Consider the following 288358-nt stretch of genomic DNA (forward strand, 5'->3'; position numbering starts at 1 on the left):
GAATTCAGTGATGATTATACAGGTATGGAAATTTGGGTTATGTCCTTAAGAGTCAGTCTTTCTAGTTCCTTCTTTCTTCATAGGCTTCACTTGTTTGAAAACTTCAAATGCCAAAGTGAAAAATGAAAGGGATCAAATCATTGTTTTAAAGTGTCTCTTTTCTTGATTAGTACTAGAGTGTCAGGAGGATGATCACTTACCTCTTACTGAGTGGGGTGGGTGCTCTATCTGGCCTTTTACAAATATTGTAAGTCCTCATATCAACTATATAATCATTGTGGATATTTTATATAATAGAAACCTAAAATTCAGATTTTAAGCGATTTGTTCAAGGTCCCCAACAAAGCAGGGATTAAAATTCAGATTTTTCTGATTCCAGAGTGATGCCTGTATTTCCCATTACGAACCAACCTCCCTTCTATTAATTCTCATGGCCACACCTAATATGCTCATTAAGTCTCTAAAGTTCACAGAATTGTTCTAATGCATCTCTCACTGGTTAATCCTTTTGTCTCAGGTTTTGAGAAAAGTGGCCATTCCTCCTTGGCTGAGACATTTATGGAAAGCATGTGAAATTATTTGTCTTTCTAGTTCAACAACTCTTTTTCCCATCATTCTTTAGGACCAGAGAGACACTCTCATCTAGCTCAGTAAATAAACACTAGAAAGAATAAACATGCATCAAGCAGATGGATTAAAAGACCAACTGCTGAGAGCAATTGCCAAGTAGGAATGACACATGGAAATTTCCTTGCCAGCGTACCCCATGTTGCTTAGAGGAAGGACTCGTGGAAATGGACATTTGAAGTGACATTGCATGTATGTTTGAGAAAGGTGACCCTGCTCAAGGACCAGGGTGGATCGGGTTTAAGGAGGAACCTACTGGATTAGGGCGGATCAGGTGGATCCCGCTCCTTGGGTTTAGGGCGTTCCCGGTTTAGAACAATCTGGGTTTAGGGCGGTTCCAGGTTTAAGTTTATTCCTGCTGGGAATAGGGCGTATCCTGCTGCCGGAGTTCCCGTTGAGTTCTCGTGGAATTCAGAAAGTTTTTGCCATTCAAAGCCTGGTGGAGTACGTGAATTTTGCGGGCAGAATTGGATTTCCCCAGAACGTGTTTGTAGAGGGCCGGTGTGAGTTCGGGAATAAAGAATTGCTGTTTGAATCTACAAAGCTGTGAGTGGCTCGTGATCTTGTGCCCAGCCAGACTGCGGCAACCAGTCCTGTGGCCAAGGAGAGGATTTCCTCCCTATTCTTTGTTGGTCTAATAGGCAAGGTGTGTGCCAACAGATTTTATAAGCACTCGAGAACAGCAATGACAAGCAGCCACTGAGTTCACAGAAGCCCAGGTGGTTTCAACATTTCCTCAAGGAGTTAGCCAGGAGGGGCCCTGACAGGTCCACTTCAGATGGAGGAAGAGAGTGAGAAGGACCATCGGGCTTTGCTCAACCAAGGAGAGGAGAATGAACTGGTGAGTCTACTCTTTATTTATTAGTTTTCTCAAAGCACCCAAAGTTGTGGGTCAGGGCTACTGTATTCAGGTAAATTAGAAAATAAACTATAGGACCAATTGTGGTGGTTCTAGTACCTGGAAAGGGGAGAGTCCGGTAATGCATCATGAGAGCTGCAGGGCACTATTTTGTTGTAAGAGAACCTGCAGGAGCTGAGATAGTTGTGTCTTTTGGATGGTAGAGTTTTGCCGTCTTCATATGCGGTGGACTGTGGGAAGCTTCCTCTGCCATTCTGCAGAGTCATTGTGGTGCCTTCTCACATGGTGCACACCCAGGTGTTCCCCCCCTTGTCATCTGGGTCATCCTGTAATTGGACACACTTTGGTGAGAACGGAAATGCTTTCTTTTCTCATTCTCTTGCTTTTGGTGTGTCTGCAAGACCTGGGCTCAGAGAGTGTTTGGGGCCAAAGTCCCACTTTTTACTAAGGCCAAGACAGGTTTTAAGCACCTGGTCCTGCAGAAAAAGTAATACATAGCCTGGGACGTTAGCACAGACTTAAAAAAAAAAAAAATCTCACATCTTTAGTTCTTTTTTTCTACAAAACATACAAAAATCTTGAAAAATAATCATTAAAAACTTGAAAATTCTGACAGTTTCTACTTGGTATTGAGGAGTTTGCATTTATGGTTTCGTTTAATCCTCAGAATTCAGTAAAGAAGGAACTAATCCTATTTCATAGAAAAGAAATCTGAGACTAGGGAGGTTAGGTAACTTGCCCAAGGTCATTAGCCTGCATGGAGCAGGCTTGGAATCCAGCCCACTCCTTGGCTTTTACAGCCCTGGCTGTCCACACTACAATAGTGTCTCTAGCTGGGCAATGAGAAAAGGAGGGGCGTGGGGGAGAGAGAAGGAGAAGGACTGCAAGGAGAATGCCCTGGGGGACCCATTTATACACTAGAAAGGTGTCAGCTTCCTCTGTGGCTTCCCTGGTACCCTTTGAGAGCTGTGGGAAATCTGTACCTGCTCTTCCTATTCTTGCTTGTTAATCTAAGGAAAAATAAGTAATCATATCTACAGTTGTGTTGTCCAATAAGGCGGCCATTGGCCACCTAAGCCTCTTGAGTTCTAAAAAAGTAACTGGCTCAAACTGAAATGTGCTATAGGTGTAAAATTCATACTAGATTTGGAAGAACTGACTAAAAAAATATAAAATGTCCTACTAATAATTTTCATATTGGTTACACATTGAAATTGTAATACTTTAGGTAGGTTGGATTGAATAAATCTATTATGAAAATTAGTTCCCTTTGATTCTTTTTACTTCTTTAATGTGGTTGCTAAGAATTTTTAAAATTATGGCCCATAATTGTGCATACTTGTGCCACACTGAGCTCTGTGATGGTTACAGCACTTAAAAATCTTAAGGCGGAAGGGTTGGAAAGAATTAAAATCTGTTGGCCTGTGTCTGCTGCAGGACACCTGTCGGACCTGAAGTTTTCTGAACATGCAGATGAGTGATCATGAAAATCTTATGTAGTTCTTGGTTCTTCTCTAAGGAGGTGTTGTGTATGCAAAACTGATAGTCCAGTACTTTAATTCTGCCAAATCACAGGGAGGACATGGGTATTGAAGGATTAAGTCATGGAACAGGTGCTATGGTTTTCTTCTTTTCTGTGGGTGATCAAACCCTTCTAGACTTCTAGACTTCCCAGCAAGAAGCCCTCTTTACAGTCCAGCCTTGTTTACCTCACACTGCCAGGGCATTCTGGAGAGGGGGAGCTGGCTGCAGATTTCCCTTTCATCAATCTTACTCTTGGGCAGAGAGCACAGAGGCAAATTTTATTCCAGTCCTTCCTGTAATCCTGAGGAACAGGTGGGCCTGGGGGGATAAGTACACAAACTAAAGAGGAAGCTTTGACTTAGCTCTAGGCAATTGCTGTCTTGCAATTGAATAGTCTGGCACTGTCAGACCTAGGCTTTCAAAGGGAAGCTGAAAATTTGGACTTCTGTGAGAAATAGCCTGATTACAAATTTTGGAAATAAATTTAAAAGCAAAAAACAATCAGTAGGTCAAAAAGCAAACCTGAGCACGACTTAGTCCCTATCTTACCTTGGGGGCTGCTACTAGGTGACTCTTACAGTCTTTTCCCCATTTGCTTTTCCTTTCTTGAAAGTTCCCCATGGCCCAAATCTGACTTCTACTTGCATTCGTCATTTCAATTTGTGATTGTGTTGAAAGGATCAGAGGTGGAAACCAGACACCGATGGAGTAAATCATGAATGCCTTCAATCACACACCCAGCAGAACCTAAGTGGATGGAGAAGGCTTGTGAACTACTCAAGAGCAGTCTTGGGTCACTTTGATGAGCTCAGCTCAGATATAAAGCAGTGCATTCCCTCTCCTGTTCTAGGCCCTAAATCCTCCAGCTGGGGTGGGGATGATGCTCTGCCCCTGACAAGCCCAGTTTCATTTCACCTGCACAACAGCTGGGGCAATAGACGCTCTCACCTTCCAGGTCTCCACTGGCCTTCCCAACCTGCTTCCGCCCACCTCTCCCCTCTCCCAAATACAGTCCAGCTGTCATAGGCTCCTCCTCTTCCTTCACTTTTTCTTATCCTAAAAATTTTTCCTATCCAGGGGCTTCCCTCAGCCCCTCCAGTCACAGACAGCTTTTCTTATCTTCTCTTGAGGTCCTCTCATGACCCCCAACTTCACTTGACAGCCAAGAGGATCATTCACAGCATAGACCCCAATGAGCCCAGAGCCTTCAGGCTACTTGGCACAAGCCTAATGGAATGGGATTTGATCTCGGGATGATCTGGATTTGAATTTGGGTTCTGGTAGGCCAATTATCTAATCTCATGGGGATGGTAAAATTTACTATCTGAGATTGGGCTGAGGATTAAATAAAGGGATAGTTTTTTTTTTTTTAAAGAGAGAGAGAGAGAATTTTTTAATATTTATTTTTTAGTTCTCGGCGGACACAACATCTTTGTTTTGTATGTGGTGCTGAGGATCGAACCCGGGCCGCACGCATGCCAGGCGAGTGTGCTACCGCTTGAGCCACATCCCCAGCCCAAAGGGATAGTTTTTCTAAAAATATCTTCTGTAAAACAATATTAGTAATCTGTTACATAAAAATCTCCTTTTTCTCCTCCTCATTTAGGCTTGAGAAATACCAGGTGAAAAGGGTGGGCAGGTTAATACATTATAGGTTCTTAGTGAAACTTTAAAGGGGCATTCTCCGGTGCTGTATTTCCCACACTTACGATCTGGGGAAATGATCCCACTGCCCCCACCACACGTGAGTGTGTGTGCACGCAGATTCTCTCCGGATAACTGCTCCTTGGACCCTCCTAGGAGAGGTTGGAATGTTCTCAGTGATTGATAGGTATCAATAGGTATTGTTTTGTCATTGTTACCCTTCTGGGAGAAAAAAAAAAAAAGCATCCCATCTGCTCTCAGCCAGGGTATCTGGAACACACTATGTGCATATCAGCCTCTACTTCAGGGTCCTTGGGACATGTGCTCACTGTCCCTACTTTCTGAGGATGATCTTTCTAGGCCCGCACCACAGCCATGAGCATTGCTTTACTCATATCTTTTGCAAAGCCCAGCATTCAGTCTGTAACCTCTTCTGTACCTACTGCCTGGATTTCCAAGCTCCAAAAGGGAGTACCTCTCAAAGGAAAGAGGTACTTAGTGTGGAGGGATACAGGAGCAATAGGAAGGCATCTTGGTTTGTGGTAATTTTCTCCTGCCAACTTGTAGAGGAGCCTCAAATCCTAAGAGAACAGATCTGGGTTTTAGTCAAGGATCTGCTGCTAACCATGCAGCTGTGAAAATCTTTTTGAACCTTGCTGGTTGCCTAAAAATAATTCCACTTATACTTTTCTGATTCATAATTTCTGTGAAAGTCATGTACAAATATGGAAAGTGTTATGGAAAATAAGGGGTTCATTCACACTGCATTTATGATGTGCAAGTTGAAAAGTTCAGGCATATATGAGGTGAAACTGGTGTTGAGCACATTTGCCCCTATCTGATTAAAAAGTGGGGAATGATAATTGCCTGAGTTGCACTGTTACAAGAGCAATCTGTGAAGAGTTGGCAAAAGAAATCAGGAAATTGGACATTTAGATTATTTCACGTATGTTATCTGTTCTTTCTCCTCCATTAAATCTCCCCCAACAACAACAACAACAACAACAACAACAAAAACCCAAAACAAACCAAAAGGATTAATAATGAAAAGTGAAAATTGAAATTGAAAAGCCTGCCCTATTGGCTCTCTCCTGTCTCCCGTCAATATTTACATTAACAACATGGTTGAAGGTAAACCTATCAATCTTGAACTGACACTAGCTGTGAGGGAGAGATAAGAATATAGGTGACAGAATCAAGATTTAAACATTTCTCTAGGCTGGATTGTGGGAGAGTAATTGGTAGGATGCAGTAAAACAGACCTTACTGTTGAGTTCCTGTTTTAAATTATTATTAAAGTACAAGGTGAGAGACTTAGTAACTTGGGCTTGTAGCGGTGCATGAAAAAGTCATTGAAGTGCTTGATTTGGTTCTGGCTGAATATTAGTTGCCAGGGTGATGCAGCTATTAAAAATATTGGTTCTGGAAAGACTTAATGGAAGTCTGTTTGGCAGAATAGAAGAAATAAAACTAGTTCTGCTATAATCTGTACTTTTGAGGAAAAAAAATCTACTGTTTTATTTCATTCTAAAACATACACTCTCAAAGAAATTTCAAGAATTTCAAGAATGATGTATTTGGTGGGATGTGGTGAAGGTGTTCCTGCACCTGCTCCTCTGACAGGGTCACAGTGTGGGGGATGCTGTGGAAGGGCCACATCATCTAGAAACCGGAACCATTAGGAATGTTAAGTGTTTTTTTTTTTATGACACTTATGATATGGATAACAGGGCATTCATCAATCAATAATAAAAGTATGTATTGCCTGAGATTGAAAATTCCCAGAATGAGACTAAGGATACAATTGAGACATGCTATGAGGTGCGTTCCAATATCTTTCAGGATACAAACAATGGTGTTATTCCTCAAGCCTAAACAGCAAGAACTATTTATGCCATAGTCAACAATTTACATTAGCCCCGCTACCCCCAACCCCATCCTAAAGCCACAACCTGTACAATAGCCTAGCTACAGAAAAACAATTGCTGTGCCAACAGTACAAGGACCACCATATGTAGCTTATGGTATTCCCGCAAGGATAAGAGGCTAATAAAAATACATTCCCCAACCAATAGACCCTCCTTTGCCTTACACAGAAACTTAAGATGAAAATGGAAAACACATAGTTAATATAAATGACAAATGGGTTGAGGTGCAGAACCTTCCCTTTAGTTAAAGATTACAAAGACATAAGAATTGATGTGCTTTGACCAAGGATCAAGGAAGTTCTTTAAGAAAGCAGTTTAATAGGTCATATGAAAAAAAAAGGAAATTACCTTAGAAATTAAAAATAGAATCATGTAAAATTAACATAATATATTTTAGAGGCACTTCAGAGTAGTAGGCTTTTAAATAATAGACTTTCACTACTTTAAGTGTGTTTTACTGGGATTTTAGTTTAGAAGTAAGAAAGCTTACCAATAATCATAAGTATGCTTTAAAGTTAAAGGTTAATGAAATAATTACAGGTATGCTTTAAAGTTAGAAGTGAATAATAGGTCAGGAGTCATGTAGTCTAGTTGCGTCACCTAGCACCTAGTGATTGATAAAAGCTTAATCACGATTGACTAAGGTTACAGAAAAATATTTTGAACAATGTACTCAATATCTTAGGTAATCAATGTATGTCAGAAAAGATTGTAACTCTTGAAAATTATGGAAATCAAAAAAGTTTCGGGCTTTGAAGTTATCCATTAACTACCTGAAAAAAACACCTATAAAAAAGGTATAAAAATAAAGATTCTTCCAGGGACAGCAGAAATGTCTTCTGGAGGCTGCTCATAATTTGCAACCTGTTGTCCCGACTCTTTCTTTTGCTGATGCCACTCCTCCTTCAGGACCCGTGGAACCCTACTCCCCCCTCCCCCGGGGGGCTGGACCTCTGCAGGGATGTCTGTAAGGTGTCACAAATCAGAACAATCTAAGAGAAGTTGAAAGCAGTTCTGTAAAGAACAAAGGTGGTCCTTGTCTTCCAACAGTTGAGTGACTGACATGGAGCACAACATAGAGGTTGGAAGGTTTGAAAGATTTTCGCAACCACTGAAGTGGAAGAATCTAAGCACAAACCTCTGCCAATGACCTTTGCCCTTGTGTAGCCTCCTCCAGTTGAATGGGGCAGAACCCAGACTATGATAAGCTGTCTCCTATGATTATGCTATGTCATGCAGCAAAAGGGATTTTTCATGTACTTAGGAGAGTTCATCCAAAGGGAGACTGGGTAGACCTGGCCAAAGCAAGTGAACCCTTTAAAGAGACAGGGCCTTTCCTGAAATTAGAAATATTTAAAGCATGGGAGTGATTTGATGCAAGGGAAGCTCTCCGTTGCTGTTTTGAAGATGGAGGGTGCAGTGGGGCAGGTTAGTGTTCTCTAATAACTGAGAGTAACTTCCAGATGCCAACTAGCAAAAGAATGGGGGGCTTGGTCCTGGAGCTACAAAGTACTAATCCTGCCAACCAGAGTGAGTCTGAATAAGATTCCTGAGCATCAGAAGAAACACAGCCCAGGGGGATCTTGATTTCTGCTTTGTGAGAAGCTTACTAAAGACTCAGCTAGCTAGACTCTCAACCCACAGAAACTGTAAGGTATTAAATTTGTGTTGTTTTAAGCTGCTAAGTTTACTCTGTAGTGATGGAAAACAAATACACCCTCACAGCGAATCAACAAGAGAATGTACAACCCAGGGAGGTATTAAGAAGCCTCTCTAAAGCAGACGATAGGTGCTCATCTGCCAAGAGTGATGTATAGCTCCTTTTTCACAGCAAGGAATTTGAACCAAATAATCTCTAAGACCACTTCCTGGTCAATGATGTTCTTAATCCACAAATGCCTTTTAAGAGCACATGCCACATTGTCCTATGACTCAATATGAGGCAAATTCTGGTTCCAGAAATTGCCCCTGCTCATGGGTTCAGTCATCCCATTACCTTCTGATCTGCCCTGATAGCACTCCAGCTGTTAGCCTCACCAAACAAGGGTTCTTAATTGCACTTTAACTTGCAGGAAGACCACATGTTACCACTTTTATTATAGCAGTACTAACCGACATTATGTAATGCCCATAACAGAGAGTGATAGTAAGTTTATCTCTTAAGTATTGGAGGGTAGAGGGTCTTTCTTGCACCGGAAAGAAAGTGCAAAGAGGAAAATATAATAGGTTTAATTATTCAAGAATTCTCTTGAACATTTTCAAGATTCAGTTTTTTAATCTGTAAATAATAATCTATGAATATTCTTACTAATATTTATTCTAATAAGCAATAAAGCCACCTCCTAAGATTATTGTGAGGATTGAATGACATCTAAGTACTCAAGAAAGACTTATTGCCAAGTGTAAACATAAGTAAAAGTGATTCAAGACACCTTTTCTCTATTCAAGGGATACTCCTGGCATAAGTGCAGTGTTTAATGTGTGACACTCTGACAAACAATGTTTGGTATTTAGTCATAATTAGCACAAGTTACTATACCAAACCAGTAATAAATGGTTGAGGAAAAATGACCATACTAACACGATGCATCTATTGGGATAATAGTATCCCCACATTACAGAGAAGAAGTGTGTTAGCAGAAGTAGAGATAAGATACTATTCTAACATCCACCATTTAAAGGAATACTACTTAACAGGTTCAGATAAAGGAAGCAAAGAATAGATTGTTAATAGTAAGTAGGAACTTGGTGCTATGATTTTTGCTGAAAAAAGAAAGAAGGAAAACACAACACAATCTAGCTTCATAGAAGGCCACAAAGGTAGGATATCCTTAGCTATGATTCAAGTCCTAATTTTGAGACCTGATAGAAAGAGGCAACTTTCTTTAAGGCTATTGGAACATCCTTGCCCAAGGCAAAGTCCAACATTTCATAGCAAAGAAAACCACGACAAAACACAACTGGCATAACTATTTACAGAAGCAATTATGGCCGTGAGTTATTTTTATTATGTGTGGTAGAGTAAACAAATTTTTAGCTTTGTGCCATGAGATTCTTGTATCAAGTGACAGTGTCATGCACTGCAAACTAAAAATCCCCATTATGAAGGATTTGCATCACACAACACACACAGAACTATACTTGTAGTGGTGGGTACTTAACAAGTATTTTTAAAATGTTTTTATTAGTGCATTGTAGTTATACATGTTAGTTGGATTCATTTTCACATAATCATACATGCATGGAATCTAATTTACTCCTCAGAGTCCCCATTGCCCCCTATTTCTTTCCCCCTTCCAACCCCTATTTCTCTTCTTGTACCCTACTGGTCTTCCTTCTATTTATTTGTTGTTTCTTTTTGAATTGGTGCTTTATAAATGTACATAAAGGTGTAATTCACTGTGGTCTATTTATACATGTCCATAGTGTAATTTTTTGACAAATAATTTAAATGGCTAAATGCATGAACAGACAGCGTAGGAATAAAAGGATTTGTAAAAACTGAAAAAGACTATGTTCACAAGATCAATCTTGCATAAACTCTCGTGCTCTAGATAAAATGAAAATTCAGCAACTGGGAATGATCCCAGAGGATGGTCCCATAAGACTAAGAAGATTCCACCAAAAGAGTTTTGGAAATAAGCCATGTTTTGATGAAGCTGTACCCCGTAATCCTCCTTTCCTAAGGAAGTTGACAGATCTTAGTTCCATCTCTGATGGCAGGTATAGGAGCTGCTATAAGAGTATAAAGAAAAAGATTTAAAGTGCTTATTATGGGCCAGTACTTCACGTACTTCTCATTTAATTCCTGTGAGATAGTCACACAGATATCCATTTTGCAATGAGGAAACCAAGGCTCAGTTAGATAACATACAGAGGATCGCTTGGCATAAGCATCAAAAGTAGGATGCTGTACTACCTTACTCTCTTACATTGATTTCCTTCCTTCTGCATGAATAAAGAATGATTGTACTGGTGTGTGTGTGTGTGTGTGTGTGTGTGTGTGTGTGTGTGTGTGTTTGCATATATAGTTACCACATTTAGCTAACTTTTAAATTAATACCCTCAAATCCTTTTCTCCAGTTTCACATATTACAAAGGTAAGCAGTTTTTCATGAGTTGGGGGCTTGACTTCAATTTTGACAACTGGTAATCTTTGGGAAAAGCAAAACTTCATTTAAGTTATTGATTCAATCATTGTTAGAAGCAGGATTCATTGCCTTGTGGTCAGATCATTTCATAATGAGTCCAATAGGATTAGCCACTTCTAATTTACTAAAAATTAGCTAAATTGTGTATTACCCAAGATAATATTCATTCTTAACACATATTGAGTGCTCAAAATGTTTCGGGAACTGTGATAAATGCATTATCATATTAGTTTCTCACATCCACCCTAGAGAACAGATATTGTTATTCTCATTTATGGAGGAGAAATTTGGGCATCAGAAGTCAAGTGAATTTCCCCACACCACATATCTGGTTCAGTGGTGGAGGTATGATTTGAACTTGGTTTTTCGTGCCATGTCTCCAGCTGCTACACTCAACTACTTCCATTGCATTTCATAACCAGCCTCATTTTTTTCACATGAGAAATCTAAAGTTCAGCAAATTTAAATCACAGTTGGTAAGCAGTGGAGCAGGGAAGAAAAATGAGAGCATCTAGAAAGCAATGATGAGAAATAGAGAAACAAGGCGATGGTCAGACCTGGATAGGGACCTTGGCTCTAAACTGAGACTTTGGGAACAACTTCCTTAATAGCACATGCATACTTCACGGCCATGTCTAACGCAGGCTTCTTCCTCTGTATCCTGGGCTTAGAGGAGATGTTAGCGCTGTGTTACCACTCCTGGCATCTGGAATGCAGAATTCTAATCAGAAAGCAAAAGATGAAGGAACACCTCTGCTTGGAGAGAAAGAAAATCATGTCTGTGTGGCGCCCTCTGTGTTCTTCAGGTCCACTAACAGGTGGCAGATCTGGGATCCTGGCCTCGAGGAACACAGCCTATTTCCATTACCAACCTTGATGCCGTATATTGCAACTGAAAACTGAAATAATCACTTCTCTTCTTCTCTGACTGAAGCTGTTATCAAATCACCTGTTCACACTGGCTGATCGTCTTTTCTGCTCCACACCTTACACCTCTTCTTTAATCTTCACTACTACTCTCAGGTGTGTGCCACTAATATTCCCCTGAGTGCAGAGATGGAAAAAGAATCTTAGAGAACTTAAATCCTGAGGTCACATGAGTAACAGGTGACAAAACTCACTTGACTACAGGGAATTGTGTATAATGGGTTTGACTCTGGTCTTTTCATCTATTCCCTATATCCTCTGGATTCTAATTTATTTTCTCATGATGACACAAAATATTGCTCTTCTTTCCCTTGTCTATGTTCTTCATTTCTTAGTGGATTTTACTGGTGGTGTACAAATATTTGAGAGAAATCTGAGTGACTCTAACTGTATCAGAAGTATAATCACTTAAAAAATGAAATTATATCTGAAATTAATTAATCAAAATGGAATATGTTGTTATAAATTCTAATTACAAAAACATAGGCAAGCCAACTGAGTGTATTCGACAAAAGAATTGACAGATAAAGCAATGATTCTTTAGCCAAAATCTTCAGTTCCCATACCCAGCCTCATACCTCAGGGAAAACTGAGATATGATTTAGAAAGGAGTTTTACCAAGGTTTATGAGGCCCATGTATCAAGGAAGCAAAATCATTGCTTCTATTCATCTTTCCTCAAGGAACCACACATTCCAGGAAGTAACTTTGACACTTACAAGGTCCTTTTATCCTTTTCTTTTTCTTCTGTTCTTCATTTCTTTCTTCCTCCACCTTTTCTAGCTTCTGCCCTCTCTCTTTCTTATTAACAGATGGGAGAAAATTTGCTGACATTTTAATAACAAGGGGTCCTAACCCATAAGAAGTGTCTTTCACACAAACCTCTTTACTTATCTTGGCAGGTTCTTCATTAGGGATAAGATTTTTACCTCTACTTTGACAGAAGCCGGATCTTACTTACCTATCATCCACACCAGGTGGCAGCTAGCTTCCCAGGTCACCAAACCTCCCATGTCCCATAGGAATCTCTTCTTTTGATTCTTCTTCTCTTATTAATTTCTCTAATGTTACCGCCATTCTTTCTTTCCTAGCCAGTTTCTACCAAAATCATTACAGGTGTCTTCCATTTGCTTGGAGCAGAGTGTCTTATAAACAATTTCACTCTTTCTTTATTTTGACAAAATAAATACAGTGGTGTCAATAAAGGGCAACAATCTTAAACATACAGTTCAATGACTTCTAATCATTTTTGAACTACATGTAAGTAGACTTGTGAATTGCTCTATAGTAACAAAGTTTACTCAGTATAATATCTGTGAAATGTGCAGCAGAGGTGCATTTTTAAAAACCTGCTTTGTAGCATACCATTGTATGAAAACAAAATTTATTTCCTTTTGTTGATGGATTGTTGGACTGTTTTCAGTTTGGGTCTTTTTGTTTTAAGTGGACACAATACCTTTATTTTATTTTTATATGGTTCCTCATGCATGCTAGGTGAGCACTCTACCACTGAGCCACAATCCCAGCCCTTGGGGCTTCTTCTTCTTTTTTTTTTCAGATTATTGGTCTATTTTTTTTATTAGAACTGAAAATACTAATTAAAATAACTCCCAGAGATAGGGTGTATTAGGTCATAGAGTAAATAGCCATCCTTGGGCTCTCAGTTTTTAGCTTCTGATCCATGCACGTGAAGTGCTTTCTATAAAGGATATTCAATTTTCTGTATGTTGTCATACTAAATAATGTTGTACTTTAGTGGTACCAGTGTGGAAAGAAGATAGATAACCTTTCAGAATCTATTTCAGAAACTACTTACAACCTCTGTAATGGTCAATTTGAATTGTCAGTTTGATTGGATTAAGAGATGAAGAAGATTAAAAGGCTTTTGGATGAGTCAATGTGGGTGGATCTAGGAATGATTGGCATGTGGGATAGTGAACTGAAGTGGAGGCGCTCCCTAAGTGTGGGCAGCACCATCCAATAGCTGGAGGCCTGGATGGAACAAATGTTGGAAGAACAAGAAAAGCAGCAGCGATGCAAGCTCTATTCTACTTGACTGGGTTCTTGATTGCTGCTGCGACCACCTGAGGATATCAGACTCTCCCTCCTTCACTCTTCTAAGGTAGACACCACCAGTGATTCTCCAGGGAGTTTCCAGAAGCCTTCAATCTTGAATTGGGGTAGCATTGTTGATCCCTCTTGTTCTTAGGCTTCAGCATCTTGGACGGCACAGCTACTGATTCTTCCAGCTCTCAAGCCTACAGACGGCCATTATGGACTATCCAGCTTCTGGTTGCGTAAGCCAACCTAGTAAATCTCCTTTTTATAACCACGCCTCCTGTTGGTTCTGTTCCTCTAGAGAACCCTAAGACAACCTCTAATCAAAGAAGACAAATGAAAATTAATAGGGAGGCCAGCTGGTACGAGTGCAATTAGCACAGATTTGGTAGCTATACAGATTAGCCAAAATCTGTGCTCAGGAGTTTTCTAGTCATATAAATTTTGTGAGTTCCAATTTCTTCGTCTTTTAAATGAAGATACTTAAACTACTTTGCAATGTTTTAGAAGGATAAAATAAAACCCAAGCCATATAAAGGGTTAAACAATTACACATTCAAGATAGTGGAATAATGAATCTGACTTTTATGAATACAGCTGATCTGAATATTCTTGCACAAATCTTTTGGGAGACATATATACATTCATTTTTCTTGTATAAAAATCTAAAAGTAGAGTAGATAAAGTTACAGTCATATTTTTAGCAACACAATTATTCCGAATGTTTATAACCTGTCACATTTCCATCTACGCATGAGAATTCTAGTTGTTCCTCAACTTTACTATCCCTTGATATATTTGGTCTTTTAAATTTTAGATATTCTTCTATTATCATGTGTCATTGTATCAATTGCATAACATCAGAATAAGTTCTCTAATATGGTTGGGTAGGTTTTTCCAACTTTATTCCTTTCAGGATTGTCTTGGATATTCTAGGCCATGATACATCATTGTAGCTCTATTTTTCATTTTCTTAAGACATGATACTGAACAGTTTCTTGGTTTTTATAGTCTATCTGGAAATCCTTTTTTGAAAGGTGTCTAGTTTTGAAAGGTGCCCATTTGCATTGTGTTTTCATTCATGTTTAATTGGTTTGTAGTAAGTTTTAATATATTCCAAATATAAGTTGTTATTAATATATAGATAAGTATAGAAGTGTGTGTGTGTGTGTGTGTGTGTGTGTGTGTGTATCATCCCCAGATATCTTTAAAGGAACAGAAGTTTTTAACTTCAATGAAGTCAATTTTATCTTTTTTTTTTGTTTTTAAGAAGTATCTATTTGAAATTTGAGAAAGAATTTCTCCCATATTTTCTTTCAGATAATTTATTATTTCCAACTTATATTGAAGAAAAAGAGCTATTTATGATTTTATAAAAATGCTACTATGTTATGTGAAATTTTAAAAAGTCAGATGGTGTTACATAAGACATTTTTGTTTGGTTTTCTTAGGAGAGAGGTGTTACCTAGATGTTCTCATTTTTTTTTCCTTTACTTCTCTATGTCCAAATTTGAAGGCAATGATACTATTGGTTCCATCACTTAACTAAAAAAACCACTCATGCTACTTTTCTTCCAGGTTTGGCCACATGAAAAACAGTCATTTATGCTATATGACTCCACAAAACAGGTTGAATAAAGTTGTAATACAGTAGCCTCTCATCTTGCAGGGGTGGGAGTGTGAACAGAGCTCCATAACTAGACTCCCCCTGTGTTGTTTGCTTTGACCATTCTTTTTTTTTTTTTAAAGACATATTTTTTTTTAAAGAGAGAGTGAGAGAGAGAGAGAGAGAGAGAGAGAGAGAGAATTTTTAATATTTATTTCTTAGTTCTCGGCAGACGCAACATCTTTGTTGGTATGTGGTGCTGAGGATCGAACCCGGACCGCACGCATGCCAGACGAGTGCGCTACCGCCTGAGCCACATTCCCAGACCCTTTGACCATTCTTTTAACTAAATGTAAGCATGCATTCAGAGGATTAGCTGCTGCTCCCTCCATAGAAGAATGAAAAAAATTAAAAATAGCAAATATCCCAAGACTTGTGAAAAAGCAACAACCACTTTCTTCTTCAGGAGAGAAATCCCTCCTTTCATCCAAAAATGTGGATTTACACATGTAAAAATGTGTATTTGTACAGAAACTTTGATGGTTTATTCAGATACAAAATCAATGTCTTTATGCTTCTTCATCACATCAAAGGGTTAACTTCAAAAACCAGACCTTTGTTTCTATTCAATAAATCTATGTCACAAGATGAACCAGGATTTAGAGGTATTTGTAACTTTTTAACATCTCTTTCTTTTCAAATTACAACACATATTTGGAAACTACTGCTGCAGTCTCAAATGTGCTTATCATAATAGTAGCCCACAGGTTTTAAAAACCCTGAAGTCTTCCATGCTTGCCATTTATTTAGTCTTCTTGTTTGGAAAAAAAAAAAAGGCAAAGGATTCACAAATACTATGTACTAAGCACCTGTTTCAAATTAAACATCAACCTTCAGTTTGCAAAATAATTTCTTCACAGTTAAACCACCACAGCAGAAGACCCATGTCAGTTGTTTTTTTTTTTTTTTCTTTCTTCCTGGAGAAGTGAGCAGAACAACCGCATCCTAAGGGCTTTTCTCTGTTGAATCTGAAAGGTGGAACATGGAGGTAATGTGTACAAAGACATCCACAGTTTAAGGGAATGTGATTTGGTAAAAGAAGCAAGACGACCCACTCTAGAAGACACCGTAGAGATGCCTGCCACTTCCTGAGCTCAGAATTATGTTTTGAGATAGATGTAAGCACCTAAATGTCAGGGAAATGTTCTTCCTGTGTGCCAAGGATCTTCCCACAGTCCAGCGGACACACTTGGCCTCCCAGGCTGGCCCACTAGGGCCACAGAAGTCGGATGGCCAAGGCAAGTCTCATTTTCCACCTTTGTCTATACCACATTCTGCTATTTCCATCTTAACATTTACGTATATGTGCCATCACAAATGACTCTGTGTGTGTGTGTGTGTGTGTGTGTGGTATAACATGTAAGGGGGAAACTCATTTTTTTCCTGCACTATTTATTTTGCTCCAGCACTGTTTACTGAGCAAAACATCCTTTCCCATAAGTTCAGTGGTTCTTTTGTTCTGATGTGATCATGTTTGAGTCTTTCTGGGCTCTGTGTTGTTTTGATTCTCTTTATGCCTGTATCATATGTGCCTCAGTTTCCTAATTCCTTTGACTATGTAGTAAACCTTCATGTCTGGTGGCATTAAGTCCTCCATGTTTATTCTTTTTGAATTATTACCTTGACTGTTCTGGGTCCTTTGTATTTCTGTAACAATTTTAGAACTGGGTCATCAATTACCACTCAAAATGTCTGATGAGATTTTAAATGGGATAGTTAGTGTCTAATTCCCATACTTAATAAATCTTCCCATTTATTTGGGTCTCTTACTGTCTCTCAGCAATAACACACAGTTATTAGTTTAAAGGGCTTGCACAACTTTGTTGAATTTATTAAAAGGGAATTGAATTTTTTTTCTTAATGGTATTATAAATAGTACCTAATTAATTTTCAAATTATTTGTTATTATTTTATACAAATGTAGTTGAGATTTTTATATTTTTAAATTCTAATGGTCAGTAATCTTAATAAATTACTGATATTAGAATTTGTTTGTACATTCTTTAGGCTTGCTAAATGTCTATTCCACCTTACCCGGCATAGAGTTTTGCTTCTTGTTTTCCAGTTGTTAGAACCTTTATCTCTTTTTCTTGTCTCATGGGTTAAGATTTCCAGTACTATATTGATGAATATTAGTGGTAACCTATGACAATCTTGTTTTGCCTGTGACCTCGGGGGGGCAAATTGATCAGCATTTCAACAGTAAACATGATGGTAGCTAAGGGATGTTTCCATTTAATCTTAGTTTGCTGATATTTTTTAAGATCATATAATGGTGTTGATTTTTTTATTTTTGTGTATCTAATGAGTGGATTTCTGATTTTCCTCCTAAATTGTAACAAGACAAAAATTACTGATTTTCAAATTATTGCAGTTTTGAGACAAATACCATTTGTAATGATATATTATCCTTTATATCACTGATTTAGTTAGATAATGTAGGAATATTTTATCTAAAATCAGAGCCTGTAGTTTTTGTTTTTTGCAAAATGTTGATCAGATTTTGGTATCTGATCAGCTTATTAAAAAAAAAAAGTTAGGAGAGTTCCCAAACCCTCTACTTGCGAAGGAGTTTTTTCAGAATGGTATTTCTTCTACCTTAAATATTTGAAAGGAATCACACGCCTTCTGGGATTAAAGATTACATTATGGGAAGGCTTGTAATTACACATTAATTTTCTTCAATAACCTTAAAAATATCCAGGCTTATTTATGAGTTTATCTATTTTAAATCTCTTTAGAATATCAATTGGCATGTTGATTTTTCTCTCTTGATGTCTACTTTCTATTTTATTCATTTATGCACTCATCTTTATAAATTCTTTCCTTATGCTTTTTTAGTTTAAGTTTCTATGCTTTCAATAATATCTTGAATTGGAAACTTAACTTGTTGATTTTAAACTTTATTTTCTAACATATGCATCTAAACTCATAAATGCCCCTCTAAGCATTGCCTTAACTTAACTATATCCCACACATTTGGAATTCTTAATTTTAATTTTCATTCAGTTCAAAATATTTCCAAACATCTCCTGTAATTCCTTATTTGGAGATTTTTCTAGTTTAATTATCCAATCATACTTATGTCTGAGAATATTATGAATTTAGGTAAATATTTTATGTGTGCTTGAAATGGATTAAATTCTGCAGTTGTTGGCTGTAATGTTCTATATTTGTCTATCAGGCCAATTCAGCTAGTATAGTTACTCAAACTTTCTATATTCTCACTGGATATTTTGTCCACTTAATAGTCAGTAAGAGATGTGTTAAAATTTCCAATGCTGGAAATAGATTTAAATGCTATCAATTTTGTCATATAAATTTTGAAACTATGTTTCAAAAAATTAGAAATATTATGTCTTTCTATTAAAGACATAATTCACCATTTAACTTATAAAATGTCCCCTTCCCTCTCATATTTCTTTCAATATCCTTGAAGAAGAAAGTTTAATCTGTTACTAATATAACTATATCACATTTTCTTTATAAATATTTGCGTGACATATTTTTCCTTTCTTTACCTTTTAAGTTTTCTGCATTTTTATATTTAATGTGTTTATTTCATTATATAATCTAACAATCTTTGCTTTTAATCAAAGTATTAAGATCATTTATATTTAATGTAAATACTGATATAGTTGGATTAAATTTCATGACATTGCCATTTTTTTCCATTCTTTCCATCTGTCCTTTTCTTCATTTCACATTGGATCATAGAATGACCTTGGTTTCCATCTGACATCGTGTGTTTTGTTTCTAATGGCTCTATGATGTCCACTATTTGATGTGTCACAACTTACTGGACCATTAGCCATTAGCTTTCATTTCATTCTTCAAATGGGCTTGGTATTACAGATAATATTGCACTGAATATCTTACATTTATCACTTTTTCCTTTATGTACTATTTCATTAGATTATATTCCCAAGGGAGGAATTATTGTTTCAAGAAGTAGAAATGTCTTTAATTCTTGATACAACTTATAACCTTTCTTTTCCTAAAGAATTATTCAGGCTACTTGCATTTTATAGCTATACAGATTTTGTTGTAGTTTTGCTAGCATTTTTTTTAAATTAAAGAATTATATAGAAGAGGACCAAAGGGATACCAGAGTTATGATTACCAATGCCATTGCGTGTTAAACAAATGAAAAAGAGAAAGTTGTTTATCAATGAACTCATTTCAGCTACAAGCTTTACTAAAATTCCAAATCATTCTGCTTCTGTTCTGTACACAGTTGGGCTTTGGCAATAATCCCCTGTAAATAACTCAAAGAATATACATTTATTACATAATTTGTGAGCTGGCATATATATTTAATTTGGGTCTAATGAAACTATAATTCCCAAATAAAACCAAGGTTTATAAAAGCAGAGGGAATACAGGAAGAGAAGGAGGAGATCCAATCTAAAATATGCTTAAAAACAGGATGAATAATTGTTTCTAAATTAAATTTATATCTTTTCATGAGTAATCTCAAGATAGAGAGACCGTACCACTAGCACTGCTAGGCTTCATAAATGCTTTTCCTCAGACGAGTGATATTGCTAATTATCAGTGAAAAGAAACTCACATAATTGTCATTATTTTACAGAGCATTTAACCAGACATTAGTTCATCTAAACACAAATACCTTGTAAGGCATGTATTTCTGATTGTTTTGTAGCAGATTAAATTGGGATTCCTTTGAGGCGAAATGAGCTACCTGAAGTTACATGGCTGAGGTGGAGCAGAGAGCGACTCTTACTTAGATTATCTGTTTCTTAAGCCTGTGGCCTTTTCACCATGCTTAGGGATTGTATTCAACAACTGTTACTATAATCTCCATGTCTGACAGATTTGTTAGAAGGTAATGAAATGACCATACTGAAAATGAAAACTTTTCCAAACAGTAAGCCTAGAGATTTGTTATACAGTAGCACGATCTAAGCTGGTGTAAAATTCAACAGTTTCCATCATCAAAAATACTATAGAAACTCAATAAAAATCTATTTTCTTGACATTATAACTCTGTGATCTGAACTTGGGAGTTCAAAATTATAGGAGAAACAAAAACCAAAAAGTGACAGTACAATCTGAAATAGCAGTCGAGTGAAGTCGTCATTCAAAATTAGCATCCTTGGAGTCTTCAAAATACACTAGTTATTGAAATTTGTAAACCAATTCAATGAAACTTCTTTGTAGAAGTTATAAACTAGAAGTTGGCTTTACACAACCAAATCTGTTTTCCTCTAAAACAGTATCTCAAGTTTATTCAATTTGTGATAAATACTAACTAAACTGCTACTAAAGATACATGTATTTCAGCAAGTTACTTTCAGGGTAAATAAATATAAGTCATCTTTGGAATGTCTTTCATGTCCATGGATAATCTCTTGATTTATAACAGACTGATTCAGAGAACAGAATATCTATTCACAGTTTCAGTCATTCTCAATCATATAATTCTGAACTAAATCTGAATGTGGGTAAACCTAGATATAAGTGTGGGTCATATCTATCAGAATTTTCTCATCTTCCTTCAAAAAACTCATGTTAACACTTTTTAAAGTACCAGTTTTAGTTAGCTTTTTCTGTCCCTGTGACAAAAGGCCTGAGAAGAAGAAGTTAAAGGAATTTTTTTTTTTTTTGGCTCATGGTTTCAGAGATTCAGTCCGTAGTGGGCCAACTCCACTCTTCCTGAGTAAGGCAGAACATCCTGGAAGAAGGATGTGGCAGAGGAAAGAAGATCAGGACTTTGCAACTAGGAAGCAGAGAGAAGTCTATTCACAAGGCACAAGTTATATTTACCCTAAGGCACACCCCCAGTGACCTATCTTCAGCCAAACCCCACATGCCTACAGCTAACACTCTTATCAGTCCATGTCAATGGTTTAATCCACTGATTAGTTTATACTTCTCATAATTGAATTATTTTGCCACTGAATGTACTTGCACTTTCTCACACATGGGATTTGGGGGAATACCTCACATTTAAACTATGACATTCTGTCTCTGGTCTCCAAAAGTTAATGACCATCTCACAGTGCAAAATACATTGAGTCCATTTCCAAGAGTCTCTGTAGTCTTAAAAGTTCCATCATTGCCCCAAATTTCAAGTCCAAAATCTCATCTAAAACTCAAGATAAACTCTTAGCTGTGAGAATAAAGAGCAAAACCAAATTACCGCTGGACACAGTTGTACAAGCCTAAAATCCAGCAACTTGGGAGGCTGATACAGGAGGATTGCAAGATAAAGGCCAGCCTTAGCAACTTAGCAAGGCATTAGACAATTTAGTGAGACCCTGTCTCAAAATGAAAAATAAAAAGAGCTAGAAATATAACTCCTGGGTTAAATCCTCAGTGCCAAAAAAAGCAAGTTACATATATCCTACATACAATGGCACAGAGTAAACATTTCCCTTCCTCAAAGGAGAAATAGGGGCAGAGGAAGAAAGGATGAGACTAAAGCAAGACTAAAATCCAGTTGGACAAACAAGTCCTACCTACATGTCCAGCACCTGGGGTGCATGACATTTTGAAGATCTCTCCAAAGGGCTTACGTAGTTTCACTCCTACAGCCTTGCTGATTGCATACCATACAACTTCTGTCTTAGATTGTTTTTGCTCAATTTCTGCAACTTTCCTCAGCTTATATCCCAAGATACAGGCATATCTTAATGTTGGGGGTCTCCATTGCAGTTTCATCTTCTTGCATATCTATCTTCATGCACCACCCTCTCAGGGAAAGGCTACAGGTATTCCAACTATTCCTTATCTGGCCTTCCAGGTCTTCCTTTGAAAGCTCAGTGCAATCTCCATGACCTCCTAATTCCAGCATCCTGCATTCCTGCAGAACCAGCACCACATGGTTGATGCCAAGGTTTACTATTATCTAGAGCAATAACCAAGCCTCTATATACCATGGCTGCAGTAGCCTCTGAGTGCCTGACTGAGCACAGTGGAAAAACTTCTTAGGCCTCCCTCTCAAGCAGAGTGACCCCATGGTCTCTTCTCAAAGGCTTTAAGCCTGAGATGAGTGTGGTCTTGCCAACTCTGGAGAAGCCCACAAGCCATCTTTCCTATTATCTCCATCCAAAGTACTTAGCCTCTCTTTGTGGCTATAATGTCTTTAATAGTCACAACTTCCTTAGTCTGTTTACTTGCACGTTTCTGGCCAAACCACAAGTTTTTCACATTTTTCCACTTTGTTTTCTGCTCCTGATTATCACAGTAAACCTGGCAAAAAGTCACCAGCAAAACCCATGCCAACTCCTAAATGTTGTGCAACCTTTTGCTGGATTAATTAGTCTACTACCTTTAAATTGAGCCTCATAGAAAGTCTTAGGAAATGGGCAAAATGTAAACAACTTCTTTGCCAGTGTATTACCTGAATGACCTCTAGTCCAATTTGTAATAAAGTCCTCTGAAATTTCATGTGCCCAGTCTTTATTTTCAACAGCATTTTGGTCTTCTCATCCCCCACCAGAACATTAAACTCCACTTACAACATTCTAAAGCTTTTCCGTCCTGCATTTCTAAAATTTCCAAAATTCTTCCCAAAAAGTTTACAAAGCTCCAAAAGCCTCTGAACCACATGGTCAGTTTAGTCACCTCAATGGTCCCACTCATTGTACTAATTATTTGTTTTAGTTAGTTGTGTTTTTTTTCCCACTGTGATAAAATACCTGTGAAGAACAACTTAAAGAAGAAAGTTTATTTTGGCTCCATTTCAAAGGCTCAGTTCATAGTTGGCTGACTTCATTGCTCTAAGCCTGAGGTGAGGCAGAAGATCTTGGCAGAATGGTGTGACAGATCAGTATATGGCAACTAAGAAGCTGAGAGAGTTCCACTCAAAAGGGGCAAAATATATTTACCCTAAAGACACAACCCCAGTGATCTACCTCCCCCAGCCACACCCGGCTTGCCTATGGTTACCACCACTGAATCCACATTGATGGACTAATGCCCTGATCAGATCATGCCTCTCATAATCTGATCGCATTATCACTCAACATTCTTGCATTATCTCATCCATGAACTTTTGGGGAACATTTCATATCTACACTATAGCAATACCTTATGCTTAAAAAAAACATACGTGGTTCAAAATATGAGGTATTTTATAAAAATCTAAGGTGACTTTCTGAATACTTAGAAGCAAATGAGTCTACGACTCCCATGTTCCTCCTAAGATTTTCATTTTTTATGCCAGCAAAGTAAAAAGATTCCTGTTTTCATTATGTCCGCTGACAGCCAAATTTCTCCCTCAACAACATCCTTGGCTCTAATGTCTTTGTCTTTAGAAACCAAAAAAGATTGTATTTTTGTAAAAATTGAAAAATAGAGTGATCTTTTATTTACGCTCTAGGAGGTGTTTGGTTACCACACCCAGCATCTTCGGAGAGCCCTGTGCCTTATCGCATACGTGCTGACTGGTGGAGTCCTTCAGCTGCTGTTCTACTGGAGGCCAGAGTGGAGGGTGTGGGCCAACTGCACCCCATGCTCCTTGCAAGAAGCAGACACTGTTTTGCTGAGGACAACAGTACGTGACCTTTGGTTATCTAGTTGAAATGCCATGATCATCACAGAAAGACAAATACTGTATGTTCTCACCATAGGTGGGAGCTAAAAAGTAGATCTGATAGAAGTACAGAACAAAATAGTGGTTATCAGAGCCTGAGAAGGGATTGGAGGGGGGGAGGGATGGAGAGGAGGGTTAATGCGTACCAGGGAGCAGTTGAGAGGAGGAATAACCTCTAATGTTCTGTTACACTGTAGACATCATGGTTGAAAATAATTGACCATGAAGATAGCTAACAGAAAGAATTTTTAATACTCCCAACATGAAGAAATAATAAATGTCTGAGGTGATGGGTGGGCCAATTACCTGAACTGATCATTGTAGACTGTATGCATGAATTGAAAAGTCTCACCATACCCCCAAGATAAGCACAACTACTATGTGTCAATTAAAAATTTATTCAAAACAAGAAAAGTCATGATCATGTCTTCAATGTGGCATCTGTGAACCAATAAATGATGAACCAGAGTTCTCAGGGCAGATCTTCCTCTACTTAAAGAATTCCCCTAATTGAAAAAAAAGGCAATGGCAAAATAGCTCTCCAGTGTGTACACTGTCTCTTTTTGAGCCCAAGAATAAAGGACACTTCTTTCACTTCAGCCTGGGGAAATGTCTAGCATGTTAGGCTAATGGGCAGAGAGCCTAGTGACTATAGTATCAGCAGCTCTGAGGGTTACAACACTTAGAGACCATAACCTGGGAACAATCATTCACTTTTTCAAAAATAAGTATTTTGGAAGATATTAGACCTTTTAAACATCTAAATGTCATTTAAAAATAGCTAAAACACATTTTTTTAGACATAAATCTTCCTGCAAAGTATTTTTTTCTCTTTTTTCCCACTGGTTCTCAAATGTTTGTGCAAATCCAAATTCTCTGGAGGGATCATTACAACACAGATGGCTGACCCCTCCAACAGTTTCTGGCTCAGGAGGACTGGGGTGGGGCTGAGAATCTGCCTTTCTAGTAAGTTCTAAGATAATACTGAGGATCTTGTTTGAGAAAAAGTTTTGCCCCAAACTTTGGGAAACACTGGTCTAGCATATGGTAGGTGTTTGGTTAATTGAGCACTTTACTAAATTACAATTGAGAATTTTATGGATTGTATTAACTATTCTAGGATGAATTTCAAAGATATATTAGAAAGAAGGTGCTCTGCCTCCACTTATCTACCCTGAAGTTTCCTATAAGCAAGAACCCAAAAGACCCTTTGGTGGCTGACCACCACTCTGTCATAAACCAAGCAGTAATGAAGCCGGATTTAAAAGTAAGTGATTTTAAGAATGCAAGGTGATGGCATGTTTGCAAAGAAAGAATAAAATAAATGTTTATCCATGAGAGTTCTTGGAATGACAGCTATCTATTGGGCTGGGAATAACAGTTATCTATCAAAGAAAGGGAGACACACACGGGGATCTGTATTGAACACAACCCTTTCATGTGACTTATGAATCATTCTTGTTCCAACACATTTGTGATTGCAGCTGCGATGCATCCAAGTTCAGAAAATCAGGTATGTTTGGGATTACTTGGAGAAGCGCTTCCAGAAAGTTGGGTAAGTACAACTTTTTCCACCACTGCATCAGGATGTGGGGGAAGAACACTGACATGTTGAGTGTCGTGAGCTGATTGTGGTTCCGCTTTACCATGTCCTAGGTTGCTGGAAGACAGCAACTCCTGCTATGATATCCATCATACGTTTGGATTGGGTCTGACCAGCGAAGAGCAAGAAGTCAGGTAGGGTGTACAATACTTCCTGAGAGTAAACTCCGCTGGCAGAAAAGTGAAGTACCAAATGAGTCACCATTAGTGTACTGTTGGCACAATGCTTTATCAACCTGATATAGTCCTGATTCATTTGCTGGAAGGATAGGGAGAGTCTATAATATTCTCAGATGCAAAATTATTGTTTGAAAAAGACTAAGTGCAATGCAATAAAAAAAAATTTGATTGTTCTCTAAGGTTTATAGAACAGTATCTTTGTGTTCCCTTTTTTAATTCTCGTCTTTAAAAAATCTTGAGTTATTCCATAAACATCAGCTTCCTAACCCTCCAAAGCTTCTGAGGATCAAGAAGGCACTATTAAAAATGCATTCTACTATGAACAAACAGCTCTGCAATGGCATGTTTGCTGAGAAAGAATAAAATAAGTATTTATTGATGAAAGTTCTGAATATTACACTAGAACTGCCAACCATGTATCAGGCTGTCAGGAGAGGGTTTTGTCTGGTTAGTTGTGCTATTCATTGCGGCATCTCCAGCACCTAGAACAGTTCTTTATTCATGGTAGGAGCTTAATAGCTATTTGTAGAATAAATGAATGCATTCATTGATTTGTTAACTACATGCTTCTAATTATGCCAGGCACTTTGCAAGTAACCAGCAATCTGAAAGGAAAGAGACATTTACTGACTAGAGATAGAGAGACAAAAAGAATGGCACAATCATGGGACTGGTACTGTGGCATAGATTAGGAACTGCTCACACAGCCCCTTGATTCACAGTGATATGGAGTCCCTGCTTTCTTAACTATACTTGAAACTGCCAATCCTGGTGAGTCTGAAGGAATCCATTGCAAGACTTCCCCACACAGTTCCTAGTCTCCTTCATTTCTCAGGCATTTGATGGACATTACCTGCCTAACTTTGCAGTCAGCCAGAAACCCCAATTCTCAAGCTAAGCAGAAGTCTGCTACCTAAAATGTTGGTTTGGGGCTCTACCCCCATAATTCTGATGATTCTGTAGGAGAAAGTAGTACTAATAATAGAAGGAACTATGCATTTTGGCAAGCAACTTCCATAATCCTCACATAAACTGAGGGAAGAATTACTGATTTGTTGTTTTTAAGTTTTCCCCCTGAAAAAGCACTATGAAAAATAGTGCATCTAGACCAGGACAGCACTGCAAAATGCCTTAGAAATGGTATCGTTATATAAGATTTCAGATGTAATGCTTAATACATTGAAACACAAAAAGTTTTCAAAGTTATTAAAAACCTATTGGTTTAGTAGCATAAGCACAGATGTTTAAAGGATTGATCTAGAGCATTTAAGAAATCTCATTGATATATGTAGATATTCTCTGCCTAGGAAGCCATTTCTACCAGAAAGATTTCCCATCAGTGTAGCTACCTCCCATTTGTCCTTATTTATAAAGTGCCACGCTTTAATAAGCATCATACATAATTAAATTTAAATCTGGTCCACACAATAAAGAACTTGACAATCTAATAAGCAAGACAGAATATGGTTTCCCAAATATGAAAAATAGAGGAGATAATCTTATCAACATAGGCATATTTTATTTTATGGGCATGTCTGAATGGAGGGTGAAAAAAAGAGTAAGTAGAATGTGGAGCATTTTTCCCATTTCTTAAGGTAAGACTAAAGTTTTCTTTTTTAAATTTAAATATGATTGATGGATTGGTTAAGAGATAGCTTCCAATTTTCTAAATGAATTTGAGCCTGCTTGCATTTAAAACTAAGATCACTGGACTGGGAATATAGCTCAGTGGTAGAGTTGTTGTCTAGCATGTGCAAGGTCCTAGGGTTTGATCTCCAGTACCCACCTACTGTCACCCCCTACACAAACACAAACAAGAATGTAATGTGAGAAATGAAAAAAGAGGGAGGGACATGCAAGAATCTCAGATGATGATGATAAAAAGCTATAGAGTCTAAATATAAAGTTCTTTATAGGCTTCCAAGCAGCCAGGCAAAGAGGAAAATGGATATATATGCTTTTATTTAGCATATCAGGACATCAGAAGAGTTAATTTTTCCTTGGAGAGAAATTGCCAGAAGGTATCAGGAAGAGAGCAAGTAAGTTGTCATAGGGGGCTCCTGTTCCAATCTGTACCCATCATGGACTAAACTCAAACTTCCCTCTAAGTATCTGACTGAGACAGATTCATAGAGACCTTAGGTGATTCTTTTACATCACAAGAATGGGGTTCTATGAAACCAATAAACCTACTGGATTCCTATCTAGGCAGGTGGACTGTTAGGATAATTTTAAAGTTGAGGATTTTTTTACTTTCTTTTTCACCCAGTCTACCTTGATACATCCCTGAAAATAGTAATAGATAGGCAGACTCCCTTCTGGAGTTAACTCCAAACTATTCACCTTGTTGGTGACCTGTTGTCTGAAAGAAAGTAATAATAATAATAACAACAACAACAACAACAACAACAATAAAGCTTCGAAGGGCAGAGTTTGCCAGTTTCTATGGTAGAAATAGTCCAGACAAGGCTGAGTTAAGGCACCAATGTGACATCACAGGACAAGAAGCGGGAAGGGACATGGTCAACTCAGGGATTATGCAGGGCCAGAGTTAATTCCCAGCATTTGCTATACTATTGAGGGGGGTAAGTGGGGGCGGGGAGGCATGCCCCTCAGTACCAGAGGAAAAGAATCCAAAGCACAGGCAGCAAAAGAAGGGTAGGTTTGCTATCAAGGTATAGCTCTAAGCTGGCAGAGGCTGTTTCATGAGAAGACAGAACTTTAGAAAAGAAAGAAGACAGAAAAAGAAAGAGGGAGGAAGGGACAGAGGTTGCATCTACCATGAAACTACTCCCTTACTCCTCAAGTATTGAGGGGACAAAATTCAGAAAAGAAATCATGCTTATGTACCATGACCTTTATGCCCTTTGAAAGTTACACTTCTGGAAAGCATCCTGATCACAGATCTTCAACCATCAGACCAGCTCTTTAGGAAGGAGCAAGGAAAAGCTGGCTGGAAGAGGGGACAGGCAGAAGCCAATAGCTGAAATCTCAAGTCTTAACATTCAATCAGAAGTTAATAAGTCACTTTAAAATATTATTATGTATTTTTCTTCAAAATATAATGCAAAAGGCACTGAATAAAAATTAAATAAACTGAGATCAATATTCCCATTTTAATAAATGTAAATTCTCAGACCCATGGTTCTATGGGTTTGGGTCCACTGGAAGTGTGAAATCACTTATCTCCAAAGCTTGTTTCAGAGCAAAATCCTGTGGAGGAGGGATCAGTAAGTTGAAGTTCTGAATTCTATGTCCTGGAAAGATCCTGTCCTGGGCTTTTTGTACCCCAACCTCAATTCCCCACCCCCTTCTGGTTCTTTTCCCCTTCCAGATTTTTATGCCTGGGAATGCTCAGCATACTTCCTCAAGAAAAGTTGACTGGAAGTGTCTCATTTAGCTCACACAGAGGCATGGGATCCTGGAAGAGCCCAGCTCTTCCTGAGGTCATCTGGAAATGCCTAATTAAGGAAATGAAAGAAATGGATAGTTCACAGATGAGCATTAATGTGAAAAACTAAAGTAACTTCTGTGTCACTTGTAAAATGGAGCTTTTTTATCAATATTTCATGAAAGTGTTTAAGCATTTCAAAGCATTGCTAAAAATGAGCTCCTCCAACACATACAAAGAAAGCATTTTTAAAAAATATACCAATTTTCCTATTAACTTTTAAAATAGGAGTGCTCTGTGACCAACCCATCTGTATACAACCATACCCAAATCTCAAACGTTTGAATGCCATACTCTGCATCTGTGAAGGTCTGTGGTCTCCTTTCCTTTAAGAAATGGTTTTAAGCCGGTGAAGGATTGGCTAGCAGAACCACCAGAGAGCTTTTTCAGACTCCAGATGCTTACTCCCTAAATTCTCAAGTTCCTGGCAGTGGATCATGCTGGAATCTCTTGGCCTGGCATGGACTGTTTGGAAAGCTGCAGGTATCCCTCCCTCCCTGCCAGCAACCATTGGAGGCTTATCAGAGGGGAATCTTTGAGCAAAATAGCAGAGTGATCATGTGAAGAAGCTCACCAGTCACTCTAACTGGCTCCTGCCTCCCCAGTACTCCACTCTAGTCCACACCACACCACTTGGTGCCTATAGTGCACCAGTAAACCACACAATATATTTCCAACAATTCTTTGGTGAATAAATGGGTAAATGAATGAATAAAGGAAAATTAGGCACCATGAAACACCCCCATAGAAAGTACTCCCAGTCATTCACATTGGGTGTTTCAGAATTAAAACAATCCAGCAGATTTACTAATATGTCGGAGTTGAATGAAACCTCAGTGGTCTTTCAAGTGCTGCCCCTAGTTAGCTTAGAAATTCCTTTCACAAGTTCCTGCTGTGAAATTCAACTTCTTTACTCTACAGCTACTCTTCCTTTGATGGATTGTTAGAAATGCCAGGCAAGACTATTTAGTTGTTTTTGGCTTATGTTGTTCAGAGAAGACACTTGGAACAATTTCAGGGCCTCATTTCCCTGCCAGCTCATCAGATTTTTAGTCAGCAAATATAATATTGGACCTTTACTCACGTGACCCAATTCAGGCCTCCTATTCCTCTTGGTTTTTTAATCATTGGTCAGCATTTCCTGAAAACTTGGCTTACACTGAGATTGAGATGGGCACATGTTCCCTAAACAAACTCTATTTTTTTTGGCAAGAGACAACAGAAAGGACAGCAACAAGGGGCATAACAGGCTATGATTTAAACATGCCCCAGATGAGCTCTAAATATCACTATCTACAGGCAAGTATTGATCCACTGGTTCCCTGACCTCTTTGAGTCTAAGCTCTTCATTTAATGGTAATATCAGAAACCATCTCACCAAACAGGAAGAGTCAAAACATACTGGACCTTTGGTTACCTTTCTACGTTGACTTTCCACAGTCTGGTTCTATCTTAGTTGTGCATCTGAGTTTTGAGTCTTTTCAGGGGAGACAGTATTCTAGATATGGGCCATAGTGTTTCTTATTAATTAACTACAGTATTCAGGAACATCTGTGTCAGATACTGTGTCCTTAGATACCAGGAAAATAGAGTTGAAAAAGTTCCATTCCTGCCTTTAAAGAGAGTCTAGACAATCCAAGGAGAAAAAGGCATAAAAATATATGTTACAATTCAATGAAGTCTGCACTGTGACTGAAAAAGAGAATATTGTTGAAAGAGAGAAAAATACAGTTAATTTTGCCAAAGGAATTCAGACTTCAAAGATGGCTGCCATTTACTGAGAGCTTGTCCTGCCCTGGCACCTTTGCTAAAAGCTTTTCATATCTATTGCGCTATGATGCTGATAACAATTTTATTAGGCATATTTTACCAAACTTATTATATAGATAAGGGAACCAAGGCTCATGCCTCACTCAACCCTCCAACCATTCATTCAATGCATAATGCTCCAGTGTGTTATGTGTATTAGCTCCTGTTTTAGGCCTTTGTGAGATGTAGGTGTCCTAGAAGCTTATATGATAATAGAGGATACAGTCTATCATTTGCATACTCATTATCATGTTAAAAATAAGGTGTAATTCCAGGTAATCATATGCATTATAAAGAAAAAATAAGGTAGGTTAAGAATATAAAGAGAATATTTGAGTAGTTCTTTTATTCCCCCAGTACTGGGGATTGAACCCAGTGCCTTGTGCTTGCTAAGTTAGGCAAGTGCTCTACCATTACACTACACCTATTTTAAATAGAATGATTTGGGAAGGTCCACATAAGAAGGTATTATTTGAAGAGTAATCTGAACACAACAAGAGAGCAAGCTATGCAAAGACACAGGGAAACGGATTCCAGGTAGAGGAACAGCAAGTATAAAGGCTTAGCTAGAGGCAAAGCCAGGTCTATTCTAGCTCACATTTCTCAACCACTAGGCTCAATGTCAGATTTGGCTCTTTCAATCTGAGGAGGCATTTACAGAGTGAAGAATTGGAGACAGATGGGGACTGTTTGGGGGCTCAAATTTGGAGTCCTGAGAAGTTCTGACAATAGACCAATAATTTATTATTGCTATGGATTTGGTACCAAAGTTGATTGAGTTGTGGTCTTTCCCAGTGTGAAGTTTTGGGAGTCATGAAGCTATATAGTAGCATGGGTATTTGGCCTGCTTGTCTCTTAACTCCCCCAAGCCCCAGTATTTCTCTAGTATGGAACCATAAGACCTTGGTATGAGTCCTCTCTGTCCCTTGCAAGCAATAATTATACACTTGCAAAAGCTTGGCTTCAACTCAGAAGAAATTGGGCTCAGGTCTCAGTTATATCTCAATGATATCAAGGATATTTCATGTAGATTCTCTCCTTTGGTACTTGCTGAGGCAGAGTTGTAAAGTCTAGAGATCAAGGTAGGAAGCCCAGCTCTGTCTCTCTCTAGCTTTGATATCCTGAGACTTAATCTATCCAAACTTCAGTTTTCTTTACAGTAGGTTATATATAATATGAAATCTGATGGGGATAATGTGATGATTAAAGTAGTTAATGGCTTTAAAAGGATAAGTAAAGTTTCTGGCACTGTTATCTCTGCTTGAAAGTTATATTGTCATGATTAATATTAGATGTGTGCACCTTTGGCTAAACACCCACACCAAACAATTTTTCTCATTGGCTAATGGAGCTACTCACTCTTGTCTGTGGACTATCATCAGGATCAAATGAGTCTTTTGTAAGAACTTTGTAAAATACTATACATACATGAAAGCTTCTTTTTATAATGAACACATGTATTATACCTTGTTTGCAAAGTATATGTTTCCTAGGTGAAGACCTTCTATCATCTTCCAGAGCATTCATTTATTCACTGCCATATTCATTCAGTTCACATACTAAGGGCCTGTCCTGGGTGCTGGAGAGACCAATGTGAGATGGATGTGACCATTCACATCAAGAACAGCCTAAAACGCCTGCCAGATCTAGAGGCATCTTCATATCTGTGTCCTTTTGCTGCCTTTAAAATATAATCAAATTATTAAAAAAAAAAAAAAAAAAAAAAAAAAAACACCTCAAAATGACTTTCTAACTTCATCTGGACACATTGAGTTTAGTGATGACATTTGTAAACCAGAAAAGCAACTTTGTTCATCACACATTGACATTAACTTCAAAAGCATATTAGTAATTTAGTATTATGTTTCAAAAATACTTGCATATTATTGTTCACTGAAGGCAGAAAATCGCCAAAGAGCAGAGATGTGGTTTGTACTTAGACTGTACTCACTTGTTACTGAGCTCTTAGGTGTAACACTAATGGATGATCCATCTCCTACAGAAGATTAGTGTGTGGGCCCAATGCCATTGAGGTTGAAATCCAACCCATATGGAAGCTGCTTGTTAAACAGGTAACTATTTTCTTTTCTTTTTGAGAAAAAAAAAGATAATTTCTGCCCCTTATTGTGTACTTAGTACTAGGATAAATCTTGAATTGCATATGAATACTTCTATGTTAATGAAATCTGTATTTCATGCAACTTTTTTTCTGTTTCTATCCTTTTGACTTGAGTCTATACTTTTTCTATTGAGAGTTTTTCAAAACATTTGATAAATTTTATTATCATTTTTTTTCTCTCCAGGCTGTCTAAATGATGCTTTGCAATAACCCACGTATTTTAAGTTCAAATCCACTTTAAAATTCCTTCCCACTGTGAGAGACAGATTACCATTTCATAATCTCTTGTTTCTTTTGTTACATTTTTGATGGTAGAGGAAGTGTCTTAGTTCAGTCTACTATAATAAAATGTAGACTGGAGGCTTAAAGAGCAAATGTTTATTTTTCAGTTTTGGAGGCTGGAAAGTTCTGTGTACTCAGTTTTTACAGACATCTTCTCATTGTGTCCTCACTTGGTTAAAAAGAAGAGAGTTCTGGTCTTTTCCCTTTCTTGTGAAGACACTAATCCCATCATGGGAGCCCCACCCTCATGGCCTCCTGTAAACCTACCTACCTGCTAGTCCCCTCAAGCCCCACGTTATACCATCACACTGAGTGTTAGGGCTTCAGCATAGGACTTTTTTGGTGGGGGCTGGGCACAAACATGCAGTCCATTCCATGAGGCAATGTGATTACTTCTATAATTTCTGAGGAATTAAAATGAACTATTTCAGTCTTTTTCTAATTGCTTAACAATTTTCTTAAGAGTGACTTCTTTCAGAGATAGTTTTTTCATTAAACATAATTTTCCTTGTGTGTTTTGAATTTATTATTTTTTTAAAAAAGTTCCCATTAAATGGGACATTGGGTTCCTTCCATTCTCTCATTTCTCCCTATGATTGCTGTCCCTATTTGATGGTTCTGTTTGGGGCTCCAGTTGGCCCCCATTAGATCTCACTTCAAAACCAGGTCCACATTGGAGATGCGAGTGTCTGTTCTCAGGAATCTGTCAGATGTCGGCCCTGTAGGGCTTGGTCAAGTTCATGGCTGTATCATGGATACTTGTTCTCTCCTGTTGCAGACCTCAGCTGTGAGCCATGTCTGCTTGTGACTTTTCTCAGCCTCCAAGCTGGGACAGGAAATCCTCAGGTGTCAATCTGATCTATTTTGAAAGGAGCACTAGTAATTTTTTTTTTTAGCACCTATTTACTATGACTTTATAGAAAAAAATGCAAATCGAACTACTTCTTCACATTTAGTTTCAAAAGAATATTAGATGAAGGAGACAAATTATCGTTGTGCTGTTTCATTCTCTGAGAAGTATTTAACCAGTTTTGTACTGGATTTCAATAAACTCAAAACCATGTTATCATTAGTGCATAATCTACAATTAGAAAATTTTATGCCAAGCAAACACAAGAGCTGTAATTTGTAAGTAAAGTAGTTGAGATGGATATAATAAGAAACATTAAGAAACAAAAGCTTTTTCAATATTACACAATATATACCCCAGGGCTTAAGAAACCCTTAAGATCAGCCTATTAACATATTAACCTGATACCAGTTCATTTTTAGGATGAAAAATAAAATTTTATTTAATATATTAGGAAATTATAGAAAGTGGAGGCAAAACAAAAGAGTACCACTGGTTCCAGACCGTATTTCATCTAATTTATGAAAATCATACAGGGAACTTCCCCAAGAAAGGAATCCTGGCCTTGTCCCAGTGGGCTCTTTAATTTTCATTTGTCTGGACATCCTGTGGTCTTTCTCTAACTACTCAGGTGTTTCCTCCCTAATATAATTACAAAAATAGAGCCAGTAGAACCAAAATGGAAATTTGAAGGAATAAAGAAAGTTTAAAGGTATCACCAAGAGACCAGAAAGGTATGTGCTTGTTTGATCAGTGATGGGGCTGGTGATGTCTGGTGTCCAAGATTTTCCCTGCAGCCTTAGGTGTGTCCTTTCTTTTCAGGATCGCTCCTTTTGAAGGGAAGGGCCATACTAATTTCACTGACTCTCAGAGTATCTTGCCATGGCCTGTGACGTGACAGATATTTTAAATGACCTGGATAAAAGTAGAATCTCTCATTTTCATTGCATAACTTGACAGAATTTGCAGTATGTGATTACATGAAAATAAACTTAAAAAAAACAAAAACTGTTTGAGGGCTGGGGATATAGCTTAGTTGGTAGGGTGCTTGCCTCCCATGCACAAGGCCTTTGTTTCAATCCCTAGCTCCCCCCTCCACCAAGAAAAAAAAAAAAACCTGTTTAAAGGTCCTTTTAAAAGGAGACTGAGGGGCTGGGGATGTGGCTCAAGCGGTAGCGCGCTTGCCTGGCATGCGTGCGGCCCGGGTTCGATCCTCAGCACCACATACCAACAAAGATGTTGTGTCCCCCAAGAACTAAAAAATAAATATTAAAAAATTTTCTCTCTCTCTCTCTCTCTCTCTCTCTTCTCTCTCTCTCTCCCTCTCTCAAAAAAAAAAAAAAAAGGAGACTGAATCATATAACTTTTTTATTATGGGCAAACCTGTTGAAGAAGGTAAATTGTTAGATTTTATTACTGGAAATAAAGTCTTGAAAGTTCAAAATAATTAAGAATTACCAATTTGTGCACATGGCTTTCAGTACTTAAAGTGATTTTGCTTTCACCATATCACATTCTATGTGCTTGACATTGTCTCTACCCAAATTAATGAAGTTCTAAGTAAGTTCTTAAACATTAGAGGCTATTGTATGTTGTCAAAAATGGAAGAGCCAGGCGCGGTGGTGCACTCCTGTAATCCCAGCGGATCAGGAGGCTAAGGCAGGAGGATGGCAAATTCAAAGCAACTCAGTGAGACCCTGTCTCTAAATAAAATACAAAATAGGGATAGGGATGTGGCTCAGTGGTTGAGTGCCCCTGAGTTCAATCCCTGGTACAAAAAAAAAAAAAAAAAAAAAAAGAAGGAAGAACTATTCTATAAAGAAATGGTATCATCTTGATTGCTACCAAGGTCCATTCAAGTGACTCTAGTGCTATTTTTGTACCTGCAGGTTTTAAATCCATTCTATGTGTTCCAAGCCTTCACCCTAACTTTGTGGCTGTCTCAAGGTTACATAGAGTACTCTGCGGCTATCATCATTTTGACCATTATCTCCATTGTCTTAAGTGTATATGATTTGAGACAGGTAAGAGCTGAAATTATATTGGATTCCACATAACCTCTGGCTAAAGAGGCAGAGCCTTAGAATTTTCACCAATAATAAGGAGTTGCTTTGTCAAACATAAGATATAGCAAAGCAATAAACAAGAGCTTACCAATTGTGGGATCTCAGGAAGAGGGCTTTAGGAATGCCAGGTAGATTTAAATAATAAATGTCTTTGCGAACTCTCTGATTATCAGCTAAAGGTTTTGTTGAATGTTGGGTTTAGAAGGACTCTGAGGCTTCCTCTGAGCCTGGTGGGAAAGAATTCTGTGGCGGAGTAATGATGTCAGCCATGGTTTCAGGAGAAAGGGAGGAGGAGCAGCTCAACTGTGCATATTAGTCAAGAAGACACTATGTCTCCTAGGATGATTCGATGATGTATTTTCCCCAACTTATATACTGTGCTTTCTTCACATTTCTCATCTAAGTGTTTATAACGAATTTTAGTCTTAAGATTCCTTTAAAATGTTTGTTTCTTCATGTGGAATTCAAGATTAATTTTTGTAAGAAAACCCAAAACAAATACAGAAATTCCTGTGTGGGAATTAGGGAAGTTGCTAAAAAACTCAGTTTTGATCTTCCCATCAACAAAGCAGTGTTTCAGCAAGAGACTTACTTGAAATTCCTGAGCTGCTGACCTATTAAATCGAAATATCCAGGATAATATCAAGAATCTGCATTTCTAGCCATTTTCTATCAGGTGATGGTCAGACAATCTGAAGGCTAAAGCACTGTTGTTATCAGGGGAATCTAATGAAGTTGAATTTGCACACCAAGATCCCAAATACATGTTTTTATTCATTTATTAATGTTGTCATCAGCTGAACATATTTATTCACTCTTTTCATGCTATTAGGTGCATATATAATACAATTTTATGTGGAGATTTGTATATTTATTAAGTTTTTAATTGAAATAGAATCTTACTATGCACATTAATTTGCATCTTTAATTTTCACTTTATTGTATGTATAATGGCAATTTACCAAGCAAATAAATAATTGTAACTCATGTTTAAAAGTATTGCTATGATATCTTAAGGAATATCATAATCTGCTTGCTATTTTTATGTATGTAAAATAATATCATTTCTCCAATTTTTGCCAACACAAATAATGTTGAATTAAACATAACTACAATACAGTCCTGTGCTTACATATTATGAGTGTTTGGAATTTTTTTAACATAGGAGCCAAAAGCCAAATTATTGGATCAAAGGATACATATAATTTGAATTTTAATAGATTCTGCTATATATTTCTCATGAAATGAAATAATTTCTTCTCTCCCGCAACACAAAAGAGTATCATTTTCCAGATCCTCATTTTCCGGATCCTCATCAGCATTGGGTGTTATATGTTGATATTTGAAAAGTTCTATTTAATGTTTTTAAATATACTTTGCCCTGATTACCAGTGAAAGTAGACACACTTCCATTTGAGTTTTGCACTTTTTATTTTATATTAATAGACTCTTTATGTCCATCATATGTGTGAATAAGTTTTATTTTTAGTCTATCTTTTCACTCTTGACCTTGACTCTTACCCTTACCATATGTTAGAAATTATGTAGTCACGTGTATTTCTTGTTTCCTTTATGGGTTCTGGTTTTCTTGTTTTGCACATAAAGATCTTCCTTTTGTAAGTTAGGTCATTTCTGTTCTTTTCATTTGCAATTTGCTTAATATTTATTTTTAAATCCTAATGGAATTTAAACATTCAGGTCCTGCATCTTAGCAAAAATCTCTAAATTCCTTTGCCCAAAATAGTGACTGACATGGGAACTTCAGACTTGATGGCAAAGGATTTCTTCAAAAAGAAGAAAAGGAATTAGAAGACAAGAGCTAATCCTATTAGTAACTGGTATTTTTTTTTTTAAGCTTACCTGACCCAACCTGTAAGGCATCTTTTAAAACCATATAAAACAAGCCAGTTTCCTGAAACTGTATCCTTGCAGTTTAAATCACAAAGCCTCCATGATCACATCTATTTAGTATTTTAGAGTTTACAACAATACCCACATGTGTTTGTGCGGAGCAGGATAACATAATAAAGTGAGACACACGCAGGTGTCATACACTCCTACTACCTGATAGTAAAAGACATGGCAATCAGGAAGTGAGAGACTTGCTCACACACACTCCCTTATGCACAGGTTCCCTGACTCTGAATCAAGTACTGCCCACTGTCCTGTTGAGCACATTCTCAAAGTGACCCGAGGACTTGGTTGTAATGGTGGGAAGGAGGTTGGCAGGAATGCAGAAAGGAACATCTACTGCTATCTCCAAATCATTCTATCGACCTACATTGAAGTTCATCATGTAACAAAATTTAAAGACTTCGCTAAACCAACACAGGCTTTTAAAAATTGAAAGAAGAAAGGTGTTTGCAGAAGTACAAGAAGGTATCTTCCCGCACTTCTTCTAGACTCAGCTAATGGTACACAGTTTACCTAATCAAAGCCCAGGATCACTCTTGCAGCAGTTCCTTCCTGCCAAATTCCTTGCAGTTCTGAGTGCAAACCTTGGGACCCATCTGCATTTACATTGTGCTGTACCCACATGCCCTGTCACTGGGCTGTGCCATGGTAACTGCTAGATATATCTCTGAGTAGCTGGCCCCATAGTGCTTTGCCTTCAGTCATGACTGAGCTGGACTCAAGAGGCACCTGAGTCCTGGTTTCTCATCTCTGGAGAAAATCCAGCCACAGCTAATACAAGTGCATGCAGCAACAGATGCTGAATAATAATAGTATGCAAATTAGTCTTGGAAACTGATCCTAGTCCCGCTGAGGAGGAACTGGAGAAACCAGAGGGGGCCTAATGAAAATCAGGCACCGAGCTTTGCAATCATGGCAGGCATGACAGCATTTGCCTTCTCCTGGCTGGTTGGTTGTCATAGAAACCTGGGCTTGTAGAGCCTCTGAGTACATTAACTCAAAGAAGATGCCTGCATTATCTTACTTCAGTGTCATTGGGAGAAGTAGAATGATTCAGTTCTGTTAAATACATATTTGCTGAGAGCCTACTATGTGATAGACTCTGGGGGATGCAGAGATGAATACATAGCCCCTTTCTTCTGCAAACTGCCTGCCTTACTGGGGAGACCTGACAAGACAACAGGTAGTTGTGGTTAATACTCCAACACAGGTGGAGACACAGGGAACAGAACAATGCGTTCTTCCTGGGGATGGAAACTTATGGAGTGGAGGTGACATTTAAGTAGGAATTTATCTGAAGGATTAGAAAGAGTTCACTAGTAGAAAACTAGACTGAACATTCTAGGGAATAGCCTGAGCAAAGGCAGGCAAGCATGGCAGGTTACACAGAATGCTAAGTCTGATAAACAAATCCAGCTTTACAGCATAATGAGGTTTGAAAATTACAGTCAAGCATTATTAACTCATACTTCACCACTTGCAAATGTGTCAATTACCATCCTCTTCAGCTAGGCTGAAGTCATCATGGCATTGACTGAAAGAGTTTTCTGGGCAAAAAAATTAAGAAATTTGGAAATGAGGATATTTACCTTCTAATAGAAGAAAAAGCCCTTTCTTTTGAAGCACCGGAAGAATATACTCACCAGGAGATAATGCTTTAGAGTCAGATAAACCTGGGTTTGACCTTCAAGTTTAACAAGTAAACAATTATGGGGAAGTGACTTCAACATTTTTCAACCTCAGTTTTTTGCTTTTTGTTTTTGTTATTTATATGTATGTTGGAGACAACATTTTCATCATAAAATTATTTCAAAGATTAAAAAATATATATATTCCAAGTATTTACAGCAGTGCTTGATACATAGCAGCTGCTAAATGTTTCAACTATTTTAAAAATAATAACTTGAATTATTTATATACCTCATGTATTTCTTCTATGAGGTCTTGAGTGTTTCAGATAAATCTCTAACATATAAAACAAATCTGCCTCATACCATGTTTGATCTTGAAAGTAACTTGAAATTGGTCAAATTCAATGTTATTTGTTTACAAAGGAAACAACTAACTTATAAGGTGAAATTTCTTATGCACCATACATGGCTGGTTAGTGGGTGAGCCAGACCTACAGCTCAGGAATCTTGAGCAACTCCAATGTTCTTGCCACAGAATCAGAGCTGACTTTCTCACTCCTACCTGTCATTCAAAGGCATTCCTCAACAGTTAAGCCCCAGGAAGTTACCTTAGGACAATGGAATATGTATCCAACAGTATTATCACTTCTTCTACTCAATTGGTCCAAATTAGTGAAGTTTAGCTTTTATGCAAAACTGAAATAAATAATCAAATTTTCCATATAAATATTAACACTAAATGCATTATGTTCTCTGCAGGGGAAAGTTGTGTAATTTTGTGTAATGTTTGTCTTAGCCTGGTGACATTTCTGTAACATTTTTAAAAAGCACCAATGGAACAAATAAAGATAATTTAATAGCTAAAAAGAAAAATGTTTCATGTTTGAACTAGGTTAAGCTGCATTTGAGTACTGTCCACAGTATTCAAACCCTCTTCTACTTAGTGGCATCCAAGTCACTAACATTCATACCAATGCGGCAGTGCCTTCTGCAGCTGCTCAGCCCTGCTCAGCCATCTCTCCGGCTGATAGTGCCCCAATGGTCACTCTGGGGAAGTTGTGTGGATGAAATCCCCTCTCACTTCTGTCTTCCCATGCTCGCCATTATGCTAGGAGATGTTTAGAGATGTTGCTTCCATTACCCCAGGCTCCTTCCATTTCCTCCACATTTTACAGAGACCTATCTCAGTGAGTTCTACCTCAGGCAAGCCTTTCCAGCTAGTGGACTCTCACAACTTTCTTATTCTTCACTAACACATTTGAACCCTCAGCATAGTACTGAATACTATGCAAAGGGCTTTGTGAATATTGGTTTAAAACTGACAACAGCCCTAGAAAAACAGAGATGGCTATTCTTTCTCCTTTCAGATGAGCAAAAGGGAGTTGAACAGGTAAATAACTTTTAAGTGATAGCACCAGGATTCAAAATTGAGCCATATGACACCATGCTACAGACTCATCTGATATGAAAACCCCCCGTTTATAGCAGTGGGGGTGACTGTTCACTTTTGATCAAGCACAACTTAAATACTCATGGGCTTTTATAAGTGGAAATCTGCTTAGTGAACAACTTGAGCTTTGTTGTTTTACAGACAGGGGAGCCGAGGCTTAGAGTGGGAGGTAACCCATCCAGTCTCAGTCTTTCTCTTTTTACTTGTGCATTCTCAACATGTTGAAAAAGTCTTGCTTCCTTGGCATAGTCTTTTGAGGCAGTGGCTCTAAATCATTTTTCCAGGGAGGGAAATAGCATTATTTCTATTTCTATTTCATTCGAACTCCCAAGCGTGGTCACTTCTGCAAGGAGTGGGGCAGGTGGGGCAAGGGTTGGGGCAGGGCAGCTGAAGCATGGAGATTTTTGGCTGTGACAGCAGGTTGGCATTTGCGCTGTGGAGATCAGGTGGCTTTCAGGACGTGGACTGATACTGAAACTTTGACTTTACATTGATAGCAATCAGTGAAGCTGCACAACCTCGTGGAGGATCACAACAAAGTCCAAGTTACAATCCTTGTGAAAGACAAAGGTAGGTGATACTGTTCTGTTTCTTGGGCATGCTACTGTTTCAGGGTGGAATCTGACTCATTCATCCTTGATTACTTACTCGTCAAAGAGAAAAAGTCTTTACTGATTGAACTCAGGACTGGCACTAGGGTGAGAACAGAGCATCTAAGACATGAAATCCAAGGAAGCAAGGATGTACAAACACTAATCCTGCCTCTGCAGGGCTGGAGAGGGAGTGCCCTGTTAAACTGCAACCTGGGCTCCTCACTTGCCTTAGTCCTGATTGAACCATTCCTACTCAATTTCTGGGTTACTTCGAATTCCCTCTGTCCTCTATATTTCATTCATGTGGATATTACTGGAGAACCCTTTTAAGGTTCTTTTATATTCTTCAACTAGCCATCCCAAATACATCCCATCAAGTATTTCAAACTATCATCTGGAACCTAGACCTGCATAGGTTTTTTCGATGCTGGCTGGACACTGGCATTTACTCTGAGTTGGTCTGGGTCGGGTAGCCAAGGCTCTCTGCAAGGAGTGAAGAGCTACACCCAAAGCAGCAGAAGCTCTCTAGATAATTTTCCTAAGGCCCTAATCCAAGGAGAGAAGGCTTGCCACGGGAGGGGGAGGGGGGGCGGAGAAAGCAAACAACAGCCGAAGGATCTTTCTTCATTGACAAGTGCTCTTGAATATTCCCTGTGGGCCAAGCACTGACTAAGTACTAGGATCCAAATGGGATCTTGTTGTTGAACTAATCCTTTGCTACATTCCAGGAACCAATTCCCTAATTCTGGTTTTCTTAGAAGTTTCAGTTGAGTGGAAGGTAGGATAGCTCTTGGCAAACAGGTCAGTAAGGATTCTTGGTTACTTTAATTCATAAGTAAAACTAAGAAAACTTTGTTCTTATATAGGTTTGCAGGAGCTGGAATCTCGCCTCTTGGTTCCCGGAGATATTCTTATTCTTCCAGGAAAATTATCATTGCCTTGTGATGCTGTTTTGATCGATGGGAGCTGTGTGGTGAACGAGGGCATGCTCACAGGTAGGCACCTTGCCTCAAGCTAGTCGTCCCTGTCCAACAGCTAGGCCAACACTTAGCAAATCAGATCACCATACATCTTCCCTGCCCCAGGCTCCATCTCCACATTGACAGATAAGGGAGATAAATTTGGCCTTTTCATTCAAATAGAGGCACAAAACACTCCAACAGGCTGTGTTGAACAATGAGAAGAACTAAGTCACTGTAAATACAAAATATTTAATACCATATGTATTAAATGAAGAAACACTTAATATCGTATGTCATTAATTGCCTGATGGGTGGGGTGAACAGGGTGAATAAAGAGAGGCTTCAGTAGGTGAACAGGTTGAAAGACAATCTGTTCATAAATATGAGACTGGCTCATGCCCATATTCAAGCAAAACACAACCCACAAAACCCAGCAATGCCCACAATTGGAAGGGCATAAAGATATTTTTTCTAGTCTTGCATTGTACGGATGGAAAACTACTTCCAGGTTTCAACGGAAAGTTTTAGTTGAACCTTAAGGTAGAAACAGTACAACAGCTCTGTTCTCCTTTGGACTCATAATTTCAGTTGATCTCACTGTACAGAAAGCTCTAGTTTTCGTTTACAGTTCATTAGGTTTACTCATTTGTATAATTAGTAAGGCACTATTTATAAAATATTCTTCAGTTCGAAAAATTGTTGTCATAAGAGATGCTATAAAACAACACAAACATAGAAACTACTTTTCTTTTGTGCTTGCAGATTGTTAAGCTTTTCTATGTCCAAATGGTGTAAAGACAGGGAGGAAAAACCTTAATACAACCTAAATGTAATGGAAGTTCATTATCCCTAAATTGTTCCACATAAGCAGATTTCACATTAAAAATGAGTCTGCTTAATTTAAAATTGAGACAAGAAAATGTAGTAAACATAAATATGTTTGGTATAATTACAAAATACCCCTTTAATGTGTTGAAATCTAACTGCCTTATAATGACAGTGATGAGGATTTGCATACTGATCATATCTTTTATCCAGAATGTTGCCATAGTACCCAACACGAAAACCTCAAGCTCAACAAAAACTGTCCTTCTCCCTCCAATGCAGCCGCTGTCTCCCAGCTGCTTGTGAGGCAGAATGGCCGCTCTCACTGGCAACAGAAAGGCTGTGCCCTTGGTCTGTTCTTTCTCCTCTCCCTGACTGGACTGTACAGTGCTGCCCTTGATTCTCAGGAAAACTCAGAGAGTTCCAGAGAATTAGAAGTGGTGAACAATGCTGCCTTTCAAGAAATGGGTAAAATCGACCTAAAATGACCTAAAATGATAAGTGGCTTTTTCTAATGTTCATTCTGGGAAAAATTAAGGGGCCAGTATTACTATCTATCTATGTAACCTAAGTACCGTAAAAGGCAACTAAGGTGACAGACACATGAAATGGAGACATATATACATCTTTCTCATTAATTTCTTCACAAACTTTTAAGCCTCAGCATGCTCTAAATACTTTTTATACAGCCTACACCCCACCTCCCACCATGTACATATTTGTGCAAAGGATCCTGTTTGAACAGTCAGAAGATTAGGGTTAGATTACTGAAACTACAATTGTGTTCCTAGGGTATTTGTCCACAAATGCGATTCAGATTCTGGTGGGGGAAAAAAAAAACATGAAAATCTTTATTGATGTAATAATAAATATGGCAAATACTCTTAGCATCGCTATTGCAACATATTTTATAAATAACTTTTACATCTCACTTCTTTGTGGCACAAAACAGATTAGATTGGGAGTTATTATCATACCACTTTACAAGTAGAATAATTGGAATTGGAGGTGGCCTTTGTTCCTGAACACAAGGACGGTGGGAGGGAGGAAGATGATCCACAGTGGGTACAGCTGCCCTCTCCTTGTCAGGTCCCATCTCCTTTGACTCTTGTTTTCCCACCTACTGCACCTCCCCCAGGGGGGGGGCTCTTCCTCCTCGCCATCTGGCCTCTCCTGTTGCCACAAACTCAGCTATGCAGGATATTCAACTGTATCTTACACCTACATTTAATTGTACTGTTGGCTTCAAATGTTGCCATTCTTGAAAGCGTCAGGTGTGAATTACCTGGCATGAGCCAGTCGTCCCCATAGGTTAGCGGTCCTCCTGACCCTTATCTGTCTACCCAGAGTTGTATAGTGTGCGGGTGGGTGTGGTCTAGAGCAGGTCTTCTTCCTAGTCTACCCTGAACCTGGGAGTCTGATGGAGGCTTGCCTACCTGGAAAGGGAGGCAGACCCAGATGCCAGTTAGTTTCCACAAAGTTAGTGCAGGTCCCTTTTCTTAGGGACATGTGACATGTAAGTCTCTTTTTAATTTGATTTACTTCCACCTATACGTGCTAGATTCTATATGTTTTATCTATTCCAATTTACATAGAAATGCAGTTGAGGGAAGGCATGGTGAACAAAAAAGATTTGTTTTCACTCTCAGGCAGTCCCTAAAATTCATGATCAAATTTATGACTGACTTTTAAAACTCAAAAACCAGTGATTACCTCCCTGGTCCTTTTTTTCTGCCTCCTTTTCTGAGGGAATGGATCCCCTTTAGTATCCAGCTCCCTTGGAAGGAGAGGAATCAAGAATCAAAAGTGAATATCATGGGAAGGAGAATCTATTAACACTTTGAATTCTTCTCATCATAGCTCATTTGTTTTGCTCTCATTTGTATTGGGTTCTGTACTAACTTTTTACATCAGTTACTTCCTCCAAATCAGATCACCATACATCTACCCTGCCCCAGGCTCCATGCTATGACATTGACAGATAAGGGAGATAAATCTGGCCTTTTCATTCAAATAGAAGCACAAAACACTCCAGCAGGCTGTGTTGATCAATGAGAAGAACTAAGTGACTGTGACCCAGATTAGGTAAATAATCTGCCTGTAGTCACAGAGCTTACAAGTGGTGCAGGTGAGATTTGGATTCATTTGGTTATACATTCATTCACTTACTTCACAAATGTTTATTAATGAGCAGTGAACAGGCAGATAAGATTTCTTTCCTTAAGGAGGTAACATCTTGGTGGAAAAAATAGAAAGCATGAAAGTACACACATGATATAAATTCCCAACAAGTATGTTTTATGAAGAAAATAAAACACCTAAATCCAGGCATTTTGTCCCCAGAGCCTATGCTTATAAGCAGTGCTTCCTCCTTCTCTTAGAAATACCTGTGTGGGAGAGGGTGGCATTCACTCTGCCACATCTCTTGCCCTCTCCCTCCATTCATTAAATTACTCTTGTTTACAAATTTAAAACTTGCACAGGAAGTGTGCCGGGACCCAGGAGTTCCCTCAGTGTTTGCATATTGCCGTCCTGCCAGATTAGCTTCTCACCAGTCCATAGGTTAGATGGTTCCCTCTCTTCCTTTCTTTCCCCCTCTCCCTTGCTCTTGCTTATTCATCCTGTGTTTAATGCAAGTTAAGAGATGCCTGCTCTGTGCCAGGCTCTGTGTTGTGTGCTGAAGTTACCAAGATGAATGGGAAATGGTTCCTGTTCTCAAATTGCTAAAAGTCAAATGGTTGCAGATATGTTAATAAACAAGGACATAGTTGTTTCCAATATGTCATCAAATGCAGGCACCTGGCTTCTTGGGGACAGGGGAGAGTATCTCCTTTTGACTGCATGAGGGGTCTCCAGATGCTGGGAGCCAATTCTACAGTTAACAGGGAGCAATGCTGGCGCTTCCTTCTGAAATCTTGTTTTAGACTCTTTAGTCTCCCAATCTTTTGTAGGTGAATCCTTCTTTTGTGTGTGTGTGTGTGGGAGGAGTGTTCCCAAGAAAGACTAAATCATTAGATTTCTTATTAATGTAGGAATAATATGAAAGAGACTTGGAGATCATTTCTGTGTAATATCATCAGATTTGAGCTTCTATCTGGAACACATCATTGCCAGATGGCTTTCATCTTTGATTGATCAATACCTGCCTGCCTCCAATTTCATTGGCTGTATGTGTGTGGGAAACTGTTCACTAGTACTGTATTAACCAAAGTATCTATTGTGGATGAATATTCTTGAAGCCAAGGCAGAAAAGCCTTGGCAAGTATTTGCCTGTTATAAAGGCTGATTTCAAAAAACAATGTGGTACAAGGATTTGGAGACATGTCAAAAGGTTCTGTCTCTTTTACAAAGTCATGTAGAATGCAATTGGCAAATGCACACAACAGATGTATATCATAATTGTTTTTTTTTTTTAAAAAATGGTATGGGGAGATGCTATCCAAGATTACTAATAAAGAAATTTATAGTTTTTTATACCTTATTATGTAAATATGTACCAGGGTAGGAAACTAGTTTTTTGGGGAAAAAACTAGTTTTTTGAAAAAACTAATTAAAAAACAATAATAGAAAAACAATAAAGGCCTGAGTAATTGCCTTTATTTAATTCATCCATGCATTTAACAAAAATATATATTTGAACCTATTATATACTACCAGGGAAAATGAGGAGCATATAAAGTTATATATGTCAAAGTCTTACCCTTGGTTATTACCTAGAAAGAGAGATAAGACCCAAATTTGTATAACTATAATCAATATAATACTATTTCCAAATTGGAAATATGACATATTATCTTGCTCATTGAACATTTAGCAAAAGACTGATGGAATTTTAAATTCACTTTAGTGCTCTTTAAATCTGGGAGCCAGGAAGTGTTATTAACATTTTTATTTTGTCTCTGAAATTTATCATTTTTGAACTCTGAGCTAAATTTATTTTTTACCTTAAGTATCTTGTCTTGCAGCCATCAAGGAAAGGGAGATAATTGGTACCAGCAAAGAATGGGAGTCAATAAAGGGAAATGAAAGGGCCTTGTTCAGCTGGAGCATGGATGAGGAGAACCGGCCAACAGTGCCTGAATAATGCTGGGCTTTGACAAGCTAGGAAGAGGGTTTGGGCTTTATTTAGTAGTGGCAGAGGAAAAAACTAAGGGTTTTTGGGGAAAAATGGAATAATAATAAAAAGGAGGGTTTGATAGAATTTACTGGAAATGGTGTAGGAGGACCTCTATTTTCTGGCCTGGCTCCCCGAGCTTTAGGAGGGCAGAATGTCTGTCTTGTATATCGCTATGTTCCTAGCATTCAACACAGTTCCTGGCACAGCGTACACACTTACAAAATATTTGTTGACTGATTAGGTAAAAGAATGGATGAATGAATAAATGAAGGAATGAAAGGCAAATATATCTGTGTGTTTTACGACTCCTCTATCCCTTGTAGTGGTTCTGGGCTTGCTGAACATTTGGAGAATGATAAGTACAACTCAGTCAACATAGGTTTCTTTAAAAATCATGAGGACAAACCACACAGACCAGGTAGAGGAAGACAGGCAGATCTTAAGTAACTATTTGAAATCCAATCAAGTCTGCCATTGCTTGTACCACCAGCATCCCTAAGAACTGTTATCTGACTCATGGGAGGGGTGTTAGGACACCGATAAGTTGTGGTTGGCTCATTTCCTGAAACTGGCAAGTAACAGTTTTAAATACTGTTGTGGTTTTACGTAGAATCAACAAAATACTATCTTCCTTAGGAGAAAGTATACCTGTCACAAAGACACCACTGCCTGGAACGGAGAACACCATGCCTTGGAAATGCCACAGCTTGGAGGACTATCGGAAACACGTGCTCTTCTGTGGGACAGAAGTTATCCAGGTCAAGCCCTCTGGGCAGGGACCCATAAGAGCAGTCGTTTTGCAGACAGGTTAGTGGATTCCACTCTTGTCACTGTAGTCTATACCTGGAGGTGAGCAGAATAAGAACAGGGAAGGTTTGTTTAGGATTTGGGAGTTTACCACATTCTAGTAATAACAGTCACGCTCTTTTCTATCAAGATCCCCTTTTCTAAATCGCCACTGTCTTATTTTTCGTTAAACCCCTTGTGTGTGACGAAAGATACACACAGTTAATGCATATTTCCTTCAAGGCCAAACTATATTCTTGCACTGACTTATGTCCATAGGCTTCTTCTCTTTTCCATCCATATTATGAGCACTTGCCCAAAAAAAAAAAAAAAATGTGTCAACCGTAATGACTGTCAAGTCTTTTTTCCTTTAAAGGGGTTGCTTGTGAGGCTGTACATCAGACTCCCTGCTGGCTACCTCCACCTGCACACTCTACAGACTCTTCAAAATCAAGCATCAAAATGTGAACTTATCCTCCTGCACTGCCTCTCTGTTAACAGCCTCTCCATCAAGCTAATCTCTTAATGGCATCTTTAGCTCCTTACTTTCCTTCATTCCAAAAGGGCACCAGTGATTCCACTATGGCCTCAGAGGGCTGTCCCTCTTTCCTGAGTCCTGTACCTGCCTCTTCATTCCCATAGTCACTGTTTAGTGCAGGCTTTCATCGCACCACGTTATACTTTATTATAAGAAAAATAGTCTGGACTCTTCACTTTCAACTTTTGCCCCAATCTTTCTCTGATCTTGAACTCAAATCACACTTCAAACAAAATATTCTACAATAGCCCAGGCATATCACACCTAAAGTTTTGCATGCCTAGCCACATGAGCTTCAAACTTTCACATGCCATTCACAACCAATGCCTTTCACGACCTGGTCCCAACTCTTGGTCCTTAACCCTGACCTGTGTTTCTGTCACCTCACATATTCATGCACACAAAGCATGCCTTGCACTTTGAAGCCAATATGCTTTAGTTTGATGTTTTATTCAATTGTTTTGGATGAATTAGGTTTTTTTTTTTTTAAGTTAAAACATGACTTTGAGTTTTCTACTAAAACTAGCTAGTGGGTTTTAGAGCATCCTCAGCCTGCTGTCTAAACAAAAACAAATGGTTAAAGACCATGGAAACCACCATAAAGTACTGTAAAATTCTTCAAAGCAAGTTAGAGAAGTCTACTCCCATTCTCCAAAGGTAACAAAGCCATGTTTAAAGAGACCAGGTGTCCATGTAGCAGTGGAGATAAAGCAAATTTTGTACTTAAAATACTGGTGTTCCTGTCTAGACTATATAATAGTTAATCATTTTAGCCACTAATTCAGATATTAATGGGTATTTGCCATGTGCTATGCACTGAGGGCTAAAGAAATAATTTGTGAGCTACATCTTTCCCAGAAGGAAGGTCATGATTCTCTGTTGTAGGAGACAGATTAACTTATAGTTAACTAAAACATGCAGTGATAATGGGTGTCATATGACCAAGTGTTGCAGGGACCCCAAAGAGTGAGATATATTATTCTTGGTATGAATTATGAGAATAGAATTCTGGAAACACTTCTATGATGAGGTGGCATTTTAACATAGCTGATAGGATGGGGACGGTTTAGTCAACCACATCAGAGCTATTAAAATAGTCTGATTTGTGTTTACAAAATACAAAAAAATATACAAGGCGTCTTCTAAAATCAGTAAATAGTTGGGATCAGTCCAGCAAGATAGGAGTAAATCAAATTGAAGGTGACCTCAAATCCATGCCTAGAAAATTTAATTTTGTTCTAAGAAAGTGGTAATATTTGGAGCAAAAGAATGATATGATTAAAGGCAGATGCATATGCATATATATATTAGGATATTACTTGCACTTTCCTTTTTTCTTAATTCTCAATTTTTTGAATATATTTTCAACACATGTCTGCTTTAAAGTGTCTTTCTGCAGCATCTCATTTTCTCTAGTTAACACATTCTTCAGTTCCTTAGTCGGGTTTTTCTCAGCCCTCATGCAGAATGGGGAGCTGCACTGCAGGAGCCATGGAAACACTGATTCCCAGAACAATAGAAATGGAGCAGGCCTCAGTGAAGGCCACTGACTGCTCTGCTGACTCGTAACAAGGAAAGCAAATACAGTGTGAGGTCAGAGCAATGCTGCTCTCATTCCAAGCTCTTCTACTTTCGGTTTGGAAAGTGTATTCAAGGGCCTTACTCCATCTGTGATTGTCTCCATGTAGGTTACAATACAGCAAAAGGGGATTTGGTGAGATCCATCCTCTACCCCCGGCCTCTGAACTTCAAACTGTACAGCGATGCCTTCAAGTTCCTTGTGTTCCTGGCCTGTCTTGGGGTTGTAGGATTTTTCTACGCCCTAGGAATATATATGTACCATGAAGTAAGTACTGGGGGGTAAGGTTTTTCAGTAGCTTAGCTTTTTTAACAGCTTGGCCTAACACAAGAAATTTAGGTTAGTTTGCTTCTTGGTTCTATCATTCTGTAAGTCGGCTCTGTATTTACACTGTTTAATATGAGAACAGAGAGCCACCTGTACTTATGGAGCACTTAAAATATAGCTAATATAAATGAGGAAATGAAATTTCAATTTATTTCATTGTAATTAATTTAAGTTAAATAGCTGTATATGGTTAGTGGCCATCTAATCATATTGGATAGTGCAGTTATGAAAAGTTGCCAAGGGGTCCCTCCCAATGTGACATGTGTAACATCCAAGCCCAAAGAGCCTTAAAGGAAATACACATTTCTCAAGTCTGATAAAATGAGAGAGATTTTGTCAATCAGGTCAGAGAGCAGGAAGGGCACACTAATTTGAGTGAGCAAAAAAAAAAAAAAAAGAAAGGATGCACAAGGGTCTTCTAGAACCAGCCATCAGATAAGAGAGAAATCTAGCAAGGTAGTAGATTTAATTGAAAAGGATCTTAGACTTTTTCCTGACGTATTTGAAAGTATCCCCAGTAATCCCCAATACTTATGTGTTTTGCTTGGGCTCTTAAATTAAGCATTTAATTTTATAGCACTGATAACTCCTGGGATTCCTTCAAGCTGCAGAGTATCAGGTTTCATTTGGATGCTTCTCTTCCTAGGTGTGGTCAGGAGGGCAGGTTGTCACTTATGATCCTGAGGTCCTTTCTGGTCCTCAGAGTCTGGTTCCGTTGTGTACCAAACAGTCTCTATATAGACATGCCGGGTGGGATCATAAGCATATAGGTGGGTAGGAAGAAGATGTAAATAAAGCATCCAAACGCAGGTGCAAAACTCAGCTTGAATGACCTCATTACGGTATCCAAAGTGGTGTCATCAGTAAATTCTACATGTTTGTGGAGTGGAGTCGGGGCCAGGGAATGAATATTGGTGGGCAAAGACATAACCAGAGTTTCCAGGTAATGTTCATACTCAAACTTAACCTCTGCATAGTCATTTCAATTGGGGGAAAAAAAAGCCTCCAGGAAACATTTCTAGGACAAGGGATAGCAGGGAAGGCCACTTTACTACACTTTACTAGTAGAATGGAGCCTGAGAAGAACTAGGTGGATGGAATGTCAAGGCCACTGGGTCTAGGATGTGAGGCAGTGTGCTAGTTCCAGCTGGGAACAAGAACATTGAGCCGAAATACAAAATCAAAGCCCTGGTACAGACAGAGAATGGAGGTTTCCTAGCAACACTCAACATCCAGTACCTCCAGAGCAGCAAACTAAACCCCAGACCTTGTCTTTTTATGGGTCTGAACCTGGCCCCTGTTATAGGCTGCTCTGATTCAGGATTAAGCAAGCTGAGTTCTCAGGGTCAAAACTAGCGTATATATATAGCTGGTGAAAGCAGTCATTGTGAGGATAATTAAATAATGTACCGAGCCTAACACAGTGCCTGCCCCAGGGAGAGCAAGCTCATTTTAATTCTGCTTCCCTATAGCTAATAATATGCTCAGATCTTGGCAGAGCCCTAAGGGAGACCCTTACTAATTCACCGCTCCTTCACCATTCTCCACTGGGCCCCTCCTTTGTATCAGATCCTGTGCTGGGTCAACAATCAAGCTGCTGCATGAAATGTAACCAGAGACTAGTCCTGGTGTCCTGGGAGCCCAAGGGGCCATGGAGGTCTGATGAGCAGAGAAGGTGGGCGCCTGGGTGCAGGGGATGTTAGGAGAAAACCAAGACTTGGAATAAGGATTGACGTTCTCCTTTGTTCTGTAGTGAGAGATAATGTGTCCATATTTTTAGGGACAGCAAAAAGAATACTAGCCCCCAGAGAACTGACTCTAGGAAGGTTCTGAGCCAAAGTCTCCAGGGCCCCCATGCTGTTGTAGGAGGCAGTTGTTAAGAAGGTGCTGTCCTACCGTGCTGGGCTAACTGTGTGGATGTCTTTACCTTCCTAGATCCCACCAAGAGACACTGCCATCATGGCCCTGATCCTCCTCACGGTGACTGTCCCTCCCGTGCTGCCCGCTGCCCTGACCATAGGCATCGTGTATGCCCAGAAGAGACTGAAGAAAAAGAAAATCTTCTGTATCTCTCCACAGAGAATCAACATGTGTGGGCAAATAAACCTCGTGTGCTTTGACAAAGTAAGACCCAAACTTCCCAGGTTGAGGGTTGATGGTTATGAGGATAGCAGAGCTGCAGAGTGGTCAGGGGAAATGGTCTTCTAGGGAGAACACTGAGGCCAGAGGAGACCACACGGTGAGCTAGAATGAGATCACCTTCTGGCCGCTACTCCAGTGACTCTAAAGGTTGCAGTTTAGTCATCACATCATGAAATTTTTCCCTGTGAAACTTAAATGTTTTTTGGTGCCGTGTGTGTGTGTGTGTGTGTGTGTGTGTGTGTGTGTGTGTTTTAATCTTTTACTCTGATAACTTCCCTGATGGACTTTTTCAGGCAAAAATGTAAGAAACATTTCTGTTTCTTGAAGTGCTTTGTCTATAGCTCAAGTAACAATTCCTCTTTGTCCTCTGCTTTTTGTAAGGAAAGAGAGGGCATGGACGGTGGCCTGTGTCTAGATATTTCTGCCATTCTTCTCTCCTGTGCTCCTTAGGGATCAGGGCTCCAGGCTAGGGCAGGTGGTCTCCGTGCTTAGGGGCCTGGAAAGGTGGCAGAGGGGGAGTATGTGCCAGATGGGAACACTGCTACTCAGGGGCAGGTCCCTAGACCTTCTTTTCTTTGGAGACTTGAGGAACTTCAGCACCAGCTGCCCACTAGTTCAGATCCTGACCTCAGTATTGCCAGGAAACTTGGTTTGTGTAGTACAGTGGGCCTGGGCTTGTCCATCCCTGTCTTTAGTTCATTTGCATTTAGATAATTGATCAAGGCTTTGGCCATGCTTCATTAAACCACCAATGCTGTCCACGGTGCTGGTTGAGAGTTCTATTAAAGAGAGATAGACCTAGGTCTTGAGAAGCTCAGGGAGTGTAGACAACGATTATGTTGTGTGATGTGTGCTTGGTGAAGGTCTGAGCAAAGTGTCGGGCATGATGAAGTAGGTCCAGAGTCAGAGGTAAGTTGTTAAGAGCACAAGGGTGTGGGGGGCAGAAACATTCCAGAACAGAGGACAGTAGGCTGTTTGGAGAGAACAGCACTGGGGGCTGACACGGCAAGCTGAGGGGCGGGGCCTCATCTGGAAGGAGAATGGGAGTCCTTATCATTTTTTTTTTTAGAAGATGAGTGACATTTCTATAGGTACTTTATTTATTCCATCTGAAGGAATTGGTGAGAAGAGATGGAAGAAGACATTTGGTATTTGTTTTTTAGGGATTGGCTAGCTTCACTAAGCATAATCTGCTCTAGTGCCAGTAGGGGATAGGAAAGGTAGCAGAATACAACAATTACTAATAGGGCATTATGTAAAATTGTGGATGTGTAACCGACGTGATTCTGCAATCTGCATTTGGGGTAAAATTGGGGGTTCATAACCCACTTCAATCTAATGTATGAAATATGATATGTCAAGAGCTTTGTAATGTTGTGAACAACCAATAAAAAAAAAGATAAAAAAAAAAGAAGAGATGGAAGAAGAGAGATAGGACAGAGGAGGAGGCCACCTGTGAACAACTGAAGAAAGAGATCATTCCTTGTTCTAGACAATGAGAGTAAAAATAGAGAGTTGAAAATAAACTGGAAAAGCCCCAGGAGACCTGACCCGTGTATCGCTTTAGATTATTTTAGTTCCCTATCTCTTTGTGTATCATTTGACAAAGGAAGTCCTCAATTGCCATCAGTCAGAACCCTTAGGGTTAATTTATCAGCAGCTTCATTTGGGATTTGGGGCCAGATAACAACTCCTTGGAAGTTTTCTAACAGGGATTCCCATTACTTACCCACCAGCCTCACTAGTGTCTAGAATACAGGAGGACCACTGGTAAAATGTGTGCATTATATATTCATTCATTTCAATGGCCATTTTTTCCCAAAGCTGTTCATTTTACTTCCTGTATAAAACTCCTTCCTTTTCATCCTCCTGTCATCTGCTAGTCTGTCTGGGGGACTGCTCCCAGGCTTACTTGGCCAAATTCCATATGGCATGACAGCATGCTGTAGTGCAAAGACCTCCCAAGTGGGAATTGGCAAAATGAGAAATATAATCCTGGATGGGATACCAAGTTTCTGCATGGCCTTTTTTTAGATAGAAGGATTGAACTAGAATTGTTGCCAAGATATTTTTTTTCCAAATTTTACATTATAAAACTCTATCAACGTGATGTTGAAATAAACACGCTTTACAATGAATTGAATTTTCAACCAGTGTTATTTCAACTTAGAAGATACCTATCACTGGGCCTCTGTGTATATACGTCCCAGAAGATACCTATCACTGGGCCTCTGTGTATATACGTCCCCATATATATTTCTATTTTTATTGGTTTGTTAGAAGTTCTCTAAGACAAGGTTCTTTTCTTTTTGTCCAATTTATCCCAAGCCTGGGCTTATATTCATGCTAACAGTGCTTTTGCTTTGTTTTTTGTTTGTTTGTTTTTCCTATCTTATTCCTTTTAGAAATTCAAATATAATTGAGCTTTCTATTTATTATTAGCTTATTGTAAAAGGGTCATTTTCACATAGAGAAGCAGCACAGTCTCATTTCAGTCTTGCTTCAGCACTATCTGTTTTCATGTTCAAAATATTAATGTTTAAAAACATAATCTAGTCATCAGGAAAACATTTCGGTTTGAATTAACTTGCTAACTCTTTGAAATTGAACAACCCAAGGGGATTTGGAAAACAAACACACAGGTTGGGCCTTTGTAAAATGCAGGAGGGAAATGAAGCAAGTAACTGGTCTTGAAAAGTTTGTTTTTGTTTCAAGGAATAACTCAATCAAGTTAGCTCTTTTGTGGAATCCAAATGAACGAGTGAAATAAAGATTCCTAATTTTTTAATTTGAAACCTCAGAAAGGGCTTTGTCTTTCCCCATGTCCCGTAGAATCTGCTTTACATTTCTAGTGGTGGAAGACTCCAGAAGGGCTGCTTCTGGTTCTGCCACTCCAACGTACAGGACACTGTCCCTTTAGGCTGTTCATTTCATCTTTAATCTATCTCTGCCCTTCTGCTCAGTTTAAGAATGAAAAGCATCATAAGCCCTTCTCAGTAAACCATTATGTTAATGTGATGTGCTTGAATGATAACAGATATCATTTTGATAGGAAACTACAAAATTCAGTGTCTTATGCAGAGATGACATTAAGAACTTCATGTCAGAGGCCCAGAACTCAGTGCTGAAATAGGATATTCTGCAGTGCCTGGAAATGCTTTGCTCTGCTTTGGAAGTGCCAAAGCAGCTGTGGGGCGCTGCACTCTGTCTGAGTGTTAAGCAGGACTGATGCTGTTAGCCGACTGCAGCAAGACACCAGGGTCTGTAATTAATGAATGACTGAACAACAAAAATATTAAGTACTGTGACAGAACTCGGTTCCATTTTGCTTTCTCTGTTACATTATATGACAAACACTTTCCTATAGTACTGCAAATCATATCTCCTGAGCCTTTTCCTCTTGTTCTCACAATAAAACCCATTCATGGACATTAATTAATATCTATTATTAGCACTTAGTTTCTCTCTGTAGTTTCAAAGCCCTTTACCAACATTTCATTATCAATCTGGACAGTCACTGTCACCCATATTTTTAGAAAATTACTGTGAACCAGATGGCAAATTGTGAACTAAACAGTCTTGGAAAGAAAGAAAAAAGAAATCTTGAGCTCTGCTTTGGAAAGACAGCAGATGCCAACTGAAGAGTCAAACTCACACTGGTTCTTGTTGGATTTTCACTTACTGAGCTTCTCCAATAACAACAGCAATAGACACAACAACAAACAAAACCAAAACAAAGCACTTGTATTTTATCATCATAGTAACTTGAATCACCTGATTATCAACATAGTCTTAAGGATTCATATGTCAGCATATTTTAAAATTTGACACTTATAAAGGATTTGGACAATTGAATCTGTGATAATTTCTTGGAAGCTTCAGTTTCATTTAAATAATTAAATAATTAAATAATTAAATGCTTTAAATCTTACACTAATACCAATTTTAATTTTTTTTTCAGACAGGCACTCTTACGGAAGATGGGCTGGACCTCTGGGGGACTGTTCCTACTGCCAACAACTGGTAGGTCTCTTAAAAGAAGATGAAATGTGATGGTGTGCTTGCCTTGGTGGTACTCAAATCCATCCTTCCAGTATTGAAGGATGAGAATCACATCAAATATATATAGTAATGGGCTGGAATCAGCTCCCAATTTTTCTGACTTGTTTAATTGAGTGAGTCCTAAATTCTGATCCAGACCGGGAAAGCAGGTCTTCAAATTCCACCCCCCCAAAATGGAATAGAATAAGGTGAATGACTGAGGAATGGAATGAACAAAACAGAAAAGCAGGGTGAAATCAAAATCAGGCTTGATTAATAGCTGCAAAGTCTTTCTGGTGCAAGTAGGTGTAGTGAAGAGGCCAAAAATAAGGCTCCTTATTTTATATGATGGAGGTCTCCTCCCTCATAGAGTTCACAATCAAGTGGGATCAAAACGTACAAAGATACTCACCCCCAATGTACAACACAGGCCCAGAAAATTGTGACTATTAAGGCAGGAAATCAGAATAGAGAAGAAGCAATAAAGATGAGGAAGCATGACATACAGTCTTGATTTATATAATAACATGGTGGGTGGATGTAGAAAATGTTTTGAAATTTGGTGGATCAATGAAAGCCAATAGAAAGAGATGACACCTGAGATAAGTTCTGGAGGACCTCTGTGTGCAGCCATGGCCAGCTGCCACTCTCTGATACTTCTTCATGGGACCATCCAGGGAGACCCTCTGGACCTCAAAATTATATAAACATGGGCTAAAAGGTAGCTCTAGAGAGAGTAGAAAGTAATCACATAGACACCTACCTCAGAACTCCACAGAGAGTACCCCTAGTCTCCTAGCTCCATTCCTGTAGGGCTAAGGCTTGTCTTCTCAATCTGAGTGGTAATGACCTCTGCTCTTTGGCTCTGATTACCCAATTTTGGCTTCAAACTGTGGCCGAGGCAGCTGAGGGTCAGTGAGGTCACATAGGGGCCCTCCAAGATGGTATTGGGGCAGGTACAGTGCAGGCACAAGATAATAGCAGACAGGTGGTGTGACTTTTTAGAAGACAGCTGGGTTTTCCACTCTACTCATGTGTCTCTGCTCCTGACTGCTCAGTGTCCCAGCTGGCCTTCCTTTAGACAGACAGGGCCAGAACAGTGAACGTGATGGAATGTGTGCCATTTCAGTCCTTCCATCTCCCTCCCACACCCCTTGTACTCTGAAGCTTTTGAGGAAGTAGAGTCAACTAGACCCAATTGCCATTCAGCTCTGAGGTGGGAGGAGAGGAAGGGAAAACAAGCCATTCTATACTGTTAAAGAGGAAAACAGTCTTTAGAGGCAGGATGTATGGACTGGGATTTTCAGGAACACAGCAAATTTGGAAGAGCTGGGTAGCAAGAAAAACTGCCGAGCCAAGGCATGCTTTTACTTGCCTGAAACCACCAGGTAGACTCCTTTCCTACCGTGCTATATCATGAAACTAGGACCTTCTGGCTTAGGGTATGTAGTTTTTGGAGCTAGCTCCACAGCATTTGCAGGTATAGCTCAGAGTTGCCTGCTCACATGCTTTGCCACAGCAAGGCCATTATGTCAGATGGCTGCAAGTAATGTCACAAAAATCCCTGGAATTGTACCAAGCCCCCTGAAGTTACAGTTTAACTTGACCAGTGGCAATCTCTGTTGAAGGAAATTCATCTCCAACTCAGAGAAAGGTTGTCTAAAGATCACTCTGCAGGCAGAGCAGTCTGTTTAAAAACTGAAGAAACTAAATGAAGAAGGGATTGAAGGCAGCTTAGTCCCTGGACAAGTATAGAAATAGCAAGAAATTGTGTCTGGGCCTAGAATCCAGGACATAAAGAACATCAGTAGGAGTAGCAGCTGTGAGGAGAGGCAGAACTGGGGCCCACAGGACCCTGACTACCAGTTTAGAGAGTCTGGATTTAGTCCTGTAGAGCAGGAGGAGCCACTGAAGGGCTTTGAGTATAAGGATAGGTGCCTGAATCTCTGCCTTTGCAAACTTTCAGGGGCAGAGTATGCAAAATGATTTTATTGAAGACTTTAACTTATTATCCTCTCTACCAGTTTTCAGAAAGTCCACAGCTTTGCTTCAGGCAAGGCTTTGCCATGGGGACCTCTGTGTGCAGCCATGGCCAGCTGCCACTCTCTGATCCTTCTTGATGGGACCATCCAGGGAGACCCTCTGGACCTCAAAATGTTTGAAAGCACGGCCTGGGTAAGTTCCTGGCTTATTTAATCAAATGAGGAGAATGTAAAGAGATCTGTGCTGGGAGTCCTGAAGGCTTTCCAACTGTGGTTAAAATGAATTCTGCTCTGATCCTGCCAGAATTTGCCAACCTCCACTTCAGAGAACTCTGTCAAGGAGTGTAATGTGAAATAGGGCTCCACAACAAATAAATTTGGAAACTGCTGTTTACACAAAGTTAAAAAGATTTTTCTTCAGGATTTCTTTAATATACCATGGTTGCAATATGAATATTCAAGAGAGGACATGATATGCAACATTTAATAAACCTATTTGACCTCAAAACCTTCTTGACTGGCTATAGCATGGTGCAAATGTTCTCCAAACACCCTGGGAGAGACAGTTCTATAAAAGTGGGCCTTTTGTGGCCATATGTCACTTGACTGTGACAAGGTGACTGAAGAACTGAATTGATAATTTTAGTTTAAATTTAAACAGCAGCCAGGCGCAGTGGCACACTCCTGTAATCCTAGCTACTAGAGAGGCTGAGGCCACAGGATAGCAAATTTGAGACCAACCTCTACAACTTAATGAGGCCCTAAGGACTTAGTGAGACCCTGTCTCAAAATAAGAAATAAAAAGGGCTAGGGATGTGGCTTGGTGCTCCTCTAGGTTCAATCTCTGGTACCAAAAGATAATTTATTTTTTAAAACTAGCTTCAGTGGCTGGTAGTTACTATATCATACATATCGACATGGAGGATCCTCATTCCAACTGATTCCAATGTCTGAGCTGAGTGAAAATGACAACTGAAAGCTGTGAGCCCATCCCGGAGACTCCCATGACATAGCGGGAAGAGCTCTGCCTTCCACCCGTCTCTGTCATGTATTTGCAAATCAGAGTCAAAACTCCAAGTCTGTCTCTCATATGTTCATTTGGGATAATGATGTCTCATTCACAGACCTAATGAGCACTGAGATGATGAGCTCTGAGGAGCTTTGAACACTATCATGTGCCAAATGAGTGGAGGGTGTTCATGAATGAGCTAGCTGATTGATTACATTCTGCTGCCCTGCAAATAAAGCATTCTAAAGCCACTTACAGAGATATATAAAGTATTAGAGAGCATTTATACTTGTAAAACATGGATGGGGCTGGAGCTGTAGCTCAGTGGTGCAGCACTTGCCTAGCATGTGTGAGGCCCTGGGTTCGATTCTCAGCACCACATATAAATAAAACAATAAAGTTTTATCAACAACTTAAAAAATGGAGACAAATGTTTGTAGGGGCATGAAACATACCTTGTGAAGAAGCTAATAGAAATATATGTGGTAGAGACATTTTAGCTTCCTACAGGTCAAATGAATGAAAGGGGGAATCTGGTAGAGAGAGAAGTTTCTGAAGTCAGTTAAAAACCATTTTTTAAACTTTTTAAAAATATATTTATTATTTTTTTTTAGTTGTAGTTGGACACAATACTTTTATTTATTGTATATGGTGCTGAGGATCGAACCCAGGGCCTTGCTAGGCGAGCACTCTACCACTAAGCCACAACCCCAGACCTAAAAACCATTTTTGCTGTGGAGAAATTTCTGGCATAAAGACAAAACAGTAACCAGTTTACTGGATCTTAATGAGAAGAACCTGTATGTTACCACACAGCAATATCCTTATCAGCATCATTGGAACAATGATGAGTGATTACTACATACGACTTGGATCCTGGTCCAGTAATGTCTCCTTCCCCATCAGAGGAGGGTCGGTTTGCCTACAAGTGACATACAAGTTGGGGTCATTTTTGAAACATAAATCTTGAGTATTATCTCTGTAAGAACTGTCAGAACAGTTGTATCCCCCCCAACAAAGCATAAATATGCAAGATTATTCATTGGGCTTAAGGCTGAGTCAGAAGCAGGTTTGAGTTAAATATCAAAATTGGAGTTTGTTAGTTAGGAAGCCTCCACTGAGTTTAAGGGGGAGTCCTTATAGATTCTTAAGAATTTTAGCTCTAGAAGAAATGTAAGAATATTTTTTAGAATAAATTAAAATCTGAGATATGAAGTGATATCCCCAAGATCAAACAACTAAGTGGCATAGTGGAGAAGAGATACTATCTTTATTTTTCCTCCCCTGCTCTTTCTATCTAATTACCTTTCTCATATTTTAGTATTGGTTTCTCAGTGGTATAGATGGTTACCACTGTAGCATTTAAAGAATACTAACCATTTTCAAATGTGATTTCTAATTGGCTAACAGCTAACTTGCTAACTCCCTAGTTAAATAAATTAGGTTAGTAGCACAGATATAGTATAAAGAAATAGTCTCTGGTTTATCTCAGGACATAATTCTAGCCCATCTAAAAGCTATTGTGCTCCACAATATTGAAGACTATATCTCCACTTAATCTCTCCTCCAATTACTAGACATAACCATTTAGGAAGAGTCCTTGATCTGCAGCCAGCACTTTTTCATCAATTACAACTAAAAATATATTCACAATATTTCTGGCTTTTTGACATTCTACAAAAAGGTCTTAAATATAAATCAACACAATAGAAATTTGACAATGACAATATTAAGATAATTGTCCTAGAAGAGAAAACTATGTGAGAAGGACTTTGAAAAGATTAAAGTGCTATTAAAATGAGAGATATTTCTTTTGTATTATTTTTCTCCAAGGCATCTTATAAATGTTTTCATTTTACAATAGAAAATGGAAGATTGTAATGTGAACGCCTACAAATTTGGCATGTCAGACTCAAACACAATAATAAAACCAGGACCAGAAGCCAGCCAGGTATGATTTGCTTCTTTAAATCCTATAGCTCTTTTCCCTTAAGACGAGTGAAACTTCCAGACTTTCACCTATTTTTATGTTCCGGGTTTTAAGCTTTATCTTAACAAACCCCATAGTTGCTTTGGTCATTCTTTAGTCGTAAATCCATCCATTCGTTTGTTCAGCACTTGCTCGCTGACTACTGGGGAATGCCAGACCGTATGCTAGGATTCAAACTAAGACATGCTGGGCTTGTGTTGGAAGAGCCCAAAGACTGGGAAAAAAATCAATACAGGTGCAAATAAGTGTGATATGATGTGCCAACGACTCCAACAAAAGCAGAAGAATGAGCCACGGGAGTCCAGAGACAGGAGCCGTGTGCTGTTTCTGGGGGAGGGAAGCAGTCCTTGGAGCCTTGTCACTCACAGGAAGTGAGCTTAGCTGTAAGGTTATTAGGATTCTCCAGACACTCAAGGGGACAGGACTTGCAGATCAGACATCTTGTGGAGGAAGTCCCCTTAGAAGGGAGCCAGGAAAGTATCCATATTGTGAAAAATACACTATTGTATGACGTGCTAGGCTCATGGAGGAGGAAACTATTTTGTTGATGTGCATCTGGGAAATAGCTCTTGCTGTCTTTCTAAGCTCCCTTTTGTGGATGCCTCTGCAGAGTCCTGTAGAAGCCATTGCCATCTTGCGCCAGTTTCCGTTTTCATCAAGCCTGCAGAGGATGTCTGTGATCGCTCAGCTGGCCGGGGAGCATCACTTCCGTGCCTACCTGAAGGGTGCCCCGGAGATGGTGGCCAGGTTCTGCAGACCCGAAACAGGTACCGACATTTTTCTCTTTCAAGAGGTGAAATCATTTAAAAGGCTAAACACAAAAGCAAATGCCAGCCCTGAAAACACACACACACACACACACACACACACACACACACACACAAACGCAAAAAGCTCCACAATCAATGAATGGGGAACAGGTTGATTTTTGGATGGGTGGAAAGTGGGTTTAGAAGATTCCATAATGCAGGGTATAATTTCAAGGTATAGAGGCCAAGAATAAAGAATCTGCCATGGTCCAGCCAGAAAAGCACAACCACAATGAGGTACCAGGGAAGGAAATGTAGGACAAGGCATCAGGAGTTAGAAGAGGAAGCCACTTAGGTCAGAGAAACAGAGAGGGAGGGTGAGAATGAGAGGTATTCAGAGGGAACCAAAGGGTGAGGTCTGGACACTAGTCTGGTTCTGCAAACAGGTCTCTGTCACCTCTGGGAAGGAGGAGAGGTTCTAGTTTTGAGGGCTCAGACAAATCATTGGAAGGAGAATATAGGAAAGATAAATCTTTTAGAAAAAGGGGTGATTAAAGTAAATTAGAGGATTTCAGAGCAAGATAACTGATCATTTTTACAACCATTTTATTATTCTGGACCAGACTTTGAGATGATTTGTATTATTTCTTAGTCTTATAAACATATGTACTTTCTAAGCAACAATCAGGTTTATAAGAATATTGTTGCATTCAGAGGAGTTCATTGGACAAAATTGGACGTTTTTCTCCTGATTTTCATTTATTTTCTCCTTATGATTGCTGATAGCCATCAATTTGTTCATAGAATTCTAGATTTTGTGAATGCTGGCTCTAGTTTCTCTATTTGGAGTCTTTTATTTCTTTGCCCTTAGAAGTGACCCTTTCTTTTCTGCCTTTGATCTTCCTCATAGCTCCCGTTAACTGTCTTTCACAGATGACCGCCTATCTTTGGCTTTCTCTTGTGTTTTCAGCCACACTGAGACAGTCAGCATCTTCTGGGTATCCTGCTGGTATCTACAGCCCTTGTTCTATTGGAAGAGTTGGACCTGTCACCTGCCACTTCTTGTTCTCATGGCCGCCCTTCCAGTTCTTTCTGTTGTCCAAACTCCTGATCTTTCCCATAGGCGAACACCATCTTCTGTGACCCCCACCCCTCTCTCTTCAAGAAAAGGAAAATTAGGAACTTCTTTGAAAGTAGATCTCCACCTTCAGGAATATTCTAGAATTATTCTAGAAATTCTGAGATAAATGGGAGCATAGTAATCTGCAACCCTCTCATTTTGTGGATGAGGAACTGAGGTGCAGAAGATAGGCGACTTGGCCCGGGTGAGGAAGCTAGTCAGGAGTGGAGTGGAAACTAAAACCCAGTTGTTTTTCCACCTTAGCTACCACATCCTTGCTTTCCTATGACACACACACACAGCTCATTATAAACCATGAAGAGTTCCTTATATTACATAGCATAGTCATCATGTCCAAATACAAAAATGTTGGCATTGTGTCATCTGAAGCAGGGATTGGCAAACTTTTCCCCAAAGAGCCAGATGGTACATATTTTAGGACTTGCTGGTCACACAGTATCTGTGTTGACAACTCAACCCTGCCACCATAGCCCCAAAGCAGACACAGACAATAAGCAAACCAGTGGGCACATCCATGTGTCAATAAAACTTTATTTACAAACCAAGCAGGGGGTCCTTGGCCTGTGTACCATAGTTCATCAACCCCTATTCTGGAAGATCAGCTCTTTCTCTTACTCCATCCAAATACACATAGTGCTGAGGTCTGTCCTTATTGAACCCAGTCAAAATGACACCAGTTTGTCTTGACCAGCTTGGGCTGGTATAACAAAACCCCATAGATTAGGCATTTTAAACAGTGGAGATCTCTCACCATTCTGGAAACCAGAACATTCAAGATCATCATGCTGGCCAATTGGGTTCTTGGTGAGGGCTGCCATTTTGGCTTGCCGATGGCAGCCTTCTTGCTGAATCCTCATAGGGTAACAAAGAGATCATCTCTTATATGTCATCATTCTACTCATGAGGGCTCCACCTTCATGACTCAATTACCTCTCAAAGGTAAATGCACTTCCAAATGCAGTCACATTTGGGGGGAGTCTGTACATACGAATTTGGGGGCTCACAAACAATCAGTCCTTAGCACAGTCGATGACCAGCACACCTTTGACATTTATTTCCACCCAAATAAGAAGAACACACTGATAAACTTGTTTCTAACTTTTGTCTAAAGTTTTAAGCTTTCTATTAAAACAGTTTTATGACATGAAAATTAAAACCAGGTACAGCAACAGCATCCTGGAATCTCAATCAGGATCTAAACAGCCCATGTGACCTTACGTTTGCCTCTTTTCTTTTGACAGTGCCCAAGAATTTCCCACAGGAGCTGAGGAATTATACAGCGCAAGGCTTCCGTGTCATTGCCCTGGCTCACAAAGTTCTGAAGATGGGGAAGCTCTCAGATGTGCAGCGTTTAGCAAGGTAAGGAGTCAGAAATCAGCACGAGCACAGACTCCCTGTGCATGAGGTGAATGAGTCCTAGAAATGGATGGATGAACAGCTCACATCTACAGGAAGACTCTTGGAGATGGACAACTGAACTCATCTGGTCCTCTGATGTGGAGATGAGCAATTGTAGGTGAGACTGGGGAAGATTTACTTAGGTCACAATGTTAGTTGGTGGGAGAACAACAGGATTGCCATTGAGATTTCTGACTCCTAAACAGCATATGCTATTCCGGCCCTGCACCACCTTAGTCTCAGCTCTCCTCCCACCTCTGAGTGCTATGGGAACAACCTATTTGAGTGTCCCACATATAAAAAGGCTGAGAGAGGGGGACAGTTGCAAATTTGAAAGATTTCCAGAATCACTTAGACTCATTTTTTGTTGTTGTTGTTTTTTCAGGGCTGAATACTGTACCTCTCTGAGATATGGGAAAGTAATGAGTACAAATTGAATTCTTTCTAAGAAATAAAATTCAATATTCTTAATTACATTAAAGGGGAAAAATTGTCCTCATTAGAGGGTAATCTATGCACTATTGTTTCTTCCAATATTCTTTAGCTTTCAAAGGTTGTTTTAAAATTATCTATGATAAAGGAGTAGAGAAATACTGTGGAAAATTGAATAGCTGATCAACTATGTATTACTTGTTTTAGAGATATTTGATTTATGTTGCTGATGGAGAGATCCTTATTTATATGTAATTCGCTCCTTCATGTCAAATACTGATGTCCTGGGTTTAATATTATTACTTGCAGCCTAAGTCCATCTAAGATAATCAGCAATCATTGCCCTTTTCTTACTCTGTGCCTGTTTCCCCATCTACAAGCTCTAAGGAGCTTTTCAGCCATGACATTTTAATCTTTGAAATACAATCATAAAGTTCATTTTGAAATATAAGAGTGACATCTTCTGATTTAGCATTCCAGGTGTTTGCTATTCTTGAGCAATCACAAGGACTCATAACACATGGGACTTTGTAATTTTCAAACACAAATTTGAATAACAAACATTAAGGTTATATGTGAAGACAAGATTTACATAGCTACTTCTGGAGTGTAACCACTGCCCAGCTGCCACGTACAAATGCAGCTGTTCCTATTTAAGAGTCACTAGTGGAACAGACAATGTTAGGAATATAACAAAATATTAAAATGTGCTAGATTTCCAACCATCTCAGGTTTCCCAGGGAATCTCAGGAGCCTATGAAGTTCTGAGCATTTACTTACTATCTTCAGAAAGGGTAAAGGGATAAGTTTTTGATTTTTATTAAGATCTAATTATATTTAACAAAGTTTTCCAATTAGGAAAATCAAAACTTCTAAAAGATTAGAGTCATAAGAGGGGAAGTGAGTTTCTTGAGATAACTTGAAAAAAAATATTACCTGAAATTTAAAAAACAGAAGAAATACTTCACTGAGATTTGCCTCTTCATTGATTCAGCAAATATCTCTTGACCTTTTCTATGTGTTAGATCCTCAAGGAACCGAGGATTCATTCAGAAGTAAATAAAATGAAGTCCTTGCCTTAAGAACTTTATATACTAATTGAGGAAAATAGATAATAAAATCAATCTGTAAAATATTGTCTTGTTGGCAATTTTTAAATGTCCTGAAGCAGGTCAGGAGGGCTTTTCAGAAGACAGAGAGTGCCATTTTGCAGGGGGTGATCAGGGAGGCCCTCTGAGGAGCAGCATTTGAATAGAGATCTGAGTAAAATATGAGGGCAAGCCAGCAGATTCCCAGAGGCCAGCATTGCAGGGAATAAGAATGGTGGGTGCAAAGATCTTGACGTAATGGCGTTGTTGGAAATGTGGAGAAGCCTGAAGCTGAGAATGAGGGCAGGAGTCGTAAAACAGAAAACACGTGTCTGTCTCTGTTTTTGTTTTGTGCTTTGTGCATTGCAGCCAAGAAATCATTGGCCAGACCAATATCAAGAAAATGCTCCCCTATGTTTCCCTCCAGGAGCTTCCGTCTCCAGTCTTATGTTTTAGTCCTTGATCCGTTTCCAGTTGGTTTTTGTGTGTGGTGTAAGACAGAGTTCTAATTTCATTCTTTTGCATGTGGATATTAAACTAAAAATCTCCTGTACAGCAAAGGAAGCAATCCAGAGACTGAAATAGAAAATTTGCAAACCATGTATCTGATAAGAAATTAATACCAAAAATGTATAAGGAGCATAACTCAATAACAACAAAATAAATAACCCAATTAAAAACTGATCAGAGCATCTGAGCAGACATTTCTCCAAATAAGATTTATAAATGGCCAACAGGTACATGAAAAGGCACTGAACATCACTATCAGTGAAGTGCAAATCAAAACCTCAAGGCTATTAGGATGACTGTTTAAGAAAATTAAAAACATCACAGGTGTTGGTGAGGATATGGAGAAATTGAACTATATACACTGTTAGTAGAAACACATGTAGGTGCAGTGGTCCAACTGCTATCCAAAATAATAGGGTGTTTCCTCAAACAGTTAAAAGTAGAAGGACCATATGATCCACCAATGCCACAATCCCACTTCCAAGCATATGTCCAAAAGAATTGCAATCAGGATCTCAAAGGGATCTCTGAATTTCCATGTTCTTTGCAGCATTTGTGTGTGTGTGTGTGTGTGTGTGTGTGTGTGTGTGTGTGTGTGTGCAATAGCCACAATAGGGAAATAGCCTAAATGTCCATCAGTGGATGAATAAATAAAGAAAATGTGGTACATATATACAATGGAATATTATTCAGCCTTTAAAAAAGGTTTCAGCCCAAAGTAACTTAGCAAGAGCCTGTCTCAAAATAAAAAACAATAACAATAATAATAAAGGGCTGGGAATGCAGCTCAGTGGTTGAGAACCCATGAGTTCATGTTCAAGGTACAAAAAAGAAGAAGAAGAAGAAGAAAGAAACTCTCATGCCATGTCAGACAACATAGATGCATCAGGATGTATATCATGCTAACTGAAATAAACCAGTTGCAGAAAGACAAATACTGCACAATCCCACTTATACTATGTATCTATAACAATCAAACCCTTAGAAATAAAGAGTGAAATGACGATTACGAAGGACGAGGGAGAGGGGAGTGGCAGCTACTTAGTGGGTATAAACTTTTAGTTGTGCAAGATGAATAAGTTCTAGAGATCTGCTGTACAACATGGTGCCTATAATTATCAATGCCATCCTGTACACTTTAAAATTTTGTTAGGAGGGTGATCTTAAGTGTTCTTATCACAAAGCAAAACAAAACAAAACAAAAAATGGGAGCAGGAGGAAACATTTGGGGGTGGTGGATATGTTTATTATTTTGATTATTATGATGATTATTTTGTTGCAGAAGTGTATACATATTGCTGAAACCCATCAGATTGTGAACATTACATATGTGTGGTTTTTATAGGACAATTACAACTCAGTAATACTGTTAAAAATAAAATTCTTTAAAATTATTAAATTGGTGAGAAGATTTTGGTATCTTCCCTTTGGTTCCAGTCAACATAAAAATATTAATACAATTTATAATAAAGAAATAATAAAGTTAAATTTGACAAATTCCATGTTAGGTAGATTTTCTTTTATAGTATTTTCTGAGCTCACTAAAACAGAATTGATATTTTTGAGTGTGCCAAAGTGCCTAGTAAGAGATTTGAAACAAAGTAGTTATTTAGTAGGTGGATTTTTCTTTAATGAATGATGGAGAAATCTTTACAATTCCAAAGAGAAATTTCTTCCCTGTGTTTGAATGATTACTTCAGATAAAGTTTGAATGATTACTGCAGATGAGCTAGATCAACACACTTCTGCAGATTCCAAGTGGGTGGGAAGTGCTAGTTGAATTGACAGGGTAGAAGTAGGATACAGGGACACCAGAGCCAGAGAGAGATGGCAAGAGCCTAGCTGGCTCATCATGTAGAGCCCCGGAAAGGCTGAGAGTCTGCTACACCATGCACTGAGAAAATGGTGCTCAGACCCAAGGCGGAACGTGGATCCTTAGGACTCCCTTTCCCCTCCCCTCCTCTCTTCCTGCCTGCTTACTCTCACTCTGCCCAGAAAAACAGAACAATGAATGGTCAAGAAAAAGTCCTTGGAGCCCGAACCCACAGTATGTAGATCGTAGCCAACTTTTTCTTCTATCAGACGCCCCAAGAGTTAAAAACAAGAATCGACAAATGGGACTTACTTAAACTAAAGAGTTTTTTCTCAGCAAGAGAAACAATAAGAGAGGTAAATAGAGAGCCTACATCCTGGGAACAAATTTTTACTCCTCACACTTCAGATAGAGCCCTAATATCCAGAATATACAAAGAACTCAAAAAATTAAACAATAAGATAATAAATAACCCAATCAACAAATGGGCCAAGGACTTGAACAGACACTTCTCAGAGGAGGATACACAATCAATCAACAAGTACAAGAAAAAATGCTCACCATCTCTAGCAGTCAGAGAAATGCATATCAAAACCACCCTAAGATACCATCTCACTCCAGTAAGATTGGCAGCCACTATGAAGTCAAACAACAACAAGTGTTGGCGAGGATGTGGGGAAAAGGGTACACTTGTACACTGCTGGTGGGTCTGCGAATTGGTGAGGCCAATTTGGAAAGCAGTATGGAGATTCCTGGGAAAGCTGGGAATGGATCCACCATTTGACCCAGCTATTGCCCTTCTCGGACTATTCCCTGAGGATCTTAAAAGAGCATACTATAGGGATACTGCCACATCAATGATCATAGTGGCACAATTCACAATAGCTAGACTGTGGAACCAACCTAGATGCCCTTCAATAGATGAATGGATAAAAAAAATGTGGCATCTATACACAATGGAGTATTATGCAGCACTATAAAATGACAAAATCAGAATTTGCAGAGAAATGGATGGCGTTAGAGCAGATTATGCTAAGCGAAGCTAGCCAATCCTTAAAAAACAAATGCCAAATGTCTTATTTGATATAAAGAGAGCAACTAAGAACAGAACAGGGAGGAAGAGCATGAGGAAAATACTAACATTAAACTGAGACGAGTGGGGGGAGAGAAAGGGAGAGAGAAGGGAAAGCATATGGAAATGGTAGGAGACCCTCAATGTTACACAAAATTACATATAAGAGGTTGTGAGGGGAAAAGGGGGGGGGGGGAAACAAGGGAGAGAATTGAACAACAGCAGATGAGGTAGAGAGGGAAGATGGGAGGGGAGTGGTAGGGGGATAGTAGGGGATAGGAAAAGTAACCGAATACAACAGTCACTAATATGCCATTATCTAAAAATGTGAGTGTGTAACTGATGTGATTCTGTAATTTGTATTTGGGGTAAAAATGGGAGTTCATAACCCAATTGAGTCAAATGTATGAAAGATGATATGTCATGAGCTTTGTAATGTTTTGAACAACCAATTAAAAAAAAGAAAGAAAGAGTCCTTGGCCCCAAATTTACATTTTAAGAATCCTGTTCCATTTCAGAGGTGAGATCCTACATAACTTGTAACCCACTTAGACACAAGTCTTCAGTCTCAAATTCTCAAAACTCCAAACCCTGGCTGAAGCCCTTTCATTACTGGTGGTAACAGATGCAGGTAAAAAAAATGACCTCATGTTCCACAGTTACTATGGAACCTTGTATGTAGGATGCACTGAATAAATGTTGAATAAATTAAAATTTTGATTACAAGCTAAAAAGAAAAAAGAAAGATGCAAATTGAAAAAATTTATACCTTTAACCCAATTTTTAAAAACTAACAGAAGGGTTGGAAGATAAGAATATTGTTTAAAAAATAAAAACTGGAGTTGAAAACCAGAAGTAACTAAAAGATTTATAAGTGGTTGCCTCTGGAAATGGGAAAAGAGGTGAGGTTGTAGGGGCAGGAACTGTTGGTTTTCCTTGTAAACTCTTGGGTTCTTTTTTATTTTTTTGTAACATGTACATGTATAACATTAATAAAACATAGACATTTTAAAGAAAATGAACAAAATTCAATGGTTGAATCTACATGGCTACACTTTAATATTGATTTTTTTCCCCCTGAATCCAAAGGGAGAAAGTGGAGTCCGAGTTAACATTTCTGGGACTTCTCATCATGGAGAATCGCTTGAAAAAGGAAACCAAACCAGTCTTGAAGGAGCTGAGTGAGGCCCGCATCAGGACCGTGATGATCACAGGTGTGTTGGTTTCTGAAGGCCTGACCAGGTGACTGTATCCTGGGCATAAGAAAAAGATGTGTGGGCTGAGTGAGTTCATGGAACAAATATGTCTTGTGGCTGAGGCTTCTACCCTGTGATCCAGTTACCTGTGTAGCTCCCCAGCAGGACCAGGAGTTTGGGAGGCAGGGACCATATCTCATGCTCTCTGTCTAAAACCCACTCCCTCTACCCAGGATCTGCACAGTGCTCAGAGACTCACAGCAGATGTTTAACATGAGGACAGATATGCTGTCATCAAGAATCCCAGTGAAACCTCTGTGTAAAGGACATGAGCTCTGGTTGACAGAGCCCAGGGCAGAAGGGCCAGGCTTGGAGAATGTCTCAGTCATGGTCTGGCCCTGGGATTTCTATGGCTATGTGGAATCCAGATCCTGAGAATTGCTTTGTGCTATCACACGAATCATATTATGTTCACAACTACACGCTATGTGTCACCTGAGGGTTAGTCAGTCAGAAGGTGCTTAAACACTTTTGGACACAATGCCAAGCAGCTGAAAGGAGATGTGAACCCAGTACTTGCCCACTCAGGGCAGACAGTTTTGGGCAGAGAGGAAGATGATTCACAAAGCAATAGATGCCCCCAAAAGTAAAGTGAAGGAGGAAGAACTCAATTCTGGTTGCTGATATAGGATGTTTGAACTTAAAACAAGCAAAGTTTCTTTGCCTTTTAGGTGATAATCTTCAAACAGCCATTACTGTTGCAAAGAATTCTGAAATGATTCCTCCAAGCAGCCGGGTGATCATTATTGAAGCCAGTGAACCAGAAGAGCATATTCCTGCTTCCTTGACCTGGCAACTCATGGAGAACCAAGAGATGGGAACTGGGAAGAAAGTGAGTGAATGTGAGAAGCCCCTTCCCTGGGCCTGGGCTGGTGGAGGACTGCCTGACACCGCACAGCCTCGTCAACTCCAGAAGTCATCTCAGTAATGGTCCCTCACATTGACCAGACTGTGACAGTTGGCGAAGCTTTTCCAGCAGTACTCCTGCATACCATAGTCACCTGCAGGAGTTTTCAATTTCCCGATGCAGGAGACACCAATTAAATCAGAATGCCTGGGGTGGGAGCCTACACCAGTCCTCTTTCCTGGAGATTCCCATGTGCAGTGATGGCTGAGAACTACTGATTTATGCCCATATTTCCCATTTGATACTCACCATAACTGTGTGCATTTGGGAAAACTGTGTGCTTTACAATAAGAAAACAGGCAGAGAAAAGTAAGCTTGTCAAGGCACAAACTGGTTAAATGGCAGAGCAGAAACTGGAGCCAGGTCTGTTTGATTCCACAGATCCCTGCCATGTCGATTGTGCCTGTGACATGGAGTTGACAGGTGCTGGGTTTCTGTAGATGGCAAACTTCCTGTGCATTTGCACAACAGAAGAGCTCTTCCTGTGATGAGAATGAGCTTTAGCCTGCATTCTGTCTCTAAAGGGAGCACCTATGCTTTTGTGTGACTTCAAAGAGATGGCCCTTCCAGTTGATGAATTATAAAAATGCTCCCTTGCTCTGGCCTTACAGGTTGTAAGGTATAGTGTGGGCCTTTGTGTAGTACACAAACTGCACAACTGTACAGAGTGACCCTGTCCCTAGGAAGAGGTGGGTTAGTTTGGCTCAATGCATGTCGTCCATGTCAGAGTTCAGGACCTTCATTAATTTTAACCATCTGTCCACTCACATTGCTCATTCATGAGTTTAATACCTTTACCGAAGTTTAGGTCACCCGTGAGGGAAGTACATCACAGTCAGCACCGTCCTCCTCCCAGGCGTTCTCCAACACACTTCCTCTCCCATCCTTTTTAGTAGAAGCAGAGAGATTCCTGTCCTTGTCCCAGGTGGATGGCTTCAGAGCATGTCTTTTGTTAGTTGTTTTGCAATTGGTGCTAGAAGAGGAAATCTTTACCTTGCCTCCCAGTAACAAAGCTTACCCTGACATGAATTTCTCTAATGAATTAAATGTTGTCATCTCCTCTGCTATTTGAATTCAGAGTCCTACATAAATATGAGGCCCTCTGAGAAATGTGGCATGAAAAAACCATTTTCAGCTGTTGACATGATGAGATCAGAGGCATTAAATGCTTCCTCCCCAGAGGGTAGCAGTGGGGCTAGAACACCCCCAGAGTAAGGCTCTGACAGGTGAGAGACAGGAGGGAAGGGCTTTGGAGAAGACAAATGGGCTGGCACAATGGGACGTGGAGTGTGGAAGAGGGTGCGAGTGCCATGAAGAAAGGGGTCACCTGTTTTGGTTGAGTCAAAGAGGTCAGGTGCTGAAAGGAATGAGGGACTCAAAAGGATTCTAAATGCTTTACACTAAAGTAATTGAACAAATGAGCAGCAAGAGATCTTAGGACGTTAACGTTTGCACGAGGAGGAGAGGTATGGAGCGTTCTTCCTTCTAATTACTAGCTGGTACCTTGGAAGGATTTCCACGGGAGACTGATGTCACGAGTCTTCTCTCTGGGGAAAGGGTCCAGAGCACCGTGTTGTCAAAGCACGTAGGTGCATACGCTTTAGGCAGGGGACAGTTTGCGTGTCTTCTTCCCCTGGATCAAAGTTCCATGGGCAAGTTGCACGTCCTACATTTGCTGACCCTGACAGTTCCTTCCCCAAAATATAGGAAAGCAGAGACATTCCTCCAGCACCCATGTAAAAAACGATGCCCTTTTGGTTTTAGGAAGCTTATGTTAATATTGGAAACAGTTCCGGTCCTGATGGGGAAACAGGGAGCAGTTACCATTTTGCAATGAGTGGGAAATCATACCAAGTGATATTTCAGCATTTCAACAGCTTGCTTCCAAAAGTAAGTACTGGGAAAGTGAAGTTTTTGTTTTGCTTTTCAAATTAGTAGGGCAAAAGTGGGAAGAGAGTAATGAGAGCAACGATGACCGCTGAGGTTGTCACAGAGTTAAGGAATAAGCATCTTCAGAGGGGCTGCCCTTGCAGAAGGTTCCAGGTCCTGGACACGCACACAGCCTCCTCTCCAGGGGTGGAGTTCTGGGGTCTCCCCTCACTCCTGTGGCCAATTCCTTCTCAGCTTCCATCCTTCATTCCCTCCCCACCTTGGAGAATTTCCCAAATAGTTTCAAACACAATGCCTATTGGAAACCGAGGCTCTCCTATGAAAACCACCAACTCCTGCAGGTTGAGCTGTATTCCCCTTCCTGTCTTGATTCCTAAATTACAGTGGGAGGCAACAAAGGCCCCACAGTTTATTTTCAAAATCATTTGTTACCTTGTCCTCTATGTGTCCTATTTTAAAATAGTGCTGTGCAGGGTTGTGCTGTCAAAGTGGAGGAGATAAATGGAGCACACGCTTAAGGCAGCAACCATCTGTTAGCAGTTCCTTAAAAATTCTGTCATCTCACCAGTCAAGGATGGTAGAATCTAGATCCCTAAGGTGTCTAGAAAGCTCTTAGTGTGGTTCCGTCTTATAGACATAGGAAGCTCTGACTCAGAGAGGTTAAGTCCCTTGCTTAAGGTTTGCATAGCTCATTGGGACACAGCTGAGGACAGAACTTTGTTTCTCAGCTTCTGGTCTATTGCTCTTTTCTCTGCCTGCGCTCTGAGACAGTGTGTAGTAAAAAGAGCTGCATTTCCTTAAGCGTTTTTATTTCTATGCTCTGCTGCTTCTTAGTTATTATTATTAATTAGAGGTCATCTCATCTTGGAAAAATGGTCTGGAAAAAACGTAATAGAGTTGTGATGAAGGACTCAAGTGAAAGTTCAATGTTAAAGCATTAAATCCCTTGATTCTCTTTCCTGACGTTAGCTCTAATGACATACCACCCAATGCTATATTAAATCAGTGGCCAGGAAGGATTTTTCAGGACTTCTATTTTTATAATGTTCTTCCTAATTGTATTTGCAATGGTTATTTTTTTTTTCTTTAGATTCTGGTGAATGGAACCGTTTTTGCAAGAATGTCTCCTGGGCAGAAATCAAGCCTTATTGAAGAATTTCAGAAATTAAAGTAGGTGGTACGCATGAAAGGAGAATGTATTTGTTACCTATTGCTGCATAACAAATTCCCCTAATCCTTAGCTTAGAATAACACTATTTATTATTTTACCTTTCTGTGGGTGAGGAGTTCAGGTTTGGCTTAGTTAATTAAGTCTCTGGTTCAGGGTCTGTCACAAGGATGTCATCAGGTGTCTGTCAGGACTGCTGTCTTCTCAGTGCTCCATTAAAGAGAGATGTGCCATCAGCCTCTCTCTCACATGTTGTTGGATGGATTCAGTGCCTTGTGGGCAGTTGGACTAACAGCCTTAGCTCTTCACTGGCTGTTGGAAGAAGACACTCTCAGGTCTTTGACATGTGAGCCATTCATAAGAAAGCTCATAGTGTGGTAGCTAGCCTCCATAAAGTGAGAAAGTAGGAAGAATCAGAGAGAGGGAGAGGGGGGAGAGAGAATGTTGTTGATTCTCATACCTTAATCTCAGATGTGACTTCCTGTCATTTTTGCTGCCTTCTCCTCATTAGAAGCAAATCAGTGGGTCCAGCCCACATTTAAGGGAATAGATTTCACAGCAGTGTGTCAGTGGGTGGCGACCACTGAGAGCCATTAAAGAGGCTACCTACCTCCAACAACATTCATTTTGTGGCCCAAGATACACTTTAGTGTATCTTAGAGGAAGATCTTCTGTTGAGATGTGGAGAAAGGAAGCAATGGGGGGTTTGTATAGCTCAGAATGTGAAAGCATATGTGTTCCCACCTGAAATCATCAGATCCTCTAGAAGATGTGTAACCTTCTAGTCCTCATGGGAAAAAGCAAAATGGCACCTGGCAGGGATTAGATATAGAGGTCAAAGTCAAAGACAGATCTTTCCTTCTCTCCCTCAAAAATACAGATGAGCTGGGGATGGTGGCTCATTTCTTGAGCTCAGAAGGCTGAGGCAGGAGGGTTGTAAGCTCAAAGCCAACTTCAGCAACTTAGCAAGGTCCTAAGCAACTTAGTGAGATCCTGTCTACAAATAAAATATAAAAAGGGCTGGGGTGTTTCTCAATGGTAAGCGCCCCCTGGGTTCAATCCTGGTATAAAAAACGCATGACCAAATCACATTGATACCACCAGTTACCAATGAGGAGTCCTGCTTCCCCACATGTTGAAGTTTGAACATTAGAGAAGCACGCTGAGGCAAGCATATAAAGCAGGGTTTATTTAAAAAGGGGTAACATAGACTTCTCCTGGGAGGGAGAAGGGGGCCATATCTGGTATCCTGGTAGCCCAAGGAGCAAGGTGTTCTGCCCTTTTTATGTCCTAGGCTTCCTTTATTCTCCTGCCCTCTTTCCCTTATCTTTCTCCTTCCTGCATACAAGACTAGGCCTAGGAAATGCTGCTTGGTGGGAAAAGGTGGGAAACAGGTGGGCTGAAGGGCAGGATGGAGCAGCCAAGGACACATTAATTAATAACCTTGTGGCTCCCTGTAGGGAGGGGCAATTCCTGGGACAGGTTACCCTGGCAACAGGTTGGAGCAGGGACAGGTTCTTGATAAGGATGGAGGAAGGACTCTGAAGGAATTAACATTTCAATTCTTCAGGGGATGGTCTCCAACTTTCTGGACTCACTCAAAATTAGCCTCCTTAATCCAACCTGACTGGTTTTACCGATCTATACTGACTTCCTGTCTAATTCTGGCTTCAACATCAGAGCAAAATGTTTCTTGCCGAGACCAGATCCACTTGCTGGGAGTGTTTGTCTTTGGCTTGTAGATTTTAAGAAGCAAAAGGAACAGAGAGTAGTTTAAACTTTAGATAATTGCTGATGAGTTCTCAGTGAAATCAGGAGACCGCCTTTCCCCTTGAACCTGGCTGCTACATGTCCATAGGGAAGTCTCTAACACTGCCTATTAACTTCCATGTGGCTTTCAGGATGAGTAACCAACCAGTGTCTAAAATAACTAGCCCATGGTCATTCCATGATGCTGGCTGAAGAAAGTAATTTTCTCTGCCTCAAATGTCTGAGAAATGTCGACTTAAATTCTCAACTCTGAAAAGCTATGCTCCCCTAAAACAAAATTCACTCAGAGAGGCACTTGCTGCTCTGGAAAGAGCTGTCCTCTCAATTCCTCTTCCTCCTCTGTGCTTCTGTCGTTGTCCATGTGCACAGCGCTGTCTGGATTCTCCTTCTGAATTCAGGGAACACTGGAAAACGTAAGGCTGAACACACACTTTCAGCCTGAAGAAAGGAAGGCAGTTGTGGACAGTCTTGTCACACATATGCAAATGTTTATAGGTGATTTTCTTCTAACTGGACTAAACATAGGTCCAGCCATATGATTTTTGTACTTTTGACCATTTTGGCATATTAAAAGGGTAATTTTTTATATTCTGACAATAACAATATTTTTGAGGGGAAGATGGCCAGCATCTCATTGGGGGGTTTTTCTGCCCAGAAAAATCCAAGCCACCCTAAATAGCATCAAGAATCTGTGCACATTCTCTAGTTATATTTGTGAAACTATATACCAAATGTTTCTCATCCTAAATCTTAATATCTCAAATAATTAAGCCACACTAAATCTTAATACCTCCAATAATTAACAAATAATAAAACACACTCAGAAATATATTTACAAAAGCGAAGCTCCTGATAGATCTACTCCACATGGGTTCTTGAACTAGACAAAGACAAAATGCCTCTGTGGTTTATTTAAGGGGGTACATCAAAGGCAGGGGTTAGGTTTCAAGGACAGAGACTTACTTCTTGATGTCTTGCAGTCAGCAGGTTGGTTGACATCTTGGCAGGTCACACCCATCTCAGGTGCTGGGTGGGATCTTAGGCAGAGCTTGAGGGGAAGTTCACCTGCACAGGCTGGTCAGTCCCTGTGGGGAGTGCCCCAAAGAGTTCCCAGTAACAGACTTAACACTTCAGGAGGCTACTGTGTGCAACACAGCCTACAGAGGGCTTGTGAAAGAATATTATAAGGGAACTTGACTTTTTCCTTTACTGACTTTTATAGTTTTATCCGTTTGTGGAAAAATGCCATTGTATCTCATTCAGCATTGCCATTAATCAATACCTATAATGTATTATTTACTGATAATTGAGGGCAGACTGTGTCTTGTATCAGAGATTCCTTTTCCCTGGCAGCAGTTTTAATTTCTGTTCTTCTATTTATATCCTGTTTGCATATCAAACTGTCATAGATGGGAAGCATATTATCTCATTGTCACTGAGATGCATCAAGAATCTGTGCACATGTCTCCAGTTGTATCTGTGAAACGCTATACCAAATGTTTCTCATCCTAACATCTGAACTCTTAAACCAAACCACAGCCAGCTGAGGCTGTGAGCTCTGTATTGAGTTGTGCAGGAAGTGCTACAATCATGACTGTGCACACTTAAGCTTGACTTTTAAGCCCATACTGCTATGGGACTAGAGGTTTTCTGGGCTAAAACCTAGAATGGTTATCCCTTCCTTTTAAAATCAAACAGGACTTCATCTGAAGTGTGTGATTACTGTGTTTGCCAGTGTTCTTGGTGCTATCACAACCATTTCTGTGATTGATTGAAACAATTTAAATAATGTAATGTCCTTCCCCCTCTGGGACTATGTCTCTCCAGTCATTTCCCTTCATCCTGATTCCACATGTGTTTAGGATGTGGCACGCATGTGCAGAGGCACACATACACACCCTACCCCATGTGAGTTAGTTATGATTTCCGTATGATTTGAGTGCCGTGTTGAGCTATTGATTTCTCACATCCTTTTCCTTGCAGTTATTATGTGGGCATGTGCGGAGACGGAGCCAATGACTGTGGAGTGAGTAGAGATGCCCTTTGCCCGTGCGGGCAGTTCCTCAGTGTCCCTTTAGAGGCCCCGAGGTCCCCTGGGGTTGTCTCCTCATCTTTCCACAGCAGCCACCTGATCATTTTGCTGTGGATGCCCTCTTCTAGCCAAGTGTAGGTTGGAAGCGGAAAGAAGTAAAATGAGGAGTCCCTTTCACTGTTTTCTAGCAACTCCTGGAATGACAAAAACAAGGGAATGCTACCTACCCCCCCACCCATATTTCAGACTTATAAGGGACTTCACAGGAATTAGTTGGTTTAAATCTCACCTTTTATCAACAAAGAAATGACATCTCAGGGAAGTGAAGTGTTTTAGCTTGAGGGCACATAGCTGAAAGTCTGAGCAAAGAAAAAGTTTGATAGTTTTGAGTTATGTGTAAATTACATTTATTCCAGACAAACTTCCACTCTGGGGTTAATTTTTTTAGAGTTAGACTTATCAAAATTTCTTAATCTCAGTGAAATCTTAGACCAATGTGTTTGGTCATCACATACGATGATAGCAAAATCCAAATTAGATGTTTCTGAGATTGTTTCTCATACATGATAAAAAGATAGTCTGCATTTGATATTCTGAGTTTTAAAGATATGATTGAAACAATAGTGTACCTTGAGAATTATGTACATAAGAAAATATTTTAGTAGCTAATTGCGGGTCAAGAAGTGCAAGAGAGGGCTGGAGGTACAGTTCAGTGGTAGCTTTCTTAGCAGGTGCCAGGCCTTGGGTTCAACTCCAGTACAACAAACAAAGAAGAAGAAGAAGAAGATTCCTTTGCATTTCCAAAGCTTACTAGGTATTTAAGATCTAGGTATTTGTTATACTTTCCTCTTAAATATTTTCTTCAAAGTTCTGTGAAAAAAAACCTATGTTTATCCTTGGAGATTCATTATGAATTTTTTAGCCTTATGTTGTATGAGCAGTACTTAGACTGCTCTTTAAAACCTAGAATGGATATCCCTTCCTCTTAATCTTGTGATGTTTAGAACAAAACAAAGATACCAAATGCTAAAAAAGACATAGTGTGTCTTTCAAAGAGTTCATTGTGTGAGGGAAAAAAGAATCATGTGTAAACTAACTCTAACGTATGGTAGATGACCCCCCATTATATAACAGAGACAGAAAAATCATTGAGAGATAAAAGAGGAAGAAGAAAATATTCTTACAGTATCTTATAACTATTTGAACTTCAATCTACCAGATATGGCACCAGGTACTTTGTGTTTCTATAGAACTATATAAATGCAAAATCTCCTTGTAAGCCCATACTGCTAAGGGACTAGAAGTTTTCTGGGCTATTGACCAGTTTTCTCTGTGGGCCATTTGGACACTTTACAGTCTTTATGAGAAACAAATGAGCCCTTATTTCAACAAGACTACACATTTACTACATACTAATATTACATGAATCTGTGTAAGTGTGACCTGATCTCTGTGTCCAGTGACATTGCTGTATGTCCCATCCCAGCAGTTACTTGGTTGGCTGGATCACTCAGAATAGGGAAAGGTGGAGATTCATCTCTCCCTGCTTTTCATGAAGATGACCTGCTATGTGTAAGAACTGAAATGGTAAAGGTCTCCAACCAAAGTCTATACAAATCTGTCATCCTTTTAATACACTTTCTATGATTTTTTGGGAGGGTACTGGGATTGAACCTCAGGTCACTTGATCACTGAGCCACATTGCCAGCCCTTTTTATTTTTTATTTTGAGTCAGGGTCTCATTAACTTGCTGAGGCTGGCTTTGAATTTGCAATCCTCCTGCCTCAGCCTCCTACATCACTGGGATTACAGGCATGCACCAACACACCCAGCCCTGAATAGACTTTCTGAATGAGTGCTTCCATTTCTTCTGACATCTGCACCCCCACGGCTAACACATTATGTGAACATGTGTGCAGATGCATGCACACACCACCATACCACCGTTCTACCTCTGGATCACTGTTTAGGTGGTGCCTCTCATTGGTGACTATGGATCTAGGGAGGCACAACATGAACAGAGACCGGGAAATGAAGGTTATAGTGTTGTAAAGCTGGATATGGAGAATAGCCTGGCCTGAAGAGTCCCAGGTATGACATGGTTGGATCATTCCAGGCTTTGAAAATGGCTCATGCGGGCATCTCGCTGTCAGAACAGGAAGCATCAGTGGCCTCCCCCTTCACCTCGAAGATAGCCAACATTGAGTGTGTGCCTCATCTCATCAGGTAAACCACTTCTTCCTCTCCCACCCCCATTTGAACCCCAAAGGGTTCATAGGGTGTCTTTGAAGACAGACAGAATTCAACTCTAACTCAGGGACATAAATGCCAGGACAGAGGTATGGGTGAAGTGCTGTTGGAGCACCAATGATAGGACAATTAACACTGCTTGGGAATGCTGGCAAATGCCACCAAGAGAAATGACTTTTGCTGAGCTTTAAAGAATAGTTGGGTGTGTCATGTGGGTGGTTGAAAGATTAACTTGCTACTTAAAATCTGGTCCTCTTTTCCCACTCCTGTAATTCCCATGCTGGATACTTCCCAGCACATTATTCTCAAGAAAGCAGAAAGGGAATATGTCACTAGGTAGCTGGTGTATAAGAACTATGAGTAAGAGCTGAAATGGTAACGGTCTCGAACCAAAGTTGGAGGTAGCTTCCCCAGACACTATTGTATGTCTCCAGAAAAAAAAAAATTGATGAATATCCAAAATGCTTACATAAAAGATATTACAGTTGACTCAGGAAGGGGAAGGAGGCAAGGGTGGTTTGTTTTTCCAGCATATCACCCTTACTCCACTCTCATTTCTGATTTTCTCTCTACTTATATTTTAAATGCAGTACAGAAAAAGACACTAGAGTTCATATTTTGTTCATAAATACTATTTCCTTGTTTTCTCTAGCATGAGGAGGACTCTAGGCATCTTTGTGGTCTGTGGTCTGGGTGCCATTACCAACTTTTTAGGTGCATATAAAAAAAGACAACTTGACATTCTTCAGCATGTCCATTGGTGCATCAAAATGAGCAGGTCCCTGGAGGGAAGGTGTCAGGTCCGAAGCTTCATGCTACTGGATGCACGTCAGCAAGGAAGCCTGATGTATCTCCCTAAACCCTGGGCATCTGTATCTGTGTCCTTCCTCACCCACTAACACCATCACCTCTGCCACCAAAGCAGCTCCTCTTCCCAGCTCCTCATTTCTTGTTCCTGGGGATGATTAGTCCTTATAGTCAGTCATTGAGTTCCATAATCTTAGAGGGCTTTTAACTCTAAGCCACAAGGGAAGGTTTCAGTGACTTGAAGAATGAGGAAGTCTTATGTAAACATAATGGAGGTGAGAGAGAATCCTAGTTGGGAGAAATGGGAGAGCCACTTTTGGAAACAGGGTTGTAAGTGGGAAGTATAGCAACAGGCAGAAATTCTTCTCAGATGGGAGTTACGGAGGTAACTGGAGAGCCAGAGCTGGTGGACCTGTGCAGGGAGTTTGACCTCCTGGATAGCTGTTCAGAGTGCCTACCGGATCCACCCCAAATGGAGAATTTCTGATGTTCTTCCTCCTACGTGTGGCCTAATGCATTTATGAATGCAACACACTGTGTTGAAATAGGAGTCAAGATATAAAATTTCTATAGTGGCAGATGGCTTAGTAAGACTTCAGGGTAGAAACTCTTTTCTTTTGCATTTCATAGATCATAAAAATTAGGTATGGTTCAGCTCTGTTGGGCTCATTTTACCCTTTGCTATCCTAGATGCTTGCTTATGCCTGAAAAAGCACTCCAGGAGGGCAGTGAGGTACGATTTTAGATGCATAGGTTCAGACCCACAGGCTTTCATATTGTGATCCTTTGAAGCATAATTCACTGATGGTTACAGTTCAAGTCAAGGGCAAGGACTGTGTCTTATTCATTTCTCTATCAAGTATCATGCCTAGTCCTAAGCTTAGTACATCAGAACATTCAATGGATGTTTCTGGAATGTGTGAACTACACAGAATTCATAATCATTAAGAATAGTTGTAATTTTGGAGGCTACCCTTTAGCCTTTACTCAGAATGGTTTTAGTATTTTCTTTTGAATCTGGCTGCCTTCATTTTTCTGGAATTATATTCAACTGTAGAAAAAAGATGAAATCACAGTATTTACGTCAGACTTGGGGAAAGCATCCAGGCTTCACATGCTTGCCTCTTCTCAGCTTGTCTTCTGCTCCATCATCTGTGTTGAAAACAAATGGTGGCAACTCACAGGCTGTTGGAAAACATCTGCCCAAAGCAACCTGGCCCATCTCCCACCCCAACTCTCTTGCTAGAGGCACAGTGACTAGTAGTTTGGCCTATATTTTCCTTTTCATGTCCTGGTTTTGTTAACAAAGTCTTTAAGCAGAGCAGGTGTCCAGTCACTGGGCCTAGAAACAAAATGGATGTGGGTCTCTCTCCTACAGATTTGTTTCTGTCCTGACAAGAGGAGGGTGCAGGACTGTTATGTGCTATTGCCTCCTGTTTCTTCTGTCTCATCATAACCCACCATCCAGCAAAACTCTGCTAAAGGAAAAACAGCTCAAGTGGAAACTTTTTTTTTTTCACAAGAGGAAGTATCTACTTTCTAAATTGCAATTTTAGCTGTAGTCTCAGTCTCTTGATCTCCAGGCCAGTTCAGATTATTACCCTAGCTTCTCCCTGGAACACTGAAGCCAGAAAAACTGATTTCATCTCAAAAATCAGAACCACTCCCACACTTCCTACAATGTAAGAGCACCCATCCTTTAGCCTTATGTGTCTAAGGGCTTCTAGAACACTCACACAACCATTCCCAGGAAGCATGTGCTATTAAGATATAAAGAGTCACAATTAAGGGAGTATGTGAAATGCTATACCTAATCCTAATGTCTGCACTGTGTGTTTTCTCTATGGGTGCATTATAATTAGACATGATAATGGATTCATTATGTCATATTCACACATGCCCATAATGTAATTTGATCAATCTTGTGTTGTGTTTTTAATGTACACGATAGCCTTCTTACTCCAAGGAAAGATAGAACTGTGCCTGGTTCATTTTATATCCTCCATGACTCTCAGTAAATGCTTGTACCTCATAAGGCCTAAATAAATCTGAGTCAAGAATCCACTAGTGTAATGACTAGAGGAAAGAAAGAAAGAAAGAATGAATGAATGAATGAATGAATGAATGAATGAATGAATGAATGACTAAATATATGAGAGGATGAATCAGTGATTAAGTGAATATATATCAACAGGCTGTTAAAAATCAGACTCTTTTTGAAATGTAAGAAAGATAAGTAGATGTGCCTCATACCTAATCGGCTATTTTTATTTATTTATTCTAAACAGAGAAGGCCGAGCTGCTCTGGTTTCATCCTTTGGAGTATTTAAATACTTGATCATGTATGGCATAATCCAGTTTGTTGGAACATTGCTGCTCTATTGGGTATGAACGAAAATCATTTCTTCCCAGTTCTAATGCATTTATATATCTGCATTTCTGGTTTTATTCTCTGAGGTGTAGCTCCTACACAGAATTCAATGTTTTATACATAAATGACATCTTTTGAAGTACGTGCCTACAAACTTGGAGACCTGGTATAATGATGCATGAAATGTGGGCTAGAAATAAGTAGCTGTGGATCAGTTTTCTAGGGTGTTGTGTTTCTCCATATAACCTGAGACTTTTGACCTCTCCAAGCCCCTGTTTCTTTCTTTGGAGGATGAAGAGAGCTTCAGAGCAGCCTAAATATAACTCTGCAGGAAATGGATCAGTCTCCAACTGTGGAATATTTTTGGCAAGATTGAGAAGAGATAAAAAGGAGAGAAGTTGTTGAATCAGATTTTGAAAGGCTAGAATGCTAAAAATTTCCCACACTGGAGTTTTAGTCCTACATCTACCCAGAACTTGCACAGTTAGACCTTAGCAACTCTTTAAAAGGTGAAAAAAAAAACTCTTAAAATTAAATGGTAATAAACATTAAGATCAATTAATTCTAAGGAAGAACCACGTATAGGTTGAAAGTGATCTTCATTAGTCCAATGATAGTTTGCTCGACAGTTAAAGGATTATAACAGTCTCAAAGTACACTTTGGGAAAAGAGCTATTTTATTGCTTTTCTGGGAGATTTAAGAGGTGAATCAGAAGACCACAAGCTATGTGGCATCTTGTGGGCTGTGTCACATGTGGAGGGCCAAAAGGCAGCCATGCTGAGAGAACAATCAGACCGGAAGCCAGGAATCCTGGGTTCACATTTTGAATCCTGGGTTCACATTTTGAATCCTGGGTTCAAAACACAGATTGGGACCAGGCATGGTGGTGCGCGCCAGTAATCTCAGCAGTTTTGGAGGCTGAGGCAGGAGAATCATGAGTTCAAAGCCAGACTCAGCAAAAGCAAGGCACTAAGCAACTCAGGGAGACCCTGTCTCTAAATAAAGTACAAAAAGGTTTGGGGATGTGGCTTAGTGATTGAGTGCTCCTGAGTTCAATCCCTGGTACCAAATAACAAACAAACAAAAGCAACACAGATTAGGTCTTATCCTTGGCAAATAGCTGCTTCTGAGCTGTTGTATGGGCTGATTTTCAAAGCCCTCCATAGAACTGCTTTTACAGTAAAAACTAAAGCTTCTATTAAAAACTTTGCCCTGCTTCATCTTTTTTTACCACTCAGGGGTGGGAAAGGGAAAGAAGAGAAAGACTATAAGAAAAAAGCTAAAGAAGACAGAAAGAACTAGAATTTGGGGATAGGGTGAGACACTGAGGAACCAACTACCCCTTTTCCAAAAGGTGAAAGCAGAACTTGTCTCTACGGATGGAGTAGCAACCACAGTTCATACAGAAGTCGCTCGTTCTGCTTATCTGGACTCAAGTAAGAGAGTCCTCCAAGGACCTTGACCCAGAAACCTTTGAGCCTTTGGTTCACTCTCTAAAAGGCCTGTCATATTTTTCATGTGCATAAATCTGGTCTGTAATGTGAGTAGGTTTTGATGTTGAAGTTTAGTGTACTCAAGGAGGGGGTTTCAGGCTTTAAAATCTTCTACTGAGAATCCCATTGCTGAGAGGGCAGAGGCCAGAATTAATGTGACCAATAGGAGTGTGATTCCATATGATGGACTCCCATTGCTAATGTGGAATTCAGTTAAAGGTTGGGAAAGTAATGGTCTGTCTCATTTCATCCCATGAGACGCTAATGATTTTAGGTAAATCGTTTGATTCCTGAGGAGAGGAGAAAAATAACAATTGCCTCTTAAGAACTTTAGAAAGAGTGTTGGGAATGATACAGACACTCTGTAGTGACAGAAACCACACTTACATTTACTTTTCCTTCTTTTTCAGCAGCTACAGATCTTTGGGAATTACCAGTATCTCATGCAGGACGTAGCCATTACTTTGATGGTCTGTTTAACAAGTAAGTTCTTTAGCAAAGTCAAGTGCATTACTCATATTTATTTCTGAAATTCTAGAACTACCTACACAAGTAACAACTTCTGAGAAAGTGGCATCCTAATTACTCAGATCTTGTTGCCTATAATCTTTTCAAAGTAATGTTGGGGTGACTTGAGTCTTAAAGTACCAACTTGATAGTAAACTATTCTGATAGCAAATAGGTTTTAACTTTAAAAGTTCTGAGCTCTTTGTAGGTTTTTGTCTTAGAAAGAGAGAAAAATGAATAAGAAATCTAGAAAGGGAATTTTTTAAAACCTAAGGATCACTTTCCATTATTCAGCTTTCTCTTCATATTGACGTGAAACTAGGGTTTTTTAGGTCCTTGACATGTGAGAACAAATGCTAGTGTTTTATTCTAGTGGAATTCTCTCAAAAGCAAGGTGTGGCTTACAACAGCTATTATTCATTTCTTTCCTTTGAGGTGACGCTGATAAAGTGTTTCCGATCGAGGAACTCAGGGCCTGATACTAACTCTTAATAAGTGAGAAAGGTAACTGCCTCAACAGAGGGCAAAGAAAAAGTATGGCACTGTCATCCCGTTTTTTTTTTTTTTTTTGTTCAACAATGGAGTACTATGAAAAATAACCAAGAAAACATCAGATCATGCAGGATATTAATAACTTTGAGAATTTCATGTAGCATCTTAAAACATGAAACTGATATTGAAGTCATTTATTATATCAACCAAATGACAAAATTCACTAGTTTCAGAGACACAAATGATATCAGTTTCGATGATTAGGGTTGAAGTGTCTATTCATAGCCCATTAAATATTTTTCTATATGCTATTAATATTCAGATGACTGAATAATTTTGAATCAAGGCTATTGCTTCTATGATTTTGGGTATTTTAAGCAATTTGCATGATTTATTTATGAATGAAACTAAAAAGGAATGCTAAGAGTTTTCAAGAACTAATATGGCAGGCAGTGGGGGGTGGGGTCGAAGCCATGGACATCTTCTACCACTCTCTATCTGGACCCAAGATAAGAGAGTCCTCCAAGGACCTCTGTGACCATTGGCAACGTACTTAAGAAATAAATTATTTCCTCATGTGAAATGTCCTCAGGTATCCCTGAGGATACCTATGAAGTCTACATCATGGTGCACTGTGCACTAAACACTCACATGGAGCTCAGTGATCTCACACTGCACCTCTCCTATTTTTTCTTTTGACAAGACTGGCTGACTTGGTGAGTGCTTAAAAAGAATCAGAATGAATTTAGGTAGACTTATGTCACTAGAAACCTTAAAATGTGGGCAGTAGTTCTAGTCTTGCCTCAGAATTGCTATATGACCGTGAGAAAGTTACTTTGAGACCTACCCACTAATTCCATGGTTGATTATGGAGGTGAGGCTTCTTACTCTTTCCAGTGACAATAGCCTATTGATCATCATGCCAGTTGGTCACCCTGTGAAGCTCTCAGTCTCTCATTCCAGTGTGGGCTCAGTGGGGATGTTGGGATGACTCCAGGAAGGACCATGATTACCTCTAAGAGAAGACTGACTTGGAAGGGTGCTAAATGGGAAGCATGATGCTCTATCAGAATGACAAACCGTGTCCAGTTATTATTCAACACACCTATAGCTGGTCTGGGAGATGGGCTGCCCTCTAGAAGACTGGTGAAGATGAGCGTGGAGACAAAACATGTATTTTCATTTACTTGCTCTTAACTCTCTGCCTTCAAACTTTCTGTTTTCCCCTCCCTGCAAGCTCCATCCTCCCACAGTCAGGTCATTTCCTGGTCGATTTCAAGTATTAAAATGACTTTCATCTTTAGATATGAAAAATCCAGGTATCATAAATTAATATTTCACATTTTTATCTAATTCAAAGCTTTTCTCCCCCTAAATCAAGTCTGACTTGTGGCTTGGAGCTAGCAGTGGGAGAGGAGGCCATGTCCTCTCTTTATTTGCCTTGTTTCACCCACTTTCCTCCCTTATTCAGGGAATAAGAGCGACAAGAGCAGGGCTCTTCTTACGTAAGTGGAGGCATTGTAGTTCTGTCCTGTCAAATGCCTCTGACATAGCAAACTCAGGAAATCTGTGTGGTGCTCACTTGTGAGTTCTTTGGAGATTCCCTGTGGATGGGTCTGGACTAGACCACTCCCTAACATGGAAGTAAATGAAAATACATGTTTTTTCTGACCCTTCAGAAATCTTTTCTGCTGCTGTGTTCTAGTGGTACACACCACAAAGACTTTAGCAGGCTGCACCATTGGGCAGATCCCTTTGGGGTTGCTCTTGCCAGGCTAAATTCCATGACGTCTACTTGACCTACCAGACAATAAGTGTGTAGCTTGGTCTCACTGTTTCCCTCCCTCCTTTATATCTTGCATAGAAAAGGAGTATGCACAGTCAAATCTCCTCTCAAAATCACTTCCAGTCTCTCCTAGAGTGGGTTTTATGACTTCTCCTTAGATTGTGGAGACACTGAGGAGAAAAAGACAGTTCAAAGCTGGGTGTAGCGGCACACGACTGTAATCCCAGTGGCTTGGGAGGCAGGGCAGGAGGATCCCAAGTTCAAAGCCAATCTCAGCAAAAAGTCAGACACTAAGCAACTCAGTGAGACCCTGTCTCTAAATAAAATACAAAATAGGGCTGGGATGTGGCTCAATGGTCAAGTGCCCAGAGTTCAATCCCCGGTACCCTCCCCCCCCCCACTGCCAAAAAAAGAGAAGAAAGAAAGAAAAAAAGAAAGAAAGAAAGAAAATGACAGTTCATACTACTCCTAACAACTCCCCTTAATGAATATCTTGATAATCTCTATGGTTTTCCCTTGCTAAGTCAATACACAGAGCCAGGGAAGGGGATGCTTATAGTTGATGGTCCAATATGGGTCTCCCTTACAAGGTGCTATGGAAACATTAGGATCTTATCTCTTCACACTAATTGGCACTTCCTAGTTATTGTCCTTAAACAGACGGCTCACCCAAACTCTCCACACAAGAAAAGCACTACTCAACACTCTGATACACAAGCATTCTTGTCTTACTCCATGTAAAGGCACAAAAAGGGGGACTTAAAAAGGATGATCTCTCAAGTTTAGAGTTTAGTGGGGGATTCACATGTGTGAAAAAATGAGATGCAAGTCAAAAGTAGTGAGTGGCAGAAAATAGCAGATCTTTGGGAGTTCAGAGAAAGGAGTGATTGTTTTTGATAATCTGGGTTTCTGGAGGAGAAAGCAACAGAGAAAGGAGAGAGATGCTAGGGATGGAACACGTAGTACTCACAACAACACAGTAGGGATGGATAGATTTCAAAAACATTTTGCTAAAAGAAGAGCATTTCAAATAGAAGGAAACAGCATGAGCAAGAGCTGATAAATATGGGGTAAGTGTTTTTCAATTTGACCATACTGTAGGGTACGTGAAAAGAAGCAGCAGGAGATAAAATTTGAAAAGGTGCGTTGGGCAGAAAACAGAAAATCTTGACGGCTGAGAAGGGTAGACATTCATCTGTAGCCCTCATGAGTCACTGACAATTGGATGCGATCAGTGTGAAATGACTCTTGTCAAGGCTCCTTACATTTCCAAGGAAGCAGTTTGAGGCTTGATATTGAGAAAAGACAATGCCATGGTGTGTTTAATTAGTTTATTTACTTACCTATGTATAATCTTATTGGGTTCCCGTAGGATAAGGCAAATTACAAAAACAGCCAATAAGACAAGAAATGATACATAAAAGAGAAAATCAAGGAGAAAAATAAGATAAAGTCAGGAGGGGAAGTCAATTAGGGAAGAGCATGTCTCAAAGGCCGCTTGGACTCTAATCTGTGTAGCAACTCCCTTAAAGAAAATTTCAACTAGCCACATCTCTCTCCTCTTCCACAAGATTCAATCACACTCCATCAAGAAGATAGAGAAGGGAGGTGATTAGGAACATAACTACCCAAAAGCCACCTAAGAACAGAAACTCTGAAGCTCATGGGCCTGAGGGAGGCTAGAATACTGGAAATTCAAAAATGGGCTCACTTCCTTTATTTCTAAACAGCCATATTCTCTCTCTTACTTTTTCCATTCTTACTGTTTCTTACTGGGCTTCTACTCATTGACCTTGCAAATGTTCCCCGAAGTGTGGCAATAGGGCTGAGTCTCCATAGCCTTTCTGCTTCTTTTCCCAAGGTGATGAGCTCAGTCTCTCATTGCCACAGCTGCAAGCCTTTTAGAGAGGAAATTTATTGACCCACTTGAGTAAAATGTCCACCATGAGGCCAGTCATTTTCTGTGAGTGAAGGTGGGGCCATATAACTGAGCTCCATCTAGGCCAAATACTCCAGCAGATGAGAGTAAGCAGTATCTAGAGAAGTGGATGAGGGAGGGAATTTCTCCATGACATATATTTCTTCCATAAACCCCACCAGTGCTTTGCTGAGCACCTTTTCTGGGATGTGATCCCCTTGGAGAAGCTGGTGGGAGATAAAAATCTTTTCACCTTTGACATGTCATGAGGTTGGAGCTCCAGGGGCACAGTTGGTTAGCAAATGGTACTTATGAGCAATGTCATGAGATGCACTCAGAATTTTGCATGTAGTTCTGATGGGTTTATGAGTCTCTAGAAATCTGACTTGCATGGTTTGAAATATTTGTAAAGCAGATCAACTACATGACATCCAAAGGATGCCGAACAATTAAAGATTACCTTTTGATACTAGAACATGAAGTGATAGAATCTTCCCTTGTATCAGGCTCTATGCCAGAGTTAGTAAGGGATGAAACTAATGAAGCAGGGTTTCTTCCCTCAGGGAGCTCACAGGCTGCTGAGTACATAGGTAAACAACTGAATTTAATGAAAGACACCCTCCATCATAGCAGCATTGTGAGTAATGTGCTGTGGGAACTCATGGATGGGGTGATTAATTCTGAGTAAAATGTATGATTTTGTAAGCTTACATTCCTCTGCACACTGTCCAATAGCATATGTCATCATCATTTTAAGGAAATCTGGACAATTCAGAACAGTTTCTCTGCCTAGGGATAAACAGCACTACTATCCAAGTTGGTATTTTAGGGCTTCTAATTGTGTTCAGTTTAATTTATGAAACCCATTGTACTGCAATGTGCTGCAGAGCAGAGAACTTGAGGCTTTACAGTCAGACAGACCTGAGTTCACATATTCACCCTGTCACTCACTAACCTTCTTTAAGCAAGGGGTTCTACTTCTTTAAACCTCATTTTCATCATCTGTAGAATTTATCTATTTTACGTTGCTTGTTCAGGGAATAAAGATGATATTTATAAAACACTTGGCACAATCTCTAGAACCTAGTAAGTGTCCCAAGATGGTATTTATTCTTTTTGTTGTTATTTATACTCAGTAAAACAGATTCCCTGTTAGAAATATTAGAATTCTCTAATATGGAAAAAATCAAAATACTCTATGTAAGTTTATTCAATGCTCTGAGTGTTGTTTTAGTCAGCTTTTTTTTTTTTTCCCTGCTGCAACTGAAAGACCTGACCAGAACAATTGTAGAGGAGGAAAAGTTTATTCAGGGGCTCATGGTCTCAGAGGTCTCAATCCATAGACAGCTGGCTCCATTCCTTGGGGCTTGAGGTGAGGCAGAACAGCATGGCAGAGGAATGTAGTGGAGAGAAGCAGCTCACATGATGATCAGAAAACAGAGAGACTCCACTCCCTAGACACAAAATATATTCCTAAGAGGCACACCCCCTCTTACCCACCTCCTCCAGCCACACCCTACCTACCTTTAGCTACCACTTAGTAAATCCCATCAGAGGATCAATTCACTGATTGGGTTAAGGCTCATAACCCAATCATTTCTCTTACAAATCCTCTTGCAGCATGAAGCTTTGGAGGGGCGGGGGGGCAAAAGCTTTGGAAGGAAACCTCACATCAAACAGTAACAGACATCAACCGGTTATTGCTACAAGAATGCCAAATAAAACCTACTCCCAACATTGGGGCTTATACCCCCCAAGCAGTTATTCTTCCCGCTAATGGGTTTATAGCCTGACTATCATTCAGAGGATCTAGGTTGCTCAGCACAACCATGATGCTTTAGAATGTAGATGGGTTGATTTTGGTCATGCTTTGGGGTTTGATTCAGTTCTTTACATTCTCCATTTAGGGACAACCTGAAAGGACAGACAGTGTATATTCTCCCTGAGAGTCACAGAGAGCAAAAGAGAGCAAGGTGAATCAGGCAAGAATGCTTAAAACCAATGTTAACATCTCTTTGGCTACACAATGCCACACAGTGAAGCCCCAAATTAACTCCACCTCTATGAAGCCAATAATTCAATCTACCACAATTCTTTTGTTAAAAAATAAGATTAAAAGACCAAGAAACTATAATGAGCATGTGTAAGAGAATTGACCAAAGAGGCAGAGGCCAAATGCACAGAGAGGTCACTATCCTTCTCTCCAAAACCCTCTTTATGAATTCCATCTTGGATACTGGAGGGCAGAGAGAATGCCAAACAGTTCAGCCTCTGCCTTCTGTGACCTGGGAATATGGTTTCTTCCATCCCTGACCTCAGCCCACACTGTATCCAAGCAATGACTTCTGACCGCAACCACCAAGAGTTAGGCCAGATATTGCAGGTGGGGTGCTCAGCCTCCACAAGACTGCCGAGTTCAGCCTCAAGTCTGGGGTTCATCTGACCACTTGGTTGCAAATTTAAGGGTTCCCACTACCTTCTCAGATACAATAATTTGTTATGACAACTCACAGAATTCAGAGAAGCACTATGCTTATGATGGCACTTTTATTTATAGCAAGAAGATACAACTCAGAACTAGCCAAAGAGAGAGACACAGGGGGCAAATTCTGGAAGGAGTCCTGAATGTGACTTCCATTGTCCTTTCCCCATGGGGTCAGGATGCCTCACCGTCCTGACACACAGATGTATGACAATGTGCAGGGTACTGCTAACCAGGGAAGCTCAAATGAATGTCAGAGTCTAGAGATTTTATTGAAGGTTTCATTATTAAACATGGCTGATTGAATCATTGACCAAAGGCTGAGCTCAATTTCCAGCCACCTCTTCTTACAGATCATGCTGATATGTGGCTCAAAAACTTAGATCTAATCCCACAGTTGGTCTTTTGGTATGGCCAACCCTATTCCTGAGTAATGTTGTTAACATAATATCCTCCTCAAAGGTACCATCAGTCATCTTATTAGCATAAACTATCAGAACCCACCATGAAAAAGAGAGATTCTCCTGGCACCCAGGGATGTGAAGGAAACATCCCAGAAAGTAAGGACAAAGGCCCATCAAATTCTTTAATATGCAATTTATTAACATCTTCCCTTGGTCTTCAAATTGTCTGAGGAGATGTCTCTCTCCCCCCTGCACACTCCACAGGCCCTAGCCTGCCACCCTGCTTGGGAATCACTGATGGAACTGCTAATGGCAAGAGTGTAGACAGTCATAGAGCTTTGGAATAAATGTGTTGAAAGGAGTTTTGGGTACCATTTAAACATTTCAACAAGCTCATTTTGAAAAAAGTGAAGAGTCAGAGAGTTTAATGGCTAACCCAGGACACAATGAACCAATGAAGACCTGCTTCAGAGTTTTGTTATCCCAAACTGAACATCAGTCCCTACCACCCTGTCTCTACGTGCACAAATGCAAACATGAGCATCCACCTTCTACCTTCTGTTTATCAGACAAACCCGAGATAAGCTGTGAAAAGGGAAGGAAAACAAAAACTGAAACATGATTATTTTAAAATTTTTATTAATACATATTAGTTGTACAGATTAATGGGATTCAGTGCGATTGTTCCGTAATACAGTGCACATAGATCATATCTAACCACCCCTCTCCCACCCTCACATCCCCCACCCCCAGCTTTCTGGTCTCCAGTTATCACTATTCAGGTTGACTTTTTTTCCAGTTTTCACATATGAAAGAGACCGGGCAGTGCTTGTATTTCTACATTTGGCTTATTTCATTTAATAAAATGTCTTCCAGTTTCATCTATCTAAAGAAGAATGACAGGATTTAATTCTTCTTTATGGCTGAATAATGCTCTAGTGTGAGTGTGTGTCCGTTTCTTTGTTGATAGGCACCTAGCCTGATTCCATACTTTAGCTATCATGAATAGCACCCCCATAAACATGGGCTATCAATTCTCTCTGATGCTTTTATTTTCTTTGTATATATGCCTAGAAGTATCATGGTAGTTCTAGTTTTAGTTTTTTGAAGAACCTCCGTATTCTCCATAGTAGCTATGCTAAGTTACAGCTCTAATAACTTAAGTTCCTTTTCTCCATACCCTTATCAGCATTTGCGATTTTTGTTGTTATTGAATGTTTTAAATCATAGTAGTCAAAGTGGTGTGAGACAGTATGTCATGTATTTTTTATTTGCATTTTCTTGGTGACCAATAATTTTTAAATATGAAGTTTCTAATTCCTAATGTCTCCACACTTATCTGCTCTGTCTCGAAAATGCATTTCATTTTCATCAGTTTGGTAGAGTATATGACTTCTAAGAAGGATGTAGTCATCTTTATATAGAAAATAATTGTTCTTTTTAATTGCCAATTTCCAATCCCTAAATTAAAAAAAAAAAAACCCTAGGGTCAAAAACACAATACACCACTCTTATCTAGAAGCAAGATTTTTCTTTGGGTTTTTTTTTCCCCTGAGTGGAATGTGCATTAAAAAACTCCCGTTTATGTGTGTATCCAGGAAGAAACAGAACACACTCCTGGCACAGTTCCTGGCACATTGAATTGCTCAGAGAATGCTGGTTGAATGCCTAATAGATGGAGTGCTTTCTTTAATTACCAAACATACAAAGATTAGTCTAGCCAAATGCCTATTTATTCTAATTCTCCACTTTCCTGTCATCACTTGGAGATAATATTTGTGTTGCATACCCCATGTGGAAGGCCATCTTCCTCTTTTACGTACCATCTCTGGTTTGTTTGCTTGTGGAAAAAATGTGTGTGCCATGTGGTATGGTAAATGTAATAATTCCAGGCTTTTTAATGCATTACTTTTCATTTCTAAGGGTAAAGCAAGGAAGAGAGAAAGCTTGTATAGAATTATGCTTATGTAGTTGTAAACCTTAAACTCATGTCTGCTGAATCTGAATTCTAGTACAAGACACAAGATAATGTGTATCTCAATTTTTTATTCTTAATGATGAAATTGTAAATTAGGAAAAAATATGCTTGTGTTTCAGTGAGTTCAACACATGCCTACCCAAAGCTGGCTCCATTTCGACCAGCAGGACAACTCCTCTCTCCGCCTTTGCTGCTCTCCGTCTTCTTGCATTCCTGTTTCACTTGCATTGTGCAGGTCTGTGCATTTCTCTATGTGAAGCAACAACCCTGGTATTGTGAGGTCTACCGAGACGCGTGAGTTTATTTTCTTAGCTTTCCATTCTGATGATGTAATTAGATATAGCTTGGTTCAAACATATATCCTAAAATTTTAATAAACAAAAATTGAGTCTCCATGCTTCAAAACACAAGTGATAAAACAGAAAACAGTTAATACTGGAGTGCTGGATGAGCCATGTGGAGAGGGTGGGGAAGATCTGTCACACTGCTGATTGATGTGTACATCTCTCAGCGGGTTGACTGTGTGAATTATCCATTCCTTGGTGGTTTGAATTTCCCATAGACCAAGGGCTGGGAAACATTTCCTGTAGATGAGCCAGACAGTAGATATTTTAGGTTTTGTGATCTGGACGGTCTCTGTTGCAATTAGTCAATTCCACTGTTACAGTACAAAAGCAGCCATAGACAATATGTAAATAAGTGGGCGTGGCCATGCTCCAATAAAGCTTTGTTTATAAAAACAGGTGGTACATTGGATTGGCCTGTGGGCTATAGTTTGCGGTCCCTAAAACAGCCATACAGAGAGATTAGCTTAAATTAATTTGGATTTTTCCAATGAACATTACAATTAAATGTTAGTTGATGGTATTGTTGTTCTGATGGAATTGGAACATTAGACTGAAGAAAAGTCTCTTCACCTCCTAGGCTTTCTTTGTTTAACTATATAAATCAAAGGTAAGATGAAGTAAACTTTATCACAGAAGCAAAAACTTTAATTTTTCTGAGGAAGCCTCCCTGACCCTAAAAGAAAACAGGAAAAGAGCTTTCTGGAAAGGTGCATGCACACATATTACACTCCATCCTCCCACCATTGTGAGAGTGAAGGCATCAGAAACCCAGAAATCAGTGAAACTCATATGGAAAACTATCAAATGATGTCTAAGGTTGTTGTTTAGATCTCAGATTCAGCAATTCAGGTATTACTTGAAGTACAGAACCTTGTTTAGACTCAGAACCAGATTCCCCTCTCCCCCAAATTGGAGTGCATACACTCACTCTATCAGTCAAATTCTGATAGAAACCACAGTGTGGTGAATAGGGAATGGAGAAGAAATAGGGATAGTTCTGCTTCTATCCCTAACTGGCTGTACAATACTGGTCAACTGTAATTCAGCCCACCTAATCTATTTGTCTATTTGTGTGTGTGTGTGTGTGTGTGTGTGTGTATGTGTGCAAGAATGTGAGTTCTGATCCTTTGTTCCAAGGGTTTATTTTGCAAACATTAACTGGACATCTACTATATCAAAGCACATTTCTGGACCCTAGGGAGCCCAGGATAGTGATTTTAAGTCTGACATTTGAATTTACAATTGGAGAATGAATCTTATCAATAAAGTTATAATAGTAATTATAAACTTTCAAGCTAAAGAAGAAAGCTAATAGAAAATAATGTATAGGTTTTATTATTGGGGGGAGAACAAAAAAGAAGAGGTAGAAAAAAAACCACTGAAAATACACCAGTCGGGACTGGGAAATCCTGAATCTTATGCAAGCATTTTTCTGAGTAAATATTATATGACCCCACTGTACTGTGCCTAAGGATTTGTTATAAATTTAAGTAAAACAAAACAAATCAAAAGAAAAAGAAAAATTCCATATTCAAGGAAATCATACCCCTCAGGTGGAAAATAATAATATATCAACAAAATCATTGCAAAATGATGAGCTAAATGAGCAATAGAGGAAAGAATAGAATGTGTTAGGTTCACTTCCCAGTAAAAGTAATTTTAAATATAATGATCTTTGAAAGGTAAGTGCTACTTCAGTTAAAGGGAACATGCCAATTTGATCAGTTTGCAAACTGTGGCATTTTAGGAACAGGGGATAATCCCATCTGTCAGGAGTGTAAGGAGTGTGAGAGAAGTGACAAAAGATGACAACGAAATTGGGGGTCAAAAAGGGGATGTGAAGGTTTCCTAGATCAGTCTGAAAAGTTTCCTTAATTTATTGGCAAAATGGCGTATAAATTACGTACCTCATCATAGGAAGCACATCATGTTCAGGAAGATTTTTTTCTATATAAGGAGAGAGGATTAGAGTAGGGAGATTCAAACTCAGGACATAGGAGGCTCCCCGTAGTGCATGAAGAAGAACACACACACACACACACACACACACACACACACACACACACACAATCCAATTCACATGGTACATTTACTCTTTGAATTGAAAGAAATTTCTTAGAAAATTGTCATCCAAGCCCTTTCAAGACTTGCCCTTAATGTAATGACACAGACCAATCCTGACATCCTCTGAATTTTCTTCTTTGTCATTGCAACAAGTGAACAAAATGTCTTGGTAGTTACCAACTGGAACAGGTTGAAAGCTGAGGTCCCAGGGTAGTGATTAACTATTTTTTTTTCATCTAATGGATTAAAAATAGAATTGAAAGTTCCATAACTGCTGGCAATTCCTTTGTAGTGAGTGCTTCCTGGCCAACCAAAGTAATTTCTCATCCAATGTGAGTTTGGAAAGAAACTGGACTAGAAATGCAACTCTGATTCCTGGTTCAATTTTAAGTTTTGAGACTACCACACTGTGGCCCATTGTCACCTTCAATTGCATCACAGTAGCATTCATCTTTTCTAAGGGAAAACCATTTCGAAAACCTATCTATACAAACTGTAAGTATATAAAATTTAATTATTTTTTTGGTTCTGAATACTTATCTCCTCCCCACCCTTCCCAGAATTTTAAGTTACTAATGAAGAAGAAAATAATTTCATTATTGCAGAATGAATATTGGATGTGATGGTCATGGGTGGTAGAACCCCGGGCAAAAACTTGCACATCTGCAGATGAACAGACATTGTTCAATGGTCATATGAGTCCTTTCCTATTGGAAGCCACCAAGAATCATTTTAAGCACAAACATATATGCCACACTGTTTTTGTAAAAGGGTTTGAACCAATTCAACTACAAGTTGACCCCTTGGTAACTTCAGAGTATTGAAGAAATTATCGTAGCCATTCATTCTGGGCCCCTATTTCCTCATCTGTAGAAAGTGAGTCCTCAGGGAGAACTGCATGAGGAATTTCATGTGAAAGGGTCCAGCACTTTTATTAGGGACTCAAAAATTCTTATTTACTTCCCTATATGTTCATCTAAGTGAATAAAAAATGAGCACCCCCGCCCCCCCCCAAAAAAAAAACTTTTCAAAGCTACAATCAAGACCTTTGTGCATAAAAGCCAGAGAATATTTTCTGTTCCAAAAGACGAGACACTGTTGAGAGTTAAAAGAAAACCATGATTGATAATCGTGCCAGGCTCAAACACCAAATGACTGAGCAAAAGAGGACTCATGGTCACCCTGTTGATGACCATGCAACTGTTCCAATAGTTCGGTATTATAAATACTTTTGGTATAAAACTTACATTGCTTTTCAGAAAGTTTGTACCAATTTCAGTCCTATCATTCCTTTGGAAAGAGTTTGCTTCAGGCAGCATATCCAACATGGGAAATAAAAAAGAAAATTCTTGTCAAGTCAAATAAGACTTTTTAAACATAATCTCTCATTTGGTTTTAATTTGCAATTTTTGATTTTCAGTGAGGATTAAATACATTTTCATATCCCTAGCCATCTCTTCTTCTGTGAAATGTCTATGTACATTTTTACATCTATTTATTTTTTCTATTGGATTACTGTTACTTTCCTTATTACCTGTGTAAGCTATTTATTCTTTTATGGGTTTTTTCCCCCATTTCCTTTATACACAGAAAGCTTTTCTAATTGTAAAGTAGGATAGATTAACACTGTGTAGTTTTAAAAATTTCTTTTAGTGTTTTTTAAAAAATCTAATATAATTTTGGTACATTTTTATGGTAGGGATCAAATTAGTTTATCCTACTAGTCAATCAGTTTTTGTAGCAGACTTTTTTTGACTATTGAGTATTTAATATCCTTTCATTCATTTGTTCCCTAGCCAAGCACAATACCAACTTCATCATACCTCTATTCACATGTATTTATTATTTTCTTATAATTTATATTACATAAATTTATATTACATGTTATATATATATATATATCTATATGTATGTAATTTACTCCAGACTGTCTTTTGTGTTCCATTGATAAGCCAGCCAGTCTATTTTTGATCTTTCACTATATTTTAACAATTATAATTTCATAAGATTTTTTTAATAAGTAGCAATATTAGTGTAGCCTCATTTTCTCAACTTTCTAAAAACTTTTGAATCTCAAGTGTTCTAGAAAGACAGGTACTAATAATAGCTAGCTATAATATTCCTTCTTCATTTCCCATAACTAGAATGCATGCCCCTATTTTCTATCGTAGTGTATAGTCCAGAACTTCTAGGACAATCTTAAACAATAGCAGGATAGTAGGTAGCTTCACCCCTTGATAAAATAGTTCTAGTAGTTTTCATTCATAAATATGACTGAATACTGGTGCAAGGTAGCCCACCTCATATAAAGATAATACCCTTCTTTTACAGTTAATCAATAGTGTTTTTTAATCAAAAAACAGGAGATATAATTCATAGAATGCCTTCCCATGATCTGTCTTGATGATTATTCTTTCTTCTCTTTTGACCTACTGCTAGAATGTGTTATATTAAGAAGCTTATTATTAAATTGTCTTCTTGAGCAAATCCTACTAATTTGACGTGGATTATACATTTACTAAGTTGAATTTTTATAGTTTTTTAAAATCTACATTTCATATGGGACTCTGAAGATTTCTGTGTTAGGTTTTGTTAGGCTTGGGTAATAGATTTGAAACTTCTTTTTTCTTTCTTCTATAATTTTTTTTTAGTAGGAATGATCCTTTCCTTACCAATTTGCAAGAAATAATTAGTAAAATCATCTGGTTCTACATTCTTCCTTTGAAATAATTTTTAAGGATTCTTATGGATTACCTCTTTTAAAACTTTTTTAATAAAATATATTGTGCACATAATGCAATTTCCTTCCTATTGTCAAATAGGAGGACCAGGCCTTTATGAGGCATCCTTCTCTTGCCAGCTTCTGAGTTCCCGCCCCTCCCAAACAATGAAGTGTATGTAAGAGACGTACAGCTGTCTCCTGGGATCTTTTTATCACCACAACCACGAGTAGATTGTTTTATTTGGGGAGATGCAATTCCCATTTTTCTCCTCCCTGCTTCACACTCCTCTAGAACAATCCTGGACAGTCTTCTGAGAGGTTCTTTACCGCATCATATGCAAGAAATGAGACATGGATGAGAACCAGGGCGAGTGTAGGTGTGCAAGGGTGTGGCTTCAAAAGTAGGGCCCCCTGGAGAGGAGCACTTGCCTCAGATTTTCAGTTGGTACATTACTGAGTTGTGCGGTAGGCCATCAGCACCAGAACACATGACATTGGGAGAGTTCAAGGGAAACCCTTGTGGTCATTTATATCATGACAACACCAATTTAATTCTAGTGTTTTAGCCTAAAGGTGATATTCCTATCAAAGACAATTCTAAGGCACTATTTATGAAGTGCTGTGCTATCAGCTCTGACCGACAGGAGATGTTGGGCTTTGAGGGATATGAGCAATAATTTGGGAACAGTTTATCTGGGGAAGTTTATCTCCTCAAAGTAAAGCAATTTGGGCAGGTTGGAAATTCAGTAGATATATGTGTCACTCACTTATTTTTTTCAAGTCAGAGTCCCTGGTGCCCACATCCAACATTGCTCCAAGTGATCACAGCCTAGTAGATTAGATAAATTAAGATTAGGCTGAGTATGATATGTACCATATGAAATAAACTTCATAAGGGAGGATTACAGGGTGTTTGAAAGGAAAGAGCCAGTTAAACTGGGCTCATTAAGTGCGAAAAAAAAAAGGACTATGCCAAGACAGGAAGAATTTTGCCTACACAGAGCATTTTGTGAGCAAAGGCAGAGAAGCCAGAGAACTGGAACTCTGTGGAAGTGCTGGGTATTGTGGTTGAACTTTTCTGTTGCACCTAAAAAGAACAGTCAGAGGTCAGTTTAGAGAGGCTGATGGGACCAAATTGGTGAAGGCCTGGAACATTGATCACAGATTCTGGGACTTTATTCTCCTAGCAGTGAAGAAGGAGATGCTGCCAAGAGGCCTATTCATTCCTTATGTGCAGGGCTCACTAGACAGGTGGAGCTAATGTACCAGGCAACTCCCTTACAGAGGTTCCTATAGACATTCTTCTTTAATGAACATCCTTCTACTTTCAGCCTTATTCAGGAAAGATTTTAAGATATCACCTTTATCATATAAGCATTGAACATATTTTAAAACATATGAGCATATATCAAAACATCTGAAGATGTATCCAGTGTTTGCCCAACAGAGATAATTGATTCTGCAATGTGTGCCAAATTATATGAAACATTCTTTTAGCATCTAAAAATAATGTTTGGTGTTTCTTCAGATATATTTTCATTTTTGCTGATATCTGCCTCGGGCCTCACAATCTTCCTTCTGTTTTCTGATTTTCAAGATATATACCAGGGAATGGAGGTAAGTATCATTTATTTGCATATCTGACATGATTCATATGTACCATGGAACATATTTACATTGTTTTTGCAGCTCAGTTATTACCATATTCTCTCAGACCACTAAATATGTGAGACTATTTATATTTAGACAAATAGCATTTCTATATCTCACACATATTTTCATATTACTTGTACTATCCTTTGGGCACATTTATCCTTTTCATTCAGAAAATATTATGTTTGAATACTTCATTCTGTATATTATACCAGTACAATAAAATTAATGCATTAATACAATAATGCTCCAGCTTTAATGTTTTTAAACACATAATAGAAATCTTTTATAATATTGTTGTAAGGATAAAAGAATAAGCAAACATGTTTGTCCTATAAGACATTGACTATATGGAGTTTTTTTTTTAATCAGTCAACATCATTTGATCCAGGATATATTGGGTTAAAATTAAACTCATAAAGATGTTATTAAACCCATTCTTGGACCGTTGTAGTGAGAGATATTGAAGAAAGAGAAGGATTGGCTCCTGACTTTCAGGCTATAGTTTTGTTGTGAAGATGAACCACACCTAAGTGAGATGATGACAGGGCCACCTGATGCCATCCATGCTTGAAGAGAGTCTCAAAGTAGCATTGGGAAGAACATAGGAAGCAGCACTCACGTTGGGTTATAGCTGTCCAGGAAGGCTTCACAGAGGGCATGCAGCTTGCTGGGATCCAGAATCAAGCTGGATTTTGCTGGGCTGGAGACAGGGATGTTTCTGACCAAGGAAACATCCTAGGCACAAGCAGAGGGAGCTGAAAGGGCCTTCTTCTGTCTTGGAAATGCAAAGAATGTAGGGTGGCAAGAATCAAAGCAAGGCTTGCTTTACAAAGGAGCTAGAGCATTTGCCAAAAGTGCAGCAGTGTGCTATGGATTATGAGGGAAAAGAATAAAGATTAAAGGAAGGCTTGGATGGACAAGGCTGGCAGTGAAGTCTGGACTTATGCCAAGACCAACAGGGAGTCATTGAAGGTTTTGTGGAGGGCATTTAATAGGCAGACTAGTTAGATGATGGCAGGAAGGCTCTTTGCAAGGGTAGAGAAGCTGTGGAGGAAGAAGCAGCTAGAAAATGAAAGCTCAGATCATCAGGTCATTCATTCATTTACCAAACATGGTGGAGCTCCAGAGTATGCCTGGTGCAAGGTTTACAAAGATGAGTAAGATGTGGTCACTGCCCTCAAATAGTTTAGAAGCTAGGAAGGAAGGCCATGGTGTAATTAATTCCAAATCAAGTGCTTCCTAGGTCAAGGGTTGGAGAAGAGCCCTTATGGATCAGGGTAGTGGCAGCACTGAGATCCTACTGGGCTGGATTCTCTGTCTACTGGGATCAGAGCCACCTTTTCCAAACAACCTTCCACCCAATGTGTAGCATTTCACAACCCTTTTAAAGGCTGTCTCCACTTGAGGAAAAAAATGACCACATGTTATCTTGAAATAACTCATATCAGGATAGGGATGAGAATTTAAGGTGAGAATTTAGACACTATGGGGGCTGTGGTTATTGACATCAGGAGAGCTCAGTCCCAAACACAATCATCCATCCAAATTCTAGTCTATGGGGTCAGAAATGGGGCCACCTAACTACCTTTTCACTGTGGGTAAAACCATGGGAAACGGTGACTCTTGCATCTATTAAACAAGTGTAGTTGATCAATGGACACATTTTTATCTTTAAAGGGGGGTGGGCTAGATTTTCATAAAGCCATTAAATTTGGAGCCAAGAACACATGTACTTAGTCTGTCAAAATAAGCCTGTATCTCTGTCCCCCTTTAGATTTTATGATGTGTCAATTTTACTGAAAAGGAAATGAATTCCAAGTAGATTTTGCTTTGAATTAGAAGAAAATTGGAAAGTAATTAGTAGCTGAAGGAGTCAATCTTCTCCCCACTTTCCCATTTCTCAGAGGATAAAAATGAAGACACAGAGGCTCCAAAGTGTCCTCTTTCTCACATCTGCCACCCATGGCACACACACTTCATCAATAGATACTGTCAGCCGTGGAGGAGGCAGAGGCCAAGAGGAGTCCTTCCATTCTCATTTGGACTCTGGCTCTGCTTTTTACTTATTGGCTTTGAGTCAGTGCTTGGGTAAGACTCTGTTTTCAGTTTTCTCATCTGTAGAGAAGGAAATGTGCACACACACACACACACACACACACACACACAAGCTCAGAGAATTATGATAAATACATAAACTAAGATAATTGATGTGTATTTTTAAAGTGTAACATAAGCAATGTATTGCATAATGATAGTATTTCTTTTACTACAGTTTATCCCAACCATAACATCATGGAGAGTTTCGATTTTGGTGGCAGCCCTTACCCAGTTCTGTGTTGCCTTCTTTGTAGAGGTAATTTCTGTGTTTCTTATTATTTCTCCAGAGAGATAAACAAATAAAGGGTCTTATTCTCAACAGATGCTCCTTTTTTACCAACTACTTTGGTCCCCCAAACTGTAGTTATTAATTTCTTTTTAACTATATGTTCTCTGTGGGGAAAATTCCCTAGACAGTGATTTAAAATTCTTTGAAGCCTACTAGTATTTTCTGCATAGAAAGTAAAACATCAAATTAATTCTAATTTTGCCTCACATAAAAGCAAGGTATTATACTTTTTGAATGTTATCAATAATCTAGGAGAGCTGAGATGAGGTGACCTTGCATTGCTAAAATTCAATAGGACCTTTTAGAGGGAACAGCTGTCTTCAGGAGGACAGCCCTGATGAAGAGAGATGGGAAGTTGCCTTTGTTCTTATCAATGTCTACTCTTGAAAGTCTTCCCCTCTCACACTGGTCTTCTGCTTGGTGTCACTACATAACTTTACCCACACAGTATGAAGCTCAGGTGCTGCTTTTCAAAGGGAGAGTTAGAAAAATAAATAAATAAGAGTCAGGTAAGTAAGTCCCTTGGGAAAAGGAATCAATAAAACTTTAAAATATGTATCTATATACCTATAATATATATATATATATATATATATATATATATATATATATATATATTATATATATGCTACATACCTATAAATATATACTATCTTATATAAAATAAGAATTAAATTTTTCATATTTTTTAATTCTAATTTTTATACTATATTTTACCCACAAGAATGAGATCCTAATTAGAATAAGATATGTCCTTTGCCTGTATAATTTTGTCAAAATGGTTTCCAGTGTCATGTATAACTAAGAAGAACCAACAAAATAATTTAAAAAAAACTGAACAAACAAAAAGGCAGACAAAAACCCCTACATGTATAAAGATACTCATCTCAGTGTACCTACAGTGGCAAAATACAGGACTGAAGCATTGTCAAGTATTTAAATAGTTATACATCAATTTGAAGAAATGCCATACAGTCATTAAAGATGATTAATAAGACTGTAGCTGTATTCTTACAGCAATTAAATAAAAACTTTTAAAAGACTATTGCTACTATTTTAAAAGATTATTCATGACATTAAGTCTAGTATAGACAGTGGAATGCAAAATTTGACCAATTTTATTATTATAAATGTATGAAAATTGCATAAGCATGAGAAGAAAGAGAAACGGGAACTCAAAAAATGGAAAACAAAAACCCTTTGATAGCTAGAGCTCAACCATTCCTTCAACATGCATTTATTTGGCACCTTGTATGTGGCTGGTAGTAAGTAGCAGGATTAATAGGGGTTTTCCTTTTCTATATATTGCTATCATTTCAGTCTGTCAGAAAAGGAATCCTGAGTGAGTCACTAGCCAGGATTTAACCAGAAAATCTGGATAGGTGAAAGGCCGCATGCTTTCGACAGGTAACTGTGAGCAGAAGCAACCATTTACTTCTTAAAGGAAGAATAAGGGGACCTCAGGGAGGAGGAGAAGCAGCAGCAGCAGGCAGGAGCACAACCCGGGGGAAGTGTGGGGAGCTGCCTGGCTGCACGGACACTGCACAGTGACTTGACTGTTTTTCCCATCTAATTTTCCAGGATGCCATCCTTCAGAATCGAGCGTTCTGGCTGTTCATCAAGAAAGTATTTGGATTCTACTCTAAAAGTCAATATAGGACCTGGCAAAAAAAGCTGGCAGAAGACTCTACCTGGCCCCCCATAAATAGGACGGATTATGCAAGTGATGGTAAAAATGGATTCTACATCAACAAAGGCTATGAAAACCATGAACTGGTCCCCAAAGAAAAACTCAAATCAGGGGACCAAATCAAAGAACAGCATTTTTGGACCAGACTCTAATTGGAATTGTTATACACATTGAGCAGCATCACCCTCCTCCAAACTAAAACATGTGGAAGGTGAAAAGAATGTCCCCTTTTCTTTTTGCTGTCCATCTGATCATCTGAAGCACATTTCTCAGTGCACTTAGCCTTGCAACAGAGGACCTTGAATTTATCTATTTTGACTATATCCTTTCCTATTGGGAGAAAAAAATGCATTTCTTGGGTTATCATTTTAATATGCTTTATTCATATTGTATTGTTTAAAATGCACAGCTCTTAGGATAATAAAATTAGAAGTATGAACATCAATAGAATAAAGAAAAGCTAAGGAAACACTTGGTCTTTAAGAGTTTTACCAATATGTTAATTATCACACAAGTTTCTTTAAATCTTACATTCATTTGTATATATATATGTACATATCTTTTTACAAGATAACTAAATTCCTCCTTTTTGCTTCACTGTATGGTTTTAATAGAAATAAGTATTAACATTTACTTCATAAAATTCAACCCTAACTATGTAGTAAGCTAGAGTCATGTGGAAGTGGAGAACGGCAGAGATTTGTGTTAATTGCATATAATCTTAGCATAGGCATAGCTAATACCTAAGCAAACTTCACCAAAGTTTGACAATTCCCAAAGTATTGAGCTAGAAGGTCCATGGTAGATCCCCAAAATAATGGAAGGCTGTTAAAATGTGCTTTTCACCTCAGAAAGCCTGATGCTTTGATTTACTCTTTATTACTGACACACCAAAACTTCAAGTAAGTTCTAGGTGAAAAAAAAAAGACAGGTCAAATTCAACATCACTTGTCTTATAAACAACCCTAAGAAAGGGACCGATGAAAATCCTCTGGCTTCCAGATGACCTTATGCTCTACTTCATCTTTTAATTATATAAATCATTCCAAATGCACATGAAAGACAAGAAGGGTACATTCTTTACAAATACATCCTTCGCCCTATCTACTTATATACACATACATAGATAAATATGCATATATAAAATGTATATTTTTCAGAGGAAGAAGTTTATTTCTGGTGAATATTTGAAATAACCTACTAGGTTTTCCTTAGAATAATAAATCTAATTTTGCCAACTGAACAGATTTTCAACAGACCATAGGCAAAGCTAATTGCTGGTTAACTAAAACCAGTTCCATCTCATAATTGTCAAGTGTGTGCCTAATATCATGATATATGGATTCAATATGAAATAGCCCTGAGTTTACGATCTGCAATCTTTAGGACTGACAATTTTTTTTCAATATTTTAGCAATTTCCTCCTGTAAATAGCATTATAAACTATGTTACTCAACCAGTAGCACAAATAAACCTTCTTACATAAAAATAAACTCAACATTTTGTTGTTGTTGTTTTTTCCTCCTATTAACAGCTCTTTGGAGAGAGATCATTTTCAAAATGTGTCTAATTTATTGCCTAACAACAACATACAAATATTTTTTGAAAAGAGATTTTAGCTTATGATTAGGAAATGTAATGTTAACCTAAATATATGGTAGCCCGGGTTCCTTGAGTTGACATCTATATTTAGTATTTTGACTTTTAGAATGAAAAGATTCAATTGATAACAGTATAACATTTAGAGAGCATAAACATATTTTTTTAAAAATCCTGATTCAATACAAGTACAGTCTGGTTTTTTTTTTTTTTCAGTTTTACTAACAATCTATTAGAGATCTGGTGGGTGGTGATCCTTATTTCACATTTCTTTTTTGGAACATGAAAAATTAAACTCCATAACTGACTGCCAAAAATACGTTCACAGGAAGGTTTAATTATGTTGGGGGAAAAAAAGTTTGATCAAAGCATGATAAGCATGATGTCACAGCAAATGATGGCCTTGATGACCTGCAGGAAAACAAGGTAGGTAGCCTCAGGTGGCTTGTCCCCAAGAAGGGACCTTTTTATCGGGAAACCATGATCAATTCTGTGAGCTAACTTCTAAAGGGAAGGAACACTGACACCTCTGACATTATCAATCCATGAATTCAAAAGTGCATTTGTGGCTTTATTCTGCACAGCTAGGACTCTCTTTTGGAGCAGAGACCTCCAGGGTGCTCTAGAAAGATTTGACTTTTGGCCCTCAGGAAATTAACTCCATCCTCTCTCACTCACCAATGTTGTAATTCTGCAAAAGCCGGGTTCCCTTCCTTGGGTTAAGATTGGCCCTGTGTTTTGAACATCTATTCGTCAAATGCTTTTTCTGCATCTATTGAGGTGATCAAATGGCTCATGTCTTTAAATCTACTGATGTGATGAGTTACGTTGATTGATGTCAAATCAACCTTTCAACCCTGGGATAAGCCCCATTTGATTATGGTGCACTATCTTTTTAATGTTTTTGTATTTAATTTGCCAGAATTTTATTGAGGATTTTTATGTCTGTTTATCAGGGATCTTAGTCTCAAGTTTTCTTTCCTTGATGTGTCTTTGTCTGGTTTTGGTATTAGGATGATACTAGCCTCACAGAATGAGTTTAGAAGGGTTCCCTTCTTTTCTATTTCATGAAATAATTTGAGGGGTATTGGTGTTAATTCTTCTTTGAGGGTCTCATAGACCTCTGCTGAGAATCCTTCTGGTCCTAGTCTTTTCTTTGTTGGTAGGCTTTTGATGGCATCTTCTATTTCATTGTTTGAAATTGATCTGTTTAAATTGTGTGTGCCCTCCTGATTTAGTTTGGGTAGAGTATATGTCTCTAGAAATTTGTCAATATCTTTGAGATTTTCCATTTTACCGGAGTATAAAATTTCAAAATAGTTTCTAAATATCTTCTTATTTCAGTAGTGTCCATTGTGATATTTCCTTTTTCATCATGAATTTTAGTAATTTGAATTTTCTCTCTCAATTGCCTTAAATGGGGAAAGGTAACAAGCTGCTGCCAGTCTCACCTTAATTCAATAACTCTAGAAAGCTTCCATTCATTGACTATTTCTTGGAAGTAGGGCATAAAGAAGCAGAAACCTGAATTTAGAATAAAAATTAAAGGACTTAGCATGGTGGCACACACCTATAATCCCAGCTACTGGAGAATCTGAGGCAGGAGGATCACAAATTCAAGGCAAGTGTGAACAATGTAGTGAGACACTGTCAAAATAAGAAGGGCTTTGGGTATAGTTCAATGGTAAAGTGCTTGCCCCACATGAATGAGGCCCTGGTTCAATCCCCAAAACCACCATCAAAAAAAAAAAAAGGATCTTGTACCTGGTGGAAGACACACATACCTTCTCAGATGATCAGTGGGGGAAGAAAGTTTGGGGGTTGTCTGCAGACAGAGCCAGTGCCATGAGAAACAAAGGGTTACATAGGAAAAAGGAGGGAAGAGAGATTAGATGTCTGTGGCCAGGACTGCAGTGCACAACCCCTGCTGTTGACATTTACTCTTAAGCCTGTGATTAGCTTGTACAGTATTTCTGGACATGAGGTAACATCTAAATCAGTGTAATACGTCCAAGACTTTCACTGTCTTTTATCTACTTTATCTAATGCCGTGCTTTTAAGGATGGAATAAGGAGGTAAAGAGGCAATGTGGTTTATGGGATAAGTTACAGTGTCCACTATCATCTTAGAAAGACCTATGCCTCACCTTTCCTTACCTGCAGTAATGAAGAAGTCTACTCAAATGGTAATAAATTTAAATTCAACAGCTAACCAATAAAATGTAAGAATAAAATCATGACACTCCTTGGCTTATAGTACAAACCTTAAAAAGCAGGACAAGATATTGTTTCCTAATTTTGGCACTTTAAACCAACGTTTGATGATCTCTTGCCAAGGTTCAAATGTCAAACCCCTGAAACATTCAAAATGTAACTGTAGAAATAGCAGCTCATGTCACTCATGGATTGTCATGTGCTCTTGACAAGCAAGTGAATTCCAGAGAAATCACTGGATCTGAAATTGGGAAGTGAAGAGCTCCTCCCGTGCTCTTCCCACCCGCCCACACCTACAGAGTGTGGGAGTTGGAGGCACACCCTCAAAAGGCTTGTCACTCACAGGTCCTCAAGCTGCCAAACCAGAATTTCCCAGTTTCTTCTCTCACAAGAAAAGGAATATGAATTAATATGTCAACCTAACAATTTGGGGTTCTAACTTTGCTTTCCCCTGGAAATGGTTCTCCATCTCTCTGGCAAAATAGCCACCCTTAAGGATATGGAAAACAATATTTACAGTAGAAGATAAAATGTGATGTGATTTTCTTAAGATCCTCTGCTGGCTCACTCAGAGGCTACAGCTTTTTGTTCCAACTGCCACAGCAAATCTATGCTAGTAGGGAAAGAAATTTCCTTGGCTCAATGATAAGATAATATCAGAAAGCAATTTGTTAAAGAGCCTGCTATCCATCATCAGAATTTGGAACAATAATGATGCGTTGAAAGTAAGTATTCATTCATTCTTGCGTTGAAAGTAAGTATTCCAGGTTTGTTTGTTTTTTTTTTTATTTTCCTCCTCACAAATTCCTTCAGTTCCAATATCTCTTCAATAAATTGTTAATAGTATTTTGCTCTTTGTCTTTTTGAAAACAAGCCCAGGAATGAGAAGGCACCAACAGCTGCTGTCACCCATCCAATGGTACTTACTGCTCGGTTGGCCTAAAAGAAAACAAGAAATAAAAAATACATCTTATTCTATACCCATTTCTGTGTCTTAAATGAAGCTTTATTTTGTTTCCTAAACTGAATACCCATTTTAATGTACAATGAATAAAGTTCAATGCCAAATTAAAATTCTAGAAGAAAATGAAATAAAAGTATAATTTTTATAATTATGTAAATGATATAAATACACATTGATATGTATTATTTATATTTTTGAAGCACTTGATAGTATATAGACTAGTTATGAACCCACTACTACTAATCATCGCAGTACACTAGTAAAAGAGATAGAACTATTCCTGTTTTGTAAAACTTAAGAGCTTGTAAGTGATTTGCCCAAGGTCATACTACCAAGATGCTGAGAGATAAGCTGAGTCTTCTGGAACCCTATGCTCTTCCTCTAGCAGCCCCTACCTCCTGAACATGCACTAGTTTGACTAAGTCTGTATCAGGGTGAGGGTATGGGTGGGCATGTTTCTCTGACTAAAGAATGTCTATCAATAAAATAAGGATAAGATCTAAGCTAAATACCTATAAGCTCTTATTTGGTAGATAAAATTTGTAGTCTGGTAAACAGATTTCAAGAAAAGTCAATACTGATGTTAACTATCATGTCAAATTAATTTCTCACATAGACAAAATAAAAATAAACCACTGTCAAGCTCAATTGTCCATAAAGGAGTTCAGACATTTATAGCTTTAATGGTATTAATCATCATGGTGATGAGGGATCTAATGAATATTCATGGTTTTAATGACACTCAATGGATATTGCCTTCCATCCACATGGGTTTAAGTGCAATTTCATGACCCAAACAAAGGTCACATTCACACACTTCAGAGTCATCAGGTGTTCTGAAAGCAGCATTTGTACTCTGGGGTGTAAGGATCAGGCAAAACATTTTTCTCAAATGACTTGGGGAACAGTCCAATAGTTGGAAACTTGACCTAGGTCACGTTTGCCTATGCCTTCTGTCTAACCAACAGGGTTCCAGCCTGGGCCTGCCACCCATAGAGCTTCCCAGTTGGAAATAACAGGAAGGTCCAAGGCCAGGAAAGAGGCACAGAGAAGGAATATCTGCTCCAAGTATTTGAAGCATGTATTCCCTCAGGCCTCTAATTGTGATCACTGCCTCTGCTCCAACCTGTAGTTGCTAGGGAGAGTAGTACTAACATCAATTTGCCCTGAGTCCTGAGAAACCCTATTTTAGTTTATAATTTTAGCTTTGCTTATTTGATTATTTATTTTATTTATAATGTTTAAATAATTACTACCTAAATTATTCCCTTTGAGAGAACATGAAGTCAGAGCACCCCAAGCACATGGGGGTGAGGGGAAAGCAGGAAGATGTAGGATACAGGAAGAATTCCCAAGAAAGACAGGGCCACAATGATAATCAGCAAGGAGAAAGGATTGTAAATCAAGCCCAAACCTAGTATAATTCCAGACAGAAGCTGGGATCCCAGGAAGGTCTGGTACAGGGGAATGGAACAGCAATGACAGATGAAAATGCAATGAATGTCACTGGTACAGCTCTGGAAAAATGACAGGACCTTGTGCATAGGGTAGACCCAGAAAGGTGCAAGCCTAACTGACTAGGTATCTTTTAGCTTCTAGAAACACAGATGTTAAAGAAATCTCGTAACTATTAGAGGTTTGTGGAGGGGATGGGTAACCTGATCCCAAGCCAAAATTCATTGAGATTACAGGACAGATTTCATTACAATGAAATCACTTCCAGCAGTACATGCACTTTCCCAGGCCCCAAATGCTCACTCATTCCAAGTCCCATCATAAATAACAAAATCCTATTTGACTGGGACAGTCCCTTGGATTTACAACCAATGGGATCTGGCCTGCACAGGATTTTGACATCTGAGGATATTCTTGGTGAAGCAGCATGCACGGGAGCTCTTTATTTCATGGCTCACTTAGGGTTGTAAGATCACCAAATGTGACTCTGCAGACTTCATATCTGGAGGCCTCTGTCTGTGGGCCATTAATAAAGGCCTCATTCTGGGGATCCGTGCATGCCCACTGAAACATTAGCTAATCTGGAGTGGCTGTGTACAGATATCAGCATAGCAGGGTCACAGATGACTACAGGGTATATCAAATGTCTCCTTTCTGAGACCCGAAGGCTCCAGTGGTGCATTGAAGCACAGGCAGGGTGTCATCATGTGTTGTTGTCATCAGGTTTATTCAAGTATGTGGCTACCTTATACAAAGACAGACACATTTTAACCCATCGTGACCCACTATCCTATATAGAAATGAATATCTGAGATGTGATGGATTATTAATTTGTTGGGACTATAACATTAAAAATATTGTTTTTTAAATTTTTGGAAAACACAGAAAAAAGCCATAGAATAAGAGAAAACATTTGCATGATAAAATTTGACAAAGGATTGTTATCCAAAGTACACAAAGAACTCTTAAAATTCAATTGGAAAATGAACAATCCTATTAGAAAATAGGGGAAAGGCACATCAAGAGACATATCACCAAAGATGATCTGGACTTTGCAAAAAAAAGCATATGAAAAGGTATCATACATATCAGTTAGCTACAAATTAAAACAATAATAAAATGCTGGTGAGGATGTGCAACAAGGGAGCTCCCATTCATTCTGAAGGGGAATGCAAAATGGTATGACCACCTTGGAAGACAGTTTGGCAGTTTTAAGAAATAAGATATGAGATGTTGATGGTGAAGGAGAATGTATGTTTAAAGAAAGAGGAGAGAACTCAGCTTGATTTCACTGTGATCCTAAAAACTTCTCTAAAAAACTGTCATTTGATTTTTTTTTTTAAATACAGAAAAACAAAGAAAAAGGAGGATGGGATGACATCCTTCCACCCTTCTTATAATTTTTGTGCATTTTTAACTTTTTAAATTGTAGAATTACATAGCCAATTTCTAAGAAAATGTTTCTAAATTCAAGGCCCCTAAGCCTTAAGGGGATCCAAAAAAGCTAATCTAATACTAGCCATTATTTAGTAATAATATTAGCACTAGCTATTATTTAATAGTAATGATGTTAATTATTAATGAGTAATCCAAGTTCTTCAGTTTCTGATGGGGATTTTATTGGATCTAACAAAGATATAAAAAAATTCTAAAATAAACGTAATTAAAATATCCATTGTTGGCATGCTGTTCATCAGGATAAATAATGCATAACACAGTATGCTAAGAGACCTCAAATATGTCCCAGATCTTTTAAAACAACCTCATTGTAGAGAGTATAAAATAGATAATGCACCCTAGGTCGCCTAGCTAAGTGGTAAAGATTGGGTTCCTGCTCACATCAGCAGAACACTAGCAGTCAGGGAGACTCCTAAGGCTGTCACTGCACCACTGTCATTAGAACATGCAGGAGCCAAGATCTACCACTGAATGAGGAGCAGTTTGTTTTTCATGGGTATTAAGTCTGGGTATGAAAGATGAAAAGTTTGAATCAAAGCAATAACATGATTTTAACTACTTTTTATTTAATGTCACTTTTTTACCTTATTGAAGTATGATCAACATGCAAAACGTCTACAGACACAAATATCCACAAACAAAATGTATACAAGTAGATATGTTTGGAAAGAAGTATACACCCAGGAAATCATCATCACAATCAATGCCATAAGCTTATCCATTACCTCCAAGTTTCTCCCATTACCTTTGCTGGACTTTATTGTATTGTTTTGTTCTTTGTTGTATTTGGGTGGTTCTTCTCCTTTCATGGCAAAAGCCCTTAACATAAGATGTATCATCTTAGCAAAATTTTGAGTATACAACAAACACAGTACTGTTAATCATTTGCACTGTTGTATAATATATCTCTGAACTAATTTACATATAACTGAAATTTGTGCCCTGTGACTAATACCTCCCCATTTCTAAAGATTCAAAAAATAAATAAATAAAAATCACTTGCTAAGTGCAGTGAACAACTTTATCATTAACAAAGATGAGGAATGGAAACTGTTTCCTATCTATACTCGTTTTCAATGCAAAAGGTGAAGAGGAATTTGTGTGTGTCCTCTGTGTTCTGGCTCAAAAGCAACTGATCATTCCATGTGAATAGAACATTCATTATGTTAATGTACTTCCTAATGAGAATGAATTTCCAATTATATTATTTTCTAATGAAAACAAATGCATCCTTTCATCATGTTCTATCTCCAACTTTCCCAAGCTTTTGTGAGAAGAATTAAACCTCATTTCTTAGAAGTTTATATAATTGACCCACCATTTTAAAATACTAGAAGCCTTTAATAAATTTGAGTTCTTAGAATATTATTGAAATTGTACAGTTATTCTTTGAACTTTTAGTCTTCTTTTTAAAGTTTTTACAGGTGACAACTCCCTGGAGTTTAATAGGTATGAAGCTATTTTTGTTATTGTAATTTAAAAAATGAACACTTTTATATGTATTTTGGGTGAAGAGAACTTCCTCTTGTAACAGTTTTATGTATTCATTCTCTTTTATCACCTTAATAAATCTTTGGGCTAAAACATCAACTACGAAACTGAATTGGCAGCAGAGCAACTAGGGAAAGGGCAACTAAAGTAACCATGTGGTTAGCTGGGGGTCAGCTATACTATACAATAGTGATGATGACTGCCAAAATTACAAAGTACTTAAAGTTAATCTGTTAAAGGACTTGAAAGGCTTGATGATTCAAAGGATCTACTTAAAAAGCACAAAATTGCATTGAAAACTAACAATGCAAGGAAATAGAAAACATTTATAAACCCATCAAGGCATGTTATCAGTTGGCCTCTACAGGCCACTGGAAAAGAATCTCAGCATGACCATCTCTGTTTGTGGCAGATGCAGCCAGCAAAGCCAGCACTGTGTTCAGTATAGTCTCTTTAGCACATGAGGTTATTGATTTGAGACAGCTGCATGGTGGGGTAATAAGGAAAATGTGGAGAACAGAAGGCAGGAAGACAAACAGAAAGATATGGTCTCCATTCTACTTTAAGTCCCTTCCAGCTCAAAATTCATGATGTCCCCCTTTTAGTCTCAGCTTGATCATTGACTTGCTTACATGACCCTGGACAACTCAATTTCCTTCTCTGTCCTTCAGTATTTTCATTTTTTCCCTTTTCTCTGTTGCCTGAGACTTTTATCATGGCAAACAGTTACTATGTTCTCAAGGTAAGAAACTTCTTGTGTCCCCTAAAGAAAACTCACCTGCTCTGAAACCCCTTCTCCATAGCGAAGCAAAGTCACAAAATGCTCACAGTTGTTGACCAATAAGTCATATGCCACCTCTTGTCCAATAACAAACTCTGACCGCTGAATGACTTCATCCACAGGGAGAGGGGGGTGCATTTCATCATATTTGTTGTTTATTCGGTATTTGTCATTTCCTACCACATCCTTCAAGAGCTGCATCTTCACCAGCGCCTTTGTGCTGAACACAGACTTGGCACTTGTAAATGCTGAAGGAATGCCATCTATAAGGACAATTCTGGTTAGCAAGGTTTAGTGACCCAGTCTAGTTAACTCCACTGCCATTTAAAGACTTTGGAAATGCTAGAATGCTTAGACCTAGCTCTGCTCCTTACATACCATTAAATAATAGCCCATTTAATCTTAGACATAGCTCTCAGTCTGTGTTATCAATAATGTTCATACCATATGACTAGGAATGTATGAAAATTATTCTGAGATCTTGATTTTTTTTCCCATAGAACAAATTGGGTGAGAGCATCCTACCTATTCTTGGGAAATAAGTTCTCTATAGATTGGTGTTATTAAACATCTTGGTTATGTGTTTCTAACACAGTACAAATAAGATTATTACTCACCTTTTCTATCACGCAGTTTCTTTCTCAGCATCTAAACCCTTAAGCCAACTAATTGAGGCTTAGCAGTAGTGCACTGTGATTAGGAGGCTTGTCTTTAGCACCTAAGCTGCCTTCCTTACGGGATCACCTCTTCATGTTTGTTCCTTAAACTAAACTTCAATATGGGGCCCTATTTCCTATTTTGAAACTTGTATGGTAACCCAGTCCTGTGAGAGACAACTTGGATCAGGATCAGACCCTGCTTTTCTCTTTCCAATTCCTTTGGCCAAGAAACTAAGTTCTGAAACTAAAGCTAACCTCAGTAGATACAATACCCCAGACCTGGCCCCTGTGGTGTCCTATTCTATGTTACAGGATCTGTGCCCTGTCTCTCCACCACAGCTGCCTCTCTTAGTAAGCACACACACAGAGGCTGCCAGGAATCTTTGTGTTCAGACCTATCACTATGAGTTCTTGTGGCTGAACAGGCAATTCCTCAGGGCCAAGGTCTAATGGCAGGCTCTGGTCTCTCTCAAACTGCCTATGACTGCTATGCCTGGCCATGTCCAGGTGACTCATGAGAGGAAAAGTGTCCATATAATCTGAATTTAGAAAATTTCTCCCTTATTAATAATTAAAAGCAAACTTTCTTTTCCATTATCCTCTGTCTATCCTCCTTCCCAACAGAGTAGTACTCTAAGTTAACTTTATACACTGAAAGTTTTACATATTACAAGCATATTTATCATAGTTAAAATTACTAAATTTTTTACTAGCCTGATGCAAAAAAATCAGAAAATTGAAGCTCAGAGAGATAAACTGACTCAGAAAATATCACAGTAGTTAATAAGTGAAATGGAAATTAAATTCTACTCTACAGGATCAAATCTCACTACTTGAACCATGTTAATATGGACCTTAAAGTGAAAACATTAATATGGAATTTCATAGTGGAAAATAAGAAAACAGCTCACATTATTTTCCAATGTGAAAACTGTAGAGATAATGTAGATGTGTGAGGCTACTTAGTGTTAATCACCAGACTTTGGAAATTAGCAGCTGTGAATTGTAAATGTCATTTTATTAGCTATTTCCACTTACAATATTTTGGAACAAAAAGAAAGTAACTCAAAATGTTGTAAAAAACATTTCATTAAAATTCTCAGAACTTCCCGTGATAGACTCAGGCCTACACACACTTATCTTTAAAGATATTTTTTTAAAAAGTATTCCATATTATTTGCATATATTATTCCTAATAAATTTGTGCTCATTAACTGTTTAGAAAATACAGAAAAATAAAGCATTAAGTTTTATATAGAAATTACTCATCCCATCACCCAGAAATAACAACCTTTATCACTTTGATGTACCTTTTTTTTTTTAAAGATAGAGTGAGAGAGAGAGAGAGAGAGAATTTTAATGTTTATTTTTTAGTATTTGGCGGACACAACATCTTTGTTGGTATGTGGTGCTGAGGATAGAACCCGGGCCGCACGCATGCCGGGTGAGCACGCTACCGCTTGAGCCACATCCCCAGACCACTTTGATGTACCTTTATGAATGTCTCTTACTAACACATGTATAGGTACATGCATATGTATGTATTTATACAAGTTATTCTTTTGAAAACCAAGTATGATATTGTTTATTGCATTTTAATCTTCATTTTTCAAATAAATATTTTATCAATACTGTTTCCCATGCAGTTAAACAGGTGCAGGTTATTATTTTTTTTTAATGACTGTTATATTGGTGGTTGTTTTTAATCTACCCAGCTCCTTGTCCCATCACTGCCTGTTTCTTATTTCTTACTGGATGATTCTGTCTGAGCTAACCATAGTATCCTGTTGTTCTGGGCAAGGTGATGGTCCAGGCATAGGTATGGGACTCAGAGTGGACCATTTAGAATTACAACAGGCAGGGCTCTTTCCTATTAAGTTATAGACTTTATAAAATGAGAGCCTCAGGCTGCTCTTCATCCTCAGTTTATTAGAGAGACAAAGCCTGGGAGAATGAAGGCATAGGAAAAAGAATACAGATATGAGTCCAAGAGTCTTAATTGTGTTCACATCCTACATTAGACACCTCTGAGACCAGCATCACCTCTATCCTTTGTGCAGTTCCCTTCAGTGAAGCAATGGCTTTGCCTTTTTACCTTTTTACTTAAGCTAATTCTAGTTTTATTACATGCAAATAAATAATTCTGAAATATAGATACTAAATACTCTGTAGCTAAATAATAATTTGTATAACTGTTCCCCTATTGAACATTAAGCCAGTGTCGATTTTTTTAAACCATTATAAATGAGGGATAAGTAAAGGCCCTAACGCAGAAGTATTTGTACATATTTCTAAATAGCTCCCCAGACTCCTGGAAGTACAATTAGAGTCAGAGAATATGAACTCTTAAGACTTAATTCGTACTAAATTGCTTCTGTGACTGACACTATCAGTTTACATTTCCATCAACAATATCTTTGTGTTCATTTCGCTATTCCCTTATCAACACTGATTGCTATCACTTTTTATCCTTTGCTACTGAAACAGGCATGCAATCTGTATTTGTTTTATTTTACAATTTGTAGATGACTACAAAGTTGAAATTTTTAAAAATGTGTGTTAGTTTTTGCTCTTGTTTTACAAACTGTTCACAATTCTTCGTCCATTTGTTTGTTGGGATTTGGGGGTTTGCTGTCCTCTCAGCCTAGATTATCATTTCCCCAGATAGAATCTGACTTGTTTTCTCACCTCCTTCAAGTTTTTCCTCAAACAATACTTTTTTATGAATTTTTCCTGACCCCTTTATTTAAAATCACAACACCTCACCTCCATCTCCCTGCCTTTGGCACTTCTTATTCCACCTATTTGACTGATTTTTTTCTATATCACTTATCTCCCTTCTAACATTTACTACTGTAATTTGTTTTGGGGGTGCGTCTGTCTCTCTCTCTCTTAAAATATAAGCTTTACCATGCAAGGAGATGTCTGCATATCTAACAGTATTCAGCACATACTAAATAATCTATGAATAGGTGTCGAATCATCTACTTGTATTATATAAATATTCTGTAGCTAAATAATAATTTGTGTTATTTTCTATAGTAATGCTTTCCTCATCCTGATCAATTTTAGCAACTCAAATTTTTTTAATTCTCCCCTTAAATCCACAAATTCATGAATAATATAAATTACTTATATGCAAAATAAAAAATATTAAGTATTAAAATATGTTATAAGGATGTTGAACTTAGTCATGTTCGAGCATGGCTAATAAATAACCATCCCCAGATGGTTATTTATTCTTTAATTGTGATTTTTTTTTTTTTAGTATAGAGGCTTTACATTTTAACATTAATTGGCCTTTGTGATTTCTTCAATGACAATGTGCTTCCCTTAGAATGTCCTTCCTAAATCTAGATTAGCTTGATTTATTTACTTTCTACATTATATCTGTTTTATGATTTTGTTTATGATTTCTTCTTCTTATAAGAAAACTAAAAAACTCTAGGAGCTACTAGAAATAAACCTTACCTACAGGTGCTATGTTGATGACATAACCATCACCCAAGTACAGCGCCCAGTGCTGATAGCCAGGACGGAACACTTCAATCAAGTCCCCCGGGTGGGGGTTGCCATGGTAGTCCAAACTGAAGCACCCATTAAGCGCCATCTGAAAGCACAGTCACAAGGATGATCTAGCTGATAAAAATGGCCAAAAGAGAATCAGTTCATGACTTTAACAGAAATGGAGGGCACAGAATTTATCAAGACTGTATTCCTTATTAAAGACTTAGACCCATGCCACTGTGCTTCTCTTGAAATGAAACCAACACTGAATTATATGTGCAAGTGGCGAACAAATTTTTCTGCTCTTATTTTCTATAGTAATGCTTTTCTCATCCTGATCAATTTCAGCAACTCAAATTTTTTTATAATTCTCTCCTTAAATTCATGAATAATATAAATTACTTATATGCAAAATAAAAAATATTAAGTATTAAAATATGTTTTATTTGGAAGAGAAAGGAGGAATAGAAAGTAAATGCTGCATATATTTGTTTTACTGTGTAAATGCTCAATCTATGAGTTCACTAAAAAATACTACAAAGTTTCTATATGCTGGCACTTAGCATGAAACGTCAGGATTCCTGAGCATAAGATCAGAAGTCTTTTAGCCTTTTGTATTCAGCAAAGTAAAATCAAGGAGAAGAGGAAGCAGAGTAAGGTGGTTCTCAGTACAAGCAGGACAACTTAGAAGGTTGGGTGGTTTATCATATGGATGAATCAGTATGAAAATTCTAAGTTGGTGAGGTTCTTATCTCCTTCTAAGTCAATACTCTTTGAAAAAAAACATATAAGTCTCTGACAGCTGATTTTTATGAAGGATACATTTTCTATGTATGGCATAAAAGTAGAATAACTCAGCAAAAGAAAGTTACATCCATCCATCCACAATCAGAGGAAGATTTAATGTTGTATGCATGTTGAATTTCTAATTGTCAACAGAGTATTCCTCATCATCTCACTCTAATGCAGACATGTACATTCATTTACAAAATAAATTCAAGTACCAGAAATGGAAACTTCCAAATCATCTAGATTATGATTATAATAGCATAGGCTAAGGACTTGGGAATGCAGACTTTCTTTCTCTCTCTCTTTTTTTTTTTTTTTTTGGCAGTCTAAAAGTCTTTTATACAGCAATTAATATTGGAAGGGTGTTTTCCCAAGTATTTGTGTGCCATCTGTTGAAAACTTCAATCATCACACTGTTACAGAAATGTGGCCAAATGTAAGCTGTCCATCTGTTGAAAAATAACTATTAAAACCCCTTTATAGAAACCATTAAGTCTATCCACCGTCACAAATATGACTGAGTCTTATTAATTTGACAGTTCACAATTTGGCCACGTGGGGAATAAAAGGAAAATAGATAATATATCATGACATAAACAAATACATTTCCCATGAATAGGAATCAACAAGCACACACAGCTGCCTACTGGAATTTGGGATCTATTATAGCTGAACTTATAATAATAACCACCATTTGAACAGGGAGCACTTTGTAATACAACTTCCTTTTTTAAGTGCACCATCTCAATTAACCCTAATTAAATGAAAAAAAATCCTCACAACTATTTATTATATTATTACCCAATTTTACAGATAAAAGGTACCATAGCAAATGCCAACTTTGGAAAATACCCATTGAGACACTTATATTATAAAATAGAAAGGGAAAATAACTGGGCTAGGGGTTAATAATGTGAGCTTTTCTTTCCATCTTCTACTTGTTCTTTGTCAGTTCTATAATTTTGGGCAGGTTACTCAGACCCATTCTCAGTTTCCTCATTTTGAAGATAAGCATAAGAATATAGAGCTGACTAACTTATCTCAAATATCTGTTGAAAGAAACTAACTCTTGGTGAACTGGTTAAAAGTGGAGACAAGGCTTTATGAAAACTGGCAAGAGCTGGACAGGTGACGGTAAGGGAGAGGTGGTTATCTGCAAAGCTTGAGATTGGCTCATGACTGATATGTGATTTTGGTCCCTTTTCCCCTCTTCTAACCACAATTGATAATTCTATGAGATAGACAATTCTACCACAAAATTTTAATCTATTTAACACATTTTCCATTTCTGATTTATGAAGTGTAAGTTAATTGATTACCCAAAGTCTATCATATTTATAAAAAGAGATAACAAGGAAAACATTTCACATAAGATATTCCTCCAGAAAACAAAGGGAGGAGCCTGAAGGGTAATGTGTAAGGGGATAAGTGGGTTTTGACACTCTTCTCTTAGAATTACAAGTTATTGCAAAATGAGACTTCAGATTCCATCAAATCCAATGGTCTCCAAACTTGTTTTAGCAGCAGGGACCTTGTATCCAACCAAATATCAGACCCACAAAAATGTAAAATGTAAAAAGAAACAGTGTCTGTGTGTAATCAGAAAGAGTGCAACTACCCCTTCCTTAGTTGCTATTGCTACTGAGGTTTCCTGGGATCCCAGTGCTATGAGGGAATAGAATGACATATTCCAAAGACTGAAAGAAAATAACTGTTGAGGGCCACAGCCAGGATGACGCATGGCATTTTTTTTTAATTATTTTATTGTTGGTTGTTCATAACATTACATAGTTCTTAACATACCATATTTCACAGATTGATTCAAGTGGGTTATGAACTCCCATTTTTACCCCGTATACAGATTGCTGTGTCACATCAGTTACATTTCCATTGATTTACAAATTGCCTTTCTAGTGACTGATGTATTCTGCTGTCTATCCCATTCTCCACTGTCCCCTCACCCCTCCCCTCCCCTCCCCTCCCCTACTCTCTCTCCATCCCCTCTACTATAAATCGTTTCTTCCACTTATATAATTTTCCTCCTACTCCTCCTTTCCTCTTATATGTAATTGTGTATAACCCTGAGGCTCACCTTCCAGTTCCATGCAATTTCCCTTAACTCTCACTTTCCCTCCCGCCTATCATCCCTGTTTAATGTTAATCTTCCTCAAGCTCTTCGTCTCTACCCTGTCCTTGGTTACTCCCCTTATATCAAAGAAGACATTTGACATTTGTTTTTTAAGGATTGGCTAGCTTCACTTAGCATAATCTGCTCTAATGCCATCCATTTCCCTCCAAATTCTATGATTTTGTCATTTCTTATTGCAGAGTAATACTCCATTGTGTATAAATGCCACATTTTTTTAATCCATTCATCTATTGAAGGGCTTCTAGGTTGGTTCCACAGTCTTGCTATCGTGAATTGTGCTGCTATGAACATCGATATAGCAGTGTCCCTGTAGCATGCTCTTGTTAGGTCTTTAGGGAATAGACCGAGGAGGGGAATAGCTGGGTCAAATGGTGGTTCCATTCCCAACTTTCCAAGAAATCTCCATACTGCTTTCCAAATTGGCTGCACCATTTTGCAGTCCCACCAACAATGAACAAGTGTACCCATTTCCCCACATCCTCGCCAGCACTTGTTGTAGTTGGATTTTTTAATGGCTGCCAATCTTACTGGAGTGAGATGATATCTTAGGGTGGTTTTGATTTGCATCTCTCTGACTGCTAGCGATGTTGAGCATTTTTTCATGTACTTGTTGATTGATTGTATGTCCTCCTCTGAGAAGTGTCTGTTCAGGTCCTTGGCCCATTTGTTGATTGGGTTATTTGTTATCTTATTATCTAATTTTTTGAGTTCTTTGTATACTCTGGATATTAGGGCTCTATCTGAAGTGTGTGGGGTAAAGATTTGTTCTCAGGATGTAGGCTCCCTGTTTATCTCTCTTATTGTTTCTTTTGTTGAGAGAAAACTTCTTAGTTTGAGTAAGTCCCATTTGTTGATTCTGGTTGTTAACTCTTGCGCTATGGGTGTCCTATTGAGGAATTTGGGGCCTGACCCCACAGTATGTAGATCATAGCCGACTTTTTCTTCTATCAGACGCCGTGTCTCTGATTTAATATCGAGCTCCTTGATCCATTTTGAGTTAACTTTTGTGCATGGCGAGAGAAAGGGATTCAGTTTCATTTTGATGCAAATGGATTTCCAGTTTTCCCAGCACCATTTGTTGAAGATGCTATCCTTCCTCCATTGCATGCTTTTAGCCCCTTTATCAAATATAAGATAGTTGTAGTTTTGCGGATTGGTTACTGTGTCTTCTATTCTGTACCATTGGTCCGCTCGCCTGTTTTGGTACCAGTACCATGCTGTTTTTGTTACTATTGCTGTGTAGTATAGTTTGAAGTCTGGTATCGCTATACCGCCTGATTCACACTTCCTGCTTAGCATTGTTTTTGCTATTCTGGGTCTTTTATTATTCCATATGAATTTCCTGATTGTTTTATCTATTTCTACAAGAAATGCTGTTGGGATTTTGATTGGGATAGCATTGAACTTATAGAGAACTTTTGGTAATATCGCCATTTTGATGATGTTAGTTCTGCCTATCCATGAGCAGGGTATATTTTTCCATCTTCTGAGGTCTTCTTCTATGTCTCTTTTTAGGGTTCTGTAGTTTTCATTGTATAGGTCTTTCACCTCTTTTGTTAGATTGATTCCCAGGTATTTTATTTTTTTGGGGGATATTGTGAATGGAGTAGTTGTCCTCATTTCTGTTTCAGAGGATTTGTCGCTGATATACAGGAATGCATTTGATTTATGCATGTTGATTTTATATCCCGCCACTTTGCTGAAACCTTTAAAGAGGAACTAACACCAATACTTTTCAAGTTATTTCAGGAAATAGAAAAAGAGGGAGAACTTCCAAATACATTCTACGAGGCCAACATCACCCTGATTCCTAAACCAGACAAAGACACTTCAAAGAAAGAAAACTACAGACCAATATCTCTAATGAACCTAGATGCAAAAATCCTCAATAAAATTCTGGCGAATCGGATTCAAAAACATATCAAAAAAATTATACACCATGATCAAGTAGGATTCATCCCTGGGATGCAAGGCTGGTTCAATATACGGAAATCAATAAATGTTATTCACCACATCAATAGACTTAAAAATAAGAACCATATGATCATCTCAATAGATGCAGAAAAGGCATTCGACAAAGTACAGCACCCCTTTATGTTCAAAACTCTAGAAAAATTAGGGATAACAGGATCATTCCTCAACATTGTTAAAGCAATCTATGATAAGCCACAGGCCAGCATCATCCTAAATGGAGAAAAATTGAAGGCATTCCCTCTAAGATCTGGTACAAGACAGGGATGCCCTCTCTCACCACGTCTGTTCAACATAGTCCTCGAAACACTGGCCAGAGCAATTAGACAGACGAAAGAAATTAAAGGCATAAAAATAGGAAAAGAAGAACTTAAATTATCGCTATTTGCAGACGATATGATTCTATACCTAACAGACCCAAAAGGGTCTACAAAGAAACTATTAGAGTTAATAAATGAATTCAACGCATGGCATTTTTGCCAGAAGTAGTGGTTGAGAGGTGACGCCAGAGAGTTCTCGTTCCCGTTGAGTTCCAGTTGAGCTCTTGCTGGGGATTCCCGGAGAGTTCCCATTGGTTGGGGAACTGCTGAAGGAGGGATATTTCCGGCTGGGGGTTGGAGGAGCCGTGTGGCATTCAGGAGAATTCCTGGGGAGCGTGTGTGCAGTGTGCTGGTGGAGTTCAGAAATAAAGTTTGCTCCTGCTTCAGTGGCTCGTGATTTGTGCCCAGCCAGATTGCGGCAAATAACTACAACGAAAATTTCTATCCAACTGAGGCTTTACCTCAGAAATTCAGGAGAAATAAAGACCTTCTAAGATTAGCATAAACTGAGGGAATTTGTGACCACCAGACCAGCCTTATAGAAAATGTTTAAGGGAGTCCTACATCCAAAAAAGAAAGACACCTACCATCATGAACATATGAGAAAGAATAAATCCTACTAAAAGATTGAATATGCAAAATAGAAAGAGAAAGGAATCAAACATTATCAGTGCAATAAATTACCAAATCATAGAAATGAACTAGAGGAAGGAAAAAAACAAAGAATAAATAAAATACCTAGAAGAAAATCAACAAAATGATATATCAGTCCTTATCCACCAAAAATAACCTTAAATATAAATGGATGAAATTCTCCAATAAAATATATAGGCTTGTTGAATTGTTAAAAAAAAAAAAGTCCAACAATATGCTGCCTACAAAAAAACATTCCTGACCAGCAAAGATACACAGACTGAAAGTGAAAGTATAGAAAACTATATTCCAAACAAAGGGAAGCCTAAAATGGGCAAGAGTAGCTATACTTATATCTGACAAAATAAACTTTAAGACACAAGCTGTAAGATGAGACAAAGGAGATCACAATATAATGTTCGCCGAGTCAATTTAATAAGAGTAAGATACAACAATTATAAATTAATACACACCTAATTTTGGAGCACCCATTTTATAAAACAAACACTGATAGACCTAAAAGGAGCATTAATCTGTAATACAACAATAGTGGGAGAGTTCAACACTCTGCTTTCATCAATGGTCTGCTCACACAGACCAAAAAACAAACAAAAAAATCAACAATGAAACATCAGTTAAAGTACACCACAAATCAAATGGGCAGGCACTTAATCCAACAGCTGCAGAATACACAATTTTTTTTAACAGTTTATAGAACCTTCTCTAGACTATACCATATATTAGGTTATAAAACAAACATTAACAAATTTTTTAAATGCAATCATATCATGTATCTTTTTTAATCACAACTGAACATAACTAGAAGTCAAAAACAAAAGAAATTTTAGAAATTATATAAGTGCATGGAGACTGAACAATAAACTTTTGAACAAGCAGTTGGCCATTGAGGAAGTTAGAGAAAAATTTTAAAATTTTCTCAAAACAAAAATGGCAAAACAAAGCCAAACTTGTGGGTGGTAGCAAAAGCAGTACTATGAGAGAAGTTTATAGCAATGAGCATCTGCTTCAAAAAATTGAAAGATCTCACATAAGCACCCTAATGAAGTATCTCAAGGACTTAAAAAAACAACAACAAACCAAACCCAAAATTAGTATAAGAAAATAAATAACAAAGATCAGAGTAGAAATAAACTAAATAGAGACTAAAAAAGTCTAAAAGATCAATAAATGAGAGGGTTCTTTGAAAAGATAAACAAAATTGCGAAACCTTTGACTTGACTAACCAACAAAAATCTGTGTCTACTCTCACCTCTATTATTCAATATAGTAATAGTTATAAAACAATTAGGCCAGAGAAAGAAATAAAAGGCATACAAATACGAAGGAAATCAAATTATCCTTGTTTGTATTATTTACATATTTACATATATAAATACATATTTAAATATTATACACACACACCTTTAAAAACCACTAGAAGACTATTAGAATTGACCAAAAAAATTAAGGAAAGTAGCAGGATCCAAAATCAACATACGAAAATTTGTGGGTTTTTCTATATAGTGATAACAAACTTACAAAGAATGAAACCATGAAAGAAATAACCACAAAAAGCACTTAGGAATAGACTTAATTAAGGAAGTGAAAGACCCCTACAATGAAAATTACAAAACACTGATGAAAGAAATTGAAGACACAAAAAGATGGAAAGACCTTCCATGTTCATTGAAAGAATTAATATTATTAAAATACCTATACAACCCAAAGTGATCTACAGATTCAATGCAACACCATCAAAATATTAATGACATTCTTCAAAGAACTAGAGAAAACCATCTTTAAATTTATATGCAAGCACAAAAGACCATCAACAGCCAATGCAATCTTTAGAAAACAGATCAAGGCATCACAATAGCTGGTTTTTTGTTTGTTTGGTTGGTTTTTGTTGTTGTTGTTGTTGTTGTTAACACCACCAGATTTCAAGAAATACTACAGAGTCACAGTAACAAAAACAGTATGATAATGACATAAAAAGAGAAGTACAAGTACAGATCAATGGACCAGAACAGAAATCCCAGAAATAAACCCATACATCTGCAACCAAATAATTCTCAACAAAGGTGTCAAAAACACACATTTGAGAAAGAACAGTCTCTTTCATAAATGGTGTTTGAAAAATTGGTTATCCATAAGCATAAGACTGAAACTTGATACCTAAGACTGAAACTTGATACCTATCTCCCACCCTATACAAAAATCAGTTACAAATGGATCAAAGACCTAAATGTGTAAGAACTGAAATCGTGAAACTAGTAGGAAGAAATAGGGAAAATACTTTAAGGCATTGGTGCAGGCAATGATTTTCTGAATGGAACCACCAAAGCATAGGAAACAAAAGCAAAAATAGACAAATGAGATTAAATCAACTAACAAGCTTTCCCACAGCAAATGAAACAATCAACATTGTGGAGAAACAACCAACAGAATGGGAAAAAAATATTGCAAACTATACATCTGACAAGGGGTTGTCAGAATATATATATAAGGAAGTCAAAAAACTCAACAAAGAGGAGGAGGAGTTAGAAAGTAGGGGAGGAGGAGGAGGAGGAAGAAGAAGTAGTAAGAGAAAGAGAAGGAGAAGGAAAAGGAGAAGGAGGAGAAAAATAATAAGCCAGGCACAGAACGATAAGTACCACATTTTCTCTAAAATGTGGGAGGAAAGAAAAAAAAAGTCAATTTGAAAGTAGAATAGTAATTACTAGAGATTAAGAAGAAGAAAGTGAGGAGGGTATAAAAAGGGTGGTGTACATTATATGCATGTGTTTATATTCCATATGTATACATGGAATATTAAACTGAACCTCAATAATATGTACAATTAGTATGTGTCAACACAAAAAGAAAACTGTGCTGAGGTATAGTATGGAACAAAATGCAACATTTCTTTTTTCAGTGCTATGGATTGAAACAAGGGCCTTCAATATATTGGGCAAGCATTCCAACATTGAGCCACATCCCAGCTCTCCATAACCTGTAACAATTATTGATATATGCAAAATCTGAATGAATCTCCAGAGAAGTATGCTGAATGGGGGGCATACTTCATAATCCCCTGATATATGACAACCTTGAAATGCCAAAGTTATAAAAATAGAGAATGGATCATGGTTGTCAGGGGCTATGGAAGTGATGGAAGAACATGGTGTGTCTATAAAAAGGTAAAAGGGAGAATTCTAGTGGTGACTTGTTAACAATTGTGAGCTGATTATTATGATCACTATTTTACAGATGAGGAAACAAATGGAGTCTCTAATGAGTTACATGCCAGACCTAATGTCACACAGGTAGAAAGTAACAAAACTAGAATTTAATTTTAGGTCTTCATACTTCAGACTTCATACTCCTTTTTTATACCATTGATTAATATCATTAATCAAAGGAATAACTAAATAACATTTCATCTTTTCCCTTCTTTCAAACACCTATTAGATGGAGAAGCTGTAAAAGCACATAAATATGTATTTCACATAAACATTTATATGCACAACCAATGAGTAATGAGAAGTGGAGTATTTCTAGGGAATCCCTGCATCTCTCCTGCCCAGGAAGTGTCAAGGTGGAGCAAGAAGCATCTATAAAGTTCCTAGACTCAAACCTTAGGCAAATGGCTATAACTTGTGTGCTTGTCTAATGTGATTTACCTGGACCACATCCATCAATTTCATTCAGGCACAGATGTGTAATATGGTACTTTATAATTTTGAGATAACACAGAACCAATTAAAGATGCATTTAAAAAGTCCCCTACTACAATCTGTGTCACCTTTAAGGTAAAGATGTTTCAATTTAACAGTTCATTTGCACAGAACTGCATGACTCGGTTATAATATAGTAGTATGATGGTAAGTCTTTCATCTTTGTAGCAGAAATTTCCCATTTCCATTGCCAAAACAGGCTGCTCTGTTTATAGCTCCATCTTGGTCCCTGGGGATGCATCAAAAGAAATAAGTGTTTCCTGTATAGTCAGGGACAGAGTGGAACTCTCAGCCTCCTGATGTGATTTGGACCCTTTCCCATTTCAGCTGAATTCTCTATAATACTGCTACACTGAAGTGCTTCCTTGAAGCCCTGTGCTACCAGACTGGTGCATCTCAGACCCTCACAGCTACATGGATCCTTGGTCCAACAATCTCACTCTACTGCTGAGTTCCACTCCAGGGTAAATTAACTATCCTCAGCAACAGCACCACCAACATGTTCTGCTTGGAATCTTCCAAAGCTCCCCATCACTGACTCCCAGTTTTGTTTTCTTCATAATTTTGGCCTCTATGCATCCTATATTCTAGGTAAATCAAACCATTTTCACACACACACACATCTGGAGGTGATGGCTGCTGTTTCTGATGCTGGATTTGTTTTGGGATTTTGTTTGTTTTGCTAACATTTAACCTTCTACCTGAAATTCCCACTTCCAAATGTCCCCAAGCAAAGATCCAGATCAGATGCCACCTCTCCCCTTAGGTCTTTCTCCAATCAGCCAGAAAGACATCTCCTTTTGATTTTCCATACAGCATTCTCTCCAACGGCCCATCCCACTTCCTACACCTGTGTCAGTAAGTGGTGTCTGGGGAATTTTCTCTTCTGCCCCATATGGAAGGCTGGTTCTTGTTCATCTCTAGACTTTCAATTCGTGGCAGAGTGTTTGGCACAAACACAAACTACCAAGCCAATGTTTCATAAATGGAGGAATAAGAAACTCAAGCTCAGGGAGGTCACAAGTGGCTGAATTTTCCCATTACATGAGTCATATTCATAATCCTGAATGCCAAATAGCACCATCAAATGCTAAAATAATCTTGACCACTAGTACTACTATTCATATTCATTTCAGTGAAGGATAGTAGGTGTGAAAAGCCTTGATAAGAAGACTGCTTCTAGTCCCAGTTCTGCCACTTAATAGCCTCAGTGGAGGAAGCAAGTCTCTTTCGCCCTCTACCCCCGCTGCGGACTCAGTGCCTTCATTTGGGGGAGGGGAAGGGGATGAATTAGATCAGATGCTCTCTAACCCTCTGAGCTTTCCCTCTTGTGAAAGAGGTTCCCGGGCATCTAGAGGTCCTCCTTCCCTTCGCCATCACACATCACTCTAAAGCCTGGGGTCTCCCCTCACCCGGCAGCAGGTGCTGATGTCCCGGGTTCTCCCTGGCTCGCAGTTGCGGACCCTCCTCCTAGAGAATCCGGGACGACTCCATCAGTACCCAGAAGAGGCCAAGCCGTAGCGGTGGACCCCCACTGGCCTGCCACCAGCCTGTCACCAGCCACTGGCCTGCCACCTGCGCCAACGCCAGCCCTTCCACGGGCGCCAGGAGCGCAAGGCACTGCGTTGGGACGCAGCAGCGCACGCGCCCCACGCTTCACGCTCAGGGCCGTCGGCTCCGCCCCCGAGGTGGGGACACGGCCTCCAGAGGTCCGCTCCTCCCCGCCCGGAGCCCCAGCCCTTGGGCCTGCGGGTTCATCTTAGTTTGACCCTTTATTTATACCCACCTCCATACACACGCTGCACACGCTGCACACGCTCCACCCGCCTCGACCCAAAAGCACAGACATCGCACGCCCCATGCACAAAGAACCACAGGAATCCAGCGCTCAGAGCGCAACCTGGAGCAGTTACATCCCATCCCGGCCAGCCACTTGGATCTTTCTGCAACTAACTTTCATGATACCAGGCGCTGTGCTAGGCGCTTCTGTTATAAAGGTAACCCATCTAGTTGAATCTAGACACGTTAGTATACCCTCATCAGCAATTCACATTACACCCTGTTGTAGCTCTACATGAATTCCTCCAGGGAGGAAGAGATCCTGGTCCCTGCACTCGGAGAAAGCATCCAGGAGCGAGGATACACAAAAGCCAATTCCTTTTGGATTCCTCCCTGTCACCATTCCCAGGCCCAAGGTTTACAGAGTCGGGAGAAGCAAGAAGATCATTGGAAAAAGTATGAGTATCCCCCCCGCTGGGCCTCCTGGTACTGGTTTCCCCCAGTGGGAAATTTACCTGGCTCTGGATAGGATGGGTTCTTTATTAAAGACCAAATTCTCTCAAGAAGCTCATTCCCCTCCCCGCCTATCCTGCCCTGCCCTGCCCTGTCCCTGAAAAGGATCCTAGTTCTAGACAGATGAGCAGAGCAAGTCCCTTATTCAGCGTGACTCAGATTCATGTGACAAAGCAGGGCCTAACTGACTCTTCCAAGCCAGGTAGGCCAGCAGAGGTCTCCAGGAGTACAGCCCTGTAAGTTTAAAAATAAAGCTGGGCGTGGAGAGTATCCTTTTACTCACTGATTAGAACAACAACAAAAAGACTTCTTCGAAGACGACAAAGACAGGCCAGAAATACTAACCAGCTAAGTAAGGAAGCCTTGGTAGAGTCTTAAGTGGACCTTTTGGGGCACTGCAGAGCTCTTTTCTTTAACTATTTCCTTCCAGACACTTGAACCAACTAACCTTCATGATACCATGTGCTAGGCACCAGGGTTGCAAAGATTACCTATCTTGTTGCACCTAGAAATGTTAGAATACACTCATCAGAAATACACAGTACACTATGTTTAGCTCTAGGTTTTTATTGTGATGTAAATGGAATTTCAGTTAAAAGGATTTCCCCCCTACTGATTCAAAAGCTAATATAGCTAGCTGATTTTATGTGTTATTCATAATAAGAACTATCTAAATATGCAGCTGGGTTGTTTTGTTTGTTTGTTTTTTAAGGAATTGGGTTCAATTAAGAAAATCATGGGTAAACTTGCATGATCTGAAACTTGAGGTCTGTTTTTGGTAACTCTGGAAACATAGAGTGCCCAGAAAGTCATGGAAAGTATTTGAAATCTAGATATCGTTGGCAAACAAAATTTTGGCAAAGTAAAAACTAGAATGTTTGGGAGGTCATAACTTTGTTATTTTTATGTGCTAATATTTTTCTTACAGGTTTCCTATTTAATATATAGTTAGAGTTATAAACTGAATCTGATATGCCTTTCAATACCTTGTTAATGTCTCAAAGAGAAAGCCATAAATATGCATTTATTTGATTATGCTCCTCAACTACTTCAATTGAGTCATCACTGAAGGAAGTGGTTCATGATTTTATACAGGAGAGTTACTGTGAGCATTTATAAAGCCATCCCGCTTATGAGCTAAATTTATTATGTTTGCCAGGTTAATCTGTTTTCTCTAATCGGACACTTAATCATCCAGTCTCCTCCCTGCATTATGGATTCATGAATGTGAACTGAGGAGAGTTGCTCAGTCAGGGCAAGATGATAAATTATCTTTTCATTTTGGGGGTATTTGTGATTAAATGCCTCATAATAGAATTAAAATGAAATAAATCTTGTGATTTTAGTTCTAGATTCCTGCCAGGTATAGATAAAATGCATTCAATGTCTGAATGGAGTTTATAGGAGAAACACAGCTTTGTAGTACAGGAGGGCCGAGTCTTCCCTCATATCTATCGGTGGAAGAGATGGTTGATCTCTGGTGGTACTCTATTGGATCAGCAGCTCAGAATTAACATTTCCATTAATAAATGAGGCATTAGTCTTGGGGCAGAAATAGGCAAAGTTTGAATCTAGAGCTATAATCTTGGGATCTAGAGAGCTGTGCATGGTACACAGTAGGAGCAGATGTTAGATTACAGCCAAATTACCAGTTCCCCATTATTTTGGCTATTAAATGGACAGCACTTTCAGTTGCTGCCTGGTTGGGTTCAAACATATTGAAATAACCATAATGGAGATGATTTAGTCATGTTTGTTATTAAATAAATAGTCCACATTCTAGCAAAAGGCCTGTGAGGGAACAAAAGTCATTATTTGTGTTTTTAACACATGGAGACTAAAATAAATTGGCATTGCTGGCATTGTGTGATACTAATGGAGGTCTAAAAACGAGCCTGTATATATTTCTGTGTATTTAGATATCTTGTTGGTAGTAAGGCACTTTCATATCTTTTGTGCATTTGACGCTGACAACAAACCTGTGACTGTTCAGCTCCTGGCAGTTACTGTGAGACCTGAGACTTGGAGCTGTGGACAGAGGGTAGAACTGAAGCCAGGTCTTAGTCAAAAGCCTTCCTCTATCCAAACACCTCTTTCATTAGACAGCAAAAGCAAAGTATTGCATTTATTTATTTGTTTATTGTGTGGTGCTGGGGATGGAACCCAGGGCCTTGTGCATGCTAAAGACACACTGTATCATTGAGCTACACCCGCAGCGCTAAAGCCTTATTTTTCGATTTAAAAAGAGCACAGGTTAGGGGCTGGGATTGTGGCTTAGCCGTAGAGCACTCGCCTAGCATGGGCGGGACTGGGGGTTTGATTCTCAGCACCACATAAAAATAAAAGCATTGTGTTGTGTCCATCTACAAAAAAAAAAAAAAAAAAAAAAAAGATTTTCTCTCTCTTGGGCTGGGGATGTGGCTCAAGCGGTAGCGTGCTCACCTGGCATGCGCGGGGCACTGGGTTCTATCCTCAGCACCACATAAAAATAAAGATGTTGTATCTGCCGAAAACTAAAAAATAAATATTAAAAAAAATCCCCTCTCTCTTAAAAAAAAAAAAAATTCTCTCTTTAAAAAAAAAGAGTACAGGTTAACAATATTGTATTAAACATTTCAAAAGAGCTAAAAAAAAAAACCTCCATAAATATATACAATTATTATCTGCCAATTCAAAACAAAAGTAAGAAAAGTAGTGGATATAAATTCAAGTATCTCAATAATTAAAGGTAAAATAAATAAACATTGTCTACACGCTGTTAAAAAAATAAGACCTACAAAAATAAAAGATCTGTACAATACAAGCTGAATAAGACCTGGTATGAAGATGGTCTTTTGAAGATCTCATGGCCTTAAAGGAGATATCTGCAGAGATGATACATTGGCTATATTAGCACCATGAGTGAGAGTTGAGACATTGTTCTGATAGCTCCAACACTGGCCCTCAGATTCCATGCTATTAAAGTAAAAGCTTTTTCTTTGACTTGAAAGTGCAGACACAAGTGCTCAGATTGTATTTTTTTTTTTTTGTACAAATTTCTCAGGCTTCTCTTTCATTCTGCTTTGTGCTTTCTTACTCAATATGCTTAAAACTTAAAAATTTGTTTTCTTGTAGATTCCTCAAGTCGTGCACATCCAAGATAAGAGTGGCCTCTGTGATTGCTGCTTTCCATTGCTGATGTTCATTTGAAATGACTAAGTTGGTAAATTCAGCAGACTCAAATCTCTGTGGACAGTTAAGAGAATGGATAGAGAAAGGAATGATTCAATGGAGTCTAGGACAGAGGCACAGAAACCTGTCAGTAAATGGATACCCCTTCTGTAGAAGTAGCCTGTGTTCTGCCCAAGAAAAAGACAATGTAAAAGCCTCGAGCAGGGAGACAGAAGTCTTGGGTTCCAGTCTCAGCTCAACCCCTTGCTAGCAGTATTACATGGGGCATGGTCCTTACACACTTTCTGAGCCTCTGCTTATACATGTATGAAATGGGAAAAATCTGTGACCATGGCAGTCCACAGTCACAGATTTTTCACTATATAAAAAGCTTAATGGATATAAGAAAGAATAATTTAAACTTAAGTTTATCAATAAATATGACAGAAATAAATCTTTAAAAATCACCCTTAAATTTCACCATATTTAGGAAGAAAAATGGTTAAATATATGCATAGTATTCTTATAATTGCTTTCCTGAGTTATCACTTTTCACATTTAAATTCAGAGCAAGTTGCTTTATTTATTAATTGTAACATTTTCATACTATAAATATATCACTTGAAAGTGATCCTGCCATGTAGTTAAGCCTTTTATTTTGGTTTTTTATTTTAGTTATGTCTTTTATTTGTCTAATAAATAAAAATACATCACTAAAAGGAGGCCAGAGATATAAATGATTTCAGGGCCTTGGCCCTACGGGAAAATCATGCAATGTATTTGGAAAAAAGTTAATTCTGACTTTTCCTCTATAAAATGCTAAAATTCTGCTCAAAATCTTAAAGCACAAGTGTTTACAGGACTCTTGGTGACAAGAAAAGCAATAGTAAATGTGCTTTAGCACTAAAATTCATGTATCCATGGAAACCTGTGAAGTTCCGTAAACCACACGCACACAGCCTGCAGTATTTATGGAAGGGCTGAGGCGGTGATCAGTGGGTTACAGCACTGTGAGCAGCTGACAGATTGCAGAGAGCTGCTCTGCACAGACCTGGATCAGGTTGTTTTCCTCTGCTAAATGTAATTATAGAGAAATTCAGAGATCTCAGACATTACTGAGGGAAAAAACATGTTTATTTACATGTATTTATATCTCTCTGAATATGGTGTCCTTAAATCATGTTTTTTCATCAGAAAATACTTGATAAAGCATCAACATTTCCCCCTCCCCACACATTTGTAGTTACATTCAAATCCTCTGTAGATTTTCCACATGTGCAGATGTATATATTTCTTGACTGTTGGGAGAAAAATGCCACGAGTTTTATCAAATTAATTATTCCTGGGAATTTAAATATGTTTCTGGTCAGTGTTTCCTAATGTATGAATTGCTCTCCAAACAAAGGACATTAAAATATTTTGGGGAAAGAATCACAGACAGATGTCTGAAGTGTTTATATAACCAAGGACCAATATTCTAATAAAATAAAGAAGTTAAGCTGTTCAAAAAAGCACATTCACACAGTGTTCCATTTTTTAAAATGTGCTTATCATCCCATTTAGTCCATACATCCTTTTATTACTATTTTCCCTTCCATTGCCAGGTTCTGGATTCTGTCTCAAATATTAGTCTAGATTTTAATAACTTGGATATTAACTACACAAGAAAACAGAGTAAAAAATTATTAAATGAGTCCTTCAAAATATGTTGTTCTATCCTTACCAAAATTTCCTCTTTAAATATTTTTTATGTTTAGTGTTCTAAAGATGCACTGTCCCTTATGGTAGCCAGTAGCCACATGTGGACTTCAGATGTTCCTAGTGCCACATTTGAAATAATATTTGTATATATTGGGTTAAATATAACATGACAGTTTAATTTCACCTGTTTAAATGTTTTTTGAAAAATGCTTACTAAAATATTTAAAAATGTATATGGGGATAGCATTGTGTTTTAATAGAAAAACGCTCCTCTAATAAGACTGTCTAGATTCTTCAAATGGGGATATTTTTTAAAAGTATTTGGTGTCTGCCAGCCTGCCCAGTCTTGCCTTCCACCCTCCACACATAGCCACACTGATTGCTTTCACCTAAGTGCTTTACATTTTCTTCTTTGTGGTCCGGGCTCCTCTTTTTTTCTCCCATGCAATTCTCCATGGCAAAATCTCCCATGAGCAAATCAATGCTCTTCTCTTTTACCTCTGCTTTCTGAGAGCCAAAGAGGCAGAGCTCCTGCCCTGTGAAACCCAGTGAGCCCCGCCCACACAGGTCCTGGGGTTTGCCAGAAGGATGCCACAGAGCCTGACAAATGCTGGGAAGGGAGCGCTACACTGTGTGGAAATCAGCTCAGCTGCTGCCAACTATAATGGGAAAGTAGCTGAGGCTATTTTGTGTTATCATTTTGCATTATTATCCTGAACTAAACTCAGATTGCAGCCTGAGTCGGAATCTCCAATAACAATCTCCAATAAATAGGCTGTGTGACTTTTGTTAAATATTTTTTGTCCTCTGGGTCTATGTTTTCTTTTTATTCTAATTAATATTTTAATGGAATTTAATAAAGTAAATTTCATAGACAAATCTTTGTCCAAGAATTTGTGATGACCCAAGATTCTAGTGATTCAGTTTGGATTTGTAAGACCGGGAAAAAAAGAATGCATGGGGAAGTCACATTTTTGCTTCTGATGGTATGAAGACTATTTTCAGCTACAAATCAGAGAAGATCACATTAATAATGACATAAAATAGGGGGCTATTTTTCTTATACTAAGATGTCTGAAGAAAAGCCTTGCTGGACTCATACCCTGCATCAGATCCACCAGCAAATCCGGATGCTTTAATCTTCCTACTTTCATCACTTCCACCTCTGTCTAGCCACTGCTGTGACCTTCTTCTCTTTCCATTTCCTCCTTTGCTCTCCTTAAATGTTTTCTATATCCAGCAGCCCTGGAGCTTCTGTTCAAATTTACATAATGTCACCCACTGCCCGCGTAACTGGGCGGTAGGAGAACGCCCACCCACCGGCTACCGACCGTGCTACTGGGGGGCTAGAGATCGCCCGCCCACCGGCCATAGCCGGCCCGCTTCCAGCATGACTGGGCGGCTGGAGTCCACCCACCCCCACCCCCACCCCCCCACCCCCGCCAGCGACCAATCACCCGCCCGCTGCCTGTGATACTGGGCGGCTGGAGACCGCCTGCCTGCCGCGACCGGGAGCTGAAACCAAACAGAGACAGTCCAGTCAAACCCCCCCATTAGGACACCCCGGCAAGGAGCCTGGGGCCCGTCATAGCAGAGTAGAGACGTCACTGGAGCTCGGCTGTTGGAATTCCTTCCCAGCGGAATCCATGTTAGCAGGCATAGTTTAACAACACAAAGGAGAGACAACAGAGTAATACAGAACCAAAACAAATCTATAGAAGAGAGCAGATACACGGCAATCAAACAGAGCTGGAAAGTAACGTGAACAACATGAGAAAACAAGGGAAAAAAGGAGTACAAACAATGCAGGACAACTTAATTCTACAGGAGGACATAGAAACACCAGAAGCAGGGATAGGGAAAGAACTCAAGGCATACCTAACTCGAATGGAAAGGAATATTAGAGAAGACATGAGACAGCAAGTCCAAGCAACAAAAGTATATTTTGAAAACGAATTAAACAAACAAATTCAAATGGCAAAGAACGAGCTCTAACAGGAGACAGTGATCTTTAAAAAAATCAAACAATAATCCTAGAATTGCAGGAAACTATAAACCAAATTAAAAACTCAAATGAGAATATTACAATAGACTTGATCAAGTAGAAGACAGAACATCAGAAAATGAAGACAAGGTTTATCAACTTGAAAAGAATATAGTCAACACAGAAAAGATGCTTAAATCCCACGAGCAATCTATTCAAGAGATATGGGATGTCATAAAAAAATCAAATTTGAGAGTCATCGGGATAGAAGAAGGCACAGAGATTCAAACCAAAGGAATGGATAGCATATTAAATGAAATAATTCTAGAAAACTTCCCAGAGATGAAAGATGGAATGGATCGCCAAATCCTGGAAGCCTACAGGACCCCAAACATTCAAAACCATAATAGACCAACACCAAGACATATAATTATGAAGATAGCCAATGTACAGAACAAGGAGAGAATATTAAAAGCTACGAGAGAAAAGAGGCAGATTACATTCAGGGGTAAACCAATTAGGTTAACGAGTGATTTCTTATAACAGACTTTGAAAGCGAGAAGATCCTGGAACAATGTATTTCAAATGCTGAAAAACAATGGATTCCAACCAAGAATACTGTACCCAGCAAAATTAAGCTTCAGATTTGACAATGAAATTAAAATCTTTCACGATAAACAAAAGCTAAAAGAATTCGCAGCAAGAAAACCAGCACTGCAAAGCATTTTGAGCAAAATACTACAAGAAGAGGAATTGAAAAATAGTGCCCAAAACTAACAGCAGGAGGTATCTCAGTAAAGGGGGAGGAAAATAACCAAAAAGTAAAAGTAGCCAAACTAAAATAAATAAATAAAGAAGCATGACTGGAAGTACAAATCATATCTCAATTGTAACTAACCTTAAATGTTAATGGCCTAAACTCACCAATCAAGAGACATAGGCTAGTAACCTGGATCAAAAAAACAAATCCAACAATATGCTGCCTTCAGGAGACTCATATGATAGGAAAAGACATACACAGGCTGAAGGTAAAAGGTTGGGAAAAATCATACCACTCACATGGCCCTCGGAAGCAAGCAGGAGTGGCCATACTCATATCGAATAAAGTCAACTTCAAACCTAAGTTAATCAAGAAGGATAAAGAAGGACACTATATACTGTTAAAAGGAACCATCCACCAACAAGACATAACAATTATCAATTTGTATGCACCCAACAATGGAGCTGCAACATTCATAAAAAAAAAAAACTCTCCTCAAGTTCAAGAGTCAAATAGACCACAACACAATAATTATGGGTGACTTCAACACACCGCTCTCGCCATTAGACAGATCCTCTAGACAAAAACTGAACAAAGAAACCATAGAACTCAACAGCACAATCAATAACCTAGACTTAACTGACATATATAGAATATATCAACCATCATCAAGTGGATACACGTTCTTCTCAGCAGCACATGGATCCTACTCAAAGATAGACCATATATTATGCCATAAGGCAACTCTTAGTAAATATAAAGGCATGGAGATAATACCATGCACCATATCTGATCATAATGGAATGAAATTGGAAATCAATGATAAAAGAAGGAAGGAAAAACCCTACATCACATGGAAAATGAATAATATGTTACTGAATGATCAATGGGTTACAGAAGACATAAAGGAGGAGATGAAAAAATTCTTAGAGACAAATGATAATACAGACACAACATACCAGAATCTATGGGACACAATGAAAGCAGTTTTAAGAGGGAAATTCATTTCTTGGAGTTCTTTCCTCAAAAAAAGAAAAAAAACAACAAATAAATGAACTCACACTACACCTCAAAAAACCGAGAAAAGGAAGAGCAAAACAACAGCAAATGTAGTAGAAGACAAGAAATAATTAAAATTAGAGCAGAAATCAACGAAATTGAAACAAAAAAAACATTGATTAAATTGATAAAACTAAAAGTTGGTTCTTTGAAAAAATAAATAAGATAGGCCCTTAGCCATGCTAACGAAGAGAAGAAGAGAGAGAACTCAAATTACTAACATACGGGATGAAAAAGGCAATATCACAACAGACACTACAGAAATACAGAAGATAATTAGAAAGTATTTTGAAACCCTATATTCCAATAGAATAGAAGATAGTGAAGATATCAATAAATTTCTTAAGGCATATGATCTGCCCAGATTGAGACAGGAAGACACACACAATTTAAACAGACCAATAACAAAGGAAGAAATAGAAGAAGCCATCAAAAGACTACCAACCAAGAAAAGCCCTGGACCGGATGGGTATACAGCGGAGTTCTACAAAACCTTCAAAGAAGAATTAATACCAATACTTTTCAAGCTATTTCAAGAAATAGAAAAAGAAGGAGCTCTTCCAAATTCATTCTATGAGGCCAACATCACTCTGATCCCGAAACCAAACAAAGACACTTCAAAGAAAGAAAACTACAGACCTATATCTCTAATGAACCTAGACGCAAAAATCCTCAATAAAATTCTGGCGAATCGGATACAAAATCATATCAAAAAAATTGTACACCATGATCAAGTAGGATTCATCCCTGGGATGCAAGGCTGGTTCAATATACGGAAATCAATAAATGTTATCCACCACATCAATAGACTTAAAAAAATAAGAACCATATGATCATCTCGATAGATGCGGAAAAAGCATTCGACAAAGTACAGCATCCCTTTTTGTTCAAAACTCTCGAAAAAATAGGGATAACAGGAACATACCTCAACATTGTAAAAGCAATCTACGCTAAGCCCCAGGCTAGCATCATTCTGAATGGAGAAAAATTGAAGGCATTCCCTCTAAAATCTGGAACAAGACAGGGATGCCCTCTATCACCACTTCTATTCAATTTAGTTCTCGATGTACTAGTCAGAGCAATTAGACAGACAAAAGAAATTAAAGGCATAAAAATAGGAAAAGAAGAAATTAAATTATCACTATTTGCAGATGACATGATAATATACTTAACAGACCCAAAAGGGTCTACAAAGAAGCTGCTAGAGTTAATAAATGAATTCAGCAAAGTGGCAGGTTATAAAATCAACACACATAAATCAAAGGCATTCCTGTATATCAGCAACAAAATCTCTGAAATGGAAATAAGGAAAACCACTCCATTCATAATATCCTCAAAGAAAATAAGATACTTGGGAATCAACCTAACAAAAGAGGTGAAAGATTTATACAATGAAAACTACAGAACCCTAAAGAGAGAGATAGAAGAAGATCTCAGAAGATGGAAAAATGTACCCTGTTCATGGATAGGCAGAACTAACATCATCAAAATGGCGATATTACCCAAAGTTCTCTACAGGTTTAATGTGATGCCAATCAAAATCCCAACGGCATTTCTTGTAGAAATAGATAAAGCAATCTTGAAATTCATATGGAAAAACAAAAGACCCAGAATAGCAAAAGCAATTCTAAGCAGGAAGTGTGAATCTTGAGGTATAGCGATACCCGAGGTCAAACTGTACTACAAAGCAATAGTAACAAAAACAGCATGGTACTGGTACCAAAATAGGCAGGTGGACCAATGGTAGAGAATAGAGGACACAGAGACTAATCCACAAAGTTACAACTATCTTATATTTGATAAAGGGGCTAAAAACATGCAATGGAGGAAGGATAGCATCTTCAACAAATGGTGATGGGAAAACTGGAAATCCATATGCAACAAAATGAAACTGAATCCCTTTCTCTCGCCATCCACAAAAGTTAACTCAAAATGGAGTAAGGAGCTAGATATCAAATCAGAGACTATGCGTCTGATAGAAGAAAAGGTTGGCTCCGATCTACATATTGTGGGGTCGGGCTCCAAATTCCTTAATAGGACGCCCATAGCCCAAGAGTTAATAACAAGAATCAACAAATGGGACTTACTTAAACTAAAAAGTTTTTTCTCAGCAAGAGAAACAATAAAAGAGGTAAATAGAGAGCCTACATCCTGGGAACAAATTTTTACCCCTCACACCTCAGATAGAGCCCTAATATCCAGAATGTACAAAGAACTCAAAAAATTAAACAATAAGATAACAAATAACCCAATCAACAAATGGGCCAAGGACCTGAACAGACACTTCTCAGAGGAGGACATACAATCAATCAACAAGTACATGAAAAAATGCTCACCATCTCTAGCAATGAGAAATGCAAATCAAAACCACCCTAAGATACAATCTCACTCCAGTAAGATTGGCAGCCATTATGAAGTCAAACAACAATAAGTGTTGGCGAGGATGTGGGGAAAAGGGTACACTTGTACACTGCTGGAGGGACTGCAAGTTGGTGAGGCCAATTTGGAAAGCAGTATGGAGATTCCTGGGAAAGCTGGGAATGGATCCACCATTTGACCCAGCTATTGCCCTTCTCGAACTATTCCCTGAGGACCTTAAAAGAGCGCACTATAGGGATACGGCCACATCAATGATTATAGAGGCACAATTCACAATAGCTAGACTGTGGAATCAACCTAGATGCCCTTCAATAGATGAATGGATAAAAAAATGTGGCATCTATACACAATGGAGTATTATGCAGCACTAAGAAATGACAAAATCATAGAATTTGCAGGGAAATGGATGGCATTAGAGCAGATTATGCTAAGTGAAGCTAGCCAAGCCCTAAAAACCAAATGCCAAATATCTTCTTTGATATAAAGAGAGCAACTAAGAACAGAACAGGAAGGAAGAGCATGAGGAAAAGACTAACTGTAAACAAAGACGAATGCGGGGAGAGAAAGGGAGAGAGAAGGGAAAGCATATGGAAATGGTAGGAGAATTTCAATGATACACAAAATTATAAGAGGTTGTGAGGGGCAAGGGGGAGGAAAAAAGGGGGGAGAGAATTGAACAACAGCAGAGGAGGTAGAGAGGGAAGATGGGAGGGGAGGGGAGGGGAGGGGGGATAGTAGGAGATAGGAATGGTAGCAGAATACAACAGTCACTAATATGCCATTATGTAAAAATGTGAGTGTGTGACAGATGTGATTCTGCAATCTGTATTTGGGGTAAAAATTGGAGTTCAAAACCCAATTGAGTCAAATGTATGAAAGATGATATATCATAAGCTCTGTAATGTTTTGAACAATCAATTAAAAAAATACATAATGTGTCACTCCCCTGCTCAAAATCCTCCAATGAATAAGATCTAAAATTCTGATCCCAGTTTGCATGCCTCTGAAATGACTGGACTGGGGAACTCTTATCTCATTCTCTTCCTTTTCCCTGTTCCTAGACTCTCTGGTCTTCCTGCAGCTTCTTGAATATACAGTGCATGTTTTCCCTCAGGGCCTTTGCATATGCTATCCCCTTTTCCTGGAGTCCTCCTATCTCTGCCATGCCCATCACTACCAAATATCTGTGGAAGTTGCAGCAGCCATCTTGCATAAAGGAGAAGTCCAAAAGAATTGCACAAAACCTGATGGGAGGACTTGATATCATTGCTGAAGTATTCATCCAACAACCATCTATTGGGTGTTGATTTTGTACTGGACACCATACTAATGCTGGGGATTCTTGTAAAAAAATAAAATGGGGAGCTTCATTCTAATAAGGAAGAGGATTGTCTGTGTATTGCTCCTTCATTACCTTCACTCTCAAATACCCTAATTCTTTAACCTTCCTTATTATTTTTAAATCAAAACTCTAAAATATCTGATACACACACACACACACACACACACACACACATGCATACATACATACATACACACACACATATACTATATATCAGGGAAATATGTATGTTATTGACCATCCTGTTTCTTATTAGACTGCTTTAATATTTCTACCCTCATCAAGTGCTACCACACCTGTCAGAGATTCAAAAATATTTTCCTTTTTTTCTAGCCTTTGGAGAGGGAGGCATGGAAAGGGAAAATACTAAAGTTAATAAAATCACCATGTCAACAAGATACATGATTAGTATTCCCCAGTTCTATTTATCACCTAGCAGATTAGAGATTTGTTAACCATGAGATCCTGAGAACTCCAAAGAGTGTTCTTCTCCTATAATTCTCTTGTTTTATTCCACCCTTTCCATCTTGAAAACATGGTCATTTATATGACTTATTTTTCCAATTAATAACTGTTCTGTTTCAGCAGATTCTAGGGTGATATTTCCTTTTTCATCTTGGATTTTGAAAATTTGAGTTTTTTTCCTCCTATTTGTTTTGGTAAGTTTGGCTAAGGGTTTATCAATTTTATTTATCCTTTCAAAAAACCAACTCTTTGTTTCATTGATCTTTTGTATTTTTTAAATCTCAATTTCATTGACTTCAGCTCTGATTTTTTTTATCTTTTATTGATTTTATTTTTTTAAATACATGACAGCAGTGGAATGCATTACAATTCTTATTACACATGTAGAGCACAATTTTCATATCTTTGTATATAAAGTATGTTCACACCAATTTATGCCTTTATACATGTACTTTTTTGCATTACAATTCTTAATACACATATATACCAAAATTTTTAATATCTCTGTTTGTATATAAAGTATTTTGACACCCAATTCAAGTCTTCATACATGAACTTTGTATAAATGTTAGGGTCTGTAAACAAGTCAGGATGGCGCCTGGCATTTTGCCAGAGGGAGTGGTTTGTGAAGAAACGCCAGCGAGCCATTAAGTGTGGAGATTCCTTATTGGTTGACTGCTGTATCTAGTTTATGTTAATTAAGATAAGCTGTGAGGAATGTATATATACCCCTCCTGTCCTACACTAAAGGGCTCCCACTCCTGCTGTATCAATGTACACAAGTTGTTCATCACCCCCCGGTTATTTTGCTGCAGCCGGACATTTCACCATCCTTGCTAATTTTATTATTTCCTGACTTCTACTGATTTTTCTGTTGGTTGTTCTTCTTTTTCTGGGGCCTTGAGATGTAATGTTAGATTATTTATTTGGTATCTTTCTATTCTTTTAATATATGAGTTCAATGCTATGACCTTCTTCTTAGAACTGCCTTCATTCTGTCCCAGATATTTTGGTATGTTCTATCACTATTCTCATCCAAAAGATCATCAGAAACTATTTTGAAAATTTATACTCCAAGAAGCTAGAAAATCTTGACAATATGGACAAATTCCTAGAGACATAAGACCCATGCAAATTGAACCAGGAGAACATGGAAAACTTAAACAGATTAATTTCTAGTAATGAAATTGAAGCAGCCATCAAAGCTTTACAACAAAAGAAAGGTCTGGGTGGATTCTCAGCCGAGTTCTACCAGACCTTTAAAGAACTAAAACTGATCCTCCTAAATTATTCCATGAAACAGAAAAAGAGAGAACTCTGCCAAATGCATTCCACAAAGCCAATATCACTCTGATACCAAAACCAGACAAAGACACATCGGAAAGAAAACTTTAAGCCAATATCCTTGATGAATGTAGATGCAAAAATTCTTAATAAAATTCTGGTAAATTGCATGCAAAACACATTTAAAAGGGACACAGGATTGGTTGGTTTAATGTACATAAATCAATAAATGTAATTCACCAAATAGACTTAAAGACACGAATCACATGATTATCCCAATAGATGGAGAAAAAGCATCTGACAAATTATAGCATCCATTCATGTTTAAAACACCAGAAAAACTAGGGATAGAAGGAACTTTTCTCAATGTTGTAAAAGCTATATATGACAAACTATTAGTCTGAATGGAGAAAAACTGGAATATTTCCTCTAAAAATAGGAACAAGAAAAGAATGTCCATTTTCACCACTCTCTTATTCAACATAGTCCTTAAAACTCTAGCCAGAGCAATTAGGCAAGAAAGGAAATTAAAGGGACACAATTAGGAAAAGAAGAGTTCAAATTATCTCTGTTTGCCAATAACATGATCCTATATTTAAAAGACCCAAAAAACTCTACCCGAAGATTCTAGAGGTCATAAATGAATTCAGCAAAGTAGCAGGATTCAAAATTAACACCCATAAATCAATTGCATTCCTATACTCCAATGATGAATCTGCTGGGAGGGGAAAAATAGTAAAATATCCCATATGAGGCATGGGGTTAATTCTAGCACCACATAAAAATAAATAAATAAATAAATAAATAAATAAATAAATAAATAAACAAACAAATAAATGTATTATGTCCATCCACAACTAAAAAATTTTAAATAAATGGAATGACATCAAATTAAAAAGCTTCTTCACAGCAAAATAAACAATCCACAGCTTGAAGAGACAGCCTATACAATGGAAGAAAAACTTTGACACCTGCTCCTCAGACAGGGCATTAATATCCAGGATATACAAAGAACTCAAAAAACTTAACGTCAAAAAACCCAAAATAATTCATAAATGAACAAAGGAACTAAACAGATACTTGTCAAAAGAAGATATATGAACGGTCAAGTATAAGAAAAAATGTTCAATATCTCTAGCAGAGAAATGCAAATTAAAACTACATGTGAGTTTTCATCTCACTCCAGGCAGAATGGCAATTACAAAGAATACAAGTAACAACAAATGTCAGTGAAGACGTGGGGAAACAGGTCATACATGGTTGGTAGAACTGCAAATTGGTGCAACCACTCTGGAAAGCAGTAGGGAGATTCCTCAAGAAACTAGGATTGGAATCACCATTACTCAGCTGTCCCCCTCCTTGGTATATTTCCAAAGGATTTAAAACCACTATACCACAGCTATGCAGCCACATCAATTTTATAGCAGCTCAATTCACAATAGCTAAGCTGTGGAACCAACCAAGATGTCCTTCAACAGATAAATGGATAAAGAAAATGTGATATATATGTATACACACACACACACATACACACACACACACACACACACACACTACACTATACACAATGGAATATTACTCATTCATAAAGAAGAATGAAATCATGGCATTTGCCAGTAAATGGAAGAAACTGGAGACTATCATGCTAAGTGAAATAAGCCAGTCCTAAAAAAGTCAAAAGTAGAATGTTTTCTCTGATATAAGGAGCTAATCCAAAATAAGGTGGGGGAATAAAAAACGGAAGAAGGATCAGTGGAATAGACAAAGGGGAATGAAGGGAAGGGAAATGGATGGAATAGAGAAAGACAGTGAAGTGAATCTGGCATAACATTGCTATGTACATATAGGAATATACCACAGTAAATCTCACCATCATGTCCATATATAAGAAAGTAATTTTTAAAAAGCTATAAGTAAATAGCAGAAAGATCATTACAGTAGAGGGAAAGGAATAGGGGGAGGGAGGAAGAGAGGGAAAGGGGAAGTATTGGAGACTGAATTAAAACAAATTATATTCCATGCTTTTATAATTATGTCAAAATGAATTCTATTGTCATGTCTAACTAAAAGGGACCAATAAAAAATAGGTTTGCAAAAAATTAAATGAAAAGTCTCAAATAAATAAGAGGGGAAATGCTTGTGTAACTCTATAATTAGAGAAGGTTGATAGAAAAGGACCTCAAGAGAAAGAACAGGGTAGGCAGATGAAAAGTAATTGACCTAAGTAAGGCATGCATCCTTCAGAGTAGAATAAAAGGAAAAAAGTAGGTTCTGTTGCAACAGAAGCCCATGTGAGCCAGATGGGGTAAGGGAGGACCGGTGCCTGAGGGCATCCTTTGCTACTTTGTTTCAAATCCTTAATTTTGCTATGCAGAACAAAGACCAGCTTTTTGTGTAACATTTGTAAATCAAGCAATAAGTATGTTAGAAAGCAATTTATTTTTCCTTTTGAAAAATTTACAAAAGCTCTGTTCTTGGTAAGCTCCTCCTGTGGCCCTTGACACTGTCCTCCGAGCCCTAAGGGAATCTTGGGGGTGGAGGGAGGACCACTAAGTCTTAGATGCTGTTTTGTTAGCTTTTGCATCACAGTGACAAAAAGACCTGACAAGAACAATTTCAGAAGAGGAAAGTTTTATTTGAGGCCCATGGTTTCTGAGATCTCTGCCCACAGACCGCCAACCCCACTGCTCTGGGCCTGAGGGGAGGCAGCACATCACAGTGCAAGGAGGAAAGCAGCTCAGGACTGGCCACAAGGAAACAGAGAACCCCACTCACCAGGGACAAAATATAACCCCCCAGGACCTCCCTCCTCCAGCCACACCCGATCTGGCTAGTTACCATCCAGTTAATCCATTCAAGTGGGTTAAATGCTTAGGTTGAGGCTCTCATAAACCAACATTTCAACCCTAAACTTTTTCAAACATGAGCTTTTGGGGGGCACTTCATATCTAAACCATAACAGGTGTCCCCCAAAGACTCCCATCTTCATGTCTTTCATGAACTATCAATGCATTAACTTATCAAGCAGAGTGAGGACCTATATTTCTAGGTCTGACATGGAGGGGTGATAGGCAAAATGCAACATGCACAGGACTGCAGAATAAGGGGAGAGAGAGAGAGAGCAAGGAGACCCTCCTTATCTCCAGCGTTCTGTGTCCCATGCCGCCCATTCTCTGGTGAGAGAGAAGGGGGGAAGGGAAGAAGAATGATCAGAGGGAGGAGAAAGAGGAGAGAAGGCGGAAGAGAAAATAGAAAAGAAATGGTTTCTAATCTCAGAGCCTTGGAGTCAGAAGGTGAGAAAATTTGGGCCACCAGATTGAGGTCCCTGATCTACCAGCCTGTCAGGGAAGCGGGGTGTAATGTGAGTACACTCATGCTGTATAAGGCTGTTTTGTCCTAAAATCATTTAAAGTGAAAGGAGAGCTGTTGTGCATTTAGAATATGCAGGGCCAACATTTTAAAATGAAGGACATTTGAATGTCCAGCCACTCAGATATCTTTCGCAAACAAACACAATGAGAAACTGATGAAATACAACTAATTTAAAAATCATCATGTACTGTGGAACCTGCTGTTAAAAGTGGCATCTGGGGGGCTGGCATTGTGGCTCAGTAGTAGAGCACTTGCCTAGCATGTGTGAGGCACTGGGTTCAATTCTCAGTACCACATATAAAATAAATAAAATAAAGATCCATTGACAACTAGAATATATGAAAAAAAAAGTGGCGTCTGGGACGAGGACACAAGTCTGTTGCTCCTGGTTCACATATAGTGCATCTTTATATCAAATTGGCAAGTTCACTAATCTATTAGAAAATGGCTCTCAATTCTTTCCGTTAAATTATTGAAAGAGAAAATAATAAGAGATTGGTCATGAAAAGTGAACAAGATACCCTTGAGATTATTTTATTTTATTTTATACTTGGCATGGATGAACCCTTGACCAAGCTGTGTCCTTGGAGCTAGGGCAGATTGATTTCCTAGTAGTATATTCCAGCTCTATCACTCATAGCAGTGTGGCTGTGGCAGATTACTTGACCTGTCTCCAATATTCCCATCTCCTATTTAGACCTGCTTTTTTTTAAAATGTGAGGTTTAAATAAATTACTAGGTAATAGACTTAGAATAATGCCTGGTAAATTTTATTAAGTATTAGCTATAATTGTTATGTTGCTGCCCAGAGTAGATACATGGTTAGTGAATAGAAGACCATGGTAGAAATCTTTAAAAGTAGATTTAAGGACATAGGGGAAAGAAATACTTTAAGTAAAAAGCATTGCAAGACCCATTAATAAGAAATTATAGTACAATATTCATTTCAAAAGATATTAAAGACATCGCCTTGTGTAAAATGGATCACAGTTGCCCAGTTCTCTCTGCTTTAGACTACTGCATACATAAAACTCAAGTCTTCACTCTACTGTCTGGAAATTTTAGCAGAAACAAATCATTCCCTCTAGGAACCTCAATCAGTGAAACCACATTTTTAGTTCAAGTGACCTTTCTCTCTGCCCAAACTGATTGATTCCATTAGGACGATAGATCCAGTTAAGCAGGATTCTTCTAAGCTTCCAGGAGCAGGCTCCCTCTCTTATTTTTAAGCAGGTAACTAATCTTTACCCTTCCCAGGGCTACCTGAAGCTCAGCTTCTTAATGTTAAACCTTCAATAGTGATTGTCTGTCTGGCTTATTGTGATGAGAAATGTCAAGAATTCTTGGGCTACTGATTCTCGGCATTGACTTTCATCCATGTTATCGGTCTTGTTGGCTTAGAGGCTTGGGCTGGGATTTTGCATGGACAGTACTGTATAGTGATTTTCCCTGAGACAAACTGGCCTATGATGGGCCCAGTGGCAAGGACATTCCTGAAAGTGCCATGGCTCTGGCATGGGTATTTGCATAAGGGACTTCACAGTGCATGCCCCAGTACTGTTTGGGACTGTGGTTGATGGCTTCTTAATGATGTTATCATGGTCTTTTAAGCATATCTAGGCTGACCTGGTCTGGATGGAAACAGCACAAATTCTCCTGGTCACTTCTGAAACAAATACATAAAAGAACAAAAGTATGTTTAAGGAAAATGAAAAGAACAACAACAAAAGACCCCTGCTACTAGCAAAATATACTTTTTTGGGGGGTGGAGGCTGTTACTATTTTCTGCCCACCCTGCACCCCCCACCCACTTTAATCTCCATAAAGCCATCCAAAATTTCTAAGGTCAATCTGATCTTATCACTTCCCTGATTAAACCCTTTCCTACCACCTGCAAGATAACATGGAAATTCCATTGCCCTAGACATCAGATCACATTTTATCTTTCAGACTTCATCTCCCACTTCTACCCACCTCTCTGACCCCACCATCCTCAGTTCCCTACACCATATGTTCTAGCCACATTGAACTCGTTAAAATTCCCTGACCATGACAGATGGCATCTCGTCTTCATGTCCATCATGCCCTTGTGCCACCTGTTTTCATGGTGAAAGCTCCTTATATTTCAAGGCTTAGTTCAAATCACTCCAAAAATGAGGCAGCACTTTCCTCTTCTGTCCTCCTATTGCACATCTCTCATAGCTTTCTAAAATAACACTTGTCCTATGTGCTTTTATTCTCCTCCAGTAGACTGGTAACTCCTCAGTATCAAAACTGGATATTATTCACATAGTCGTTCCTACTCTTTAACTCGGGACTGCAGCTGTAGCACAGTTCAACACACAGAAGAGGAATGAAATAATGAACAAGCTCACCTTCCTTTTATTTTCTGTCTCCCTTTACTATCAATCCCACCAGAGTGTCATTTTGCTAATCACAAGTGCCGTTCTTACTGCTCTGGTACCTCATCCCTGCAAGACCTCAGGTAAGAGCAACAGCAAAGTGCATCTCCCTGACTCCTGGAGGGTAAATGAAGGATGATCTATGGAAGCCCCTTCGCACAAAATTATATGCTGATAAAAACAGCTGCCCTGCCTCACCTGCTGTCATCTGTCCTGTTCCAGAAGCTGCTTGCGAATTCGGCTTCCTGACAACTCAGAAGCTGTTCAGCAGCCTCCCTGCTGATTTGCTTTCTGGCAAAGCTGAAAAGGTACCAGCAGATACTCAGAAGGACTCAATTCTGTTCCTGGCACTGCAGCTTGAAATCTCCATGACTTCATGTAGGAGCCTCTTTTTCCTTGTGTGCAAAATAGGGGAGACCATTCTTCTCCCTGCCTGGCTGACCTTCCTGGATTCATGTGGAATTCAGAGGCTGTGAAGAATTCAATATCACTCTTCAGCACAGAAAGTTTACAAGGTGGGTAGAAGGTTGTCATTCAGCTTTATTTACTTCTTAAGCCTGACTATCTGAGGTTTGACACAACTGTTTTCTTCAGGAAGATCAAATTAAATACAATGCCTGACATGCAGGCATTTCTTCAGGAAAATAAAATTCAGTACATTGTCTGGACATACTTTATTCTTCCAATGAAAGACTGACCTCCCCCACCAGGAACCTGGAAGCCTTTCTACACAGTCCTCATTCATACATCGGCCACTTGACATAACCAGTACCATTGATGTATGAGTCTACATGTCCAGACTCAGTTTAGACCTGGTAATTGTTGGGCTTTGACTAGAGGCCAAATAAAAGCCATGTCTATGAAATATCTGTGCATCTAAGAGGCGACTAACTCACCTGCATGGACATTCCTGGTGATAGCCACTGAACAGTGGGATGGCTCTGTCATTGGATAAGTAGTATTATTCATCTTAGAGCAGGATGATGCATCTATTTTGGTTAAAGATATTAAATGACAAGGAAAACTGTGGTAGAGAATGATAATATTAATAGTTAACTCTTACAGCATTGTCACTGTGAGCTAGGCATAATCCTCAAGGATTGTCCTACATTCTCCTAACCCATGACAGTGTTGTGACAAGGTGCTCGTGATCCCTCTATCAGTCAAGGCAAATAAAGTCTCACAGCTTAAGTGTTCAGAACAAGGATGTAGACCAACTCAGCCTGACTCCAGCCTGGATGCTCAGCTCTTTGTCAAGTCCTGGCCTGAGTGAGGTCCACTAGCAGCTACAATTTCCCTTAGGATTGTTGAGTTGTTTGGGTAAAAGGTGTCATGTATCCATTTACTCTATGGTTTCTTTGCATAGACACCCTCAAAAAATCAGTGTGAGAGGATGAAGGGATATGAAGGACTATTTTTCAGATTGTTTAGTGGAGGCCAAGTGAATATTCAAAAGATTGTTTATACTTCTTTCTAAAATAAAATCTCACTTTTAATCCCATCCTTGCAAGACGTCAGAGAGGAATAACGGTGAGTACGATATGTCCATCCAAAACGTGTATTGATGTGGCTCACCTAATGCTATGTGTGGCTGTATAACTGTGTTTTAAGGAAGTAGATGAGATGGAAACATTACCATGGAATGATTTTAAGTTATTTCCAGAGTTGACACAGTTGAGGGACACATCCATCTTTCCTCCTGCTTCTTTGTTTTTGTTCTGTGAGCAACAGACTAATGGAGGAACTTTTATGGTTGTTTTGGACCATGAAATAGCCATGACTATGGCAGCTAGATGCGGAGAGAACGGAACCTGAACTCCTAATGATTTCTTTGAGCTTTCATATCTGTGATGGACAGCCCTTTCTTTCTTTCTTTCTTTCTTTCTTTCTTTCTTTCTTTCTTTCTTTCTTTCTTTCTTTCTTTCTTTCTTTTTCTTATTAAAAGAACAAATTCTGAGTGTTTAAGTGGTTGTGATTTTGGTTTTTCCCTTTATATATAACCAACACTAATCTTCATTGATATAAGGATTACCTGGACATTTTCTTCTTGCCTCTGTTTCATAGACATTTCACTGTGGATTAGCACTTCTGTTACACAGAAATTATATGGTTAATTTCATTTATTTTGCTTGCTTTTTAATAACACCAAGAAAAATAAATTTTAGTCAGAAAACGAAGGTAAGTTTATTGAGTAAAACAAATTTTGGAGGTTCAATTCTTTTTCCAGACCTAATTAAACTAACTAGTCAAGAATTAATTGGATTTGAATCCAACAAAGAGAAAGAAATAAATCTCTTTTAATCTTTGGTATTCTCCAAGATAGATACATGGCAGAAAGTTTTTCCTTTCTTAGATCACAGGTCAAATTCATTTTCCATACTATTATAATAAGTGACACAAATCACCTGTATTGGACCTAGTCATATAAATCAATTATTGCCAACTAAAAAGTCCAGCTGGAAGTTGTATGGGTCTTGGATAAATCATAAAATTTATAATATCCAAGCCCATTTCTGAAGTTTTTCCAACTTTTTATGTTTCAGAACAATGCAAAATATATCCATCTATAAGAGCTTTGGGGATCTCAACTTCTGGTTTAATAATGTGATGAGCTCCCTAATGAAATTTGTAAAATTATTTAAAATACATACATAATTTTAAAGCCTCAGAAAATAATCATAAAGCAAACACAGAGACATATATTCAAGAAACTGTATGAACATTTGCTAAGAAAGGCAAAAATCTGTGATATCTGAACCAAGACTTCCCCTTTCTTCTTCCCTCCCAACTAAACTAGGTAGAGACCTTACTCCAGACAGCTGCAGCCAAGAATACAGGGCTCCCTCTTCCCTGGGCTTTCAACTAGAGTGATTTCATCCTGGCAGGAATAGAACTTCAGAATGTATTATCCTGCCCCAGCTGCCAATTGCTGAGGGTAACTGCAATTGAGTATGATCAAGAGAGCTGGCTCCCTTCCTCCACTCAAACCCCACTTACTGAATTGAAACTTCAACTTGAGTGTAGCACACTGAGAATTAAATGTAGATGGATATGCAATCCATCAAAAGATTGATATTGTCAGACTGGATAAAGAAACATAATCCAACTATAGGTCTTCTATGAGATTACACGCTTCTGTTTCAAAGACATAATAAGATTAAATATAAAAGGAAAGAGAAAGATATATCATGCAAACAATAATCTCAAGAAAGCCGGAGTGGTTGCACTAAGGTCAGATCAACTGTTTGAAAACAAAAACGTTACTAAAGATAAAGAGGGATATTTGAAAATGGCAAAAGGTTCAATCCATGAGAGAGATATAGCAGTTATAAACACCTATGCACTTAGTAACAGAGCAAAAAAATACATGAAGCAAAAAGCTGACAGACATAAAGAGATTTGGAGATTTTAATACCCCACTTTCAATGATGTATAACACTAAATGGAAGATTAACAAGGAAATTGGAAAAAATCACAAACTAAATCTAACAGATGTCTTCTAAATATTTCATTGAACAACAGAATGTTCATTCTTCTCAAGTTCACATGGAGCATTCTCTAAGACCAGTCATGTGCTCAATCCATGAAACAAAGACTCATTACTTGAAAAGCATATCAATAATGAAAGTATGTTCTCTTACCACAGTGATGTGAAATTAGATGTCCATATCAGGGAAAATTTTGGAAGTTAACAAATAAGTAGAAATTAAACAACATGTTCTTAAGTAAATAATGGGTCAAAGAAGAAATTAAAAAGAGAAATCAGAGCATATTTTGAGATGAATTAAATTGAATATCTACCAAAGATTATAGGAAACAGCTATAAATTTTTAATTGTGAATGCCTATCTTAATAGGGAAAAAATAATGCAAATTCTTAACTTCATCTTCCATATTATAGCACTAAAAAATACTAAACTAAACCTAAAATAAACAAAAAACAATAAAGATTAGAATGAAATTAATGATGTATTTCATTAACATGACATAACACCATTCAAATAAAAACCACAAAGAGAAACCACCTTATACATCAAGTCTGAGAAAGGTGGGGGGAACTCAACATTCTCATGCATTGTTAGTGGTTGTGTAAAATGGTATAGCCACTTTGGAGAACACTCTAAAAGTTTCTCAAATGGTTAAACCTAAAGTTTCCATACTACCCAGTGATTCTATTCTAGTTACATAACCAAGAGAAATTCAAACATATATTCGTACAAAAAAACTGTACAAAAATGTTAATGTTAGCATTATTCATAATAGCCAAAGGTGAAAACAACCCAAACATTCATCATCATCAACAACAACAAAAGATAAACAAGAGGAAAGACACCAGGCGCCCAGCCAGACCGGAGGAGGAAGCCCAGCCCTGCCCTGCGTGCTAGTCCGGAGGAAGCCCATCAACCCTTAAAACCCATCAAAGGGGGTGTGGCTACCAGCACAGTTCTGCGGCTGATACAGGTACCTGGTTTCCAACTCCCCCACCCTTAGCTGCCATAACTCAAAATATTTCCCACAAGCTTTTGGTGGTTAGCTATCAACGCAAAACAACAACTGTACAGACACCTGGTTTCTACCTCAGAGACTAGAGTAGGGAAGATACAGGTGGAAGCTCATTTCCTTTCACACTGGCTATACCCACCACCCTGAATACAGAGGCTCAAGCTAGGAATAGACAACGCCACCTACTGGAAGCAAGGAAAACAGTGTTCTGAGAGACTTTTTTTTCCCCTCTTTCTTTCTCTCTTTTCTTCTCTCTCTTCCACAACTTCAGTGTATGTGAAACCAAGAACTGTGCATAAACAACCGAATTACCAAAGTAATATAATATAGAGGAATTGCATATACCCCACCTTCCCCCCATTTTTTTCTTGATTTCTATCTTACTTTCCTTTTCCTTCTCTTATTTCTCTTTTCTTCCTTGTTATTTTTTTTTCTTCTTTTCTTTTTTTCATTCGTATTCTCTCATGCCACTTTCAATCTCCTAACTTTTGCTATCTATACATTGGGTAACTATCTAAAGAGATAGGAGGTTGAGTCTATACATTCTTCCATAAATTACCAGTCTAGTGGTTAGAGTTCTCCAAAGGTGCTAAGTTAGTTTAACCTCATATCCTCACTCCTTTCCCTCTAAGTATAACATCCTTCGTCTGAAATTAAGTTTTCTATATGCCACCAGATATGGTACGCCTTTTATGAAACTAATGAATATATTCTTAAGTAATAATTAAAACCAATATCTATAGTCTTAGAATCCAACTATAAATGTATTAATAATGAAAACTTGTGCTTAGATAATGTACTGTTGATATTGGGAACTGTTAACATTGTCTTTCTCCGCAAAAGAGGGATTTTGGAGCTATACAAGAACAATACTAATATATAAGGGGAAAAACATTAGCACAACAGTTTCACAAAGCTAGAAAGAATCATGAGCAGTATGAAAAGACAAGGAAAGAAAGGACCACAAACAATACAGGTCAATTCAACATTAGATGAGGTAATATCTGCAGCTGATGGAATGTCAGACAAAGAGTTCAGGATATACATGCTTCAGATGATCTGCAGTCTCAAGGAAGACATTATACAGCAAATTAAGACAATGAAAAATCACTTTGACAATGAATTACATAAACAAATCCAAGAAGCAACAAGATCAACTCTATAGGGAGATAGAAGATATAAAAAACAAACAAACAGAAATCCTGGAAATGCAGGAAACAATAAACCAAATTAAAAACTCAAATGAGAGTATTACCAGCAGAGTAGAACACTTAGAAGATAGAACTTCAGACAACGAAGACAAAGTTTTTCAACTTGAAAGAACATAGACAGCTCAGCGAGAATGTTAAGAAATCATGAGCAGAACATCCAAGAATTATGGGATAACATCAAGAAACCAAACCTAAGAGTTATTGGAATACAAGAGGGTACAGAGGTCCAAACTAAGGGAATGAGCAATCTATTCAATGAAATAATACTAGAAAACTTCCCAGACTTAAAGAATGAAAAAGAAATCCAAATACTAGAAGCCTACAGGACACCAAATGTACAAAATCATAAGAGATCCACACCAAGACACATAATAATGAAGATGCCCAATGTACAGAATAAGGAGAGAATCTTAAAAGCCACAAGAGAGAGGAAGCAGATTACATTTAGGGGTAAACCAATCAGGATAACTGCTGATATTTCAACACAGACTCTGAAAGCTAGAAGATCCTGGAACAACATATTTCAAACACTGAAAGAAAAAGGGTTCCAACCAAGAATCATGTATCCAGCGAAATTAAGCTTCAGGATTGAAGATGAAATAAAAATCTTCCATGATAAACAAAAGTTAAAAGAATTTGCAGCTAGAAAACCAGCTCTTCAAAACATCCTTGGCAAAACACTACAGGAAGTGGAAATGGAAAATAACAATGAAAACCAACAGCGAGAGGTAGTACAGTAAAGGAAAAACTAAGCATAGAGGAAAAACAAATCATGTTAAGTAACATACCTAACCAAGTATGGCTGGAAATACAAACCATATCTCAATAGTAACCCTAAATGTTAATGGCTTAAATGCACCAATCAAAAGACATAGGCTAGTAGAATGGATTAAAAAAAGACATCCAACAATATGCTGCCTACAGGAGACTCATCTGATAGGAAAAGACATACACAGACTGAAGGTGAAAGGTTGGGAAAAATCATATCACTCATACGGACCCCGGAAGCAAGCAGGGGTGTCCATACTTGTATCAAATAAAATAGACTTCAAGCCAAAGTTAATCAAAAGGGATAAACAAGGACACTACATACTGCTCAAGGGAACCATACACCAACAAGACTTGACGATCATTAATATATATGCCCCAAACAGTGGTGCAGCTACGTTCATCAAACAAACTCTTCTCAAGTTCAAGAGTCTAATAGACCACAACACAATAATCATGGGAGATTTTAACACACCTCTCTCACCACTGGACAGATCTTCCAAACAAAAGTTAAATAAAGAAACCACAGAGCTCAATAATACAATTAATAATTTAGACTTAATTGATATATACAGAATATACCACCCAACATCAAGTGGATACACTTTCTTCTCAGCAGCACATGGATCCTTCTCAAAAATAGACCATATATTATGTCACAGGGCAAATCTTAGCAATTACAAAGGAGTTGAGATACTACCATGCATTTTATCTGATCATAATGGAATGAAATTGGAAATCAATAATAAAATGAGAAAGGAAAAATCCTACATCACATGGAGATTAAACAATATGCTACTGAATGAACAAAGGGTTACAGAAGACATCAAAGAGGAAATTAAAAAATTCTTATAGGTAAACGAAAACTCAGACACAACATATTGAAATCTTTGGGACACTATGAAAGCAGTACTAAGAGGAAAATTCATTTCAAGGAGTTCATTCCTTAAAATAAGGAAAAGCCAACAAATAAATGACATCATACTACACCTGGAAGCCTTAGAAAAAGAAGAACAAATCAGCAGCAAATACAGTAGAAGGCAAGAAATAATTAAAATTAGAGTTGAAATCAATGAAATTGAAACAAAAGAAACAATCGAAAAATTGACAAAACTAAAAGTTGGTTCTTTGAAAAAGTAAATAAGATTGATAGACCACTAGCCACGCTAACACAGAGAAGAAGAGTGAGAACCCAAATTACTAGCTTACGGGATGAAAAAGGCAACATCACAACAGACAATTCAGAAATACAGAAGATAATTAGAAATTATTTTGAAACCCTATACTCTAACAAAATAGAAGATAGTGATGGTATCGATAAATTCCTTGAGACATATGACCTACCCAGATTGAGTCAGGAAGATATAAACAACCTAAACAGACCAATATCAAGTGAGGAAATAGAAGAAACCATCAAAAGACTACCAACCAAGAAAAGCCCAGGACCGGATGGATATACAGCAGAGTTTTACAAGAACTTTAAAGAAGAACTAATACCAATACTCCATAATCTATTTCAGGAGATAGAAAAAGAGGGAGAACTTCCAAATTCATTCTATGAGGCCAATATCACCCTGATTCCCAAACCAGATAAGGACACCTCAAAGAAAGAAAACTATAGACCAATATCCCTAATGAATTTAGATGCAAAAATCCTCAATAAAATTCTGGCAAATCGTATACAAAAACATATCAAAAAGATCGTGCACCATGATCAAGTAGGATTCATCCCTGGGATCCAAGGCTGGTTCAATATACGGAAATCAATAAACGTTATTCACCACATCAATAGACTTAAAGATAAGAACCATATGATCATCTCAATAGACGCAGAGAAAGCATTCAACAAAGTACAGCATCCCTTTATGTTCAAAACGTTAGAAAAACTAGGGATAACAGGAACTTACCTCAAAATTGTAAAAGCTATATATGCAAAGCCTCAGGCTGGCATCATTCTAAATGGAAAAAAAATTGAAGGTATTCCCTCTAAAATCTGGAGCAAGACAGGGATGCCCTCTCTCACCGCTTCTATTCGATATAGTTCTCGAAATACTGGCCAGAGCAATTAGACAAAAGAAATTAAAGGCATTAAGATAGGAAAAGAAGAACTTAAATTATCACTATTTGCCGATGATATGATCCTATACCTAGAAGACACAAAAGGGTCTACAAAGAAACTACTAGAGCTAATAAATGAATTCAGCAAAGTGGCAGGATATAAAATCAACACTCATAAATCTAAGGCATTCCTGTATATCAGCAACAAATCTTCTGAACTGGAAATGAGGAAAACCACCCCATTCACAATATCCTCAAAAAAAAAAAATACTTGGGAATCAACCTAACAAAAGAGGTGAAAGATTTATACAATGAAAACTACAGAACCCTAAATCTGAGAAATAGAAGAAGATCTTAGAAGATGGAAAAATATACCCTGTTCATGGATAGGCAGAACTAACATCATCAAAATGTTGATATTACCAAAAGTTCTCTATAGGTTCAATGCAATACCAATCAAAATCCCAATGGCATTTCTTGTAGAAATAGATAAAGCAATCATGAAATTCATATGGAAAAATAAAAGACCCAGAATAGCAAAAGCAATTCTAAGCAGGAAGTGTGAATCAGGAGGTGTAGCGATACCAGATTTCAAACTGTACTACAAAGCAATAGTAACAAAAACAGCATGGTACTGGTACCAAAACAGGCGGGTGGACCAATGGTATAGAATAGAGGACACAGAAACCAATCCACAAAATTACAACTATCTTATATTCGATAAAGGGGCTAAAAGCATGCAATGGAGGAAGGATAGCATCTTCAACAAATGGTGCTGGGAAAACTGGAAATCCATATGCAACAAAATGAAACTGAATCCCCTCCTCTCGCCATGCACAAAAGTCAACTCAAAATGGATCAAGGAGCTTGATATCAAATCAGAGACTCTGCGTCTGATAGAAGAAAAAGTTGGCTCCGATCTACATATTGTGGGGTCAGGCTCCAAATTCCTTAATAGGACACCCATAGCACAAGAGTTAATAACAAGAATCAACAAATGGGACTTACTTAAACTAAAAAGTTTTTTCTCAGCAAGAGAAACAATAAGAGAGGTAAAAAGGTAGCCTACATCATGGGAACAAATTTTTACTCCTCACACTTCAGATAGAGCCCTAATATCCAGAGTATACAAAGAACTCAAAAAATTAAACAATAAGAAAACAAATAACCCAATCATCAAATGGGCCAAGGACCTGAACAGACACTTCTCAGAGGAGGATATACAATCAATCAACAAGTACATGAAAAAATGTTCACCATCTCTAGCAGTCAGAGAAATGCAAATCAAAACCACCCTAAGATACCATCTCACTCCAGTAAGATTGGCAGCCACTATGAAGTCAAACAACAACAAGTGCTGGCAAGGATGTGGGGAAAAGAGTACTCTTGTATATTGCTGGTGGGACTGCAAATTGGTGCGGCCAATATGGAAAGCAGTATGGAGATTCCTGGGAAAGTTGGGAATGGAACCACCATTTGACCCAGCTATTGCCCTTCTTGGACTATTCCCTGAAGACCTTAAAAGAGCGTACTACAGGGATACTGCCACATCAATGTTCATAGCAGCACAATTCACAATAGCTAGACTGTGGAACCAACCCAGATGCCCCTCAATAGATGAATGGATTAAAAAAATGTGGCATTTATACACAATGGAGTATTATGCAGCACTAAGAAATGACAAAATCATGGAATTTGCAGGGAAATGGATGGCATTAGAGCATATTATGCTAAGTGAAGCTAGCCAATCCCTAAAAAACAAATGCCAAATGTCTTCCTTGATATAATGAGAGCAACTAAGAACAGAGCAGGGAGGAAGAGCAGGAGGAAAAGATTAACATTAAACAGAGTCATGAGGTGGGAGGGAAAGGGAGAGAAAAGGGAAATTGCATGGAAATGGAAGGAGACCCTCATTGTTATACAAAATTACATATAAGAGGTTGTGAGGGGAATGGGAAAAAATAAGGAGAGAAATGAATTACAGTAGATGGGGTAGAGAGAGAAGTTGGGAGCGGAGGGGAGGGGGGATAGTAGAGGATAGGAAAGGTAGCAGAATACAACAGTTACTATTATGGCATTATGTAAAAATGTGGATGTGTAACCGATGTGATTCTGCAATCTTTGTAATGTTTTGAATAACCAATAAAAAAAAAATCCTCAGCACCACATAAAAAGTAAATGAATAAAATAAAGCTATGAAAATAAAAAAAATAAAATAAAAAATAAAAATTCACTTGGCTTTTGGGATTCTCTTTTAAGTATTTTAAAGATCAATTTTAGATATGGAAATACCATTTTTTAAAAAAATCTATAAAAATATGAACCTCCCACTAATTTACTTGCCTTTATTCCAATCATTCAGAATTTAGAATAGCAATTTCTTTAAATACTTGCGAAAAGAACTCTAGAAAGTGTGTAAGTCCTCATATTTCACTATACCTTTTAAAGATCCCTATTAAAAAATATACATCTAATTGCTTCTTCTAACAATTACAAAACACTTACCAATGATCTTCCCATTTTTATCTCGTTTTACTCCTAGTTCTTTTTCTTCCTTTCTCCACAATTTAATTAAAAGACTAGCAGCTGTCTGATCCTTCTTCCCTCGCCAAGCATTGACATGAGCCAAAGTTTTGGGATTATCACAAAATTCAACCATTATTCCAAGTATTAGGTTACAAAATTTTTTTTGGTTTAACTGTGGTAAGGAAACAGAAAAGATAAAACATTGCAATAAATATTAAGAATGTTTGCCTTAATTAAAAAAGATAAAACACTTTTAATTTCCTTTTCAACTCAATTTCCTGTTAAGAGATACCTATTTTAATGAGTGTTTTCAAATATTAGAAATTTAAAAAGATAAAAAGAAAAAAAGATTTACTATTATTCTGAAGTAGCCATAATCACATGTCATGGCCAAAAATGTATTAATTTGATTGAACTGGAAAAGGGAGAGTTGCAAAAAATAAGTGAAGATGTTCATTTAAAGTGAAGCAAGGTCACCAGTGACATGGTCCACTGGAATTACATGATCTTTCCATTTTACATGCTTTATTAAGATTTTAAAAGGTTTATTATTAGTGATAATCTCTTTGTTATCAAGAGAACAACTGATGGTAACTAGGTGAAAAATCTGAAAATTAAAAATGTGATATAACTTTGTATTTTAACAATTGTATCCATAAAAAGTGCTTTTAAGCATTCGAGAAAATGTTCTTGTTACCAACCACATTTCATAGCAACATTTAGGTTAGAAAATTCCATTAATACCAATGGCCTCCATACAGTAATTTTCCTATGTGACTTTTTTTTGGTACCAGGGATTGAACCTGGGGTACTTAACCACTGAACCACAATGCTAGCCCTTTTTGTATTTTATTTAGAGACTGGGTGTCACTGAGTTGCTTAGGGCCTTGCTAAATTGCTGAGGCTGGCTTTGAACTTGTTGATACTCCTGCCTAAGCCTCCCAAACCTCTGGGATTACAGGTGTATGCCACCGTGCCTGGCTCCCTATTTTGTGTTGATTAACTTTACAGAATTCTGCTAGAAGAATAGAGCAAAGGAAATATAACTTGTTTTGAGTTTGCAACATAATTAGTTTTCATTTAAAAAAGATAATAATATTACCTGCAAAGATTATTATGAGTTATATGAGACTGCTTGGCACACGATAAGCTCTCAATAATATTTAAACATTATTAGTTATTGTTATTACACACTGAATAAATATTTTAGCAGAACTGCATCAAGCAGAACCCTTAACAGCATTCTTTTTTTTTTTAAATTTCTTATACTTCATTTTCAGGAGAAAGGCAAATGTCAAAGGTTGAAGTTGAAATAAAAATTAAATAATATTTATTGTTTGTAATGAAATTTATTGGTTCAATGCACATCAAATAAAATCTAATAATATTTATTAATAGCAAACAAATAGCAATAATATGTGTCAGGAACTGATTTTAGCCAATGTATTTATGTATATACATATATGCAGGCACATTCACTAGAATATGCATGGGCACACACATATACACAATATAACTCATTTAAGCCTTCCAATACTGTGCTGAGGTAGATTGTTATCCTTATTTTATAGATAAAGACATAAAAATGGAATTATTAGCCAATTTTCTTTTAGGGTCATGAAAGGTCACAAATAATTCTAGCATGTTTGTTTTAATCAAAGTAGATTTATTATACTGCTAATAAAATCAAGAATGGTGACAATCATAGATAATGACATTGCTAGAATTCTACATAAGACTCTCTCTCAAAATTTCTCTAAATAGAATTATAATTTTCCTCCTATATCATTTTGACTATGAACCCCATTTAAAATGAATCTAGGATTTAGGTTTATATTCTTCACAGTTGCTTGATGGCTTGATGGTGACTATTTACTGGAAGGAAGGTTTACTATGCTCTCTCCTGCTCATCCTGCAAAATGGTGGTTTGTGACACATCAGACTTCCTCATATCACCTCCTAACTACACAGCACTCGGGTTTGATTCCCCAGCATTGCAACAAAAGCAGCAGCAGCAGCAGCAACAACAACAACAACAATAACAACTCTTATCTTTTTCTTGTGGCTCTTAATTTCTAATACTATGAGAAAAACTAGAAGTTATAAAAGACTGAATTTTGCTAAGAGTCTAGCTTTTTACATATTGTTTCTCAGCAGGTGGATGGTGTGCAAAGATATAAATTTTCTGCTTATATGTATTTGGGAATACGAATCTAAGTAAATTGATTTCTTAACTGGAGACATTTTCAGAAGCTTTAATATGCTAGTGCTTTATGAATCTACAGGAAGGTTTCTGTTTAAAAACAATGTATTGAATATAATTTGGGGGTATGTTTCTTTACAAAATAGTGTTATGTGGTATTTGGCTTGGGAAAAAGTCAATAAAGACATTTAATATTTGTTTTAAAAAAAGATAAACAAAAGTGGTATATCTATATAATGGAATATATAGATATATTCTATATAAAAATGTTGTAGATGGACGTAATATCTTTATTTTATTTATTATTTATTTATGTGGTGCTGAGGATAGAACCCAGTGCCTCACACATGCTAGGCAAGCACTCCACGACTGAGCTACAGCCCCAGCCCAATAGAATATTATTTAAATATTTAAAAAGGACATAGTACTTACATTTGTTATAACATAAATCAGCCTTGAAAACATTAAGTGAAAGAAGCTGGTTGCAAAAGACCACAAATTACATAATTTCATTTATATGAAAGTATATAATGGGAATATTTTTAAAAATTTTGCAATTGTATATAAACAGAATGCCTTTACTTCATTTATTTATTTTTAAGTAGTGCTGAGGATCAAACCCAGTGCCTCACACATGCTAGACAAATGCTCTGCCCCTGAGCTACAACCCCATAGAATGGGGATGTTTATGGACAGAAAGTAGATTAATGGTTGTAGGGTTAAGAAGTAATGAGAGAGATAGGGGGATTGGAAAATGATGTCTAAAAACAATGGGAACTGAAGAAATTATGTTATGCACATGTATGAATATGGTATAATGAATTCCAATATTATTACTAACTATAATGCACAATAAAAGTAAATAATAAAAAGGAAAAAATGAAGAAAATGAGTTTCCTTTTGAGAAACTGGATGTTCCAAAATTGACACTAATGATGATTGTGCATATGTTAGGAACCATTGGGACTGGGCATTCTACATGAGCAAATTGTTTATCTAAATTATATTGCAATAAAACATTTTAAAATTATATTCAAAGAAGGTCTTAAAAAGTTATTTGAATTAATTCTCTAATTTTTTGTTTTTCTTAGAGATTTTTAATAATACAATCATCAATTATCACTAATATATGTGTAATATTTTGGCATGGGGAAATGTTTATTTTAAAAAGATTGTTCCTTCCAAAAATCCCAATTTGGTTGAATTCCTAAGCTGTATTCACCTTTCAGCTCTTATATCTCCTCCGTCTGATTTGGGAATAAGAACCTTAGCACTAAACAAGCATAATGTTCAAATGTGCTGAGTCCCTCAGCAGGTCCCTAGCATTGTGAGTAGCCACAGTCACAATGAATAAATAACCATCGTCATCATACCCATGTGATCACTTCCAGCACTACCCCAGGTTCCCAACAGACAGTTCATCTATGCTTCTCTTTGGTTAGTTTCTGGCACTTCAACCTGAATTTATCTTTTCTTATTCCATGCTGTCTGTCTGTCTGTATGTATGTATGTGTTCGTGTGCATGGTATGCCTGGATTTGTATTTATGTGTGTTTGTGTGTGAATAGAAAACTTTCCAAATTCTTTACAGAAGTAGTGACATTATACTAAATCATCTTATTGAACGATACTACTTACTAACAACTTCAGGGAGACATTCATTTGCATTTTCTCCCCATTTAACTGTCAAATGCAAGGTCTGTGAATGTCCACCTTTCTGCTTATTTATTCCAAAATCTCTGCATTTGGTGTCTCTGGCAAATTTTGCATGAGTTGTAGTTCCCTGATAGGAGAATGTGTGTTTTTTCCTATCAGATATGAAACTTATATAAGTTCAGACTATACATTTTGGAGGAATATGCAACCAATGAGACTGTACATGTCTACGGAAGACTCAGACTTTCTCAGAACAAAGGCTAAAGGTTGCAACTGTTTTATTCTATCTCACATGATAACATGCCCTTCTTCCCTCCACATCCCCCTGATTCTTGAAAACAAACAAAAGAAATTTTAGTACAAAGTTTCTGTTAGATGAGTTTGGTTCAACAAGAGTCTGCTGAACTTGAAAGTATACCCTAACTCAGGCATCTGAATAATTATTTTTACTTTTGTAACCCAATTGAGTGTTGACTAATTTCACGTTGAGTCAGTCATTTAAAAAAAGCTCATTAAAATGCTTATATTAAAAAATATATAGAGTTTTGATTGCTTTTGAACAGTAGGAAAATTTTAAATTATTCATCTAAATATTCAAAAGAGAAGGTAATATGAAAATGTTTAAAGAAAGTCAACCAACTATAATGTGCCAAACTAAATATCTCTATTTTATAAATATTATCTTTTACAAAGAAGTGAAGGGGAAAGCTCTCCACTGCTAGAGCAGTGAAAATTGTCTTACTCAAGAGTGATAATGGTTAGTTTAATTAAAGAGCAATGGCAAAGAAATATCTTATATATAAGGAGTAACATTTAGTTTTTAAAAATTTTTCTCAAATGTTAGTATTTTTATCCTATAATAAGACAGAAATATGACATCATCACACTTTGTTTAGATTCTTTACAGGGATACAGAACTAGACATTATGTTCCTTCATTTGACCTGACTAGTAGGAGTGCTAAACTGTAGACCATTCAGGCATTCTCTTCTTATGAAGTGGCTTTACATTTGCTGCTTTTTTTTTTGAATATCAATTAACTCTTCTACTCTGAATTTATAAGATTGAGAACTAATAAAAAAATTTACAAGATTGAGAATTAACATATTGCACAATATCTCCAGATTGTTTGATTCCAAGTAGTTAATCTTGGAGCTAGAGGAAAACAATGTAAAATTTTTCTAAATCTGACCTCAGCCATTTCTAGATTCTAGGAAAATTGCAGAATTTATCTTAGGGGAGGAATTGCCCTTTCATTTATGAAAAACACTTTAATGGGCCTTTAGTTACAAAAAAGAAGGGCGAAGCTAATCTTGGGTAAAAGTTGGCAGTAAATTACATAATAACATAAAAGACAGCAAAGTTTTCCCAGTGGGGTGGTGGTGAGGGGGTATTGGGAAAGGAGGTCCCCTGCTGTCTGCCATAGCTGAAGCACTTCAGAGTCACGGTGACCCATAGCCCAGATTCAGCAGGAATCATTTTAGTAAAATCTTCTATGGGAATTGGTTACACAGAAGAATATCACATTGTGGTTCATTGGAGAGTGAAGATAGAACTGTGGTCACATTGTGGGAGGGAGGAGGTCATGGAGGCCTAGAATCTGAAAGGATGCATTGAGGTAGCAGAGAATTTAATTTGGAACAGGAGTTTGGAATAACAGGTACTAAACAAACCTCAGGAGAATCCTGTACAAAACTTCCTACAGTCAAATGAGACTGTGCTAAAATTTTCTTTTCTTTTTGTTTAATGCTACTGAGGATCAAACCCAGGACCTCTTTCGTGCTAGGAAACTCTTTAACACTGAGCCACATAGCCAGCTCAGATTTCTTTCCTTTTTTTGGTGGGGGGAGTGTTAAGGGAGGTGATAATAATAATAAATAATAGCAAAACAACAAATTACAGAAATAATTGTGGCAGATCTTCATGTTTAAATAGAATAACCAAAAATTCAACAATTCCACTTCTGGGCTTATATTCCAAAGAACTGAAAACAGGGACTCAGACACATATTTGTACACCCATCTTCATAGCAGCACATTCACCATAGACAAAATGTGGAAGCAACCAAAGTATCTATCAACAGATGAATGAATGAATAAAATGATATATATGTATATATATACATATATATAGTTGTATAGTTATAGAAACAGAATAAGAATATATATTCTTATTCTGTTTCTATAACAATACCCAAGATTAGGCAATTTATGGGGGAAAAAAAGAGGTTTGTGTGGGCCCAAACTTCTGGAGAACAGCATCAGCATCTCCTTGACTTTAGGCAAGAGCCTCTTCCTACTTGACTCAGGGACAAAAGAGGAAAGGAAGTGGGCATGCGCAGAAGGGGCAAACTATGAGAGGCAGATTTTCTGTATAACAATCCATTCTTTTCATTAATTCATCTAGTCCTGGAAAGTGAGAACTCACCCACATGTGAAAGGCATTTATCCATTCACATAGGCTCCAACATCATGACCCAAACACCTTCCTCCAACTCCCACTTCGCAACATTGAAAAACTGAAGTTGCAACTTATGAAATTTTAGGGGATACATCCAATCTACAGTAACATTTAAGGGGATTTATTTAACCTTAAAAAGGTGGAAATTCTGACTCGTGCTACAACATGGTGAACCCTGAGGACATTAAGCTGAGTGAAATAAACCAGGCACAAAAGACAAATGTTGCATGATCCCACTTAAGCGAGATACTGAGTCCTTGAATTCATTGGGACAGAAAATGGAATGGTGATAGAGGCTGGGGGACGGGGAAGGGGGCATAATTGTTTAACAGATACAGAATTTTTAGCTTTGCAGAATGAAAAACGTTCTATGGACAGATGGCATGATGGCTTTACAGCCCTGTGAAGGTAAGGAGTGGCTCTGCACACTTCAAGATGGTAAGACAGTAAAGTGTATGTCGTGTGTATTTTGCCATAAAATTTTGTAAAAAGTACTATAATGATTAACATTTATTGAGTACTTGAAACTTTTCAGGTACTTTTCTAATTTTTTTTCAAATATTATCTCATTGAATTCTCTCTGTGATGCCATAAAGAACTCCATATTATGTCCATATCATAGATGCATAAACTGTGCACAATTAGTGTCAGGAGGCAATTTGCTATAGGCTTCTGATGGTTCTGTACATATCGTTGGCTAGGGCACTGGTCATCATTTTTTCTTTTCTTTTTTTTTCCGGATAATCTTTTCAAGAATATTTGCAAAGCAAATTTACTGGAAAATTAAGATAATGCTTCCCTCAGGTGCAAAAGTCAGCTATGCTTATTGTTTTATATAATAAATAGGGCAAAGACCACGCAGATTATTGTCTACCTATAGACTTATTGTCTATAAAACATTTTGGGTCACTACACTCAAGGTTCCCCTTCAACTGCAAATGCAGGCATCACCTGCCATCTTGACATCACCCTGTAGGAACTGGTACGAATGCTGACACTTTGGCTACCACAGTTGCCAGGAGTAACAAAGTTCATTGAGTCAAGATCTTCATGTCTTCTGCCAGTTCTATGAAATTGTGGCAGCTAACTTAGCTTTCAAATATGGTGAAAGATCAGACTTTTCACAGTTCTCACAAAAGGATCAGCAACACACCCAGCTAAAGAATCATCACTCCGCTAAAGAGTGGTGCAGTCATAAACTAGACCAGCCCAGGTAGTTATAATCCAATGCTCCTGTGTTCCTCATCCACCTTGCCACACTCAAAGAAATGGTAGCTCCAGGCTGCCAGAAAATAGGGAGATAACATATATGTTTATATTACATAAAATATTTAAGAATATATTTTAATAAGTCAGTTCACCTATGTTTGATACAGGATGTATTTTACTCAGCCTTTCATGGCTGTGACCAAAGTACCCAACAAGAATAGAACAAAAAATTTATTTGAGTTCATGGTATCAGAATTTAGTCAATGGTGAGCTGAGTCCACTGTTCTGAGCCCAAGATGAGGCAGGACATCATGGTAGAAGGCCCCAGTGAGGAAAGCTGCCCAGTTCATGGCAGGGTCAGGAAGCAGAGGAAGGGCACAGAGAAGATGAACCCTTTCAGAGCACACCCCCACTGACCTACCTCCTCCAGCCATGCCCCTCCTGCCTAATGTGACCACCCAGTGCATCCAAACTAAAGTGGACTGAATAGGTTATAGTGAATCAATCATTTCCATCCAATCATTTCATCTCTGAGTATTCCTACAGAAGCACAGAGCTTTAGGGGGACATCGCCTACTAAAACTGTTAACCGACTGATTCCATTATAATTATAGTCAAATATAGAGTGAGTAAAAATATATCTAAAATAATTAGCATAATTAATTTCAGATAGAAATGCCCTCTATCCATTCTGTCCTAACCTTTGCAAACCTACAAATTTTTGCTTCCATAATTCTGCAAAGATACATCTTAAAATACTCTCTCTTGCATGAAACTCTTCCCTCAATCAAACCTGATTTTTCTCTGAATTGGAGAGTGTTTTGTATTTATCTCTTGAGTCAATACTGCAGAGTACATAAATCTATAAGCACTAGAGCCAGACAGCCTTGATTCTGGTCTTGGCTCCACCACTTCTTAACAATGTGACCTTGAACAAAGGTCACATAAACTTTCTGAGCCTGTTTTCTGTAAGATGGAGATCATAATTTTGACAGTAGGTCATAGGTACAGTCATGACAAAGCAATTGCATCTGTGTGTCTCTATAAGCCGAAGTTTAAAATATAAAATACCTTCTCTCTGAGAACACTAACTTTCTTTGGCTTTGAAGGTCATGACAAGAAATGCCCTGCATTATGAGACTAAGTGAGTTCATCCACGTAAAGCACTCTGAACACTCCCTGCCATGTCATTAAGTTTTCAGTGAAGGTCTACTATCATAATCCATCTCTTATGGCCCTTTAAAATTATACCTGGCTTTTTGACTATGTGTGTTTGTTGCTCTCAGCCTGCTGTTGGGTATAGATGCCGTCTCACCTATTCTGCCAAATACCAATGGCTGTGACCCTCTTCCTGGTTGTTTTAGAAATGGAAAAGGGAAATCACAGTTCCTACTCAATTATCCTCAAGTTTGTTCTCATAATCTAGTTCTGATTAAAAATCATCCCCTCAATCAGCCTGAGCCTGACAGTTCCTCAGTGCATCTACCAACATCATTGCCACCACAGGGGGCCAGGTGGACTGGGGAAGTTTCCACCCCTACTGTTGGTGAAATGGGAAAAACTCAACCACATAGACCCCTCCTATTCCCCTATGTCAACACACCTTATGTGTGATTTTTGAGCAGAGAAGAAACCCTCAAGTTTGTTTGCACCCTCTAAGTTCTTCACACTTCAGGGTGTAACAACTCTTTCCCCCGTGCACATACACGAAAATAAAGCAAGATGAGTTCTGTTCTCACAGCCATGAGGTTCCCTGACTGCCCTTCTCTCATTCTGTTGCTAGGTCTGTTCCCTTTGACATACTCCTTATTTCTTTAAGATAAATTATTTCCAAAAGGCCATATTGCCTCTTAATGCAGAGTGGCAGGTACATATGTTTAAACACAAAGGATAGATCAAGTTTTTTTCAAAGGAGCCACTGTATTCTCTGAAAACCAGTGGGTACAAATGGATACATATAGAAACATCTGGAATGGTCCAAATTAAAAAGACTGGCCATGCCAAGTGCAAGAGAGAAGGTAGAACAGCTAAATCTTTCATCAGTGCCGGTGGGAGTACACTGTGGTCTATTCATTTCAGAAACCATTTTAGCTATTTTTTAAAAAGTTAAACATAACATGGTCAGATCATCCAGCCATTCCACAAGCTGGTATTTACTGAAGATAAATGAAAGCATATGCCCATGTAAGTAAATACTTGTATGTCAAGGTTCATGGCATTTTTGTAATAGAAATATTGGACTAGAAATACTGGAAATGCTCCCAAATTATCAACAAGAGATGAATGAATAAACAAATGGTCACACACACACACACACACACACACACACACAAACACAAGTGTATAAAGAATGTTAGTAAAAAAAAGGGGAACTGTTAATATACAAAACAATGTAGAGGGGCTGCAAAATTATTTAGCAGAGTGAAAAAGAACAGCAAAACATAGTACAATTTTTTTCAACATGGTGAAATAGAAAATGTCTCTTTCTAGGCCACTCCATGGTGTAAAACCAAGAAAGCAAATAGGCATCTGCTCAGCAAGCATTTTTGAAGCCATTTATTTTTCATGCAGCAGTATTTTGAGGTCTAGGATGTTTGATTAGTATATTTTTTTTTGTTTGGGATTCTCTTATTATTATTTATTTATTTTATTATTATTTATTTTTAAATTTTAAAATCTTATTTAATATGTACTTTTTTTACTCTCCCTTGCCTTTTTCCCTTGATTATCTTTCTCTATTTTCTACTGCTAACAGCCAATCTCTATTGTTTTATGTTTCACTCTTCCTTTAATTTCTTGTTTCTGTCTTCTCTCTCCTCCCTTATAATCATCACATCCAACATCACTTCTGTTCTTTTCCTGTCCATTATTTGAAATTGTAAACTCTTTTGCAAACTTACTTTTATTACTATAGGTGATAATTGATTATAGTATTTCTGATTATTTTGACAATTAACATTGTAGTTGTCATAGCAGGAAATATTTGGTTTAATGCTGTATATTGTTTGCATTGGTTGTTGTTATTATTTGTCTCCTCCTAGACAGTGAGATACTAGAAACCTTCATGGACGCTATAAGTCCACAGGGTGTAAACTCTATTGCCTCAGATCCATGTTAGATGGATAGACAGACAAACAACATGAAAAAGCAAGGGAAAAAATTGCCCCACACAAACAAGATACTTCAGTAACAGAATCTACTGACACCACTGTGGAAGAAATGTCAAAGAAGGGATTGAGAACATACATAGTTAAACTGATTTGTTATGTAAAGGACAATTTAAGAAATAAAATCAGACAGAAAATTCAAGAAATAAAAGATCACTTCAATAAAGAGATGGAGATTAAAAAAAAATAGAATTCCTGAAAATGAAGGAATCAACAAACGAAATTAAAAATTCAATGGAAAGCATCACCAGCAGATTAGACCACTTGGAAGACAGAGTTTCAGACAATGAAGGAAAAATCTATAGTTTTGAAAATAAAGTTGACCATGGAGGAAAGATGTTAAGAGAACATGAACAGAACTTGCAAGAAATATGGGGATAACATGAAAAGACAAGGATAGATGAAGGCTTGGAGATACAAAAGTAGTGTAGAAACTTTTCAATGAAACAATATAAAAAAATTCCAAACCTTAATAATGAAATGGAAAATCAAATACAAGAGGCTTACAAGACTCCAAATATACAAAATTACAACAGACCCACACCCACCAAATCACATTATTATGAAAATGCCTATAATAGAGAATGAGGATAGAATTTTAAAGGCTGCCAGAAAAAAAATGTCAGGTCATGTTTAGAGGGAAACCAATCTGGATATCAACTAATTTCTTAATCCAGACCCTCAAAGCTAGTAGCTCCTAGAATAGTATATACCAAGCTCTGAAAGAAAATGGATGGCAGCTAAAAATACTATACCCAGAAAAATTTAGCTTCAGATTGATTATGAAATAAACCTTCCATGATAAACAAAAGTTAAAAGAATTCAAAAGTATAAGCCAGGTGCAATGGTGTAAGTCTATAACCCTAGTGGCTCAGGAGGCTGAAGCAGGAGGATTATGAGTTCAAAGCCAACCTCAGCATCTTAGAGAGGCCCTAAGCAACTCAGTGATACCCTCTCATTAAATAGATACAAAACAAGGCAGGAATGTGAGTCAGTGGGTGAATGCCCCTGGGTACAAAAAGAAAAAAGAAAAAAAGAATTTATGATTAGAAAGCCTGCAATATATATATATATATATATATATATATATATATATATATATATATATCCTGAACTATAAAACATACTCAGCAAATTATTTCATGAAAAAGAAATAAAAACTAAAAGTTCAGACAAGCAAAGGGAAGATCTATACTAGAAGAATAGTCAAAGGAGAAACTATTTCAACCAGAAATAAATCAAAATGGTAAGGAATAAAAATCATATCTCAATAACAACATTGAATGTAAGTAGCTTAAACTCATCAATCAAAAGACATAGACTAGCATATTGGATTAAAAAACAAGATCCAACTATATGCTGTCTCCAAGAGACTCACCTGAGAGGCAAAGGCATCCACAGACTGAAGGTAAAAGCATGGGAAAAAAAATCATTCACATGAATTGCATAAATAGGCAGGGTTTTCTATCCTTATATCAGATAAAGTGGATTTCAAGTCAAACTTAATCAGAAGGAACCAAGAAGATCATTTCATACTGCTTAAGGGAATTATACATCAATTCATAATATTTATACCCCAAACAGTGGAGCTTCTACATACATCAAACAAACCTTTCTCTATTTCAAGAATTATATAGATCACAACACAATAATACTGAGTGACTTTAACATATCTCTCTCACCACTGAATATATTCTCCAAACAAAAATTAAATAAAGACCCTATAAAAATAAAAAGCACCAACACAATTAATAATTTAGACTTAACAGACACATATACAATATTTTATCCATCAATGACTAAATATACTTTGTTCTCAGAAGCACATGAATTCTTCTCTAAAACAGTCTATATCTTATTCCACAAAGCAACTCTTATCAAATACAAAAAAAAAAAATAGAGATAATACCTTGCATTCTATCATATCATAATGGAATTAAATTAGAAATCAATGATAAAAAATAGAAGGTGCTCTAACACCTGGAAATGAAATAATATGCTATTGAATGACCAATAGTAGAAGATGAAATTAAAAAGTACTTCAAGGTAAATAAGAATAGCAACAAACATCAAAATCTCTGGGACACAATGAAGACAATGCTAAGAGAAAAGTTTATTGCATTGAGCTCATTCATTAAAAGAATAGAAAGTCATGAAATAAATAGCCTAACATTACATATCAAAGTCCTAGAAAAAGAAAAATCAACACCAAAAGCAGTAGACAATAAATAATTAAAATCAGAGCTGAAATCAATGAAATTTAAACCAAAAAAATTTTCCAAAATTCAACAAAACAAAAAGTTGGATCTTTGAAAAAATCAATAAAATTGATAAAACCTTAGCCAGTCTAATGAAGAGAAAGAGAGAGAAAACTCAAATTACTAAAATACATGATGAAAAAAGGAAATATCACAATCAAAACTACTGAAATACAGATGATAATCAGAAACTATTTTGAAAATTTATAAATATTCCAATAAAATAGAAGATATCGAAGACATTGTTAAATTTCTAGAGACATATGACCTACTAAACTGAATGAGGAGATCATACATGATTTAAACAGATCAATTTCAAGCAATAAAATTGAAGATGCCAATAAAAGCCTACCAACACAGAAAAGGTCAGGACAAGACAAATTCTCAGCTGGATTTTACCAGATGTTCCATGAAGAACTAACAACATTCCTCCTCAAATTATTCCATTAAATAGAAAAGGAGGGAATCCTTCCAAACTCATTAAATGAATGTTATTGAAGGATTAATGATAGAAGAAGAAATCAGGGATAAAATTAAAAAACACTTAGAGGTAAATAAGAATAGTGACATACTTCTCAAAATCTCTGGGACACAATGAATACAATGCTGATACCAAAACCAGACAAAGACACATCAAGGAAAGAAAAACTTCAGGCCAATATCTCTTATGAACATAGATGCAAGAATTCTCAACAAAATACTGTCAAATCATATTCAAAAACATATTCTAAAAGTTAGGTCACCATGATCAAGTGGGGTTTATCCTAGGCATGCAAATTTGATTTAACATAAAAAAAATCAATAAATGTAATTCATCACATCTATAGACTTAGAGACAACAATCATATGATTATCTCAGTAGATTCAGAAAAAGCATTTGATGAAATACAGCATCCATTCATGGTGAAATACAGCATTCATTCATTCACTAGAAAAACTAGGGATAGTAGGAACATACTTCAAAATTATAAAAACTATATATGCTAAATCCAAGGCCAACATCATTCCAAATGGAGAAAAATTGGAAGCATTCACTATAAAAAGGAATATCCTCTTTCACCATTTCTATTCAACATTGTCCTTTGAAACTCTAGCCATAGCAATTAGAGTGAAGAAATTAATCAATGGGATAAGAATAGGAAAAGAAGATCTCCAACTATCCTATTTGCTAACAACATAATTATATATTTAGAAGACCCAAAAACTCCACCAGAAAACTTCTAGAACTCATAAATGAATTCCAGCAAAGTAGCAGGATATAAAGATAACATCCATAAATCAATTGTGTTCCTATAGACTAATTATAAATCAACTGATAGATAAATTATGAAAAGTTTTCCATTTATAATAGCCTCAAAAAATAAAATACTTGGGAATCAACCTAACAAAAGAGATGAAGTACCTCTAAAATGAAAACTATAGAATACTAAAGAAAGAAATTTTTAAAAGACCTTAGATAAAAGATCTCCCATGTTCTTGTATAGGCAGAATTAATATTGTCAAAATGACCATGCTACCAAAAGTGCTATACAGATTTAATGCAATTTCTATTAAAATTCCAATGATATTTTCATAGAAATAGAAAAAGCAGTCATGCAATTCATTTGGAAAAATAAGAGGCCCAGAATAGCCAAAGCAATCCTTAGTGAGAAAAGTGAAGCAGGAGGCATCACAATACTAGGCCTTAAATACAGAACTATTGTAACAAAAATGGCACAGTATTGGCATCAAAACAGACATGAAGACAAATTATAAAGAATAGAAGACACGAGGCTGATCCAACATGGCCGCCGGCGAGGAAGCAGCGATTCCAATGTCTCCACATTAACGGGATCAGAAAGACCCATTGCAACAGCGGCAGTCTACCTACTGAGGAACTTCTAGCAAAATTCCATTAAGAGGGGACCTGCCGGGAATTGGTAGGTTTATTAGAAGTGTCAGTTTGTCCCAGACAAGTGGATCTTGGCCGGCCACGCGGGCGCGGAGGTCCAGCCCCGCAGCCACCAGCCGCTTCTGCAAGCGGCCAGCAGCCCAGAGCGGCGTGGTCCGCCCGAACCCGCAGACGGCACCCGCCATCCCGCCGTCCCAGGGAGGCCCTGCTCTCGCTCTGCAAACGGCCACCACGCCTGCCAGGCTCGTAGCCACGCGGCCGCAGCTGCCCGGCTCTACAGGCAGCCCCCGGCAGCCCGGCGCAGCGAGAAGTGTCCCCGCCTGGCCCAGCAGACAGCCCGTGCCCTCCCGGCTCTACTAACATCCCCGCCCACCCGGTGAACGGCTCCCCCCCCCCCCGAGACAGCATGAAGGGAATCTAACCAAACCTTTACGAAATAGCGAACTGGGAACTAAAACCAGAGATCGTGTCAGACCAGAGACAAAACAGTTCCACCCCTCTCTCTTCGGAAACTCCGGCAAGGAGCCAGGGGCCTGCCATAGCAGAGAGGGGAAGTCACCAAAGTTCGGCCAAAGAGATTCCTTCCCAGCGGAATCTACTTTAGCAGGTGTGTGACTCCCACCCACACCAGATACAAACAACTGGGAAACTTCAAAATCTCTCCGTGGGCGTAACCGTAAGGGCCAAAGGACTCTCGACCCCCAACTCCCCCTACTGCCAGTGACGAGGGCGTGAATGTAGGGGCAGAGGGAAGCAGAGAAGACTCCCCACCCCCAAATCCCCCAACCGCAAACTGAGAGGGTGTGACGGTAGGGGCGGAGGGAAACAGAGGACACTCCAGACCCCCAACTCCTCCTACCGCCAGCAGTGTGGCTGTGACTGTAGGGGCTGAGGGAAGTAGAGGGGATCCTCGACCCCCAACTCCTATTACCACCAACAGCGACACCAATGGTCTTAGCTGCCATTCCGAAGGTGTGCCCACCAAAGGGGTCCGGGAAAATTAAACAATTGACTCCCAGACCACAGCTCCACAGCACTGGGGCTTAGATGAATGACAGCGAGAGTGCTCAGTAGTTAGGGAAATAGAGCACTTGGTGGGGCTGAAAGTGTAACCAAATCCTTGGGTAACTGCCTCCGGTGAGCAGGACCTGGCTGGCTGGCAGGAGGAAGGGGAGGAGGGGCCGTGGAAGTGAAACGGCTCTGGACCAACAGGATTGAGAGACTCCCAGGAACTGCCTTACAGGGATTGCTGTTGACACATTGAGGGCAAAACTCAGCCCGGAGGGCACAGCTTTGCCTACGGGAAGAGAAGAAAATGGATCTCTAAGACCTAATTTTATTTCCTATTTCATTTTAATTTTTTCTCTCCCTTTTCCCTCTCTCTCTCCCCTTCCAAGTTTTACTGCTCTTTCCATTCTCCTCTATGCTATCTATCTCCCTCTCCTTCTTTCTTTTCAAGAGCACCTACCTTCCCCTTCCCCCCAACTTTCATCCCAAGCATTACGTCCTCCATTTCACGTAAATGTCTAAATACAAATAGGTGTGCGCCCTCCCCCCGCGCCTGCAAGGTATCCGGACCTGCAACCCACTCCCAACCTGGGAGTGGCAGAGCCACCCCACGCGCCTGCAAGGTAGGCGCACCTGCTACCAACCAGCAGAACAGGCCCAGCGGCCTGCCGATGTGGTAGGCACAGTGCCCCAATTGGAGGAGGAGCAGAGCCCCTGCCCGTGCCTGCACGGGAGACTTTGCAACTATACAAGAGTAATACAAATATATAGGGGGAAAATTCAACAACACAACAGTCTCAGTAAGCAGAAAGAAACGCGAACAGTATGAAGAGACAAGGAAAGAAAGGACCACAAGCAATGCAGGTCAACTCAATGTTAGAAGAGGTAATATCTGCAGCAGATGGAATGTCGGATAAAGAATTCAGGAGATACATGCTTCAGATGATCTGGAGTCTCAAGGAAGACATTAGACAGCAAAATCAGACAATGAAAGATCTCTTCAACAATGAAATACATAAACAAATCCAGGAAGCAAAAGATCAACTATACAGGGAGATAGAGGTTATAAAAAACAAACAAACAGAAATCCTAGAAAGGCAGGAAGCAATAAACCAATTTAAAAACTCAATTGAGAATACTACCAGCAGAGTAGAACACTTAGAAGATAGAACATCGGACAATGAAGACAAAGCATTTCAACTTGAAAAGAACATAGACAGCTCAGCAAGACTGTTAAGAAACCATGAGCAGAACATCCAAGAAATATGGGATAACATTAAAAGACCAAACTTAAGAGTCTTTGGGATACAGGAAGGCACACAGCTCCAAACCAAAGGAATGAGCAATCTATTCAATGAAATAATTCGAGAAAATTTCCCAGACTTGAAGAACGAGACAGAATCCCAAATCCTAGAAGCCTACAGGATGCCGAATGTGCATAATCATAAGAGATCCACACCTAGACACATGATAATGAAGATGCCCAACATACAGAATAAGGAGAGAATTTTAAAAGCTACAAGAGAAAGGAAGCAGATTACATTTAGGGGTAAACCAATCAGGATAACAGCTGATCTCTCAACACAGACTTTGAAAGCTAGAAGATCCTGGAATAACATATTTCAAACACTGAAAGAAAATGGGTTCCAACCAAGAATTGTGTATCCAGCAAAATTAAGCTTCAAGATGGAAGATGAAATTAAAACCTTCCACGATAAACAAAAGTTAAAAGAATTTGCAGCTAGAAAACCATCTCTCCAAAAAATCCTCAGCAAAACATTACAGGAAGAGGAAATGGAAAATAAAAATGAAAACCAACAGTGGGAGGTAAGACAGTAAAGGGGGGGGAAATAATCAAAGAGGAAAACAAACCATATTCAGTAACATAAATAAACAAATATGGCTGGAAGGATAACCCATATCTCAATAATAACCCTAAATGTTAATGGCTTAAACTCACCAATTAAGAGACACAGGCTAGTAGAATGGATCACAAAACATGACCCAACAATATGCTGCCTACAGGAGACGCATTTGATAGGAAAAGACATACATAGACTGAAGGTGAAAGGTTGGGAAAAATCATATCACTCATATGGACTTCGGAAACAAGCAGGAGTGTCCATACTCATATCAAATAAAATAGATTTCAAGCCAAAGTTAATCAAAAGGGATAAAGAGGGACACTACATACTGCTCAAGGGAACCATACACCAACAAGACATAACAATCATAAATATATATACCCCAAACAATGGTGCAGCTATGTTCATCAAACAAACTCTTCTCAAGTTCAAGAGTCTAATAGACCACCATACAATAATCATGGGAGACTTCAACACACCTCTCTCACCACTGGACAGATCTTCCAAACAAAAGTTGAATAAGGAAACTATAGAACTCAATAACACAATTAACAACCTAGACTTAATTGACATATATAGAATATGCCACCCAACATCAAGCAGTTACACTTTTTTCTCAGCAGCACATGGATCCTTCTCAAAAATAGATCATATATTATGTCACAGGGCAACTCTTAGACAATATAAAGGAGTAGAGATAATACCATGCATCTTATCTGACCATAATGGAATGAAACTGAAAATCAACGAAAAAAGAAGGAAGGAAAAATCATGCATCACTTGGAGAATGAACAATAGGTTACTGAATGATCAATGGGTTATAGAAGACATTAAGGAGGTAATTAAAAAATTCTTAGAGATAAATGAAAACACAGACACAACATATCGGAATCTATGGGACACATTGAAAGCAGTTCTAAGAGGAAAATTCATTGCATGGAGTTCATTCCTTAAAAAAAGAAAAAACCAACAAATAAATGATCTCATACTTCATCTCAAAATCATAGAAAAAGAAGAGCAAAATAACAGCAAAAGAAGTAGAAGGCAAGAAATAATTCAAATCAGAGCTGAAATTAATGAAATTGAAACAAAAGAAACAATTGAAAAAATTGACAAAACTAAAAGTTGGTTCTTTGAAAAAATAAATAAAATCGACAGACCCTTAGCCATGCTAATGAAGAGAAGAAGAGAGAGAACTCAGATTACTAGCATACAGGATGAAAAAGGCAATATCACAACAGACACTTCAGAAATACAGAAGATAATCAGAAATTATTTTGAATCCTTATACTCCAATAAAATAGAAGATAGTGAAGGCATCGATAAATTTCTTAAGTCATATGATCTGCCCAGATTGAGACAGGAGGATATAGACAACCTAAACAGACCAATATCAGTTGAGGGAATAGAAGAAACCATCAAAAGATTACCAACTAAGAAAAGCCCAGGACCGGATGGGTATACAGTAGAGTTTTACAAAACCTTTAAAGAGGAACTAATACCAATACTTTTCAAGCTATTTCAGGAAATAGAAAAAGAGGGAGAACTTCCAAATTCATTCTACGAGGCCAACATCACCCTGATTCCTAAACCAGACAAAGACACTTCAAAGAAAGAAAACTACAGACCTATATCTCTAATGAACCTAGACGCAAAAATCCTCAATAAAATTCTGGCGAATCGGATACAAAATCATATCAAAAAAATTGTACACCATGATCAAGTAGGATTCATCCCTGGGATGCAAGGCTGGTTCAATATACGGAAATCAATAAATGTTATCCACCACATCAATAGACTTAAAAATAAGAACCATATGATCATCTCGATAGATGCGGAAAAAGCATTCGACAAAGTACAGCATCCCTTTTTGTTCAAAACTCTCGAAAAAATAGGGATAACAGGAACATACCTCAACATTGTAAAAGCAATCTACGCTAAGCCCCAGGCTAGCATCATTCTGAATGGAGAAAAATTGAAGGCATTCCCTCTAAAATCTGGAACAAGACAGGGATGCCCTCTCTCACCACTTCTGTTCAACATAGTTCTCGAAACACTGGCCAGAGAAATTAGACAGACGAAAGAAATTAAAGGCATAAGAATAGGAAAAGAAGAACTTAAATTATCACTATTTGCAGATGACATGATTCTATACATAGCAGACCCAAAAGGGTCTACAAAGAAACTATTAGAGCTAATATATGAATTCAGCAAAGTGGCAGGATATAAAATCAACACACATAAATCAAAGGCATTCCTGTATATCAGCGACAAATCCTCTGAAATGGAAATGAGGACAACCACTCCATTCACAATATCCTCAAAAATAATAAAATACTTGGGAATCAACCTAACAAAAGAGGTAAAAGACTTTTACAATGAAAACTACAGAACCCTAAAGAGAGAAATTGAAGAAGATCTTAGAAGATGGAAAAATACACCCTGTTCATGGATAGGCAGAACTAACATCATCAAAATGGAGATATTACCAAAAGTTCTCTATAGGTTTAATGCAATGCCAATCAAAATCCCAATGGCATTTCTTGTAGAAATAGAGAAAGCAATCATGAAATTCATATGGAAAAATAAAAGACCCAGAATAGCGAAAACAATGCTAAGCAGGAAGTGTGAATCAGGTGGTATAGCGATACCAGACTTCAAACTATACTACAGAGCAATAGTAACAAAAACAGCATGGTATTGGTACCAAAACAGGCGGGTGGACCAATGGTACAGAATAGAGGTCACAGAAACCAACCCACAAAACTACAACTTTCTTATATTAGATAAAGGGGCTAAAAGCATGCAATGGAGGAAGGATAGCATCTTCAACAAATGGTGCTGGGAAAACTGGAAATCCATATGCAACAAAATGAAACTGAATCCCTTTCTCTCGCCATGCACAAAAGTTAACTCAAAATGGATCAAGGAGCTTGATATCAAATCAGAGACTCTGCGTCTGATAGAAGAAAAAGTTGGCTACGACCTACATACTGTGGGGTCGGGCTCCAAATTCCTCAATAGGACAACCAAAGCACAAGAATTAATATCTAGAATCAACAAATGGGACTTGCTCAAACTAAAAAGTTTTTTCTCAGCAAAAGAAACAATAAGAGAGGTAAATAGGGAGCCTACATCATGGGAACAAATCTTTACTCCTTACACTTCAGATAGAGCCCTAATATCCAGAGTATATAAAGAACTCAAAAAATTAGACAATAAGATAACAAATAACCCAATCAACAAATGGGCCAAGGACCTAAACAGACACTTCTCAGAGGAGGACATACAATCAATCAACAAGTACATGAAAAAATGCTCACCATCTCTAGCAGTCAGAGAAATGCAAATCAAAACCACCCTAAGATATCATCTCACTCCAGTAAGATTGGCAGCCATTATGAAGTCAAACAACAACAAGTGCTGGTGAGGATGTGGGGAAAAGGGTACACTTGTACATTGTTGGTGGGACTGCAAATTGGTGCAACCAATTTGGAAAGCAGTATGGAGATTTCTTGGAAAGCTGGGAATGGAACCACCATTTGATCCAGCTATTCCCCTTCTGGATCTATTCCCTAAAGACCTAAAAACAGCATGCTACAGGGACACTGCTACATTGATATTCATAGCAGTACAATTCACAATAGCAAGACTGTGGAAGCAACCTAGATGCCCTTCAATAGACGAATGGATAAAAAAATGTGGCATTTATACACAATGGAGTATTACTCTGCATTAAAAAAATGACAAAATTATAGAATTTGGAGGGAAATGGATGGCATTAGAGCAGATTATGCTAAGTGAAGCTAGCCAATCCCTAAAAAACAAATGCCAAATGTCTTATTTGATATAAGGAGAATAACTAAGAACAGAGTAGGGAAGAAGAGCATGAGAAGATGACTAACATTAAACAGGGATGAGAGGTGAGAGGGACAGGGAGAGAGAAGGGAAATTGCTTGGAAATGGAAAGAGACCCTTAGGGTTATACAAAATTACATACAAGAGGAAGTGAGGGGAAAGGGAAAAATAATACAAGGGGGAGAAATGAATTATAGTAGAGGGGGTAGAGAGAGAAAAGGGGAGGGGAGGGGAGGGGGGATAGTAGAGGATAGGAAAGGCAGCAGAATACAACAGACATGAGTATGTCAATATGTAAATCAGTGGAAGTGTAACTGATGTGACTCTGCAATCTGTATACAGGGTAAAAATGGGAGTTCATAACCCACTTGAATCAAAGTGTGAAATATGATATATCAAGAACTATGTAATGTTTTGAACAACCAATAAAAAAATGAATTACAAAAAAAAGAATAGAAGACACAGAGACAAACCCCCCAAAATACAGTTAGCTTATACTAGGCACAGGTTCCATAAACATACATTGAGAAAAGAGGCTTGTCAACAAATGGTGCTGGGAAAACTGGAAATCCATATGTAATAAAATAAAATTATACCCCTATCTTTCACTCTCCACAAAACTAAACTCAAAGTGGATTAAGGACCTAGACATTAGACCAGAGACCCTGCACCTATTGGAAGTAAATGTAGGCCCATATCTCCATCTTGTTGGCTCAGGAATCAACTTGCTCAAAAAGACTCCTAAAATGCATAAAGTAAAATCAAGAATCAATAAATGTGATTACATCAAATAAAAAATCTTCATAGCATAGGAAACAAGAGCATGAAGAGAGTGTCCACTGAAAGGGAGAAAATCTTTGCCACATGCACCTCAGATAGAGCATTGATCTCCAGGATATACTCCTCAGGATATATAAAAAACTCAAAAAAACTTCACGCCAAAAATAACAAATAACCCAATTAGTAAATGGGCAAAAGAATTGAATGCACAGTTCACAGAAGAAGAAATATGAATGATCAACAAATGTATGAAAAAAAATTTCAACATGTCTAGCAATTAGAGAAATGTAAATGAAAACTACACTGAGATTTCATCTCAATCCAGTCGGAATGGCAATTATCAAGAAGTCAAGTAACAATAAATGTTAGCAAGGGTGTGGGGGGAAATGTACACTCATACATCACTGGTGGGATTGCAAATCAGTGCATACACTATGGAAAGCAGTATCGAGATTCCTCAAGGAACGAGGATTGGGACCTCCATTTGACCCAGTTATCCCACTCCTCAGTATATACACAAAAGACTTAAAATCAGCATGTTATGGTGACACAGCCACATCACTTTATAGCAGCTCAATTCACAAAAGCTAAGCTGTGGAACCAACCTAAGTCTCCTTCAAAAGATGAATGGAAAAATAAAATGTGGTTTATATACACAATGGAATATTACTCAGCCACAGAGAAGAATGCAATTATGGCATTTGCCAGTAAATGGAAGAAACTGGAGACTATCATGCTAGGTGAAATGAGCCAATACTCAAAAACCAAAGGCCCAGTGTTTTCTCTGATATGTGGATGCTAATACACAATAACAGTTGAGGGAGGGAAGAATAGAAATTCTTTGGATTAGAAAAGGACAATGAAGGGAATGGAGTGGGATTGTGAGTAGGAAAGTTAGTAGAATGAATTGGACATAATGTTCATACATGAGTACATCACCAGTGTAACTCCACATCATGTTTAGCCACAAGAATAGAATCCTAATTAGAATAAATTATACTCTGAGTAGGTATAATATGTCAAAATACACTCTACTGACATGTATACCTAAAAAGAACAAATAAAAAATTTTAAAATAGTACACACAATATGATTCATTTGCATAAAATCATAAACATAATGTATAATGACCGAAAGTAGGTCATTATTTTCCTGGAGATTGCAGAGTGTGATCTAGGATGGGCAAGAAGGAAGGTTGGCTAAGGTACTAACCAATTTTGTCAATTGACAGATATGTTAATCATCGTGATGGTTTTGATGGCTTTTGGATAATTATGGATGCCAAAATTTATCCCATTGTTTTCTTAAATATCTGTGGTTTATTATATGTTCATCACACTTCAACAAAGCTGCTTTACAAAATGGAAACAGAGAGAGAACATGCCACCTAACCCTTTCCCCCCAAATTAACTGAGCACTGCCCCTTCCTACCAAATCAAAATATCATGTGTATCCATGTTAAAATACCAATAACATTCTTCACAGAACTAGAAAAACTATCCTAAAATTCATAAGGAATCACAAATGACCCCTAATAGCTAAAGCAATTCTGATCGAAAAGAACAATGTTGGAGGAACCACAACACCTGATTTCAAAATATACTACAGAGCCATAGTAACACAAATAGCATGGCACAGGCATAAACACAGACATGAAGACCAAGGGAATGAACAGGGAACCCAGAGATAAACCCACACATCTACAGCCAACCAATTCTTGAAAAACCTACCCAAACCAAAAGTTGGCAAAAAGACAAAATTTTACCCCTTCATACATTAGACAGATCACTAATCTCAAGGGTATTATAAAGAACTCAAAAAGCTAAACATCAAAAAGACAAATAACCTAATCAATAAATGGGCCTAAGGACCTGAACAGACACTTCTCAGAAGAGGATATACAATCAATTAACAAATATATGAAAAAATGTTCAACATCAAGAGCAATTAGAGAAATGCAAATCAAAACCACTCTAAGATTTCATCTCACTCCTGTCAGAATGGCAGCTATTATGAAGATGAACAACAATAAGTGTTGGTGAGGATGTGGGGGAAAAGGCACACTCATATATTGCTGGTGGGACTGCAAATGGGTGCAGTCAATATGGAAAGCAGTATGGAAATTCCTTGGCAAACTGGGAATGGAACCACCATTTGATCCAGAAATCCCTCTCCTTGGCCTATACCCAAAGGACTTAAAAACAGCATACTACAGGGACACAGCCACATCAATGTTTATAGCAGCACAATTCACAATAACTAAACTATGGAACCAACCTAGATGCCCTTCAGTAAATGAATGGATTAAAAAAAATGTGGCATATATACACAATGAAATATTACTCAGTAATAAAATAGAATAAAATCATGGCATTTGCAGGTAAATGGATGAAATTGGAGAAGATAATGCTAAGTGAACTTAGTCAATCCCAATAAAACAAATGGCAAATGTTTTCTTTGATATAAGGAGACTGGTTCATAGTGGGGTAGGGAGAGGGAGCATGGGAGGAACAGACGAACTCTAGATAGGGCAGAGGGGTGGGAGGGGAAGGGAGGGGTAGGGAATTAGAAATGATGGTGGAATGTGATGTATATCATTATCCAAAGTGCATGTATGAAGACATTAATTGGTATGAATATACTTTATATACAACTAGAGATATGAAAATGTGCTCTATATGTATAATATTAATTATAATGAATTCCACTGTCATATATAAAAAATAATCAATAAAAAAAGATTAAAAAAAAGACATCCACTTCAACAGATGGTGCTGGGAAAACTGGATGCTCCCACCTAGAAAAATGAAACTAGATCCCTATGTCTCATCCTATACAAAAATCAACTCAAAATGGATCAAAGATATTAACATAAGACCACAAACTTTGAAACTACTACAAAAATATAGGGGAAATACTTCAAAATATTGGCACAGGCAATAATTTCCTGGATAGAATTCTAATAACTCAAGAAACAAATGTAAGAATTCACAAATGGGATTATATCAAATTATAATCTTCAGTGCAGCAAAGGAAACAATCAGCAGAGTAAAGACACAGCCTACGGAAAAGGAAAAATGTTTTTTAGCTACTCATCTGGTGAGGGTTAATATCCAGAATATACAAAGAGCTCAACAAACATGATATTGAAATAATAGGTAATCTAACCAATAAATAGGCAAATAATTTGAACAGGTATATCTTAAAAGAAGAAGTACAAATAACCAATAAGTAATATGAAAAAAATGTTTAATATCTTCAGGCATTAGCAAAATGCCAGTCAAAACTGTATTGACCCTGCATTCTACCAGATCACAATGGAATAAAATTAGAAATCAATGAAAAAATAAAAAATACTGCCACAGTCTGGCTGGGCACAATTCAGGAGCCACTTGTCAAAAGAAACTAACTTTATTTTTAGAACTAAAAACACCAAACAAAACCGCTCCTCAGGAAAAACCCCTCAGAGCCCAACTGCCACCACCGGCTTCCCACAAGCCTCTCACCCCCACACAACCCTCACCACCTCCCACAATCCTCCTGTTCTTGAGGCTGATTGGCTGGGTCACGTGGGCGGAGCCAAAGAAGTCCCCCAATGAGCAGCACCGTGGAGGAGCCAATCAGCTAGATGTTGCTGGGGCTGCTGTGAGCCAATCATCAGCTGGCAGTCTGAAGGGCAGGGAAACAGCCCAATGAACATCACTGCAGAGGAGCCAATCAGCTAGATGTTGCTGGGGCTGCTGTGAGCCAATCATCAGCCGGCAGCTGGAACTTTGCTGGCAGCTGGAAGTTTGCTGGGGCCCCTTTGGCTGTGGCTCTCAACATCTCCCCCTCTCTGTTTAAACAACAAGCATGTGGCTTGGGGACCGTGCCTGCCTTAGGTTGTCCAATACTACATATGGTCCTTACCCGTCTTCGGATGAGCTGACCTCAGGGCGTCAGCCTCCTGTCTTAGGTTGGTACCATTGTAATTGGATCTTACCCGTCATTGACTACCGGTCCAGTATACAGCCACACCTGTGGAGAGGTCTTTGTCATGACAAGCAGAAGGGAGGAAGATACACCAAGCCAACTGATGGCTCTTGTTGGAAAAATTGTACCACCAATGACATCATCAGCAAAAATACCCCAACACTACCACAAGTCGCTGCACCAACAGATAGTTCACAATGCATAGTCTAGGCAAGTCTAGGCAAGTTCTGCAAGTTCTGCACATAGTTTAGGCAAGTTCTGCAAGAAGTTCAGTGATGGCTATTGCAGAAGCTGTAGATTAGTTTTATCTTTGTCTTCACCGGCACTGGGATGAAGATAGGAATTCTGGCAATAATGGCTAAAGAAAAAATTATGTAACATTCCAGAAGACACTAAAAGAAAACAATTTTCTTAACAATTTACATTGTCTTCACTGGCACTGGGATGAAGATAGGAATTCTAGCAATAATGGCTAAAGAAAAAATTATGTAACATTCTAGAAGCCACTAAAAGAAAACAATTTTCTTAACAATTTACATTATCTTGAAGAGAATTATTAAATATAATGAAAAGGAAAGGTGAAAGTAAACAAACAGATCTGTTAACCTTCTTTTTTGTTTACATATTAAAACAATTCTTAATAGTTATTTACCAAATTTAAATTAAACCATTTAAATCACGTGAATAAAAAAAATTTGGATCCATTTTTTCATGAGCGCTCATCATATATGATATATGGACATACGTACATTCAAACATATAACACAAAACACAAGTGTGCACACATAATATAATACATACAACACATAACATAATAGTAAAGGCCTTATAACTTTTTACAGGTGAAATCTCCATTGCAATGTTTAAAAACTCTATAGTCAAAAAAAAAAAAATAGAACTGATCAGCAAAACATTAACCTAGGTCTGTATGAGCTCAAAAAACAAAATAGAAATTCATGATATGGGAAAGGGCAATAATAAAATAGATATTGAAAAAAGCATCCTGGTTCTGTCGCAGATATAAGGATAGCCAAATTGGAGTTTTGGATATCAGCTGTTATGGATTTGAGCCAAATCATCTTCTTTTTGGTCTGTAGAAATCGCTTTAGTTAATCTCTCTGGAATCCAAATCGGCTGCGGTTCTCCCTGTGGAAATACACAAACAGGCCCCCAACTCCAGACAATCACTGGGTCAGGACTTTAGTTAATCTCTCCGGAATCCAAATCGGCTGCTGTTCTTCCTGTGGAAACACACAAACAGACCCCCGACTCCAGACAATTACTGGGTCAGGACCTTTCCATTGTCCTGTTAGAATATCTTTCCAAAGTACCTTGGGCTTATGTACATTTTTTGGACACATATGCCTTTCTGCAGCACTAGGTCCTGATGAATCCAAATTTAAAAAGTTTAGAGTAAAAAGGGTTATTTTAAGTTTATCTTTGGGGAATATATACCCCTTCCCAATTCTGTCTTTTTGCTTTAATAAGTACATTTTAATAGTTTGATGAGCTCTTTCAACTATGCCTTGTCCCTGTGGATTATATGGGATTCCTGTTATATGAGTAATGCCAAATGATGAGCAAAATTGTTTAAAAGAGGTAGAAGTATAACCAGGGGCATTATCTGTTTTTAACTGTTTTGGAATGCCCACAGTGGCAAAATTTTGTAAGCAATGAGCTATAACATCTGTAGTTTTTTCTCCAGAATGAAGGGAGCCCATCAAAAATCCAGAAGAAGTATCAACTGTAACATGCAAATATTTTAATTTTCCAAATTCTGGCAAGTGTGTGACGTCCATCTGCCAAATATGGTTAGGTATCAATCCTCTAGGATTGACTCCAAGATTAACTTGTGGTAAAAAGGTCACACAATTTTGACATTGTTTTATTATTTGTCTAGCTTGTTCCTTAGTTATTTTAAAATGCTTTTGTAAAGTATTAGCATTGACATGGAACCTTTTATGAAAATTTATAGCTTCTTCTAGTGTAGAGAAAATATGTATGTCATGTGTAGTTTTATCTGCTAAATCATTGCCCAAACTAAGGGCTCCAGGCAATCCTGTATGTGCCCTGATATGTCCTATAAAGAATGGATCTTTTCTGTCCCAGATTAAACTTTGTATAGTGGAAAACAAAGAGAAAACAGTAGAAGAAGGGGAAATCCTACCAGCATCTTCAAGGGATACTATAGCATTAACTATATACTGACTATCAGAAAATAAATTAAATACAGAATCTTTAAACATCACAAAAGCTTGTAATACTGCATTAAGCTCTACCTTTTGAGCTGACTGTTTGGGTACTAAAAATGTAAAAGTTTAATCAGGTGTAACTATTGCTGCTGTACCATTATTTGACCCATCAGTGAATATATTTGGAGCATTCATGATAGGTGTTTTTCTTGTCATTTTTGGAAAAATTACAGGATGCAATGACCAAAAAGACAATAAAGGATTAGATGGTAAGTGGTTATCAAATGAAACATTAGATTTGCACATGATTATTGCCCAAGTATTTAACTCATTAGCTAATTCATCAATTTGATTCATAGTATATGGAGTAATAATTTTATTGGGAGAAATTCCAAATACTCCCTTTGCTGTTTTTATTCCTTTGAGTATTAATTGTCCTACAGCCTCAGTAAGAACAACCTAGTAAGAATACTACAACCTAGTAAGAATAGTGTTAGGAGAATAAGATAAATGTATCCATAATAATGGACCTTCTTGCCAAAATACTCCTGTAGGAATATTTTTTGTTGGTAGTACAATAAATAATAAAGGCAAACTTATATCAATTCTATCCAAATGCATATTTTCCATATATGTTTCAATGATTTTTAATGCCTTTCTTGCTTCAGGCGTTAACATTCGGGGTGAATTTGGATCTGATGGACCTTTTAGGATATCAAATAAAGGTCCCAATTCTCCTGTTGGAATACCTAGATAAGGCCTTATCCAATTTATGTCTCCTAATAACTTTTGAAAGTCATTAAGTGATTTGAGTTGATCTACTCGTATTTGAATTTTTGGTGGACGGACCATGGTTGAGGATAATAGAACTCCTAAATAATTAATTGGAAAATTTAATTGTACTTTATCTATTGCTATCTCTAGATTATAATTTTTTAATAAATTTGTAAGTGTGGCATAACATTCTAGCAATGTGTTTTTAGCTTTGTGTGCTAATAATACATCATCCATATAGTGAAATATTTGTAGTTCAGGATTTTGATTTCTAAGTGGCTGGATTACTTCGTTAACATAAATTTGACACATAGTTGGGCTGTTAGCCATCCCTTGAGGGAGTACTTTCCATTCATATCTCTGATCAGGACCTTCATGATTTAGTGCAGGGATAGTAAATGCAAAACGTGGACTATCCTCAGGATGAATTGGAATTGAAAAAAAAAACAATCTTTAATATCTATAACTAAAACATACCAAGTTTTTGGCAAAGCAGACAATTGAGGAATCCCCGATTGAGCAGGTCCCATAATGACCATTTCATTATTAATGGCTCTTAAGTCTTGCAATAATCTCCATTTACCAGATTTCTTTTTGATGACAAAAATGGGAGTATTATGGGGAGATACAGAAGGTTGTATATGTCCTTCCACTAATTGTTGTTTGACCAGATCATGGGCTACTTGTATCTTTTCTTTAGTCAAGGGCCACTGAGGAACCCATACTGGTCTTTCTGATTTCCATGTAATTTTTATTGTCTCAGTGGCCCTTTGTGAAAATCCAACCCATGTCTGTCTGTTCCTTGATCTATTTGTATTGGTGCTGCTATACCTTGTTCTTGTTTTTCTAATCTTTTTCCTTTCCTAAAACCTTGTCTAGCCATAATAGTGGGTGCATTTTGATTGATGTTATTTGTTAATGTCAAACCTAATTGATCTAAGACATCTCGTCCCCATAAATTTACGGGAAGATGATCCAATACATATGGCTGTATAGTTCCTTCACATCCTTCAGGATCCTTCCAATCTAATACCATTGCGCTTCTATCGGGATTAGTCGCCACTCCTAGGCCTCGAAGCGTTTGAGTGGCTTGTTGTAATGGCCAATGTTTTGGCCATTCTTGACGAGAGATGATGCTAAGGTCTGCACCTGTATCCAGTAGCCCATTAAATTCATGTCCTTGAATATTTAGTTTTAGCATGGGGCGAGAATCTAAATTTAAAGAAAGCATAGCCCAAACTACACCTGTGGAGCCTAATCCCTTGGAAACTCTTTCTACAGCATGACTGGAAAATTTATCATGTAGGCTTGGTATTATTAGTAACTGTGCTATTCTATCTCCTGGTGAAATTATTGATATACCCTTTGGAGAACTGGCTATAATTTTTATTTCACCTTCATAATCGGGATCAATTACCCCAGGACTTATCAAAAGTCCTTTTAGAGTAGAAGAGCTGCGTCCCAATAATAAGCCTACTGTTCCTTTGGGAAGAGGTCCTTTTACCCCTGTGGGAATGATTTGAACTCCCATCTCTGGAGTTAGTACTGATCTGGCGGAGGTGCAGATGTCCAACCCTGCGCTCCCTCTGGTTTGTCTGATGAGGGATCTGATGGACAATGTGTCCTGGTCACTACCCTGATGGGGTTGCTGGGTTCCTCCAGTGCTCCGTATATTTGTGGTTTGGGGCCCCGGAGCATTGGGGCCCCCTGTCCATTTTTTGGCAACGGAGCCCGATGCCTTTGTCCACGATATTGTGGATAAACACCTTGTCCTTGTTCGTTTTTTGATAATGGAGTACCCTCTATGGTGGTTTGAGAACGGCATTCATTAGCCCAATGTAATGGAGTACCCTCTGTGGTGGTTTGAGAACAGCATTCATTAGCCCAATGTAATGGAGTACCCTCTATGGTGGTTTGAGAACGGCATTCATTAGCCCAATGTCTCCCTCTACGGCATCGTGGGCAAATACCCGGTATTCTACTCCTTTGATACCTAGTTTTGTTAAACCCTCCTCCTATGGGGCAATTCCTTTTAAAATGCCCTGTTTGTTGACAATTGTAGCATGTTCTTGGCCTGGTATATAAAGCCTGTTTTACTGCAGCTGCCACAATTTGCCCTTGTTCATTAATGTCTCTGGCATCTAAAGCCTGTTTTACTGCAGCTGCCATGACTTGCTCTTGTTCATTAATGTCTCTACATAATTTAATATATGTGTTTAAATCTTCCTGTTTCCATGGTCTAATGATATCTCTGCACCAACGATTTGCTTGGTCATAAGCCAGTTGTTTTATTAATGGCATTGCTTGTTCTGTATTCCCAAAAATTCTGGTAGCTGTTTGAATAAGCCTATCTACAAATTCAGCGTAAGGTTCGTTAGCTCCTTGTATTACCTTAGATAATTGACCTTGTAAACCTCCATGTCCTTGTAAAGTCTTCCATGCCCTAATCGCCTCTGCAGCAATTTGTGAGTATATGCCAGGATCATATGCAATTTGTTGCTGCTGATCCTCATAAGGCCCCTTTCCTAACAACATATCTAGATTTCTCTGAGGATAACCAGCTGCTGCATTTCGCTTAGCCGTCTCCTTGCAAAATTCCTCATTGGCATCCTTCCATAACAGGTATTGACCTACATTTAGCACAGCTTTACACATATTAGCCCAATCTGCTGGCGTCATGTTCAAGTTGTTAATGGATTCGACCAAGCTTACAGTGAAGGGTGCTTGAGGACCATAGGTTGTTACAGCCTCTTTTAGCTCCTTTACTGTTTTGAAATTTAAACCCTGGTAAATTCGCTGCCCTCCTACCTCAAATACAGGGCATACTTGAGATCCTGTCTCAGGATCCCAACTATCAACTGCGGGGGTTGGGAGTCTCCTAGCATATGGAGGTGGTGCTGTTGATTGGACACTTATGTCCTCTGGTGATAGAATGCTGTTAGTAGCAGTCTCCTGTAGAGGTGGTGCTGTTGGTTGGACACTTACGCTCTCTGATAGAAAGGTGTTATTAGCAGTCTCCTGTTGTAACTTTTCCCCTGATGGCTTTTTCTGCTCTAAACTTCCTTCCTCTGTCTCACTAGCTTGAAAGACCTTCTCTTTTACTTGAATCTTTTCCTCTTTCTGACTAACTTGAGAGACCTTCTCTTTTACTTGAATCAATATGTCTTCTCCTTCCTCTACCTTTGTCTGAATTGAAGGCTTTGGACTAAGCAAACCAGATACCAACGCCCACAATGTCAATGTGCCAACTGGCAGAGTCCCTGGGTTGTTCTTTTCTATTCTTTTTAAATCTTCACCATGATGGTTCCATTGTGATATATCTAACAACTCCTCTTTAAAAAGCCATGGGCTACATTTTTGTATTGTATCAACGTATGCCCTGACTGCTCTTGATTTTACTGGGATGCCTCCTTCCTCTAACAATTTACTTAACAGTCTTTCGGTTTGTTTTTTACTAATTGCTGATCCCGTATTTCTACTATAATACAACCCAACAAGATAACACCAAACAAAACCGAGACAGAATGAAATAAAATTGGAACCACACAAAATCATTATATCAGCCTTTCTATCCTCCTGAAATGTGTATCCGTCCTTTCTCCCTATCTGTTCCTCAGACGCAAATAGTTTTTCCTCAGATGTGAGCGGTTTTTCTTCCGTCTCACTCATCTCCAGGGACAGGCAAGTTAAAACAAAAATGAAGCAAAACAAAAGAGGAATTTTAGAATGGCTACCCATCCTCTCGCCCTGCCCTCAGGGGCGAGCAGTTTACTTACCCTCAGTCGCTCCCCGTGCGAGCCACCAAATGCCGCAGTCTGGCTGGGCACAATTCAGGAGCCACTTGTCAAAAGAAACTAACTTTATTTTTAGAACTAAAAACACCAAACAAAACCACTCCTCAGGAAAAACCCCTCAGAGCCCAACTGCCACCACCGGCTTCCCACAAGCCTCTCACCCCCACACAACCCTCACCACCTCCCACAATCCTCCTGTTCTTGAGGCTGATTGGCTGGGTCGCGTGGGCGGAGCCAAAGAAGTCCCCCAATGAGCAGCACCGTGGAGGAGCCAATCAGCTCGATGTTGCTGGGGCCGCTGTGAGCCAATCATCAGCTGGCAGTCTGAAGGGCAGGGAAACAGCCCAATGAGCATCACCGCAGAGGAGCCAATCAGCTAGATGTTGCAGGGGCTGCTGTGAGCCAATCATCAGCCGGCAGCTGGAAGTTTGCTGGCAGCTGGAAGTTTGCTGGGGCCCCTTTGGCTGTGGCTCTCAACAAATACAAGCTACTATAACAAATGGAGACTAAATAATACACTATTAAATGATGAATGGATGGTAGAAGAAATCAAGGATGAAATTTAAAAATTCTTAGAGGTAAATGAAAACACTGATACAACATATCAAAATCTTTTGGACACTATGAAGGCAGTAGTAAGAAGTTTATTGCATTGAGCACATTCATTAAAAGAATAGAAAGTCAACAAATAAATGACACTTCATCTCAAAGCCCTAGAAAAAGAAGAACAAATAAACACCAAAAGTAGTATAAGACAGGAAATAATTAAAATCAGAGCTGAAGTCAAGGAAATTGAAACAAAAGAAACAATTGAAAAAATTGACAAAACAAAAAGTAGGTTCTTTGAAAAAATAAATTAAATAGATAAGCCCCTGGCCATGCTAACAAAGAGAAAAAGAGAGAAAACTGAGATTATTAAAATACAAGATGAAGAAGGAAATATCACAACAGAAACATCTGAAATACAGAAAATAATTAGAAACTATTTTGAAAATTTATATTCCAATAAAATAGAAAATATCAAAGACATCAATACATGTCTAGAGACATATGACCTACTCAAACTGCATGGAAGGTCATATACAATTTAAACAGATCAAGTAATGAAGTAGAAAACACCATCAAAGGCCTACCAGCCAAGAAAAGCCCAGGACCAGATGGATTCCCAGTTCTACAAGGCTTTCAAAGAAGAATTAACACCAATACTCCTCAAAGTATTCCATGAAATAGAAGAGGAGGAAACCCTTCCAAACTTGTCTATGAGGCTAATATCACTCTGATACCAAAATCAGACAAAGCCACATCAAGGAAAGAAAACTTCAGACCAATATCCCTGATAAACATAAATGCAAAAATTCTCAATAAAATTCTGGCAAATTGCATACAAAACATATTTAAAATATAGTGCACCACGATCAAGTGGGGTTCATCATACCAAAATCAATAAACATAATTCATCATATTAATAGACTTAAAAACAAGAATCATATGATCATATCAATAGATGCAGAAAAAGCATTTGACAAAAATACAACACACCTTCATGTTAAAAACATGAAAAACTTCATGTTCAAAACAGAAAAACTAGGGATAGTTGGAACATACCTCTGTAAAAGCTATATAGCTAAACCAAGGCCAGCATCATTCTAAATGGAGAAAAATTGAAAGCATTCCCTCTAAAAACTGGAACAAGACAAGTATGTCCTCTTTCACCCTTTCTATTCAACATCATCCTTGAAACTCTAGCCAGAACAATTGGACAAAAGAAAGAAATTAAAGGGATACAAATAGGTAAAGAAGAACACAAACTATCACTATTTGCTGATGACATGATTCTATGTCTAGAAGATCCAAAAAATTCCACCAGAAAACTTCTAGAACTAATTAATATATGAATTTAGCAAAGTAGCAGGATATAAAATCAACACCCATAAATCAAACACATTCCTAAACATCAGGGAAGAATCCACTGAAAGAGAAATTAGGAAAAGGTACACTCATACATTGCTGGTGGAACTGCAAATTGGTGCAACCACTATGGAAAGCAGTATGTAGATTCCTCAAAAAACTGGAATGGAACCACCATTTTACCCAGCTATTTCACTCCTCAGTTTATACCTAAAGGACTTAAAATCAGCATACTACAGTAATACAGCCATGTCAGTATTTATAGCAGCTCAATTCATAATAGCTAAACTATGGAACCAACCTAGGTGTCCTTCAATAGATGAATAGATAAAGAAAATGTGGTATATGCACTCAATGAAATATTACTCAGCTTTAAAGAAGAGTGAAATTATGGCATTTGCCAGTAAAATGGATGGAGTTTGCTAAGCAAAATAAGCCAATCCCCAAAAACTAAAGGCCAAATGTTTTCTCTAATATGCGGATGCTAGTTCACAATAAGGTAGGGGGCACTAGAGAAGAATAAACATTACTTAGATTAGGTAGAGGAAAGTGATGGGAGGGGAGGGGAGGGGATGTGGGGATAGGAAAGAGAGTAGAATGAAACAGACATTAATACTTTATGTATGTATGTGACTACATGACCAATATGATTCTGCAACATGCACACTCAAAAAAAGGAGAAATTATATCCCATCTATGTATGATATATCAAAGTGCATAAATGCATTCTACTGTCATGTATAACTAATTAAAATAAGTTTAAAAATTAATTTTCAAAACTACATTGAGATTCTGCCTCATCTCAGTCAGAATGGCCATTATCCATTAAAAAAAAAAAGCATAAAATAACAAATGCTGACAAGGATGTGGAGTAAAGGAACCTTCATATGCTGTTGGTGGGAATGTAAACTAACACAGTTACTATGTAAAATAGTATGGATAATAGATATTCCTCAAAAAGTGAAAATAGAATTTTCATGTGATCCAGCTATACCACTCCTGAGCACAAGAGATACCTGCACACCCTCGTTCATGGCAGCACTGTTCATAATAGCCTAGATATGGAATCAGCCTTGGAACCTTTCAAAAGATGAATGGGAAATAAAATTTGGCATATATATATATATATACAAAGGAGTATTATGCAGCCATCATGAAGAAGGAAATTATGACATTTGTGGCAAATGGATGGAACTGGAGGTCATTATGTTAAATGAAATAAATCAGAATGAGAAAGGCAAGCATCACATGTTTTCTCTCGTATATGGAAACTAAATAATTAATAATATAATAATTATAATAAATAAAAATAAAAGACTTGAACCTGAAATTAGAAAAATGACTGCATTAGGGAGGGATGACTGGAAGGATAAGTGGGGAGGGAGGGGAGAACCATCAAGCATAGGAAGGAGGGCCTACATGATCAAAACATAACCATTGCCTGTATGGAACTGTCTCAGGGAAACCAATCAATTTGTACAATTATTATGTATAATTTGTACAATTAATATATGTTAATAATTATAATTTTAAGAGCCAAATTCCTGTTTTACATCCATTACTTAGTCCTTCTTAGGAGACTAGGAGCTAGGTTCTTCAGGGCAGACCTGACTTCATTTAAATTTTGATCTCCATGAACCTTAGCAAAATGTCTCACAGATATGACAGGTACCAAATAAACACATCTGAAAGGAATGGAGAATGAATTAAAAAGTTAATTGAGCAATTATGCAGGGTGACAGTTTTCACACTGTTGTGGATGTAGAACTCTGCAATTGCTAACCTACTTCTCCCCAGGATAACCTTTTTCTTTTGACAATTCAATATATTTCACCCCAGATAATCAAGTGACAAATCACTGAAGTTCTATGAATATGATGGGTGTAATTCAAAAATAATCTAAGGGGCTTTCTTTGTTTCTCTTCAAATAGAGCAGTGTGGTAGACTCTTAGATGTCTTTTCTGCAGCATTAAAATTTGGAATTGTAGCTTAAAACCCACTAGATTCTGTTGATTAAGTTCCTGGCAACATTTAGGAATCTGAGTGGAAATGGAAAGGTATCTGTAAAGAAGAGAGAAGCTCTAGACGGAGATGGGATCCTCGTGTTCTAATCCAGAATCTGCAACTTCCTGACTCCCTGAACCTGGGAAAATCACCTCATAAGTCTTGGGCTTAGTTTTCCAGTTTTAAAGCAAAGGATAAGGCAAAATTCTTTGTGAGGCTTTCTGTGATTTTGTGATTCCAAGAAGGATCTATTTAGACTGGACCAGGGTCTTTTTTTTTTTAAGAGAGAGAGAGAGAGAGAGAGAGAGAGAGAGAGAGAGAGAGAGAGAGAGAGAGAGAGAGAGAGGAGGGTCTTAATGTGTTCTGGGGAGGGGACACAACAAGTGAGACTGATGACAGATTAAATGCAGCAGAAGAGGGTTAAATTTGCAGAGTATGTCTAATCTTAGAAAAATTTAGGATATGGAGGGGACACATTCAGGGACATTAACTGCTAAATTGTGTCTTTGGAGTATGAATCTCATATCACGTTACAGATTTTCCAGGGAACATAGTATCTTCACTTTCTGTCTTTGCTAGGGATCACTTTTTGTGATGAAGGAAGCACTGTGGCTTTGTTCTGAAAGAAGAACAAGCCACTTATTCGACTACTTTTCTGTGCCTGTTTTATATCTAGGGACACCAGGCAAAGATTATGCATAATCTATTTTCAATCACTGTCACAGAGGAGCAGAATTGCATTTTCTGCCCCTGTTCCTTCTTGGCAAGAGTCCTTTTTTGTACTGATGCCTAATGGGATACCATTTCCAGAAGAGTGATTGACAGCCAGGTGCAGGTGCGATTAAGCCAATGCCACTGTGGGCCACTCCACCCCCATCAAGGAAGAGGCAAAGCACACATTTTCTGTGAGAACACTGTAGCTTTCTTTGGCCTTGCAGCTCATGACATAAACAGGCTGGAGTTAAAAATAAATGATAATAAGCTGCGTAGATGCTGAGTAAACTGGACTCCTTCATGAAAATAGGGGAAATAAATGAATTACTGTCAGGACTCAGGGTCAAAACTTAATTGTAAGAAATGAAAGCACAATGGTCACTTTAAGACTGCTTTACTAATGGTATCTTTTCCATGCTGTGCTTATTTAGCTAAATAAATGTGATGTGTGTGTAATTCCATTATATCTTAATCTTTTGCTCCTGCTTTAAAGATTCTCTCTGGGGAAAAATAACCCATTTCTGAAAGTCTTGAAAAATACTCTGTTTCCTGAAAACTTCTAAAGAAGGGACAAAGAAGAATCCAATATAGTTTAATACAAGATAAAGCAAAACTTTATAAAATCTTTGTCCATCTATCCCACCCACACTCCACTTTCATTCCTCCCAAAGGGAGACAATCCACAGTACCATCTAGTTTCCAAATCATCTCCAACACCAGGGTCTCTTGGTGATAAGTGGTTCTTTCCATCTAGCCTGTATATCATGCCTTGCAGTTTGGCAATACAGTTGTCCCTTGGTATCCGTGGGAGATTGATCCCAGGACCCTCTTTCATCCCCAAATCCTTGGATGCTCAAATTCCTTATAATAAAATCATGTACTATTTTCATATCACCTACACGTGTGCTCCTGCAGACTTCAAATCATCTCTAGTTTACTTATAACACCTAGTACATCATAAATGCTAAGTAAATAGTTGTTATACTACGTTGTTTAGGGAATAATGACAAGAAAAAAAAATCTGCATGTGTTCTGTACAGATGTGATTTTTTTAAATATATTTTTGATCCTTGGGTGGTCAGGTCTGTAGATGTAGAACCTGTGGATATGGATGGCCAAACTGCAGAGACAAGAAAGATAAGTCTCTTCCCTCACAGGTCCTACCCAACCATAGAGAGAGAGACAAGGACAGAATATCCCAGGACAAGCTTCTTTTTCAGGACAAAGAATTAAGGGAAACTCTCGTCCATGACAAGGATGTAATACCAATGATGGGTCTTTGAAGAACTCTGGTTCTATAGTGGGGGGAAATCTATTTTTTATTGGTACATATTAATTACACTGATAATGGACTTCATCATGGCATATCCATAATGCATAAAACATGTTTTGATCATTTATACTTCCTGTTATCCCTCTTCCCTCCCCTCTACTCTCTCCCTGATCCCCTTCCTCTTCTCTAGCACTCACCCTTCTACTTTCATCTCATTTTCCCTATATTTCACACAGGAAAGACAGGATGTAATATCTGTCTTTCTAAGTCTGACATATTTCACTTAACTTGGTAACCCATGGACTTGTTTTCTGGGGGAGGGGGGAAGCCCCTGGTCTATTGTTTTGGTCCTTAGCTCTGCTATCTGGGATGCTGGAGGCTCAAGGTTAGTCAGTCAGGACTTTTTAAGATTAGACTTGTAGTTTCTCTTAGCAATACATTTTGTTCAAAAACATAAATCTGTTTACAGTCTGCTGATTCCATGTGCTAGTTACCAAACCCAAAGTGCCTTGCCAGGCATAGCATTCGAGGCTGCTATTATTTCTGTGCTGCTGAACTCTCTCACCCTTACTGTACTGAAGCATATCCAGAACAGTAAACTTGGATAAGAAGGCAACATCTTTAATTTGATCTATGCTACGAGAATGATTTTCTTCATTAAATTGGCAAATCCTGTCGTGCGTGGTGGTGCACACCTGTAATCCCAGTGGCTTGGGAGGCTGAGGCAGGAAGATTGCAAGTTCAAAGCCAGCCTCAGCAACTTAGTGAGGCCCTAAGCAACTTAGCGAGAATTTGTCTCAAATAAAAAGGGCTGGAGAAGTGGCTCAGTGGTTAAGCACCCCTGGATTCAATCCCTGGTAAAAATGAAATGAAATAAAATAAACTGGTAAGTCCTTATAGACCTTTTTTTTTCCCTCAAAGCCTTTGTATTTCTTCTGCACGGAGTCCAGAGGCTATTGGCTTTTCAAATCCAGATTTCTAGATTTCTATCACCTTTTGTATCTACTTTCAAACCAGCCAATCCTTGCATGTACTTATTTCTTCTTTATAAATCTTGCTAAATGCACTAACACACACAATACACACAGAAATACTCTGGCTTTTTCTTACCGATTCCCCTATAACTATAGATTAGAAGACACTTGTTCTGCCCCCCCCACACCCAGTTACTGAAGTTGACAATATAACAGATGTTTTGCCACTGTTTAACATCAGTTGTTATCTTTCCAGCATCTGTATGTGTGTTTCTTCCCCAGTAGATGCTTGGTCCTAAGCAAAATACACATAGTTTAAGTTTTTGTTGCAGAAAGCTATACTCTGAATTTGGTTTCTGGTTTGTTTTGGGGGAACAAAACAGTCACACCAACAAAAAGATTATTCTATAGAAACACAGAGAGAAAGAGAACACTATTATTGGGTATTAACAGATTGACGTGCATGTACAGAAGTAGGAAAATGACTACAAAGTACAAACAGAATCTCATATAAATTTATAAAGTATTAGAAAGAACAATTAAGCCAGTCATGATAGGGCACACCTGTAATCCCAGCCAATGGGGAAACTGAGAAGATCAAAAGTCTGAGGCCAGCCTCAGCAACTTAGCAAGTCCCTGAGTAACTCAATGAGATCATGTCTCAAAATAAAAAATAAAAAGGGCTGGGGATATAACTCAGTGGTTAACTGTCAGTGGGTTCAATCCCCAGTAACAAACATACACACAAAAAAAAAGAAAAGAAAAGAAAACTTCCCTTATCTTCTCAAGAGACAAAAGGCCTGAAGCTTGTGATAGTATTCATTCATCTCCTGAGAGGCTTCCGAGTAGGTTCCAGAGGTGCAGTTTTACAAAAATAAAGATTATATGGCTCCTGACTTAAGAGATATCTCTATATTATAAAAACTAGATACTGTGCTAAATCCTCAGAGGCATTTATCTGTATTCCAAAATTAGAGTAAATGCTCAGATTTATTGTGGTTACAAGGAAAAAAAGAGGTGGTGGCAGGGTTGTGTGTGTTGGGGAAGGGTGTCTCTTTGCCCCTTATTCATTGAGAAAATCAATTTCATATACCCTTATGTTAGTTGATGTAAGTAAAGTCTCTCACACTATAAAGTGTTTGTTTCTTGTTGATCTAATATTTCCAAGTAAATGTTCCTGGTTGACAGATCAGCTCTCCTCCATGCAGTCATTCAGGCACCCATGCTGATAATGCATCCATCATCTTCAATCTGTGATTTACAAGATCATCCTGGTGGTTGCCGTCCCAGGGAGTTTACATACTGGGGAAAGAGCATGGAGGGACTTCTTTTTCTTAAAAGCCTTTGCTTGGAAATGGTATCCATCACCGGAAAATGTAGTCTAACTAATCAGGAAATTTAATTGCTAGAGGAAAATAATTAGGTAAACAGCTAGCTTATGTGGAAGAAATTAGACAAAGCAATATAAGGACAAAGCAAGATCACAGGACCTATAGATAAGACAGTTAAAATGGAGTGCTTTTTAAAAGGGTTCACTTTTCCAACTGCTGGAGCAGCCTCCCAACCACTTGGTTTACTCCTTCTAGAACTACAGTCTGGCAACACTCTGCTAAGACTATGAAACTGCCTCTTTTGCTCTGAGTTCCACTTGCTCACTTAGAAGTCAGTCTCACTATGGGAAATACCTATGCTGAGGTAATCACCCAATATTGCTCTTGATCCTGCAGTTCAAAATGGGTCTGCTCTGAGTTCCCTGGCCCTTATATTCCCCAAGTCAGGCATCCCTCTACTTCAGTTTCCAGCCTCAGAACATAGCCACACACAAAATTTTTGTCAGCTATTTTAGACTTGAAAATGCCTCTTGTTTATCTCTGGGCATTCATTGAATTCTAGTGCAAGAGAATTGAGTTTAGGGACCCTGTTTGTCTTGGTACCTTGCAGAAAATCCTCATTCACAGCTACTAAAGCATTCTTGTTTGGCAATGTGAGTGCTCCAGCCAGTTTCTGTAACTTCCTTCATTCTCACTTGTATTAACCATGTCTCTTTATTTTCTGTATTTTGATTCTGTGATATCTGGGTATTGGCTGACTCTGGAAGGATCACAGCTCCCACAGTTAGTCACTTACCACAGATCATAAATGACTGGCCTGGAAGCATCCCTCTGAAATGCAAATCAACCAACCCAGCACCCATACCCTACCCTCATACTCTAGACCACCACCCCTTGTCCTGATCACTCCAGGTCCGGTGTATTAATCCAGGTTCTCCAAAAACAGAACCTACAAGATGCATGTGTATATAGAGAGATTTAGTTTTGTTTGTTGTCTACTTTTTTTTTCCTTCTTGGTACTGAGGATTGAACTCAAGGGTCCTTAACCACTGAGTCACATCCCCAGCCCCCTTTTTTACATTTTTTTCTAGAGACAAGCTCTCACTAAGTTGTTTAGGGTCTCACTAAGTTGCTGAGGCTGGCTTTGAACTCATGATCCTTTTGCTCCAGCCTCCCAAGCCACTAGGATTACCCATGTGCACCAGGTACGTTTTTCAAGCTACTGTCTCCAACCCCACAATTAGAGATTGAAAGATTGATTCTGGCTCCAAATCAGTGATACATTTGGAATTCCATGTCTATCATATTAAAGTCAGTCTTCTGATTGAATATTATGCCTCTTCATTCTTTCTTTTACAAGAAGAAGCTTCTTCAGCCCAACAATTCCAAATTGGTTCTGCCCTTGGAGGTTCTGGAGAAATTAGATGATTTGAAAACTTTTATTTAATAATCTTTGACCTCTCTCTCTTTTTTCTGTGTTCTGATGATCCATTTACTCATCCATTCACTCATCCATTCATCCACACTTCCATCCACCCATCTGTCCATACTTCCATTCATCCATCAATCAATCCATTTGTTCACACATCCACACATCCACCCATCCTCATATCCACACAGATTCACTCATTCATAAAAAAATTTAAGAATTTACCATATGCTAAGGCTATCTCAGACTCCTGGAATGAAACAGGTCCTCATTTTCATTGAGTCTACAATACAATGGTACAGAACAACTTTTAAAAAATAAAAATTTCATAAAAATTGGCTCATGCTATAATGAGGAGTATGGCCAGCACGTTGTGGTGCGTGGGCTCTCTCTCATCCAACTAGGAGGTCCATGGAACAGGGTAGAGGAGAGTGTGGCTGCTGAGTTGCTAATCAAGATCTCCGGAGACCAAGCAGGAAGCAAGTCTGATTTTATTGCAGTTACCATGTATATATACTCAGGCAGAGCTAAGCAGATTACAGGCAGCCACCTATGCAATTTCTGGCCAACTGCCCTTGCAGCAGCCAATCGAGGAGCGGGCCATGGAGCAAGTGCAGGGACTGCAACACATGGCCTCACGCCCAGGGCTGTGCCTACGGGTAAGCAGTGCCTAGCATGAGGGGAGTTGTCTGCCACTCAGACGCCCTTAACATATGCCATGTATGCAGTACTCCATGTATTTGTCCCCACATTGTGGGAGCAGGGTGGTGACTGGTTGCCTCACTTCTCACTGCCTTCATTTCCATCACCTACCTGCATCTTCTTCTCACAACACACTCTCCTCTCCAGATACTGCTGCTAGCACCATCTCTGATGTGCCTCCTCCAAGTTTCCCATTTTTTCTCTCTTCTCCTTGCATATGAAATGAAGCCCCATGGGACAGATGAAACTATGTCAGGCATTCAATGGAAAGAGATTTAAACAAGATTTTGAGCGGCTGAACTGAGTGTGGAAAATTTGTGTTGGGATAACAAGTTGTCTGTGTACACATACTGTCTATTGAAGAGAGCAGATGAAGCAAAATGCCTGCTGTAATTGCTCTCTTTGGGGAACAATATGGGAGATAGGACAAAGTGCTATTACTACTCTATTGGCCCAGCACCATGAATTTGAAAATGTTTGTGTGAAAATACTAAAAAGGGACACATGTTACACTCCCACACACATAAAAAAGAGACTTGGTCCAAAGTGCTGGAAACAGCAATAAAAAGCAAATACATTTGCCTATATAACCAGAGCCATAGAAAATCAATGCTCAGAATGTGGCAGACCCTGACCAAACCCAGGAGAGTCAAAGCCTTTCACTTTGGGGTGCCCAAGTACTTTTGAGGCTGTATCATTGTCCATTATTGATGTGGAGGCAGCTGTCCAGGAAGGTGGGTCAGTTTCTTTAATGAATGAGTTTGTTTATTTATTCATTCATTCCTTCGAAAAATACATATGAAGTGCCTACCACATGGCAGATCTCTGCTAGAAGGAGATACAACTACGAACCTGAACGACATGATCCATGCCCTCATGAAGCTACTCAGGTCACGGGTAAGTACTAAGACCAACACTGGAAGCAAGCAACAGTAGAAGGCCACAGAAAGTGATTGTGATACTTCTAACAGTTAACTGGGATGTGCCACGTACCAAGTGCTTGACTTGTATTCATCTCATACCCATCACCACCTTAAGGTGAAGGTTATTTCTCATTTTATATGGGAAACTGAAATTCAGAGTAATTAAACAGCTTGCCCAGATCATGAAATCACGAAGTGGCAGTCTTTGCCAAAGTCTCTGGACTTAGCAATTATGCTCTTGAAGTTTCCATAATGAGAAAGCTGAAACCAATCACCCAGCAAAAAGAAAACACATTTCTGTCTCACTTTTTAGGAATGACCATCATGTGGGTAAGAGCTGGAAGGAATGGTGGGTAGGATCCACCTAAGTCCCATGACGGCGGAGCCAGGATAATATAAACAAATGGGTATCAGGCCTCTGAGTCTTTCTCATGGATTCTTTTGAGAACCATTTGCCCAGACCTACCTTATGTCCCATCTTCTGGCTTCAGACCTCAAGTCATCATGTCCCCTCCCCCCACAAGCCTAGCCCTCTTGCTGTACCTCCCATTGAGAGCCCTGCTTCTGGTCTAGACCACCCTGTGCTACCGATCTCCACAGCTTTAGGCAAGCACATTGACTAAGAGAGCACAACCCCAGAAGCTATTCCTGGTACCTCTCCAGGTTCAATGGGCCCCAGGCAGAGTGTTACTATGGTGTTGATATATAATGCTCACACAGATAGAAATAATAAGGGTGTATTTCAGGCTCCAGAGAAAGCTGTAGCATTGGTCTTTGATTCTTCCCTTCTGCTACAATCTAAACCAACAATGCATTGGAAAACAACATAGAGTTGTATTAGGAAATCCTTTTTCACTTTGTGCTTAGCTGGGCTTGGAGAAGTAGCATAGCAACTGGATTTTTCTTTTTTCTTTTTTCTTTTTTTAATGTTGGTCGTTCAAAACATTACATAGTTCTTGATATATCATATTTCACAGTTCGATTCAATTGGGTTATGAACTCCCTCTTTCTCTGCCTTTGTTAGCAACTGAAACCAGAATGACTCACCCGTCCCCCACCCCACCCCTCTGGTTTCATTTAGGGATTCAGAAATCTTTTGTTCTGGTTCTCTGCAAAATCGCATTGTGTCTTTGGGGAAAATGTCTCTCCCCTGCCTTATAATCTTCTGTTATCAGTAGGAAGCTAAGTCAAAATAAAGTTGCAGGAGAAAAGCCATCACCTTTGTCCCTTGGCAAGAACCAAACTGTGGTGTTTTGACAGATGACAAATTGATTGTGATTAGGGGAATTATTTAAGTCTTGAAGGCCAAACTTGAAGAGTAAGAACTTTTTTTCTGTTTACAGGTGTAAAGCTAAATCGAAACTATGAGCTGCTTGACAGCCAAATTTCCCATTGTTTTTCAGAACATTTCTCTCCTTCTTCCAGCCAGAGAGGCAATGCTTTATAGAAGTGACATTCTTCCCACTTGTAATCAGTGTAGCATTTTTCAACAAGATTTGTAGAATGTAAGAGCTAAAAGGAAACTCTAAAATATCCAGTCCAAAGAACTCATTTTCCCGTTTGAGAAACAGGGCCAGAGAGAGGAGCTTCTTGGCAGAGTTTCTCTGAAGAGCTAAATTGTGCCCAGGTTTTGCATCTCAGTCAGACTTCCTCCTGTGTGCTGCATCTCTCCTCTTTCTCTGTAATTCTCAGACATGTGACAGCAAGGAGATCTCCCCAATCAGCTGTACCCTGAGCTGTGTGTGAGTGTGTTAGAGAAGGAGGATTGCTCAGTAAGAAACACTTAAAATCATTTAATTATTCATGGTAAAGAAGAGATCCAGCAGCTGAAGTCATGTCATTCTCACGTCCTCCATGACACTTCATTTATCAAACAGTGCCATAAGATGAGAACTCCACAGAATGAAAAATGCTGACTTTATCTTATGGTGTCTCAAAAATGCATTTTTCCTTTTGAGAAACAATGTCAAAATGAAATACAATGTTTTAATAATGTAAAATTGCACTTCTCCTTCTAAAAATTCTACCATTCTCACAACGCATAAAATGTTTAACGGGCCCAACTACGAATATCATTGAGGATCTATGTATATGTAAACATAAATCTCCACACACTTCTGAAGAATTTCCTGGAATCATTTGGAATGGGGGCTATTCAAAAGAGGTGGGAGATGCTAAGTTTACTTTTCATCTAAAAATTAATTTTAGAAACAGTTGTCACCACGCTGTGTTTTGAGTAGGCATATAAACTTTTTACAGAATCAATAAATAGCAAACACAGAGAACTATTTCCCCAAAAGTGGTCCATTGTCTGTTACTCCTACAAGAAACAGTTGTAAAGGTGGATTCTGCTAGTGATGATGAACACTTTTCATGTATTTGTTGACTGATTGTACATTATCCTCTGAGAAGTATCTCTTCAAGTCCTTGGCCTATTTATTGATTGGGTTATTTGGTTGGTTGGTTTTTTTTTTTTTTTTTTTGGTGTTTAGCTTTTTGAGTTCTTTATATACCCTAGAGATTAGTGCTCTATCTGATGTATGAGGGGTAAAGATTTGCTCCCAAGATATAGGCTCTCTATTCACCTCACAGATTGTTTCTTTTGCTAGGAGAAACTTTTTAGTTTGAGTCCATCCCATTTATTGATTCTTGATTTTAATTCTTGGGCAACAGGAGTCTTATTAAGGAAGTTGGGGCCTAATCCCACATGATGGAGATTAGGGCCTACTTTTTCATCTATTAGACGCAGGGTCTCTAGTTGTATTCCTACATCCTTGATCCATTTTGAGTTGAGTTTTGTGCATGGTGAGAGACAGGGGTTTAATTTTATTTTGTTGCATATGGATTTCCAGTTTTCCCAGCACCATTTGTTGAAGAGACTATCTTTTCTCCAGTGCATGTTTTTGGCACCTTTGTCTAATATAAGATAATTGAAGTTTTGTGGATTCATCTCTGTGTCCTCTATTCTGTACCATTGGTCTACCAGTTTGTTTTGGTGCCAATACCATGCTGTTTTTGTTGCTATTGCTCTGTAGTGTAGTTTAAGGTCTGGTATAGTGATGCCACCTGCTTCACTCTTCCTGCTAAAGACTGCTTTAGCTATTCTGGGTCTCTTATTTTTCCAGATGAATTTCATGACTGTTTTTTCTATGTCTATGAGGAATTTCATTGGAATTTTGGTTGGAATTGCATTAAATCTGTATAGTACTTTTGGAAGTATGTTCATTTTGATAATATTAATTCTGCCTATACAAGAGCAAGGTAGATCTTTCCATCTTCTAAGGTCTTCTTTGATTTCTTTCTTTAGGGTTCTGTAGTTTTCATTATATAGATCTTTCACCTCTTTCATTAAGTTGATTCCCAAGTTTTGTTTGTGTGTTTGTTTGTTTGTTTGAGGCTATTGAAAATGGAGTATTTTTTCCCTTTCTGAGGATTTGTCATGGATATACAGAAATGCCTTTGCAAATCAAAACCACTCTAAGATTTCATCTCACTCCAGTCAGAATGGCACCTATTAGGCATACAAACAACAATAAGTGTTGGCGAGGATGGGGGGAAGAAGGTACACTCATACATTGCTGGTGGGACTGAAAATTGGTGCAACCAATATGGAAAGCAGTATGGAGATTCCTTGGAAAATTGGGGACCACCTGACCCAGAAATCCCTCTCCTCCTTTTGATTGTGTCCAGAACATAATCAAAAACCCCAAAGGGCTTAAAAACAGCATACTACAGGGACACAGCCACATCAATATTTATAGCAGCACAATTCTCAATAGCTAAATTGTGGAACCAACCTAGATGCCCTTCAATAGATGAATGGATAAAAAAATGTGGCATATATACACAATGGAATTTTACTCAGCAATAAAAGAGAATAAAATCATGACATTTGCAGGTAAATGGATGAAGTTGGAGAAGATAATGCTAAGTGAGGTTAGCCAATCCCCCCCAAAAAAACAAATGCAGAATGTTTTCTTTGATATAAGGAGGCTGATTCATAGTAGGATAGGGAGAGGAAGCTTGGGAGGAATAGACTAACTCTAGAAAGGGCATAGGGGTTGGAGGGGAAGGGAGAGAGCACGGGGTTATTAATGATGGTGGAATGTGATGATCATTTTTATACAAAGTACAGGTATGAAGACATGAATTGGTGTGAATATAATTTGTATACTACCAGATATGAAAAATTGTGTTCTATATGTGTAATAAGAATTGTAATGTGTTCCACTGACATATACAAATTTTTTTTTAAGAAGCTGTGAAAAAAATGGACTCTGAGATCAAATGAATTTGGAAAATGCAGATAATGCAGTCCCTTGAAAATATGCAATTCATGTCAGATTTGGAGATCTCTTGCTTCAAAAGCTTTGGATCAGCTTCCCCAGAGGAGCCAAAGTCAGAGTCTGGGGTGCTGAGGCAGCCTGAATTTGAGGGTAGAGTTCCAGAAGGGTGGACATGTATAGAGAAGGAGTCTTGGGAACCTACCCAGAAGTCTTCTTGTCTTTAGCCAAACACAGTGGTACTTAGACCTGACAGAAAGAAGCTCTTGCATTACTGTGAGCCCACCAAGCAAACTCCTCCAGGGATGCTCTGAAGGTCACACCAGTGCAGGGAGCCATACAGATCTGACTAGAGTGCAGACACCTTCCTGAACAGAGTAGGTTTTCTACTGGGATACAGGAAAGCCTCTCACTCTGGAGTAGGGTATGCACCTGGCCACAAAGCTTAAAAACAAGCTCAAAAAGGACCTAGCTGACCTGCAAATAAATTGCTACTTAGAATGACAAATTTAATATGCCTTCCTGCAAGAACAATATACAGACTCTGAAAAATGGGGCATAGCCAGTTCAGTGGTGCATGCTTGTAATCTCAGCTACTAGGGAGGCTGAGACAGGAGGATTGCAAGTTTGAGGCTGGCTTCAGCAATTTGGCAAGACTTTGTTTTTTTAAAAAAAAAAAGTAAGTTGAGTGTCCAGTACACAATCAAACATTACTAGATAGATATTTATCTTCTAAAATAATCCAAAATATATGATATCATAACAGAAAATTGTGGGTAGTATTGGGAGTTCATAGAAAGAGAACCTCAGATGACCAAGGTGCTGGGATTAGAAAACAAGAGTATAAAACAGCTCTTATACATGTTTACAGATTTAAAAGTAAAGATGGACATCATGAGTAAGTTCTCAAATTGAAAAAAAAATGATGCTTAAAAAAGAACAGTAAACCTGCAAATACTTACTATTCTTTTAAACGAATGGTTTTTAAATATCTAGTTATTATTAGTTTCTATAATAAAATTTTCAGCTTCATATTTAGATTCTGTACTTGATTTTTTTTTTTTTGGATTCTAAAGATTTAAAAGAAAACCCACAGCTGTGAAAATTCTTGTACACCACTATTAAAAAAGAGGTAGGGATTTATATCTAGATATAAAAATTGGGACGTGGTGGTTCATGGGAAGTTAGTAAGCGATTCATTAGCTGGTTCAACTTTGGGGAGTCAGAAAGAATAGTTTCCTTAGTGAGGAACAATGAAGAAAAATATTTCAAAATTAAAATGTGAAACAAAAGTAAGTCATAGATAAATAAGGTCACCCCAACAGGAGTTTTATATCAAGTTTTGTATCATTTTATACTCAATGACAGCCAGTTTTTTAGGTTTTCGGGAGACACTTGCCTCCCCTGATTTTATCTGTGCATATTGTGCTGCAAGTCAGCATGGCAAAGGACCATCTTTCAGAGTATCTTTTGTGGGAAACCTTCTATGATGTTCTGGATGTTGGATCCGGAAGGTCAATCGGATTATTTCTTGGGCATAAAAAGGAGTTACATCCCATAGTCTGTGAATTCTCCTTGTAGAAATGATGTTTGGTCTCTGTTCCCAAGCCCAGTAGCATAGCAAGGGGAAGGGCAGGCACATTCATGGCAGGGGACACACATCTTACCACCAACACAGTTTTCAACCACCAGCACACAGCAATAAACAAGCACATCAACTTTGGGTTAGTTTTTAAATTGCTTTAAAATCTTCTGTAAGAGGTAATTCCATTGTCACTCCTAACATACACTGCTAAGTGGACATTTTCCTCAAATGTTCATAGGCTATCCTTTATTTGATGGGCATTGAGTAGTTGGAGTAGCACTCTTACACACTTTACAGCAGATTTTATTAAGGGACTGAGTTTATCCCAAGGACTTTAGTCTTATTTATGTATTTATTTATTCATTTATCTTGGTACTAGGGATTGAACCCAGGAGTGCTCAACCACTGAGTCACATCCCCAGCCCCTTTAAAATATTTATTTAGAAATAGGCTCTCACTGAGTTGCTTTGGACCTTGCTAAGTTGAGCTGAGGCTGGTTTTGAACTTGCGATCCTCTCGTCTGTCTCTGGAGCTACTAAAATTATAGGTATGCACCACCTCATCCAGCCTGTAGTCAGTTTTTAAAATAATTTTTATATGGGCCTATTTTTAATTGTGCTTGTCAGATAAAATGTTTCTGTGAATAAGCTTGAAGGATATTAATTGAAAAATCTGATAAACTTAATAAAGTTCAATTTATATACCAAATAAATATCTTTTAAAATTCAAATTTTGTTTCAATTCCTAGTGCTATTGTATCCTTACAGATACAAATAATATTCCTATTTATATTCGGCACATGGTAAAACTAGGCCCAGAAAGTGAATTGTCTGAAGTCATAGAGTTCACTAGTGATAATGAGGAAACTAGATTCCACTTTTATTGACCAATTCTGTTTTCTTTTTACTGTATTATTCTGCAACATTATATATATATACATATATATACGATTATTTATGTGTATATATAATTATGTATATATATAAAATTAATTATAACTCTGGGGATGTTTTATTTTTCTTTTTTTATTGGTAATTATAATTATACATAATACTGTGTTCATTTGCATTGTGACATATTCATATTGCACATAACATAATTTGGTCATTTTTCCCCCAGTACCTCCCCTGTCCCTCCCTTCTGCCCACTCCCTGGTCCCCTTCCTCTATTCTATTGTCTCCCTTCTAATTTCATGAGATACCTCCCCCCCTTTTCCCTCTAACTTCCACATGCAAGAGAAAGCATACCACCCTTTGACTTTCTGGATGGGGCTTATTTTGTTTAACATAAAGCTTTTAAGTTCCATCCTTTTTTCTGCAAATGACATGAGACCGTCAAGAAAGGTATTTTGTAAATTTTGATTTTCATCTTTGATATTGCTATTAAGCCAATAGGAAAACCAAAGCTCAAGAATGTTAACCAGCTTAAAGAACATAAATGGTTTAGTTACAACACAGGAAGCAGAATAAAGGTTCTGTCCCTCATCCCCTGGTCAACCTGGGCTCTGCATTTTAAGAGGACAAGTCATTTCCGTAAGTCCTACTGAAAGAGAATTTTCCACCCAGCCATATGTGAGTCATACAATAAACATCACAGAGGAAAGTTAGATCTGCTGGTCCTCCTTTTGCTGCCTTCTCTGCCTTTTAGGTTAACAAGCAATTTATTGCCACAGGACAGGAGGTTGAGCCCTATATCAACACAAAAGGCATGGCAACAGACTCTGGGAGCATCTCTTACAGGATGTGGCCTAGCCTTGTGGCAGCAGGGGGAAGGTAGGGGACCTGACTTGGAAGTCACACGGCTGAGCAATGCTGTATTAGTCTCCCACCAGCTTTGCTATAGATGACACTCTGACCTGTGTGTCATGATGATAATGGTTGCCTAGGTTACGGTTGAGAGATTTTAAGGCTGTCTCATTTGGGGCAATATGGATGATCTTTTGATATCAGAGGGCTGAAACTCTACTCTCAGGTCTTGCTAACACTGTTGTTTTCTGAACATACATCCCATAAAGAGCCACAAAGACTGATTACACATGTGCATACTGCTGATTATCTCACCTCCAGTCACCTTGTACCCTGCAAATTCTATCATGAGAGAGGTGGATTTGAGATTTGGGTCCCCACTTCTGCTCTTGGCCACCTTGTAAATGAACTCTTTCCCGGATGTAAAACTTCTTGCTTCTGTGATTGGCATACTGTATGGCGGGTAAACCCGGTGTGGTCAGCAACACCAGAGGTGCAAGTAAGTAAAGTGAATCTCATAGTTCCCTTGTCTTCCTCAAAATTGTGACATGACATGATCTCCTTACACACACACACACACACACACACACACACACACACACACCACACCCCACACCCAAGAACTTCAAATTCTCAATCTTAGGAAGAGGAGCAGAAGGAAGGGAGAGTCAAATAGAGTATTTTTGCCTTAAAGAAGAACATTATCTGAAGGAATAATTTACATCATTGCCTTGGAGTAGAATTTTTTAAATTAAAAAAAAATTTCCAACTTATAGAAGAGCTGTGTATATAATATAAAAACGAAAAATGGAAGATCATAACCCACTTGAATCAAATTGTGAAATATGTTATATTAAGAACTTTGTAATGTTTTGAACGACCAACAATAAATTAAAAAAAAAAAAACGATGCACTCTCACAACCATGTGAGAGCAACTTGCTGAAATGATGGTGTCTTTTAACAACAACATAATTTCATGTGTCATATTTCAAAAAAAAAAAAAAAGAAAGAAAATGCTCCTCCATGGCTATAATATATCACTATTGAAAACAGGAAATTGGCATTCAGAAATTGCTGCCATTCATCCTCAAGTTTCACTGAAATTTCATCCATTGTTATAATAATGTTCTTTATAGCAAGAAGATGCAGTTTGGAGTCATACAATTCACGCCTCTTCATTTCTATTTGGAACATTTTCATGCCCTTGAATCTTTTGAAGATTATAGCCTAGATATTTTGTAGAATATCCCTCAATGTAGCTCTTGTGACATGTCCTCCTAATTAGATCTGGGGTATTCATCTTTGGCAGGAACTTCACAGTGTGGGGCTTCTTATTTGTATCCCATCAAGTGGCGTATAATTTTCAAGTTGGTCTGTTTTGAAGTTCACTCTGATTACTTGATTAAGTCTGCCATGCTTATCCATTGTAAAGTTATTCTTTTTCCTTTTAATTAACAGGTATTTTATGGGAAGGTCCTTTGAAACTAAGTATATATATCCTGTTCTTCATATATTTGATTTATTCATCAAAGGACCCATAGTTCTTTTTTTTTTCAGTGTGTCATAATCCTTTGCTTTTTTGATGCTCTGTGTCCTCTTGATCTATCCTTTTTGTTCTCTTAGCTTTCTGGTACAAGCAGGTGCTCTGGACTCTAATCGATCATGTCCCACCAAATGGCTTCAGGACTGAATGGTTCAAGGAGAAAAAAGAAGGAAAGAGGAAGAGCTCACAAAGTCTTAAGCCCGAGAAGACAAGTTAATTTCTGTCCTCCTTACCTCCCTACTTAATGTGTGAGACTTAAAAGGGAAAAAAAATTAAGGGCTTATCCTCTGCTAATTTAAGCAGTGGCGTGAGGGAAATTAAGACCTAGCATTATCATTGTTACCAGGGAGAAGTGTGAGGACACCTGGGCTTCCAGCCCCCTGATGATATCGGTTCCCTGGTTGCCCATGGTCCACCTTTTTCCATCCCTTTATAGTGCTTAGGAACAAATCTGTATATCAGGGTAGTTGTATGAGCATGGTTTAGGATCAAAGAACTGGTGAAATTATAACCCTATTTTATAGTCAGTCCTGGGGATGGGTACATGGTGACTGGTGGAGTCACCTGGAGGTTAAAAAGTCCCAAATCTCTGGGGTCTGGGGAGAAATAGACCTTGGGGAAAAAAAAAAAACAGAACTTGTGGATGACCCAAAAGAGACTTGGTAGCTAAGAAGCAGGGGACATTCTCATCTCAGAGTGTAGCACTTGGCAACTTTTCCAAGGGTTCACACTGCTTCTTAAAAATTATGTGCCAGGTGACAACATGTAGCACTTCCATACTCTCAAAGGAGTTACTTTTTCATGCCAAAATACAACTTGGGTATAATAAATTTTTAACAATGTTTTCACTCTGGAGAATAGCATTTTGAAAGTTACATTTCAGGTATGCTAGAATTTTCACTAAGTATGTATTATTTTCTACTCAGGAAGAAATCACAAATATAACAAATATGAATATTAAAATAATGGATGAAGAACCATTGTAATTTCTTTAAAATATCACATTTATTTTTTTCTCAAGTCTAATATTACATTCAGTAAATATTCATAGGTGCATAACTGAGGGAATTTTTACATATGTATACACCCCAGCAAACATTGTCTGAATCAAGATAGAGATCATTTCTGTCATACAAGACACATTCTTTGCACCTCATTCTAGCCAGTCTCCCATGGAGGTAACCATTCTTCTTTTCTGTATCACATTTCATTTATATGTTAGGGTCAGGAAGCAGGTGCCAGCTCTGCCCTAATCATTAATGCACAGTGCCAATCTATACAATCACTTTATTTCTGTGCATCTCAGGAAATGGGCTAAATGAACTTTCTGGGCTTTTTCAGTTTTGGTCTTCCAGGAGAAACATGATGGTGAGGTATTTCATCCTACGTTTCTTTAGTAAATGAGCAGGAAGTATTATCTCCCAACTTCCAGACCGAACTCCATCTACTGAGCCATAGGCCTTCTGTATAAATTAGTTCCTAAAGCTGAATTGAATAGAGTTTATTCAAATGAGAAGGTGATATTTCAGTCTGAAATATTAATGCTTCCTTCATTCATTTCTTACACCAACAGTTTTTAATTATTTATTATTTGCCAAACATCTGTTTGGCAGGCAATGGGCTCTGTTGGGGAGGTGACGATAGTCACAGCAGTGCCAGCTCCTGTCTCATGGAAGAATGAAAACACAGGTTCCAGTGACTAATGGAAAGAAGAAATTATCAAGGTCACAAGAGAGAAACAGACACAGTTCTAAGAGGGCCAGAAGACTCACTTCCAGCTGGGAGATCAACACAGGCTTCATGGAGGGTGATGACCAGAAAGCTAAATCTTGAATGACAGGCAGCAGTCACACACACAGGTAGAGCTGATTGTTTAAAAATGTGCCAGTCCTTTGTGAGGATGGAGCGCCGCACCGGCAAAGCTGAACAGGGAATTCTTTCTCCAGCTAGATGAATGCTTGTTTGCTGAGGTCCCATGGGTTTCACCTGATTTACAACTGCAAGTTGACAGGTCATCATTAGGGAAATTGTGTTTCCTAAACACAAACATATCTTTCATATTTCATTTCGAGAAATTAAGTTACACTGAGAAAATTACATATCCACAGGGCCACTGAGTAATAGTGAGTCTAGTCCCAGCCTTTTGAGTTTTGCTAGTCTACCTGAAGGGCTCTAAAATCTCTGGTTGGGGTGAAAAGTAGAAGACATCTGCCAAAGCCACAGGAGTCAGCCTTCTGGGGCTGTGATGGAGGGACAGATATCATAAAAGTCTTTTTCTTGTTTCAGTGTGAGTGCTTCCTTACTGATTCAACATTTGTATTCTTGACTCTGGAAACAATGAGTCACCTGGGACCTCACTTCCTCACTGCTTTCTATGACCATACCCTGAAGTCTTTAGATTTGAGGTCTCTTGGATTGCTCCTGAAGGCTGTCTCTCTAGATGAAAAGACCCTTTTAGGAGGGCGATGCGCCAGGTCCCACACAGCTGGGCTCTCAAGGGAAGACTGGGAAGGGTAAAGTTGTGATTTTTATTCATTTTCTTGTGGCTATTTATTCACTTTATTTTATATATATATATATATGTTGTTGGTGGTGGTGGTGGTGGTGGTGGTGATGCTTGATTTATTCATTTTAAAAAAAAAGTTCTTATGTACAAAATGAGCTGATGTTTGTTTCCAGGAGTTAAAAGCACTCTTTAAAAAATTAAATAAAAGTCAGGACATGGATTACATGGATATGTTTTTCTCATAAGCACTTGAGTGAATGAACACGCCACAAGGAAGCTATCACACGCACATCGGGATGCTCAGGACCACAGCTTCGCCCAGCAGATGCTCACCCTGGGCGATGTCTGCACCTGGGCACAGAAGTGGGTTCCTATTTACACCCAGGGGTACAGGAGGTGTAGAAGACTTACATCCACATTAGAATACCAACATCACTGGCTAATGGTAGACTGCCTCAGAGCTCAACCCAAGTCGCAGAACTTGCGGTGACTGGAAGGCATCAGTGGCCAGCATGGCCTGACCCCACAGTGGCCATGGGTACCTTGGTGCCACAGGGCAGAAGGTAAGGAAACCAAGGCAGCAGCATCACTTGGCCTTGACCCAGGGACCAGAGGCCACGGCCTACAACCAGTGCCCTTCTGCCCCAGGAGGCGGGCTGCGGGAGGTCATCAACAGCACTGACTCTGCCACTGGTCAGACCCTGACTGGACTGCAGCTCCTGGACGGCAGGTATATTTATTCATTTTAAATAAAATATTTTTTAAAAAATTATTTACCTTGGGCTGGGGATGTGGCTCAAGCGGTAGCGCGCTCGCCTGGCATGCGTGCGGCCCGGGTTCGATCCTCAGCACCACATACAAACAAAGATGTTGTGTCTGCCGAGAACTAAAAAATAAATATCAAAAATTCTCTTCCTCCCTCTCTCTCTCTCTCTCTCTCTCTCTCTCTCTCTCTCTCTCTCTCTCTCCTCTCTCACTCTCAAAAAAATTATTTACCCACAATTTAAACTGTATTTGGTTAACATTTGAATTGTTTTTATCAAAAAAGAAATTATTTTATTTTTAATAAACATTATTGAGGTAGGAGCTGATTATAGAAATACAAAAGAGAGGTCTCAGTTTCTCAGTGTCTTATATCACAATTCTTTGAACAACACCCTCTATGTACTAGTTACTTTTCCAGGTGCTGTGGAGAGAGACAAGTGAACCACACAGCCTTGGAGTTTGTCTCTTGGAAACACAAATATGGTTTTTCTAATGATGGCTTTCTGACAGAAGATCTAAATCAGGTGGAATCTTTGGGATTTCAGAAAAATAACATCAATCATACTGGGAAAAGAACTTCCTATATATGCTCTGTAGATCTCTTACCACCTCTTGTTTTTTTGAAGGCAGAAATATAGCCCAGAGAGATGATGTAATTTAACCAAGGTGACGTGGCCAGTAAATTGTGCAATCAGGACTTTAACTTCCTCTCCGGGAGCATTAGGTTTTCCATTGATCACAGGGAAAAAAAATGTCTCTTTGTTAGGAATCAAAGAAATCTGACAAGTGTTTCCCTGAAAGGGAGTTATACTTTAATAGCTAGGAACTGTTGGCTAAGGAACTCACATCATCTCTTCTAGGTAAAATACTATGGGTTACACGGGATCTTACCAAAATGTGTTTATAGAGGCACTTGCACAGGTTGGATTGGGAAAGTCTTATTACCAGCTCAATGAACTAGGAAAGAACATATATCACTGGGAACAAATTATTTTACTGTGGGGCTTAATTTATAAGTATTTATAACAAGTAAAAACTAAAAGAACCATTATACAACACTAGACTATGCTACCCATAGTTTAAATGTGATTGCTCAAGTGATTTCTGTAACTGGGATCAGAAATAGTTTCAAGCTATTAAATATATTTTTTTTCCTACCCCAGCTCATTAATTGAAATGTTATCACTACTATCATTCATCTTCTCTGTTTATCCTCTACTTTCTCCAGTTTGGGTCCAATTTTAAAAAAGATAACAACTCTCCTTTTTTATACACCAATGTACACATGTACATGCCATAAATTACTGTTAAAAAATCTTGATTGCAGCACCACTTATTCATTAGCTCATTCTTGAATTTTTTTTAGTAAACCTTGATTAAGCATCTGCTATGTGGTAAGGCATAGGATTAGGCATTGGAATTTGAGATTGAGAAAGACATAATCCTCAGTTAAAGAGACAAGGAAGCAAGCTCTATCCACCCTATGTAACAAATAGCCTCTGATCCAGACCTAAAGGCCAAAGAAATAGTTTCTCTGTTGTTCTCAGTTTCTCTGTTTCCTCAACATGACTACAAGCTAGCCATGATTTTTCCTATTGTTTAAAAGAAGAAACTGAATTTCATAGAATTAACGAGACCTCTTCATTCAATCAGTCTTTCAACAAACATGATGTATAGAGAAAAATATTGGCAGGAACTAAGTTGTCATTTTGTAGAAACTAGTCTAGGAAACACTTTCCAATAAAATGACATTTAAACTGAGTCCTGAAGGAAGCAAGAAACTGAGCTATTTAGAAGAACAGTACAGTTACAAGCAGTAGCAAATGCAAACTCTGAATAAACTTGATGTGTCTGAGGCACAAGGTGGTCATTATGGCTAAAGTTAAGGTGCAAATAGGAAGAGCATATCAATCCCAGTATGATTAGAAGCAGTATTAAGCAAAGGAGTGGATTTTTTTTTTGCTTATATTTTGAAAGTATTATTCTGACTGTTGAGTATAGGGGCAGGCTAAGGGCAAGGGAAGTGCCACATAGTTTCTTCAGAAGGTTATGTAATAAGTAAGATCTTTTGAAGGTCCTCCTACTTCGAGCAGAGAAGCAAGATGAAGGAGGAGAGAAACAGTCTGATTCTGGACATAGTTTGAGGAGCAGTCAAATGAATTTGCAGATAGATTGAATTCACAGCAAAAAGAAGAAGAGGGGTCAGCATAGGTTCTAGGAATATAATGGTGTACAAAACAGACAGGAGCTTGTCTTCCAGCACTTTATTGGAGGGATAGGCAGAGAGTCAAATAATAGATAAATGGATTTGATTACAATTTGTGATGAAATACTGAAAGGAGACAACAGTGTTGTGTTGCAAAACAGGGATCCCTGCCTTCAATAGACAATTCAAATCAGCCTCACTGACCAAGGGCCACTTAAGAGAAGTCTGGAGAGTAAGAAGGGGCCACCATGCAGTGACAGGGTGAGTGGTCCAGGTGGAGGCTCCTGCACACACAATCGCCCTGAGACAGAGGACAAAGACTAGGATGGGGTCCAACCTGCTCAAAGCTTAAGCCTGCTGTGCTTCACTATAATGCAGAGGTTCTCCAGGGGCGATCTGTGTACCCCAAAGTCCCCTGAGACTGTTTCAGGGTTGTCCGCAAGGTCAAATCTCTTTTTGTGCCAACACTAAGACATTATTTTCATCTTTCCTGTGAACTCTCTCTCAAGGATATACCACGTTTTCCACAGTCTGTGAGACATAAATTGCAACAGAGAACGCAAAAGCTGAGATGAGAATCCAGCTGTCTTCTGTTGAGCCAGATGTTAAAGAGATGAAAAAAAAAAAAGTAAAGCAATGTCACTCTTCTCATTATTCTTATTTTTTAAAAGAAATATGTCTCATATATCATTTACATCAAGATGAGAAAGTTTATTTTAAATGAACAAATGCCTGTTTTTAATTGCTTAGTATTGATTTTGAATGAGTAAATGTTAATAGATATAACCCACAGAAACAAAGACTTTACGGGTCCTTCATTATCATTAAGGGTATAAAGGGTCATAAGACCACAAATTTGAGAATTGTTGCTCTGGTATTAATGTTAAAGTGCTCTCAAACTCCATAATTGGTCTCTGAACACAAAATCCACTTTCATACCACAAATTTCCTTTTAAAAAACAATAGAAAGAATTGCTAACATTTACTGAGTCTTCCTTGCATTCTGAACATGTCCTAATATTTTAACTGCTATTAGGACTTCCTAGATTCTAACTAATCTTCTTGAATCTATGAAGTGGGTAATTTTATTATATCCATTGTATAACAAGGAAATCGAACAAGAGACATGAAAAACTTGTCCCAGATCACACAGTTAAGCAATTGAGTTGGGATTTGGGCCCAGGCAGTGTTCTTGACCCTCAGTGAGAACAAATAAATAGAGACTTAGTCTTAACGCTGGGAACCCTCCCTCCAGGGGATCTAAGTAGGTCCTCCTGGCTGATAGATCCAGTTCAGAGTGGGGGCCTGAATTTCCACCTTGGAGAAAGAACGAAAGACAGGTGAAAGCCTAGGCCAAGAAGGGCCCAGCATCAAGCCATGGAAATTCAGCTCTGCTACCAGGTCCACGGGCAAGCATGAATGGGGATGAGGATCAAGGTCTCAAAGTCTAAAGTCATGTAAGCACTTGCCCCCCTCTCTCTAAGACATCAGTAATCTCTAAGCACAGTGAGTTCTTGCTCCCTGCCCTTCTGATTCTCAAAGGAGAACCATACTACCTGAAGGTCACATCTATAGGGAAAGCCTGGCTGAGACTGGAAAATGTTCCTTCCCTCCATCTTTCCCTCCCCACCCAATCAAGATGACTGAGTTAGAGTTTTCTGGACAAATAATAAGAGAGTTGATATACTCACAAGTTGGTTTTTTTCTTTTATTTAAAAAGTTCCATCACAGGAATTTGCAAGATTTCATAGGTGAATTATCTGGTTTAATGGCATCAAGTTAGGGAAAACAGCCACACTAGAGTATATTTTACAATAATATACTCTGTTTTGTGAATTAAATAATTATAAATGGTTTGCAGACCTACAGCTTTTGTGATAATTTAGAATTTTTAAGTAACACAAAAATTTCTAAGTGTGCATTTATTGAAATCAGGTATAAAGACCAGAATCAATAAGGAATAAAAATCTAATTAAGTTCTACTGAGTGTAAATATAATTTATAATAAGAATTTGAAAAATGGAGAAGTTTTTCAGTGTACTAGAATGAGATACAAGTTCTACTTTCTGTATAATACAATCACAAAATGAAAGGGAAACGTTTATGTGAGAATTCTTAAGCTCATCTGCCACAGACTACAAAACCTATTTGTCTCCCCTTCACTAAGATGAGTCCAGCCTCACCAGGGTGTGTATTATGCAAATGAAGTGAATGAAATGAGAGAAAATTCCGAGAAACCTACTTGGTTCAGATTAGACAAAGCTAGTATAAAATGGGCAGCATTCTTTAAGAGATGTCCTTGAAGTCCAGTTTTCGCCCCTCCCATTCCATTCCCATCCCTAACCTAAAAAGGTAAGTGCCATCTTTATCATCTTATCATACATGTGCTTATTCCTAAAAATATATTGCCTGGTTTTGCATGTTTTGAATCTTAGGTAAATGAAATCAGATTGGATGTGCATTGTATTCTGTTCCTGAGATTCATCCTTGTGACTGGAATCCATTCATTTCCTCTTTGTGTAGGAGTCTACTACTGACCTCATCCACATTTTCTTCTGACTGATATTTTGGTTGTTTCTAGTATTTCATCTCATACACAGTACTTCTGTGAATCACCTTGTGCATAAATCTTGTACACATGCATAACTTCAGAATATTATCTAAGACTGGAATTGTGGAGATGTGTGAGGAAGAGTTCCACTCAATAATGTGATTTGTTTAGTCTGTTACTCAGAGATGTGAGCTAAAATCTCCCACAGTGATGATGGATTTTAAAATTCCTCTTTGCCATTCTAATGATTTTGGCCTTTGAGCTTTAAGTTGAGAGATTTTCTTCATTTTTACTGTGAATGTGTGAATAATAATATGTTGGACTTTATTTATATCATTTCATATATACACTTGCTTTTCTTGTGGACGTTTCCTGACTTATTTTTGATTTATTTGAAATTATGATAGATTGCCAAACAGGGGGTATAATTATTTCATCCCTTGTAAAATTACCAAATTACTTTACTTGGTAATAAGACTTTGCATTTCTTTCTGTTCGGAAGTAAAAGAGAAGCTATGCCCACCTGTTCTAAAAAGAGTCAACAAATATAATCCACGTGCGTGCTCATTTTGGACCATTGTCTTATAAATAAAGATTTATTGGAATACAGCCAGACTCATTCATTTACATATTGGACATAGATGCTTTCTTTGCCATAAAGCAGATCTGAGGAGTTGTAATGGCATGGCTCACAAAACTAAAATATTTACTATCTAGACCTATATAGAGAAAGTTCACCAATCTATGGTCTAGGCCTCAAGAGGGCTCACAGTCACCCTATCAGAATGTGTCCAGCTGCCACATGAGCAAGAACAAGCTGACCTGTTGGTGGCAGAGAGGCTACAGGGACCTGAAATGATTCAGCCACTTTGGACTAGCCAGGGACCAAGCATCTGTTGGCATCCCCTAGGTGATTTCACCCAAGAACAGTTAAATCCAATCAAATTAGCAGAGCTACCTGGCTAACTCATAAATTCATAAGCAATAACAAATGATTGTTGTGTTATTCCACAGATAGTTTGTTAAGCAGGTGACAAAGAGGTTTTGTGTTGGTTGGTTGTTTATTCTCACCTCATTTTTCCCTCCAGCAGTTGAAATTTATATCCTCTACTATCTTCCAATTTTATTCTATTAGTGCTCATTCTAAAAATGTTGGTGTCTGGAGTCTGAAGTTCATCATTATCGTTTCCTTCTTCATAATCAGTGCAAGGACCTTAGATGACTTCAACTCTGACCAGAGTCTTTCCATCTTTTATACTATTTCTGTACCAGTTTGGATGCCACCTTATAAACACTCCACAAATTAGACTATCAATTGCCTTTTAATCATTGAGCTTTATTTAGATTTACTCATAAATTTAACTATTTCTTTGATCATTATTTCTTGCTTCATCACAAACATTCTTTTGTTTCTGTCTGCCACAGTATTATTTTACTAATATTAAAAGATATATTCCCTTAGACAATATAAGCAGTATGGATAAATTTACAAAAAATTTCCTGGTTACCAGAGATTAAAAAGAAATCACCAACATTTTGGCACATATTCTCTCAGTATTTTTCCCTACTTTGTATATATTTATTAAAATTAACCAAAATGCCACTACAAACTCTATGTGTCTTACAAAGTCTTTTAGAAAGACAGGTTATTATCACATTCTTTCAATTTTTTTCTGAATGTTTTATTTTACCATCATATTAAAAGATAGTGAACTTGAAGATATTATTCTATTCTTTTCTGGCTTCCATTTTTTTTTTTAAGAAACCAACTATCTTTTTATTATACATTTTTTTAGAAAATCTTTTTTTCTCCATGTAGGACATTTGTCTTATCTTTTTGTCTTTGTGTTTTACTATACTGTGTCTACTTGAGGGTTTTTACTATTCAAATTTTTTTTAGTGTTCTGAAATGAGCACTGTTTTTTCTTGGTTCATTCAAAAATGCTTCTGGACATAATTCCTCACATATTGACCTCTCATATGGTCTCTGCTTTTCTTTCATAACTCTGGTTAGAAGTATATCAGCTTTCTCATTTTCTCTCCAATCTCTTATTTTCATTATTATGCATTCTACTACTTTTTCTCTCTGAGAAGCATTAAAATAACCTTTTCTATTGTTCTATTTGCTTATTCTTTCTCTATTTACATATGTTAACATTTTTAAAAAATTGAAATATAATTCTAATATCATAACATTCACCCAGTTAAAGTACACAGTTCAGTAGTTTCTAGTATATGTACAAAGTAATGGAACCATCACCATCATATAATGCCAGAACATTCTGTCACCCATAAAATGTCCCATATCTGTAAGCAGTCACTCCCGTTCCACTTACTTCAGTCCCTGGCAATCACTAACTTCCCTTATGTATTTGACTCTGTGTGTTTAACTATTTAGGCCTTGAATATAGATAGAATCATAAAATATGTGACGTTTTGTGTCTGGCTTTTCTTGAAGGCCTTCAAGATTCACCTGTAATATGTGTCAGTATTTCATGCTTTTTCATTGATGAATAGTATGTTTCAATTATACATTTCTCAGTTTATGGACACTTAGATTGTTTCTAATTTGCTGCTATTGTATGTAAATGCAATTTTGGGTATTCATGTTCAACTTTTCATAGAGACATATTTTCTTCAATTCTATTGTATATATACCTCCAGGGAGGATTGATGGATCATATGGTAATTGTATGTTTAATTTTTTGAGCATTCTTTTTTTAAAAAAAGAATTTAGTTGTAGATGGATGCCGCAGTCTTGGCTGGGCACAGAATCACGAACCACTCAAGCAGGAACAAAACTTTATTTTGAAAAAGCCGCCAATACTCCGTCGGCACCGGCAAGCCAAACCCGGTCCTCCCACGCCTCCCGGAACTGCTTGTTCCCCCTCAATCGGCCCCCCCCCACCTCCCCCACCTCCCCCGGAATTTCCTCCTACTATCCTTCCCCAACCAATGGGAATTCTCCAGGAGTCCCGTAACTTGAGTCCGGTAGCAGGCCAAGGTGAACAGCAGGAGCCCAATTTGCATATGAATGTAAATCTTAACATAATCATATCATCTCAGTGGCTAGCTGGCGTCACTTTACAAGCAAAGGTGCCATGCATCATTTATCTGCTTGTGGCTCCTAGCAGATGGACATAGACACAACACCTTTATTTTGTTTATTTACTTTTATGTGGTACTGAGGATTGAACCCAGTGTCACATATGCTAGGCAAGCGCTCTACTGCTGAACTACAATCCAGCCTCACCTTTTGAGCATTCTTAACAAGTCCATTATTTTCTACTTTCTTTCTTTCTTTTCTTTTTTTTTTTTTTTTTTTTTTTTTGGTACTAGGTATTGAACCTAAGGGTGCTTCACCACTGAGCCACATGCCCAGCCTTTTTAATATTTTATTTTGAGAAGGGCCTTATTAAGTTGTCACTAACTTGCTGAAATTGGCTTTGAACTCTCAATCCTCCCCAGTTTCTCAAGCCACTACAATTACAGGCATGGGACACTGCACCCAGATATTTTCTCCTTTTTAAAAAAGTATTATAATCACCCTACTAGTCATAAAGTAGTATCTCACTGTGGTTTTGATTTGTATTTTCCTAATAACTAATAATGTGTCTTTGTATGTGTGTATTGGCCATTTATATATCTTCTTTGGAGAAATATACATTTAAGTGCTTCGTCCATTTTTAAAACTAGATTGGTTATTCTTTCTGTTATATATATTGTGGACACTAGATCTTCATATTACATACACTATTTGCAAATATTTTTTCCCATTTTGTAGTTTGTTTTCACTTTCTTAATTGTATCCCTTATGAACAAATGCTTTTAACTTTGATGAACTTTAGTTATCTATTTTTCTTTGGTTATGCTTTAGTTAGCATATGTAAGAAATCATTACCTAATCCAAGGTCATTGATACTTGCACTAATTTATAACATGTGTTAAACATAAATATCTGCCTAGCATGCACGAGGCACTGGGTTCAATCCTCAGCACCACATAAATGTAAAATAAAGATATTGTGTCCACCTAAAAAAAAAACTTAAAAATAAATAAATATTTTTAAAAAACATAAATATCAATTATTTTTTATTCCAAAAAGCTCATTTAGCTTTTTCCTAAATCCATTTTTTTTCTAATTTTATAGTATCATTTTCCTTAGTCAAATTTTCCTTTCCTATTTATTTTGCTATGAATAGCAAATGCGATATTACTCTATTCAGGTCTAATAATTCTAATATTTGAAATCTCCATTTTTCTGGTTCAAGTATCTGTTATTTTCTGCTATCTCTGGTCAACCTTATCTTCTTTGAAAGTTTTAAAAGTTGGAATTTTATCTACAGAAGTGTTATATTCTCAGAAAGATTTTCTGTTTCCTTGTCTAGAAGCAAAAGATTATAACAAATCTAGTTCCACTTTATGGTTTAGTAGATGAGGAATGGTGTTCAGAGTATCTGAGCTATGATTTTACTGGATATAGAGACCTAGAATTACTTTGCACCTAGTATTTTATATATATATATACAGGGGGGGGAGAGAGCTATATATGTGTGCATGCACACACACGTGTATGCACACACACAGGCATACACACACACAATATCATTAGATACCAGCTGCTCTGAAGAAGCTCTTATTCAATTTCTTTTCTCCTTGGCACTCAAACCAAATATCTTGCAATGCCTAGGGAAATGCTTTAGAAATTGCTCAACAAATAAGTTAATAAAGTCATTTGTGGATACAAACTTGTTGTTAAATGATGAAGGTTCTGAACTGATGCATTGAAGACATTAGGTACAATAAGAATCCATATGACCAAGCACAGCCATAGATACAGTTACTCTCACACAAAGCATATACAGGAGATAATGTGATTTAAAGGTACATCATTACAAATGTATTTATTAATGAATGACTGACACATTTTTACAATTCTCCCAGTCATCAAATAATAAGATCACAAGTATCATCATCTCTGTGTAATATTTTACATTAAAAGCAGATTCTACTCTAAAAGGTGAAACACTAACATCAGAAGAACATGTCCAGATCATTGTTACAGGTGAATTTTACTAGTCAGCAGATTTCTTGAAGAGGTTGAAAACTCAATCTACTCCCTGGGAATCTAACTTACAATCAAAGGAGTGACTTGTCTATTTCACTCTCTACAGAAAACATGACCTGGGCTGGGCAGTGTGCTCTCCGGAGCAGCTGTTACACCCAGGGTCAATTCTCAAGGCATAGCTCTTTCCTTCTCACTCAGAGTCACACACGACTGTCTCCATTGTGATGGCCAGAGGATAAAGTGCCTAAAATTGCTCCTATTCTGTAATTTCATATATCATTTCCTCAGAAAAGATTTGTTCAACATTTAAAAGAACAATTTGTCAATAGAGTAGGCAAATGTTTAACTTTCAGAACATTCATATAAAGGAATCAAATGATATAAAAGGTGTGAAAGTACTCGAAAAAGAGAAAGGCACTGTAAAAACAAAAGGAATTATTTTTATTATGAAGCTATTAATATTTAAATTGATAGCATTTAATAGCACAGTGAGCACTTAGCATTTGCTTCTCTTCCTTGGGCAATTATGAAAGCCAAAAAAGTAGAGGATAGGAAAGGTAGCAGAATACAACAGTTACTAATAGGGCATTATGTAAAAATGTGGATGTGTAACCGATGTGATTCTGCAATCTGTATTTGGGGTAAAAATGGGAGTTCATGACCCACTTGAATCTAATGTATGAAATATGATATGTCAAGAGCTTTGTAATGTTTTGAACAACCAATAAAAAAAAATCTAAAAAAAAGTAATATTATGAAGACTTTTTTAAATCAAAGTAACATTATGAAGATTTTTTAAAAGTAGTCATTGATTTCAGTATTTCTACTTATACACTTGCCTTGATACTCAAAGAATTTATAAACTTCAGTGACATTCAGAGAAATAAGACCTTATTTTGTTCTTAACCCTTAGGACAATAACAAGTTCGAATACCACAACAGAGGCAGACATGGAGTAACAGCATGTATTCACAACTGAGAAGTTAAGCTATAAGGGAAGAGAAAATTTCTCCATAGATCAAAGAATTAAGAGTTGATTTATACTGGCAAACTAACCTGCAGCTGCATGTTGGTGTGTAAGTTGCATTCAAAACTCCTTGGGCGTGATATAGGGGAAATCCCCATTGTCCACATTAGCCTCTACAGAAGTTTTGTTAAAAGCTCTCCCTAAGGCATCCTTCTGCATTTTGTCTTTGGGCTTATCCTCAGTGGTGGTAAATGGATTAACACAGCAGTCTCTGATAGTGTGATGGATGGAGTCAGCAGAACAATTTTCTAAACACCCTTTCCTTACTTGATGGATGTTTCCATTGCCATCTCTTCCCCTGGGGCTCTTTGTGTGCAAAATCTCTCATCTGAAAAGAATTTTCATTGCCTGCTATTAGTACCAAGTGGATTTATGGTGTCCTCTCATGCAAACAGCCTGTCTGCCATTCTGTAGGTGGAGTCTGCTCTGGGGTTCTATGGAAGATGATGACCAGAGCCTTGATCAAAAGCTTTCACAGCGTTGATATTCTGAAGCATGAGATCCAATGAAGTTTCAAAAAAACATATTTTCTCCTAACTAGACCAAAGAATAGCTAAAACTCTTAATCCATCTCAAGAAATCTTTTCCTTCTTAAGACACTTCACTAAATCCTGTGAACTCTTGGCTCTCATCAACACCCTCATCAGCGATCTTACTGATTCCATCATAGACCTCAGCTCAAGCCCAAGTATACATTGGATTATACTATTACACTTCTCTTTCATGACCTCCTTCATTTGAACTCTCAAGTGATGGATCCTTATGATGGATGGGAAAGGAGTTGCCAAGGTCAATCAACAAAGACACCAGTTTTGAAAAAGATAGGTGTTTTGTAAACAATTAAGGATTTAGGTGTCAGCTGGAGAATTTGAAAATAGTAGCCATCCAATCAAACCAATTTTTATCTTATTTTTTTCCTTTTTAAGAAAAATGGTATCATAAAAAAATGAGAAAAATAAGTGCTTAAATAATCAGAAATTCAAAATAGGGAACAGGTGCCATGAGGAAAAATTCCTCTGTTACTGTGACAAAATACCTGAGATAATCAACCACAAAAATGGAAAGGCTTATTTTGTTTCACAGTTTCAGAGGTTTTAGGCCATGGTCACTTGGCTCTGTTGCTTTGAGCCTATGGTAACATTACATCGTGGTGGAACACGTGATGGAGGAGAACTGTTTCCCTCATGGTGACTGAGAAGTAAAAAGGCCAAGAGGAAAGAATTGGGGTCCCCATCCCCTTTCATGGGCAGGGGCACAGCCTCAATGATTTAACTTCCTTACACTAGACCCCACCTCTAAAGGTTCTACCATCTCCTAGTACTACCATAGGCTGAGAACCAAGCCTTCAATAATGTAGCAGGATATAAAACCAACACCCATAAAATCAAAGGCATTTCTATATATCAGTGACAAATCCTCAGAAAGGGAAATGAGGAAAACTACCCCATTTACAATAATCTCAAAAAAATACTTGGGAATCAACTTAACAAAAGAGGTGAAAGATCTATATAATGAAAACTACAAAACCCTAAAGAAAGAAATCAAAGAAGATCCTAGAAGATGGAAAGATCAAACTTGCTCCTGAATAGGCAGGATTAATATTATCAAAATGACTATACTGCCAAAAGCACTCTACAGATTTAATGCAATTCTGATCAAAATCCCAATGAAATCTCTCATAGAAATAGAAAAAGCAATCATGAAATTCATCTGGAAAAATAAGAGACCCAGAATAGCTAAAGCAATCCTAAGCAGGAAGAGTGAAACAGGTGTTATCACTATACCAAACCTTAAACTATACTACAGAGCAATAGTAACAAAAACAGCACAGTATTAGCACAAAAACAGACAGGTAGACCACTGGTACAGGATAGAGGACATGGAGACTAACCCACAAAATTACAATTATCTTATATTAGACAAAGTCACCTTCAATAAATGGGCCTTTGGGGAACATTCCTGAACCTGTCTTTTGAAATTTGTAGAATCCCAGAACCAGGATCCAGCTGAAGGATTTTGAGAACAATTTCCTTTTCAGCACTGGTACTGCCTGACCATGGAGAGAAAAGTTAAGCAACAGAATAAGGAATATAGATAAAACCCCGAGGACAGCTCCTTCTGAGTTTTCCTGGTACCCCTCAAATGGTAGAGAAGAGGTCCAAAACCGTGTGCCCAAAATTAGAATGTGAAAATTTACTGCAGGTTTTTACCTGCTAAAAAGTTCTTATGGCAAGGGTGTGACATTTCAGTCACTAGCTGGGAAATATGAAGCTGAAGTCTTTTAGTTATCACACTTGGCAGACTCTAGGAAGGAGACCATATTATGTCCTTTATGAGGCAGTCACCATGCAAAACCCAGAGGCAGAAGATAGACTGTATATTAGGTGAGAAGAAGATATGGCATGTCAAAGGTCACCAGTTTACCTTCACTCCTCCTGCCTATGCTTGAGATGCAAATCTCCTCCATATCCAGATGCCATCCCCCAAAGAAGGAACAGTACAACCTTGAGGTGGCAACGCTTTAATCTACCCTGACTTGGAAAATTACTAGAGTATACTTGCTAGAGTGCCTGCTCTCAGGCAGGATGTGCAATACAGAGTGAGGTCAAATACAGTTATAGAAATGAAGTTCAAGTGAGTCCTTTGAATGTAAGTAACTGCAATGTAAGATGTTAAAATTTTTGGTTTCTAAAGATACCAAGAGGAAGTAAAATAGTTGGTCCTTTTAGGGAAAATATGAATATTTGATTTGGGGGATTGAAAGAGTTGGCAAGAAAATTATAAGAGAGTATTAAAATTCTTGCCATTTTTAGAAAAAAAAAACAGATTCAGGTAAAGAAAATGCTTGACTTAAAACAAAAGGAAATGGGACGGTGTATCATGTACCAGTGCAAGAATATATTCTGGACATATTATATCATATATTACATTTGAGTGAAATGACTCTGCCACACCAGTTTGTGTGCTTCAGTTGACTCATTAAAAATTTAAGGAATATGGCAGATAGTGTCCTATGAGCCCAGACGAAGGACATTGCTGGGTGAAATTTATTGTTGCAACATAGGGACTCATCAATGGCAAACAGAATATACCTCCTAGGGTTGTGTTTCATTGAATGTTATCATTTAACTTTCTGCTACCAAGGCAAATGTTAGGCTTCAAGAATGTTTTCAGTGGACCATGAATTGTGGAATAACAATTTTTTGAAAATAGTTTCAGCTCTGAATTTCATCACCAGAGCCTTTATTCTTTAATACATTAGACTATCTTATCTTTTTTAAAGGCTTAATTCCCAAATGGAATGCAGCTGGTTGGTTTTTTGTTGTTGTTGTTGTTGTTGTTATCTTGAATAGTCTCTTTATTTGTGTATTTCAATATCTTTTGTTTTCTAAAAACTAAAGAATGGACTAAAATGAAATACACTCCGAAATGTTACCTCAAGTGAACTTTTTAGTTCAGACATTCTTAGCAAAGTTAACTTCATCTAGTACAAAATAGTGAAATTCACAAAACACTGTAAGTTCCTGTTGCTTCTCCTTTATTACAAGATAATATCCACATTTTCTTTATCCATTCATCTGTTGTAGGCCACCTAGTTTTGTTCCATAGCTTGGCTATTGTGAATTTTGCTGCTATAAATATTGATGAGGCTGTGTCCCTGCAGTAATGCTGATTTTATATCCTTTGGGTATAAAACTAGGTGTGGGATAACAGGGTCAAATGGCGGTTCCATTCCAAGTTTTCTGAGGAATCTCCATACTGATTTCCAGAGTGGTTGAACAAATTTGCCATCCCACCAGCCACATATAAGTGAACATTTTTTTCCCACATCCTCACCAACATTTATTGTTGCTTATGTTCTTGATAATTGCCATTCTGACTGGGGTGAGATGGAATCTTAAAGTTTTGATTTGCATTTCTCTAATTGCTAGAGATGTTGAACATTTTTCATATATTTTTTGACAATTTGTATTTCTTCTTTTGTGAAATGCCTGTTTAGTTTGTTAGCCCATTTATTGATTGGGTTATTTGTTTTTTAGTGTTGTTAGGTTTTTTTGAGTTCTTTGTATATCCTTGAGATTAATGCTCTGAGGTGCTGGTGGTAAAGATTTTCTCCCATTCTGTAGGCTTTCTGTTCATATTCTGTTTCCTTTGTTGTGAAGCTTTTTAGTTTGATGCCAGTCTATTTATTGATTCTTGATTTTATTTCTGTGCTTTAGGAATCTTATTCAGGAAGTCAGTTCCTAAGCCAACATGGTGGAGAGTTGGTATATATACACAATGGAATATTACTCAGCCATAAAGAAGAGTGAAATTATAGCATTTGCCAGTAAATAGACAGAACTGAAGAATGTCATGCAAAATGAAATAAGCCAGTCCCAAAAAAACCAAAGTCAGAATGTTCTCTCTGATATGTGGATGCTAACCCACAACAAGGAATGAGAAGATTAGAAGTTTATTGGACTAGACAAAGGGGAATGAAGGGAAGGGAAGAGGGGTGGGAAGAGGAAAGACTGTAGAAAGAATCAGACATATCTTTCCTATCCACATAAATGAATACACAACCACATCATGTATAACCACAATAATGGGATCCTAACTTGAACAAGTTATACTTATTCTATGTATGTATAGTATTTCAAAATATACTCTTTTGTCATGCAAAAAAAGGTCTTTTAAAAACTTTTAAAAAATAAACATAATTTTAAACAAAGAAGATAGTATTCAGTTTCACAGGTACTATTTCTTGTCAAAAACTCACTTTTCTGGGTAAAAGATTAAAAGCCCTTGTCTCCTTGTCGGGAGAAAAAAAGGGAAATCACATGGAAATGGAGGGAGACCCTCATTGTTATACAAAACTACATATAAGAGTTTATGAGGGATTTTCGGGACTTCCGGGCAAGATGGCGGCTTGAATGCAGCGGGCAGCGGTGGAAAGCTTAGATCAGCCTTTCCACAGCTCCTGTAGCAGCATCTGCCCCAATTTCAGCTGAAGACTGAGGGTCCCCAGGGACTGGAAGAAATCACAGTGCCGGCTTGGAAAGAAGAAGAGGAGCCACAGCCGCCGCCGCCGGCCGTGCCGCCGCGCTCCCCTGAGCGCCGCCTCGCTCCCCTGAGCGCCGCCGGTCCCTCCCCGCTGCCCGGTAACAGGCCGCCCCGCGCCTCCGCGCTCCCACCACCGCCGCCACAGGCCCGCCAGAGCCGGAGCCGGAGGGAGCGGAACAGCCCCACACCCCGACCGCCGCCGCCGGCGCCTCGGACCGGGCCGCGCCAAAGCCGCGTCCCGCCTCGCGCGAGGAGGAGGAGGGCGCGTCGCCGACGTGGGACCTGGACCTGCCGAGTCCGCGGTGCCCGCGCCGAGCGGCCCCCGCCGCTCGAGCACCCCCGAGGTCCCTGGGCGGCTGAGTGTGGTTTCGCCGCTGCCAGGCCCGCACCGCCGGAGCCCCACGGAGCCGATGCCTGGGACGGAGCCTAGGCCTGTGATTGAAAACATCAAGTCATGAGCCAAGGTGGAGGGAATCCATCACGACTTCAGCGCGAGCAGTAAGGCTACAGCCCCAGGTGCACGGCTCTATCGGCCCCATCTCCTTCTCCTCTCCGCCTTGCTTCTCCCCAGCTGTCTCTCCTCCCAAGCTCAGTCTCTAAATCTAGATTTCAATTTCTTTCCCCCACCCCGCCCGCTCTCCCCCGTGTCCGGTACCCGGCCCCCGCAGCCCGAGGCGCCGCCTCCCCTCCCCCAACCCGCACCCCCTCTCCGGGGGTCCCGAAGGCCGCTGCCGCCGCCGCCGCTGCCACCGCCTCCCACAGAGCACCATAGAGCAGACTCTTCACCGCGCGAATGAGCTGCCGAATTAAATGAAACAGCTGACAAGATGAGAGACAATTTAAAATCCAAGTGAACCGAGAACACGCACTGAGCCCTGATCCGCTGAATTCAAACTCCCGGTCACCTGCTTCCCGCAGACAAACAGCTATGACTCTGCATTAATCCATCCGGCTGAAACAACTGGTCAGCCCTTCTCATCATACGAAGGTAAATGCCTACCGAGCCTTCATAGGTAGTGGCCACAGGTTTGAAACGGGGCTTGGGAGAGACAGTAAGGACCCACCTGTTGCATTGGTCGCCTGGCAAAGGGAAACAACGTCATCAGACTGCAGCGGAGGAGATAACTTCATTGAAACCGACAGCTACAGGTGTGTGATCCCACAGCCTTCCCTCTCCACACATCGGGAAAACCTTAAGGGCCACTCCCAGCTCTCCCGCAAGGGCCCCTCCCAGCTCTCCCGTAAGGGCCCCTCCCAGCTCTCCCGTAAGGGCCCCTCCCAGCTCTCCCACGAGTGCTACAGCCAGCCCGAGGGAATCAGAGGTGGTGCGGGTCCCCGCGGCGCAGATCTACCGCTCCCACCAGGGCTGACTGCTGAGGTCTCTTGCACCAGCTACGGGGAAGTGGATACAGGAGGGCAAGTAAAATCCGCTGAGGATTCTCAGCCCAAAGCTCTACAAACTTAGGGTCTGAGGGAATGGCAATCTGGAAGAGTGTGCCTAGTCGTTCATGAAAACAGGGCTCCCGGGAGCAGCAGACCTGGCTTGTAGCCAGTATTGTGGTGAGAGGGGCCTGGCTAGAGAAAAAGTGGGAAGTGACTAGACACAAGAGGAGGCCCTAGACACTCAGGATTGGAGACTCGCCCAGTCTGGGAGGAGCTGCTGCACAGTGATTGGTTCCCGCGTATCGACAGGAGAAACTTGGCCTGGTGGACAAAGTGCCACCTACTGGAAGAGAAGTTAATCAAACTCTAAGACAGCATTTATTAGGTTTTTTTTTTTTTTTTTGATTTGGGTTTTTCTTTCAGTTTCATTTTTTTCTTTCTTGTTGTTTAATTAATTTTTTTTTACAAAATATTTTTTTAAAAATTTTTTTTGCTACTAATTTTAATTTAAATTTTTTTTAATTATTTTTTTAATTATTATTATTATTTTTTTTAAATTTTTTTTCTTTTTTAGTTCCTATTTTTTTCTTCTTTAGTCTTTTCATTTCTCTTATCCCCCCTTTCCTTGAATTCTACCTGCCTACTCTCATTCTCTTTAGTGACTTCACCCCTTCCCTTCAAATACCTTTCCTCCCAAACATCAAATTAATTTATAGGAGTAAACAGTAACCCAGCAGTCAAACAGAACAAGAAGTAACATGAGCAGCTTCAAAAAACAAGGAAGAAAAGGACTACAAACAATGCAGGACAGCCTAAATATTCAGGAGGACGTGGAGTCATCAGAAAAATGGTCATATAAAGAACTCAAGGAACACCTTAGACAGATGGAATGGAACCTTAAGGAGGATACAAGACAGCAAATTCAAGCAGCGAAAGAACACATTCAGAATGAATTTCATAAACAGATAAAAGAAGAAGTTAAGCATCTCTATCAGGAGATAGAGATTATAAAAAATAATCAAACAATAATTCTAGAAATGAAGGAAACGATAAACCAAATTAAAAACTCAATTGAGAGTATCACTAACAGAGTGGAGCAAGTAGAAACCAGAACGTCAGATAATGAAGACAAAATATACCATCTTGAAAAGAGTCTAGCCAACTCAGAAAGGCTGGTAAAAAATCACGAGACAAACATCCAAGAGTTATGGGATAACATGAAGAAACCAAACTTACGAGTCATCGGAATAGAAGAAGGTACAGAGATTCAAACCAAGGGAATGAGTAACCTGCTGAATGAAATAATTACAGAACACTTCCCAGAAATAAAAAAGGAAACAGATATACAAATTGAAGATGCATACAGGACACCGAGCACACAAAATCACAGTAGACCAACGCCAAGACACATTGTTATGAAGATATCCAATATACAGAACAAAGAGAAAATATTAAAAGCTACAAGAGAAAGGAGACAGATTACATTTAGGGGTAAACCAATACGGTTAACAACGGATTTTTCAGCACAGACACTGAAAGCAAGAAGGTCATGGAACAATGTATTTCAAACACTGAAAGACAATGGATGCCAACCAAGAATTCTGTATCCAGCAAAATTAAGCTTCAGGTATGACAACGAAATAAAAATCTTTCATGATAAACAAAAGTTAAAAGAATTTGCAGCCAGAAAACCAGCATTGCAAAGCATTTTGAGCAAAACACTACATGAAGAAGAAATGAAAAACAATAACCAAAACCATCAGTGGGAAGTGCCTCAGTAAAGACAGAGGGCGAGGGGAAAGACAACCATGGTGAAACAAACTAAATTTTTTTTTTTTAAAAAAAGGATAAACAATCAATCATGGATGGAAGTTCAAACCACATATCAATAGTAACTCTGAATGTTAATGGCTTAAACTCTCCAATAAAGCGACATAGGCTGGTATCATGGATTAAAAAAACAAATCCAACAATATGCTGCCTCCAGGAGACACATCTGATTGGAAAAGACATACACAGGCTAAAGGTGAAAGGATGGGAAAAAATATACCACGCACACGGTCCTCGCAAGCAAGCAGGGGTGGCCATCCTCATATCGAATAAAATCGACTTCAAGACTAAGTTAATCAAAAGGGATAAAGAAGGTCATTATATACTGTTAAAAGGAACCATTCACCAACAAGACATAACAATTATCAATATTTACGCACCAAATAATGGTGCTGCGACATTCATAAAAAAAATTCTTCTCAAATTCAAGAATCAAATAGACCACAACACAATAATTATGGGAGACTTCAACACACCACTCTCACCATTGGACAGATCCTCCAAACAAAAGTTGAATAAAGAAACTATAGATCTCAATACCACAATCAATAACCTAGACTTAACTGACTTATATAGAATATATCAACCATCATCAAATGGCTATACTTTTTTCTCAGCAGCACATGGATCCTTCTCAAAAATAGACCATATATTATGCCATAGGGCAACCCTCAGTAAATATAAAGGGGTGGAGATAATACCATGCATTTTATCTGATCATAATGGAATGAAACTGGAAATCAATGATAAAAGAAGGAAGGAAAAATCCTACATCACATGGAAAATGAACAATATATTACTGAATGATCAATGGGTTACAGAAGACATAAAGAAGGAAATCAAAAAATTCTTAGAGATAAACGAAAATACAGACACAACATATCGGAATCTATGGGACACAATGAAAGCAGTTTTAAGAGGAAAATTCATCGCCTGGTGGTCATTCCTCAAAAAAAGAAGAAACCAACAAATAAATGAGCTCACACTCCAACTCAAATCCCTAGAAAAGGAAGAGCAAAACAACAGCAAATGTAGCAGAAGGCAAGAAATAATTAAAATCAGAGCAGAAATCAATGAAATTGAAACAAAAGAAACTATTGAAAAAATTAACAAACTAAAAGTTGGTTCTTCGAAAAAATAAATAAGATCGACAGACCTTTAGCCATGCTAACGAAGAGAAGAAGAGAGAGAACTCAAATTACTAACATACGGGATGAAAAAGGCAATATCACAACAGATGCTACAGAAATACAGAAGACAATCAGAAATTATTTTGAAAACCTATATTCCAATAAAATAGAGGATAGTGAAGACATCGATAAATTTCTTAAGTCATATGATTTGCCCAGACTGAGTCAGGAGGATACACACAATCTGAACAGACCAATATCAATGGATGAAATTGAAGAAACCATCAAAAGACTACCAACCAAGAAAAGTCCAGGACCGGATGGGTATACAGCGGAGTTTTACAAAACCTTTAAAGAAGAATTAATACCAATACTTTTCAAGTTATTTCAGGAAATAGAAAAAGAGGGAGCTCTTCCAAATTCATTCTATGAGGCCAACATCACCCTGATTCCGAAACCAGACAAAGACACCTCAAAGAAAGAAAACTACAGACCAATATCTCTAATGAACCTAGATGCAAAAATCCTCAATAAAATTCTGGCGAATCGAATACAAAAACACATCAAAAAAATAGTGCACCATGATCAAGTAGGATTCATCCCTGGGATGCAAGGATGGTTCAACATACGGAAATCAATAAATGTTATTCACCACATCAATAGACTTAAAGATAAGAACCATATGATCATCTCGATAGATGCAGAGAAAGCATTTGACAAAGTACAGCATCCCTTTATGTTCAAAACATTAGAAAAACTAGGGATAACAGGAACTTACCTTGACATTGTAAAAGCTATCTATGCTAAGCCTCAGGCTAGCATTATTCTGAATGGACAAAAGTTGAAGGCATTCCCTCTAAAATCCGGAACAAGACAGGGATGCCCTTTATCTCCACTTCTATTCAATATAGTTCTCGAAACACTGGCCAGAGCAATTAGACAGACGAAAGAAATTAAAGGCATAAAAATTGGAAAAGAAGAACTTAAATTATCACTATTTGCAGATGACATGATTCTATACCTAGAAGGCCCAAAAGGGTCTACAAAGAAACTACTAGAACTAATAAATGAATTCAGCAAAGTGGCAGGATATAAAATCAACACGCATAAATCAAAGGCATTTCTGTATATCAGCGACAAAACTTCTGAAATGGAAATGAGGAAAAACACTCCATTCACAATATCCTCAAAAAAAAATAAAATACTTGGGAATCAACCTAACAAAAGAGGTGAAAGATTTATACAATGAAAACTACAGAACCCTAAAGAGAGAAGTAGAAGAAGATCTTAGAAGATGGAAAAATATACCCTGTTCATGGATAGGCAGAACTAACATCATCAAAATGGCAATATTACCAAAAGTTCTCTATAGATTTAATGCAATGCCAATCAAAATCCCAACGGCATTTCTTGTAGAAATAGATAAAGCAATCATGAAATTCATATGGAAAAATAAAAGACCCAGAATAGCAAAAGCAATTCTAAGCAGAAAGTGTGAATCAGGCGGTATAGCAATACCAGATTTCAAACTATATTACAGAGCAATAGTGACAAAAACAGCATGGTACTGGTACCAAAACAGACGGGTGGACCAATGGTATAAAATAGAGGACACAGAGACTAATCCACAAAGCTACAACTATCTTATATTTGATAAAGGGGCTATAAGCATGCAATGGAGGAAGGATAGCATCTTTAACAAATGGTTTTGGGAAAACTGGAAATCCATATGCAACAAAATGAAACTGAATCCCTTTCTCTCGCCATGCACAAAAGTTAACTCAAAATGGATCAAGGAGCTTGATATCAAATCAGAAACTCTGCGTCTGATAGAAGAAAAAGTTGGCTCCGACCTACAGATTGTGGGGTCGGGCTCCAAATTCCTTAATAGGACACCCATAGCACAAGAGTTAACAACTAGAATCAACAAATGGGACTTAATTAAACTTAAAAGTTTTTTCTCAGCAAAAGAAACAATAAGAGAGGTAAATAGGGAGCCTACATCCTGGGAACAAATTTTTACGCCTCACACCTCAGATAGAGCCCTAATATCCAGAGTATACAAAGAACTCAAAAAATTAGACAATAAGATAACAAATAACCCAATCAACAAATGGGCCAAGGACCTGAACAGACACTTCTCAGAGGAGGATATACAATCAATCAACAAGTACATGAAAAAATGCTCTCCATCTCTAGCAGTCAGAGAAATGCAAATCAAAACCACCCTAAGATACCATCTCACTCCAGTAAGATTGGCAGCCACTATGAAGTCAAACAACAACAAGTGCTTGCGAGGATGTGGAGAAAAGGGTACACTTGTACATTGCTGGTGGGACTGCAAATTGGTGCGGCCAATTTGGAAAGCAGTTTGGAGATTCCTGGGAAAGCTGGGAATGGAACCACCATTTGACCCAGCTATTGCCCTTCTCGGACTATTCCCTGAAGACCTTAAAAAAGCATGCTACAGGGATACTGCCACATCGATGTTCATAGCAGCACAATTCACAATAGCTAGACTGTGGAACCAACCCAGATGCCCTTCAATAGATGAATGGATAAAAAAAATGTGGCATCTATACATAATGGAGTACTATGCAGCAATAAAAAATGACAAAATCATAGAATTTTCAGGGAAATGGATGGCACTAGAGCAGATTATGCTTAGTGAAGCTAGCCAATCCCTAAAAAACAAATACCAAATGTCTTCTTTGATATAATGAGAGCAACTATGAACAGAGTAGGGAGGGAGAGCAGGAAGAAAAGATTAACTTTAAACAGAGACATGAGATGGGAGGGAAAGGGAGAGAAAAGGGAAATTGCATGGAAATGGAGGAAGACCCTCATTGCTATACAAAATTACATATAAGAGGTTGTGAGGGGAAGGGGAAAATAAACAAGGAGAGAAATGAACTACAGTAGATGGGGTAGAGAGAGAAGTTGGGAGGGGAGGGGAGGGGGGATAGTAGGGGATAGGAAAGGTAGCAGAATACAACAGTTACTAATAGGGCATTATGTAAAATTGTGGATGTGTAACCGATGTGATTCTGCAATCTGCATTTGGGGTAAAATTGGGGGTTCATAACCCACTTCAATCTAATGTATGAAATATGATATGTCAGGAGCTTTGTAATGTTGTGAACAACCAATAAAAAATTAAAAAAAAAAGAGTTTATGAGGGGAATGGAATAAGAAACATGGAGGGAAATGAATTACAGTAGATGGGGTAGAGAGAGAAGATGGGAGGGGAGGGGAGGGGGGATAGTAGAGGATAGGAAAGGTAGCAGAATACAACAGTCACTAATATGGCAGTATGTAAAAATGTGATGTGTAACCGATGTGATTCTGCAATCTGTATTTGGGGTAAAAATGGGAGTTCATAACCCACTAGATTCTAATGTATGAAATATGATTGGTCAAGAGCTTTGTAATGTTGTGAACATCCAATAAAAAAAAAAAAAGCCCTTGTCTCAGTCTCTGATGAGCATGTTTTCCAGCCATTGTTGGAAAGTGTCACAGAGTACTGGAGAAATCTTTCACACCTTTGTGCTCTGAGTCGCAAACTCCACATCAAAGAAGGAGAATGGAGGAGAACAATGATCCTAAATTATCCGAATCACCAACCCTTTCAGACATATTTCATGAGTGCGTGAAAAATTAAAATCACAAAGAAATTTTCAAAGAAGAAACATCTTTGTCATTTATGTTTGTTTCTGAGCCCCTTACATATGGTGAGGGTGCTAAATCAGTCCTTTATTATTATACTCAGTAATAACAAATGGAAAAGACTGCAAAGAAAACTCAAAACAGAGTGAGTCACTGTCAAATGAAAAGGCTTTCTGAGGTAACCTGACTTCGTGGCAGAGGAAGCCCACTCAGTGGTCTGTGAGTCTCACTACCGCTGTCTCTAACTGGATATCCTGTCTCCACAATCTCCTCCTTCTAAAGAATTTTATACCTCTTGGCTTCCCCCAAAGCATATTTTTATTATTTTATTTTTAAAACTAATAATTTATATTTTTTCAAAACTTTCAGGATCTTTCATGAAAGTGTCTCATGCTAAACCTAAAAAGTGGCTCAGGGAGGTGGTGAGTTCCAAGGCCATAGTTGCAGTCAGCTGAACCTCTTCCAAGATTTGCAATGGCCTCCTCCTGTGTTTTATGTCTGGTGCTGGGTTCTATCCCTTAGTCAAGTCTCTCTGCAGTCTCTTGCCCATCCCCGCATTTCCAACTTTATTTTGTATGATCTCAACTCTTGCTGACAAAAAAATTTATGTTCTATCATCTCAACACCAATTGGTGACATTCCTGCTTTCCTAGGCTATAGCCCCCATATAAACTTTTTACAAATAAAATCAATAATAAATAAGTGGTAGAAGTATCTGTTCATTAGCTTGACTTTAACTTGCATGCATTTTGATTATCTTTGCAGACATCAGTGAAAAATAATGTCTAAAGATTTCTATATTTTCCTTGGAAGCAACATATACTCAGACATTGCAATTAAAACCATACTATTTTCACCTATTCTTTTCCTACAGATTCAGGCAAATAATTTCTCACCCAAAATTAAGACCATTAACTGGAAATGTGTTGCATATATTTCCTTTTACATTCTGTAACATAGAAACCATGTATTTGAGACCTCCAAGAGAAAATGTCTGATTACTGTAATAAAGTTGTTTTTTTTTTTCCAATTCAACAGATATTCAGGGTTTACTACATGATAAAGACTGTGCTGGTCAAATCAGAGATTATAGTGATGGTTAAGAGATAGGTTCTGTTCTTCAAGAATATAAAATCAAACAGGGGAAAGAGACACATAGAAAAATATTATTTAATATATAACAGAAGGAACAAAGATGAAAGACTTATTTTGATTGAATAGATCACTTCAGGATTCCTGAAGAAAACAGGATTGGAGTTGACCTTAAAAGATTTGCAGGATTTTGTAAGACAAGGCAATCCTAGAAGAGGCAAATGTGAATCTATTCTCCATCATCACCTTTCATAACGTGTGTGTGTGTGTGTGTGTGTGTGTGTGTGTGTGTGTGTGTTTCCCTCTCACCTGAGTGTTAGCTCTCCAGGATCAGGATCCTGGCTTACCATTTTGCACCCCCTCGTCTACCAAAGCCCCTATCCATTGGAATTTTTCACCAAGTATTTATTGAATTAATAAACTAACAGCTATTAGGTTTCTGAAAACATTCAATGCCTCTTGAATCTGTGCCCAAAAGTTGTTTAATGATGTTTTGCTAAGGTTGTGCCAAAAACCTTGCTCAAAAATTAAAAATTAAAAAATCATCTCCCACGCATACCTGTCATCTTCGTGCAGCATAGATACGTCCCACAGTTTTCTCTGTATTTCAGTGGAAGTAGAATCCTAGTCCATACTAACAGCACTGTATTAGGCACTAAAAGCATCTAATTAAGACAAGGCAGGATCCCTAGTGTGGGGAGCCACTCTGAATGACGCCTTCCAGTCTTGAAGCCAGAGGCTCTGACTGGCCACTACGTTTCATGGTGACTTAGGCGTTGTCACAGCTCAGGAAGTCGAAGGCATGTTTTCAGATGTAGGTGTCACCCATCCGGTTGAATTACACTCACCCGTCCCTTGCAACCCTGCCCCTTCTGGCCCTTTTTGGACAGAACTTTCTAAGAACAAGCCCCCCTCCCCCCAGTAAAAGCCCACTTCCGAACATGCTAGCTCTCTCTGGAAACCTCTCCTGACTTTCTCTTGTTCTCCCAGTTGGGAAGCCTGAGGCCGAGCTTGGAGAAGCTGTCCTGAAGCTTGTTTAAAGGGGAAGTGTGTGTCTGTGTTTTATTTGGTGTCCCTGGAAATTCACAGGAACAACCTGAAGTTCAGCTGCCTGCGCAGGTCGGGGGGAGCACTCTAGGAATCAACTTCTTTTTCAGGCCAGATCAATCCTGTCTACAGCTTTCTGCACAGTAAGGGATCTCCTTCATGTTGGTGGAGGGACTGTGTGAGGAAGTGGAGGTGCCCTGTGAGCCAGGAACTGGTGAGAGAGGAAGGTAATTTTGTGAGGTTGGGGTCATATTGGTCATTCCCCTGTAGCCCCAAATGAAGATGTACCCAAATCCTATTCCATTCTGAACACTTGTACCTCTAGCCTTCCCTAAAAAGGAAACTAGCTAGATACAGAGAAATTAACAGATAAGGAACCAGAAAGTATTTTCCTGAGAAGTAGATGAGAACTCTCTCATTTCCAGGATCAGCATGCATTTTCAGGAAGAGAGATCTTCAAGGCAATTCCTGACAGAATTTACCATTCAGTTGCAGATTTCAGGAGGATGGAAAAGAAGCAAGCAAGCTGGTTTAGCCTGTATTAAAAAGCCAGACCCTGTCTATATCTGCAAAAGGGGAAGAGTGCAATAGTTAGAATTGCCCATCTTTAAGGAATGTTGTTAAATAGAGCTCAATCAGTGTTCTTTATTCTGAACAATGTGTCAATTCTTTCTCCCTTGTGGGAGTGAAGTTAATTGGTCTAAGGGCATGGTAGGAGGAGACCCACATGTCCACTATCTCTGTGGTATCTATCATGCTCATGTGCTTGAAAACATTTTCAGTTACACTTGTCTTCCAAGATGTATACTTAGCAGTGGATTTTTCATTCCTTCTGCAAATATTTATCAAGTGTTTTTATTTGCCAGGCACTCTGGTACACATTAGAGTTGCAATGGTGAATGAGATAATCAAGATCCCCTGTCTTAATAGCTTTTGTAGTCTAATCAGGAATAAAGAGAAGCAAACAGCAATTACACACAATATAAAACAGCTGTGATAGAGAAGGTACAGGGGGGTATTGGGGAAGAAAGAACAGGGGCAGCTAGTCCAGAATTGATGGCGGTAGGGGTGGTCAGGAAAAACTACATGGTGCTAACTCAGCTGAGATTAGAAGGAGGAAGAAGAGTTAGTCATGTGTAGGGGATATCAGTTGTTGTTTTGTCTGATCAGCATTTGGTCCTCAGTCTGGTATCCATATTCTGATTTCCCTTGGGCAGCTACCTCCTCCCCAACGCCCATTGTGAACCCCAGGATATGGTCAGAACCAAAATCAACCTCATACTCCTGAGTCAGAGCACTGATCAGAACTGGTCATCCTGGTCCCATAATCCCCATGGTCCTCATAATTGGTTCAGTTATGTATATGTTACCTAAGCTAGACCTGTAAGACTAATTCCAGGCCCAAATATTAACACTAACAGATATAATAGATAAAAGGTCCTTTGTTGTAATGGAATTGCTGACAGAGTAGAATGTAAAGCTACAGGTTTTCAAAGATAAGTGCCACCTCACATCTGTGCGGGAGCGCAGAGCAGGAAAGTGTAGACACACATGCCTGCCAACGGCCTCTATCCTCCATCAGGAAAGCAAAGCTCTCCCAAAGGCTTCCACACGCTGCCCTCGCTCTCTCAACCACAAGTAGCCGCATGGTCAACCCTAATTTTGAGACATGCTGGGAAAACAAGAAATAGAATTTTCAAAACTGGCTTAAACCAATCATGGGCCATTGCCCAGTGCTGGGCACATTGCTGTACTTTCCCCAAACCCAAATAAACAAACAACAACAAACAAACAAACAAACAAAAAAACCATGGGTTTTGTTAGTAAGAGAGGAGAGGGAAATTGAGAGGAACGAGCTATGACAGCCCATGTTTAAAGATATTTAAGATTCATTATATTGTCTAGGCAGCTCTGGCTGCCTATCAAAATACTACAGAATGGGTGGCTTAAACAACAGGTATTTGCTCACATTTCTAGAGGCTAGAAGTCTGAGAGCCAGGTGTCAGCAGGTTGGGTTTCTTCCAAGACCTCCTCTGGGGCTTGCAGATGGCTGCCTTCTCGCCGTGTCTTCATGGGGTCTTTCCCCTGTGGGGGCACACTCCTGGGGTCTCCTTGTGTGTTCAGTTTCCTCTTTTATAAGGTCACCCTACTGAATAAGGGCCCACTCAAACAGCCCCATTTTAACTTATTCACCTATTTAAAGACCTTGTGTCCAAATCCAATCAAATTCTGAGGTACTGGGAGTGAAACTTTTCAACCTATGGATGTTAGGAGACACAATTTCTCTCATGATACTTCGTACCATTAATTTGTCATCAATTGGTTAATAAAATATTCTTCAATCAGCTGTATGTGTATGGAGGGGACATTTTTCTCTCACTACATTTCTAAAACATTTAAAAAAATGTCAACTAAGAAACCACCTTGAATTTATCAGAGGAAAAGACATTTGGTGTTGTGCTTTGCATTCCTTTTTAGAAGTGAAAGTGAACACTCTCCAGGTGTGTTTTTTTTTTTTTTTTCCTTGAGTGGTTTTATTGTTGATTGTACCAGATGCCTCCTGACTGCACCCTGATTTTACCCCTGGCACTTTTGCAGGCATGTAACTCAAGTGGCACTCAGTGCTCCCTGTGTTCCTGTCTCCAGGGCTTCTCTAGCACTGTGGAGTGGGACATCAGTGCCTTTCCACTCTGCAAACAGCTCAAGAGTTCCAGGGAGTTAACAGTCCTGGGACAACAGTCCACCAAAGGGAATAGGGGACAATGAGTAAACGCTTCTCCCCAGCAACCCTTGGGTAATCAAGCACATCCCTCAGCTACCCATGGTGGTGCCATACTCAGCCATACTACCTTCTATCTGCTTTTCTCCTTCCCTCTTTCAATCTGCTTAAAGTTTCTTGCTTCTGCTTCTCTAGGTTCACCTCACACCTTCTCCTCCAAATAAGGTGCTTGCATAAATGACCTGTTCCAGCCTCTGCGCTCAGAAGTATCCCTAAACTGTTCTTTGAGTACACCTTTATGTTTTTTTGTTTTGTTTTGTTGTCTTGCTCTGTTTTCATTGTTTGCCATGAAGTTCTGAATATCAAGGATTTTAACCTTTTGGAAAAATGTTACAGATCTGTGAGAGGAAAATGTGACATCCCTGGGACTCTATGCCAGGCCAAGATATAATGAGGTCGAGAAAAACATTCTTGTATTTGTCTTTGGATATACAATGTTTAGAAAGATCCATTTTTTGTGTGTGTGACATTTTCTGTCAGGATTTTAAACTTAAAAATCATGCTGATATCTCCATAAAATGTTACCCAATATGGATGCTTTCCTCTTCAGGACTGCGTGTTCTAGCTTTAGAGATGGAGCACTCTTGAATCTTTGTTTAAAATGTGGATCAAGTCACTTCGTAATTCGTCTGCTTCTTCTAGGGCAGCCATTTTAGGTGGAGAGTGACTCATTCCTCTGTGTGGTCCATTTCCTTTAAATTGCCGTTTTAGTGTTTCCCACATCTTTGTTTCTAGTGACTGTTCCTCCACTCAGAGGGTTTCTGCCTTCCCAGAGTTTCTTTCTATCCCAGGGAGAGTGGAGGTACATTCCAGCAAATTGCTGGTAGCTTGTAAAGGGGTCTTCAGATTCCCCTGAGCTCAGGGATCCTGAAGGCATTACCTGATGTCAGTCAAGTCAAAGGCCACACTGGTAGAAGTCCTAACTCTCTTCACACCAGATGCAAACATCATGGGGCAAAAAGAGTTAACTAAGATGAGGAACAGTTACAAACAGGGAACAAAGGGAGACAAGAAGGTGAGGACTGGAGACCTCCAGAGACAGCCAGCACCCAGCTGCAGGGACATTGGGTATGATTCCTGGGGCAAAGGGAAGGGCGATCTGTGACCTGAGGTCTGGGGGTCTGACTGGATACAGAGGTGATAATGAGTACTTTGGGTGGATTTATTACCTCAAGGGAAGAATGAGCTTTACTTCACCCTCCCAGATTATCTTTATTTAAAACTTGGTCTAGTCAATTTCATTTGGAAATAATTAGCAAGCATCTGGTGTTCTGTTGCTGTTTCCTTCCCCATGATATAGACTCTATTCACTTGGGTGAGCATCAATGGCATCCCCCCCTCCTCTTCTGGGGAGGATTTCAGGAAGCAGGAAACCACAGCTGAACTGGGTGCTGCTCCTTACGCAGTGCCCAGGGGTCTCTTTTGTTCATCTATAGCTGTAGGAATGTAGCTGGGAGTTCCTTGGCCACTTTCACTGCCTTTGATCCTGATCATCACAAGGGTGACTCTGCAAGTATGTTAAATTATCTTAAGGATACAATAAGGAGGTAATTAATCTTCTAGTCATTTTGTCAATTCTTCTCATAATTTTAGCACTCTTCCTTGACAAACACCTAGAAGTTGTGTTTGAGCTCAACCCGGAGACATTGAATAATAGATCTCAGAGTTACCTGAAAAAGAATATCTAAAACCAGTACAAATAACCACACAAGTCCAACCGAGGAATCCATCTGAAGAACAGAAGCAAAAGGAAGCATGGAGATAGGAGGTCAGAAGGGACGCCAGAGTGGGATGATTTAGGATACCTACTAGACTACACCTTGGTGGTTCTCCTGAGGCCCAGAATGCAGTTCCAGATTGTATGGAAGAATATTCAAGGCCTTAAACAAAAAAAAGGGTCAGAAATAGTAAGGACCAACGCTATTGTGACATTCCCCTTCATTCACGATTCCATCCCTTCATCTTTCCAAAATTTTATAGCATGGAAAATAACATAAAATACAATAATTGCACACATGTAAACATACATGCACAAAAATGTGAAGAAGAGAGTGGAACAGATATTACTATTAACTGATATGAACTAATAAATTATTAACTTTAACGGAGCAAAGAGTCTGGTTTAATTTTTTCAGTGACAAAAACAAAAAGAAAAAAGGATAATATGACTATTGTTATTTGGGAGAGATTCAAATCTGTTGTAATCTTTATTTTATAAAAATAAAATACTTTTATTTTAAGAATTATTTATGGAAATTGTATGTGATCCATTTAGCAACACAGTGAAAAGTATAATTGGTAATTGTGCTTACGAAATGCCTCTATTAATTCCGAAAATCTTTTCACCATTATCTCAAGGGACATCACCTGTTGGTAATGAGAATCCTGAGTGGTCTAGGTTGAGGTTTTGCATTTGTTTCTGCAAAGTGCCCCACAACGTTGTAAGCCCAGAGTATTTTTTTTTTTTATCCAATTCTTGTCAGGACTACAAAGAGCACAAAATTAAACCAGGTAAGGCCCAAGTCTCTGACTATTAATGCATAGAACCAGAACCAAGCCTGAAAACAAACACAGCTCTGCTGTCTCTGAGCTGGGTAAATTGCTTCAGTCTCTACTTGGACTAAGGAAATAGTAGTGTTAGGCTGTGGTTGAAGTGTTGGATCAAAAAGGGAGCAATTGTCATTCTGGAGTTCTCTACCTAAGTGGGAATTGGAAGCAAGGTCCCATATTCAGATGCATAAGCCAACCTGGGCCTGGGCCTTTCGATTCTTCCGTAAAAGAGACATATATGAATTGGGATCATCACTCAAAGCACTGGAAACTTCACCTTTTTAAATGATCTAACTGTTCTTTCAGCTCATCATTCACTCCCTGTTTCTCAATATCTTAACTTCTAACACCATGAATAATTATTTTCCCTTGGTTTTTGTCTCATGCCTCAGTCCTGATGCTTTTTTTTTTTGGGTGGGGGAGGGGGCTCTAACCCTGAGTTCTGAAAAATTTCTTGATGGCAATTTGCACTTACTAATTTAGATGAACCACATTCAACATAGTCTCACATGAGTATAGACCCTTAGGTGCATCATTCCCACCAAATTCACCTGGAGATTCAGAGAAGGAAACCAGTCCAAGCAAGTCAGGGTAGATGTCTTGGTCCATTCCTGTTGCTATAACAAAATACATTAGATTGGGTACTTTATAAATGATAGAAATTCATTTCTCACAGTTTTGGGGAGTAGGAAGCGTACAATCAAGGTACCAGAAGATTCGATGTCTGGCAGGGAATTGCACTCTGCTTCCAAGAGGGCAACACCTTGTGGCTGCATCCTCTAGAGGAGATAAATACTGTGTCTTCACATGGCAGAAGGGAGGGAAGGGCAGCAGGTACGAGGGTGCTCCTCTTTCATAAAAGCAATAATCCATTCATCAGGTGGGTGCTCTTGACCTAAGCATTTTCCAAAGTTCCCGCCTATTAATACCTTTGTCTTGGAATTTAAATTTCAATATAATGAATTATGGAGGGGCACATTTTCAAACCATATCAGTGGGACTCTAATTTTAAGGGGGGAACTTAGAAGAAGCTTTTCAGAAATTTTAGACACTGAAAACTTAGAACTTGAAAGAAGCTTGAACCTGTGGATACGTCCATACTGGAAGTTGGGGGACAAGTCATAGAGAAGTTGAAAGGAGATGAAATTGGAACAATCAAGGACACTCCTAGATTGTTTCTGAGAATAGAAGGATTCTTCCATAAAGAGACAGTGAGAAATAGGAGTCCATTAATCCTGTCTGGGATCCTACATGTTAGGTTTGAGGAGACTGACAATTCTAAGTTCTATCAAAAATGAGTTAGACCATATGATCCAACACATCTATTTCTGGGTATATACCCAAAATAATTGGGAACAGATGATTGAACAGATATTTGTATACCCATCTTCATAGCAGCATTATTCAAACTTGTCACAAAGTGGAAAGAGCCCAAGTCTATCAGTATATGAATATATAAACTGCATATGGAATATACATAAAATGGAACATTATTAAGCCTTAAAAAGGAAAGAAATTTTAACCCAAGATACAATAGGGATGAATTATGAGGGCATTTTGCTACATGAGAGAAGACATTCACAAAAGGACAAATACTATATGAATCTATGTATAGGAAATACTTATAGCAGTCAAATTTATAGACATAATGAAAAATGCTGGATACCAGGAGCTTGGGGCAGGGACAAATGGAATTTACATATAATGTATGCAAAACTTCAGTTACAGAAGATGAAAAATTCTGCAGATGGATAATGGTGAGGATTGTACAACAAGGTGATTGTGTTCAATACCCCTGAACCACATGCAGAAAGATGGTTAAAATGACAAATTTTATGTTATACACATTTCCTCCACAATTTAAAGAGGGGGAAAAAGTGAGTTTGGGGTGTGTAGATATGTGGGAAAAGGGAATGACAGACACGTTAACATTCATTCTGTTTCCTATAGGAAAAGGCAAGGATAGATCAGTCTTGAAGGTATGGGATGGAGGCTATATTGCGTCTGGTTGTGAGGGGTGGAAGAGGGAAGTTAGGGGGAAGTAACCATGTTTTAATTCCTTAATTCATACTGATTAATTGCTAAATTAAGATCTAAACACTGACTCCCAGGGCCAACAATAGGTGAATGGGTTCTACAAGGAATCCAAAGTTGTACTCATAGAGAATTGTTGGATATTTCTAAATGTCTGCGAACATGCAGGATTAATCAGTATTATCCAGCAAAATAGACACAATAGATATAGCTATATAAGATCCTTAGAGGAATTCACTAACATGAATATGGATGCCAAGGAGTCCCTGGATATACCATCAGCAACTGGAGAACCCGGAAAGCCTGCAGAAGGAGGTGATATGATTTAGTCTGGTACCAAAGGCATGGGGTGGGACACTGATGTAAGCCTCTCTTCAGTCTGAAGATCTGAAAACATGGAGCTCTGGACAGGAGAAGACAGATATCCAGATTCCAGAAGACAGAATGAATTTGTTCTTTCTCCACCTTTAAAAAAAAAAATCTGAGCTCCCTACAGGTTTCATGATGCCTGCCTACATTGGTGAGGCCAATTTCCCTTTACTCAGTCTATTGATTCAAATGCTAACCCTTTCCAGAAACACCTTCACAAACTCACTCAGAAGTAATATTTTGCCAGTTGTCTGCATATCCCTTAATTGGATCAATTCAACACTTAAATTTAAACATCCACATGTTTAGCACACAGAGAGATTACATTTGAGCTGCTTTTGGATGTGTGATGTTCTATTTTTTGTTACTATAATAAAATACCTGAGATAAATTATAAAGAAAAGAGATTTATTTAGCTCACAATTCTGGATGTTAACATGCAAGATCAAGATGGAGTTGATTCCATTGGTTTGACTACTGGTGAGGGTCTAGCAGACACCATCACATCAGCAGCAGAAGCATGTATGGAAAGAAGAGCTCACATCTGTAAACAAAAGCCAGAGCAAGGTGGACAGACAGACCTATTCATCCTATAAGATAGCTTTCCCACAAGAACTAACTCAGAGTCCCTTGTGAACTATCTCAATTCCTTTCAATAGTCTGGCCCCTAATGACCTTAGGACTTATCAGTAGGCCTTGCCTCTAAACGTTTCACCACCTCTTACATTATTATACTGAGCATCAAGCCTTCAACTCACAAATCCTCAGGGGACAAACCACATCCAAACCACAGCAGCATGATCATGCAGTCCTGTCATCAATTTAGCCATTGGAATTTGCACTCAGTAGGCCCTTGGCTCATTTAGCCTAGACCTTGGGGAACTTTTACTAAAATGCCCTCAGGTATGATATGAGAGATTAAATGAGTGTAAAGGGAGTCAATGCAGAAGCAGCAAAAATTGGACTGCACTTGTGGAAGCTCATAGGGATGTGGCTTCAAATGCTTCCTTAGACTCATGTTTGTTGGTTTTCAGATGCACGTGTTCCAACATATGACCTTGGTGTTGTAACTTAGTGGACACCTGCTCTTCAGTTTTGGCTTCAGTCTCATCCTTCAGAATGAGAATGCCTAACTGCGGCGTCATTCCTGGTATTTTTGAAATCGTGTGGGATCAATGATCTTGAAATAGAAAAATTTACCCTCATGTCTAAGCAATGTATCAATATCCGAAACATAAATAGGGTCACGTCATTTGGGTGTGATGTTATTGTCATAATTTTCACTTTCAAATATGGATATGGAGTTTAGATGTAGAGAAGTTTGAAGTCTCCTTGTATGCATTAGTTTCTGAGATTTTGTCAGCTGAAATATAAACATATATCCATGAATTTCAGAGTAAATTGCTACAATAATTAATGTTGACCGTGAACCTATATTTTATATGCTAAAAATGCTTCAAGGATTTTCAAATAATACACAAAGAAATATTTGTGGGTGGGATTACCTCAGTGAAATTGTGCCATCGTCACTGACTAATGATCAAGCCCAGGAGTTAAGGAACAGTCTTTACCTCAATCATCACTACAAGTAACTACAGAAAGCTTACTGCCTCCATCCCAGGGCCACTTGCAGCAGTTACCTGTACAGCTAGTGTTAAATCAAAATACCCTCTCCTCCACTGACCTCAGTCAAAGGAAAACATCTGCTCCTGTCCCAACCATGCAATTAAGTGACCACATGTGTCATCTGGAAGCTGATGGTGCTGATAAATTAGTGTTCTTCTACTTGGTCCAACTTTTAAATGTTGACCCCTAAAAATTTTAACAGTGAAAATTTTTTATAGCATTTCAGGTTTAATTACCCATCAGATATTTATTTTATGAAAGTTACAATGACAGATTATCCTCATTTGCCTGGACCAGGGAGAGGGGTCCCCAAACACTGGATTTCAATGCTAAAATTAGGAAAGTCCTGAGCAAATGAGAATTGGTTGGTCAACCTGGTTATGGTGTTCTATTTAGCCTCAGTGTTGGATTGAGTTTACCGTTGGCTTTAACACTCTGATGAAAAAAAAATTGTATTTGATTTATGCCTGCCAATTAAATCTTGCAATGTTGGGTAGAATTACCATGTTTATAATACTGACCATTTCTCAGGTATAGCTAGTTAGGATCACAGAACGACCAGGAAAGTAAATGGGGCAGGGGCTATGTAGTGACCTATTAAACTCGGAATAGAATAACAACCTCCCAGTATCTTAGGGATTAAAGCTAATCTGTGAGACAATGCAAGAACATTCAGAGGTGAAATCATTAGGTTATCAGAGTTGATTGGTAGATTATCCACTGGTGTGGATTAACAGAGTGGTAATGGTAGGCAGAGAGGGTGTGGCTGGAGGCAACAGGTCAACAGGTGTTTGCCTTTTAGGTTTGTATTTTGTCCCTGGTAAGCTGAGCTCTCTCACTGCTTTCTGGTTTCCAAGTCCTGAGCTGCTTTCCACTGCCATGCCAATCCACTATGATGTTCTGTCTCACCTCCACCCAGAGCTATGAAGTTGGCCAAACATGGCCTGAACCTCTGAAACTGAGCCTAAATAAAACTATTCCTTCTCTACATTGTTCTTGTCATTGTTCTGTTGCTTTCGATCACAGCAACAGAAAGCTGACTAAAAGAAGAACTGACCCCAAATTCAGGGCCCTAGGAATGAGCTACGGCAACCATGTACTTCTCCAATTTCCACACTCCCTGCTCTCCTTGTAAAATCTAATGTTTAAGTATAGGATGCTTAAATAAAGGAGGTGGAATGTGCTTCGGGTTTTACCTCTTAGCCTGCCTAGTATTCCAGTTTGTTCCTTGCTCAAGTTCTTTAAATAAATCTCTTTGTTAATTGACAACAATACAACATATTGCTTTGGAATTTTTTAAACACTCTAGATTAATGAGTGAGGTCCATTACTCTGCTTTTTGGTACACTGTAACATAGAGAAACAAAGAACCACAGCTCTGTTACTGTGCTTGAAACCAATCCTTGTATATATATAAAAGATCATTTGACTGAAACTCTACCTTCAATTTGCAGAGCCCAAAACTGAGCACATGTGCAATAAGATGATTTGTCTATATGTAGGGAATCCAAAGAGATTCTTTTTCTAAAACAGAGGATGACACTTATTTTGATAATGTTCTTAGTGCTTCCCTTGCCTTGCTTAATACATTTAATCCTCATGGAAACTGTGGCATATAGGTCCGGTTAGACTAAAACCAGCACTGTTACTAGTCAGAAACACAGTCATATAGTGAGGGACTGGCAGAGTCATCCTTTGATGCAGGTACTCAAGCTCCACTGTACTCCTGTTTCTCATAATGGATGGAAGTGGTTTTTAACGTTTCACGAGTGCAATTTCATAGCTATCACGTGAAAAGAATTCCAACTATAAATTTATTTTAAAATATATGTTGCTAATTAGAAACTAATTCTACTCACCCATTATAACAGTCAGCTTTGCATTACTATAACAAATTCCTGGGATAGTCAGCTTATAAAAGAAAAGGTTTATTTAGCTTAGTTCTAGGGGTTCCAATCTCAGGGAAGGCAAATCCATTGCCCAAGGACACTAGTAAGACAGCAGGATGGCAAGGTAGGGAGAGGGTGGCAGAGAAAACTGCTTACCTCTTGGCCAAGAAGCAAAGAGAATGAGCAAGGGTCCAGCATCCCAGGATCTCCATTGAGGGCACAATCCACAATGATCTCAGAACCTCCACTCAGCCCCACCTCCTAAAGCTTCTACCACCTCACTATACTGCATCCTAGGGACCAAACCTTTAACACATGGACCTTGAGAGACACCTATCATTCCAAGCAAAAATTATTCATGATCATGGAGTAATCTTGAAAACTGGTATGAGATTCACCTCCCAGCTACTTTCAATGTGAAAAAGTGTCCGTATTCTTTTGGTGAAGAAGAAATATACAGCCCTCTACACAGAGGAATTCAAAAAGCGGGATAGGGAGATCAAAAGGGAGGTGCCAAGTACAAGCCAAAGGATCTTGAACTCATTTGCTCAGAGCACTGTTTTATCTAAGAAAATGAAAGGAAAAAAATCAGGATCATATTTTTTAAAGGTTGTGTATCCATATTATAATAATGACAAGAAGTTTGCCATCTCAATTTTAGGTGCAGATCATCCTTGTAGGTAGGTACCCTCAAAAATCATCTGCCTTTTATTCTAGACCCAAAGAAACAGGATGATACAAAAGACACAATGGTCTCTTGGGTCCCTTCTGTTTTGTTTTGTTTTGCTTTTTTCTTTTTCATTTTCATTTTATGATTCTCAATAAGACTTGATTGTTAGTCTATATTTTCTTCACTATCCAAAACAGCAAAGAGAGGTAAGCCAGTTTTTAAGAGAGAGAGAGAGAGAGAAGAAAGAGAGAGAGAGAGAGGAGAGAGAGAGAGAGAGAGAGAGAGAGAGAGAGAGAGAGAGAGAGATTTTTTTAACATTTATTTTTCAGTTCGCAGAGGACACAACATCTTTATTTTATTTTATGTGGTGCTGAGGATCAAACCCAGCGCCCTGCGCCCCCCGCATGCCAGGCGGGCGCATTGCCGCTTGAGCCACATCCCCAGCCCAAGAGGTAAGCTATTTTCAAGACTGATTTGGGTAACAACTACAAAATGCTATTATTGGTCACAAGTAGAAAAGGATGGCTTATCACCATGAAAATTAATTGTAATATCTCTGGCTATATTAAGTCTTGCTTGGTACATATAAAGCACTCTTATAGACCCATTCAAGCCTCATAATAACCCAGAGAGTTTGGAGTTATTATCTGCAGTTCATAAGTAAAGAAAGAAATAAAATGAAGGGTATTTTCTAGAGTTATACAACATTTTGAGTGCAAGTCTAGCATATTTTGCACCATGAATAGTACCTATAATTAGACATGCATAATTCAGATTTATAACAGATTATAAACCCTTCAAATTTATAACATTAGTAGAAGAGATCAAAAGAAATAACCAATACTTTACCATGAAGCTTATCTCAAAAAATGGAACTGAAAGAATTCTGTAATTAATTCCTATTGCTTATAACTCCTTATCCTTCCTAAGGACATGAATAAAAATCTAAATCAGGGCAGGCATGTCTTTGTTCTCTCTTAGAAAGATGGAGAGAAAGAGAAATTATATGTAAATATCCTTGTGTGTATGTATGTATATATATATATATATATATATATATATATATATATATACACACACACATATACATGTATATATACACTTTGTATATGTATATACATATACACACATATATTTGATTTTTAAGGTATGTGGAACACCTGCATACAAAATTTTATATAAATGAATGATGCTCATGTTCAACTCTATTGAAAAGTGAGATGTCTTGTGCATGGAACATGCTTCACATGAATATTAATGCTAATGGGATGGATTCAATGAGAGCCACGCACTGTCAAGAGTTACACTCATATTATTTATTGAAGAAAAAATCCCATTTGCTAAAAATGTAGAAAAAGTTAACCATTTTTCAATATGTCCAGATACCTATTACCAGGGAGCCTTATTGTGTTGACTGCCTTCCTGTACATAAAATGCACATTAACATTGAAAATTCAAGAGCAAAGATTTGTCATCGTGTCTACATTTGGGGGATGATGGCCTAAAATTTGGTTGCAAAAGGAAGACAGATGTGAAAATAATCTCACTAATAGAAAAAGAAATCCCCCAATCTGACTCATTTTCCCCCCTTTATTCTATCACGAGGCTGCAGTACCTTGTCAATGCTGCCTGAAGTTGGAGATCTGGCTGCACCACTTACATGTTCATCCTGTGTTAAATACTTTAACTTCTACTGAAAATCACCAGAAATAAAAAATCTTTAAAGAACAGGATTCGGCCTATTTTATTTTGTTTATATGTGTTTCCCACTATTATTTACTTGTTTGTTGTTTTTTATTTGAGCCAAACATGCAGAGGAAAAAATATTAATTTACATCAACATTAGACACTATGTGATCATGTGATTAAATATATGCATACATATGTAAGCACAATATATGAATATATGTGTGTGTATATATAAAAAGATTCATTAATAAGGAATTGGCTCACATTGGTATAGCAGCTAGGTCTCCAGATTTGCAGTTGGCAAGCTGGAAACCCAGGAGGGCTGATGATATAAGTTCAAATCTTGAGGCACAAGAAGAACCATGTCTCACTTCAATTCCAAGGACAGAAATAGACTGATGTCCCAGCTCAAACAATCAGGCAGGAAGCATACCCTCTTATTGCAGAAGGTCAATGTTTTTGTTCTATTCAGGCCTTTAACTGATTAGATGAGGCCTGCCCACATTAGGGAGGGCAATCTGCTTTACTCAGTCTACCAATTCAAATGTTCATCTCATTCAGAAGTACCCTCACAGACACACTCAGAGTAATGTTTCACTAAATTTCTGGGCACCCTGTGGCCCAATCAAGTTGGCACATAATCAAGGTAGCATATTCTGTGTTAGAAGAGTATCATAGTTTAATTTTAGAGTACATTTTAGTTCACTATCTTAAATATATAATAAGTATCTCTGTCAGGTTATAAACTGTAATTAAAATCTGAGCCATCTGGTCAATTTTTAAAAATTTGATAGTAGCTTTCTTATTCAATTTATTTATAAGTAAAATCCAAATATTGTTCAAAATATTAAAAGACCTTTAAGGAAGAGAACAAATAGCACTGGAAATTTCACCACTTGGTAACTATTAGAATTTTTGGTATAACTTTTCATATTTTTGTATACAAATGTAGATAGCGATATAATTGAATTTCAGTACATGCTGTTTTTTGACCTGCATTTACATTATATTGCACTCAAAATACATTGAGCAACTGCAACCTGCTGTGAATATTTTTTCTTGTACTTATTGTTTCCCTAAAATTCATAGTTTAAAAAGAGAAATAGCATTACTATGCTTTTCATAAAAACTATAGGTTTCCTGAATACCTCCCCACACACTGATTCTCACTCTCCAGAGGAGCTATTTTTAAATTTTTGTAGCTATTTCTTTCGGCACATATCTCCATTTTAAATCATGATTATGTGATCATATTTTTATTTCTTGATTTTTCTGTTTCAACTGTGACATAGTTGATTTCCTACAAGATGAAAATATTGTGCTTTTCTCCACCTCTTCCTCTCCCCTCCTCCTTCTCCTTTTCCTTCTTTTCTCTGTCCATCCCCCTCTCTCTCTCACACACACAAACTCTTTCTCTATTTCTCTTTCTCTATTCAGCTTCCCAATGTAGTTATATGACACTTTTGGGAGGGGGGGGGGGGTTCAATTAATGTCTTCACCTGTGTTTGGCAGAAAATAGTCCCTAAGGCAAAGTATATATGCTAATTTCTTAACAAGGAAACATTTCAAGACACAAGAGTGAGGAGATACCAGAAAAAAAAAAAAAAAAAAAAAGAATGGAAGAAAATCTAAAAGGTTACCGAGCATTACTGAGCAGCTGCAGCCTCGTAAGAAACCCAATCCGTCAGTTGACCCTGTCGACCCAAAAGGGAGATTAGAACCACTTAACTCAGAACTATCTGCTCCCGAGGAGGAAGGATAAATAATGTGTTATCTTCTTTCCATCTCCTGCTTTCCATAAGTCATGGGAATTTTCCCCATGGAGCCTTAACTACTCCACATCTGTAGGTTGTTACCCAGTGTTCCAGCTACGTGCACCCAGACCTGGTTCCTTGGAGGCTCCTTCAGGGGGGGATCTGGTAGAGGCATGTGATGCCATGCTATCTTCCCAGGAGGGGCCAAAATGAGGTGACAACCTGGTGACCAGTACTCTCCACTAGGCAGGAGGCTGAGGCATGGTGGGAAAGGAGCAGATGAGCCCAGGAAAATCTAGACTGCAAAACTGGGTCGAGTTTTGGTGTTTACATTTTAAGACAGTAAATAATATTCATAGTGGAGTCACATTTTGTTCTTAATTACATTTTCTTGGATATTTTCTTCTTATTACTTTCATTTGCTTGTTTTTATTCGATCATTAATGTGTTCCCAAACTCTGGCAGAATTGTAAATATCCATCTGCCCAAACATATTGGGTTTTCTATTGGACATACTTTCTTTCTTTATTAGAGACTTTACTGGGTAGCACCTTGTTCTTTCTTTAATCTTGAATTGTCACTCTCTTTCTCTAGACTTGCTCAAATCTGTTATTCTGGCATCTCTCTTTGCTATGATGATGAAATTGTCTTTGATTTTCTGTCTGGCTCCCTGTTTCCTGTACCCAGCATCTCCACTTTCATAGGCCAGTTACTTCCAGTGGCACCATGGGGAAGGAAATATTTTTGAAGTTTATGTGTCTGAAAATATCTTTATTCTCATCCTCACACTTAGTTAAGCTATTTGCATATTTTAGGTTCCCTCAGAATCTTGAAGGCAGAGCTCCACATTCTTCCACCTGCCAGTTTTTATGGGCATAGCTAATGCCATTCTAGTCCCTGAGACTTTGATGAAATCCTCCTCCACCACATAGCATTTATTCTGCTGGGGACTCAGCCGACACCTTCCGTCTGGAAACTTGCATTTTTCACTTCTGGGAATTTCTTTTTTTTTCCATCTTTTTATTAGCTTTCTCTCCTCCTTCTTATATTCTCTTTTTCCCCCTCTCTTGTTATTTGAACACTAAAACCATTGTTCTGATCTTCTGAATGTCTGATCTTTCCTGTCCATTTTATTTCCTTCTTTTTTGCTCTGCTTTAGGCGAGTTCCTCAACTTTGTCTCCCAAGCTTCTGTTGAATTTTTTATTTCTGCTATCAATTTTTAATTCACACAAGTCCCTTCTTAGACTCTCTGTATTCCTTTATTCAGAGCCTCCTTTTCTTTCCCAGAATGAAATCTCCTCTCCATATGCTTTGCTTCCCCTTTCAATCTCTAAATGTTGGTGTGCTTGGGACTCAGCCCTCAGCTCTCTTCTCTGTCCATCTTCTGTCTTTTTACAGTCTTATGTACTCCATAGCTTTAAATTCCATTTATGTGCTAGCAACTCTAGCCTTTTATGATGCACTATATGAAATGGCCTTCCTTGCCCACTGCCATCTGCCCTGCCACTCTATTCCTTAGTGTTCTGTGTCTTCCTCATGGTTCATAGCTCTATGTATTATGATTCTAGTAATATTATCTACAGTGTAGTATAATAAGGTATAATGCAATATGGTGTACCTTATATAAGCTGCATAAGAAAATGTATCTTTGTCTATTTTGTTAAATATTATAACTCTACTACCTGGAACTGTATGCTTCATAAGTATTTTTTGATTGAATAAATGTCTCTGAGAATATAATGTTGGCTTTTTAAATGTTTTCTTCTCTCTTTTTTTTTTAAAAAAGCTTTTTATATTTCCTCTGAGTTCCTTTTCCCTACAGATTACTTAACGATAAGAGAGGCTTCTCTCTAAATGCTTAGATATCCTTGGTAGTTCACATAGCAATAAGAGTCTAAAATACAGATTGGAAGTGATGTGTATCGGAAGAGCTTAGTACACAGATCGGAAATGATGATGTGCATGGGAATATCTTAGTAGGATATAGGGGAATCAGGCAGGGATCAAGCCATTTTGTTGGGAACCCCAAATATCAGTATCTGTGATCTTTTCTATTAAACCAATCCATTAACCCACAAAGCTATTTTCTGTTTCCTCTTCCAGGAGGTGTAGCAGGATGTCTATTTAGCATGTTTGCAGTGGTATGGTCATAGCAAATTTTAAAATGTCAAAATACTTACCAGAAGCCCAGATTCCCTATTCCACCATGATACAGCAACAGCAAGTGTATCTGGAGTTCCCTAGGACCCTGCTTTAGCTTCATTTCCAGTATCAGTGACATGATGTACTGATCACTAAACATTTTTTATATATATAAACCACTTACCTGCCTGACATCTCAAGAGGGGGATGGATGTTCACATTCATCCTGCCCACTTTCCCTTAACCCCCTTATTTCACGTGTCCCCTCCTCCTTTCTTTTTTTTATTTATTTTTTTTATTGGATGTTCACAACATTACAAAGCTCATGACAAATCATATTTCATAGATTAGAATCAATTGGGTTATGAACTCCATTTTTACCCCAAATACAGATTGCAGAATCACATCGGTTACACATCACATTTTTACATACTGCCATATTAGTGACTGTTGTATTCTGCTACCTTTCCTATCCTCTACTATCCCCCCTCCCCTCCCCTCCCATCTTCTCTCTACCCCATCTACTGTAATTCATTTCTCTCCATGGTTGTTATCCCCTTCCCCTCGTAAACTCTTATATGTCATTTTGTATAACTATGAGGGTCTCCCTCCATTTCCATGTGATTTCCCTTTTTTTTTCTCCCTTTCCCTCCCGCCTCATGCCTCTGTTTAATGCTAATCTTTTCTTCCTGCTCATCCTCCCTGTTTTGTTCTTAGTTGATCTCATTATATGAAAGAAGACATTTGGTATTTGTTTTTTAGGGATTGGCTAGCTTCACTAAGCATAATCTGCTCTAGTGCCATCCATTTCCCTGCAAATTCCATGATTTTGTCATTTTTTAGTGCTGCGTAATACTCCATGGTGTATAAATGCCACATTTTTTTTATCCATTCATCTATTGAAGGGCCTCTGGGTTGATTCCACAGTCTAGCAATTGTGAATTGTGTTGCTATGAACATCGATGTGGCAGTATCCATGTAGTGTGCTCTTTTAAGGTCTTCAGGAAATAGTCCGAGTAGGGTAATAGCTGGATCAAATGGTGGTTCCATTCCCAGCTTTCCCAGGAATCTCCATACTGCTTTCCAAATTGGCCGCACCCGTTTGCAGTCGCACCAGCAGTGTACAAGAGTACCCTTTTCCCCACATCCTCGCCAGCACTTGTTGTTGTTTGACTTCATCATAGCTGCCAATCTTACTGGGGTGAGGTGGTATCTTAGGGTGGTTTTGATTTGCATTTCCTTGACTGCTAGAGATGGTGAGCATTTTTTCATGTACTTGTTGATTGATTGTATGTCCTCCTCTGTGAAGTGTTTGTTCATGTCCTTGGCCCATTTGTTGATTGGGTTGTTTGTTTTCTTATTGTCTAATTTTTTGAGTTCTTTGTATACTCTGGATATTAGGGCTCTATCTGAAGTGTGAGGAGTAAAAATTTGTGCCCAGGATGTAGGCTCCCTATTTACCTCTCTTATTGTTTCTCTTGCTGAGAAAAAACTTTTAAGTTTAATTAAGTCCCATTTGTTGATTCTTGTTATTAACTCTTGTGCTATGGGTGTCCTATTAAGGAATTTTGAGCCCGTCCCCACAATCTGTAGATCGGAGCCAACTTTTTCTTCTATCAGATGGAGAGTCTCTGATTTGATATCTAGCTCCTTTATCCACTTTGAGTTGACTTTTGTGCATGGTGAGAGGAGGGGATTCAGTTTCATTTTGTTGCATATGGATTTCCAGTTTTCCCAACACCATTTGTTGAAGATGCTATCCTTTCTCCATTGCATGTTTTTAGCTCCTTTATCAAATATAAGATAGTTGTAGCTTTGTGGATTAGTCTCTGTGTCCTCTATTCTGTACCATTGGTCCACCCGCCTGTTCTGGTACCAGTACCATGCTGTTTTTATTACTATTGCTCTGTAATATAGTTTGAAATCTGGTATTGCTATACCACCTGATTCACACTTCCTGCTTAGAATTGTTTTTGCTATTCTGGGTCTTTTATTTTTCCATATGAATTTCATGATTGCTTTATCTATTTCTACAAGAAATGCCATTGGGATTTTGATTGGCATTGCATTGAACCTATAGAGAACTTTTGGTAATATCGCCATTTTGATGATGTTAGTTCTGCCTATCCATGAACAGGGTATATTTTTCCATCTTCTAAGATCCTCTTCTATTTCTTTCTTTAGGGTTCTGTGGTTTTCATTGTATAGGTCTTTCACCGCTTTTGTTAGGTTGATTCCCAAGTATTTTATTTTTTTTTTGAGGATATTGTGAATGGAGTGTTTTTCCTCATTTCCGTTTCAGAAGTTTTGTTGCTGATATACAGAAATGCCTTTGATTTATGTGTGTTGATTTTATATCCTGCCACTTTGCTGAATTCATTTATTAGTTCTAGTAGTTTCTTTGTAGACCCTTTTGGGTCTTCTAGGTATAGAATCATGTCATCTGCAAATAGTGATAATTTAAGTTCTTCTTTTCCTATTTTTATGCCTTTAATTTCTTTCGTCTATCTAATTGCTCTGGCCAGTGTTTCGAGAACTATATTGAATAGAAGTGGTGATAGGGGGCATCCCTGTCTTGTTCCAGATTTTAGAGGGACTGCCTTCAATTTTTCTCCATTCAGAATGATGCTAGCCTGAGGCTTGGCATAGATTGCTTTTACAATGTTGAGGTATGTTCCTGTTATCCCTAGTTTTTCGAGAGTTTTGAACATAAAGGGATGCTGTACTTTGTCGAATGCTTTTTCCGCATCTGTTGAGATGATCATATGGTTCTTATTTTTAAGCCTATTGATGTGGTGAATAACATTTATTGATTTCCATATATTGAACCAGCCTTGCATCCCAGGGATGAATCCTACTTGATCATGGTGCACAATTTTTTTGATATGCCTTTGTATCCGATTCGCCAGAATTTTATTGAGGATTTTTGCATCTAGGTTCATTAGAGATATTGGTCTGTAGTTTTCTTTCTTTGAGGTGTCTTTGTCTGGTTTCGGAATCAGGGTGATGTTGGCCTCATAGAATGAATTTGGAAGAGCTCCCTCTTTTTCTATTTCCTGAAATAACTTGAAAAGTATTGGTATTAATTCTTCTTTAAAGGTTTTGTAGAACTCCACTGTATACCCATCCGGTCCTGGGCTTTTCTTGGTTGGAAGTTTTTTAATTGCTTCTTCTATTTCATCTATTGATATTGGTCTGTTTAAGTTGTGAGTTTCCTCCTGACTCAGTCTGGGCAAATCATATGACTTAAGGAATTTATCAATGTCTTCACTTTCTTCTATTTTATTGGAATATAGGTTTTCAAAATAATTTCTAATTGTTTTCTGTATTTCTGAAGTGTCTGTTGTAATATTGCCTTTTTCATCCCGTATGTTAGTGATTTGAGTTCTCTCTCTTCTTCTCTTCGTTAGTATGGCTAGGGGGTCTGTCAATCTTATTTATTTTTTCAAAGAACCAACTTTTTGTTTTGTTGATTTTTTCAATAGTTTCTTTTGTTTCAATTTCATTGATTTCTGCTCTGATTTTAATTAGTTCTTGCCTTCTGCTACATTTGCTATTGTTTTGCTCTTCCTTTTCTAGGGCTTTGAGATGAAGTGTGAGCTCATTTATTTGTTGGTTTTTCCTTTTTTTGAGGAATGACCTCCAGGCGATGAATTTCCCTCTTAAAACTGCTTTCATTGTGTCCCATAGATTCCGATATGTTGTGTCTGTATTTTCATTTATCTCTAAGAATTTTTTGATTTCCTCCTTTATGTCTTCTGTAACCCATTGATCATTCAGTAATGTATTGTTCATTGTCCATGTGATGTAGGATTTTTCCTTCCTTCCTTTATCATTGATTTCCAGTCATTCCATTATGATCTGATAAAGTGCATGGTATTATCTCTACCCCTTTATATTTACTGAGGGTTGCCCTATGGCATAATATATGATCTATTTTTGAGAAGGTTCCATGTGCTGCTGAGAAAAAAGTATATCCACTCTCGATGGTTGATATATTCTATATATATCAGTTAAGTCTAGGTTATTGATTGTGATATTGAGGTCAATAGTTTCTTTATTCAACTTTTGTTTGGAGGATCTGTCCAATGGTGAGAGAGGTGTGTTGAAGTCACCCATGATTATTGTGTTGTGGTCTATTTGATTCTTGAACTTGAGGAGAGTTTGTTTTATGAACGTCGCAGCGCCATTATTTGGTGCATAAATATTGATAATTGTTATGTCTTGTTGGTGACTGGTTCCTTTTAACAGTATATAATGTCCTTCCTTATACCTTTTGATTAACTTAGTCTTGAAGTCGATTTTATTCGATATGAGGATGGCCACGCCTGCTTGCTTACGAGGACCGTGTGCTTGGTATATTTTTTCCCAACCTTTTACCTTGAGCCTGTGTATGTCTTTTCCAATCAGATGTGTCTCCTGGAGGCAGCATATTGTTGGATTTGTTTTTTTAATCCATGTTACCAGCCTATGTCGCTTTATTGGAGAGTTTAAGCCATTAACGTTTAGAGTTACTATTGATATATGGTTTGTACTTCCTGCCATGTTTGATTATTTATCTCTTTTTTTTCCCCTAATTTAGTTTGTTTCTCCATGATTAGCTTTCCCCCCATCCTCTGTCTTTACCGAGGCACTTCCCGTTGATGGTTTTGGTTATTGTTTTCCATTTCTTCCTCGTGTAGAGTTTTGCTCAAGACGCTTTGCAATGCTGGTTTTCTGGCTACAAATTCTTTTAGCTTTTGTTTATCATGAAAGATTTTTATTTCGTTGTCGTATCTGAAGCTTAATTTTGCTGGATACAGAATTCTTGGTTGGCATCCATTGTCTTTCAGTGTTTGAAATACGTTGTTCCAGGATCTTCTTGCTTTCAGCGTCTGTGATGAAAAATCTGTTGTCAACCTTATTGGCTTACCCCTAAATGTAATCTGCCTCTTTTCTCTTGTAGCTTTTAATATTTTCTCTTTGTTCTGTATATTGGATAGCTTCATAACAATGTGTCTTGGCATTGCTCTACTGTGATTTTGTGTGCTCGGTGTCCTGTATGCATCTACAATTTGTATATCTGTTTCCTTTTTTATTTCTGGAAAGTTTTCTGTAATTATTTCCTTCAGCAAGTTACTCATTCCCTTGGTATGAATCTCTGTGCCTTCCTCTATCCCGATGACTCGTAAGTTTGGTTTTTTTAAGTTATCCCAAATCTCTTGGATGTTTTTCTCATGATTTTTTACCAGCCTATCTGAGTTGGCTAGACTCTTTTCAAGATGATATATTTTGTCTTCATTATCTGACGTTCTGGCTTCTACTTGCTCCACTCTGTTAGTGATACTCTCGATTGAGCTTTTAATTTGGTTTATCGTTTCCTTCATTTCTAGAATTATTGTTTGATATTTTTTTATAATCTCTATCTCCTGATAAAGATGCTTAACTTCTTCTTTTATCTGTTTTTGTAATTCATTTTCAATGTGATCTTTAAGGTTCCTTTCCGTCTGTCTAAGGTGTTCCTTGAGTTCTTTATATGGCCATTTTTCTGTTGACTCCAGGTCCTCCTGAATATTTAGGCTGTCTTTCATTGTTTGTACTCCTTTTCTTCCTTGCTTTTTTATGCTCATGATACTTCTTGTTCTGTTTGACTGTTGAGTTACTGTTTACTCTTATAAGTTTATTTGATGCTTGGGAGGAGAGGTATTAGAAGGGATGGGAAGAAGTCATAATTCCCGGCAGTCTCCTTTCAGCGGAATTTTGCTAGAAGTTCCTCAGTTGGTAGAATCTGGGTGTATTAATGGGTCTTTCTGATCCCGTTAATGTAGAGATACTGAAAGTGCTGCTTCCTCGCCGGCCGCCATGTTGGGAGAGGTCCCTCCTCCTTTCTTGTCCATTACTATGCCTACTACCCCTTCACCCACAGCCTGAGTGGCTCATCACCTCCAGAAGGTAAACCTTCCATCTTCTATCAAGGCAGTGTAAGGGTGTTCAGGGGTCTGTATGTTCTTTATAAAGACTCTCAACACAGCTTCCTTTGTAGCCCCAAATTTGCAACTCTTTCTTCAAAAACTCATAATCCTTCTCATTCTAGAAGCTTCAAGAGTTTTGCAAGTGCATACAAAATGGCTTCTGTTCATTTGTCCTACCTCTGCTGATTTAAGTTTCAGCTTTTTTTGCCTTTTTGAGTCAAGAAACACATTCATGTACCTTCTAGATTTCCCAGATTTATCTAAGTTGTCTCCTTTCCTAATTGTCTTTTTTTAGGCTTATAATTTAATCTTTCTATGTTGTCTTTTTTATTTTAAGTTGAATTTTATGGGGGAGTGGAGATAGATGGATATGTTTAACAACTGCCTTCACTATAAGTTTTGACCAATAAATTCCACAACTAGTTTTTAACTCAACTGTATATTTGTTTTATATGTGAGAAGTACTACATCGCTTACATAACCATGATGACTATGACATTTTCTGCTGGAAAATTATTTGCATGCACACACACAAATACACGTATATTCATATTTCATAGAATAAACAGATTTCTCCATCAAACTGTAGAGAGTTATACATAGGGAATCAGGGTCTCTATTCAAGGGGTTTAATCATCAGCTTGATTCTGAAGAGATTTCATAGAATTGAACAAATACTGGCATATTCTAATTAATTCTTTTGGAGGTTATGAGCATGGAGTGCTTGATATTCTAAGCGACTTCTTTCTGAATTTCTATTGAATTTTTAAAATTTTTGTACCACTTATTGCTAGACAGCTGCAATTCAAAACAAAAATGTAACTATCTATCTAATGGATGTTTGTTAAGCACTTGGTATCTCATCAATTTGTCTGTTTGGATTTTTTTTTCTCTTTTTTAGCAAGATGGATTTCTCTGACTGTTTGAGTCCTTTTGACCCACAAACTAGAAGAACAAAGTTTATTGGATTGGGAACTTGACTTATCTACTTTTAGGAGCATGCTGGATTCTCAGGGGGAAAAAAAGTTTTGAATACATTTTTTAAATGATATAAGGATGATTTTGAACTACAGAAGCTCTTTTTTTTTTTCAACAAACCTGAAAAAAAGTTGAACAAAAAAATTGATGGTCTTTTAAACACAAAACAATGTCAGACTCTGAAAAAGATAACATCATTTGGATAAGTTAGTAGTGGCTTAGACAAAGCGTGTCATATTTTTGGGCAGTGAGCATCTTAACACTTTCAACACCATGTTGGAGGAATGTCCTACCTTGTGAATTTTAAAGAGAAGCAGAGCCAGCCTTCCACTATTTAAGCCAACAATGTTATATGACAATTTTCCAGCCTCCTTTATAGATAGAGTAGGAACATACAATACAACGTGGCAGTCTTGCTCTCCTCTGTGGACATTTGACTCACAAGCCAGTGTTGCAAGAGAATACAGCCTGGGGAGAAGGCATTTCACTTGAAGCCATGGCAGGGTGACCAGGTGCTGCATCCAAGATGGTGCCCAGTTTCATCAGTGGCCATCAGGGCAGCAGCATACACAGCAGATTAGTTCTTCCTTTCATTTTGAATCTGCTTCTCCAAGTTTCCTGGTAACTCAATATTTTTTAATGAATGAATTCATCTTCTACTGGAGTCAGATAGTTTTAGTTTCTTTGGCTTAAGAACAACAACAACAAAAAAAAAAACACTAAGTAATCCTAAAGCACTAACTAAACTCTTAACAATACCCTTTTAAACCTAAACTACATTTCCATTGGGGAAAGTAGTCATTAATCCAAAAGAAGTACAGGGAGTTATATGAGAACCTGACTTAGGTGGCTTTTTACATCTTGGCCTATATTCCCTTTCCTGCTGTTCTTCAAAATAAACCTGTTTTTTATGATGTCAAAGCTCTTTTGTTTTACAAATTACATTCTCTATTTAGGGGATATATTTAGAAGTGCCTTAGCATATTTGTAATACCAAAGTTGCTGGATATTAGTGAACCAAAATATCTTTTGTTCCAAGGTAGGAAAAAAAACTGGCTGATATATCTAGGATTTTCTTTAAAATAAAATGATGCCAGATATCCATACAAATACTCAGATCAAAACAATATCTCGAAAGACAGTTATCTTCTAACTGGCTGTCCATTAAGGTTACATTTGCAGGTCTTCTCTTTCTCCTTTTTCTGAGTGAGTCCTCAGCTGCTTTTTGTGAGATGGAGGAGGCATAGCATCCCACCTGTGCATTCAGGAAGCCGTGTGCTTGAGACATTGAACCTCTCCTCCTGTGATGCTCAGTGGGCACTATGGAACCAATAACATCTCCTAAGAGTGTACCAGTTTGCTAGACATTGATACCCATGGAGTTGACAACTACTAAATGGAGATAGGATCTCAGGATGAAAAGAGAACAGGTATGAAATTGTTGACTATGGCCCTAAAAGCCAATGAGTAAAGTATAAAAATATACACCCCAAAAGTCCACTGTATGCTGTTTACATGAATGGAAAAGAATAAAAGTGAAGTTATTAAAAAATGATTCACCATAATCACCTTTTGTCCAGTCTCGATATGGAAAAGAAAGCTAAGTAGGCTAGCTGAGTGCACAGCTTTTGGAACCAGGCACCTGTCTCAATCCTGGCTGGCCACTGGCTGTTTGACCTTGAAGGAGTCACTGAATCCCTCTAAACTAATTTTTCATCTACAAAAATATCCTTAAAAACAACCACTTCATAGTTTTTGAGAATCAATGAAAGAGTATTTATGTCACTATATACATTTCTAACACATAATAGGTATACACTAAATGACCACAACCACTGGTATGATAGACAGGCTGTTGGACCCTGATCTGGGACACCATCTACTGGGCTGGTCTCTGGTTGGCTCTCTCTGAAAGTCACTAAAAGGACCTGTCATTCCCTTTCCTACTTGGTCCTGTCCTCCACAGTAGGTACATGTTCCCTTCATTCTTGAGTATGATGCTTATAGTCTTAGATGGTCAGTTCCATTCCTATGTCAAGTCGAATTTAAGTGTTCTGACATTCTGGTTTAGGGGTCAGAGAACACATAATCTTTTTTTTAAGTCTCTCTGTAGGTAGTTAGTTGTATTACTGTAAAGAACACCATTCTAACCAGTCCAAAGGTTTTTTACCCTTTCCACCTTTATCTCCATATTTCATTTGGAAATTAGTGTTTATGTTGCTAGAACTAACATGTGATCATAAAATGAGATACATAAAAAAAATTTAAGTGCTTTATAAATGACAAGAACACTGTTAACTACTCAAATAAAAGATGGCCAGTGACAGGTCAGCAGGTAATAAAAGGAGCCATAATCTGCCTTTTCCAAAATAAAGATCTATTTTTATTAAGACATATTTCCTGAGTCAAGTCCTAATTCTAGACCCTTAAAGCAAACAGAAGTAACAATCTCCAGACTCTGAAAAATGTTAAAATTCCTGCCACTTTGCTCTTAGCATTATTTATTATGAGTGTTTTAGCTTCTAGGACTGAAAGAAATATTTGTTAATATAAAAATTGTAAACTGTCTTTTAGAAAATTAGGCTGGTGAAAATGTAAGGTATTGGTATACTTTTGCACATAAAACACATTTTCTTCTTATTGTTAAGAAAATGTTTGTATATAAGCCTTTTTTTTTTTTTTTGGTCACATCCATGATGACACAAAGTAGAGAGCCAGCCCTAATACAGTGTGGGTAATGAGCAAGTGCAGTTCCCATGACGTGTGAAATTGCTTGTCCTAGGAACAGTAATGCATTGGGTCACATCCTGTCTAGAAAACTCACACTGGGACTGACTGATGTCAAATTAAAAGGTTTTCGTGGTGGAATGAAATGGACATCATTACCCTAGGTGCAACTGAACATATGTTGTGACGCTGCATCGTGCACAATTAGAGAAATGAAAAGTTGTGCTGCAATTGTGTATAATGAATCAAAATGCATTCTGCTGTCATGTATATCTGATCAGAATGAATAAATAAATAAATAAATTTTAAAAAATAGGTTTTCATTTACAAGTGGGAAAGCTTGTAAGGAGCAGATCAACTTCTGCTTGTGCAGGACGGCTGTCTGACATCTGAGGAACAACCCAGGACACACCCACAGAATGAAAATCAACCCTTTCCAGAAACTAAGAAAGAAAAGATTTCAGTGTCAGCCTGAGTCCTCCAGATGACACTCTTCTCAAAGCCGAAGGAAGGAATTGATTCAACAGAGAATCAAAATGTCTTCTAATTATCCTGTTTGATAGAAAAACAGAGCAATTAAGGGATTGATCCCGTTACACGGTGTACACACTCCCGCCAGTTACACAGCTAACTTGACATTCGCCGCTCAGTCCCAGAGCCTTTGTTCTCTCCAAAACCCTTTCACACATCTCTTCAGGCAATTTGATTTATCATAAATTGTACTGTTGCTGACATTTCCCTGAGCATTTGCCTTTTTTCCACTGTGAAATTAACTCAGACATAACAAATGAATGCTTACACCAGCTCTGCTTGTGTGTGTGTTGACTATGAAGTGGCTCTGTCATGGCAAGATGTCATTGCTACACCCTGTGTGGCATTCCATGTGTCTCTGAGCTAGACAAGGGAGAAGAGAGTGTGGCACGCTTTAGTCGTAGGTGTTAGAGGCTTAATGAGAATGGCCATCCCGTTTTATCTCCCATGCCTACTGCAACACTCAGAGCTGTTAGAAAGTTACAGTGGGGATGGTGAGATTGGGTCCAGACTTGGTAGGAAGATGTGTTGATTAGCAAGGCTGGCTGTGGGCTCAAGAATGAGAAAGGCACATCTGTGCTGTGCTTCTTTGGGAGCACTCAAGCCCTTGAGTCTTGCAAACCCAAAGACACAGCCTAAGAATGTCTTATTGCAGAAGGTTCGGGGGCAAAGGATGATAGGATTTCAAATGTGGGAAATTTATATAGCACATTGCCCTTTACAAAGTGTTTTCCCACGTAGAATCTTATTTAATCCTTCCCATCCCTACCCGTAGGATAGATGTCAATTTTTATCTTCATTTTGCAGCAGAGGGCTTAGAAAGCAAGAGAATGTAAAATGCCGGGATCAAGGACCCACATGCACCATAAATGGCAGACTCAACCCCAATCGGACATTCTGCTTCTTAGTGCTGTGCTGCAGGGCTGTTTCCATCAAGCCCTATGTCTCCCCTAGAGTCAAAGGTGGATCTGAAAGTTTCAATGTAATTAGTTTGAATTCTGTAGAATATCTGGAACCCAGCAGAGAAGAGTGGCATGCATGCTCAGATCAAGCATGGGAGTGTTCATCCTCTCACTTTTGAATCAGTTTTCTTCAAAAAAGCACTAGAGCGTCCGTTGTCATTACAGAGACCTAGAAGAGGCAAAGAGTTTTTGTTAAATAAAATATAATGTACTTTATTTGAAACGACTCATCCTGCTTCATTTATAAATTGATGTTAACCCAACTTCTTAGTTTAATTTCTGTAAGCAAAATTAATGCCTTTGCTACTTATCTTCTGCAGCATAAACAATGAGGTGGCTCTTTTAGAAAAAAATTAACTGCTTTCTTGAGGGCAATAGGCTAAGTTCCTTCCAGAGGATTCTCGCCAATGGTTCTAATTAGGACATGCAAATATACTTATGCAAATGAAATCACAGAACACACAATTTCAACCATTTGGAGAAGAGTTTGAGAAAAATGAACTCCCTCCACAATTTTGCACCAACTCCACCCAAAACACTCTTGATCTTTTAAAATAATGAGGATGTTAAGAATTTCCTCATTTCCTGAGTTTAGGGTCATATGTAGGAGAATAACAAAAACAAAGCAATTTACAATGTACACAGTGATTTTTGCCTATGTTAAGTCTCAGTCTTAAAATAATCAGTGAGATAAACACCATTTTTCTCACGAAGAAACCAATGTGCAGGGAATCAAAGGAGAGACTTGTCCTACTCCAAATGAAAAGTGGTAAATATAAAATTCAAATCCAGAAGCCTTTATTCTTTACCTTCTGTTCCTTCCCCTGGAGCACCCTCTCAGTGCAAGTAAATGCTACCTTACACATGTATAAAACCTCACAGTAAACTGTGTTCATTTCATTCAACTACTTCAATTCAAGTATTTATTAAATTCACTACTTTAACTCAAGCATTTATTAGACAGCTATTCCATGCCTGCCAGACACTATTCCAAGTACAAATTATATGAGATCTCTACTCCATTAGCCTTAGTGTTGTTGGTTGTAAAGAAACAACCAATGAGCAAGTAAACAAACAAATCATGAAAGTAAATTCAAATAGTGATGATTACTACTAAGAAAAGAAGTGGAATAATGTGACAGGATATGGCCAGTTGGGGGTAGGATCAGGATGTGGAGGTGTGAAAAATTTGATGAGGTAGACAGAAAGCTTCGTTGAAAAATAATGGTGTCATATGATCCAAGAAGGATGTCATATGAGTCAAGACCTGGGTGGCAAGAGCAAGCAAGCAAGCAGGGAATGCTGGGAAAGAATCTCTCTAGTTCTGACATGGGAAAGATGTCAGTTTTGACCAATAGAAACAAAAGCATCCATGTTGCAGCAACCTAGTGAACAAAGGGAGCGAAATAAAATGAGTGTGAAGAGATAACCCAAGGCTACAGTAAATGGGGTCTTTCAAGCCACCTGGGAGGATCATATTCTAATTACTAGGACCTGACTTTACAGGGTTTCAATAAATTTTCTTTGTTACAAGAATCTTTGTTTGACATATCAGAAAATTTGGAGATGTTGGGAGTTTATTTAAGCACGCACAAGCATCAAGACTTAATTTTTAGGATGCTTGTCTATCTAGATTTATTTTGCTATCTACTGAAGATGGAGATGGAAATAAACCTATAAAGGAGGAAAACCATACAGCATGATGTGACTGTTTCAACAGATGAGCTTCCTAGGGCAGATCCAGGAGCTCAGTTGTGACCGGAAGTCTTTCAACTCTTTGGGTCTATCTGGAACGACCTAAATTGTTGAGAGTCTTTTGGCTCAGGTTAAAGAAAAGCATTCTTTTGAAGTTCCTATTGACTATTTATCATTATTGAATTTCCTCCAAAATCTAACTTGCTTGACAGATTGCCTTGGGAAAGTAGCTCCTGAATGTCAAAGACTAGGGAATGAAGAGCTAGAACAATAGTTAAGTCACAGACTTTCTCTACTTCTCTTTTCACTTTCTCTACTCGCCTTCCACCCACACTGCTGATCAATGGTTGGTAACACAAATGTGGCTAAGATGGAAATAATCCTTTCTGCTTATATCCTCAAATCTGGCTCATTCACACATCACTACAGCCTGTCTTTCCCTCCTCCTCTCCCTCCCTAAGGCAAGTTGCATGGATCAAAATAAAGCAGTTAGAGCAGAAAAGTGTGATATTTACTTCATCTTGTCCCCTAAGAACAAGACTAGCTGCCACTCACACTTTAGGATCCTCAGAGATATTGGAGGAAGAAGACAGATTTAGTCCCTTCATTGCCTAATTTCTTTATGCTAAAGAATGGTCTGTTCTTACTTCTACCATTTTCTTCCATCTTCTACCATCTTTAGCTAGTGCCTTTGCATTTCCACAAGAAAAAAAAAAACCTTTCCCTAAAATTGGTTTCCTTCCTCTTTCTTGCCTACCCTGCTTCCCAGCACTCCCATGGCTTTTGTCCAGAGAAGGGTGAAATCAGTTTCATGACTTAGAATTCATCTTTTTTTTTTTACAATTAATTATGATTCATTGGTTTTTTGATTGCTTAGTTTTTTTCCCCTGAATTAGAAAGCCAAAAGTCCTTGATCCTTATCCAACAAAGCTTCCACTATGGTTATTTTTATTGCATTATGTAGTTTTTAAAAGGATTGGCAAGAGCTCTAAAAATGGCTAATAATGAATTAGAGCTGATTGGGAGAAATCTTCGAACAGTCAAGACTGCTGGTAACTATGGCCTTCCCTGTGCCTGTGTCTTATGTTTTGCTGATTCTCAGATTCTGAATAGTGAATGTGAAGTAAGCCAAGAGATCATCCAGAAATGTCATAATTTTATGCTCAAGAAACTGAGGTATAGAGCAGGAATGATTGGTATGACTACGATAACTTTAAGTTTTGGAGAAAAACAATCAGTCCATGTACATGAAAAACATAAGGAGATGCTTGTAAGAATATTACCGGGGTTTCCCTTGCCATCCCAAATCTGATCATTTAATTCCCTCTGGCCATTCTACATCCAGAGTGTAACTGCTCCCCTCCTCTTAGGTTCAGCCAAGTTGTATGACAATAGTGCTTTCTGTACCTTTTGCACTTCACTTCTATGCTAGGTAGAGCACTGTCCCTGAACCGCAGCTCACTTGACTGGAGCCCTAAGAATACACTCTGTCTTTCCAAACTATGGAGCCCAGCCCAGGTTAAGGGAAAAGCTCTCCTCCATCTTCCTAGTCAGTGCTAGAGTCATGCTTCAAAAATGTCCTTTTCTCTAAAATTACAAATCAACACCCTTAACTCCCTCATGAGCACAGGACCTGAAGACGGAATGTTTAAGTTAGCAAAACAAGTCAATCATACCCAAGCTTGCCACACACTGGTTCTTAGATGCAATCTCCTGGCCAGACCTTCTGGCCCCCAAGGAGCAGCCTAAAGCTATGTTTACCCTTATTCCAGTCCCCACTTAATTCTCTTCTCCCTGGAACCACTATTCAAGGCCTAACAAGTTACTAGCAGAGGCCACGCAAGTTATAATGGTTAAGAAAATATGTTTCCTTCTAGGTAGAAGCTAGCATTCATCTTGGCAAGGCATATTCTGGGTGATACTTTCTATTTTGTTTTCCTCCACCCTCCTTACTGCCCTCAGATGGAAGACACATCAATCTCTAGGACGTTTGCATCCCTGGAAGTGTTTTTTTCCTACAAGAGAGATTTACACTCTAAGCCTCACTCTCATCCTATAGTGCTATGATTCACGGGCCTGCCTATGCATTACAAACACCTAGAAATCTTTCTAAAAATACTGATACCCAAGTCCTACCATAACTCATTAAATTCAAAACTCAGGGTATGGTGTTAGACATTGGCACTGCAAAAAAAAAAAAAAAAAAGTCTCCCCAGGGTTTTCAAGACTTTAGCTGAGTTTTAGAACCACTGTCTGGTTAAAGCCATGTTAGGCTTGGGGAACCATAAATATTGAATGGGTCACATTTCTTTGGGCAGGGCTCTTTTCCTGACATCTCAAAATTCATACTACAAATTTTGGCATATTCTATAAAAAGTCATTCTGGAAATCCTTGTGATCCAGCTATCCCACTTCTGGGTATATATCTAAAGGATATTACATCATCATATCAAAGACACACTTGCATACCCATATTTGTTGCTGCCTATTCACAATAGCTAAGATATGGAACTAACCTAGATGTCCATCAACAGATGAACAGATAAAATGTAGTGTATAAACACAATGGAATATACAGACATAAAAAATGATACTTATCATTCACAGCAAAATGGATGGAACTAAAAGACAGTATTTTAAGTGAAATAAGCCAGGTGAAGAAATACAAGTACTACTATGTTCTCTCATATATTGATGTTTTTAAAAAAGTTGATCCACATCTAAAATAGTGACTATTTGATGCTGAGGAGGACAGGGGGATGAGATGGTGGAATATTGGAGGAATAATAATTTCTAGTGTTCTACAGAAGAGTGGGGAACTATAGATCACAATAACATATTGTGCATTTTATGAATAATTAGAAGGAAGGAGCTCAAAGTCTCCAAACACAAAATAATGCTGAAGAAATGGAACTACTGATTATCCTAATTTAATCAGCACATATTATATACATTTATTAAAATATCACATTGTACCCCATAAATCTTTATAATTATTCTGAGTTACTAAATTCTTAAAAATGTTTAAGGAGATAGAAATTATAATTATCCTGATTTGATGATTACAAACTACAAACATGTATCAAAATATCACTCGGATCCCCCATAAATTCATACAATTAAAAATATTTTTAAATAAGAAAAAAGTCTATAAAACTTAATCTAAGAGAGTTTCTGATTTCTTCTCAGGTGTTTCTGAAAGGAGAATTAGTTCATAGCTATTTTTCGGTCCTACCCAAGGGCAAGAAAAAATGGTAAGAGCTTAGAACAAATACGAACAGAAGTAGAAATCTCAAACAAGGAACAAGACATCATGTTCAAAGAGATGTGGGTCATGAATCCTGTTTGGTTCAAAGGCATGACGCAGAACAAAGAGGATTTTAGCCAGTGGGAAAGAAGTTAGGGCAGTAGAGAGTCCTCAAGAATTCCATCTAAGTGTGAGAAAGGTAAAGACAGGAATCAGGCTCAGTAACAAGGTGGCAACAGAAGCCCTGATAACTGTCCTGAGAAAACAATGGATTTTCACTTTAGACGCCATGCTTTGAAGGAAACTGAGAAAACTCGAGTATTCAAGAGACTACAACAAAAGGAAGCATGGGAATTTGTGGGGGGGGGACAGGGGAGATTTCTACTTTGGAGTCCTCTAAACTGGCATTCCACGATTAATTCCAATCTACCAATCCATAGAAGGAAGATTGTTGATACTGTGGTCTTCTGTCCCCTAGTTGGTCCCAGGAAAGGGGACACAGTAACCAGCAAAGAGAGTGAGGTCCACTATCAAAATCTAAGGTGGCTTCAGTCTGCATTAAGCCTGATAGTATAGAATTGCGAGGACACCAGTGGCCCAAGAGTGTTTCGAGCTTCTCACAGACTGCCGGATTCGAACTGAAGTCTTAATTTGAATATTATGTAAAAAATTTGACAATAGAGGCTAGAATAATTGGGGAAACAGAGACAAATATATGAATTGCAGATGGTTTAAAAATGCCCCAGTGTTAGGAATGAATAGAAAGCACTAGAGCATTAGATGTAGTAGCCGTAATGTCACCATAACAGAGTCAGTTCCTGTCACTGGAGGAGTTTGGTTAAACCTAGAGGATGGAAACGCGCCCCCTCCCCCAGTGCCTGCAAGGTAGGCGGAACTGTGACCACCAGCAGATCAGGCCCAGCAACCTGCGGAGTGACAGAACTGCCCCACGCGCCTGCAGGGTAGGCGGACCTGTGACCCACCAGCAGAAAAGGTCCAGCGGCCTGCTGAGGGGCAGGCCCGCCCCCTCCCCCAGTGCCTGCAAGGTAGGCGAAACTATGACCACAGGCAGATCAGGCCCAGCGGCCTGCTGAGGGGCGGAGCCGCCCCCTCCCCCCGCACCTGCAAGGTAGGCGGACCTGCGACCCACTGGCAGGTCAGGCCCAGCAACCTGAGGAGTGACAGAGCTGCCCCACGCGCCTGCAGGGTAGGCGGACCTGCGACCGACCGGCAGAGCAGACCTAGCGGCCCACCAGCGTGGTAGACAGATCACCCCAATTGGAGGAGGATCACAGCCACTACCTGCCCTGCAAGGGAGATTTTTCAACTATACAAGAGCAATATAAATAAATAGAGGGAAAATTTCAAACACAAAACAGTTTCACCAAGCAGAAAGAAAAGCAAGCACTATGAAAAGACAAGGAAAGAAAGGACCACAAGCAATGCAGTTCAACTCAACTCTAGAAGAGGTAATAGCTGCAACAGATGGAATGTCAGATAAAGAGTTCAGGATATACATGCTTCAGATGATCTGGAGTCTCAAGGAAGACATGAGACAGCAAAATCAGACAATGAAAGATCACTTTGACAATGAATTACATAAACAAATCCAAGAAGCAAAAGATCAATTACACAGGGAGATAGAGGTAATAAAAAACAAACAAATAGAAATCCTAGAGGGCTGGGGATGTGGCTCAAGCGGTAGCGCGCTCGCCTGGCATGCGTGCGGCCCGGGTTCGATCCTCAGCACCACATACAAACAAAGATGTTGTGTTCGCCGAGAAATAAAAAATAAATGTTAAAAAAAAAAAATTCTCTCTCTCTCTCTCTCTCCCTCCTCTCTCACTCTCTCTTTAAAAAAAAAAAAAGAAATCCTAGAAATGCAGGAAGCAATAAACCAACTTAAAAACTCAATTGAGAATACCACCATCAGAGTAGATCACTTAGAAGATAGAACATCAGACAATGAAGACAAAGTATTTCAACTTGAAAAGAACATAGACAGCTCAGCAAGACTGTTAAGAAACCATGAGCAGAACATCCAAGAAATATGGGATAACATAAAGAGACCAAACTTAAGAGTCATTGGGATACAGGAAGGCATAGAGGTCCAAACCAAAGGAATAAACAATCTATTCAATGAAATAGTACGAGAAAACTTCCCAGACTTGAAGAATGAGACAGAATCCCAAATCCCAGAAGCCTATAGGACGCTGAATGTGCAAAACCATAAGAGATCCACACCTAGACACATTATAATGAAGATGCCCAACATACAGAATAAGGAGGGAATTTTAAAAGCTACAAGAGAAAGGAAGCAGATTACATTTAAGGGTAAGCCAATCAGGATAACAGCTGATCTTTCAACAGAGACTCTGAAAGCTAGAAGATCCTGGAATAACATATTTCAAACACTGAGAGAAAATGGGTTCCAACCAAGAATCGTGTATCTGGAGAAATTAAGCTTCAGGATGGAAGATGAAATTAAAACCTTCCACGATAAACAAAAGTTAAAAGAATTTGCAGCTAGAAAACCATCTCTTCAAAAAATCCTTGGCAAAACATTACAGGAAGAGGAAATGGAAAACAACAATGAAAACCAACAATGGGAGGTAGGACAGTAAAGGGGGGAAAATAATCAAAGAGGAAAACAAATCAGGTTTAGTAACATTAATAAACAAATATGGCTGGAAGAACAAACCATATCTCAATAATAACCCTAAATGTTAATGGCTTAAACTCACCAATTAAGAGACACAGGCTAGTTGAATGGATCACAAAACAAGACCCAACAATATGCTGCCTACAGGAGACACATTTGATAGGAAAAGATATACATAGACTGAAGGTGAAAGGTTGGGAAAAATCATATCACTCATATGGACTGCGGAAACAAGCAGGAGTGTCCATACTCAAATCAAATAAAATAGATTTCAAGCCAAAGTTAAACAAAAGGGATAAAGATGGACACTACATACTGCTCAAGGGAACCATACACCAACAAGACATAACAATCATAAATGTATATGCCCCAAACAACGGTGCTGCTATGTTCATCAAGCAAACTCTTCTCAAGTTCAAGAGTCTAATAGACCACCATACAATAATCATGGGAGACTTCAACACACCTCTCTCACCACTGGACAGATCTTCCAAACAAAAGTTGAATAAGGAAACTATAGAACTCAATAACACAATTAACAACCTAGACTTAATTGACATATATAGAATATACCACCCAACATCAAGCAGTTACACTTTTTTCTCAGCAGCACATGGATCCTTCTAAAAAATACATCAAATATTATGTCACAGGGCAACTCTTAGACAATATAAAGGAGTAGAGATAATACCATGCATCTTATCTGATCATAATGGAATGAAACTGAAAATCAACAATAAAAGAAGGAAGGAAAAATTATGCATCACTTGGAGAATGAACAATAGGTTACTGAATGATCAATGGGTTTTAGAAGACATCAAAGAGGAAATTACAAAATTCTTAGAGTTAAATGAAAACACAAACACAACATATCGGAATCTATGGGGCACATTGAAAGCAGTTCTAAGAGGAAAATTCATTGCTTGGAGTTCATTCCTTAAAAAAAGAAAAAACCAACAAATAAATAATCTCATACTTCATCGCAAAATCCTAGAAAAAGAAAATCAAAACAACAGCAAAAGAAGTAGAAGGCAAGAAATAATTAAAATCAGAGCTGAAATTAATGAAATCGAAACAAAAGAAACAATTGAAAAAATTGACAAAACTAAAAGTTGGTTCTTTGAAAAAATAAATAAAATCAACAGACCCTTAGCCATGCTAATGAAGAGAAGAAGAGAGACAACTCAAATTACTAGCATACGGGATGAAAAAGGCAATATCACAACAGACACTTCAGAAATACAGAAGATAATCAGAAATTATTTTGAATCCTTATACTCCAATAAAATAGAAGATAGTGAAGGCATTGATAAATTTCTTAAGTCATATGATTTGCCCAGATTGAGTCAGGAGGATATAGACAACCTAAACAGACCAATATCAATTGAGGAAATAGAAGAAACCATCAAAAGATTACCATCTAAGAAAAGCCCAGGACCTGATGGGTATACAGCAGAGTTTTACAAAACCTTTAAAGAGGAACTAATACCAATACTTTTCAAGCTATTTCAGGAAACAGAAAAAGAGGGAGAACTTCCAAATTCAATCTACGAGGCCAACATCACCCTGATTCCGAAACCAGACAAAGACACTTCAAAGAAAGAAAACTACAGACCAATATCTCTAATGAACCTAGATGCAAAAATCCTCAATAAAATTCTGGCAAAAAAATTGTGCACCATGATCAAGTAGGATTCATCCCTGGGATGCAAGGCTGGTTCAATATACGGAAATCAATAAATGTTATTCACCACATCAATAGACTTAAAAATAAGAACCATATGATCATCTCGATAGATGCGGAAAAAGCATTCGACAAAGTACAACATCCCTTTATGTTCAAAACTCTCGAAAAACTAGGGATAACAGGAACATACCTCAACATTGTAAAAGCAATCTATGCTAAGCCTCAGGCTAGCATCATTCTGAATGGAGAAAAATTGAAGGCATTCCCTCTAAAATCTGGAACAAGACAGGGATGCCCTCTCTCACCACTTCTGTTCAACATAGTTCTCGAAACACTGGCCAGAGCAATTAGACAGACGAAAGAAATTAAAGGCATAAAAATAGGAAAAGAAGAGCTTAAATTATCACTATTTGCAGATGACATGATTCTATACCTAGCAGACCCAAAAGGGTCTACAAAGAAGCTGCTAGAGTTAATAAATGAATTCAGCAAAGTTGCAGGATATAAAATCAACACACATAAATCAAAGGCATTCATGTATATCAGCGACAAATCCTCTGAAATGGAAATGAGGACAACCACTCCATTCACAATATCCTCAAAAATAATAAAATACTTGGGAATCAACCTAACAAAAGAGGTGAAAGACTTATACAATGAAAACTACAGAACCCTAAAGAGAGAAATTGAAGAAGATCTTAGAAGATGGAAAAATATACCCTGTTCATGGATAGGCAGAACTAACATCATCAAAATGGCGATATTACCAAAAGTTCTCTATAGGTTTAATGCAATGCCAATCAAAATCCCAGAAGCATTTCTTGTAGAAATAGAGAAAGCAATCATGAAATTCATATGGAAGAATAAAAGACCCAGAATAGCAAAAACAATGCTAAGCAGGAAGTGTGAATCAGGTGGTATAGTGATACCAGACTTCAAACTATACTACACAGCAATAGTAACAAAAACAGCATGGTACTGGTACCAAAACAGGCAGGTGGACCAATGGTACAGAATAGAGGACACAGTAACCAACCCACAAAACTACAATTTTCTTATATTTGATAAAGGGGCTAAAAGCATGCAATGGAGGAAGGATAGCATCTTCAACAAATGGTGCTGGGAAAACTGGAAATCCACATGCAACAAAATGAAACTGAATCCCTTTCTCTCGCCATGCACAAAAGTTAACTCAAAATGGATCAAGGAGCTTGATATCAAACCAGAGACACGGCATCTGATAGAAGAAAAAGTTGGCTATGATCTACATATTGTGGGGTCGGGCTCCAAATTCCTCAATAGGACACCCATAGCACAAGAGTTAACATCTAGAATCAACAAATGGGACTTACTCAAACTAAAAAGTTTTTTCTCAGCAAAAGAAACAATAACAGAGGTAAATAGGGAGCCTACATCCTGGGAACAAATCTTTACTCCACACACTTCAGATAGAGCCCTAATATCCAGAGTATACAAAGAACTCAAAAAATTAGACAATAAGATAACAAATAACCCAATCAACAAATGGGCCAGGGACCTGAACAGACACTTCTCAGAGGAGGACATACAATCAATCAACAAGTACATGGAAAAATGCTCACCATCTCTAGCAGTCAGAGAAATGCAAATCAAAACCACCCTAAGATACCATCTCACTCCAGTAAGATTGGCAGCCATTAGGAAGTCAAACAACAATAAGTGCTGGCAAGGATGTGGGGAAAGGGGTACACTTGCTCATTGTTGGTGGGACTGCAAATTGGTGCAGCCAATTTGGAAAGCAGTATGGAGATTTCTTGGAAAGCTGGGAATGGAACCACCATTTGACCCAGCTATTCCCCTTCTCGGTCTATTCCCTAAAGACCTAAAAAGAGCATGCTACAGGGACACTGCTACATTGATGTTCATAGCAGCACAATTCACAATAGCAAGACTGTGGAACCAACCTAGATGCCCTTCAATAGATGAATGGATAAAAAAAAGAGGCATTTATACACAATGGAGTATTACTCTGCACTAAAAAATGACAAAAAATCATGGAATTTGCAGGGAAATGGATGGCATTAGAGCAGATTATGCTAAGTGAAGCTAGCCAAGCCCTAAAAAACAAATGCCAAATGTCTTCTTTGATATAAGGAGAGTAACTAAGAACAGACTAGGGAAGAAGAGCACGAGAAGAAGACCAACATTAAACAAGGATGAGAGGTGGGAGGGAAAGGGAGAGAGAAGTGAAATTGCATGGAAATGGAAGGAGACTCTCAGGGTTATACAAAATTACATACAAGAGGAAGTGAGGGGAAAGGGAAAAATAATACAAGGGGGAGGAATGAATTACAGTAGAGGGGGTAGAGAGAGAAGAGGGGAGGGGAGGGGAGGGGAGGGGAGGGGAGGGGGGATAGTATAGGATAGGAAAGGCAGCAGAATACAACAGACATGAGTATGTCAATATGTAAATCAATGGAAGCGTAACTGATGTGATTCTGCAATCTGTATACGGGGTAAAAATGGGAGTTCATAACCCACTTGAATCAAAATGTGAAATATGATATGTCAAGAACTATGTAATGTTTTGAACAACCAACAATAAAAAAAAATTTTAAAAAAACCCTAGAGGATGGACTATATTCTCTTCTTTTGAAGACTTCACTAACCATTGCCAGATGCTCTACAGCCAAACAATGGAGAATTCTGAGAAGGAAAAAAAAAAGGAAGACTTAAAAATCAGAAGTGGGTCAGGGGGAAGTCCAGGATGACAGCTGTGTAGCAGGCCCTGGATGCAGACAGGCCACCTGGAGGGGAAGGGGAGCCCTCGGGAGTCCTGTCATCCAGAGAAAAGCAGTGGGGGAGGGGAGCCAGTAGGAGGGAAGGATGTCAGATGTGGTGGGATGTTTGTTTTTTTAATGAATACAGTTAAAATTTAACAAGTCATAATGATTTTTTTATCATAGCTCATGATAAAACTATATTAATAAGATGGGGATGGGAGTATGTGAAGAATAAATAAACTCCTGACTACAACAATAAAAAGCCAAGAATCAATGTCTAAAATGGAGAAATTTAGAAATATGCAATATTGGCATATTTATAAAAATAGAGGTGACAATCAGAAAAAAAAATGCCAAAAAGGATTAAAAACAATTTCTTTAGGTAATAGTAGAGCTTGGGATAGGTGACCACTATATTTCATCAAAAGTATGTCACTGTTATGGTTTAGATATTAGGTGTTCCCCCAAAGCTCTTGCTAATGCAGGAATATTCAGAGGTAAAAATGACTGGATTGTGGGAGCTGTGACTTAATCAGTCCATCCTAGTTGGAATGATGGCAACTGCAGGCAGGTAGGGTGTGGCTAGAGGAGGCGGGTCACTGGGGGAGAGCCCTGGGAGGGTCCATCTTCTCTGTGGTCCCCTTCCCCCACCTTCCCTGGGCCCTGCCCCTTCTCTTCTCTCCACCCCCTAACCCCAATCCTGGCCCTATCCTGAGCAGAGCAGGGTCTTTCTCCCATGATGCTCTGCTTCATCTTGGGTCCAGAGCCATGGAGTTGGCTGTCTGTGGACTGAGACCTCTGAAAGAGTGGGCCCCAAATAAACTTTTTCTTCCTCTAAGTTGTTCTTTTCAGATATTTTGATCACAGGACATCCAAAAGCCAACTAAAACAGTCAGTACTATTTTATTTTTGCTTTAATTTGGTACATGGTCAAAATAATATTTAATAACAGTAATTTAAATTATTTTAAAAGAGAAGAGCCAAATAGACCACTTGGTAATGGAGACATCAATGAAGAAATTCCAATGGTCACCTGTCCCATATCACAAAGTTGCCTCATCCCTGACCACCCCCGTTTCTAGGTCCTCTCTTCTTTTCCTTAACA

The 288358-nt window shown here is 38.3% G+C and overlaps 2 protein-coding genes and 1 long non-coding RNA gene across 8 annotated transcripts; 2 read left to right on the forward strand and 1 right to left on the reverse strand.

Annotated features, from left to right (window-relative positions):
• Positions 1 to 1405: 1405 nt before the first annotated feature.
• On the forward strand, positions 1406 to 109218 carry ATP13A5 (ATPase 13A5; the record flags this gene model as incomplete). The annotated part of the gene is made up of 30 exons (XM_081302842.1): positions 1406 to 1468; positions 23734 to 23907; positions 25067 to 25213; positions 25431 to 25501; positions 25603 to 25683; positions 32991 to 33060; positions 36129 to 36263; positions 41798 to 41870; positions 42760 to 42888; positions 48434 to 48604; positions 50810 to 50967; positions 52963 to 53151; positions 57131 to 57192; positions 59235 to 59385; positions 62066 to 62152; positions 62802 to 62958; positions 65323 to 65440; positions 71484 to 71608; positions 72322 to 72482; positions 74322 to 74447; positions 75538 to 75617; positions 79369 to 79411; positions 81534 to 81643; positions 84763 to 84859; positions 86750 to 86822; positions 96026 to 96200; positions 98610 to 98812; positions 102568 to 102656; positions 104968 to 105048; positions 106663 to 109218. The coding sequence occupies 30 exons, from the start codon at positions 1406 to 1408 to the stop codon at positions 106921 to 106923; spliced, it is 3660 nt and encodes a 1219-aa protein (XP_081158968.1). The 3' UTR covers positions 106924 to 109218.
• On the reverse strand, positions 108570 to 132861 carry PLAAT1 (phospholipase A and acyltransferase 1). Of its 5 annotated transcripts, XR_014023156.1 has the most exons (6): positions 131889 to 132073; positions 120863 to 121001; positions 116730 to 116995; positions 115186 to 115279; positions 110155 to 110195; positions 108570 to 108781 (listed from the first exon to the last, which is right to left on the reverse strand). XR_014023156.1 is itself a non-coding variant. In XM_081302846.1 (5 exons), the coding sequence occupies exons 2-4, from the start codon at positions 120999 to 121001 to the stop codon at positions 115202 to 115204; spliced, it is 483 nt and encodes a 160-aa protein (XP_081158972.1). In that variant the 5' UTR covers positions 131889 to 132073; the 3' UTR covers positions 108570 to 110195; positions 115186 to 115201. The 5 variants fall into 5 exon arrangements, 4 of the variants coding, with proteins under 4 accessions (XP_081158972.1, XP_081158971.1, XP_081158970.1 ...); XM_081302846.1 differs by having other exon boundaries at positions 108570 to 110195; XM_081302845.1 differs by lacking the exons at positions 108570 to 108781; positions 110155 to 110195 and adding an exon at positions 111356 to 111522 and having other exon boundaries at positions 115206 to 115279; positions 131889 to 132074.
• On the forward strand, positions 132205 to 145439 carry LOC308654022. 2 transcript variants are annotated; one of them, XR_014023157.1, is made up of 4 exons: positions 132205 to 132473; positions 132545 to 132711; positions 135883 to 135970; positions 144863 to 145439. It is a non-coding gene; the product is annotated as an uncharacterized lncRNA (long non-coding RNA). The 2 variants fall into 2 exon arrangements; XR_014023158.1 differs by having other exon boundaries at positions 132565 to 132711.
• The last annotated feature ends 142919 nt before the right edge of the window (positions 145440 to 288358 follow it).

The sequence above is a fragment of the Spermophilus citellus genome (assembly GCF_964194105.1).
Source record: "Spermophilus citellus genome assembly, chromosome: 7".
Taxonomy (NCBI): domain Eukaryota; kingdom Metazoa; phylum Chordata; class Mammalia; order Rodentia; family Sciuridae; genus Spermophilus; species Spermophilus citellus.

What these genes read in the sequence shown, in the direction of transcription:
- PLAAT1 (XM_081302844.1), bottom strand. Translation starts at nt 121,001, where the DNA reads ATGGCGCTTAATGGGTGCTTCAGTTTGGACTACCATGGCAACCCCCAC. An exon ending in CATCAACATAGCACCTGTAG is followed by an intron (nt 116,996 to 120,862) that starts GTAAGGTTTATT and finishes TTGTCCTTATAG; the next exon opens with ATGGCATTCCTTCAGCATTT. An exon ending in GAGAAGGGGTTTCAGAGCAG is followed by an intron (nt 111,523 to 116,729) that starts GTGAGTTTTCTT and finishes GTTTTCTTTTAG; the next exon opens with GCCAACCGAGCAGTAAGTAC.